Source organism: Neovison vison, chromosome 7 (genome assembly GCF_020171115.1).
Source record: "Neovison vison isolate M4711 chromosome 7, ASM_NN_V1, whole genome shotgun sequence".
NCBI classification, from domain to species: Eukaryota; Metazoa; Chordata; class Mammalia; order Carnivora; family Mustelidae; genus Neogale; species Neogale vison.
This window is the reverse complement of record NC_058097.1, coordinates 189,872,663-190,159,514: the sequence shown is the minus strand read 5'-3', so window position 1 is coordinate 190,159,514 and position 286,852 is coordinate 189,872,663. Positions and strand designations below refer to the sequence as shown.

The following is a 286,852-nucleotide window of genomic DNA, read 5'->3' as shown; positions in this document are numbered from 1 at the left end:
GGGGAGGGTGTGAGAGCAAGGAGTCAGGAGCACAGAGAATCAAAGCTGATGACTGCACCATCAGCTCCATCTTCTTCCTTTCCAAGCACAGCCCCGGTACCTCTGATCTACCACAGAAAGGACCAAGTCTGTAATTTAGGGCAACCAAAGGGGCAGCTGCCAGGATTGTTCAGCACCCAGTAACAACTTTCTTTGACCACCTCCCCTGGTAAAGCCAAGTCTCTCACCAACCGCTAGCTCGGTGTGGAAGCTGACTTTATGTACTTTTGGTCAGATGTTGACGCTGCCCTTACCTGGCTTCTGAAAAAACTCAGTCATAATTATTCCTGATGCTGGCTCTCTCCGGTCCCTGGTCTGTCCTTAATCTTTAACTGACACCACCCCGCATTTCTGGCCATATTCTCTAGGCACAAAAGTCAACCTCATATACATTCCTCATACAGATTTCCAAGTGTGTTCATGAAAAAGTCCTTCACCAGGCAAAAAAGGTATTAGATACAGAACCCAAATCCAATTTGACCATTGTATTTCCACAAAATATATGACGTTTAATACAATGACTCTCAGTTGACTGCTATCTTACCTGAGATAAGCTGAAACCTCCGGGGAGAGAGACTAATCTGTCCCTGTCCTTTACCGTCCTCCCTGGAAAATACCTTATTCACTGTCACCCGAACAAGCTGGACTGAGGCTCGATACCAACAGTTCAGCCCTACATCTGAGGTTCTAAGCAGCACACCAAACAGGACAGAGACAGGAGAGCTGAAGGCACTTACTGGCAAAAGACATGATGCCCCCGAAGCCCTCGGTGCTGTTGTTGGAGATGGTGGAGGTGGGTGAGCTTGCATGAGAGTCGGACTCTGCCTCGGAGTCGCTTGCCAGTTTCAAGCTGTTGGGCCGCAGCAGCTTTTGAGCCCTTGAATGCACAGTGGCACCTGTGAGCCCCAGGCAAGGGTACCTAGTCTTGGGAGTGTGGGCCTGGCCTGCACTGCCATCATGGCTCCCTTCCCACAACTCCTATATGCCTAGATCAAAGCACCAGCCTGGGACGGAGGGCAACCAGAGCATTTGGACTTCTCCAACTTTCTGATTAACCCTCACCCGGGGTCCACTGCAGTGCGGTCCTTCAGTCACCCATCTAGAAGGAATCCCCAGGCTCTCACCGATTGCCATTGACATGTTGGCTGAATCGGGGAGTGTAACTTTCCCCCTGCTCATCATCATCTTCCTCAGGGGGAAGGCCATACTGGGGCTCGAAGTATGGATTGTCATAGGTTCGCCGGCGCACTGACCCCTCTCCGATTTCTGTCTGGCGCCTGTCCGTGTTCGATTTGCCCATGCTGGGAGGCACGGCAGAGAGGGGCTTGGAGACGCCTACTGCTGCCTTATCGTCCACCTCCGTTGAATCGGCAGGTTCCTAAAGGGCACATTAAATAAAAACTAGTCACCTGGTGCCCAGCAATACCTTCCTGTATTCTCAGATTAGCAGGGCCAAGCCAGGCCTATCAGGTTCCCATCTCCTATCCTAAGGGAATGAGAGAGAGAAGATCTCTGTGACACCCCTGGTGTCTGTGCCCACAAACTATGCAAGGGGGGATCTTAGCTAAGTCCTGAACAAAGCCCAGTGAGCTCCTTCTGTGTCTCCTAGGCTCTACGTGAGGAGACCCATGGAGAGGAAGACAGGAAGAATGTGAAGCGGCAAATTAACAGCTTCCGCCTCGACTTTCTGACAGAAGTGCAGCCCATGTGCCCAGTAACAGCTCGCACTCATCCACCCTTCCAAGTCGCCACGCACAGCATTAGCGCCATGGATGACGGTGCTGGGGCTACTGCTGGCCGTGGTGCTGGAGCGCAGCGGCGGGTTTTCCTGAGAGTTCTCGCTGTCCGGGCCCGCTTCCTCGGATTCCTTCTGGTTCTGCAGCTCATCGATCTTCACCTCGCTGGCATCCCCCAGCGCCGCGTGCGTCAACGGATCCACATCTGCCGAAACCCAAGGGGGCAGGTACAGACCGCACGGTCCCAGAGCCCCAAACACTGCCCGGAGTGAGCCAGTGTCCCCAAGTGCACTTACTGGGAGTATCACCATTGATGTCACACTTCATCATTTCACTGACAAAGTCACCAAGGGAGGAGTAAGAAGAGCTTGAGTCATCATAATCCATACTATCACTGCCGCTGCAGAGTGAAGAGCCCAAAAATAGAAACAAAAATAAAAATACAACAGAAGGAAAGGGAAGGGAAAAAGAATCAGTGATCAGCATTAGGAAAAATAAAAAAGCAAGGACTCTCATACACACACACACACACACACACACACACACAGGAGTATTACTCTGCCATAAAAAAGAATGAAATCTTGACATCTGCAACAACATGGATGGAACCAGAGTATAATACTAAGTGAAATAAGTCAGGGAAAGAAAAATACCATATGATTTCACCCATATGCAGAATTTAAGAAACAAAACAATCAAACAAAGGAAAAAAAAAAAAAGACAAACCAAGAAAGAAATTCTTAGAATCTTTTTTTAAAGGTTTTTATTTATTTATTTGATAGATCACAAGTAGACAGAGAGGCAGGCAGAGAAAGACAGAGAGAGGAGGAAGCAGACTCCCCGCTGAGCAGGGAGTCCGATGCCCGGCTTCATCCCAGGACCCTGAGATCATGCATGACCTGAGCCAAAGGCAAAGGCTTTAACCCACTGAGCCACTCAGGCGCCCAAGAAAGAAATTCTTAATACAGAACAAGCTGATGGCTACTGGAGGGGAGGTGGGTGGGGGGTGAAACAGGTGATGAGAATTAGAGTACATTTATCACGATAAGCACTAACTAATGTGTCGAATTGCTGAATCACTGTATTGTACACCTGAAACTAATATAATGCTATATGTTAACTACAATGAAATTAAAATTTAAAACTTTTTAAAAAGGGGGGGAGGGGGTGCCTGGGTGGCTCAGTTGGTTAAGGGTCCAACTCTTGATTTCTGGCTCAGGTCATGATTTCAGGGTTGGGGATCAAGCCCCACTCTGCTAACTGCAGAGTCTGCTTCTCCTCCTCTCCCTCTGCCCCTCCATGTGCTCTTTCTCTCTCTCTCTCAAATGAATAAATGTTTAAAAAAAAAAACAACAAAAAACCTTGGGAAAAAAAAGAGGAGTGCTCTTAACTCGAGGCCAGGAAACAAGATAAAATAAGTAAGCTAACACAAAACAATGAATAAAAATATAACCACGGCTTCAAAGACCAATATCTAAGTCCTAAGAGGCTTTGCCACTGTGCTCAATAAAGGCCAGTGAGCGCCTCCTTTGTACATTAAAAATCGGTTCTGCCGCTCACCTGTCATCAGTGGGGTCAGAGTCAGAGTCGCGCTCTGGGGGCACGCTCAGTGCCTCAGCCAGCTGGGAGTTGCTATCGTAGACTCGATAATGGATGGGCTGTAGCTGATGGGCATACCACTTCGGCTTGTCACCAATCAGGGCTGGATCAAACATGTCTACCCAAAGAGAAAGAACAGAGTTAGCAACAAGGAGGAAAAAATAAAACAAGAAGAGCATAAAAGAAAGATAGGAAAAAGTCTAAAGCCAAACAGGAATGGAAGGGGCAGGTCAAAGCTGCCCCAAAGAGAAGGCAAAGGGAAGGGCCATCAGGGGACAAAGGCAGAAGGTGGGGCAGGTGCGCTCACTGTTGTGGATTCGCTGGAAGGCGTAGTTGGTGGGGTTCAGGATCCATTCCCCGAAGTACTCCACAGCCTGAGTCCTGGCCAGCTTCTCAGCAAAAGGAGTCTGCCGGGGACGTGAGGCTAGAAAGGAGCCAGCTTGAAAAGCTACCACGGGCCGAGGGAAGAGACGCAGGGTACGTGTGTGCATCTGGAAGCCCTGCAGCACGTTGGGGGAGTTGAAGAAACGGACCATGGCCACTCTGGGGAAGAAGGGGATGGTGAGATGATCCGAGTCCCGCACCCTGCACCATAAGGACGACTGCAGTCTGAGATCTCAGACCACCTCCCCAAGCCAGCACTTCACAGGCAGAAGGATCTTAAACAAGAATTGATCTCTCTGCACTCGAGGTCTAAAAGGCCTGAGAGTATGAGGAACCAGAACTTCTCTTTGCTTTCACTAAGGTGGCACATGCAGCTACTGATAGAGCAGAACCCAGCTGAAGAGCACGTGATTATCCAGTCAACTTGGTCGTACCTCGTTGCAACATCCACAGAATCCACATCATTGCCATAGATGAGTGGGTTGAATTCAGTGGAAGGTGTGGACTGCAGGTCATTAGAAGGCCTTCCCAAGAGAAGGGGGATCTCTTGGCCTTCGTGGAATTTTTCCAGATTGAGGATGGGCTGGGTGTTGAGACTCATGCTGGCAAGGGCCTGTGGAACAACAGGAAATCCCCTATGGAGTGCAGATTCCCGGGTAGCTAGGCAGTCATCTCCTAGGAAAGAGTCTTGGACATAAGAATCCAAATACTTTAACCTTCAGAAGATAATCTGAATTATACAGGCTTTCAGTTTAAGCCAACCTGGCTCAAGGCAACTTAATCAAATATGGAACCCAGGGCAATAGTTTCCAAATTTATTTTAGTCATGAAATGTTTTTCAGTCTAGACCAGCAATGCTTCTTGAATATTAACGAGCACAGGAGTCACCTGGGAATGTTGTTAAAAATGCAGATTCTGGTTCAATATATCTGGGGTGATTCCGCACTTTTAACAACCACAGGCAATGGTAATGCTCCTGGTCCGTGAATCACATTTCAAGTAGCAGGGGTAAGAATACAGGAGTAATGAGCCCAGGGATCTTAACTCCTATAAACATTTGAAGTACAATTCTACATATCAACCTCTCCATCTTATTAGCCATACTAAAGCAATCCTCAAGAACGAAAACACAGCAAAGGCAGGCAGAGAACTTTCTCAACTTGCAATCCTCACCAGTCCCGGCAGTAACAAGACACCGTATTACATCCGTGGGGATGAAGCAAGTGAGAGGGAGAGGGATGCTACAGAATGACCCATTTGAGCCCAAACAGATATCTAGAGGTACTGCTGAACAGCTAAGACAACACAGAGGTTCCTAAAGACCCTTCGAATGAGAACAAGGATTCCTATAAAGAAATATGGAGCTGTCTACTGGTGTCTACTGTCTACTGTCTACTGGTGATCCTACATAACACATACAAGAGGAAGAAGAAATGGGGCCCTGCCACATGTTACCTTCAGGTACTGTGCTCGGCATGCAGAAGAGGAAGAAAATCAATCAATGAAAAATGTATTGAAAGGATTACTCAAGAGAGGAATTTTTGAAGAAAGCATTTACGGGGACCTACGGATCAATTCAAAAGGAAAATATGAAAAGGAGTCAGATTGTCCAAATGACTAGCTCCTTCCTTACAAGACAGACAGAATGCTCTAAGGCCATAAAGAATGGCAGACATGAGGGGCGTCTGTGTGGCTCAGTGGGTTGAATGTCCAGCTCTTGGTTTCGGCTCAGGCCATGATCACAGGGTTGTGAGATCGAGTCCCACATTAGGCGCTGAAATCACTGGGGAGTCTGCTTGAGATTCTCTTCCTGTGCTCCTCCCCCTCCCCATGCACACTTTCTCTCAAAATAAATAAATCTTTAAAAAAAAAAATCTAAAAGCCCTTTTTGAGATTCATCCTGATACCCAGAAATGGGAGACACCTCTTCTTAGCTAAGAAAAATCTAATCCACTTGACGTCTGAAAGCAAAGTGGCTCTTAGCACAGCTACAGCCTCCAGGCCGCCCTAGAGTAGCCACTGCTCCCTTCCTTTTCTTCTCTCTTCACCCACCTGCTTCAGATGCTTCTTCAGCTCTAATGATTCTGGTTCTGGCAGGGTTGGGAGCACTTCTGCATTGGTGGGGGCAATCACCTGCACCAGAAAAACAAAAAAAGGCATGACCTTGGAATTCATTACTCAGGAGTTACTCTTACATAGAGGAGGTAACAAAAATAGTAAGTTGAATACACGGTATTTTCACCCATATGTGAGTATGTATATCATGTATAGACCTATATTTAAAATACACACACACGTAAATAAAAAGAAATACACCTCGGTGTTACTGGTGACTATCTCTACATGCTAGCGCTGTGGTTTTTGTTTATTTATACTTATTTGGATTTTTTAAGTTTTACAACGAACACATATAAGGGTTACTGCTGAAGTCTGAATGTACTCAAGCCACAGAATATTAATATGTATTTTAAGTCTGCAGTGAAAGACACCTTCTCACTAGAAACCATAGCCCAGGAGAACCATCAGGTGAGCTACACTGTATGTCGTGCTCCCACGACCACAACCGCCCTACTGCGCCCAGATGCAGGGCAGCACTTCACTCCGGCAAAACTAAATCTGACACTCCTTTGAGTTCTAACCAGGGCCTATTAAGCCAATAAAGCAAAAGCTAAGCATTTAAAAAAATTGTCTCAATGAGTCACACAGGAGAAATCACCTAACTGAGGACCTTCCTGGGAAGGATCTAGAAAAAGAAAACACAATCCTCTTCTAGAATCTAGAGTCCCTCGGCCAAGAACCTCACCCTATTGCTGTCCAGATCCACCAGCCATACGTCATCAGGCATTTTGAAGTCCAGCTTGTAGAGGAAGAAGCTGGCAGGGACCCCGATGATGTATGGAGTTGGAGCCAACAGCAGCTGTGGGACGAAAAAAGAGGGTAAGAAACAAAAACTAAACCTATTTCGATCACTTAAAGAATCAGAAAGAATCTTTTTAGATAAGGAAATCCAGGTCCATAATCTCTTTTCCAAAACTCTTGAGGGTAGGTGTGTTTCTGTATTCACAAGTTTTCAGATTTTAGAGAGGTAATAGTGTATATTCTGTACATTATATAACATCTACAACAGTGTAGCCAGAAACCTATAATTATTAGCATTTACTTTTAAAAAAAAATTTTCATTTATTCATGGGTGGGGGAGCTTGAGCAGGGAGGAATGGCAGGCAGAGGGAGAAGCAGGCTCCCCACTGAGCAGGGAGCCTGACATGGGGCTCGATCCCAGGACCCTGGGATCATGACCTGAGTGGAAGGCAAATGCTTAACCGACTGAGCCACCCAGGCGTCCCAACATTTACTTTGAAAGTAAAAACCAAAAATAACCAAGTTTTGACATCAAATCAGTTCAAGTTAGGTCATGGTTTACAGACATGTAAGTTATAATAAGGGAAGGAAGATGAGTACTGATTTACAGCTTCTCAGCACTGATCTCCCTCAGAGCTGGACAGAGCTGGAAAGTAGAGGTGACAAAGCCAGAAAGCACCTGCACTCACCTGTTCTGCCGATGCCATGCAGGTGGGCAGCAGTGGGATTACAGGAAACATATACTCCAGCGGGTAGATCATCGCCACAAATGCCATCACAGACATGGAGAGGGCATTGTAGTCTCGGGACTGTAGCACCACCTGCCGCAAGCCGTCCCACAAGGATCGGTCAACAGCAAGAATAACAGGGATGAGAAAACAGTTTCCAGCGCTACCATTTAATTTCCATCTCACCACGCCTAGGGCTCCACGAACACAGCTTTCACAGTGATCTCTGTCCCATGCCTTCCCTTCCTGGTTCTTGTTCCCCCCAATTCCAGAACCACTCATTGGAACAGAACTACTGATATTTCTGGAGAATTAGGTCAGTCTAGTTAAGGATAATTCAACTGAGTGGCAGACCCTCTGAATACATTCCACTGAGAGTACCTTAATCCAGCCCACACCTAGAGGGTGCCTCCTGTATACCTGGCATATGTTACCTTCTAGGGACAAAAAGATGAAAAAGATGTAGGCCCTGTCCTTAAAGGTCTAGAAAGCTAGCTCTCTCACCTTGTGCTCTAAGAGGATGCAAGTTAGCACCTGAAGACAGGCATCCACACCCAGAAGTTCCAAAGGAAGGTGCAGTGGGAAATCCACCAGGGTGAATCGAGAAGGGTCTGGAAGAGCAAAGGTCAGAGCTTGTTGGAGCTCCTGGGGTAGGACCTCAATGTCTACTCGCTTCTGCCCAGAGACGGGCACTGGGGAACGAAGCAATCGATAGATCCAGGCCTCAATCTCTCGAAGGTCATGAAGAAGGGCACTTGACTTCTCCTCCACTAGCAATGATCCAGTGAAGATGCGCCACATAGTGTCCCTGAGGAGCAGACAGCAGGAAACAGACACATAAGCACCAGGAGCTGATACCCTACTGCAACACAATACAGTAGCCACACGGTAAAAATGATATCGGAAAAGCCCGATCTTTGGGCTCAGCTAGGGCTGGAGGGTATATTCAAGAGAACAAATGTAAAAATGTATACATAGGAGGACTTATACTCCTGCCTGCATGAAACATCGAACTCCAAACATCATTATGTTAGGAAGTCTAACTCTGTAGCACTTTTTCCTTAGAAAGGACTAATTCAATATGCTTAAAGAGGTGTATGAAGGACCGCAGTCTATGTTTTTTAATGATTGACCGATTTCTTTCTTTTAACAAAAATTTATTCTTAAACGTGCAACACGGTCTAAGACAACACTTCATTCTAGCCATACGAAGGACCTCAGGCTTCAGAGGAAATTTCCTGCCCCTCACAAACCAACTCGTCTCTAACTGCTTCCCTCTCTTCTGAGTGTTAGCAGCAGACTGTACCTTTGTATGCCTCGAGGGATGCCCAGTTTCTTGCCCAGCAGCCGCTCGCTGCAGCAGTCCACAAGACGTTTGAGGGTGTACAGACATTCTCGGAAGGTGGAGAAGAAGGGATAGTGGCTGAGCACACACAGGGATGTCAGAGTACTATTGCGTGAACGGCTCCCTGCCTTGGCCCGGGGTTTGACCCGAGGAGACTGATTCGCATCGGGGGCGGGGTCAGCACTGGGGGGCTGCAAGGACAGGCCGGTCTCTGAGGTCTCAGTGCCAACCTCTTCTGATGCACAAGTGGCACGGGGTCCTTCCTTCCCACGGGACCCTGCCCCACCTTCCCCCTTTTCTTTAGGCATACGCTTCTGGAAGGAGCGGTAGAAGTTAACACAGATGCCATAACGAGTGACTCCAGTGTCCTTGTCAGTGAGGGTGAAGACGAAAGAAGTGTCATCCCGCAGACTCATGCGCCGCTGACGCACACTCAGACAGCCCTCGGGCTGGCAGAAGAACACTACATCCGGCGGCAGGGGAAACTCGGAGTGGTCCTCCAAGGGGTACCGCCGTAGTAATTCAGGAGTCTGGGCCACACTATCACTGCTCGGGTGCCTGCAGAACATAAAGACGAGTTCAGCAGCCTGAAGGGAGAGGATGCCATTTCAGATGTTCACCATGGTCCAGAAATGAAACTCAAAATACTATTTTGGATAAAGTAACCTAACTGCAGGACCTTGGAAAACATGGGTGTGGCTTGCAGCATTGAGCCGGTAGGCTAAATGAGATCTGTACTGTCATGAAGATACCGATCTTGAAATGCAAAGAAAACTGCAGCAACAGAATTATTACTAATGCCTTCAGATGATTAGCACTTTAAAAGGCGTATTAGCTAACGAACTACCAACAGAGAGTACGTAGGTAAAGAGCACAGCCTACTTTCTTTTTCACAAAATTGGGAAACTGAGGTGTACAGGGTACATTTGCCCAAGAACACAGGGATGCTAGATAAGAGCAATTTTGCTCTGTCTCTGTTCCTCTGGGTCAAAACTCTCAATCCACCTGACTGCTGTTTCCACAACTGGCGCCAGTGCACCTGTCACGGTAAAATAACAGGGGAAGAGTGAGGAATGCAAAACAATGTGGGTGTCAGGAAGGCAAGTAATTACACGTGTTGTGGTCACTGCATGGGACAAGACGAAAACCAGTCTCTTCTTAGTTACCTGGCCCCTACGATCACTAGATAGTCAAGTAACCGAGGACACAGCTTCTTCTTTTGCACCATGGTTCCAAATTCACCAGTTCATCTCAGAGAAACTTCAAGGCACCACACAAGGAGTCAATGTTCCCAGGAGGAATTCTGATGTTATCTGAAAATTCAAGTCCAATAGGAAAAAAGTACTGATAAAATCCACTGCTGTGCCCAAGACACTCATCTGCCTCAGCTTTATTCCTGCCAGGGTCAGAGGTCAGAAGGGCTTCTGTTTTAATCCTAAAGATGAGAGAACATGACACTTTTCCTAGTCCAGAGCTTGGTCAAGGCTGATGAACTCACAGAGCCAAATGTCAAGAAGTAGGATAAATAATGGCTCACCTCCCCCATCCCTACAAAGCAGCTCATTTCCAGCCTCACTCCTGATGCTCTGTTTCTGAAAAAACAGACCCCGTTAGTCTCATCTGGATTCAGTCAGTATGATAACAAAAACGAAGTCACTTTTAGGACAGCTCCAGGGTATGAGGATCCAACCAGACTCTAATCAGCACTAATCTGTACTCCTACCTCTGGATGAAAACCTAATTATTTTCTGTTCTAACATTCTGCATTCAGCTTCATGTGAAACTGCCATAAAAACCGTATACTTCATGCACTCAGACAATAACAACAGAGGGCTTCTCTACCCTGTGCACTCTCAGATGAAGAAAATCTATGTCCCAATTGCTTCCCTAAACCATTTTTTCCTTCCCTCTTCAAGCAAGAAAGGGTCCCACGGGTTACGGCTACTAGCTCTGCCCTTGGTGCTGAATCATAGTCTTTATTCTAGTCCCAGGACTGGAATCAGGGATACAATACACACAGATGAGACTTTGTCCTTGTATCTCTTACACAAATGAAGAATTAGATGCAGAAATAACAGAATTCCTGCAAGAACAGGGAGAGGTGCTCAGAGGAAATGTAAACCATAGTCCAAAAAGCGGGAAAAGCTTACATGGTCTTAATTATAATTTATGTCCTATTGGATCTCCGTACACTTCTCTAAGCAAAATGTTTCACTCCACTACAAGGCTATCTTCAGTGCATACAGGATTCTACTTCTATACTCTACACATGGTCACACTAAGACCTCCTTTGCTACACACACAGATATTCCCATTACACTACATACACACACGCAACTCCCGTGCACTCCCACACCCAGACATGAATAATCCCTGTATGCTTAAGGTTCTATTTGATTTAGATAATGAATTCTATCTTTGTCTTCCCTGCTTAATAATAAATAGACTGCTCTGCAATACTCTTGAATCCTCAAAATACTGCTCCCTCCCTTCTCTTGCTCCCAATAGAGGAGCTGCAGGTAATAGGATTCGGTATTGTCTCTATAGCGACCAGGACTATTTATAGCATAGCCACAGCCCCTCCCCTGCTCCGTGACCACAGAGTGCTAGCAGCTGCTACTCCAGAGTGGTCCAGGGCCCATAACAATTCATTCTCCTTGAATCTAAAGACACTTCTTCCACTGACAGCACCTGCTAATTATTACGTTATCATCTCCCCATCTATTTTTAGATTATACTTTGTTCTAAATTCTGGATTTTGAGAGAGATCTCTTCTTTCCATGCAACCCAACCCGAGTTTACGCATGTCATATGCCCATTTCTAGGTTATCATTACCACCCAAAAAGTCCTTTGGTTCTCTCCAGTGCCATGGAGTCGTGACCAAACTGCAGAAGGTGGGGCACTGTTATAAAGTTGATCTCTGCTCCTTGCAAGCAGAGTAAGAAAGGGAGGGGAGATAGAAAAATGAAAAGGGACATGTGTAAAAAGTGTAATTCTTTAATTATATGAAAATTGCTTAGGGCGAGAGCCAATGTATCTTAAAATAAAACAGAATTTATGGGGCCAGAGCTCAAGGCTAAGCCTTGAAATCTATGTTTACACTGAAAACCAAGGGCCCTTTCCTGCCAAAATTTCAACAATCACACCTGAAAGTGTCTTCTACTAATATATTAGGGCACCAGGCCTCTAGCTTTGGTAGGATCTTAACTCTGCCACTGAGAATCATTTGATAAACCTCAAGTCATTATCATGCTCTCCCATGTCCATCTCCCTCCGGAACTACAAGGACCCTGAGATCTTGTGACTATTCCAGCCCTAGTGATAGGATAGATTTTTAGCCACACTTCTTATCTCATCAACGGCCACTACCTCTGGTTATTCCGATTGCAAAGATAGGCTTTCCTCCACATTCTCTCCCCTTCCCATAAAGACTAACATCACCTATAACTCACATCCTGTCTTCATATCAACCAGACTCAGACTCTGCCTTTTGCCTCAACCATGTTTACTAATAGGGAGTCCCTGGTTCTCAGCTCTTATGTTCCAAAGGCATCAAACACGTACCTATCTGCTTCCCCATCCACTCCATCCAGACGCAGATTTAGAATCCACAGACGTTAAGTTCTCTATGTCTTTTCAGCCTACAAATGGCCAGGTTTAGCAACGCTTTGGATTAGTCCCTCGTTTGGGGGCAGAATGTCATAGTAAAACCACAGGAACCGGAGAGCGAGATGACATCTTTGCTGACGCGAGCACAACCGAAAGCTCTCTCCCCTCCTACCCAGGCAGTGACCTTGCAAGCGCATCAGCACAGACCGGTCAGCGTGGGGGAGAACGAGAGCAATAAGGCAGGCAATAGGCAGGGTTGGAAAAGAGGCGAGGACAGGAAGAGGAAGAATTTAAAGATGCGCGAGGATGAGGCGGGAAGCAGTTGCAGAAAAGATGAAATGATATCTCGATTCTCTAACAAGCCAGTTTTGAAACACCAAAAAAAATTTTTTTCAAAAAAACCCAAACATGATCTCCAACCCGTGATCAAATATAAGGTGCACACGGCGCGCGCGCGCCAGGTGGTTATCCCGGCTCCGTCCCCGGCAAGACAGCTCTGCCCGCCCCCTCACCTGCTGGACAGTTCTCCCCCACCCACGCTCCGACCAGCGCCACCCGCCAGCCGGACCGGAATCGAGTCCAGCCACCGCGAGCTGAGCCCAGTCCTGCAGCCCGCACCTCTTCCGCGGCTCCCAGCGTGCCCTCCCTTCTAGCCCCGCCTCCTTCCCTCAGGACCCCCCGCCGTCCCCCTCCAGACCCCACGCCCCCCATCTCCTTTAGGGCCTCTCCAAAGGTGGCTTCCCGCTAGAGACCCTGTTTCCTCTCAAAGTCCGTCTCCCCCGGGGAGCCCCGTCCCAAATACCCTCCCAGGACCCCCTGTGGCCCGGACCTTCCTACCTCCCGATCCTAGGGGAACCGGCCAGGCCCAGCCAGACGGCCCCCCGCAGCGGAGTGTCGGAAGCTCGCCGGCTCCGGCGCAGCTTCGAGCGCGCGCCAGTTCCGTGTCTGCACCGGGGGGCGCGTACCACTCGGAGCCCGTGAGGGAGGGGGAGGTTGAGGGGGCCGGGGGCTGTACCACGCAACACCGGAGGGGGGGGGACAGGGCTGCACCAAACGGAGGGCTGAAGGGTGGAGCTAACCTCGGGAGAAAGGCGGCTACGCACACACCTATCCTTGTGGGAGTGGGAGGGCGATGGGGAACGCTGGGCCAGCCCAGTGCCAAGCGCGCCACGGGGAGGACCCAAAGGAATACATTTTGTCTAGGTTGCACGAAGAGATTTTAATTTTACATGGTAATAGAGCCTATTTCGACGAGATGTGGATTAATCTGGAGGCGACTTCTCAAGATAACACTGCTCCCGACACTCTCTGAGCATCCCGCACGCCTCACCCTCCCTCCCCCCACTAGCGGTTTGGAAGTGCCCAGCAGCCAGGGCTGCAAAGCCGGCTGCCCCGGAGGTGGAGCCTACCAATTCAGGGACGGCGGGGGGGACCGATGCCGGAAGGCGCGGCCGCCGTCTCACCTACACGGGAGCGCGCCGAGCAAAGGGGGCGTGAACGGAGCCGCGGTGTCCGCTGGGAAATGGAGTCCAGCCCTTCTGACAGGCCCGAACGGCAACGGGGCAGCCTCCCCATTCCACAGAGCCTGGGGCCCTAGAGCACGGACTGTTGTGCCCTCCTTTTTTTTTTTATTTTTTATTTTTAAAATGTATTATTATTATTTTTTAAGGTACCAACGGAAAACCCGAGGCATTATGGAGGCGCGTGTGAAGACAGGTACATGGCTGGGGTGTTAGTTCTGAAAATTCACCCAAGCTCCTCCTCAGAAAGACAACCCGATCCCAGCTGGATCATTAAACGAAAAGGGCATCTAACCGTCCGCATTTCATTCACCCTCATGGGACTAGTAAGAGGAGGTCCCCTCTCACTGCCAAGGCTGTCACTTGTGACTTGTCTCCCTCTTCTGCGTCTGGAAGCAGATCTTAAACGACGGTTTCCTCCTCTGCGGCCGTGCCCCCACCCCCAACCCAGAAATGGTTTCGCTCATCCTATCTTCCTTTTCGTCTTTCTGTACAAAGAGCGCCAGGCCTATCAGTGAGGCAGGCCCGAGGCATTTATGGCCAAGCCACAGAGTGACAGCGGAGAATTTCTCTGGGGGCCCTGTGGGGAACACAGGAAGTGGTGGAGGCAGGACGGGCAGGGCCTGGGAGAACCTTGTGCAAAGTGGCCCCCAGGCCCATCCATTTGGTTGGGGCAGTACAGGCTTCAGAAGGAGCACAGTTTCAGCAGGACCCTCCACTGCCCAGCAGCCAAACTCCCAACCCTTTGACTTTCCTTTAATGTCACTCGAGGAACTCCTTTGCCCAGCTCTGAGGAATGTTTGCCCTTCTCATTCTGCTTCACCTCTAGGAAGCAGCCGGCGCATCAGCCTTCCAGCCCAGAAAACAGAAGATATGGGGGTGGGGGTGGGGGGGAAGAGCAGTCATTCGTGCACATCCCAGATCTCAGAGAGCAGCGGAGGAAGCTTTTTGTCCTGCAGGCGCAGTGCAAACACTTGCTCTGAATGGACACTGCTCAGTGTCCGGAGGCTCACCAGTTTCATTAGCATCCGTGGGAACATCAGTCGGTCCTGGGGGAAGGAGGGGACAAAGTACAGTTTCTGCCTCTCCCCAGGGAAGGGGGCAAGGGTAGGGGAATTGTGGGAGAGGCAGCAAATTGTCTGTGCAAGATGTCGTCAGGGAAGGATTCTCGAAGGGAAAGTAGGTGTGTCAGGGGACGAGCCTCTGGGGAAGAGGAGAAGAGGGGAGGGGAGACTCACATGGGGATGGTGGATGGAGACGTAGGCATGCAGGGCCTCCACATATGTGTGTTGCAGCCTCTCTACCTGGAGCTGGTCCTGCACGTTGGGCCGGTCTATAGGTCACCAACAGAGCTGAGGAGCAGGTCTGGCCAGGGTCTTAGTTCTATCCCCAAATCACAACCCCCCAAATAGGGACATACCCCACCCAGCCTCTCCCAAAGTAGCACAGTAAGGGCTTCCACTCCCACAATTCCTGCCCTATGGGGCCTGCAGCTCTTGCTCCTTTTCCCTCCTGCCCCTGCTCGCACCTGCAGAAAAGATGCTGATGGCAATGAGCAAAGCAAACTCGGCATCATTGAGTTGCAGTTCGTTCATGGCTCTGGAGAACTCGAAGATGGGGTTGATGAACTCCACCTGCAGCCCTGGGGAGGAAGAAGGGAGGCTGGGGCACGCGGCAAAGGCAGCAGGAACTTCCTTCTCTCCTCCAGCTCCTCAACTTAGGGGAACTGTTAGGAAATCACTAAGAAGTCTCCCGGGGCTCTGCTGGGTAACATTAGGCAAGCTTCTTAACTTTTCTAAGCCTCCTCTGTGACCTGGGAATCCTATCTGAACGTATAAGACTGCTGTGATGGTGAAACCATAAAGCAGGCAAAACATGTAGGGTTGTGCTTGGCACACAGGAGGTGCCGGATTCAATGATAATACTGCTGTCACTGAAATTCTCTAGAAATAGAGGCAAAGCTTCTTTCTGTTTACAAAGAAAGCTTTATCACTGGCAACTGGCCTTACTTATTTGAATACCAGAGATACATTTCATGTTTCATGTCCCAGCAGGAAGACTGCAACGTGGTCGAGGGCAGGGGCTGTGGCATCACACTGCCTGGGTCCGAGCCCCGGCTCGACCATTTATTAGGCTGTGTGACCTTGGGTAAGTTATTTAAGTTCCCTGAGCCTTGGTTTTTCCATCTGTAAAATGGGGATAATAATAGTACCTCATTGGGTCCTTAGAATGGTAACTACTATATTTGTTAAATAAATAAATGAATGAATAAACTCAAAACACAGAACCAGTCTTCTTGCTGAGGAGAGTGAAGTTCAACAAACCGTGACCTACAGACATGACACCTAAAGAACACTTCTCCCATCACTAAGTCTCCTCGCCCCACCCCACCCTGTCCCTGTCCGTCTGCTGTCTCTCAGCAGCCTTCTGCTAACTTTTCCAGGCGACGCTCCCTGATTAGTCACTTCCTGTACTTCTCCCCTGATGTTTATCAAGTGTGTGTTGAGACAGTTGAGACACTGAATGGACAAGAGCCATTTTATAAAGCCTTTCTTGGAGGGTTGTTGAGCCTCAAAATGTGCTGAACACCCCTTTGTACAGAGAGGATGAGGAGGTTCTGGAGCTGGGCCGTGTGCCCTGCCAGCTCCACTCCTGGTCACTGAGCACGGGCCTCCGCTGCTCTTGGTCTGCATCCTGAGCTGTACACCCCGTGCACACACAGCAGTGGACGCAGAGACGGATGGAGACCTGACAAAAGACAGCCCCTGCCCCTCCTCCCCAAGACCTCCTGACAGAAGGAAATGAGAGGCAAACAGGACGGCAGCAAAACTGCTCAAGTCGACATATCGATAACTAGGTGCCGATTCAGACAGCACGAGTCTGCAAGTGTTGAAGGAACGCCCAGGCAGGGGAAGAGCGAAGCGTTCAGAAAGCAGGGTGCTGGGGTACCTGGGTGGCTCAGTGAGTTAAAGCTTCTGCCTTTGGCTCAGATCATGATCTCAGAGTCCTGGGACCAAGCCCTGCATCGGGCTCTCTGCTTAGCAGGGAGACTGCTTCCACCTCTCTCTCTCTCTCTCTCTCTCTGCCTGCCTCTCTGCCTACTTGTGATCTCTGTCTGCCAAGTAAATAGATAAAATCTTAAAAAAAAAAAAAAAAGGAAGAAAGAAAAGAAAAGAGGGTTCTAGGAAGGAGGCAGTGGCCATGCTTTGGAAGGATGGGGATAATAAGCATTTGGGGACCAGGCAGATAAAGGGAGCTGGGCTTGGCTTTGAAAGCTGGAGAAAGTCATCAAATTGCCCATCAGTTGCCTACACATGCCAGCAGCACCCAGGGCAACTGATGGCCACAGAGCTAGGGTTTAAGGGAGGCCTTCCTAGAAAGCGCATGGGCGGGCCTATGCTGGAACAAAAGGCACGTGAGCTGCTCTGTCACCAGAAACCGGAGAAGACTATGAGTTCTGCCCTGGAAACCAGAACCTACCAACTCCGAGAATGAAGTCACTGCTTCAGCCCTAGTTCACAGGCCCTCGCCCTCAGGTGCTCAACTCCTCAGTCTCCTGTTAAGTCGAAGTTCTAGTCCCTCCAAAACCCTCTCAGCCTCCCAAGCTTTTCTACCCCCACTCCCGTAACACAAATGTTCCCGGCAACTGAATATGAGGAAGCCAACAGCACTTAGCCCGCAAGCAAGTAGCAACGAGCAGCAGTGTGTGTGCACTAATTCTTGGAGAAAACACTCCGGGGTACAGCATGAGGATGGGAGTGGTTACTCTTATCCTAAAACTGCCCTAAAATTGCCATGTTCCAACATGTATTTTAGCTTTTTGGAAAAAGCAGCTGAAGCAGAGTGGCGGGCGGGGGGAACAGTCCACACGATCCTTAAAGAGCACAACAAGTTCATAACTAATTACTAAAAGGCTCATTGCAGTGGTTTTCGAGCTTTTTCCCTCACTGTGATATCGTTTCTTCAAGCAAAACATTATGTCGAAGCACAGCATTAAGTGGGGTTTCTTGTTTGGCTATAGAGAGGATGAAGGACGTCTTGTACCTCTCTGTTCCTCCTCTAAGGGGACACTTCTATGGAGCCCCAACCCCCTCGGGCTCCCCGAAACACTGAAAGCCACTGGCCAAATGCAACAGAGGTCAGATGTCTCTTTGCAGCAGCTGAGAGAGGCCTATCACCACTCCAACTTTCTGTCTTGGAAAAACAAGTGGATCCTTCCGCATACAGCAACCCCAAAACCCTGGGCCTGTGTCTCTGTTATCACTATGAGCCCAGTGACAGAAAGCGTCTTTCCATCCAACGCAATCCTTTTCTGACCTCAGTTCTTACCTGCTTTGGCAAAGTCTTCCCGGTTATAACTGAAATCCTTGAGGAAGGTGATACTCTCACTCCCAGGGTTGTACCTCCGAGATGTCTCCAGAAGCATCACCTGCACGCAAGTAGCAGACCTCAAACAGGGGCTCAGAAGGCTGGTCTTGGCATGGGGCCCCTTCGCTCCCCACCTGGCTGTCTGGAAGTGTGGGAGACAGTCCCGCCCTGCTTCTCCCTTCACCCCTCGGCCTTGCCAGCCACCTCGATCGCGGAGGTCTTCAGCAGGGCAATCTGGTCCTCCCGGCTGAGCTGCAGGAAGCCAGGCAGCTGTTTGGCAAAATCAACGATCTCCTGCACAGAGACGATGGCCAGCTCGGTGAAGTGGGCAAAACGCTGCTGACGGGCCTCCCGGCTCTGGGGATCTGGTGCCATGGGCCAAGGCTACCCAGCAGGGCGAGGATGGAGAAAACGAACTACACTGAGTCAGCGATCAAGAAGCCGGTGGGTGCTCTGGGCACGGCCACCTCTCCCCGGTTCCCTCGGTTACCGTGACTCGAAGCCGGTCAGAAAAAGAGCGTCTGTTACACTGCTGCTGGGCAGCCACCAGCTTCTCAATCATGCCCCGCTGCTCGGGGCTGAGCTGGGGCAGGACTTGCGGGGGTGAGGACACCCTTGGGGGCATGGACGTGGCCTGAGCCTGCTCCTCCTCTAGCCGCTTCAGTTTCTTCAGGCGGATCTGCTCTTCTGACAAGACACCTAAGGACAGGGTTGGACATGAGGAGGGGAGAAGAGGGGGACACAAGAAGCAAGGATGGGACAGAGGGGTAGTTTGAGGCTCTAGAAAAGCAGAGAGCACTGGGTAAAGTCAAGGATGAGATATTAACTCATACTTAGGGACCACGTAGGAAGACCCTGTAGGCTCAGCTGCCTGTCTACTCTCACACCCCGGCAGCCCTTTCCCGTCATCCTCTCCCCCGACTCCTGTCCCCAGACACTCACACTCCTCCCGCATGCCAGCCTGGCGGCATTTTCGAAGACGACACTCCTGACATTTGCGACGCATGTAGGTGTCCATGGGGCAGTGGCCCCCACTGTGGCAGACATAGCGCGTCCCTTTGATGACACTGCGGCGGAAGAACCCCTTGCAGCCCTCACAGCTCAGCACGTTGTAGTGGAAACCGGACGCCTTGTCCCCACACACACTGCACAGCTCGTTGCCCAGCATTTTGGGGGCTGGCCCCTTTTTCCGCTTTTGTGGACGGAGCTCTGGAAACAGAGGAGAGACTTCATGTTCCTCTCTAAGAAGAAAACCCCTGGTGCCCAGTTGGCCGCTGTGCTGAGCACTCAGTGAACTTCATCCCCTTCAGTGTATGCTGTCTAGTCTGTTATGACAAAGAAGCTTTCATGTGCCAAGTGCTATTCTGTCCTAGGTACTGCCTGAGCCCTTTACATGCACTGATCCTCCCAAATGTAACAGATACGTACTATTATTATTTCCATCTTACAGATAAGGAAACTGAGGCTCAGGAAGGCCCAAGGCAGAGACAAAATTCACATTCAGATCATTCAGGTCTAGTAGAATCCAAAGCTTTTGGACTTAACCATGGTCTCACAAGGTAAACAGCCCTATGGTACCCCTCCCAGATCCAGGGGGCCCCTTCCTCCTCCAAATCCAACAGCTCCTCACCTGTAGACTCTGGAGGGGTATCCACCCCAGGGAGCAGGACTGCAGGCTCTGCTGCCTCCAGCCCTGCCCCCAGAGAGCCCCCACCGGACTGGGGAGTGCTGGCTTCCTCCCTGAGGATGCAGGTGTTGCCTCCCAGCGCCTGGCTGCTGGCATCTTGTGCATCTGGCTCCCACAGCTCCGCTGCAGAGTCTGAGCCCCGAAAAAGAGGCACAAGGGGGTCTCAGGTCCCTCCCATCCACCTCCTTAGTGTCCTTCTGGGAAACTGCTCATTTCTCTCTACCCCTAGAGGGCAGCAAAATGTTGGCTCAGGCTTCAGGACCCTGGGGTTTATGTGGGCTCTAGGGCTAGTCTCTTGTAATCCCCTGCACCTCAGTACCTTAGATGAGGATGTTAACCTTTGTCCCCTTGAAGGGCTGACATGCATCCACTTCAGAGGTCAGACAGAATCAAAGCCAGTGCTGGTAGGCACCAGACAAGCCAGCTCTCCCCAGCAGCAAGCCCACATTGAGAAGGACCAGCACCAGACCCAGCATAGAGGTAGTCTGGGCAGAAGGAGGCAAGCAATACGGAGAACCACTCTGGACTGCTCTCCAGGGGACAGCTGAAGGCAAGTAGTAAAGGAGGCTGATTCCCGAGGGAGGAGAGAAGCTGGGATCTGAGCTCAGAGGAGAGGGCTGGAGTGAAGACGCTTACCAGGAGAAGCATCAGACACGGGGGCCTCCAGCCACAGGGACATCTCTTCCTGGAACCCTGGACATTACCAAGGCGGCTGTCCTGCAGGAATGACCGAGGTTACCGTCTTCAGAACTGGGGCCCTCTCTGGCCTCATCAACCTTCTCCTCCTGATCCTACGAGTACTCACATACCCGCCAACACTTACTTGCTGTGTATGTATATATCGGCCTGTGCTAAAGCTTTATATGCCTTCCTCTAGATATGCCTATGATGTCATGACTATTCTTAAACCCATTTTATAGACGAGGAAACTGAGGTTCAAAGAGATTAAGTAAATTGCCTATAGCCACACAGTTAGGCAATGGTGTAGAGCCAAGATTCCAACTCTGGTCTGACTCCAAAGTCTGAGCTGTTGGCTAAGGTGCCCACCTTGCCACCTTTTCTCCCCCAGGGACCCCTCCAGGCCATCACAGAGTGTCTGTGCACATCTGCCCAGCTTCTGTCAGAGCCCCTTCCCCTTCCTCCAGCACTGAGGACAGCCAAAGTTGGCATGGGATTGAGGCTCACTCACCCAGTAAGACTCACTGCTTGTTAGATAACTTCACTGCTGTCACTTTCCAGCGTCCCAGCACAAACCTCCTACCTCCAGGAGTTGCTCCATTTCACAGCCAGGACCCCCTCCCCCAGAACCCCTCAGGAATTATTCTGGACCCAAATAGAATCCTCTTGCTTCCTGGGCTGCCATCACCATCATCATCCTTCACTTCTCCCCAGAGACCCCTAAAATCTACAGGGTACCCTGTAGACCCGTACCAGGGTACCTGCATAGACCGTACGCGCTCCCTCCAAGACTCACACAAAGAGCCCCAGGCCAGTGCTGAGGAGCAGACCCACCGAATCCCCAGGCCACCAGACTTCCCGGCTGGGGCAGTCTCTGGAGCCCCCTTGCTGGGAGGGGAGGGCGGTGCAATCTCCTGTCTGGAGACCTTGCACTGGGAGCCGGAGCTGAGCAAGTGAGGGACCGGAGGCCCGGGGAAGTAATGTGGGGAAAGGCTGAGGGGAGGGACTGCCAAGGGGTCGGGCCACTTCTCCTTCCTGCTAGGCAGACCGGAGACGACTGACTAGAGCCCTAGCTGCCATCCCCCACACCCACAGGACAGCTTCCCCACCATGTTGACTCCTCCCCAGCGCGACCGCCCGCCCCCTCAGTCCAGCCTCACCCCTGCCCCCGCTGCCCCCAACCACGACAGTCCCATTTCTCTGTAGACCCGCCCAGTTCCACATCTCTCCCCTTCCTCTCCTCACCCCAGTGGCTCTTAGCCGCTCTTACAGAAGGGCTGCCTCCCAGGCACCCCTACCCCAATCCCGGCAGCCTCCAGAGTCACCTCCTAGAGCAAAGGTCCCGGCACTGCCTGGAATTGCAACACTGAGCCTCAGCCTGCTTTCCCAGCCTCCCTCCTCCTCCCCTGCCTCTGGGAAGGGCCAAAAGCTCTCCCCACTAGCCCCCGGTCTCAGCCAAATTAGTATAATAACTCCAGGGGCGGAGAGGGTGCTCATCCTTCCAGGGAGTCTCGGAGTGGCGGTACCCTGCAGGGGGCCACCAAGATATGAAGAGGCCAGGAGAGAGAGGAGCAATGGCAGGGCTGGGATGGGGGTGGAGGCAGAGATGGCAGGTGACCCAGGTGCCAGCCCAGGATGGACCTGGGACGGTATGCAGGCTCTCACATCTGGGAATCGTTCATCTGAAGTGATGGTAGGTTCTATCCAGCATCTACTGAGACTACAGCCATAGCCATCCTGCCCTGCGGTCTGGAACGTGAGATCCATCCCTGAGATGGATGAGACATCATGTTTTATTGATTTTATCTCCCCCGTCGCCCATGGAACAGGGCCTCGCACAGAGCAGGCAACAGAACAGGAACTACGTTCCTGATTGTTAAATGAACAGGTGAACAAAAACAATAATATGATCCTCTTCTACACCCGAGCTTTCAGCACCTGAGCTCTGGGCCTGGCTTTGCCTCTGCCTCTTTCTAACTGTGATCTTAATTAAATGAGTTACATCATATCTCTGAACCTGTTTCCCTACCTTTAAAATAGGGATGGTAAGAATAATGGTGTTTGCCACATAAGGTTGTCCTGAGAAGCACACACCGTATTACACAGCTCAAGGGGTGGGACACAGTAAGTGTTCAAGAAAGAGCAGCAGCTCTCATTCCCCCTCGATCCTTTTATCTCCGGGTCTTCCCATTGCCTCGAATCTGCACCCTGTTAACCTTCCAGCGCTTGTTTCCACACACAAACCCCTCACTATCTCTTTTGGTCCTTTTTGGCTCCCAGGAAGGAGGGAGGGCAAGTAACAGGAGCACCGTTTCACAGAGAGCCCTGAGCTCACGGCAAAGCCCCTGCCAAGACCACACACAGTGACCAAGCTGGGGTCAGAATCCAGATGTCCTTGCTCTAGTCCCTGTGCTCTTCCTTTCTCCTGTGTCAGAGTCCAGGAATACTCTCGTCTGGACCCCGCGGAGTCCAGTGGCCAGTGGAGCACTGAGACGGAAGAAGCGAGGGCTGGTGGGCTGCAGCGGGAGAGACAGGGAGCCCTGGGGATGCTTCAGTCCAGATGTGGGAGGCCAGGAGCGGAGGTTACTGCTGGTTGTTCACCCGCTGCCCTGCTCCCAGTTTCCTGCTCCCGGGCTCTTCCTGTTTTGCTGTGAACTCCAGTTCCCATGGGCCCCACATTAAAGGACAGAAGGACAGAGGGCCAGGGCAGGCAGCCAGAGGGATTGAAACAGATGAACAGGGCACCAGGGAAGAGATGAAAAAGGGAAAGAGTGGACAGAGGGTGTGGAGGATCAGGACGGGAGAAGGACAGGGAAAGCAGAAACAGGGAAGGAGCATGGTGAGACCTGGGAGGAAGCACAGGGTAGGGTGGGGGAGTAGGCGGGGGTGGGAGAGCAGAGACTTGAGAAGACAGCAGGCTGCCTGGTGTTGCAAAATCTGCCCATGTATTCACTTTCACATTTCAGAAAAGCCCCTCCGACACCCCCCATCTCAAAGTTCTGCCTCCAGTTTTAGCTCTTGTTCCGTCTTTTCACAAGGTCATCCCCTCCTAAGGCCACCAGCCTTGTCTGAGCATCTCTGAGTCACGAGCACAAGGCTCTCCATTCCTCTTGCATGTGTTCCTTTCCCGATTTTCACAAGGCCCCAGCTGTCCTGGGAAAGTAGACACCAGGGACTCCAACCCCTGGGAAACTGCAACCATCCTGTCCCAGCACCCACACCATCCAACCAGTTCCCTCCTCCACCTTCCCGCACCCCCAGAAGTACAGCCAGAGATGCCACCGCAGCACCTGGTTATGAGGAATGTGGGACGGCATGTGCTCTGGGCCTTGATGATCTATCTTCTGGGGGCTGGAAAACACCTCTCGCATCCACTCCTGATCCTTAGCTCCCTCTCCTGACACCTCAGTCAGCCCAGGACCCTGTGACCACACGCGAGCCCCACCTGGAGCCCTCTTGACCCAAGTCAGCACCAGTTGCTCAACGAACAGGGCGCCATCTTCCTCCAAGGCAGGAATCAGTTCGCTTTATCTCAAGTGGAGAAGGAGGAAGCATCAGCAGCCCTTTACTGCCAGAGCCAACCCTTCAAGGTTACAGGGGTTCAGAAGCGCCGCCTCCCCATGCCCCCCACCCCACGAAACGGGAAAGGGCGAGGAAAATGGGAGACAAAACCTGCTGGGACTATCTCCACAGAGTTTCTGCAGACCAACTGCTGGGACTTCTCTCCCAAACAGAGCAAGTAGTCAGATGATCAGCAGCTGGGGTCACATGTCTCACTCTGCCAGACCCACCCCCACAGAATGGTCCCACCAGCCCACGGGTGTTAGGCACAAAGCCTCCCAGGGATATGAGGCCTTTCCTAGGTTTCTTTGGCTCCTGGGGGATCCTAGAACCTCTGGGGATCTTCCAGGTCCTATTTATGAACCCCTAGAACCTAGAACCAGAGGCTTTTCCTTGCAGCAAGGGGAACCTTGAAGGAAAAAAAGAGGAGCATTCACCAGTTCACAGTCATACATGAAACTTGAAAATTCCCCTGAAAGTACATGAATTCCCATGAGGCAGGCCACAAGGTATGGTCTGGAGGGACAGACTGGGGAAACTGGTTCTTGCTCCCTCCTTCACCATTCTGGAAAGATGCAGTGTGGGGGTCATCTTGCAGGGCACTTAAACAACCTCTGCCCAACCTCCAATCGACAGAGAAGAACCCAGGAATTTCTGCTTCTCAGGCCTACAAGTTCAGAGATGATATACCAGGTGAAAAGGAAAAAAGTAACATCTATTACTACATACGTTTATCTTTACATGTGTTATTTTATTTATCCTCATATATAACCCTAGGAGACAGTCACTAGCAAGTGGGCCAATATCAAATCTGAACACAGGTATAACAGACTCAAAGCTCAAACTCATTATCAAACAAACACAAAACACCTCACTCCATTACACAAAACTGCCTCCCCAGATGGAAAAAATGGTTAACTCACCTGGATTTAGGTTTGCTTCTGACAACACAGGGTGGAACAGTGGTTTCCAAACCTGGTCTCATTTTCAGAGATTCTAATTTATTTGGTCTGGGGTAGGCCCCTGTATCTATCTATCTATCTATCTATCTACATGCCTAGTTTTTGTATCTATAGTTAGGAACCAAGGCATGGAGACCACAGAATCATCTGGTAGAAAATATGCAGAAGTTGGGGGTCAAGAAACTAGGGCTTAGCTCTTGATTCCACCATGTACTTCACCCTTCCTGGATTTCTTTTCCCTACAGAAATGAAATATCTGCTCCATCAATCCCTCCTACATAGGATACTTGCAGGCACAAAGGATACAGACATACTTTAGCAAGTGGGAAGAAAAGCAAAAGATGAATTTGTTCTACTCGCCAAAATTTAGTGAGCCCAAGATTTACATTTTGAATTTATAAAGGTCTGGCTACATTGCAAGAACAGTAAGGGATATATTAGAAGAAACATTCAAGAATGCCCACTAATATGCAGAATTTTGCCCATTAGCTGTGCCCCCATTCAACCCCACCAATGTGAAAAGGTTTCCTTTGTCAGAAATCTCTATTGAAAGTATTTGGGGGCCACTCAGTATGGTTTAGCAATATAGTTTGAGTGGCCTGCAAGAAGGAGTCCATTTTAAAGACTAATTGGGAATCAGAAAACTTGAGTTTTAATCCGTTCTCCTAAACTCTGTGAACTTGGACAAGCTCTTCTCTCTGATTTTGTTTCCTTATCCTTTTAAGTAAGGGCAGTAGGTTAGATTAGGGATTCAGAGATGCTGACTTATGGAAACTACTGACATTTTTCATGAACCCTAGAGATTATATGCAAAATTCCATTTGTGTGTGTGGACATTTTTCCAGAAGGTGGGGTGGGGGTGGTAAATTTTCATCTGATTCAGAAAGGTCCTTGTGACTAAGTAAGATTAACAACTATTTGACTACCCATACTTCAGTTCTCAATTTCTATTCACTCCTCCATAATAACTCTGTAAGGAATACATAAGTAATTGGATCCAAAGTCCTAGTGTAAAATTATGACCCTGCTTTCTCCCATATAGTTCTTATCAGGTTTTATTTTTCCAACCATCTTTAGTCATTTTACTTCCGGGGGCAGATCTGATCAAAGCATTCCAAGGGTCTAGTGATTCTGGAGCTGTGAGTCACGCCCAGCTCAGTCACCAAGCCATGAAGCCAAACTGGCTGCACCCGGATCCTAATGGCCATGCCTGGAGGGTCCCTGATTCTGCGGAAACTCCACTTACTTCCACTTTATGTCAGGCTCCTTCCCCTTATCCCTATAATATCTACCTCCCCATTCGTCTGAAATTCCTCCCCTGTGGATTCACTGCTTTGATTTTTCCAAAGTCTGAACATACTGTGCAACCCACTCGTTTTGGAGGAAGCATGACTCCTTCCCAGGCATCCAAAACTGGGGAGTGGAAGGATGGGAGGGCAGGGAAAAAACTGTAACGGAAAGTGAGAGGTCTCCTGGAGCTTTGCTCAAAGGCACGAGCTGTAGGCTACACTGGGACCAACCTCAAGGGCATAGGGAGTCCAAAGAACTGTTGACACGCTGTGCCCTGCACCAAAGGGAGCCTCCCCGGGGCAAAGAGCCAGGGCCAAGGCTCAAATTCCACCAGAAGGTAGGGGCGTGGAGCGGGGTGCCCTGTACTTCCAACCCTTGCCTGAACTCTGCAGCGGCTCTGGCTCTAAGCTCAGGCCCAGCGGCACCCCGGCCCGAGGGGGCGCTCGCTTTCCCAGCCAATGTCCGGCCCACAGCAGGCGCCACCTTGTTATTCGGTCTCCGTGGCGGGGGCCAACCGGAGCTCGGGGTTCTTTACCAAGACGAGGTCCTCAGCATCTTCTACAGCGCGAGGTTGCACTACACTCCCACGCTCCTCCGCCGCGACCGCATCGCGGGCTTCCTACAAGCATTCCCTCCCAAATTCCTCCTTCTCCCACCATCTCTGCCCCTCCTTTAGCAAGATGGCGGCGAAGGCACTTCCGGCGTGTGTCCTGACGGGTGCGTCCGGGTGGCAGCTGGAGGTGCCACGCAGCGGGTTCCACCCTCTTTCTGCAGCATAGTCTATAACGGTGATGGCGGGCAGACAGTTTGCGTGGAGCGGGGCGGCTCTTCTCCAGCTCCTTCTTGGCGTGAATCTGATAGTGATGCCCCCCACCCAGGCCCGGAGTCTGCGCTTCGTTACCTTGGTAATGAGAGATGGAATGTCGCAAGGGCTCGCCGAGAGCTGGAAGGGCACAGGCCCGCTGTTAGAGGGAGGGGCGGGGCTTGGGCTGGTGTCGAGGGTCTCTCCAGGATCATGATCGGGTTTAGGAGGAGACCCCGGGCCTAGAGGGTAGGGGGCCCGGTTTGGAATTGAAGTGGAGCCCCAGTTATTTTCGGGGGGCAGGCAGGGTGTAAGTAGTTCTGTATCAGGGCATAGGTTGGGTGAGTCTGTCTTGGGAAAGGGATGTGATAGAACGAACGGTCAAGACACTCACCCTTAAGCCTTTGGTGATTTCCCCCCAATTTCTCCCATCACCTGCATTGCTTTCATTTATCTTTTCCTTTTTCACCTATATCTTTGGCTTTGCCTATAGTCTCCCCTGGCGTTGTGTTGGCCAAATTAGGATCTCTGGAACCTGTTCAAAGTTAGTGACTTCCGAGCTGGGGTCTTTTGCAGAGGGCAGAATTAAGGCTTCACAGAAGGAGTAGGGCTTCCCTCCCCAGCAGGGCAAAGGTGGGCCCTGTGTCCCCATCGAGGAACCTTCTGACCTGGAGGCAAACTATTTTCTTTCCTCAGCTATACCGACATGGAGACCGTTCACCAGTGAAGACATATCCCAAGGACCCCTATCAGGAAGATGAGTGGCCTCAGGGGTTTGGTCAGCTAACCAAGGTGGGTCAGAGGCCAGGGCCCCACTCTGGGTGTGCTGTAGCATGAGTGACCTCAAGAGCAGACCACAGAACTTGGGGACCCCACCAAATTGTCATTTCTCACGTGGCTGCTGACTTTGACCAGATTTCTCAACCTTACTTTTCCTCTGTGCCCAGAACAGGTGCCATACACAATGGGCCACTTAATAAATGACTTCTGTGATCAGATTGACCCACTCCTACTTCCAGCCAGGGTAGATTTGGAAAGCAACACTGCCTAAGCCCTGTTGGATGTGTGAGCTGCCCCTTCCCTGTCAACCCTTGCATTTGTCTGCAGGAAGGGATGCAACAGCACTGGGAGCTGGGCCAGGCTCTGCGGCAGCGCTACCAAGGCTTTCTCAACACCTCTTACCACCGGCAAGAGGTAAGGCTGGGAGCCCAAGGGGCAAGGGGAGGGGAACCTGCTGTTCTCACGCTCTGCCCTCAAGGAGCCTGGGCCACTCTGGCCTCCTTCTGTGCATTTTCGGTTACACCTACAGGACAAGGCATCTCAGCTGTGTAGCACAGTCCCAGAGGCCAAGTTGCCTCTCTTTGACTCGAAAAGGGCCAAAATAGATCAAGCATCCAAGCTCAGGGTTAAGGGCCTAGCAAAATCTTTTCTGATTCTGTGAAATAACCTGGATTTCCCATCCAAGATGCTTCTCGAGGACCTACTAAGGGCAGAGTGCTGTGCTAGCCCTCTGCATTAATGGTGCAGCACACAGATAGGATCTCCGTCTTCCCAGAGCTTAGACTGCAGTGAGGGTGACATGATAAACCACCCAGGGCCAAGAGATAAAGAGCAGGGATCACGTGTAAAGAAGGCGTGTCAGGGAAGACCGGCCAGTGTTCCAGCTCCTTGAGGCCCTCCACCCCAGGAAGGGGGTTGGCTGTTTCTCTGGTTACCACTGTTGGCCACGGGCATCTCGATGTTATTGTTCCCTTGAGGGGCAGCTCTGTCCTGGTCTTGCCCTGCCCCACTGAAGACCCTGCCCTACTGCATCCTACTCCCATTGCACAAGGAATTATCTCTGTTCCTTAGTTCCTCTCCCTGATCTCTAAGCCACTTCATAAAGGGGTGTATGTCTTTGGAGACAGTTTCTGCCTTTAAGGACTGTGATGTTGATAGGGAGATAGGCATCACTAGGAAACCGGACCAACAGACAGAACTGACAGCCTTAGTGACTAAGCACTTGGGACTGGGAGGGCATTTGAGCTAGAGCCATTTCCACAGGAGTTCTTCACAGACTGGGGACAGCCAGCCCCTAGCTGAGTGTTTGGACCTTTGCTGGGAAGAGGGACAAGGAAGGTCAGAGACAGCCACCATTTGCTGGGTAACCATCAAGGACAGGTTCTCCCGCCACGGCCCCTCTGAGGGGCCAAAGCTCCCACCCCACCCCCATAGGTGAGACTGGTGTTGTCATTGCAGGTTTATGTGCGAAGCACAGACTTTGACCGCACTCTCATGAGTGCCGAGGCCAACCTGGCTGGACTCTTCCCTCCCAACGGGATGCAGCGTTTCAACCCAAATATCTCTTGGCAACCTATCCCTGTCCACACTGTGCCCATCGCTGAGGATAGGGTAAGACTGGCCAGCCCTTCCCTGGAGGTGGTGAGAGGGACGACTCTGGCCGTGAGCCTGGCTGTGATCCCCAACTCCTTCTCTGCCTCTGTTCCATGCCACCCCCTTCGGTCTACAGCTGCTGAAGTTCCCGTTGGGCCCATGTCCCCGCTACGAGCAGCTGCAGAATGAGACCCGACAGACACCAGAGTATCAGAATGAGAGTATTCAGAATGCAGTGAGTGGGGCTCACGCGGAGGTCACCACACTGGCCCTTTCCCCCAGGGCGGTACTGATCCCCTTGATCCATTTTTCATAGCAATTTCTGGATATGGTGGCCAACGAGACAGGGCTTACAGACGTGACACTGGAGACCGTCTGGAATGTCTATGACACACTCTTCTGTGAGGTGAGCCCACTTAGGGTCCCGGGTATGGCCTTTCTTCCCTCAAACCTCCACAGGCCCAGGTGACCAGGACAAGTAGCATACCATGCCTGGATACCATTCCCACCGGGAAGGTCCAGGCAAGCCGCTTCTTGTGAAACCAAAGAATTTCCCTTATGGGTAAAAAAGAACCTCAGAGTGGGAAATGGTTTATTCTGTGTCAGCAGTTCTTGGCCTCTCCACCCAGAACTCTCATGGTGCCCGGCTCCATTCTGCTGAGTCACGCTTTCCGTGCCTGAGCTTCCTTTTCTGCATCTTGTCCGCCATGTGTCCTGGTTCCAGTCCCTCAGCTTCACGTCTCATCTCCTCTCCCTCCCTCACACACACACAGGCACCTTCCCGCTGGGGAGGAGAGCTGTCCCCGGAGAGGCTCTGGCCTAGGCCTGGGAAGCTAACCTGCCCGCTGCGATACACAGCAAACACACGGGCTGGTCCTGCCGCCCTGGGCCTCACCCCGAACCATGCAGCGTCTGAGCCGACTAAAGGACTTCAGCTTCCGCTTCCTCTTCGGGATCTACGAGCAGGCAGAGAAGGCCCGGCTTCAGGGGGGTGAGTGGCGGGCAGCGCGTCACTCCCCTCCTCAGGACCCTACTGCATTAAAAATCTGCTCTGGAGGCCTTCTCCCACGCTTCCTTCTCCAGCTGTAGTGCTCTCTGCTCCTTCGAAACCAGACCTCCCGTTGGCCCCCAAAGTCTCCCCAGTCCTCTGAATGCTTAGCTCCTCTGTCCCTGTAGAGGGGCCACTGTCGAGTTTGTGCGCTTCTTTTCTAGCATTCACATTCTTAAGTGTCACCCGTGTCAGAGGACCCTCTGTCCCCTCCAGAGGACCACCGGGGGCCACTTTGACGGGAAGGCTGAGAGTAGTACACATGCCAGTTTCCTGATCCGAGCCCCCAAGGGAGGGCTGGCTGTCCCACTGGCCCGAGCCTACACGTGGCCGGGCGCCCATGTGCGGCCGCCATCTTGTGCGTCCTGAAGCAAGCTTAGGTTTATATTTTCTCCAGCCGGGAGTAATTGTCCAGACGCCAGCAGGGCCTTGCAGCTCCTTTATAAATAGGCAGGTCTCTATGTCTGTGTTGAAATACGGGTATCTTGCTTTATCTTGCTTCCCTCTGTAAATGCGAAAGCTCTTAGACAACAGAGGTGCTAGAGTTTTCTGCGTGATTCCTATGCCCCTGAGTAGAGTTCCCTGTTCCGGTGATCAGACCCAGGACTAGTAGAGGGTGAAGGGCCACACATAGGTCTGGTCAGAAGACGAGGAAGCTGGTGCCACTGACACTGGGGACTCTTCTCCTTCAGGAGTCCTGCTGGCTCAGATACGGAAGAACCTGACCCTGATGGCAACCTCCTCCCAGCTCCCTAAGCTGCTGGTTTACTCCGCGGTGAGCTCCCGTAGTCCCCGGGGTGCGGTCGTCAAGCAAGGAGCTGGATTTCCTCTCTCTCCAGCACCTGGGGGTGGGGCTCGGGGGAGCAGTGCTGATGGGGAGCTCCGCTGTCTTACAGCATGATACCACCCTGGTCGCGCTGCAGATGGCACTGGACGTCTACAATGGGGAACAGGCCCCCTACGCCTCCTGCCACATATTTGAACTGTACCAGGAAGATAACGGGTGAGTGCAGCCACCAGTCTGCCCTCTGAAGGGGTACTTGTGTGGTGGCTGTGGGCGGCCCCAGGGCTCCGGTACCGGCCTGCGGAGCAGCGTCCGTCTCCTGTCAACCCTCAGGAATTTCTCAGTGGAGATGTACTTCCGGAATGAGAGTGACAAGGCTCCCTGGCCTCTGGTCCTGCCTGGCTGCCCTCACCGCTGCCCGCTGCAGGACTTCCTGCACCTCACAGAGCCGGTCGTGCCCAAGGATTGGCAGCAGGAGTGCCAGCTGGCAAGCGGGCCCGCGGACACAGGTGAGCTACTGCCTGCCTCTGTGAGGAACGTCCCAGAACAGCTTTCAGTTCCTACCCACAGGTCTCCAAAGAGCTGCTGTCCCTCCAACCCTCTGACTCTTGTCGCTAGACAGTTCACTTCCCCACCCGAGACCATTCCTCACCCTCTCCCTCCTCCTCATTCTCAGGCGATGCCCTCCCTTCTTATATCACTGAGGAAACAGGGTGTCCGGGAGAGCGTGGGCTCGTCCTCCACCAGCAGTTCTTCCAGCTTCTTTGCTGGCATAAGCCACTACCTGGGGCCGAGCTCCCACGGGTGCTCCGGGTCCATCTCTTGTCACTTCCACAGGGACTTGTGGGGCCCCAGTGTTTCCTGTTTCCTGGGTCAGTCCCATCTTGAAAGTGTAACGAAGACCGTGAGGGCCCCATCTTCCTGCAGCCGTGCTCCGTCTCTGTTCCCTGTGAAAGTGGAATCCTTTGCCTAGACTCTGGTTCCGCTTGCTCAGTGCTTGTCCTGTCAGACCGGCACTAGACAGCATGTGTCACCTTCTGCCGCAGTGAAGCCACTTTTGTAAAGGACCAATGGCCTCCTCTTATCAAAGCCTGATCAGTTCTCAGCTTCTCTCATCTCTTAGGGGCATGATATAATCGACTGTTCTTCTTTAGACACTTCCTCGGCTTCTCTGGCTCTTTTCTGACTTGTAGGTGGCTTCCTTACTGGCTTTTTCTCCCCACAGAACAAGGGATGGCCCAGGTCTCATCTTGGCCTTCCCCAATCTGTGCCCACGCCCAAGGTGATCCCATCCAACCTCCTGGCTTCACATACTACCTCCGTGCAGAGTTCCATCCTTTTATGATTCAGATTCATGACCTTTCCTCTGAGCTACAGACTCACATATCCAGCTGCTGACTTGAGGTCTCTCCAAGCTGCCGACACCAGACAAGCTGAAGACCAGTGTCTGACACCAGACTCTCATACCCCCACATGCACTCTTCCTCCAGGTTCGCCCATCTTTGCAAATGCCACATTCGTTACCTCCTTGCGTAGGGTGACCCTGTGAGTCCTCTTGAATACCAGCTTTCTCAGACGCCACATCCAGTTCACTAGCAGGATCTGCTAGATCCTATCAGCTTGACCTTTAAAATACATCCTTTTGGGGCACCTGGGTGGCTCAGTGGGTTGGGCCTCTGCCTTCGGCTCAGGTCATGGTCTCAGAGTCCTGGGATTGAGCCCCGCATCGGGCTCTCTGCTCAGTGGGGAGCCTGCTTCCTCCTCTCTCTCTGCCTGCTTCTCTGCCTACTTGTGATTTCTGTCAAACAAATAAATAAAATGTTTAAAAAAAAAAAAATCCTCTTGGGGCAACTGGGTGGCTCAGTCAGTTAAGCATCTGCCGTCAGCTCAAGTCATGATCCCATGAGCCCCACGTTGGGCTCTCTGCTCAGTGGGGAGTCTGCTTCTCCCTCTCCCTGCCTCTCTCCTCTCTTTCCCTGTCAAATAAATAATCACACACAAACAGACAGAGACACAAATATATATATATTTATATATATATATATATATATATATATATATATATATATATGAAATCTGTTCATATCACTACTCTTCTCAGAATCTTCCAGTGGATTCCTATGACATTGAGAACAAAATCCAGGTTCTTCCCCATGGCCTTCCAGGGGCTTCTGGTCTGATTCTCTGCTCTGATCTGTTTGCTCCTCACTTACTCTGCTGTAGTGATAGTTATTTCTCAGCTGATCCTAGAAGGTGCCAAATGTATTCCCACATCAGTGCCTTTTGTACTTGCTTTCTGTCTACCCACCCCTTCTGCCCTTGTCCTAAGACCCTTTCTCTCAGATGGAAGTGTCTCAGTGAGTCCAAGTCTCTGGTCAAATTGTCACTTCCTCAGCGAGCCCTTCCATGACTGACCTACTACCTTTCCATCCTTTTCTCTTTGCTTTGTTTTTCTTTATAGCACTTGTCACTAACCTGGTATGTCCCATTGTAAGAGCACCTGGTGTCTGGTAGTCAGTCCGGTTTTTGTCCGACGAACACTGATAAGCACTTTCTCTTCCCCTCCCCCGCCCAGAGGTGATCGTGGCCTTGGCTGTCTGTGGCTCCATCCTCTTCCTCCTCATCGTGCTGCTCCTCACCGTCTTGTTCCGGATACAGGCCCAGCCTCCTGGCTACCGCCACGTCGCAGATGGGGAAGATCATGCCTGACAACCACTCAGCCCCCTTCCCTCTGCCTCCTAGGGGAGGGGGGCTGGGCCCTTGCTCCTGACTGTTGCTACTCCCAGAGGAGACCCTGGGTTGGCCTCTCTCTGATGACCCCAACCTAGATGAACAAGTGGGACTCGGCTTGGCCCTTGGCACCTGTCACTCAGCATTCACGTGCCTCCCTGTTCACCAAGTACTGTGTTGGACTTTGGCTTTCTCCAGACAAGATTTGCCTCCACCATGCTTCCTAAGGACCAGAAGTGTAGACAAGTAGTCAAGCTTCACTCAGGACCCGGGATTGAAAAACTGAAGGAGTTAGTGCTTGTTCTGCCTCACGCCCCATCCCCCAAACCCAGTCTTGCTCTTTCTTCCAGCCTGGACTCTTCGGCAAATGGTTCAGAGGACACAGTCTTGCCTCTCCGTGCTTACTGTAGTGGGAAAAACTGCACAACATCGGGGGTATGGACACTGGCCACTAAGGAACCGGATCGCCCAGAGGCCAGCCAGCCAAGTTTTCCTTTGTCCCCCTGAAGCCATTATGTCTGTTACAGAGTCAGACATAATGCTTCAGGCATCTTGTCAGCCTGCAGCTGGAGCAGGGCAGGAGGGTGTTGGTGCCGGGGAGGGGGAGAGGGAGAGGGAGGGGGCATGAGTTGCAGCACAGACCTGACACTACTATCCCCCTCAGCGAGGCTGGGGTCTCCACGGACCAGAGGTCCATGCAGGTTGTGAGCTGGCCAGCTTGTGACTGTGGCCCAGAATAGGGCCAAGGTGACTTCCGGAGAATGAAAGTTCTAGACTCTTAGTGCGGTTTCTGTGCCTTTTCTTCCTTTGGGGGCCCCAGGGAGCGCTTCGGCCAGGTCAGTGCTGGAAGATCCACTCAGAAGCTCAGTTGGGTATGGTTTTATTAGCCACGCCAATCGTGAGCACAAACCGAGGACCACTACCTGATCCCTCTGTCACTGCACGTCAAAGAACAGAGAAGTCCCTTGGCCCCAGGAGAAGCTTGGCTCCAGGCTGGATATAGCAGAGACCCTTGGAGCACCTGGGGTACCAACCCCGGAGAAGTTTCTGGAGCTAAGTCCAAAGCAGTTAACATGCCAGTGTCCCAGTCCCACAGTATCCCATGCCACAGTGTCCCTGCTCCGACCCTAAGACTTGGATACCTTTGGCCCTTTAACACACAGCCGCCTCTTCACACAGGATGTGTTCTCAGGTGGCTCCAAGCTCTGGCTTGGTCCACACCTTCATTAGTGAGTCTCATGTCCGCATCCCAGCTTCCTCCTGGCTCCAAATGAGAATGTGATAACCTAGGAGGAGTGAGACCAGTCTGACTTGCACCTTCCATGATGCATCTCTGAGAACTTGGGGCTAGCTCGGGGCACCTAGGACTTGGTCGGGAAATACCAGGAAACTGGGCAACAGCCAGGCATTGTCATGACCAAGTCAAAGCATGAGGCATGGAGGGCCTAGGCCAAAGAGTCTGCTGTCTCCTGGAAGTCTTTACTGGGGTGTCTGGTTAAGCTGAGGGGGGCCTGCACTCAACTTGGGGGAACAGGGTAGGGCTTGGCCAATCTGAGATACAACCTGCTTCACTCACCCATCACAGAGGCCAACGTGTCCCCCATGGGATTGAACTCATTGAGCTGTGGAGACAAGGGCATAAGCATCAGGAGGAGGTGAGGTGTTAGGAGAAGGACACATGAGAATTAATTTCTGGTCATTTTTGTTCAGCTCAGGTAGGTTGAAGCCCTATGTCCTCCCATCAATATTTGAGGGCCCAAACCTCACCGAAATGATACCAGACGATTCTGGGTCATAGAGCTGAAACATCATCTTCCCTGAGTTTCCATCAAACACATCGATTGTCCTTAATTCATGGGGGGTACAGCTTTTGAAATTAGGATCTGGGTATCGGCCCACGACAACGAGGTTGTACCGAGGATGCCAGGTTGCCTAGGAGATGGAGAGTTGTCATGAGAGTAAATGCAGAGTATGATCAAGAGGGACATTGGAAGTATTCTTTGTCACTCTCAACTGTTAATACACTTGCCAGAAATTTAATAATGGAGATAAGACCCACACGAAACTATAAGAACAGATTTCAAGTGCATGTGCATCCACCCTCCCAAATTTTTAACTCAAACTGGCCTCTCTCTGGACCTTGGGACACCTTCAGGCCTTCTCTCTCTTTCCTGTTTCCTGAGATCATACCAACCAATAAATGTTTTAACATCAGCTTGACCCAGACGTTAACCAAAGAGGTAAGCCTCCAACCAAGCAAAAAGTGTCCGGTAACCAACACCACGTAGGACATAAGTTCTGAAGGAATCCCACCGCTGTCCCTCCTACATCAACACAAATGATGGAAGAGTTGAGCAGAAAATGGCTAGTGGCCAAGAAAGGGAAGGAAACCTATGTTCCCCAGCTGACTCTACTCAAAACAAATCCGGCAGTTAGTCGGAATGACAGAATCAGATGGGGTTTTCTTAAGAAATCACAAGGAAGGGTTGGAGGCGGAAAGCCATGGTTAGCAGGAAGGACAGAGTGGCACATGCCATGGCTTGGAAATAAGTCCCAAGTCCCACTTGGGAAGCTGGAAATTGTCCTGGCTGGATACAAAGTGGGAGGTGACGCATGGATCAGTAAGAACCAACCAGTGAAGAACCCTTGTTCTTAAGACCTTGGATTTGAGCTGAGGTATGGGGATATACTCTAATATTAAATGATCACTGCTGACGTACTTCCCAGGCACTAGACATGTGCTGTAAGCATATGGGTTCTTCCAACAACCCTGTCCATCAGATATTGATACTCACTTTTTAGAGAGGAGGAAATGGAAATCCAAAAGTCAAGCAGCTTACCCAAGGTCTCTAACCAAGGCTGCCGACCTACCTGAAGCTACCTCCGACCCCACCCCGTGCTATGTTAACAAAAGAAGTCCAGGCATGAAACCTGGAGGTCTAGAGAGGGACTGCACTGTTAGAAACAGAAACCAGGAGAGCAGAGGAACCACCGGAGTTGAAACTGCCTGGGGTGTGGGTAGGAAGAAATCTGAAGACTTAAAGACTGTCAGCCTTGGGGGCTGAGGTCAGCTTCGGGGGCCAGCAGCACACGCAGGTAACTGGAGGTGACGGCAAAAGAGCAGGGAGGTGGGCTGAGCTGAACAATCCAGGAAAAGAGTTTATGGGAGACAAAGAGAACCCAGCGCAATGGGATTGCAGCAGGGGGACAGAAGTTGCAGAGAGCACCGGGAGAGGAGGCGGCTTCGTGTGGGTGCAGTATGAGATCTGGGATTAGGGATTTTGGATCTGGCCTCTCCCTACTTGGGGCAGACCTGGTCCATCCCCGTGATCACAGCTCCCTGCCTCCATCACTTACCTTGATGGGCGTCAGGTGCTGGAAGTGGCGGTGAGGGTGTGGGATCAGGCTCGGGGGGCAGTCCCACTGGGAGGCTGAGTAAACCCGGAGCTCACTCTTCTGGTCAGTGGTCAGGAGCTGGGCTCCATCAGGACTGAAACAAGCTGGCAAGTGAAAAGCCCCGGAGATGAAGGAACCCCAGGCCCTTGTTATCCTGGCTGTTACAGACCTTCTCCTGCAGGGGTACCCTCTCTCCCACTCCACTCTAGACAGAGGTGGAGGGAAGAGGTGACTCTGGACTGTGAACAAAAACATTCTAGAAACTTGGGGCACCTGGGTGGCTCAGTGGGTTAAGCTGCCGACGCCTGGGCTCAGGTTAGTAATTTCAGAGCCCTCGCTCGGTGGGAAGTCTGCTTGTCCCTCTCCCTTTGCTCCTCCCCCTGCTTGTACTCTCTCTAAAAAATAAAAAAAATTTTTTTTTTTAATTCTAGAAACTTAGCAGCTGTTGGAGGCAGCTAGACTCAAAGTTTCCAAGACATCTACTTGGCTGATGTTCTCAGGGTAGAGGTTTAACCTAGCAGCTCCTAAGCGTCGAGGGAAAAAAAACCCCAGAAGCGGTTGGACAGGCAGAGTCTGCAGCAAGGATGAAGTCTGGTATATCACACCTGCGTTGACAGGATGGCTATGCGGCAGTGAGTGGAGGAAGCTGGATTTCCCTCTAACCTGGCGCAGGTCCCAGATTTTCACTGTTTGGTCTACGGAGGCTGTGGCCAGGAACCAATCACAGCATGGATTCAGGGCCACGTGGGTCACTTTCTTTTTGTGCATTCTCAGATTCCAAAGCTGCAGAGAAGGGCTCGGTTCAGATGGGGCGCAGGGAGGCCCAGGGATGGGGGCAGGGGGTAAGGGAGAGAACGGGAGGACCTGGGTTCCAGAGAACGCACCTCCCTGCCGTCCATGTTCAGCAGGATCACGTGCCCCACATTGTCTCCCGTGACCACCATTCGGCTTCTGGCAGACACATCCAGGCTGCAAAACCAGACGCTGGAGGGAGAAACTGTGCTATAAGATTGCTGGGGACAGAGGCAAGGTCCCTTCTGTCACTGTTGTAGCTCTGGCGTCTAATGTACCAGAGCCATCCCATCAGGATTCGCTGAAGGAATAACGGTCTCGCCACAGAGTCCAAGAGAGGAGCCTCGGACTTGTCTACCAGCCATCAGAGGGGATGGGGTGACAGGGCTCCAAAATGTGTCCAGTGACTCAGCCAGTAAGAGTCCTTGAAGCAGCCACAGCTCAGAGCCATAAGGCAAGTCCCCAGGCTAGCCTCCCCCTAGAGCCCTGGGTTCTGAGGAGGACTTGTTTATTGCTTTCTCCCTTCTCTACCCTTTGGGCCAAAGGAGATGACAAACCAAACGCACTGCCCAGCTCTCTTCCGCAGGGCTGGTGAGAAAGGAACTTCTGCCCCCTTCTGAGCACTTAGGGAAAAAAAGCACACACAACCTCGGAGCTCTGTCCTGCTCTTTCGTCTCTCTGACTACTTGAGGATGAAGGCTTTGGGTTGGGATTGCTTCAGGGATCCTAAAACCTGGCCAGGAGAGCTCAGGTTCATATTCTTTTCTCTCAAACACTCAAATCCTTGCTACAGTGCCCACAAACCTACAAATGTCTTTCAGAGGGAGGGTTTCTCGTGGAAGAATCATGTGGAGCAGAGTCTACCCGTCTCTGCCCTGACCTGTGTGGGGCCGCCCAGGAAAGTAGCCAGTGCCGTTAGACCCCCTCACACACACCCTGGACTCTTTAGAGAACAGTAAGAGTCATGTCTCTGCTAGGAATCCAAGTGACAAGCATTTTGTCATTTCTCTAGTCACTTGCTCTTGGGGCATCCCCTGGGCTCTGCGGACATGACTGTATCCCTTTCAGCTTCCCTCAAGGAACTGGTTGCATCATTACACCCCAGTGACGTGACGGGAATGAAATCTTAAATTCTTAGTTCCTGCTCCAACCTTTAAGTGGCTTCCCGGCCATTGCCATGTGAACTGGTGAGAATCAAGGTCTAGTCTAATATAGGAACACTTTACAGAAGAGCCAAAGCCCTTCCCTTGCTGGGAAGAGCGGAGGTTCTAGAACCCCTCACTGAAGCAGTAACGCACCCGGAAAGCAGGAAGAGCAACTATGGAAAGTCTCAGCGGGAAGGGTGGGATGTGGCTTCCCCCCTTCAGTTCTCCCCTGTGCCAGGCATGGGGAACACACACGAGACCTGGGTGCTATCACCAGAACTACGCCGAGAGCCCAGACGCCCTTACCCTCCTAGTGGGCTACTCACTTGCAGGTGTCTGAGCTGGCAAAAACTCGGACAGTGTTGCCTTTAAAGTCTTGCAGCCTAGTTGTTCCCTCCATTGAGGAGGTGAAAAACTGGTTGGTATCAAGAGGGTTAAACTTCAGCCCAGTGATGCTCCCTCCAGCTCCAATCTAACACAGGGAAGAGAAAAGCCAGTGAGTGACATCGGCCCAGGTGGAGGACGAGGCCTGGACGCACGGGCTCTGCAGACCAGAGAGCCAGGAGGGCAGCAGGTGCGGCCAGGCCAGCCGAAGGGTCTGGACATGGTGATGTGCTCCAAGACACTCTTTTCTTACTTAAGATTTTAGTTTTAAGTAAATTGTTAAAAAAAAAAAAAAAACTAACTAACCTACGGTACATTTGGTTGTTTTCAGAATACAATTCTATGAATTTGAACACAGAGATCTGAATAACTACCACCCAAATTGGGACACAGAACAGTTCTATCCCCTCAAAAAACTTGCTTGTGCCCTCCCGGCGTGGTCACACCCCCGCCCCACCTGTAACAGCCTGGCCACCGTGGCTCTGCTCTCCATCATTATGCTATGGCTTTGCCTTGAACAGAATGTTCTAGAAGTGACTCCCACAGTTTGCATCCTTTTGCGACTGGTTCCCTTCATCTGACTCAGCATGGCGCCCTCGAGACGCGGCCAGGTTGCTGTGTGCCCATCACTCACCCATCACATTCTCCTGCTGGCCGTTCCGAAACGTGGACGCACCACAGCTTACTTACTATTGCCCGGAGCTCTTTAGAAGAGCCCCAGCTCGGAACAGGGCCTGGATTAGGAGGGCAGGAGTCAGATCTGAGCTCCTCCCTAATTTTTCCAGACATCCCCGACATTGGTGATGAAAATGATCATGATAACATCAGCAATGTCTCCAGCTCTTATGCCGCTGCTCTCCCAGACTCACAGACTCCCCAAAGCCTCTGACCCAGCGCCCGCTTAGCTCACTCAACATGCTCACTGGCACGTTCCGTCCCTGTCCAAAGCAGTCTAACCAGTGCCTGTCGTCCGCCCAGCCCTTGCTGCTGGGATCATCTTCTGCTCCCAACAACTGAGTCCTGTGCTCACCCGGAGGTTCGTGGTGCCTGTTCTTAAACCCGTATATGCCCGTTGTACTTTTTGTTGTAATTATGTAATTTAATTAAACATGTAACTTAATTACATGTCATTTATTAACCATTTCATAAAAATGATAAACTTTAAACATTTCAATGAAACATTTAAACATGTTAAGTTAATTAAACAGAAGAACTACATGCAAAAAGGAAGAACGCTGTTATTTCTATGAGAGTCGTGTTGAATACTTTGGAAAAACCAGATGAAAAATGAGTTGTTAAAAATGATAGTTGTCAAATTAAGCATGGCTGCGATACTTATAAACACGTAGCATGGGAAATAATAAAACTTGAAGAAGAATCTACGATCAGATTGCTTCACAACTGCCTTTAAATTATGTCTTCACGGGGCCCTTGGGTGGCTCAGTCAGTTAGGCGTCTGACTCTTGATTTCGGCTCAGGTCATGATCTCATGGGTTGTGGGATTCAGCCCTGTGATGGGCTCTATGATCAGTGGGGAGTCTGCTTGGAATTCTCTCTCTCTATCCCACTCATACACTCTCTCTGTCTCTCTCAAATGAATAAATAAAATCTTAAAAGATTTTTTTTTTTTAAGTGAGGGGAGACACAGAAGGAGAGGGAGAAGCAAGACTCCCCACTGAGGAGGGAGCCTGATGCAGGGTTTGCTCCTAGGACCCGGAGATTATGACCTGAGCCAAAGGCAGATGCTTAACCATCTGAGACCCCAGGTGCCACAATAAATAAATCTTTTTTTTTTTAAAGCTTTTATTTATTTATTTGACAGAGAGAGAGAGATCACAAGTAGGCAGAGGCAGGCGGGGGGGTGGGAAGCAGGCTCCCTGCTGAGCAGAAAGCCTGATGTGGGACTTGATCCCAGGACTCTGGGATCATGACCTGAGCCGAAGGCAGAGGCTTAACCCACTGAGCCACCCAGGCACCCCCAATAAACAAATCTTAAAAAAAATAAAATTTGTCTCCACTTTTAGGGAAAGGGAAACTAGACCCTATAAAAAATACATTATGGGGGTGATTTCTGTAAAACCAGGTGAGCCCTCATCAGTAGACCATGATGCCCAGAAAAGGACTGGTCCTATGTCAGTAGTAAACACATACATAAACATTTTAAGCTAAAATACATGTGTGTTCTTTCTAGTAAGGGCTGAGTTAAGTGGTTACGACCAACTCTTTCATTGAGAAGGAAGAACAAAACCAGGGCAAAGTATGATAACCAAATATACTGGAAACTTCCAATACCAGAGATGATGGCTAGCTCATCAGCCTTCTGTTGAGAACTAGAAAAGGGAAACAAAATCAGTATCTCTGAAGAGAAGCTTTTGAAGTCAATGAGCGCTATGAAGGCATCAGGGATTTGAAGACTGACATCCTAGAGAGAGGAGGCCTGACTTTGGATGCCACCTTTCCCCTTGAAGCCTATGCAGCCCAGAAAGATGTGGTTGGGAAGCAGAGGGAGCAAACTGCAGAGAAGCTGAATGGAAAGTGGTACATGGCTCTAAGGCTGAGAGGCTGGGCTGAGGTTTTTGCCCGTCTCGCAGGGCAAGAGGAGAGGTCTGGGGAAAAAATCCAGCTTTTAATTAGGATCCCTGACATTCTAGAGATAAGAGCAAACTGGAACTAGTCTGACGCTCACAAAGACTGAAAAGTCCAGATTCAAATCACTTCTTTCTTTCTTTCTTTTTTTAAATATTTTATTCATTTATTTGTCAGAGAGAGAGACAGAGCAAGAGAGAGGGAACACAAGCAGAGGGAGAAGCAGGTTTCCCATTGAGCAGGGAACCAGATGTGGGGCTGGATCTCAGGACCCAGGATCATGACCTGAGCCGAAGACAGACACTTAACTGACTGAGCCCCCCAGGTGCCCCCAGATTCAATCTCATTGGATGAAGATGATCTGGTTCCATCATACCTGCCTGTCAGAAAGAAAAAAAAAAGTCTCTGGAGGAAAATATCACCACTCAAAACTTCAAATTATCTCTACAAGTTTTCATATGCAATATTTGGCATTGAATCTAAAATCACCCAGCATATCAGAAGATAAGGCCAAATAACCAAAAACTAAGGAAAAAACATTTGAAAGACACAGGAGATCCAGATATTAGAGTTATTAGATACAGGCTTGAAAATAATTGTGATTAATTTATTTAAAAAAATAAATAAATAGACTTGGGGTACCTGGGTGGCTCAGTTGGTTAAGTGTCTGCCTTCGGCTCAGGTCACGATCCCCGGGTCTTGAGATTGAGCCCTGCATTGGGTTCCATTGCTCATCAGGGAGTCTGTTTCTCCCTGTCTTTCTGCCCTTCCCCCACTTGTGCTCCCCACCAACCCTCTCGAAAAATGGACGAAGGATTTAAACAGACAGTTTTTTAAAGACATGCAAATGGCCAGGAGCACCTGAGCAGATGCTAAGCACCATTAGTCACCACTAGATACTATTTCACACCCCTCTGAGGGCAATGATAAAAAAGATGGACAGTGACAAGATAACCCCTGAAAGGGGAGAAAACACTTGCAAACTAGATCTAATAAGAAGTTAATATAAAAAATATATGAGGAACTCAGTAGCAACAAACAAACAAACAAAACAAACAAAAAAACCCCCAAATAACCTCATTAAAAACTCAATCAATGAGGAACTCAGTAGCAAAAAACAAACAAACAAACAAAAAAACCCCCAAATAACCTCATTAAAAACTCAATCAACATTTCTCGAAGAAGACACACAAACGGCCAACAGGTATATGAAAGGCAGTCAACATCACTAATCCTGATATCAGGGAAATGCAAATCAAAACCACAATGCTATCACTTTATGCTTGTTAGAATGGCTATTATGGAAACAACAAAAGATAAGAGGTGTTAGTGAGGTTGTGGAGAAAAAGGTACTCTTGCACTCAGTTGATGGGAATGTAAATCGGATGGCGCCCTGTGGAAAACAGTATGGAGGGTCCTCAGAAAATACACCATATGGTCCATGAGTCCCACTTGTAGGAATAGAGTCCAAGGAAACGAAACGGGCTTTTCACCGTGTTATCTTCCTTCCTGTGTTCACTATAGCTACTCACAATAGCCCAGGAAAGGAAACCACCTCAGTGTCTGCTGATAGATGAAGGGATAAAGAAAATGTGGTATGTATGTATGATGGAGTATCATGGAGCCCTCAAAGAGAAGGGAATCCTGCCATTTGTGACAACCAGGGGGAAGTTTCGCTAAGTGAAATAAATCAGACACAGACTACTACACGATCTCAATTATATGTGGGTCTACATATGTGGAATTCATAAACGCTCAGAGTAGAATGGTGGTTGCCAGGGACTTGGGGATGGAGGAGATGGGGAGACGTGGGTCAAAGGGTACAAAGTGTCAATCTTGCAGGGTGAATAAGTTCCAGAGACCTAATATACAGCGTGGTGACATAGTTAATAATACTGTGTTGTGTATGTGAAATTTACTAAGAGTTGATCTTAAGTGTTCTCAGACAGACACACAAGGTAATATGTGAAGTGATGAATGTTAACTAGCTTGACTGTGGTAATCATTTTTTTTAAGATTTTATTTATTTATGTGACAGAGAGAGATCACAAGTAGGCAGAGACGCAGGCAGAGAGAGGGGGAAGCAGGCTCCCCGCTGAGCAGAGAGCCCGATGGAGGGCTTAATCCCAGAACCCTGGGATCGTGACTTGAGCGGAAGGCAGAGGCTTAACCCACTGAGCCACGCAGGTGCCTCAACTATGGTAATCATTTGCAATGTACCCATGTTAAAATTCACCCTATATGCTTTAAATATGTGCATTTTTATTTGTCAATTGTATCTCAATAAAGCTGGAAAAGTGTTGTTTAGGATATGGAGAAGTTGGAGCCCTCCTACATTGCTGATGGGAATGTGAAATGGAGTAGTCACTGCGGAAAATGGTTTGACAGTTCCTCAAAAACTCAAAATTACTGTATGTCCCAGCAATTCCGCTCCTACACATATACCCAAGAGAAATGAATATGTATGTTCACATGAAAACTTGTATACAAATATTCCTAGAAGCATCCATAATAAAAGAAGGCTAAAAATCAATGCCTCAAAACATCCATCTCAAGAAGTTGTGAAAGTAACAGGAAAAGAAAGTAGGAGAGGGCTGCCTGCGTGGCTCAGTCAGGTAAGCATCTGACTCTAGATTTCGTCTAGGGTCATGATCTCAGGGTCATGGGATTGAGCTCCATGCCAGGCTCTGTGCTCAGCGTGGAGTCTGCTTGTCCCTCTCCCTCTGCTCCCCCTGCATGCTCTCTCTCTCTCCCTCTCCAAAATAAATAAGTAAAATCTCAAAAAAAAAAAAAAAAGGAGAAAAAAAAGAACAGAAATTAATGAAACAGAAAACAAATATACTGTGAGAGAATTAACCAACAAAAGTTGGGGGTGCCTGGCTAGCATGCAAGAGCATGCAACTCTTGATCTCAGGGCTGTGAGTTCAAGCCCCACACTGGACATGAAGCCTACTTTAAAAAGAAAAAAAAAAAAAGTCAGTTTAATGCAAGACTAATAAAATTGATAATCCCCTGTTGAGACCGATCAAACAGAAGTCACCAATAACCAATATAACAGATCAAAAAAGGGACATCAATATAAATCCTAGACATTTTAAACAATTATAAGAGGATATAACTAATCTGATGCCAATAAATATTAAAACTTGAATGAAATGGACAAATTCATTAGAAAAATGCAAACCTGCCAAACTGACAGAACATGAAAGAGAAAATCAGAATGGTCTGAGACCTATTAAAGACATTGTGGGGGGTGCCTGGGTAGCTCAGTGGGTTAAGCCTCTGCCTTCAGCTCAGGTCATGATCTCAGGGTCCTGGGATCGAGCCCTGTGTGGTGTGTGGGGGGGGTGTCTCTGCTCAGCAGGGAGCCTGCTTTCCCCCCCCACCGCCTGCCTCTCTACCTACTTATGATCTCTCTCTCTCTCTGTCAAATAAATAAATAAAATATTTTTTAAAAAAGAAGACATTGCAGTGACAACTAAAAACTTTCTTGCAAAGTAAATTCCAGACCCTGATAGCTTCATTGCTGAATGTACTAAACATTTAAGGAAGAAATAATATCAGTCCTTTTTTTTTTTTTAACTTTGTTTAAAAAACTTAGTTGAAAAGTTGCAAAAATTTGCACAAAGAAGTGCTTTTCTGGGGAAAAAAACCCTACTTTTTTGGTATCATTGAAAATAAATTGCCAACATGATGTCCCATGGTCCTCAAACACACTACTGTGTATTTCCTGTAAGAACATGCTTCTGGGTAACCGCAATAAGACCATCAAAACTTAGGGATATCCAAAGTGGTTCAGACTCATAGAAACAGAAAGTGTAATTGTGGTTGCCAAGGCCTGAGGGAAGGGGAAAATGAGGAACTTATTCAGTGGGTACAGCGTTTCAGTTTTACACAATGAAGAAGTTCTACAGTTCTGCTACACAATAACATGAATATAGTTAACACTACCATACACTTAAAAATGGTTCAATGATAAACGTTATGTGCTTTTACCACAATTTTTAAGAAGCAGTATTACCTGCTAGAGATATAATTGGAAAGGTTAAAAAAAGCGGTGGGAGAATAAAATTTAAATAAAAATTTTGAATATAAAACGAAAATAAACATAAAAAAATCACTTCGTGTAGCGGTGTGTGGGTGGTTCAGTTGGTTAAGTGTCTTTGGCTCAGATCATGATCCCAAGGTCCTGGGATGGAGCCCAGCCTAGGGCTCCCTGCTCAGCGTGGAGCTGCTTCTCCCTCTCCCTGTGCCCCTCCCCACCATTTGAGCTCTATCTCAAATAAATAAAAATTAAAAAAAAATCAGTATAACATCACATTAGCAGAATAAAGGGGGAAAATCATATGCTGATCTCAAGAGATACAAAAAAGTATTTGATGAAATTCGATTATCATTCATGCCAAGAACTTCTGGTACCTTCCTTTATTTAGAAGTAAAAGGGGGAACTTCCATAGTCTGATGGAGGATATTAAAAAACAGACAAATTTTAACACACAAACATGCTCCTCTGTGTGTACATAAGAGAAGTGAAAACAGGTGTTCAAGCAAAAACTTGTACATGAACATTCACAGCCGTTGTATTCATAAGAGCAAAAGGTGGAAACAGCCCAAACGTCCATCAGCAGATGAATGGATAAATAAAATGTGGCATATCTATATGATGGCCCATTATTCAGTTATAAAAAGGAATGAAGTGCTTATGCAAGTGGCAGCGTGGATGAAAATTGAAAACATTACACTAAAAATCAAAGAAGCCAGACCCAAAAGGGCAAATATCATGTGATTCCATTTACACGAGGTACCTAGAATAGTCGGCTTCATAGAGACAGAAGGCAGATTAGTGGATCTAGAGGAGGGTAATAGAAAGTCATTGTTTAATGGGTACAGAGTTTTATTTTGGGAGGATGAAAAAGTTTTGCAGACGCGCGTGGTGATAGTTGCACAGTGTGCTTAATTGTGCACTTAAAATGGCTAAAATGCGGGCATGCCTGGCTGGCTTAGCTGGAAGAACATGCAACTGCTGATCTCAGGGCTGTGAGTTCGAGCCCCATGTTGAGTGTAGAGATCACTAAACTACAACAAAAACCCTTAGAAATGGTTAAAATGGTAAATCGTATTTTATCACAATAATAAGAAGAAATCATACTTAATGGTCAAATAGAAAAGCCTTCTATGATCAAGAACAAGACAAGCATGTCTGCCATATTTAATACCAACAACGTGCTAGAGGTCTCGCCAATGGAATAGGGCAAAAAAGAAGTATAAGAGTAGTAAAGAGAGAAACCAAACTCTCCTTATTTGTAGAGGACAAGACTGTGTAGGAAAAAAATTTTAAATCTTCAGATAAACTGTTAAAATTGGTACGTGTGGATTTTTGCTTCCAATGATGTCCTATCCTCCTGCATTAAACCACCAAAAAAATGGACACGATACATGAACTAGGTTCTCAGACATTGGAAACAGACGGCACAAGACAGGAGGGAAAGAAGGAAGAGAGTCCTGCAACCGCCCCAGCATGACTGTTTGGAGAGCGTCTTCAGGAAGCAAGACAGGGAGGAACCACACGGCCCAGCAGTCTCACGGAGCTGAGGAGACAGAATTTTAGGAAAGCCAACAGAGCAAGAATTAGTGGGAAAAATCTGGGGAGGAGAGACACACACAGAAGGAGCATTCTGGAGAGTTTCGCAAGGGTCCCCTCAAGTCTTTGGGGGAGTATTAAATGTATCCGTGTGTCTGAGGAAACTACCCAAGTCTGGAGGAGGAGACGGAGAGAAACATCATACATCGGTAGGGGAGAAATCCTCAGAACAGTCTGTATTCTCAAGGTCAGGAAAGGGAAGACTTAATATGCAAAACATCGAGTCCTGGGGTGCCTGGGTGGCTCAGTGGGTTAAGCCTCTGCCTTCCACTCGGGTCATGATCTCAAGGTTCTGGGATCGAGCCCCGCATTGGCTCTCTGCTCAGCGGGAAGCCTGCTTCTCCCTCCCCGTCTACCTGCCTCTCTGCCTACTTGTGATCTTTCTCTCTCTCTGTCAAATAAATAAATAAAATCTTTTTTAAAAAATTGAGTCGTCAGAAGGGTACTGCCTCAGGGTGAGAACAGGTTATACCTATGGGCTGCCTTAAACCCATGCCCATTGGGGTATAACCATGCTCACTGGGGTCTCCAAGATGTCCATGTGCTAAGCCATGGACCCTGTGAACAATAAATACACTAGATGACAAAAGGGACCTTACATGTGGTTAAGGGTCTTGAGATGGGAAGTCTACCTTAGATTATTATCTGGGTAGGATAGATATAATCCAACTTAAAATGGTCTTTATAAGAGGTACCCAGGAGGAGTCAGAGGCAGAAGAGAACGTAATGGAGGACAGAAGCAAAAAAATCAGGGTGATGTACTTTGAAGACAGAAGCAGCAGCCATTGCCCAGCAATTCAGATGGTCACAAGAGGTGAAACATACAAGGAAACAGATTCTCCCCTCGGAACCTTGAGAAAGAACTAGCCCTGCCAACACCTTGACCTTAAATCCAGAAAAAAATGATTTCAGACTTCTGACCTCCAGATCTCCAGAACTGTAAGAAATAAAACTGTGTTCTTTTAAGACACCAAGCCTGTGGTAATTTGCTATAGAGGCAATAGGAAACTAATATAGTAACTGGATTAACAAAGCTTAAAAGCAAGCCTGGAAGATATCAAACTGCTTAGAAGTAACTGCATGCCAGAACAAAGCCCAACACTACTTAAAAGCATACAACACAATCCAGTATCCCACCATGTACCATTCACAATGTCTGACATCCAGTGAGAAATTACCAGGCATGCAAAGAAGCATGAAGCACCCTCAGAAGTGACACAGATGATAGAATTAGCAAAAACATTAAAACCACTATCACGAATGTTCTCTATATGGTCAAGAGAGTAGAGCAAGTAGTGAACATGAAAAAAGAAATAAAATATATTTAAGAAGGCCCAAATCAAACTTCTAGAGATGATATACAACATCTGAAAAAAATACATCTGATACAGATTAGATAATGCAGAAGATCGTGAATATGTAAGACAGCAATAGAAGCTATGCAAAATAAAATAGGGGTATTAAAAAATGAACAGTTTATCAATGACCTGTAGGACAGACAATACCTAGTAGCCCAACATATATATAACTGGAATCCCAGAAAATAAAAGGGTGGGGGGGGAGAAAAACTATTTGAATAAATGATCACCTAAAATTCTCCAAATTTTTTAAAAAGATTTTATTTAATTATTTGACACAGACAGAGAGAGACCACAAGTAGGCAGAGAGGCAGGCAGAGAGAGACAGGGAAGCAGGCTCCCCCCGAGCAGAGAGCCCTATGAGGGGCTCGATCCCAGGACCCTGAGATCACGACGACCCAAGCCAAAGGCAGAGGCTTAACCCACTGAGCCATCCAGGTGCCCCAAATTTTCCAAATTTGATGACAAACCCAGAGACCCAGAAGGTACAATGAACCCCAAAGAGGAGAAACATGTAGAGAAATACACCAGATAAATTTCAATCATTTTTAAAGCAGCCAGAAGGAAAAAAGAAAGGAAAAAAATCATGTAAAGAGGAGCATAAGAATGAGAGAAGACTTTGCATCAGAAATCATCTCCAAAGTAGCAAAAGCAAGAAAACAAAAACAAAAGCCTGTGAACCGGGGCACCTGGGTGGCTCAGTGGGTTAAAGCCTCTGCCTTCAAAATATATTATATGCTTATAAAAAAAAAAAAAAAAGCCTCTGCCTTCGTCTCAGGTCATGATCCCAGGGTCCTGGGATCGAGCCCCGAATCTGGCTCTCTGCTCAGCCTGTTTCCCCCTCTCTCTCTGCCTGCCTCTCTGCCTACTTGTGATCTCTCTGTCAAATAAGTAAATAAAATCTTAAAAAAAAAAGCCTGTGAACCTAGAATTCTATACCGGCAAACATATCTTTTCCCCTAAAAAAGACAAACAAAAGAAAAAAACGGTATCACCAACCAACCCACATTATAAGAAATGTTGAAGAAAATTCTCCAGGCAGAAGGAAAATATTACCAAAAGGAAATCTAGATCACAGAAAAGAATGAAAATCACTGGAAATGGCAAATATGTAAATATTAAAGTTTTTCTTCTCATTTAAAAAAATCCTTAAAAGATACCTACCCTACAACACAGTCATTCCACAACTAGGTACTTACTCAAGAAAAATGAAAACATATATCCATACAAAGCTTGTACATAAATGTTCATAACAGCATTATTTTTATTTGGAAAAAAATCCAAATATCCTTTTGAAGGTGAACGGATAAATTGCGGTACATTGATATAATGGAACACTACTGAGAAAGAAAAAGAAAACCCAACTGATACATGTAAAAATGTAGATGAATCTCAAACAATTATACTGAGTGAAAGCCAGGGGGAAAAAAGGGTCTATATTGTACTATGTCATTTATAGAAAAGTCTAGAAAATGCAAATTAACCAATAGGGTTAGAAAGTAGATCAACAATTTTCAAAGGTAGGGAGGGGTGGATTGCAAAGGGGTATGAGGAAACTTTGGGGCTGAAAAAAAGACACAAATAACCCATATTAAGAACGTGAGCGTAGGTATCACTAAAGATCCTGTAGACATTAACAGGATAGTAAGGAAATACCAGGAACAAATTCATGTGACTAAATTCAACAACTTAGGTAAAATGGACAAATTTCTCGAAAGACAAACTACCTAGCTCATTCACAAAAAACACAGGACCTAAAATGCTCCATAGCTATGAAAGATATTGAACACATAGTTAACTCCCCAAAAAAGAAAACTCCAGTCCTAAAAACACTACAAAAATTTTAAGGAAGAGATAGTATCAATTTACACGAAGAATTCCAGAAAATACAAGAGGTAGGAATACTCCTAACTCTGTTTATGAGGTCTGCATTAGCCTGATACCAAAGGAATTACAAAACACAAAAGGGAATTATAGGATGTTGTTAGTGGTTGTCTGGTACATGATCTTAAACTAGAATATCTGATATAATAAGTAAAATACAACAGATTCTAGGGTAGAATATTTATGCAAAAATCTAAGTAGAGATTTGGGTGTGTGTAATAGTGTATGCACACAGAGAAAGAGGTCCCAAATGGAGATTTCAAGTAACTTTTATTCTTCATGCTTTTCTCTGTATTATTTGAAATTCTGAGAAGCATCGATCATTTTACAAGAAGAATAAAACCAAGTAATCTTCATTTTGAAAATGTCACACGTGTTTCCTTGCCAAGGGCCTGAAAGATGGGAAGATCAGAGCCAAGGTCAGAGGACTAAAGAAGTAACAAAATGAGGGGCACCTGGCTGGCTCAGTTAGTGGAGCACGTGACTCTTGATTTTGGGGTCGCGAGTTCAGGCCCCACGTTGGGCACAGAGCCTACTCAAAAATTTTTTAAAAATTTAAAAATTAAAAAGAAAAAAAGAAGTAGCAAAATGCACTGCTGCTCCTTTAGTCCCTATTCTCAAATCAACTTTCTGTTAGTATCTAGGAGGAAAGACAGAGAGGTCTCCAGACTACCATATCCTTCTTCTGCTCCCATCTAGCCTCTTGCTAGTCACAAAGTTCAGATGCTCAGGCCAATCTCTGCCATGCGTGAGAAAATGTCACTTAAAGTCACATTATACTAGAGAGTAGTATAAACCCAAAGCAGCCTCAGCCTGGCACAAGTTTAAAGCAGATGTCATTCCCCTTTCGGTCAGGAGGCTTTCCTCTAGGACACCCTTAGGCTACGTCTTAAATTTGTCTATTCCCATGTCCTAGATTCCAAGGGGAAAACAAAACAAAAATCTCTTCCTGTCTGAGCTCTGGGTTTTGACTTCAACTTAAAAACTGCCCCTTCTGGTGGTCACCTGTCTCACCAGCGGGGCAGGAAGCCTAGGTCTGTTCACAGCATTCCTCTGGCTGCCTTTCTTCTGGCCTTAAGCACCTGTTTTCCTTTTCTTTTCTTTTTTTTTTTTTTTTTAAAGATTTTATCACAAGTAGGCGGAGAGGCAGGCAGAGAGAGAGGAGGAAGCAGGCTCCCTACTGAGCAGAGAGCCCGGGATGCGGGGCTTGATCCCAGGACCCTGGGACCATGACCTGAGCCGAAGGCAGAGGCTTTTAACCCACTGAGCCACCCAGGTGCCCCAAGCACCTGTTTTCTTGAACACGCATCTCATCCCAAGCCTGTCTAACCTGGCCTTTTCTGATGGGCTGCTTTGAGGAAGCACTTAAGAAAAGTCATCCTGGATTCACCCTTGGCCTCATCTATCTCTTCTTCTTCTTCTTTTTTTTTTTTTTTAAAGATTTTATTTATTTTCCAGAGATAGAGAGAGAGTACACACAAGCAGGCAGAGAGGCAGGCAGAGGCAGCGAGAGAAGCAGGCTCCCTGCCGAGCAAGGAGCCCGATGCGGGACTCGATCCCAGGATCTTGGGATCATGACCTGAGCCGAAGGCAGCGGCTTAACCAACTGAGCCACCCAGGCGTCCCTCATCTATCTCTTCTGTTCCATTTCTGGTGATATGCCCCAAAGAACTGAAAAGTGGGGACTTGAAGAGATATTTGCATACCCATGTCCATAGCAGCCTTGTTCACAAGAGCCGAAAGGTGGAAGCAACCCAAGTGTCCATCAGCAGGTGAATGAGGAAGCAAGATGGATGGATCAAGTGGGGAATTATTCAGTCTAAAAGAGGAAATTCTGACACCTGCTACAACACAGATGAAGCTAGGGGACATTATGCAAAGTGGAATAAGCCAAAGGATAAAAATTGTGTGATTCCACTTATGCAAGATACTCGTGAGCGTGTCAAACCTTCAAGACAGAAAGTACAATGGTGGTTGCCAAGGACGGGGAGACGGAAGAACGGGGAGTTAAGTGTTTAGTGGGTACAGAGTTTCACTTTTGCAAGATGGGCTTCTGGAGACCAGCTACACAAGAACTCCAATGTGCATAAGGCCGATGAACTGCACACTTAAAAATGGGTAAGGGTACATTTTTGGTGTATTTCATCACCATCTTTAAAAATCAGAACATTTCATGTAAAACAAAATTAGGACTTCAGGCTTCATTTGAATAAATCAGATCTGATACCATCATTGGACTTAGATTCTTTTTCTTTTTTTAAGATTTTATTTATTCATTTGACAGAGATCACAAGTAGGCAGAGAGGCAGGCAGAGAGAGAAGAGGAAGCAAGCTCCCTGCTGAGCAGGGAGCAGGATGTGGGGCTCCATCCCAGGAGCCTGGGATCATGACCTGAGCGGAAGGCAGAGGTTTTAACCCACTGAGCCACCCCGGCGCCCCACGGGACCTAGATTCTTACACGTTAGTCGTCTCCAGTGTACCTCTGACCCCACCCCTATCATTCTTTTTCCTGTTTGGCTTCTTTAAGCATGGAGTTTGTGGCTTCTGCTCTAAACACAGAAAGCCACTTTTGACGGTACAGCCCTCCACTGTTAGCCCCCTGCTGGGCAAACTAAGGTCTTCTCTTTGGTGGCCGGGCGGCACCATCCTGCCTCAGCAACTCATGATAAATACTAACCATGCCTAGAAAATGTTATGCCAAACTGTCCCGAACACACTCTGCCTTTCCTTTTTCTCTCCATTTACCTAATTATTGTTCTACCCCACTCCCACTCACCCATGAGCCTTCTCTCTAACTCAAAAGGGGTTCTTCCTTCTCTCACGTTCTGCAGCATTTAGCAGCGGTAGTGTCAATTACCTTGTATGCATATCCCATCTTCCCAGTTACATTTCAAGGCCCTCATTCGTTCAACAAACATAAAGCAGCGGTGCCTGGGTGGCTCAGTGGGTTAAACCTCTGCCTTCGGCTCAGGTCATGATCTCAGGGTCTGGGATGGAGCCCCGGATCGGGTTCTCTGCTCAGCAGGGAGCCTGCTTCCTCCTCTCTCTCTCTCTCTGCCTGTCTCTCTGCCTGCTTGTGATCTCTCTCTCTGTGTCAAATAAATAAATAAAATCTCAAAAACAAAACAAAAAACAAATATAAAGCAGCGACTCGAGACCAAACCTTGTTCTAGGCACTAGGCATATGGTGGTGAACCAGAAAGGCAAGGTCCCTCTTAATGTGGAACTTACTTTCCTAAGACATTTGTATGGGCAGAGACATACAAATAAGTAAAACATTTCGGATACTGATAAACATTGTTCAGGGGGTGGGGAGAGTGAGGCAGGGAAAGTAGAGAGGGAGTGAATGAGTGAAGCAGAGGCTCCTTTAGACAGAGTGGTCACTGACAGCTGTTTGAAGAAGTACATGAAGCCAAGACCTGAGTGGTAAGTGGGAGCCAGCCATGAGAAAAGCATGGGAAAGAGCACCCCCTGTCAAAGAGACAGCAAGTGCAAAGACCCCATTTTAGGAATAGAAATAGCTAGTGTGGCTCAAAGTCTAGGAAGTGGGGAAAGACAGTAGTAGGAGACGAGGCCAAGAGTTAAGAAGGGGCTCAGATTCTGTTCTCTGTGATAACTTACAAGAGGGTGATCAATATTTTATACCTTCTAATGTTTTAAGGGCTGGCCCTCAAGGCAGATCTGAATAGCATTACCATTTACTCGTTTGAAAATACCCAGTTCCTTCTGATCCCAATCATCTCCTCATTCCCCGATAACTTTTCATTCCTTCCACAAACACTTCTTCAGCACTACTGACTGGTACAGGGAACTGCTCACCCCTTTAATGAAGGTAGGTTTGTCCTTTATGCCAAAGTTCCAGAGCATGATATCTCCCCCTTTGGAACCCACAGCCAGGGTGCTGGGGTGAGTTGGGTGCCATGTCAAGGATGTGGCCCTCCTGTCAAAGGGGGCAGCCTTTTGGAATATCCGGTAAGAAGCCAGAGAGTGCAGAAAGGCCTGCTGGAGACCCTGACACAGAGGAAGAAAAAAAAAAAGAATTAAGTTGAATTAAAACCCAAGTCCTGGGTAAATTGCCAATCTCTGCCTCCTCTATAGATGAGCTCTAGGGTCAAGTCCTGCCAGCAAAGGAAAACTAACCGCCTGGCTCTGTGCAGGCAACATGCATGAACTCATCTTGGAAAGCAAGGGGGCAGAGTGCATTCCAGATGAGACCTTTACGGCATAAGACTTCTACCTGGCTGAATGCCCAGTAGGTCAGTCCCCAAGACAGAGGTGATCTGACCAATCTGACAACCTGCTGAACCAACCCAGCATCTAACCTGAGAACATCCCCATAATGAAAAGGTACCAGGCAACCCCTGGAGCACTTCAGCCAGGAAACACCTCACCTGCTGCAGTGATGGCCAGACGGCGTTGCCTAGCTTATGGTGGTGGAGGGCCCTGACGATGCTGCTTGGTGGCGGGACCTGCAGGCTAGCCAACCCCGCCCAAAGGCAGCCTGAGTCAAATCTTCTGCTAGAACCTGCCAAGCAGAACAGACACATATTTTCCTCTCTCTTCTCACGCACGCAAGAGTTTCCTGCTGAAATCTCAGAAAGCAAGCCTTGTTTTTTCATGCCGCATAGCCAGGCTCTCCCATCACCTCCTGAGATCTTTCCAGGGTCTGCTCACTCTCACTCAGCACAAGAAATAAAGTAAGGATCCAGCCCCTTGCCCCAAACACTCTCCGGAATAGTAATTTTGAAGTGAAACGAAATATGAAATCATAGGAAACCAGACCCTTGGCAGGGTTTCTGAGCGGGGAGCCGAAAAGACACACAGGAATAAAGTTTATGCAGAACTCTTCCCAGTGGGCTGGGAAACTCATGCTAGGGTTGGGTGACAATTTTAAAATCACATATGATGCAAAATAAAAGGGTTTTAGGAGAGCATAGTAGAAGTGACTGAGGAAAGAAGTATCTTTAAATCCTGCATTAAAATAACGTAGAGGTGACAAGTTGTTGGCCCCAAGTCCAATCTGCTCTTTTGGAAACCAGCGGATCTAGAGGGTCTGGTGGCTGGAAATTAACTAAGCTGCTTTTGAAGAGGTAGATCCACTCAGAAAAGGGATAAAGATGTACTTGAGGACCTGGTCTCTATGAATCTGGTCTCTTGACAACCCATTCCTTCTTTTTATGGACAAAAAGCACTTCAGCAGCAACCCCCTGCACCAGTCTTTTGTGTTCCCCCACACTCCTTATCGCCCCAGGTTCAAGCCCCAATAAACCTCAGAGACTGAGTTTTCTAAGGAAGGAAATTGAGGGTTCTTACAGAGGAAACCAAGGGCACACAGCTAGCAACCATGACTATAGAAATTCAGCACACACACCACCAGGCAAGGTAGGGTTATTTTAAGCAGTCCTCGTGTGTAAAAATCCTGGGACAAACAAGGAATTGGAAGGTCCGTTGTGTCTTATGTAATGGAGCTCATCTGCCTCTTCCCGTCACCTGAGGGGGGTTAAGCCCAAGCTCTATGATGTCAAAGGACCTGCAGAAAAATGCACAGCCCGAGGCATCCAAAACTTGGGACAGCCTGGAGAAACCAGTAGCACCCATCCCCCACTCCAGCCTCCTGCGTGAGAACCCCAAAAGGCGGAATTATTAAAGCAGCAGGCGCAGGCAGTACCAGGGCCCTTCACACAGAGCTTCTTGGCCTCGGGCTCCAGCTCCCGGGGGCTTCTGCTCCTCTTGCTCTTGGGGCGCACAGCCACCTCGGGGGTCTTCTGGGTTTCTGGGCGTTTCCTAGGAGCCATCGCGTCCTCCGTGCGAAAGGGTACTGTGCCCTATGCCGAGATCGTGGAAGGAAGACTGTGAAGCCCCTGGGGAGAAACAGGCGGGGACCAGGGAAATAAGCCAACTTCCCGCCAAACAGCCTCACCGCTTTCAATCTGGCTTCTAGCTCCGGCCCCGCCCCTCTCGGAGACGCCCCGCCCCTCCCGCGAACAGTGGGGCACGAGAGGGGAGGAGCTCGGGGGCTCCCTAGGGAAACGGGATGGAGCCTACGTGCTGGGCCAAATTGTGCCCGTCAGCTGATCTGCCAGAAATAAAGATGGCCGCCACCGCGAGGCCACCCAACTTGAAGCCTCTTCAGAATCCGCGCTGCCCGGCCTCCGCCGGTTCCCCAGGAGACCAGGTACCAATCAAGGCTTCGGCTCCGCCTCCTCTGACTTTTAATTGGTGTTCAGGCCCTCTCGGGCTTTAGGATTGGCTGTTTCTGGCGATAGAAAGTTTTGTAGAAAGCTACCCGCCCCCCCACCGCGATGGAAATCAAACCTTTTCCCGCCAGCCGGCTTCGCCGTGGGGATCGACTCCTTCTGTTTCCTCAGCTGCCCCGAATCTCAGCTTCTCTGTGCAGAGTGGTTGAAACTTGCAGCTCCTAACTACGGTTTCCCCAAAGCTGCGGAGTGTCGGCGTAGGGAGTAATGAGCGGGAGGACGTGCAGGCTAACCGGGGTTAGAGGTCTTGTGTCCTGATTTAAGCCAGAGGCCAAGGCATTGACTCTCCGCCCGGCCCCGGAGGAGACAGTTCGGACGTATCTGACTTTCTGCGACGAGCCACACAGGAGCTGCGGTTAGTGGAGGACCGCGGGGCCTTTCCTTCTTGCTAAACTCCGTCCGGGCGCTATGGAAGGGCTATGGAAGGGCGAGAGGAGACAGCAATGCATTAACGGAAGGTCCTGCACTCACGGACAGGTAGGGACAGAGGACATTTCCAAAAACAACCCTTGGAAAGAAATGAATGCTCCGAAAGAAAAATCTGAACATGGTTTCCTGATAGGAAGATGGAAAGATAAGGTCAGAGTGTTAGAAAGGGGAAAGGCAAGCTGGTGGCTTCTCCCCCTGGCTCTTAGCTGTTTTCAGAGCTGTGTCCCAGAAGCAGACTCACCCCCTTTACTCAGATCAGCCATTTGTTCCACCTCAGCAAGTTTCTCAGTTGGAGGGGGGTATGCCAAAATGTAAGAAATGACCCTGCCCCTCACTGAGCAGAGAAGAACAATACATGGGAAACAAGGAAAACCATTCCAGAGAGAAGGTGGTTGTATCCTAAATCGTGGCATGCCGGGCCAAGACTTCTGGAGGCATTCAGAAACGATTACCTAATGGAGAAAGAAGTATTTCGGGAAACCTCACAGGGAAGGTGGGATTTTGTGGAGTTCAATGTGAATGTAAGTAGGGTTTGGCCAGAGTAGGGAGAAGAGCATTCTACGTAGGGGTACAGCTTGGTAAGGTTAGGAATGGGTGTAAGTTATGAGAAAGAGAGAAGCAGCCCCTGGCACCTGGGATCTGGCCTGATAGATCAGCTAGACCTTGGTGTTCTGTCGAAATAAACAGTTGCACAAAACAACACCAGACAAGGCCACTCTGTGACCATGATCGATCAAGACAAAAACATGATCACTCATGTCTGAACACAGGCAGAAGTAAGAATATTGTCCAAACCACAAAAATAACCAGACTTTGCCCTATTAGTTTGGCTAATATGGAAGCAGCTTCTTTGCCAATCACAGCTCTAGCTTTCCTTTTGCTTCATAGATTTATTTATACCCTTCATAGAATCACCCCCATTTTCTGACAACCTCCAATCCAGAGCAATGCCCCCACTTCCCTTATCCAAATCATCCAACACAAGCCAAATCTACAAGTCCCTCCCAAGACCTAACAGAGATGTTCCACTATATGCATTCTCTGTTGCATTGAGCAATACACCCCAAGTTCAACTACAGAGGTGTTCTTAATGGTGTTTGAATTGGAGGCATTGACGTTTATGAGTAGGGTAGGAGGCAGCTTGAAGAGGAGAAGTTGGTCATATTGAGGATCTGTTCCCAGAGGCCAGATGGAGGAGGAGGTTGAAAGGCAGGCAGAATTCAGATTTCATTAATTCTACTGACATTTATCAAAACCTACTCTGTCCCTGGCAACTATTCCAGTGAAAGAGAATGCTGAAATGAAAAATGCTCTTTGCCCCTATGGAGTGTGCTTTTTATGGTGGGATAGACAGGTAGGTAACCCTGCAGCTACAGCTGGGTGTGATGAGCTTGGTGAGAGAGGAAGCTTTGGGTTTAGGCGGGGCTGGGGGTTGGTACAGAAAGAGGACACTAAGTCAGCATGGAGTAGTGGTAAAAAGGAACAGTGTCAAAAAAGTTTTCCCAGGGGCGTCTGGGTGGCACAGTGGGTTAGGCCTCTGCCTTTGGCTCAGGTCATGGTCTCAGGTCCTGGGATCGAGCCCGGCATCAGGCTCTCTGCTCAATGGGGAGCCTGCTGTCTTCTCTCTCTCTCTCTGCCTGTCTCTCTGCCTACTTTTGATTTTTGTCTGTCAAATAAATAAATAAATAAAATCTTTAAAATAAATAAAATAAAATTGTTTTTTAAAAAAAGTTTTCCCAGAGAAGGGGCCCACTTAAGCTGAATCTTGAGAGATGGGAGGGGTGGGGGAAGATATTCCAGACAGAGGGTAGGAAGTGGGAAGGCAAGGAAGCAATAATTAGCCGTGATGGATTCATGAGCAGAGGAAATGTTCTGCTTAATGCCAGGATTTCCCAGAGTCTGTTTTTAGGATAGGGGAGGTTTTCCATGGTGAATTAAAAAAAACAAAAAAACAAAAAACAAACCACAAAAACAATCGTGCGTGAGTAGTAGAAACCCACCTTGAACATGCCAGGAAAGCGTTTTTGTTTCAAGTTCTGCTTTGGGGCATTCCTACCCTAGGTTTTGCCGTGTTTCACCAAGAAAACAACTGTCTAGGCACTTAATGTCCTCCATGTCCATCTGATGAACCATTGGGCAGATGGACAAAAGTATTTAATACGGATTTTTTTGATGCTGCCCATCTGATACGGAGGTGAATGGTGTAGCATGACTTTGGTTTCCTGCCACAGAGAGGCTGTGCTATGAAGCCCTGTTTATAGATGTTTTGGTCTCATCTGTGACACTACCTTTGACATAAGGCATCACAAGGCAATTCATTCAAAAGCTGCTGGTGATAGCAAAGGAAGGTCTCGTGTTCACACTGGAAGCTGGGCAGACCACGAGCATGACCCCAAGTTATGGCATTTTCTTTGATCTGCAAAATGACACGGGGCTTATGTGTTTTCTGGAACAAGGAGTATGGCACAGAGGGAAGAGCACTGTTCTTAGATGATGTCTCTTGGGTTCCTCCTTTCACTTCTCTCTAAGTTTCATCATCCCGAAGTCAAGAAGAGGTACTCAGTGGCCTTTCAGATCCCTTCCAGTTTTAAAACCTGGGATCCTGTGAGCTGCTGTTAAAGCAACAGGAACCAGTGAGGGCTTTTCCACTCTGGCCTCCCTGTGGGAAATTTCCATCCAGTAGGAATCATCTGTCTGGTGCAGGCCGGTACATGACTGATTCTGATCAAGCCGTCTATGGATCCAAACATTCTGCTGAGTCTGCGAAACCATCCATAATCCACGAGGATGGTGTGTGCGGGCTTCCCACACACAGTTCCTGCATTCAGTGGTTTGCAAATGACAGCCTGAAACATTCCGCCGAGCTCGCAGGGAACTGAAGTTTAAATTCCTCCTCAAGGCTCGGAAGCCGACAGAATACGACCTCTCGGAGTTCTTGTTCCTTGGCATCTCTGATACATAGTTCAGTGCCCAAATAGGAATTAATTCTGGAATAGTGCTAAGTGAGAAAACTGGCTCCCACCCCCTAGGGAATAGCTTCCATTTTAAAAAATACAACTGGGTCTGGCTTTGGAAGTGTCAGACAGCTGTGTAAATACAAAAAAAAAAAAAAACCAAAACAAAACAAAAAAAAACAAAAAAAAAAACCCTCCCCACCTTCTGTCTTCGCTGTGGGGCATGAGACACCATCCACACTCTAAATCAATATCCTGTCGTGCAAAACCAGAGGTGTGGGATGCCAGGAAACTTCCCTAGGCAGCCAGCTTTGCAGGGCGCCTGCCAGAGGGTTGAGAGTCTGCGTGGAAGTGTTGCACGGACTGTAAAGTGCTCTAGAAATAGAAGCTGCTGTAAAATCTCCTGGCCATATGTTATTGAACGATAAGATCTAAACGAGGTGGTGAAGAAGCTCTTTGCCGTCCTCAAGAGCCCGCACCAGGCAGGTGGCCATCGTGGGAAGAGCAGGGAGCAGAGAATTGGAAAGCAGGGGTTTGAATTCTGGCAGTGAATTCTCACTGTCTTCCAAAGACTCCCCAAAACTCCCCAGTGGCGGAAATATAAATGCTTCTGTCTGTGGCAGAGCCAAGCCAGTTGCCTATGGCTGGATGAATCCCATGCTCGTGGGACTGGGGCGGCTGCATTTACATTCCCCTTACATTCCCATCCTCCCACTCCAGCCTCCACTGCCCCGCCTTGGCTCCTGTCCCTACAGGGACATCAGTGTCCCTGACATTATCACTCCCTCCCAGAGCATGGGACAAAATGGCCCAAGGAACTGCCGCTAAGTTTCTTTTCTTTCTTATTTTATTTTATTTGTTTGTCAGTGAGAGTCAGAGAACACAAGCACAGGGAAAGGCAAGCAGAGGGGGAAGCAGGCTCCCTGCTGAGCAAGGAGCCCAATGCAGGACTCAATCCCAGGAGGCTGGGATCATGACCTGAGCTGAAGGCAGATGCTTACCCACTGAGCCACCCAGGTGCCCCTAAGTTTCTGTCTGTAGAGGAAGGTGGTGGACTGCTTGGGTAGCTGTGGTTCTTTGCGGTGAAGCCGATGGCTGGCAGGAGGTTCTCTTGTGACGAATCCACTCACACCCTCCTCAGAGCTTCAGACGTTCAGCGAACATCCCCGCAGACACATGGCACGTTCCCCGCTGTGCTTGGCTTTCCCTGTGTCATAAAGCCCCGGAGTCTGAGAGTTTTGTCCCAATTCGAGGCTGCCTGCCAAGCCACATTCATGTGGGTGGCATGGAAGCTGCTGGGCTATTCTCTGAAGAGGCATGTTAGCGAAACTGGGGGACGACGTCTCTGAAAGGCAGCCTACTTTTTTTTTTTTAAGTTCAGGCTCTATTTTACTAGATTTCCCAGGCTAACAGCTGTGGCCTCCTCCAGGCTGGTGAGCTGGGTTGAGTTGTGGTCCCTGAAAAGAAAAACCCGTATCCAAATTCCCAGAACCTGGGAATGTTATCTAGAAAAAAAAAGAATCTTTGTAGACGTAGTCAAGGGTCTTCAGATGAGGAGAGCCTCCTGGATGATCTGAGTAGGTCTTAAACCCAGTAGTAAGCATCTTTGTACGAGCAAGGCCGACATCATAGAACCTTGTGTGTCAACCATGCTTCAATTATAGACAACAATCACCACCACAAACCAGAGCACAAGGTGTTGAGTTGTGGAATCGCTGTTGTACACCTGAAACTAATGTGTGTCAACTAGACTTCCAAAAAAATAAATGAAAAGAGTAAAAAAATAAAAGAAAATAAAAACAGTGAGGCAGAGGGCGACTGAGACACAGACAAACAGAGATGACAATGTGAAGACAGAGGCAGAGATGGGAGTGACACAGCTATGCGCCCAGATTGCCAGACTTCCAGATTGCTGGCAGCTTCCAGAAGCTAGGAGAAGGGTGAGGACTGATAACCCCCCAGAGCCGGGGGAGGGACAGCACGGCCCTGCCGATACCTTGATTTCTGGCCTCCAGAACTCTAAGAGGAGATATTTCTGTTGTTCTGAGACCCCTAGTCTGGGGGTACTTTGTAGCCCACGGAAACTAATACAGCCCCGATCTCTGCGGGGGATGTTCAGCATCACCAAGGAGAGAATGGCTCCCTGAGGCCGGGCTCAGGCAGCTCTCCCATTCCTACCTCCTTGCTGTGTCTTTGAGCGAATCTTAACACCTCTCTGAGCCGGTTCCCTCCTTTGGAAATGGGGAAGAAGGAGGCCGACTGGATAAGGTTGTCGCAGGGTGGGTGCCGGAGGGCCAGACACAATGCCGGCTGTGCCACAGACACTCCATGCATGTGCGCCCCCATGGCCCCCCTGGGGGGACCGCCTTGGCTGGCCACACCTCAGGCCAAGTGCCCCAGTCCTGTCCTTCTCTGGTCTGGAACTCAATCCAAGATCACAGGCTGGGATTCATTTTGATATGTATCTCTCCCTCACCATCCACACTTAACCCATCAGCAAGTTCGACTCCCCATCGATTCCTCCCCCTAGATAATTCTTCAGTTCCTATATTGAGCAGCTGCAGACCACTGTCCTAGAATAAACCCTGTCCCTGGTACTTGGATGACCGAAGTGGCTCCCTAAATGGTCTCCCTCTGTTTGTCTCCCTCTAATACACTGGCCACATGGTTTATGTGTAAAGGGGTTGACAGCAAACATTTTAGGCTTTTCTGCCCCTGTGATCCCCATTGCAATGACTCCACTCTGCCACTGCAGTGCAGAAGCAGTCATAGACTATATGTGAACGAGGGTGTGTGACTCTGTCCCAGTAAAATTTTATGGACACTGAAATTTGTCCTTAAAATCTTCACATATCACCAAAGCTTTTTCTTTTGATTTTTTTAAAAGATTTTCCTTATTTATTGGACAGACAGAGATCACAAGTAGGCAAAGAGGTAGGCAGAGAGAGGAGGAAGCAGGCTCCCCGCTGACCAGAGAGCCTGATGCGGGACTCGATCCCAGGACCCTGGGATCATGACCTGAGCTGAAGGCAGAGGCTTTAACCCACTGAGCCACCCAGGCGCCCCTTTCTTTTGATTCTTTTCAACCTTTTAAAAATGTGAAAACCGGGGTGCCTGGGTGGCTCAGTGGGTTAAGCCTCTGCCTTCAGCTCAGGTCATGATCTCGGGGTCCTGGGATCGAGCCCCGCATCAGGCTCTCTGTTTGGCAGGGAGCCTGCTTCCTCCTCTCTCTCTGCCTGCCTCTCTGCCTACTTGTGATCTGTCTCTGCCAAAGAAATAAATAAAATCTTAAAAAAAATTGTTTAAAAATGTGAAAACTGGGACACCTGGGTGGCTCAGTCGGTTAAGCATCTGCCTTCGGCTCAGGTCATGATCCTGGGGTCCTGGAATCGAGTCCTGCATCTAGCTCTCTGCTCGGTGGGGAGTCAGCTTGCCCTCTCCCTCTCCCTCTGTGATCTCTCTCGACTTCACTCTCTATCAAATAAAAAAAATTAAAAAAATAAATAAGTAAAATATGAAAACCATTCTTTGCTCCTGGGCCATCCATCCTGTTTTTTTGGTGCCCTGTTCTCCAGAAAGACACCCCGTCACTCCTCTGCTTAAATTCTGCACTCAGAATAGAACAAAGCCTGCAGTGTTCAGGTGCCGTCCTCCTCTCTTACCTTACCCTCGACCTCTTACCACACCCCACTCACTCTGCCTTCTTTCCCAGGAGGTCAAGTTCCCATTTCTGGGCCTTTGTACACGTTAGTCCTGTCATGTAGCATGCTCTCTCCCAGGTTCCCTCTTTACCCAGCTAACTTCCATTTGTCTTTTGGGGTCTGTTGGGCTGTTTTGGGGTGGAGAAGCTGAGACTTCCTGGAAGAGTTCTTCTCTGACCCTCCCGTCATTGAAATTATGCTTCTCCTGTTCTCTCAGAGCCCTGTATCTTAAAAGCTTTTTGCCTTTAGAAACTTAATCACGATTTGTAAATACCTATTCAGGCCTTTATTTGGTTTTAGTGGAAAACCCCACAAAGCCAAGGAGCATGTCTGCTTTGTTTACATTGTGGACAAAGCACCCAGGCTAGTGTCTGGCATCGTGGATATTCCTTGAAAGTCAGCTAAATAAACGGACCATCCACAAGAATTCCTCTCTGGCCAATCAGGAGGCCCCCAGGGGACTTCAGAGGAGGGACCAAACCAACCCGCAGGCTTCCTGGGCAGAACCCTCAGCTCACTGAGCTGACACCTGGGCTGGGCCTTGGCAACTCGGGGCACCTTCCAAAGAATCTGCCCCGGGCAAATTCCTGACCCGGAGAAGGTTTCTCCATGGGCCCCAGAAGCCTGCTATGCATTTTTACTCTAATGCCTTCCGTCTGCTGTTCTTCCTGCCCAGAACATTTTCCCCCACTGAAGTTGCCTCCCTTAGATAACTCTGACCAGTTTTTTCTACCTGGGGTTGCCTGAGATCTTAAGAACATAGCTGTTGGGGGCGCCTGGGTGCTTCAGTGGGTTAAAGCCTCTGCCTTCAGCTCAGGTCATGATCTCAGGGTCCTGGGATGGAGGCTCTCTGGGATCTCAGGCTCTCTGCTCGGTGGGGAGCCTTCTTCCTCCTCTCTCTCTGCCTGCTTCTCTGCCTGCTTGTGATCTCCGTCGGTCAAATAAATAAATGAAATCTTAAAAAAAAAAAAAAAAAAGAACATAGCTGTTGAACCAGAATCTTTTACTCAGCTGCCCATCAGGAATGCTGGGGCAAGGTCCAGAGGCCACAAAGAGTAACACAGCTGCCTTCCAGAAAGATAAACCTGCCTGTAGCCTTCTGCCTGCTCTCCTCTGCCCTTCTGGGGGCTGCCTGCCAGACCTCTTCAGATAAATCTCCTCTAGCCCCTCCCATGCACACTTCCCACCGCCTCTAGGATAAAGTCCGAGCTCCCCAGCCCAGCTTGCAAGTCACTGTTCAGTCTCTACTCATTCTCCAGCTTCATCTTCCATCTGCCTCCACCCCGTCTTGAACTCAATGCTCTAGATATTCTAGATGGGAACTGCCCAATACAGTTGCCACTAGCCACGTGTGGCTGTTACATTTTAACTAACTAAAATTATATGAACTTAAAAATCCATTTCCTAACTACAAGTGGCTAGTGGTTGCTGTACGGGGCTGTGCAGCTATACAACATCGTCCTTGCGGAAAATTCCATTTGGACAGCCCTGTGTTAGACAATAATTTCCCCCAAACTCTTCATTATATAATTTACATATAAGTACATGCTCACTGCTCATTTCCTAATGCTCCAAAAATATCTTTTACCAATTCTAGCCCTCTCCCTAGTGATAGCCACCAAAATCAATTTGGTATATATTCTCCAAATATTTTTTGGTGTGTTCTGCGTTTTGTTCTTTTTGTTCTACAGGGTCTTGGAGCTCTTCATATAAGAACACATCTCGGGACATCTGGGTGGCTCAGGTGGTTAAGTATCCTATTCTTGTTTTGGCTCGGGTTATGATCTCAGGGTCATGAGATCGAGCCCTGAGTTAGGCTCTGTGCTCAGCCTCTGCCCCTCCCCCTCCTCTCTCAAATAAATCTTAAAAACAAACAAACAAACAAACAAACAAAAACCGAACACATCTCCATCTACCTGAGCTTCAGGTGCTGCAGAGTTTCGCCATCTCATGAATGAACTCTAGGTTATTCAACTATTCTCCCCCCCTCCTGCACTTTGGTGTTTATCCTTATTTCCAAATCTCTGGTGTATATACAGGATTTTTTTTAAGCGGCTGAGGTGGCTGATGGGCCACTCTGAGAGTCAAGGCTTGGGTCCCACCACCGTGTCCCTGGAGGGAGTCCCTGGGCCAGGGCCTCTCTGCACTGTCTGACCTGTGCACCCCGGTGACCTGCCAGCCAGCAGTCTCTCGATGGAAATTTGCTTCCAGTTTTCCCTTACTGCAAACAACACTACATGCAAACATCCTTGTACCTTTTTCGGCACTTCTACTCATGTTTGTCTAGGGTAGATTCCAAAAAGCGAAATTGCTGGATCACCAAGTCATATGCTAGCACCTCTGGGGCTTGGCACATCCTGTGATCCCGTCTACAATGCCTCCTCGCATGACTAATTCCTGCTCCTCAAGCCCCATCAAGTGTCATCACCTGGTGAAAAGTGGTCTCTTCTGGCTCTATTTTCCCAAAGTACTTCCTACCCACACTGTATCATTAGCTTACATTTAAGACTGTGCCTTATTTATCTTGTATTCTCCATACCTAGTAGAGGGCTCAGCATAGAACAAAAATTCAAATGATTTCTCGACTGGATGACTGAATGAATAAATAAACAAATAAAGGTGCAGTGGTTAGGACATTCCAGAAACTCAAGGTGAGCGAGTGTGTGAGTGTTGCGAACTTAGGCTTCAGACCCATCTGCCACCTGGCGCCCTGAGCCAGGCTGCCTCCCACGGTTTCTGTCTATCCAGCCTCTGACCTTGGGCATCTCATCTTGAACTCTGTTTAGTGTAGTATTGCTGGGATAGAGCCGTATGAGTATGCAGGGGCTCTCTGGCCGCAGAGCATAGAAATCTGAGCCCCGGGGATAGCCTAGAAGGGGGCTGGTTTTCCAAAGGCAGCTCTGTCTACTTTCACCTTTAAAGCAGCTCTGTATGCTCTGGGCTTTAGTTTATTTTTTCTCCCTACGTTACCTTAGGGGCAATTAAAATCAGCTGCAATATTTCTGCTTTCTGCCTCCAGATTGGAATCTAAGAGAAGCCAGATGCTTTCCACTCCATATCCCCTTCTCCTTGTGATCTGAGGAACAGCCCTGTTTTCTGAACCTCTCTCTGGCCCGGCTTTCCCAGATACCATTCTGGCTTGCGGCCTTTACTTTTAATGGGGTTTTAATAGGCGGTTCCTGCAATTAATTTCATTCTTGTGTTTTCACACTTTCTGTCTAGGTGCCTACAGGCCCCCAGGCACTAGGTGGGATGTTAACTGATTTAAAATAATACAGAACAGTAGGGCTGTCATTATAGATTAGCCCGGCTCCTCTCACTTACAGCTTTTACAATCAGTAATTAGCTGGGGGTACATGGTCCATTTGGGAGGTCAGCTGGGTCACCCGTCATGTTTCATAGAGGTAGAAACAGAAATATGGAAAAAAGTGACTTTTTCATGCCCCAACAGAGACTGGGTGTTGCAGCTGGTTTCAGAAGCCACATCCTGCTGGGTACACACCCCGTGAGCGCCAAGGCCAGGATCCACTCCTCAGGTAGAATTTGCCAAATGCGCTGCGCCCTGGCTGCCCAGAGTCTGACCCTCCCACCAGGACCGGGGTGGGGGGCAGCTCAGTCAGCAGCTAATACCACCATCTGAAATTACCCTCATTCATTCTCTCAAGGGCCCTTTTCCATTTTGTGAGCGGATTTAGCTGCATAAAGAACGCATCAGCGGTTCCAGTCGGATTCAGGAACATAGTTTTTCTATTTTTAAAGCTGCGATTTAAAAATCCGCGCACATGCACTCACACTCCTCAGGGAGTGGTAATGGGGCGGGGAGTGGGGACGAAGAGTACGTGCTGGAGAGAGAACCGCTTGGCCTTTGGCTTCCCAGAGCGCCACGCCGTCCCCCTGAGGGCTCACTCCTCGGAGGGGTCGCTGGGGCTCGCTCGGGCTTTCCCATCCACAGCGACTTTGCGCCACCAGGACTCTCTGAGCACCCGGGACGTTAGACCCTGCTAACCCGCGGCCGCTCTCTCCTGCCAGGCGGAGGGCTCGGTCGGTGGCTCTCCCGGCCCAGGAGGGATCGGGAGGGACGGAGAGGCCAAGCAGGTGGCGATTAGGTCAGCATCGGAACATTCTTGGACCGCTCCAGTGGATATAAATAACAGACAGGCAGGCTGCGAAAAATCCCAGGGTGGGGGCAAAGACGGTGAGAGAGAAGGGACTTATTAAGGGAGGGGTGGCAGCGTGGCGATCTGGAAAAATCTACCAAAGCTGGTGACTGACAAAAGGGGGGAGTGGAGGGCCGAAGGGATTTAAGAATAAATCGTGGTACAAAATCTGGGACTAAGAACACAGAGGGGGAGGAGCTCGTGCCTTTTTGCCCCACCTCCACCGTGTGTCAGACGCAGTCCTCAAATTGGCAGGCGGGGCTGTGCAGGGAAAGGGCACGGTTCTGGAATCCAGGTCTTGCCCGACTATAGATCTTTTGCAAGCTGCTGAAGGTCTGTGGGCCTCAGTTTCCGCACCCGTACAACGGGAACCCTCATGCTTAAAAGGTGGTGACTGTGAGCCTCGACAGAACTAGCGTGTAAGAAAGATGTGGCCAGCAAAGAAATACTAAGGCAGTGTAGCCCCCAGTCATCCCTCCAAGGGGTACCCGGGCAGGCCCGATCCCTTCCCGCTTCCACGGGTCTGTCTCCCAGGCTCTGCAAAGGCCGGGAGGGGCAAAGCCGAAATCCGACTCGCTTTGCCCGCGCGGTGCCACCCTGGGAAGCGAGGCCTGGCGCTTCTCTCGTGGGAGCCGATACCCAGCTGCCCGTGCTCCGGGAGCCGCCGGTCGCCGCGATGCCTGCAGCCCCCGCGCCCCAGCCTCTGGCGGGTAGGGTTGGGGCCGCAGCGGCGAGGAGAGGGCGGGGCCGGGGGCCGGGCTTCCCGGGGGAGGGCCGGGCGCGCTCCGGGAGGCGGTGGCCCCGGCCCGGGAGCGGCAGGACTCCGGCCGGAGCGTGGCCGGACCCCCACCCGCCGAGACGCCCAGGAAGGACGCGGTGAGTGCTGCCCGGGCGGGAACCGCGGGGAGGCGGCGGCGGGAGCTGCGAGTCGATCCCGCCCTCTTCTTCGGCTCCTGAAGTTTGTAGTGGGACCGACTCCCGTCCTGGGAGCTCCCGGCTACCCTACTCCGCGCGAGGACGGGAAGAGCTGCCCCCGAGCCGAGGGGGTGTCTCATCTGCGGCGCCGCGCCCCCCCGCGATTTCCCAGGCCGGTGGAGGAGAGGGAGGCGTCGGGGCTGGAGGGCCACACCATCTCCGAGGGCTCCTCAAAGGCCCCCAAACGCCCCGGGGACCCCTCGCTCTTTGCAAAAAGCCCTAATTCCTGGGCCGCTGCCCCGGGTCACCTTCTGGAGTCCACGGCCGGGCTGGCCCGGGCAGGGTGCGCCCCCTCCCCTCAGTGGTGACCGGCCGGCCCCACCCCCGCCGAGACCAAGTTCAACAAGTTTGGCCAAGAAGTCCTAGAGCCTCCATGGCTAGGCCTGGCCCGGTCGCTCCGCGTGGGCTCCACCGGCTCCGAGTTGTGCAGCTCCGGGCCGGCAGGAGGGCTGGTCGAAGGGCGCCGTCCATAAGGGTTGAGGCCAGAGACGGGCCGCCACTGGGCTCCGAAGTTTGGTGTGGAGGCTCCGGGTTTGGAGTGCGTCATCAGGGAGCAGGCACCTCAGGTGGCAGGTCGGGTTTCCAAAAGTGCCCCTTTGTTATGCCCCTCCCTGGCCCTGCCTCCTCCCCTTTCCCTGCGCCACCCCTTCCCCCACCCTCTGGGGCGGCTCTGGCTGCTGCTTCCAGCCACTCTAGCCTAGGCACCCCTCTCTGAACCAATGGGCCGCCCCCAGCTGCGCCTCCGCATCCTCGGGCTACCGGACAGAGGGGAGGGGCTGCTGGCAGGAGCCCTTGGGCACAGCCTGTGACTCAGGAGGACGGGCTGGGCAGGATGGCCGTGCTCCCTCCCAGGGCATGCCCCCAGCTTCTGGAAGGTTGGGGGTGGGTACCTACCTGCCTTAGATAGGGAGTGTGGGGTCTTCCCTGAGTTTCAGGACTTCTACCTTGGCCCACGCAACTCTGAGGAGACCCTGCCAAGCACCCTGCAGACTTCTGCAGATCCTCTAGGTCCTGGCTACCTGGGCTGGGAAGCATTCATTCTCTGCCTTCCGAGCTCTTGCCTGTGGCAGGATGCATTCTGGAGACCAGACTGGGTCTCTGCTGAAGTCAGGAGGCACAGGGTGCCCCCTCATGGCACACAGGGCCCACCCCCATACTAGATCCCGCCAGGGCTGTGGGGCCTGGCTGTGCCTGGGACTCCGGCTTGTGTTTGCTCTGGGAGGCCGGAGGGAGCAGTGCCAGCCCTGCATACACAGCTTGCTCTGTTCTGGGGCCAGAGAGAGGGAACGGGTGGGGGTCAGCTCTCCCGGGAGCCCGAGCCTGGAGGCTGGAGCAGGCAGGGGGCCCAGGCCCCTGGATGCCTGACTGGGACAGCTCCGAAGGCCCTGTGATTTATAGCTGTGGCTCTGTTTCCCTCCATCTGGTTGGCAAGTTCTTTCTGGGTGAATGGGGCAGACATGAGAGGAAGCAAGGGGGGAGTGCTGAGGACCCTGGTGGTCCAGCCCCTCTGTCCCTCTCCTGCTCTGTCCCCAGGCCCCTCCAAGGCAGGCCTGAGCTCTGTCTCCTATTAGCTTAGGGCCGGATCCCACCCAGGCCAAGCTTTCTCACTGTTGCTATAGCCAGCAGGTCTCCTGGTCCTTAGGGGGATGTCATGTTTCTTCCTTCAGCCACCAGCTCCAGGGTCTGAAGAAACGCAGATGGGACGCCCTCTGTCAGTGGCTGGGGACAGATCCTCTCCCGTCAGTGACGATCCAATTTAATACACAATATCTAGCCTGACGTAGGGCTCACAAGGGGCTGTGTGAATGGCGGTGGAGGAATGGGGTCTGAGACACTCTGGAGAAGATGCTTCAGTTTGAGTTTGGAAGGGTGGATAGTGGCTTGTCAGCTTGTCAGGAGGGGAGGAGTGTGACAGAGCCCTGCTTTGGGGCAGCGGGCACACACTCTGCCCTCCTGGGTCCGGCAGTGTCCCTTGGGCTTGCTCAGAGGAGGAAGCGGTTTCCTTCTAGGGTCTTGAGTCAGTGCTAGGGTAGGGACAGCTGAGCCACTGCCAAGAGGCAGGAGGGGAGTGGCCGCGTGCCACAGTGTTCTCTGGCCTCTGGGGTGGCGGCTCTGGGGTTGGAATCCGCCTTGCCCTCCTCTATGGTTCTGGAGAACACTCTTAAAATTGGCTGGTGGCCCGTCGGAATCCCCCATGCTGCCCCAGATTCTGGGCTTTTTGAGGGCGGGGCTGAGCTACTCATTCCCCAGGGAGGTTTGTGGGACCTCAGTGGATGCTGTGGAACAGGATGAATGTCCTTTGTGACTGTCAGGACCCTCACATTTGTTGCTTATTACGTGGTTTGAGTCTGAGACCAGCCCGGGCACAGAAGACCAGGAGGCAGAATTTCCACCTCACCCGGGAGCCGAGGCTTCCTTAGGAGATGACAGTAAAAGCACTTGTTCAAGCTTCTTGGCCAAGATCGGACTCAGGCCTCCTGGCTCCCGGTCTGCTTTTGTGGGCAAAGGGAGTCACTGGAGTGTGGCCCGGCACCCTCTGATTTGGCCTGGTCTGGTAAAGGGTCGTCTTGTTGTCCGGGGAAAGGCAGAGGGGCCCAGCATGGGCAGGTATGCTCCCCTGTCATCTGCAGCAGGGAAGGGGGGGCCGTGGGGCCCTCTGCCCACCATCCACCCCCACCTGCCGCCTGAGCCTGATCCCCAGCTGGATCGTGTGACCCGCCTGGCATTCTCCTGGCTGGAGTCTGGCGTTTCTGACAGCAGTTGCTATATTGGGGGAGCTGGGCACCGCCCTGGACGCTCCAAGTCCCTGCCCTCACCCCTTGGCTTGCTTTCGTCAGCTTCAAGGCAGAATCACAGTGGCAGCTTTGAGAGTTGGACATCTGGGCCCCCGAAAGTGATCTCTAGGCCCCAGGTAGGTGGAAAGAGGCTGGGTGGGGGAGGGGGTGGGCAGACTTGAGGCCCAAGGAAGAGCTTTGAAGGGGCCACCCTTTCCCCTATCCCAGCCCCTCCCGGGACCTTCCAGATCCCCCACCTGTGAAGTCCTAGCTCTGACAGTTCCCTGGGTGGTGGGGATAGCCGTGAGGCGTTAAGTCCAGGGATAGGAAAGGATCTTTTCCTCTCCCCAAAAGTGTACATCTGGCTTCCCTGCTTACCCCTCTGCCCTCCACAGCACCCATCCGCCACCATTCCGTGCTGCAGGGACGCCATGGCTCCAGAGGAAGACGCTGGAGGGGAGGCCCTGGAGGGCAGTTTCTGGGAGGTGAGCAGCTGGGTCCTAGGATTGGAGGTGGCACTGAAATGCCCACCCCCTCTGCCAGCCTGGGCTCAGCCACCTGTCCAGGGGAGGAGCCCAGCTGTCGCCCCAGCCCTGGAGGGGGGTTCTCCCCAGCGACACTGCCTTTCTCCTGTCCGCCCCAGGCTGGCAACTATAGGCGGACCGTGCAGCGGGTGGAGGACGGGCATCGGCTGTGCGGGGACTTGGTCAGCTGCTTCCAGGAGCGTGCCCGCATCGAGAAGGTCTATGCCCAGCAGCTGGCTGATTGGGCCCGCAAGTGGAGGAGCACTGTGGAAAAGGGTGAGCCGGCACTTGGGCCTCCCCAGGAGCAGAGGGCCGCTGAGGGTATGGGAGACAAGGCGAGGGAGCTTCTTTTTTGCACCTTTTACGGAAAATTTGAGGATTTCATGTATGCCTTTCCGCTGAGGAGGGAAGAGCTTCCTGATTATTCTTGCAGTTGTTAAGAATAACCTAGCTGTTAAGAGTTTGCAAAATATGGTCGTGAGTTATTTTGATACTTCTAACAGCCCGGTGGTGGAGATGATCTTGTACTACCCATTTTCTAGAGGGGAATCCAGAAGTTCAGAGAGGTTAAGTGACTTGCCTGAGGTCACACAGCTAGAAAGTGCTGAAACTTGAACCTAGGCCTTCCACTCGGGAGCTGGGGATTTTTCCATCCTAACCAAGCTCGTTCTTCCCTCTGAGGCAATAGAGTGGTTCATGCCACAGAGTTGGGTTTGCATCTCAGCTGTAATGTTTTGGGCCGTTAACTTGTAGCTGTAATGCTTTGGGTATAAGCTTCACTTTTCTGGGCTGCTTTTTGCCTATTAAATGTTGACTGTAACAGTTTCCATGGTGGTGGATAAGGATTCCACGAAATGTCCTGTATCCACAAGTAGCCGCTGACCTCTTCCTTGTTCCTCTTCACACCCCGCCCACTGGGCCTGGCCCCCACGGCAGCACCCTGGGGTGTGGAGGGCTGGAGGGGAGGCTTGTTTCTGGCTGTGTCCCTGGCCCGGTCCCAGCCCCTCCCTCCCTCCCTGCAGGCCCCCAGTACGGCACGCTGGAGAAGGCCTGGCATGCCTTCTTCACCGCGGCAGAGAGGCTGAGCGCGCTGCACCTGGAGGTACGGGAGAAGCTGCAGGGCCAGGACAGTGAGCGGGTGCGTGCCTGGCAGCGGGGGGCCTTCCACCGGCCTGTGCTGGGGGGCTTCCGCGAGAGCCGGGCTGCCGAGGACGGCTTCCGCAAGGCCCAGAAGCCCTGGCTCAAGAGGCTGAAGGAGGTGAGCCGGGGAGGGATCGGTCCCTTCCTGAATCCCACCTGGGCTGGGGGGGCCGGGGCTCGGCGTCGCAGGGTCCACATTTGTCGCCGTGCGTGCCAGGTTGAGGCTTCCAAGAAGAGCTACCATGCTGCACGGAAGGAGGAGAAGACGGCGCAGACTCGGGAGAGCCACGCGAAGGCCGACAGCGCCGTGTCGCAGGAGCAGCTGCGCAAACTGCAGGAGCGGGTTGAACGCTGCGCCAGGGAGGCCGAGAAGGTAGCGGGAGACCTCTCTCTCCCTGGCCCCACACTCTGCCGCCCTCATCGTCATGGGCCACCTGCTCTCCAGACCCTTGTTTAAAAGAGGAGCCAGAGAAACCTGATGCTTTCCCTGGGAAAGAAGTGGTTCCGTTTCAGGCGTTGGGAGGGTCTCAGGGTTGAGGAGACCTTCCAGCTCCGTTCCTTCTGCTGTGCCCGCCCCCAACCACAAGCTCTCACATTGTCTGCCCTGCTAGAGGGCTCTGTCCTCCCGCTCTGCCTGTCCTCTGCTCAGGTTCCACCTCCTCCATGAAGCCTGTTCTGATTTCTCCCCGTTCCTCGCTCCTCGAGGTGGACCTCATCTCACCCTCCATCCTCACTCCCCAGACCCTTAAAGTGGCTGTGCCCAGGTATCCCCTGGCCTGTTCGGCTGCTGGGGTCTTGGAGGGCCGGAGCTGGATCTGCGGCCTAATGGCTGCTGGTGCCCAGCCCGGGGTCTCGCTCCCGGCGGCGCTCCGTAAATGTGAGTGGTGTCCCGAGTGGAAGCAGGTCTGGTCCTCACCAGGCCCCTCCTGCCCCACGCAGATGAAAAGCCACTACGAGCAGACACTGGCGGAGCTGCATCGCTACACCCCGCGCTACATGGAGGACATGGAGCAGGCCTTTGAGAGCTGCCAGGCGGCCGAGCGCCAGCGGCTTCTCTTCTTCAAGGATATGCTGCTCACCTTGCACCAGCACCTCGACCTCTCCAGCAGTGAGAGGTGTGGCCTGCGAGGGGAGCCTGGAGGTCTGGGGGTACAGCTGGGTCTGCTCTGTCTCCCCCAGGCTCTGGTCAGGTGGGATGAGTTTCAGGGGGGTACTGGGGCCCCAGGCTCCTCAGGTTAAGGTGGTGCCTTGGGCCTCAGGTTCCATGAACTCCACCGAGACCTGCATCAGGGCATCGAGGCAGTCAGCGATGAGGAGGATTTGCACTGGTGGCGCAGCACCCACGGGCCAGGCATGGCCATGAACTGGCCGCAGTTCGAGGTCAGCGTTCCGGGCTGCCCGAGGCTGGGAGGGGCAGTGGGCTCAGCCTGGACCTCAGGAGGGAGGCTGGGGCTCGGGAGGAGGTAGGTGAAGGTCTGAATGGCTCTGGCTACCACCACAGCCTGCAGCCCAGCCTGACCCTCAGCACTGTCCCCACAGGAGTGGTCCTTGGATACACAGAGGACAATTAGCAGGAAGGAGAAGGGTGGACGGAGCCCTGATGAGGTTACTCTGACCAGCATCGTGCCCACAAGAGATGGCGCTGCACCCCCACCCCAGTCCCCGGGGTCCCCAGGGTGAGAGCCAGGAACCTGGCTGTGGGGAGGAAAGAGTTGGGCCCCTGTCCTGCCCTCTTGCCCTCTGTCTCCTTCCCTTCATTCCCCTTACACCTGAACTGGGTTGCAAATTGGTGCCAGGAACCTCAGGCCCTGCTTAGTAGTTGTCGTGATGCCAGTGTTCATGGTGGCTTAGCCTTACCCGCCGGTGCCTGCCTTCATGCTCATCTAGTGCTCATGTCAGTCCTGGGTGGCGGGAAGCGTGCCAGGCTCACGGGCACAAGTGGCAGAGGTCAGACCAGGATCTTTAAGTTCTTTTCCACCTGCCTTTCCCAGGGTTCTTCCAGAGGGGGACCCTTTGCCCTGGGTCGTAGACTCTCTGACTAATGGTGGTCCTTGTGCCCTGAACCTGCCACTGTCTGTCTCCCCTCTGTAGTGGTGGGCAGGATGAGGAGTGGTCGGACGAGGAGAACACCCGGAAGGCTGCCACCGGGGTGCGGGTGCGGGCACTCTATGACTACGCTGGCCAGGAAGCTGATGAGCTGAGCTTCCGAGCAGGTACGCAGAGACCCCTTTCCTCTTCCTTTCCAGGCTTCAGCCACCCTCCCCACTCCTTTAAAACCTGAGCAGGGGTGTGGAAAAGGGAAGCCTGATGCCTGCTTCCCAAGTCCAGTTGTCTGATTCTGCAAGGCTGCTCTGGGTCCAGACTCCAGGCGTCAGAGTGTCTGCTCTGAGCCCTCACTGGTCTCGCAAAGTCCCTGGCTGGGGAAGTCACCGGCTGGGGCCTGCTTGATGCATTCAGGGTCTGGGGTGGGGTGCTTGCTGACTTTGACCTTTCTTTGCCTCAGGCATGTCTCTTCTCCTAGTTGCGTTCTCCTACTACCTCCTCCCCCTCCTCAGTCCTTGACCCAGTTGCAGGATCGGGGCTGGGCCAGGGCAATGGACAATGACGAAACCCCTTTCCCCAGGGGAGGAGCTGCTGAAGATGAGCGAGGAGGATGAGCAGGGCTGGTGCCAGGGCCAGCTGCAGAGTGGTCGCATTGGTCTGTACCCGGCCAATTATGTGGAGTGTGTGGGGGCCTGACCTCCCGTGACAGCCCTTCTGCAGCATTTCTCCACCCTGCATCAGGGCCCTGCTTCTCTTGGACAGCTGGACCTGAAGGCCCTGGACCATGGTGCCCCTTGCTGCCCTTCTGTCCATTGAGGAGGGAGGAAGTCCTGGGGCCCAGGGTGGGGAGTGGCCTGCATCTAGAAAGGGACTGGTAGGGAAAGGCCGTGTCTAGGCTGAGGGGAAGATGGGGGAGGTCAGGAGGTCACAGAAGGGCTCAGGAGTGCCCGGGCCTCTCCAGGAATGGGTGGGTCTCCCCAGGAGCTGTGGACCCAGTTCCTGGTCTCAGTGTTTTGGGGTTCCTGGGGTGGTCTTGGGGTGAGTGTAGTTCTGGGCTAGCGGCACTCTTTTGTGGTTTGTTCTAGTGTGTATTAAACTTGGAGAAAAAACCCAACACCGTCAGGCTTGTGTGCATCTTTTCTGATAGTCCACCTTTGTCAGGCTGCAGAGAGCATCTGGAGAGAGGCACCCCAGAGCAGGGAGGTCTGTGGGCCTAGGGTGTGTCATGGGCAAAGGTTTGCCAGCTTGGTATCTGCTCTGGCTGGTATCTGCTCTGGGGACCTTAATCTGGGGTGGGAGGTACTCAAGGTTGGGCCTGGAGCGAGCCCGCCAAGGTTGGAGGCTGGGTACTGAGTTCTGGGCCGGACAGGAGCCCGGCCCGTTTGTCTTCCCGTTCTGGCCGGTGAGATCCCGAGTGCAGGGTAGTACTGTTAATCATTACTCATGCATCGGGAACTGGCCCCAGCCGTGGCCCCTGGCCACCTGCCCCCAGCCTCGCAGCCTTCGCCTTCTGGGAGGTTGCGCCACCTGCCGGGGGTGGCAGGGCGTCCGGTGGCGGTCGCGCGAGGTTTGGGTCCGCCGACGAGCCGTCGCTCCGCCCTGGTTGCGGATTGGCCCCGGCGTGGCGCGGCGTGGGTCCCGCGACCATCGTAGAGTCGGCGGCGGCCGCCGGCTCCGCTCCGGTTCCGCCGCTGCTCATTGGTCCAGATCTTGGACAGATCGCCCCACCCCCGGCTGGCGAGGGCGCTGTGTGCTCCCCGTCGGTGCCCCGCCTTCCCCGCTGCGGATTGGCCCGGGACAGGACCCGTCGGTCGCGCTGGTGTCTGGGAAGGAGAGAAAATGGCGGCGGAACCGAGCAAGACAGAAATCCAGACTCTTTTCAAGCGGCTTCGCGGAATTCCGACCAACAAGGTGCGCGAGCGGGAGGCGCGTGGGGTCAGGCGCTAGCGGAGAGGGATTCTCCTGTCTCCCCTGGGGCGTGAGGGAGGGAGAGGGGCGGACGTGGGCTGTTTACCTGGCGTGTCTGCGTCCGGCCTCCACTCGGGGCCCTTAACCATTGGCTCATCGCCTCCTCCACCCAGGCCTGCTTCGACTGTGGCGCCAAGAATCCGAGTTGGGCCAGCATCACGTATGGTGTTTTCTTGTGCATTGACTGTTCCGGGGTGCACCGCTCCCTGGGCGTCCATCTCAGCTTCATCAGGTGGGGTCTTCTTGCGGCTACTGTGCTTACCTGGCCGGCCAGGGCTGTGGGCTTAGTAAGGGAGAGTCGCTGCCTCGATTGGACCGCTTGGCCAGGGAGGGGTCCAGTGGCTGCCCACGGGAGGGAGCCGCCTGGGTGGGCCCCTTGCCACATAGGCGGCTTGTGTCCGCGTATAGGTTAAAATTTTCTTCTTTCCTGTTTGTTAAACTTGACACTCCGAGTATTAGTTTCAGGGAAAAGTTAGCTGCATTGATCTTGTTGCTGATCAGTTTGGTCGAGTATGTCTGGAGCAAGACCATGAACTATGAATGTCCTTAAGGGGAAAGCCAAATCCAAGCTTGAGCGCTTGAGAATTCGATCACCTTTCGGATCTAGACAATAATTACTACTCTTTTGACTAGATAATTGAAGAGCAAACCTTTCATGGACCAGGTAAAGTGGAGGAAATAGGGTGGTGGCTGATTAATGTTTCCTGGGCGCCTACTGCAGCCCGAGGCCAGATGATAGGTATGTGTCTGCCAGGAAGCGTCTCCTGGTATCTCCTGGTGGGTGACATGCAGCCCTTGCACACAGGTCCACAGAGTTGGATTCCAACTGGAACTGGTTCCAGCTGAGGTGTATGCAGGTCGGCGGAAATGCCAATGCGGTAAAGCTTCTTACCATTCTTCCCACCCCCATTCTTCTGCTTGGGTTCTAACTTTACAGTGTCTTCCTAGGAGGCCCTGTCATTATCTCTTTTCAGAGGATTTTCTGGTCTGTAACAACACTGTACACTATTCTCTAAACCTGGAAATTGGTTTTTCTCAACTGGGCTTCGGATTCAAACTAAACTGGACAGATGTTCTTGGGGAGAGGCTAAATGAGTAGTTGGGGCCTCCACAGTCATCCAGATCTCGTGAGCCTGGATGAAGGATGGGCACAGGGGGGATGGCATGCTGTCTGCAGGCAGGGCCGAGTGAGGGCTGAGGTGCAGTCCGCTCTCAGAGAATGGGAGGCTGTTTTATCACAGGCATTGCTGGGGATCTTTGCCTCTGTGAAGAACTGCTGGTGTCAGTAGGGTGTATTTTATCATATGTAAATATTAACCCTCTATTACAAGGGGGGCCTCTTTTGCTCTGGGGAATCACCTGTAGCATGCTCTCCTCTCTTCCCTGCTCTCCAGACAGCTTTCTTCCGCCAACATGGATGTACAGCCAGTGATGCCAACACGAAATACAATAGCCGAGCTGCCCAGATGTACCGGGAAAAGATCCGGCAGCTGGGGAGTGCAGCCCTGGCGAGGCATGGCACTGATGTAAGTGCCTGTTCCTCAGGGCGAGGGTAGTGGGGTGAGTGGGAATATTCAGGGCCCTGTGTTTCAAGGCTGTCCTCTTCCTTCTAGCTTTGGATAGACAATATGAGTAGTGCTGCCAGTCACTCCCCGGAGAAGAAGGACTCTGATTTCTTCACGGAACACTCTCAAGTGAGTGCCCACAAGGAATATTTCACATGGTTGTTGCTGGCAGGTGGCTTACTTACCAGGCCAAGGCCTTCTGTGATCATGTGGCATGGAGTCCATTCACTTGGTATGAGACCTCAGGAGGGAGTGTCTGCAGCCCACTGCTGGGTAGACCCAGACATTTCCTGCTCCTATAAGTAGGTGTGCACTGTGCCCATCCTTAGGAATGGACCCCTATAAACTGGGATAGGGAGGAAAACAAGCTTTTGGAAAGCTCAGGAGGTGTCGGGAGCTCCAGACAACTTTTCCTGGGTTCTTCCTCCATAAGGAAGGTACTGTGGTTGGGGACAATGAAAGGATTCCCTCCCAGCAGCCCACCTGTGGCAGGAGGTTTCCTGTCTACTGGCATTGGGTGCTGAATTCAGATTCTTAGTTTGATTTCCTGCTCCTTTCCTTAGCATTTCTAGGATGGTGGCTAAGTCATTTAATCCGTCAAAACCTGCGACTCTAAAAGAGCTCTATCTGCTGCATAGGGTTTGTCCTTATTAAGTGTATTTATATGTGAAAGGCCTTTAGACTTGTGCTTGGCAGGTGGTAAGTGCCCAATAGTTGTTAGTTGTTGTGAAATTAGGGCAATGAACTCTGGCTCTAAGTGAGTCCTGGAGGCTGGAGGTAGCTGTGAATTTCTGCCATTGGCAATAGCAGCAGTTTTTACTCACTGGCCTCTAGTCTTCTTTCCATATGGGCTTGAGGAGCGCCTCATCCCCACAAGGTACCTATGGGTTCTTGGCACTCCTTGTCAGGAGGAGTGGCTCATTCAAGCTTCTGTGATCTGGCTTGTTTTTCAGCCCCCTGCCTGGAAAGTACCAGCCCCAGACCCAGCAGAGACGCAGCAGCTAGCCCCATCTGCAGAGATCAGTAGCCTGGCACGTGAGTTCAGTCCAGATTTCAACCAGGTGCCCTGGCGTTGGCAGAGAACTTGGGCCTAGGAAGGGGACATCAGACCAAGAGGATTGGAATGTGTGTCGGGGGGTGTTCCTTTGTTTCTCGGTGGGTTAAGATTCTTCTCAGGCTCTTGGAGGACGTAGTAGGCGTTCCCTACTCATCCCTGTCACCTCCTGTAAGGGGAAGTCACCGCAAGCTTTGTGCCTTACACCTGACTCCCACCATTGCATCCACAGAGCCGGAACAGGGCCCCAATATGGACCTGCTTGGCACCTCACCCAAAGCCTCTCTGGGTCAGTATGCCGCCTGGCAGGTGCGGGGTGACTGGGAGAGGGAGGGCCTCCAGGACTCTTCTCAGGTTTGTTCTTGCCTGGTCGTGTGGACTGAGGTCATGAGATTGAGCATCTGACCTCTCGGGAGTGGGGACTGGGACTGGGTTTGTGGCTGCGGCATTAGGTGCAAGGACTTTGAATTGATAAAGCGGGTAGCTGGTGGCCAAGGCCTGGGGTCTGCCTCCGAATGTGGAGCTGGGTCTAGCCAAAGTGTGGGGAGGCCAGTATGAGACTGGACACCTAACCCTGGAGTCTGAGGGCAGGTTGGCCTGTCTGGTCCGTTTCATGGGATGGGCATGCAGCTCTCACATCTGGAGGCAACTCTGGCCTTTCGGTTCTTTTTTTACTTTCCTTAGTGTTCTTTAGTTTTGGCTCAGCATTAGAACAGTGTTTGCTGACCTTGGTGGTTCTGTTGATCGTTGGGGGTTGGGGCAGGAACCTGGCAAATGACTAAAACTGAGCCCATGTGAAGGCTGGCATGGTTTGGTCTGAAGTGAGGCTCTTAAGAGGCCTCTGTGGAGAACTTTGGCCTCTGGGCTCAGGAGCTGTATTGAGGCTCTGGGGTGGACCCCTTGTTAGTCATAAGTCTTTCTCTCTAGAGTCCATGTGTCTGTCACCTAAAGGGGCCCTTCCTGCCAGAGGTAACCAACAGCTGCTTGGAGAGCCCAGCCCCTTGCATGTCAGCTCCCTGCTGTAGGAGCTGAGGCTGGTATTTAACCAGCCTGCCTAACCCTGCCTAGTAGCCCTCATGTTGGTCCAGGGACTGTGACAGTCTCTGGTGCTTTGGGTTTAGGTTCTTATCTCAGTCTGCTGGGAGTTGGGAGCCTCGCCTAACTTTGTCTATCTGTCCTTGGCTTGGACTCTGCTAGCGCCATTGGTTGGGGCTGGTGGGTGGCAAGCAGCCTTGCCTTCCTCTGCCTGAAGCAGTTCTTTGTAGAAGCTCTTGCCCAGAAGCTGCACAGTATGGACAGAGCCGCCGCCTCTGACCTCCCTTTGTCTTCACTCATGCCCCATCTTCTTTCTTACACAGAACCGAGAACCTCCCTCATTGGCAAGAAGAAGCCAGCTGGAGCTAAGAAAGGGGTAGGTGGAGAGAGGCTGTGTGGTGGTGGTTAGGAGCTAGTGCTAGACAGCCTGGGTGCACCCCTGACCCTGCCGCTTATTGGCTCTGTGACTTTGGCAGACGTACTTTTCTGAGCCCTATGAAAGGGCTGTCCAGATGCTTCTCTTTAAGGGGGCCCAGGGAAGAGTCAGTGTGATTGTGTGCATCAGGGGCCTGGCACAGACCGGTCCTGGTCAGCATTACCTGCTGTTCGCAGGCCCTGAGGCCTCTGCAGTGCACAGGGAGAGCCACCTTGTGCCCAGCTCGAGCAGAGCCACTGTTCTCCTTCTTGAACATGCTGGCTGGGCTCCCTGTTTTTTCACCCTAATTGTTAAGAAGGAATGCTTCCTTTGGTGGTATGGCTAGAGGACCCATGCTTGGGAGGGAGCAGAAGAGTTGTGGTTGTTGGCAAGGCCTCCTTCCTATCATTGTCCTCCCAGCTGGGTGCCAAGAAAGGCCTGGGGGCCCAGAAGGTGAGCAGCCAGAGCTTCAGTGAGATCGAGCGGCAGGCCCAGGTGGCGGAGAAGCTCCGTGAGCAGCAGGCAGCTGATGCCAAGAAGCAGGCCGAGGAGTCCATGTGAGCGTTCCCCGAGCGGCCCCAGCTCACGGGGATTGGGTGGGGGGTGGGACGGTCAGGACGTGAGCTGGCCTCTGACACGTTTATTCCTCCCAAGGGTTGCCTCTATGCGCCTGGCCTACCAGGAGCTCCAAATTGACCGTAAGAAGGAGGAGAAGAAGCTACAGAATCTGGAAGGGAAGAAGCGAGAACAGGCAGAGAGGTTGGGCATGGGCTTGGTGTCCCGCAGGTGAGGCTTAGCTCTGGGGTGTGGCAGAGAAATGTCACCGTTCTCCTGGGAGCCACTGCGAATTCTTCCCAGCAGTTTGGGTTTTGAGGCTCAGTCTTCCCCGAGGCTAAACAGATAGATGGCTTTGCTAATTGTCTGAAAGTGCCTAGTATAGTGCTTGTCACAGAGTAGGTCTATGCTCATTGTGTTTGTCAAATGAAAGAAATAGGATTGGGTGCTTTTTCGATACTCCCAAGAGGGTAGGGTGATGATGCTTAATGGGGTACTGACAGCACTTTGGTGGGATGTTTCCTTATTTTTTAAGAGTTTTTAAGACTTTATTTTTAAAGACTTCCCTGAGAATTGCAAGGCTCTTAGCATCCCTAATCCTTGTCCACTAAACACCATTGCTGCCAGGCGCGATAACACCGAGAAATGCCCCTAGACAAATGCTCTTTGCGTCAACGATATTCTTCCTGTTTCAGGACCACTGGGCTTATGTTGCTGTGGTTTTCTTAAAAACAAAACAAGGACTGCAAACCAGTTCTCTTACCCATTTTGTTTGCTCTGCACTAAGAGCTTGCATCTAGAGATTTCAGGGGCACTAGACTTTTGATCTCTCTTAAAAGCCAGAATGTGGGACAGCACCGGGCCCTGGGGCTGCTGTCCGGTCTCCCGGGGAAGAGGCAGCATTGGGCGAGTGGTGCTAATTCTTGGTGCCTCGCTCTCCTCCTGTGTCTTCCTCTACAGAGGCATCTTAAGGATTAATTTCACTTAAACTCATTACAAAATATCTACAGCTTTCAGCTGGCAGAACCCTGAAGATGAATGTTGTACAGTAGGGTTTTAAGTAGGGTAGTCTGGATTTAAGTTAAAGATTCTATTGCATTGCAAAAAAAAGAGAACTAAAGTCCTTTCTGGGCTTAAAATGTGATGTTTCCCTGATTAGCTGTGTGTTATACAAGCAGCACATGGAAGGAAATGGAGTTACTTAAATCCAGCTGGCACGTGCTCTGAAAAGATTAAGCAGAAATAGCCAGCCTTATCATCTTTCAGAGAAGAAGAGGATAAAGGCACAAAATACTGAATCTGGAATCAGTAGTTCTGTGTTCAGCATCTAGTTGTGCCAGTTATGAGATGTGTGGGCTTTAGGCAAGTTGCTGAGCCGCTCGGAGTCCATTTTCTCACCTGTAGAAAGACATAGTAATATTCTGCACGGCGGTGCTGCACTTCAGTAAATCAGACCACTGGCGGAGCTCACAAGCCCACTATCGCCAGGATTGCTGTCCAGTATTCTGTTTTTAAGGGAGATCGAAAGTCTAGAATTCGCCTTTGATTCCATTAGACTCTGTTTCCTGGTTCTGGGGCATTTGTGCATCTTTTCCGTGTGGACATGTCAATCTTGGCAAACGATGTGGCCCACGGTGCAGCAAGCCTTTCGAGTTGTTTTTAAGGACTGAGAGCACTACTGTTTGATGCACGTCATTAAAGTAAGAGGCGGACGAACAGTCCTTTGCCAGGGAAGGCCTGCTTTGAGAGAAGAGCTGACTTGCGGACAGTCAAGGGTGTCCTCTGGCTGCGCGCGGCCCCGAGCGCTCCCTGCGGGGTCTGGCCCAGCCTGGGGCGCAGGCCCGGGGAGAGGACTCTCCGGTGGTGCACCGCTGCTCACAGCTGCTCTTGGGCGGCTCTGCTTGTCCCCACAGCTCCGTCTCTCACTCGGTGCTGTCTGAGATGCAGGTGATCGAACAGGAAACGCCCGTGAGTGCAAAATCCTCCCGCTCGCAGCTCGACTTGTTTGATGATGTTGGTACTTTCGCCTCTGGACCCCCGAAGTAAGGCTGTTGTTGGGGTGCAGACTTGGCCACCATGTTCCTCATCAAACTTTTCTAAGCCACTCTTCTGACTCACCAGGTACAAGGACAACCCCTTCTCCTTGGGGGAAAGTTTCAGTTCCCGGTGGGATACAGATGCTGCCTGGGGTATGGACCGGATGGAGGAGAAGGAGCCAGAAGTGACCATCTCAAGCATCCGGCCTATTTCAGAAAGGTGGAGTGGACTAGGGCAGCACTGTCCAGCAGGATTTTCCTGGGGCGGGAATGTTCTGTGTACCTGCTCTCTGCCAGGTGGCGGGGTGGGGGAGGTTCCTGAGCTCTTCACCCGCGGCTGGTGCGGCTGAGGAGCTGGGTTTTTAATTTAATATTAGTAAGTTTAGCCACTTGTGGCTGGGGCTGTCAGGTGGTGCGGGAATCAGGCTTTGGTTTGAGCTGTGCTTTGTCATCACAGAAGGCTTAGCAGCTTCTTTAGTTCAGGGTCTGTTTCTCTGGTGTGAGGGTCCTGATTTTATGCTTTAATCCTGACCACCCGGATTTATGGGTCTCTGGTCACCATGTTACTTTCTTTTTTCTTTTTTCTTTTTAAGCTTATTATAATCTGGGCAAGATTTAACTGATGAATGGCCTGCAAATCATTTGTAAAATAGGGACATAAGTAGTGACTTCACAGGGTCCCTGGAAGAATTAAATGTAACGAAACTTACAAAGCACCTAGGCCAGGGTCTGTGCATGTTGGCGGGAGATGGGAGTGACCAGACACTTATGTCCACACTGGGAGGCTTTTGAGGGTGAAAATGCCAGAAGAGTAGGTATAAACTCAGGCGGACAGGGTCATATGGTCACCGTAGTGTTAGGCCAGTCGTCATTTGGAGGAGACTGGCAGTAGTGATGTATTGATGTCCTAGACTTTGATGACGCTCTAGAAGTTTGGGGCAGAAGACTAGTTCCCTCTAAACTGCATGTCCGTGCGGCCTGGCAGAGGCATCATAAGCTCTCTTGTGCCCTGGCTTCGGTGTGGGGAAGAGAGGGATCTCGTCTAGGAGAGAGGGTCCACGAGTCCCAGGGCCACAGCCAGGCGGGGCCACAGTGAGCAGCGCGGGAGGCCGCCGGCACTGTTTGCGGTCTCTGTTAGTAATGGCATTAGTACGACTGGGCTCCGATGGTGCTGGGAAGGATCAGAGGTACCCCACACCCACCCCACAGGGTCACAAACAGAAGGGAGGTGGAAAGCCGGAGTTCAGGCCTCGAGTCCAGCGAAGCGCGCCAGAAATTTGCAGGAGCCAAAGCCATCTCATCGGACATGTTCTTCGGGAGGGAGGTGGATGCTGAGGTAAGTGGAGTTGTCGGTTCTGCGCCTGGAGGCAGCAGGTGGGGTGGGAGCTTCCTCCTTGCGGTTGCTTTGGGCTGCAGCACTGAGCGGTCTCCGCGGCGGATAAGAGGTTTTTGAGTCTTTGGCCAAAACATTCCCTAGGCCTTCCTCTTTCCTCACCACAGCACGAAGCCCGGTCTCGACTCCAGCAGCTCTCAGGAAGCAGTGCCATCAGCTCTTCTGACCTCTTCGGGGACGTGGATGGGACTCATGGAGCAGGTAGGGCTGCACGGGTAAGGTGCACACTGGGCCTGGCCCGTGAGCAGGACTGGAAGGGCCTGTGGGCTGGGAAGTGCTGCCCACAGGGCTCTAAGCCCTTCTTTCCCTTGCCTTTACAGGTAGCGTATCTTTGGGCAACGTGCTCCCCACGGCGGACATTGCCCAGTTTAAGCAGGGTGTCAAGTCTGTGGCCGGGAAGATGGCCGTGCTGGCCAACGGTGTGATGAACTCTTTGCAGGTGAGGCTGGGGCTCTTTGGCCTGCGGCAGGAGGGTAAAGCCGCAGAGAGTCGTCCTGGGAGGTTGGCCTTTACCACTTTCAGACACTGCTGCTGGCCAGCTCCTGAGCCCGAAAAAGTTTTTTCTTTTCCTGGAGGGGCAGCTTCTCTCCTTTGAGCTGGGTACCGGGCCTGGGCCGCTCCCTGAGAGGATGCTGTGCCTGCACTGATTTCTCCGGCCTTGTCACCTTCCCCTTCTTTCTCCTTCCTCCCCAGCTTCAAGATCAGGCAGGGCTTCCCCCTTGGGATCTGGCCACAGCCCCTTTCCTGAGTCACAGTAAAATATAAAACTCTCTCTGCCGTAGTGAGATTGGAGCCCGATTCCCCGGGTACCCCAGTCCTGCCAGAGTGGTGGGGGTGCTGCGGCCAGTGAGGGGCTTGGACTTTGTTTTCTTCTTCCCCCATGTCCAGGATCGCTATGGTTCCTACTGATCCAGGCGCCACGGCTCAAGCATCTGGTGGCAATAGCTGCAAAACCCCCATGATTCCAAGACCAGGGGTGCTTGCCTTGTGGAAGCTGGGGAGGAATTGTTACTTTATGTGTTGTGTGTGAGTTGGGTGGCTTTTGAGTATCTCGGGTGAGGGGGGGATGGGCAGTTCCAGCCTTGACCTCTGCCTGTAGACTGAGCCCTGTAATTCTCCTCCCCTCACACCCCTGGCCCATGTGCTAGACACTGTCCTTTGATCCTGCCCCCCCCACCCCCCAACCAAGCTGCTGCTCCCTTGTCTGGCCACACTGGGAGCGAGGGGAGGAGTTCCCTCAGGCGAGCTTCTGCTGGGTCCATCCCTTCCCCAAGTAGGGAAAGTGAGACGTATAAGGCTTTTTTGCCAGCTCTAGGATCCTTCCAGGTTGTCCGGCGTTTGGCCCTCCTCCTCTGGAACCCGTGGGCAGGTCTAGAAAGAGTTCTGCTGTGGACCAGCCCCCAGGGGAGGGAGGCTCTGGACTTGCTGCTCTTGCTGCTCCAGTGGCCTCTTCTGCTGCCAGGAGATGGCAGGGGAGGGGAAGGACCTTCGTCCGGGCTTTATTAAGGGCTAGAAACTTGACCCAGTACCTAAAGGTTTTACTTGGGGTCAGACTGGAGGCCCGAGTGGTCGTGTCCTGTCTCACCACCCCTTTTTACAGTGATCACTTGAGGGATTCTTCTCCTGAGTGTCTCGGAGTCCTTCCATCCCACCCGGTGTGGAGCACAGGCCCTTCTGTCCCTTCTTCCCCTGCTTGGTGGCCATGCTGGGTCTCATCTGCCCTGTGCCCTGCTCCGGGTGCTGTGAGCGTAATGCTGGCCAAGGAAGCAGAGGGCATGAGGGACAGAAACAGGCTTTGGGGGCTCAGCTTTCTTCTGTATCATCCTGGTCTTAAGGGGGGCCTGGGCAGCACCCCCCCAGTGAGAGCATGAGGCACCGAAGAATTGCAGGCCTTGTCCCCTGGCCATGCACTCTGTCATCCCCGGTGCCCTCTCCCCCTGCTGTGCTGCGTGTTTGGGCCCACCCTGCCCGCTGGGGGACGGGGGATGGGCTCCTAAGCCACACAGACCATTCTTCCCTTGCCCCCTCCCCCAAAGGGACTTGATTTTCTTTCTGGACTGTTTGTATTGAAACAGAGTGGTGTCAAATAAATCCTTGGCAGGGCCCTGGGCCGCTCTTGGTCTGAGTGAAGTCGTGTCCTTTCTGGATCCCGTCTCCCTGCCCAGTGCAGGCCCCTGGCTCACTCTCTGGGCTCCCACCGACATGGGTAGGGCGATGGTGCCGAAGCGGAGGGCATGCTCTCCGGGGCCTCCAGCTTGTCTCTTCTCTGAAAACCAAAGGCCCCTGGCTTCTCGGCCCTGTGCTGCCGCGAGGTCCAGTGCAGCCTCGACCTCACCACCCTGTTGCACGCGGAGGAAAGAGCTGGTATTAGTTGGCCCTTTGACTCCTCCAGTGAGCCGTACTGCTGTGGGCAGCCGAGCAGCCGAGCAGCCCCGCACCACACCCCAACAGCAGGCTTGACTGGGGTGTGTTTCTCAGGGGAGTTTAAAGACGAATGAAATCTCCAGCCTTAATGGGAACCCTTTTAAATCTAGGAAGAAAAGAATGTATGTGTGTGTAGAACTCCCAATCTTGGTAATCTGTTCCCCCAGTAGAGTTCCCTGGAGTATATCTGCTACCTTAGGGGTCCTCAGGGTACAGGGGTAAACCATTGATCTGGGAGACAGGATTAGAAAAGAGGGGCCATGCGCTTTAAGCCCTCTATTTCCAAAGTACGGGTCTGGGCCTTCCAGCTCTGCAATCACCTGGAGTGTTGATAATCCAGATTTCTGTGCCTGCCCCCGCCACCCCAAGCCAGAACTTGGTCACTTGTATCATAAACCAGCTCCCCCAGGTGATTCTGATGCCCACCAGGATCTCCATACCGCTGTCAGTCAGCCGGCAGCTGGAGTTGATGGTGGGCCTGGGGAGTTCCCAGTCCCGGCCTGGCTCTGCAGGCCTTGGGGAGCCAGTTCCTGAAACTGTCTTGGGGGGGGGGGCTGGTCTGGGCAGAGAGGAGACCAGGAGAATGTGTGTGCCCAGTGTGGTGACCCCCATCCTAGGAGGCAGCCTGTTCTCCTTGGGTCTCTGGGTGGCTTTTACTTTCTGGACGATCCCTGGCCCATTCAAGGAAGTTGAAGACCACCTGTCTTTACCTTCCTCCAGTCTTGGCTGGAAGCTTCTCTTCCTCAGGCCTGTCATTCACAGCCGCATCCCCAACCCTGAGCAGGGGCTTAGCAAACATTTTAAGGAAACTCTGGCTAGAAGACTCTGCAGTGCTAACTGCAGAGGCCAGGGTCTTCAGAGTTACGGGAACCTGGCCTTGAACCCCCTGAACTTGTTTTCTGAAGGCCCATTCCAGCTGGGAGCACCTTTGAAAGGTTGCTGGCCTGTGCAGGAGGGGAGTCCCTCTTGGCTCGTTATCTGATGCTGGTGTCCAGGCTTGAGTGGCCCTCCGGCCCCCACCTCCCAGTCCTGCCAGAAGAGCCGGGACTCGGCACCAAAAGTGCAAACTCGCGCCTTCCCTTCACCCCCTCCCCAGTCTAGTGGCTTTAGATTCACCACTTACCAGATACAAGGGACTTTATTCATTTACCATGTTGAACTGTTAGACACAGAGGGGGCTCGGAGCAGTTTTTGGAAGTGGACTTGTCTTCTTGCAGCCCTTCATCCTATCGTGCCAGTGGCTCTTCCTCCAGCAGAAGGCCACCATGTGTATGTCCACCCTACACGTGCACCACAGGTGTCGCCCTTGGCCATACGAGGCCCTGCACGGTTATTCATGGTCTCCCCTGCCTCAGGTTGCTATGAGAAGAGCACCCTTACGTGGTGGGGACTGTCAGCAAAAGTCACCTTCCTGATGGCCTCCGCTCAGTCTGCTGTCAGCCTGGGTCGTGACTAAAGTGCAGAGGCTGACAGGGCCAAGGAGAGTAGACTGTTACTTTTCAGGGTCACTGCTTGACTTGGCAGATGATACCGGAACCCCTCTGGCTGGTCTTTGGGCTTGGGCTGTTATTCAGGCTTTTCGCCAGCAGAGGGCAGCGTGGCATGGGGGTGGGGGAGGAGGTTGGGTGGGAGTCCCAAGGGCTGGGTGGGAGCTGGAAAGGGGTGCTGTGGATAGGACCCTTCAGACGCCTCAAGTCTCAGACTCGTCCGTCTCTTCAGTGGAGCCATCGCTCTCTGCTTCCACCTTGCGGGCGTGATGGAGGGGTCTCCAGGGAGAGCCAACCCGGGGAGGGGTCCGGGAAGGCAGGCAGCCGGCCTCTGGGTTGGCAGTGGCCGAGTTGACCAGGCCTGGGATCTGGGCCAGCCTGAAGGAGGGAAGAAGCCCAGAGGGCAGCTGGGGGCCTCCTGTGTAAAGACCTAGACTTCCACGTTCGCTCTTGCATTTGGATGAAACCATGGGCTCTATTCCCAAAGGACTCAGAGAGGCCACCTCAGGCCTCTGCTGGAGCCCAGACCCCTGACTGACGGGCGTGTTGCACACATTTCGCTGTGTGACCCAGAACAAGGCATGGCCATGTCCAAGGGACAGATGGCCTCCCCCACAAGGGGGCAGCACTTCCCCACTTGACACTTACAGCCGTTCCAGCTCCTCATCCATGGCTGGGTCGTGCATCAGGTCCCCTTTGTCAGGCAAAGCTCCTGCGAAATAATTGGGGGCCACAGAAGTAATCTGAGTGTCTTTCAGGCAGGCTGAGGTCAGACAGTTCCCAGCAGAGGCCCTCACCTTCAGCTCTACCTGCCTTGCTGACCCTGGGAGGGCTCATCTAAAAGATCTGAGAAGTGCTCTTTCTAAAATTTTTTTTTAAATTTGAGCACAGTGGACATGGAATGTCTATTAGTTTCTGGGGTTCACCATCTCCGTTTCTTATGCTGAGCTCACCACGAGGGCAGCTACCATCTGTCACCACACAACGTTATTACAGTGTCATTGACGATAATCTCTGTGCTGTGCCTTTTATTCCCATGACTTGTTCAAGGGAAAGAGCTCTTAAGAGAAGTTTTAAGAGAACTGTTCTGGGGGCAGGAAGTTGTGGCTACTGCTAGATAAATTTAGTGAGCCCACGCCTACCCTCTTCAGGTTGGGGCAGGAACCACAGCTATGAGACGTCCCCACACTTCAAGGTCCCTGTACACACGGGGCTGTCCCCTTCCAGGGCTGGGTGGTGGGTTGTAGGCTCGTGCGGGTGGCTCAGTTCCTTCCTTGAGGCCCCGGGTACTGGGGGCCAGAGACACAGAGTATGTCCAGCTAATCCCCCACATCAGAAATTAGCCAGCTTTGTGTCCCCCCAGATCAGAGGGAGCCCACTTCAGAGACCGTACAGTCAAAAATGCTGCCTCAGCTCCTCAGAGGCTCTGAGCGGCGAGAACAGCAGGCTGCGTCAGAACCGGACCGGACTCTTCTGTGTGGCCAGGAGCCGCCAGGCCAGGAGCAGCCCCTGTCTGCCCGGCCGCGACTCTCTCTGGGCTGGTTTTCTCAGCTACAGACTGAAGGGAAAAGGCAAGAGGGGGCAGTCTGGATTCTCACTGGAGCCGTTAGCGGTGGAGGGCAGGTGGAGCTGAGGTCTGCAGGTTGTTGAGGGAGAAGCTTGCTGGTGGTCAGAATGGCGCTCTGGCAGCTAGCAGTGCTGTCTGTAGAAAGCCTCAATCTTAAACTTACCCATGTGGCTTTAGTTCAAGTCCCTGCTTTTCCAAAGCTTTTTCAGATGATGCCTCCTGGCCGGCTTTTGCTGTTAGTGGTTTTCAAACTATGTTCCCCGAGCCGCCTCATTTTGTGTGCGTGTGTGCGTGCGTGTGTGTGTGTGCCTTGAGGACTAAAGGAACAGGGCAACCCCTCTCCACAGCTGGCTGCGCCCCGAGTATCTCCAGACGGCTTTCCTCACACTGGAGATGCGGGGGAGGGCAGATGCCCCATCTCCCACGCGACCCAGCAGCAGGAAAAGTGGTTGACGGAGTGATCACCCTTTTTAAAACCCTAGAAAAAGTGAGGGCACGAGGTTGTCCAGGCTTGATCCTGTACTAGTTGCTTTTCCTTTTCCTTCCTGTGTGCTAACTGGTGGAAGGGGAGGGAGGGGGCTGAGTTACCCCGGTGTGAAAGGAAACGTAAGCAAGTCCCACCCGTTGCCCTCTCACTCCTGACTTCTCACTCCTGTTGGCCTTTCTACTCCGGTCCAGTCAGCGCCCTGGGCCACCAGCATCACTTAGTTGAGGGGTCCCTAGAACTGTGCACACCCAGAGCATCAATTCAGCAAAAGGACGCTGCTAGGCAGCCTGGTGCCTCAGTGGGCCTCGGTCAGTCCTGCTGGGGCTTGCACCCCTGCGTGCATCCCCAGCAGGCTTTGTATCAGGAAAGACCTAAAGCAACTTGGCCTACTGCGGTTAGCATTTAAAAATGTTCAGTTTCCTTCCCTTGACCCCCTTCTCTATGTGTTCCTTCGGCTATGTGTTCTTTCGGACTCCGGAAACGGGCCTCAGGCACACCTGGATACCTCTGGAAGAGGAAGACAAATAACCCTTCCAGCTCTGCAGGGGGCTCTTCCCATGGGGCAGCAGCAGGTGTGAGAGGGAGAAGAGCAGTGCGGGAGGAGAAGGCCGACCAGTAGGAAGAAACGACAGACAGGAAAAACTGGGCCAGCGCAGGCCTCTCCCCCTCTTTTTTGCTCCTTTTCAGATTAATCATTTTTTTCCCCAGCTGGGAAAAAAGGCCGCCTCAGACACACCTTTGCCCTGCTTACAAATGGGATTCAGGTTTCTTTGATATATAATCTCCAAAGCCACTGAGTAAATAGCCCTGTGTCTGCCCAACCTGCAGGCCACTCCCCAGAGCAGAGCCGGGGATTCTATGGGGAGGGGCTGGGCACACCCCTGCCACCGAGAGGCTGCTTCATGTTGGGGCAGGGACTTGGGTGGGGAAGGCTGTCCCTTCCCACCGGAGTGTGAGAGGCCCAAGAGGGCACGTTCTGGCTCCCCAGGCCTCCGAGGCTGACCTGAGAAGTCAGGGCGGAGATGGTGATGCCCCCTCTGCACGGACCATGTCTGCCAATAGCCCCCAGCTCCTACGTGGCTTAGGAGGAGGAGAGGGGAGGAGAGGGGAGGCTAGCCGTGGCTGGCTCTGGCTTACCTAGGGCTTGATTGATTCCATGATGCTTTGAAAGAGCCACAAGGAATCCGTAGAAGGTCAGTCTCTGAACGTTGCTTAGTACCTCTTTGACAAGTGCTGGGGGTGGACAGCTGGAAAGGAGAATGCAGAGGCTAGCTTCAAAGACCGGCAAGTCCGACTGCCACCTTTTTATCAGGACTGAGGGACCCGGTCTGTTCCGGGGGCCCTAAACCCCTGGGGGAGCATGGCAGATGTCCAGAAGCAAGAGCTTGACTGGCAAGAGAAAGAGCTGGTGTGCTCCCGAGCTGGTGCTTTCCGTCGGGGTGTGGGAGGAAGGGAATGGCGAAAAGGCAATGAGAGGCAGCCTCTTCTTGGAGGAGGCCCAAATTTGCTCCGTCTCTAAGGAGACCTTGTGCCGCAGAGAGCAGTGTCACCCTCCCTTTCTGCCGAGGGAAGTCTTTGTACAGTGAATGTTTTCCCTTTCTCTCTAAAAAGTCAGGGCCAGTGTCTCTCCTGGCAAGGAGAAGGGGGCCAGGCTGGTCATCTACAGCTCGTCCCACCACGTGGAAGGACCCTCCCCGAGGGAGCCCCCCGGGAAGCCGTTCGCCCAGTCACAGCCTGGTCTGGGGCAGATGGCACTGTGTCACCCTCCAGGGCCCCGGCAGCCACGGGCCAGTCGGAACATCTGTTCCAGAGCCCGCAGCCCAGTCCCTGGGGCTGTGGTGGGGCCCCCATGCCCCCCTCTCACCTGTACTTGTGCCGGTCGCACAAGTTCTCCAGGCACTGGGAGAACAGCGAGGCCTCCACTCCTTCCAGCAGGCTCGCCTCACCCAGAGGGGGCCGCTGACGGTGCTGCCCGCTGGATGACGTCGGCACAATCACCGTATTGGGGTTCTTGCCCGCCAGCAGGTCCTGATAGATGGCGGCCACGCTCTCCAGGAATTCTGCATACCGCGATGGGGGAGGGGCACAGGTCAGGCAAGGATGACCCACGGGATCCCTTCGCTGCGTCCTCCTGTCCTCCTCTCCCTCAGTGCGCCACCAGCCTCAGCACTTCGCGCATGGTGGCGTGGGAGCAAGAGTCCTCCACCTCCTGGGACCAGCGCCCTTAGGAGCGGTGACACTGCTGTGTGTTTCTGGCCCAGCGTCCCCTCCTTGGGGCAGCTGCTCCTAGACCAGGCAGATGCCCTCTTCCCTACCTTCCAAGCACCCGGTACTCCTTTGTTTTTTGGGTATTTGCTCTGCCTTGCTGGAGTGGAAGATCCTTGAACAAAGGCAGGGGTTGTGCTTTGTCCCTTTTTTGCCCCAGTATCTAGCACGGTGCTGGGCACACGTGAAGTGCTGGAGATATCTTTTAGAGAGTGGACCTGTGCACACTCGCTCCATCTGGCTGTGAGGCCACCTGCCTCTCTGCCCCAAGAAGGTGTGGGGGAAGGCCAGCGTGGAAGAGAAAGCCTCAAGTTGCTAACTTATTAAGCATTTGAAAGGCAGGTGGGGAAGATTCTCCCAGCTCTTCTCCAGGGTCCAGGAGCTCCTGAGCACTGGGAAATCCGTGCTGCAGCTGCTAAGAGCAGGTGGCAAGACCCCAGGCTCCAGCCCCTGCTGGACCAGGCCCTTGGGCCGCCATCAAGAAAACAGAATGTGGCGCCTGAGCGAGGCCAAGGCTGGCTGGGGCCACCAGCTGGCAGGGAGTCCAGGCTCCAAGGACAGCCTTCTGTTTACTGAAGAGCCCATTTTAAGCAAGTCTGTTGACGGACACAGGCAGCAACCTCTGAACCCAGCATCACATGTGATGTCGCCGTGGGCGCCGTGGGAGCTGATGTGCATTTGTATTTATTCCTCTGTTTCTGTGATACCTGATTCGAGAAGGGGTGTGAGGACACAGCCGCTGTGTATGGGGAGCAGCACGGGCGGGGGAGACAGGGCTGGTGTCTGCTTATGAAAAGCTGTGCGGGTGGGGAAATGTGTGCTCGCACGCACAAGCCAGGGCCGAGGGAGAGCCCTTTACCGGCAGTACCGGTGCCGAGCGGCCCGGAGCCCTGGTTTTGGAGGGAGCCCTTTCAGGTCCGGGCTCCCCCACTTACCAGCTCTGCGACTTCGGCTCCTCACCCCGAAGCGGGTCTCTGAGAGGCCCTATCTGCTAGGGCTGTCCTAGGCACTAAAGTCAGGGCTATGCCGGGCACACAGGGAATGTCTGACACACCGTGGACGTGGCGTGGACGTCAGCGCAGCGTGCACGGTTCCAGTTACTGTCATTGTCACTTAGGCCGCTTTGCCACTGCCGGCTGGAAGCGCCGTGCCTTTCCATGTCTCGAGAGGGCAGAGGGAGGTGGCTGTGCAGACCGAATCTTGTGACCACCAGTGGGGACGAGACATCCTGTCCATGACCCACGGTGAATCACGCCACCGGAGGCAGTGGGGGGGGGATCAATGGGTGCGCCAGGCAGCAGATGGAAAGGACACCAGGGTAGGACAGGCAGACAGGGCCCTGACAGGAGCCCACATGGGGCCCTGGAAGGCTCTCACCTGAGTAGTAAAACTGGATCTGGAAGGCAAAAAGGAAATCTGAAAAAGACATCAGGCAGTCCATGGCGTCATCCATGAGCACGATCCTGAGGGGGAAAGAGGGAGAAAATGTGAGAGAATGTGTGTGGGGGGTGGGGGATGGGGAGCAAGTGAGTGAGCTGCTATCTGGGACTCCTGTCTTTTGGGGACAGCAAGACATTCGGAGAGGGGTCCCAAAGGCCAGCTCCTCCCCATCACCTCACTTGTCCATCAGCGGGGCTCTGCCACCAGACTGCACCGACCACACGGCCCAGGGCAGGCTCCCAGTTCCATCTCTGTGGCACCAGCTAGTGGCTGGAGCACGAGGAGGGAGGAGGGGGGCAGCAAAGAGAGGGTGCAGCTGCCATGCAGCCAAGATTTCTTTTCATATACTTAAGCAGTAAATCCTTTCATCCTGCAGCGAGGACCATTTAGTTCAGAATAAATACAGCTGAGCAGAAAGGCAAAAAGAACAGCCAGGAAGCTTAAAGAGGTCTTGGCAAGTGGCACCGAGATTTAAAAAGCTACCAAGGGCCCAAACAACTTCAGGCACCTCTGTCCTGGGACAGGGATGGCAGACAAGGGAAGAGGGGACAGAGCTACTGGGCACTCTGCACTTGAGAGGGTCAGAGACACACCCTGTCTTGTGACACCGTGGCAGCCGTGCAGCTCCTTGCTGTCTGTTCCCCCAAGGGGACCACCCTCTGGGTGTTCCTGTCCAGGCCCTCCCACCCCCTAGGAAGAAAACCATCCGATGACTAAATGATCAGACCAAGGCCATGTTCATACCCTGCTCTGGGCCGCATGCAAGAGGGCATAGGAAGGGAAGGAAATTAGCACACGCTGGGCTCTATCCAGGTGCCAGGCAGGGCGCCAAACTTATCTCCTGAAGGGGAGCGGGGCCCCCGATCTGTTTCTGACTGGCCCTCCTGGCTTCATCTCCCCTGTTTTGCAAAGTTGTTTTATTTTGCTGTCTTTGTGTATTTTTTGAAATCTCCCTTCATTGCCTTGTGTCAGAGGATCCCCAAACTGGCACCTGGATTGGCTTCAGAGAGAGTCGGCCCTGCACACCTCTGGGGGTTGGGGTGGTGGTAGAGAGGGGAGAACATCAGGGGCCCCTGCAGCTGTGCGAGGCGGCTGGCCCTGCTTCCGGGGATCCCTGAAGAGAGAAAGCGTTCCTCCATCTAGTCTTTAGTCATAGTAAAGACAACCATAGGAATAGGGGACCCGTACTGAGTACCTACTTCATGGCAGGCCTTGTGCGAGGTATTTAACTATATTAATTTTTATTCCACAACATTCCTATGAGGTAGGTCTTGTAATTACGTACATTTCACATGTGAAGGGACTAAGTCTCAGAGAAGTCAGCTTGGCGAGACCACATAGCTGGGGAGTTTGCTCTACTCCACAGGCCATGGTACTTTCCATTAGGTCACACTGCTTCTTTTATTTATTTATTATTTTTTAAAGAAGATTTTTATTTATTTGAGAGAGAGCAAGTGCATGCCTACAAGAGCGGGGAGGGGCAGAGGCAGAGGGAGAAGCAGACTCCCCAGTGAGCCGGGAGCTGTACTGGACACGGGGCTCCATCCCAGGACGCTGGGATCATGACTTGAGCCAAAGGCAGACGCTTAACGACTGAGCCACCCAGGCGCCCCTCACACTGCCTCCTTTAAAATAAAGATACAGAATAGAAACACTAACATTTTATTTCTTAATCTATGTGGCTAACTTATTTTCTTTCTTTCCACCTATATTTTAAGGCCTTAATATTTCTCATGTATCTCTTGGGGAAGAAAAAAATCTGCCCAACTAGGAGAGTTGAATATTAAAATTCCAGCTGGAAAAAAATTCAAGGACGGAGGGCGGACAGGAGCAATGCTGCTGGTAGCCACCGGGGGGCGCCCTGGTCCCTCCATCAGTGGCTCCTGGAACCAAGTGCTGAGCCACATAGCTCAGGTAGTTGCCCCCATTTCTCCTAACCTAGGAGAACCCAGGCAGGCAGAAAGGAAAAGACAGAGAGAGAGAGAGAGGGCACAAAGCCCAGATTCTGATATCTGGATGGGGAGGGAGAGGCGACAGAGGGCAGAGATAAGGCAGGTAGGGCAGGCTGCGGTTACAAAGACATCCAAACTACAGAGGAGGAGCGAGCTCTCCCGGAGCGCACGGGGTGGGGGTGGGGTAGAGCCGCGGCAAAGCTTTTCCAACCCAGGCACAATCGGAGAAGAAAAAGGTCCCTGCGGAGGGAAGCCAGTGACCTTTCCTTCCTGCCCTACCCCCAGGACAGCTAAGAACCCGAATGGCCTGAAGTTAATTACTAGGGAAGAGCACTGGGCTGAGAACGTCCCCAAGCAGGAAACCGCGAAGGGGAGCCAAAGCCTTTGAAGATGTTACTTGGCTGCTCTTCTTTCTCATCAACCTGGACCCAGTGCTCCTGTTTATAGCAACGTATTCCTTCTTTCTTTATTTCTTCATTTATATTGTGATACAATTCAAATACCATAAAATTCCCCCTTAAAAACGCACCGTGTTTTTCAGCATGTTCACGAAGTTGTGCAACCGTCACCACTGTCTAATTCCAGAAGTTGTAATTCTTGCTAATCAGCATGCTCCCGAGACAGGCCCTGCCACACCAGGGCTTTGAAGCAATTGCCATACGCATCTTCCTCTCTCAGCCGCAGAGAGCACTAGAAGCTGCAAACAGGGCCCACCCTTCCAGCTTCGGAACGGCCTGCAGCCTTCTGCCGGGGCCATTCTTAACTGGAAACATTAGCAGTCTCTTTTCAGTTGGGCAGCTGGGGAAGGGGGTAGCGGTCAGAGGACAGGAGACCCACCATGGGAGTGTGGCAGGCTCCGTGGCAGCAGGGCGGTGCTTTGGTGGACACTGGTCAGGAGGGATCGGCGGGCTGGTTGGGGGAAGCAGGCCATGGCGGGGCTCTCTGTCTCCTTCTGAGGGACACGTGGCTGGGTCCCAGCAGCGCTCGTGCAGGGGACGGAGGGGTTTCCTCAACTGCGGGCTATGCGACTGGCTGCCCAAACAGCCCCCTGGGTCTCAGCTCTCGGGGACAGCAACACCGCTCCCTCTTCCGCTCAGCCTGAGACCTTAAGTCCTGAGGGCTTCCTGGAAGCGGCCTCCCTTGCTTGCCCCACAGCAGTCAGTCACCAGGTCCACAGCCCCCTCCGAAGCCCACCTCCACGTCTTTCTTGTGCGCCACTGGATGATCTCCTGCCCGGCTTCCTGCCGCGACTCTTGCCTCCTTGTAGTTGACTAGCCACACTGTGGTCACAAAAACTTTTTCTTTAAATGCGGTTTTGAGGGGTGCCTGGGTGGCTCAGTGGGTTAAGCCTCTGCCTTCGGCTCGGGTCATAATCTCAGGGTCCTGGGATGGAGCCCCGCATCGGGCTCTCTGCTCAGCAGGGAGCCTGCTTCCCCTTCTCTCTCTGCCCGCCTCTCTGCCTACTTGTGATCTCTCTCTGTGTCAAATAAATAAATAAAATCTTTTTAAAAAGTGCGATTTTGACCACTTCACAACTCTGTTTAAAGCCCTTCATGGGCTTCCCATTGACCTGGAACAGGATCTGGCATTCTTAATCTGGCTTATGAGCCCACAAGATCCACTCCCTGCCTCCCCTCATCCTTCTAGGTGTCCCGGAGGCCACAGGCAGCCTCTCCCACTGGATTCTGGTCATACTGACCTGTAACAGCCTTCCCAGCGCGCCTTCCTTCCTCATACCTTCCGAGCAGCCAGGGCCCCTGCCCTGCACGCCACCCTCCTCACCTACCTGAAGCCCACTCCTTCTTGGCATCGGAGCCTGCAGGCTTCCCCACTCCACACGCAGAGGTAGGCCCCCCTGCTACCAGCTTCCGCAGTTCCCCGGGACCTCCTCGTCCTGTTCATGTCTCTCATCGCCCCAGGACTCTGAGTTCCACCTGCTCACACCTGTGTCCCTCAGGCGTGGCTTGACTGCAGGGTCTGGCATGTGCAGGGCCCATAGTAGGCGCTTGGCAAATATTTGTCGAATGAAGGAAAACATGAATACATGAGTGGGGAGGGCCACGGTTCTCTTTTCCTTTCCCCTGGCCAGCTGACATCTGGATTCGCCATTCAGTCTGAAGAGTCCACTGAAGAGGAACAAGCTAGGGTCATGGGACAGGGGCGGAGAGTCCCAAACCACCGCGTCAGACAGATGACTGCACGTAGATCCTTCAGCTTAAGAGCAAAGACTCAGGAAGAAGTGTGGGTTGAGACCCGACTCTTCTTTTTTTATGGGGAGGGGTGGGCAGAAGGAGAGGGACATAGAGAATCCCAAGCAGGCCTCCATGACCCTGAGATCGTGCCCTGAGCCGAAGCCAAGAGTCAGATGCCCAGGCGACCTGAGACCTGACTCTTGAGGACCGGCCTCTGAGGAAGATGTGACAGGGACCTGAAGCCCGGCCCTAGACGACCTTCCAGCTGCTCAGCTCTGTGATTACAGCTGCTCTGTGAAGGAGTGAGCGGCCTGTGGCAGTGGCTCCTACTTCCCCAAAGCACGAAGGAGCTTCTTCCAGCTCGGACAGAGTGTGTGGTCCCAAGGGTGGGACAGAACGAGCAGCTTTTCTGTCAGTGCTGGTTCCGTAATTTGCTGTTTGGAGGGCCTGTGGCTGCAGAAACGCCTCAGAGACTTACACAAAGAAGCTTTTAGAAACATTACATGTTGCACTATCTCCAAACGAATGCTCGGACCCATGAACACTTCTGGGTCTCTGGCAGCGGAATCTTGGCAAAACTGTGGGAAAAAGCAGGCAGGAGGTGACAGGCCTGTCTTTGTCTTTGGTGACAGGGACCGCCCCAGGTTGTAGGCCTTGCTTCCCACAGGCAGCTTCTTCGGCCCGGGCTCACACTTGTCACTGCTGCCAGAGGGCTCATGAAGGAATCGCCTGGAAACCAGGTCATCCCCATGTGCTGTTTTCCAGTTGATGGCAGTTGGCTCCGCACCCCTCACCGCCAGAGGCCTCCTGCTAACGTGCCAGCTGCTCTGACACCTGGAGGAGCCTGGCGGCCACTGCTTTGAGGTGGGAGCCAACAGGGAACCGTTGCCAACAAGAGTGTACGCGGCTATTGGACTGTGGAAGGTTCCTTGCAGGCCGTGCTGCAAGTCTGGAGAGGGGGCTGTGGGAGAGATGTCAAGGCAGTGCCGTTCAGGTGCGCTCTGAGTGGAACCATGTGGAGGGTGGAGTCTGGGGCAGGCAACCTTCTGGAATGAAGAAGGGACACTTGGCAGGGTCAGGGCTAACCCCGAGAGGGCCGGCCCTTCTCTCCCTCCCTTGCCTGCTTCCAACAGCTGGGACGGGCTGGCTGCCCCGGGGTTAAGTGGGCGCCGAGGAAGCGACAGCTTTCAGTCCGAACCTACTGACTTGCCAACTTTCTGTTCACCCCACGGGTCAGTGTCCCCGGACTCATGGTGTGAGCTGCCCCGGCCTGCCTGGAGCTCTGCGTTGCCAGCAGCCGGGGGAAGGGAGGCCAGCTCCACCGCTCCTGGCCCCATGATCGTGTTTTTCTGAGCATCTGTGTCCTTGTCTGAAGAGAGGAGCTGATCACAGCTCCCATTTCATAGGGTTCTGGTGAAAAGTCCATATGAGGCTGCACTGTGTTTTGTGTGTAATGAACACTCAAAATAAGCGTGAGCTGCTATCAGTAAGTGTATTCCAGTTGGCTGAAGGTGCTGGAAGAGCTCAAAATAGCAAATACAAATAGAGCTTGGAGGAAGCGAGTGCTACCAGGGCCCAGCCACACGGAGGCTCTCGGGCGGAAGCCAGCAATCTAGTTTCGAGCCCACTTTGGGGGGAAGCCGGTCCTCAGCCAGAAAGAAGAGCCACCATCCATGACGGCATCTCTTTTGGAGGTCAGACGCCCGGGGTCTGTCACGGGTGAAGCGGGTCCCCCAGCGTGCTGGGACTCACGGTGCATCGGCGGGCTGTGCCTTCAGATCCCTGAGTGTGGATGAAACCACGAGCGGGCCACCTCCTGCGGCTGGGGGGAAGAAGCTGCTGCTGAGGCTTCCAGGGACATTTCCTTTGGGTCATCTCTCTTCTGGACTGTGAGGGGTGCACCCTCATACTGCATGAGTTGCCAGGGTTGTCTGGGTCACCGCTTTTCCCTGGCTCTAGCCTGCACCTCTAGGGTATCCCGAACCCCACCTGCCCGGCAGTGCCTAAGCAGCTTGACCCAGAGAGCGCAGAAAATTGAACAACAATGGTTAATATTCATTAGGGCCTTACTGTGTCCGTTAACAGTAAGGAACATACACCCATCATTTCTTCTCATATTAATCCTAGGAGGTGAGCTCAAGGAGTATCCTCACTGAGAACACACAGGTTCAGAAAGATTCAGAAACTTGGCCAAGGTCACAGGTCAAAATGCAAGAGCTGAAATTCCAACACAGGTCTCTGACCCTAATCGCAGCTGCACCCGGAAAGAACACGGAGGCTCTGTGCTCTCTAGTGGCAGTGTCACCTTCCTGGGGGCGCTGTCCCTTCTGCCACTCCCGGAGGAGTTTGTTTGCAGTGTAGAGCAATTGCCTGGTGTTGGGTGGGGAAACTGAGGCCCCGTGCTGTTTCTCCCTGGCAGAGCTTGAAGGCCCAGGCTCGGCCATTTCAACCCCATTATCCTCGCCCCTCCCAAGGAGCCCGGCCACTGGGGGCCAACTGTTTCACGCTCTTAGGATGAATACCAAATCCAATGCATGGCCTCGTAGGACCCTCATTTCCTCTTCTGGTCCCCAAACTCCTCAAACTCCAGAACCACTGGCTTCTCGAAGCTCCTCTAGGTCATCACTGGTGATAGCCTGGCGTCTCCTCCAGGCTGCTTATTTCCCTCCCACTGCTCTTCCTGCCCCCATCACTCCCGGCCTCATCCTACCCATCCCTTTTGTTTTACTTTATTTATTTTAAGATTTAATTTATTTATTTGACAGAGAGAGAGAGCACAAGCAGGGGGAGTGGGAGAAGGAGAAGCAGACTTTCCGCTGAGCGGGCAGCCTGATGTCAGGCTCCATCCCAGGACCCTGGGATCGTGACCTGAGCCAATGGCAGATGCTAAACCAACTGAGCCACCCAGGCACCCACCACAAAAAAAAAAAAAGTTGTGAACTTTTTTAGATTTGCTTAAGTTGCCTCAACGTGATGGGACCAATTTGTACCCCACCAGCACTTTCTGAGAGTTCGCCATCCTCCCCAGTGCCTGTGCTACCAGACTTTGGAATTTAAAACTTTGGTCATTTGATGTGAGGTGGCATCTTGGTTAGTTGGCATTTCCCTGATTCCTAGCGAGTTTGGGCATGAAAATGTGTGCATATGCTTAGGAGCTGTTAGGGTTTTCTGCGTCTACTCAGATAGGCCTTGGATAATTTTTCAACTTCTTTGTCTTTTCCTTATTGATTTTTAGGAGTTCTTCATAAAAACTTTTTTAGACTAACAATTCTGCATACCAGTCTATTGTTAATTATACACCAAAATATCCTTTTTTAGTCTCTGGCTTATCTTTCAACTTTGTTTATGCTATCTTTCGTTGAGCAGAAAATTTTAAATCTTTTTTTTTTAAAGATTCATTTACTTATTTCAGAGAGAGAGAGGGAAGGGGGGAGGACAGAGGGAGAGAAAATCCAAGCAGACTCCCCACTGAGCACAGATTCCCACGTGGGCAGTCTCAAGAGCCATGAGACCACGATCTGAGCCCAAACCAAGAGTCGGCTGCTTAACTGACTGAGCTACCCAGGTGCACCTTGACTTTCTGGATCTTAAGAATTCTTTTACCTGCTAGCCATACATATATTTTCCTCTCTTTTGTAAGTTTTGTAAGTATATTTCTGCCCTCCACACATAGGTCTGTCATTTATGTGAAAGTGGCTTCTGAATATGATATGAAATATGAAGCTAACTTTATTTTTTTCTATATGAGTAACCAATTGCCCCATCAATGCTTATTGAATTATCTTTTCCCCTACTCCTCTGCAATAATACCTTTTTATATATCAAGTTTTTATAAATGTGTGGGTTTGCTCTGGTCTGCTATGATGCCTTTGTCTGTCCTTACTCTAGGACCATACTATCTTAGCAATGATAGCCTCAAAACTAAGTCTTGATAGCTGTTAGGGTGTGTTTGTCTCTTACTAATCCATTAGGCCACAAATTCAACATTTCTTCCTCCCGGAAAAGCCTTTCATGATTCCCCAGGTTAGGTCTTGTCTCCTCTGTGTATGTTCCTACAGCACTTGGCACTTCATTTACGTAACGTCTGTGGCTCTGTCAGCTTGTAAGATCTTTGAGGCGTAGAATGACATCTAATTTGCCTGCCGTTAGCCTCTCCACAAGCATAATGGCCAGCACATAAGAGGCACTTGGTAAATATTTGGTGAATGAAAGAATGGAGACGGAAAAGATGGCCTGTTTTGGCAAAAGACCTTTTGGTGGCAAGCTGGGGAAGACATCTAGGCAGAAAGATATCGCCAGGCAGAGGCATAAAGAAAGACACCAAGAAAGCATAAAGCGATCTCTTCCAAGCATAGCGTTAAGTCTGGAAGGTAGCAGATGCTCAGGAAACATTTGAACAATGAATTTCGCTACCACTCCCTATTCATTCATTATAATTTTAAAAAATAGGTGATATTTTTTGACAGCCGTGTGACAGGCATTTTACATGCATTATTTCATTAAGTCCTAAAAACTATTTTATGGGGCAGGTGTTATCATTGTTTCCATTTTACAGATGAAGAAACTGAGGCTTAGAGAAATTGCTCTGTGTCATAGGCCAGGAAGTGAAGGAACTGGGATTTGGGTTCAGAGCTGTCTGGCTCCAGCACCCAAGTCCCTCACCGTTAGGTATCCAGCTTCTGTGACACAGCGGTCAGCTGGAAATGACCCTCTTAAATGGGGGTGAGTTGCTATGTCTAGAACCAGATTCTTTAGGAGCTTGTGTGTTTTCGGGTCACTGTGTGTATTTAGCACATAACCATGATAAAAGAGGTTCCCGGTTAAACATGTATTACTCACCAGGGAGTCTGGCCTTCAGTAAGAAGTGAGTTAAATCGTGTTTTATTTATTTTTTATTTTTTAATTTTTTTAAAACACCTACTTTTTAAAAAAATATATTTTTATTTATTCATTTGACAGACAGAGAGCACAAGTAGGCAGAGAGGCAGGCAGAGAGAGAGAAGGAAGCAGGGTCCCCACTGAGCAGAGAGCCCGATGCGGGGCTCGATCCCAGGACCCTGGGATCATGACCTGAGCAGAAGGCAGAGGCTTTAACCCACTGAGCCACTCAGGAGCCCCTAAATCGTGTTCTAGATGACAAGAGAGAGAAGGAACTGTAATTCCTTTGGGTGCAATCAATTCTAAAATGCCAGGATGAGGGGCACCTGGGTAGCTCTGTCGGTTAAGCGGCTGCCTCCAGTTCAGATCATGATCCCAGGGTCCTGGGATCGAGTCCCGCTTCGGGCTCCTTGCTCAGTGAAGAGCCTGCTTCTCCCTCTCCCTCTGCCTGCTGCTTCCCCTCTCTTAATCTGTCAAATAAATAAATAAAATCTTTAAAAAAAAATAAAATGCCAGGATGAGACTGGCCCGTGATGCCCTGGTCAGTACTCTTCCCAGTGTCGTCCCAGACGGTCGGCATCATCTGGGAAACTTCTGGATTATGAATTTTAGAGCCCCACCTCAGATCCGCCAAACTCCGGGGATGGAGTGCGCCATCTGGGGTTTCATAAGCCCTGCAGGGGACCCCGTGTCACTTGCACCTTGAATGGGCTCCAGGGGTGATGGTCCCCTTGGCACAGGAGGGAGGAGGCTAGAGTCTGCACGCTAATCACCGGCAGTTCTCTCTTTACAGACTTTCTGTCATATGCATATTATTTTCTGACTGTTCTGAAATGAAAAAAGGCCAGAAAAATTGCCTTAGGGAGCTGAGGAAATTCTCGTTTATTTTATAAAAATCCGGTAATAATAATGCCAACATTATTTTAACAGCAAGAAACTATTATATATTGAGTGTCTATAATGTGCTAAGCAATATATATGAAACAAAATTCTATGTATGTGTATATATATACATATATATGATCTTATATAACTATATATAATATAAACACATACATACAATTTTGTTGTTGTTAAAACTTACACCACCCTATGAGTTAGTTACTATTATTCCCCATTTTACAGATATGGAAACAAGGCTTAGAGAAGTTATGAGAAATCCTCAAGCTCATCCAGTTAAAAGTGCTCCGGTGGCATGGACCCCCCAGGTCTTTCGAAGGCCATGATGCCTGTGCTCTTACAGGTCAGGGTTAGTACTACTACCTCCAACACTGAAAGTTTACTCTGTGCCAGGCATTCCTTTAAGCACATGACATACTTCTTCAATTATTACAACTATTATTATTTCCATTTGACAAATGAGGAGACAGAGGCTCAAAAAAATTAAATAACTTTCCCAAGGGCACAAGCTGGTAAACTGTGAAACCAGGATTTGAACTCAAGAAGTCTGGCTCCAACTGCATGCTCCTTGCCTTGGGGAAAGCCTCCCAGCGCATGGAGGATGGAGACAGAGGTTAATGCCGCCGCCGCTGCAGGAATGCATGAGGCGGAGGGCATCTGTGGCTAGGCCCGTCCTGCATCCCATTTGCTGTCTTTCCTTTCCTGTGCTTCCTGCTCGCACCTGCTGCCCTCCCCCACCCCCGGCCCCAGTGCTTGTGGCCTATAAGTTAGGCACATGTGGAGACACCGTGCCCCCGAACAGGCTCTGGTGCCCAGCTGCTGTGGATGACATTCTCCTCCGCATGCATCATCACAGACTGGAGCCTCCTTCTGTGGCCTGTCCCCAGACCTCAGGGCTCCAAATTAAGGGAGCCCAGCCATGAGACGGGAGAGTGCAAGGCCTCTTCTAGCAATAGGAATTGCCTTGGAGGCCCAACCACCCCCCACTGTGATTTTGATCAGAATCCTGGCCTTGTATGTGAGGAAGTTGGGATCATGACCTTCAGGACAAAATAAGAATAGCTTAAACAATTAGAGAACACTTTCTGGGATACATACAACTTTTTCTATACACACACCAGCTGGAGTGGAGTGGGTAAAAATGGCATTGGGGAGGCGGGGTTGACACAGAAGCCTGAGATACAGGGAGCCAACAAACTTCCCCCAGGTCTGAATTCACCTCTAATTTCATAGCCAGGATCCTGAAGATGGTCCTAGGCCCTTCTGTTGTTTAACTTTGCATCCCCAGAATCCCCTCGCACTGCTACTGACAAGGACTGGCTATAGTGCTTCCTCCTCAGATGGAAAGTCGGAATTTCCTATCTTACATCAGGTGTCTTGGTGAGGAGGGGATGAGCTTTACTTCTGGCCACAGCCAGGGCAACACTACTCCAGAGGCTGGTTAGTATGAGTAATTGTAAGAATCTGCGAATTGGAGATGGCTGTGTTACTTCTACTGTAAACTCGAGGGCTTACATGTATCAAATTGTTGGGAAGGGAATGGGAGTGGGCCGGGCAAGTGCAATGCTATGGCGACTGGGGGATGAAAATCGTTCAGAAGGTCACCCTCATTAACTTGCCACCCATCTTTCAGAAAAGGAAGACAGAAGCCAAGGGGAGATGTCACAGAGTGGTGGCAGGCAGTGATGGAGCCCAAGTGGTCTTCTTCTAAGCCCAATGCTAAGCTCCTTGAGGAACAGGAACTATATCTGCCCGTCACTGTACCCCCAGTGTGCGTGAGAGCTCCTAGCATGAAATCGGCCCTTAAGAAACATTGGACGTTCAAAACCACAATGAGATACCACCTCACACCAATCAGAATGGCTAAAATTAACAAGTCAGGAAATGACAGATGCTGGCGAGGATGCGGAGAAAGGGGAACCCTCCTACACTGTTGGTGGGAATGCAAGCTGGTGCAACCACTCTGGAAAACAACATGGAGGTTCCTCAAAATGTTGAAAATAGAACTGCCCTATGACCCAGCAATTGCACTACTGGGTATTTACCCTAAAGATACAAACGTAGTGATCCGAAGGGGCACGTGCACCCGAATGTTTATAGCAGCAATGTCTACAATAGCCAAACTATGGAAAGAACCTAGATGTCCATCAACAGATGAATGGATAAAGAAGATGTGGTATATATACACAATGGAATACTATGCAGCCATCAAAAGAAATGAAATCTTGCTATTTGCGATGACGTGGCTGGAACTAGAGGGTATCATGCTTAGAGAAATAAGTCAATCGGAGAAAGACAACTATCATATGATTTCCCTGATATGAGGAAGTGGAGATGCAACATGAGGGGTTAAGGGGGGTAGGAGAAGAATAAATGAAACAAGATGGGATTGGGAGGGAGACAAACCATAAGTGACTCTTAATCTCACAAAACAAACTGAGGGTTGCTCGGGGGAGGGGGGTTGGGAGAAGGAGGGTTGGGTTGTGGACATTGGGGAGGGTATGTGCTATGGTGAGTGCTGTGAAGTGTGTAAACCTGGCGATTCAGAGACTTGTACCCCTGGGGATAAAAATATATTATATGTTTATTAAAAAAAACTAAGGAAATCTGGTGGGAAAAAAAAAGAAACATTGGATGAAATGAACTACTGGCTCCTGTTACACAGGGATGAACCCCGAAAACATGATGCCTACTGAAAGAAACTAGATGCAAAGGACCGCATATTGGATGAATTTATTTTAAAGATCTAGAACAGGCACATTTATAGAGACAGGAAGCAGATTAGTGGTTGCCCAGGGCTAGGGACGAGGGAGGGACTGAGGAGTGATGGCTAAGGGGTGCAGGATCTCTTCTGGGGATGATTAAAATGTTCTAAAATGGACTGTGGTGATGAATCCAAATATCCTCTGTGAAATACTAAGAGCCATAGAATTTTGTACGCTAAGTGTGTGAATGACATGGTATGTGAATTGTATCCCCAGAAGCTGTGAAAAAGTTGTGATGAATTGGGCGCCTGGGTGGCTCAGTGGGTTAAGGCTCTGCCTTCATCTCAGGTCATGATCTCAGGTCCTGGGATTGAGCTCTGCGTCGGGCTCTCTGCTCAGCGGGGAGCCTGCTTCCTCCTCTCTCTCTGCCTGTCTCTCTGCCTACTTGTGATCTCTATCTGTCAAATAAATAAATACAATCTTTAAAAAAATTGCGATAACTATATAAATGAACGGACAAATGAATATAGGATACAGTTGCTGACTTTTGTTCTTAGAGTTACTTAGAACCACAGACTATTTGAACCATGTAAAATTCCTGATAAGGGAGATCGCTCCTATGTGCATTCAGTCGGGAGACATGTATGGAATGTGTAGCGTGTATCTGGGCACTAGGTGCTCTACTGAGCGACAGGGGTCCCGCAGCAGCCAAGACTGGCAGAGACCCCGCCTGCCCCCATGGAGTGCACACTAATGTACTCTTCCTTTTCTCCTTTTCTCTAGGAATTTTTTAGTTAGAGATCATGATTGATTTTTATCATTCAGTGATGTGGAAATCATAGTACAATCTTTAAGAGTACTGAGCTCCCCCCCCCAAAATTTGAGGCTGAATCTTCCTTAAAATGATCTGACCCCCAAGGGGAGCTATCATTGGAAATCTGAAGGTAACTCTACTTGGCTGTTTTTACTTATTTATTTATTTTTAAAAGACTTTATTTATTTATTTGACAGAGAGAGAGAGAGATCACAAGCACATAAGCTGGGGGAGGAGCAAGGAAGGGGAGACTCCCCGCTGAGCAAGGAGCCTGATGTGGGACTCCATCCCAGGACCCTGGGATCATGACCTGGCCGCCTTTAAATTGCAAAAGATAATCTCCCACATTTTATTTTCAACTAATCTAAATCTCCTTTGGTTGGCAGGCAAGTTAAAATGATAAAAGCTGAACTGCAGACTCGGCCAGTGGCCGACAGGCCCCGGAAGAATAAGTATCCACGGAACAATGAGGAGAAGATTTGGGGGCGCATGATCACAAAACATGTTTTGCACGTGACCAGCAAAATCAGCCCATGAGCTGTGAACTGCAAAACAGCCTGTCCCAGTGTAAGGCTGGGGCCCGATGCTGGTGGCAGAGGACTAGCTGGTGGAGGAGCTGGTTGGCTCATTTTAGAAGGACTAGGATGGTTCTTGGGGTAGTGCAGCCAATGCAGTTGTGGTTTCGCTGGGTTGAACCACCACACAGAAATGATTTCACCATATGAGCAAGTAAGAGCATGAGGTTAAGAGCAAAATCTCTGGATGCAGGCAGCCTTGGGTTCAAGTCATGCCTCTGCTACTTCCAAGCTTTCAGTAAATTCAGGCCACCTCTTTAAGCCTCTGTTTCCTATTTTTTTTTTAATCGAGTTACATCAGTTTCCTCTTCAATATAAAAGGAAGGTAACAGTTCTTGTAAGGATCGAGTGAGATAACTAAAATGAATGAATTTAAATGAGACAATGAAGGTAAATGCATATATTATGATTTAGGTAAGATGGGCATTTCAGAAACTGTTATTAAGGCTTTACTTTTTTAGAGCAGTTTTCGGTTCATGGCAACGTGGAGGGGAAGGTGCAGAGATTTCCCGTAGGCTCCCCGCTCCCACCACGCACAGCCTCCTCCGCTCAATATCCCGCACTGCGCGCAAGTGCGACGTTGCACAACTCACGAGGCTATACAGACACGTTGTTATCACCCAAGTCTGTACTTCACGTTACCCTTCGCTCCTGCTGTTGTATGTTCTATAGCTTTGGACAAATGTATAATAAGGACGGTATCCATCACATATAGTACAACATCGAGTGTTTTCCTAAACGTCCTCTTTTCTGTCAATTTTAGACAACACAATTTTTGAAATCCTTCCATTTGTCACCTTAGCTCAAATTCCATGTTAAGGAAAAGTTAACGACGGCATAGTCCAAAGACTTCACTTGGTTAAAAAAAAAATCAATGACTGTGAAGCCAAACGCAGAAATTAGGGGTTCTAAACTATTTCTGTCAAGTCTTCCTGGTTCTGGACAAATCTTAAAAATCTTTTAGCAGAAATAATACAATTCACCTTTCCCTCACATGGGCTTTACCACCTTCGTGCCTTTCCAGTCTCCAACCTCAATCCTCTCCACTGGTCGCTGCCAACTCTTGCCCCTTCTCTTCTCAGAATATCCTCTAGAGGTTTCTCATTCTCTCTCTCTCTCTCTCTCTCTCTCTCTCTGTGTGTGTGTGTGTGTGTGTGTGTGTGTGTGTGTTTGCCTCTTCATCTCGCCACCCCTCAACTATATCTGCAGACCCAAAGTCTCCCCACAGAAACCACAAAGGATCATTTGGTTTCCCTTTGGCAACGGCAGAAAGGGAATATTACATTTTGGGGCAAATCCCAAATAGACCCCCGACAAATGCTAGTTTCTCCCTAATGGTTTTTTAGTCTACCTAATGGTTTGTTTGTTTGTTTGTATACATTTCAGGTTTCTCTACGAAGCCCTGGCGCACAGAGGGCTGAGCTGGCTTCTAGAGCCCAGGGACGTACCTGGCCGCTTTCTGAGTGAGCTCCAGTGGGAAATCCGGGCACAGCAGTTGCAGCAAACAGTGATACTCTCTCATGGTCAGCAAATCTGAAGTTGAAATGGAGAGGAACACGTTAGGCGTCTGTGTGGGAAGGCATTGGTCTCTGTTTGGCCCATTCCTGGTTTCAGACCTCGTTGCGATAGAGCTCCTCTTACAAAGGTGGGTCAATGTTAGGCGTGCACTAGCCACCAACCTCCAGCGGTGAGATTTTTAAGTTCACTGTTTCTACGAAGGTCTTCCTGGGTGGAAAGTACCCAGCTACAACACTTTGGCTAAAGGAGCTTCACTGGTTTGAAAAATGGTTGGGCGAGAAGGGAACAAGAGGAGTACCTTGATCAGCCTTCTTAGTTTGGTTTTCCTTGTGTATGAAAACCCACAAGAATGAGCCGTTTCAAAGCTGGTTAAATCTGCTGAAAGAATCTGGCATGGTAACGTCCACCACAACATGCCCAAAGACCATCCACAGAATATCTGGAAGCACTAGTAAGGCAAACTCAGTCTTGGAATATATGGAGAAGAATACATCATAGCAACCCACAGGCCTTATTACTCTGTCATCCAGGATTGCACACAATCTGGTCATCCTGTTATAAGAAGCCAAGACAAATGCTCAAGATACACGATCAAGGCAACCAAACGGTTCCTGATAATACAGAAGCAGTGCTCTGGGGGAGATGAGCCAGGATGAGGCTCTGTTAGCCCATCAGAAAACCCAGAGAGGTAAATCTCGGGATCCCAAGAGAGAGGACATACACCGATGTGTAAAGATTGTTTTGCTACTGCATGGATCAAAGCCAAAGATTTTAGATCAGTCAGGCAGCGGCAATCCACAAGTACTCTGTACACCAAAGCATTTCACATACAGGAGGACAAGCTAATGGTAAAGCAGGAGCAAGCAACCTGGAAGCCATCCTAACTGGGAGAATGAGTGAGAAAAGGGAATCCAGAGGCCATGGCCACATTTAGGGAATGAAGATGATGATCATAGGCACTTGGTTTCTTTGGACCTAAGTTAGCCCAAGCCACAGGAATCCAGATCTCCTGCCCTGCTAGTTTGGTTGATGCTTTTCCAAGATAAAAACCCCAAGTCTCCAGGGAGAGGCCTGGGCTCCTACTACTTTTTCATCAAAGCTCAATTCAAGGTGGGGGCAGAGAGTTAGACTAACCACACTGCCAGAGTCAGGGACACCAAAGCAACAGACTCAGCGTCAGTGTAGGTCAAAGGATCAAGATGGCTTTTGTGGCCTTCGTCTTGGCCACAATGGGGTGTGCACTTTCCTCTCCTAACTCATCTGACCTCGGGCACAGCCTGGTTGGAGGTTTTATTCTCCAAGGGATGGAGGAAGAGCCCCTCATGGTCTTAGAGATTTGAGGTAAGGGGCAGGAAAGGTGAAGGCCGGGGAGAAAAGCTATTGAGTCTAATGGGTTCCCACATTATTCTCACTCCAGAACTACCCATATAAAGAGGAGGGATTTCTGGCAGGAAGTAAATCCAGGAATACCTTGGAGACACTGTGGGTTTGGTTCAGATCCCCTCAATAAAACAAATATCTCAATAAAGCGAATCAAATGAATTTTTAGTTTTCCAGTGCATGTAAAAGTTACGGTTACACTAAACTGTAATCTATTGAGTGTGCAATAGCATTATGTATAAAAATAGTACATACCTTAACTTAGGAATATTTTATTGCTAAAAAATGCTAATCATCGGGGCGCCTGGGTGGCTCAGTGGGTTAAAGCCTCTGCCTTCAGCTCAGGTCACGATCCCAGGATCCTGAGATCGAGCCCCACATCGAGGGCTCTTTGCTCTGCTGGGAGCCTGCTTCCTCCTCTTTCTCTGCCTGCCTCTCTGCTTACTTGTGATCTCTCTCTCTCTGTCAAATAAATAAATAAAATCTTTTAAAAAATGCTAATCATCATCTGAGCTTTCAGCAAGTTGTAATCACTGATCACAGATCAGCATAATGTTAATGAAAAGGTTTGAAATATTTTGAAAAATTACCAAAAATAATTTGAAAAATTACCAAAACATGGCCCAGAGATGCGAAGGGGGCAAAAGGTGTTGGAAAAATGGTGCCGATCAACTTGCTCAATGCAGGGTTGCCATCAACCTTCAATGTGTAAAAAATGTAATGTCGGCAAAGCACAAAGCTGCCTGCAAAGGAAGGTTCTATCTTTGAATCATCATTGCTTTCCTAGGCTAAGCTTTGGTGGACATATCTAATATCATTTTTGGGGGTCCAAGTGTTTCACAGAAATCCACATTTGTCCCCCCCAAATTACCTACAAGATATCCTTGGGAAGATAAACCAGGTAAAGGAAAATGAGAAGTCCACAGAACTGTGGAACTCTCATATTAGTCAAGAAAATACAAGGCTGGTTATCAGTTTCACAGTTTCAGTCTCCTGGTTTCCAGACCCTCAGCTTTCTTTAGGATTTTTTTTTTAAGTTTTTTAATTTATATGACAGACAGAGATCACAAGCAGGCAGAGAGGCAGGCAGAGAGAGGAGGAAGCAGGCTCCCCACTGAGCAGAGAGCCCCATGCAGGGCTCGATCCCAGCATCCTGGGATCATGACCTGAGTTGAAGGCAGAGGCTTTAACCCACTGAGCCACCAAGGCGCCCCAAGGATCTTGATGATATAACTCATGTAGTTCAAATGCTTGCTTCCAAAGACAGAAGAAAAACACAAAAATCATTCTGTATTTCTCTAAGGCAACAACACATCTTAGAAATACTAAATACATCAGAATAACAGAACACACCACGTTCACCACTTCTAGAACTTGACTTTCCTAAATGTAAAATGAAGAAGACAGTCAGATAAAGAGATGAATGAAAGTCCAGGCAAGTGGAGAACTTCTGTCACCTTGATTGTGAAAAACAGTTGTTTTTTTTTTTTAAGATTTTATTTATTCATTTGACAGATAGAGATCACAAGTAGGCAGAGAGACAGGAGGAAGCAGGCTCCCTGCTGAGCAGAGAGCCCAGCATGGGGCTCGATCCCAGGACCCTGAGATCATGACCTGAGCCAAAGGCAGACACTTAACTGACTGAACCACCCAGGTGTCCCAAAGACAGCAGTTCTACTTCTATTAATGTAATGGCTGGATAATATCAAGGCCACGTGATTTTGAGGGAGAGACATCTGCTACTTGGAGACACTCCTTAGTTGTGTAGTGGGTAATGGGGGGCATGGTGAGTGGTAAGTCTTGTTCTAAAATCAGAACATTGATGAGCAAATAGAAGTTGTCCCCATCTTGTCCTGCAGGCTAGGGTTCAAATCTCAGCTCTGCAATTTACTGGTTATGCAACCTTGGGCAAATTGCTCAATCTCTCTAAATCTCAGTTTCTCATCTGTAAAATGGGAATGATGATGCTTACCTTTCAGGTTTGAAATCAAGATTAAAAGAGATGATGTCTATAAAGTAGTCAGCAGATTGTCTAGACCATAGTAGCATGAAACAATGGGGGATATTTTAGTTTTGTTTTTAAATCCCGGGGGCAAAGATAGGAGAAAAGAAGAGGAAGGTTCTCCTTTCTGAGTTTAAATGCTTAAACACCCAGGAGTGGTTTGCCTTGAGAATTCTGTTAGGTTGCTTCAGCCGAATCTGTTTTTATCTATTTTTTTTTTTTAAGATTTTTTAACTTATTCATTTGAGAGAGAGAGCGCACGCACCAGAGGGGAAGAGTCAGAGGGAGAGGGCAGACTCTCCACCGAGCAGGGAGCCGGGTGCAGGGCTCCGTTCCAGGATCCCAGGACCATGACCCAAGCCAAAGGAAGATGCCCAACAGAATGAGCCACCCAGGCGCCCCTGAACCAAATCTGTTTTTAAATACTCTTTTGCAGTAGTCATTTGTTTACTATCACCATGGGCCTCCTCCGGTCCTGCCTCTGTGTCATAGCAATGAACAAGCCAGCCGTCTCCCACCTCCCGAGCTTCCACTCAGGCCCTAGTTAACCCTAAATGCTCACTTTGGGCCCTCTAAGGGCTCTTCAAGATCTCAAAGCCCTTTTCAGGCAAGGCTTTGTGCCTCAGGAAAAACGGTAATGAAACTGAATAGTCACTGAATTAGCTCACTTAACCTTCACAACAACCTTAGGAAGGAGACTCCATTATTCCCAGTCCCACTTCACAGATAAGGACATGGAGGCTTAGAGCTATGAAATTGCAGTGGCCCTTCAACAATGGGCCAATGAACAATGAGCACTGCTCCTAACAATGAGTTACGGGCACCAAACCCCTGTGCAGTCAAAAATCCCTGGATAACTTTTGACTCCCCACAAAACTTAACTACTCATAGCCTGCTGTTGATGAGAAGCCTTACTGATAACATAGTCAATTAACTTATACTTTGTATGTGTATTTTCCTATACTGTATTCTTACAATAAAGTGAGCTAGAGAAAAGAAAATATTTAGAAAATCATAAGGGGAGGGTTGCAGGGGGAAGGAGGGTAGGGAGAGGGTGGTGGGGTTATGGACATTGGGGAGGGAATGTGCTATGGTGAGTGTAAACCTGGCGATTCACAGAACTGTACCCCTGGGGCTAATAATACATTATATGTTTATTAAAAATTTTAAAAATTATATACAAAAAAGAAAATCATAAGGGGAAAACACATTTACAGTACTGTACTAAAAAAAAAAAATCCATGTACAAAGGGACCTGTGCAGTTCAAATTCGTGTTGTTCAAGGGTCAGTTGTCTTCTATCTGGTGAGTGAGAAAAGAAGGGTCCAGAGCCTGGGGGACAGGAAGGGAACATGGCTTCTCAGAGTGAAATCCTAGGCTGGGAGGGAAAGATGGGGGCGTGAGGGCTGGGGGGCCTTAATACCGAAGGCCAGCATTTTCTGAGCACTTACCATGGGCAGACACTGTTCTTGCAAGGGTTTTCCTGTGTCGTCTCATTTAATCTTCACTATGGTTATCTCCATTTCACGGACACAAAAACCTCAGGTCATGGATGCTTACGAGGCAGAAGTGGAATTCAAACTCGGGCAATTGGGCTCCAACGTTTACCCAACCAACATTTTCAGCACCTTGATCTTATCAACCTTAATGTGGGAAGGCTTAAGAGCTTGTTTTTCCCTCCAAACAAACAGCAGGAACTAAATAGCTCCAGGTGAACTGGATCAAGGAGACAATTCAAGTGAATTGGGATTTTTTTTCATGTAAGAAGTTTAGTCTGAAAGGTTCTAATTACTGTCAACAGGAAAGACTGTAGCCCCAGCCGCAGAGCCAGTGCTGGGCCGGAGGCCACGGGAGGGTGGGGAATGATTACACCTGCGCTCCGGGCCACGCCCGCCATTTCCCGGCCCCGCCCACCTGCCAGCGGCTCCTCCTCCTGGCAGGTGCAGGAAAGCTAAGCAGTTTGTACCAAGTGGTATGTAGGGACAGATGCCTTCTCCAAAGGAACCCTACATCCCCAACCTGGAAAGCTTCAACCAGCAGGTCCTGAAAGCTCAAAGGCAAAGGCATAAGAAGGCTTTGGTATAAGATAAAAATTAGAACACTCTCCACAAACTGGTGCGTTTCTTTCTGTGGGTGGTCAGCGCTGTTAAACATTCTTATTCTCCATCTTGTAATCGTCCCAGTGACTGACTCTGGAGCAGAGGTTTCTATGTCCTTGATCCTGTCCTTTCCAGAGACAGTATGGTGTTGCACTGTGGCTCGTAGCATGGACTTCAGATTTATCCCGTGGGTCCAAATCCCACCTTTGCCACTAACTTCAAATTACTTGACCTGTAAGCTCTCTGTGCCTCAGTTTCCCCACCTATCAAATGAGGATAATGATGCACGACCATCATACAGGTTTTTTTTTTTTTTTAAATAAAGGTCTTATTTTTCAGAGAGAGAGGGAGAGAGAGCACGGGGGCACAAGCAGGGGGAGCAGCAGGCAGAAGGACAAGAAGACTCCCCGCTAAGCAAGGAGCCTGATGCAAGGCTCCATCCCAGGACCCTGATCCTGACCTAAGCCAAAGGCAGATGCTTATCAACTGATCCACCCAGGCGTCCCCATTATACACTTGTTGTGAGTTAATTTAAAGTACTTAGAACACTGTCTGGTCCATCAAAAGTGCTGCGAGTATTTGCTAATATTATTTTAGAAATAAAGAAACTAGGGTTTCTTTAACTAAGGTTAATTGCCTCTCAAGTAAACAGAGCGAGTCGGAGGAGGCTGAATGGTGATTCAGACCAAAGCTTGTGTAGCGCCAAAGGTCCTAATAGCTCTACTCCTGCAGGTGGGAGCCAGCTGGTTTGCGGAGAACTCGACTTCTGATGGTAGGACCGTTCATGCCAGGTGACTGACAGACTTCCTGTGGAAGTTAAATATACAGATACCCTCCTGTCGGGCCACATATAATTGCACAGGGCAACTGTATTAGTACAGCGCCCGGACTTTGTAATCAGACGACCTGGCTTCAAAGCCCGACTTCACTACTTAGCCGCCGGTGTGATTTGGACAAGTTACACAACTTCTTGAACTTTGGTGTCCTCTTCTTCGAAATGTGAAAAAGCACAGTACCTACCTAATGCGATTGTTGTAAAAAAATCGAATAAGGCAATTTATTATTTTTAAACATTTTTTTAAAGTAACCTTTACCCCCAATGTGAGGCTCGAATGCACAATCCCAAGTTCAAGAGTCACATGTGCTTCCGGCTGAGCCAGCCGGGCGCCCTGAGGCAATTTAAATATAAGGCACCTTTCTGAAAAAATTACTGAAGTGCTCAATAAATGGTAGGATTATTTTATAATTATTAACTGATGAAAACGTGGAGTCCTGAATTTAAGGAATCTTTAGACTTAATTTAAAGCCCTTAGCACAAGGCCTGGCACATAGTAGTAAATATTCGTTGGAGGAACGAATGAGTAAAAACAGGCATGATATAGTGACCCAGAGGAAAATTCAGAGGGACCAATTTCTGGTTACCATGTGAACACAGAGTTGGGGACTCTCTACGCACAGGAAACACGTCTACAAATTTAGGGGGACATGAGGAGATGCTAGGAGCTCTAAATGCTGAAAGTGGGGAATGTCTTGTTGGGTTGATACCACAGCTCTCGGCGAACACACCACATCCTGGCAGGCGGACGACATTCCACGTGCTTGCTGACCCCAAACACCTTCTTACCAAGTGCTCCATCCAGTCAGCCCCCATATTTGATTTCATAGGAATATATCACCAACTGTATCATGAAAATCAGAGGAAGCCTAGGGTTTACTTCCCATTAATTCACTTTACCACTGTTACAACTCTAGTTTTTCAGGATAACCAGGTCTGACGCAGAATATTATTTTGCTGGTTACCTCCACTGTAATCATAGAGGGTGGTAGGTGAGGTTGTTTTGGCAAAGAAAAGGAGTCTAATCAGAAATGAACTGGTGCCCAAGAAACAGGGCTAACTTGTTCGTACCTCCTCCTTTCTTGGAAAAGAAGAATGAAGATCTTCTCTTGTCTTTTCTACATCTGGTCTGCCTTCTTGCTGTGGAAATTCCTGTCTCTGAAGCTCTGTGGGGGCAGCTTAGTCATCCCTACATCCTCCTGGAAGACCACCATGTGTGCCCACACATTTGCTCAGAAGAACTGCGGTCGGAGACTCAGACGCCTCTGCCCTTCCTGGGAAATGGTGCCTTTTCCAGGGTCAGAGTGGTGTCATTAAAGGAGACCAGTGGAGGAGTGCCCGCCAGAAGGAACTGGGGCCATATCTTTGTCCCTTACTCAGAGAAAGCCTTTCCCAAAGCTGAATCAAGTGGGGTCCAAGGGATGGGGGATGAGGTGGGGTTTGGTCTGAATTGATTTGTGTGGGTGCCTACATGTTGACGGTGGTGAGCTTGGGCCAGGACAAGAGCTTGAGATAATGAAATGCTACCAAGCCGTGGGGAATCCCAGTGGACTGAACAACCCCTAGTTCGTTGGCTGGCTAATCTCGGTGGGAGGCCACAGAGGCCAGAGAACACCACAGCCCAGAGCGGACTCTCCAATTTTCAGATGCAATTGTTTTTATGTTCTTTTCTGCCGGGCTTATGCTCATTCTAAATGGCACTCACCCTCGGCCAGTCTGCTCTGCCAAGAGATGCTCGGAAGGACATGGGTAGTTAGGGGCATGACCACACCGCCCCTTCCTACCCCCAGGGCCCTGAGGCTTTGGTACCAGTTCGCAGCTGAGTAAATACTTCTCAGTGTTACTCGGCCAGGCGGGGGAAGGGAGTGAGGGAGAGTGGGGAGGAGAGGAGAGGAAGGAGGCAAGACTGTCTGACAGCTTCACTCTCCATGTAGCGTGTGGCCCCACCAGTCACAGGAAGATTGCTAACAGCCTAGAGCCATGTTCCTGTCAAGCAAAGCCCCAGAAGAAGAGCAGGCCGTGCTCTCTAAATTTTGTCTCTTTTGACAGCACTGTTGTTTTATGTTATAAATGGAGGGCAGTGATCATTAGTTCATTGAAAGGGAAACGATTTTATGAAAGGAATGAGAAGCCCTGGCTTCCATCGACACCTGTGGAGTAGAGGAGTTGGGCCATTCTGAACACTCTCCTTTGCCAACCCATTACTCTCCAGAGCATGTTTAATGCATTTAATCAGGGGCAGAGAGCCAGATTCTTTCTTTCTTTATTATGACTAAGCCCAACATCAAGGGACTCTCTGTTTGACCAGAATGTGCATTCTAGGCAAAGTATTAAATCAAACATAGTAACAATTACATGGCAATTTTTAGAAAGAACAAAACAGACTCCCCAGGAATTGTTTATATTATCAAAGATTTAAAGAAATGTGAGCATTTCTAGTCAGGGTCTGAAAATTCTTCCACGGGGACTATGTATGGCACAGCCTGGCCATCTGCTCCGGTTGTGAGGCTAAACAAGGGCCGTCCCTAGCTCCCACTGTGGAACTGAACCACAGGTCTGATCTGATCTGATAAGGATCCCCCATACCACGTTAGACCCTCTCTTCTGCTCATCGTGGTGGAGCTGTTAGGAGTTTGAGGACCAAGGCAAGGCTTGGCTCTGGGGAGGACGCCGTCTTGGGCAGCTTTGATGACATGAACCACAGCAGACCACGCATGGCCGGGGTGGGCAGCCATATGGCATTGTGGAAGGAGGCATCAGTGCCAGGAGAAATGAAAGCGCCTCTCCAGTAGCAACAGGGCTGGCCACTCTGGCACGAGCACAGTCTCCTGACAATTTATTGAGGAAATGGGAGGCAGCTTTGGACACCAAAATGCACAGCCGGATCTTGGCACCGTATGCTGTCGGAGGGCCCAGCAGCTCAAGCCTCGTATCTGCACCCATTCACATCTTGGTTAGAGACCAGCAAGCCCAGCTCTGCCAGGTGTTCCTACTTGACATTTTTGTTGGAAATAGGAAGACAGGAAGTGCCCCATGCCTCAGAGACTTCAGAACGAAGCTTGAATTCTTATCCGGGGAGAAGCGAGCACTGTCTCGAAGTCCTGTGACCCAAACCTGTTCTGAACCGAACAGAAATGGTCCAAGAGACACAAGAGGTGGGGCGGAGACGGAACTTCAGTCCTCCTCCTGGTAACTGGGGGTGAGAGGAAACGTCCTGCCCTCTCAATGGTGGTGTGTCTGGAAAACCTCACTCAACCTCTGAGAAAGAGGCAGTATTTTAAATTTCCTTACATGAGTTTTTATGACCAGAATGAGGGTTTTCATGTTGTTTTGAAGGGGGGAAAGGTCTGTTCTCCCACAGACACATGCTATGACATAGAAGAACTCAGCCTGAGCTCTGCAAAGAACTAACCACATTATTCTGGGTACAACTCTTCTGGGCCTCTGTTTTCTCACTTTTAAATAAGAAAGATGTGCTATGTGAGGGTTGAAAAATTTTTTTTAAACAGATCAACGTTTTCCCAATGGAAATCTTGTCATGGAATTCAATGTATAATGCAGGTAGAAACAAAACCTTTATTTAAAAAAGGATTTTATTTATTTGAGAGAGAGAGAACATGAGTAGGATGGGGTGGGAGGCAGAGGGAGAGGGAGAAACAGACTTCCCACTGAGTGGATAGCCCAGTTTGGGGCTCAATCCCACAACCCCGGGATCATGACCTGAGCCAAAGGCAGACGCTTAACCCACTAAATCACCCAGGCACCCCAAACAAAGCCTTTCTCACCCAACCCTCGCCTCACCTAGCCTAGAGGTGCAAGGGATAAAGTGGCTGGGAGAGAAGGCCTGGGACACTGCTTTAAAAATCCAGGGCTAGGGACGCCTGGGTGGCTCAGTTGGTTAAGCAGCTGCCTTCGGCTCAGGTCATGATCCCAGCGTCCTGGGATCGAGTCCCTCTGCCTCCGCCTGCCATTCTGTCTGCCTGTGCTCACTCTCTCTCCCTCTCTCTCTGATAAATAAATAAAATCTTAAAAAAAAAAAAATCCAGGGCTGTCTGGAGGATGGTTAAAAAAGCTGTGACTCTGACTCTGAAGTGGGACTTACCCACTGACCGCTAAGTGCCTGCGCCAGCCGGGATCCAAATCCTGGCTCTTTGGCTAACCAGCCATGTGACACTGAGCAAGCCACTTAGAAATAGGAGTGAATGTTAATACTAACACCAGTGATAACAGTCTGCACAATACTGATACGAATCGTAAGGAGTTTTTGAGAAGATTAAAATAGATGATTTTAAAAAAGAGACCCTGGGGCACCTGGGTGGCTCAGTCCGTTAAGTGGCTGCCTTTGGCTCAGGTCATGATCCGGGGTCCTGGGATCGAGTCCTGCATCGGGCTCTCTCTGCTCAGAGGGGAGCCTGCTTCTCCCTCCTACTTTTGCTCACTCTCTCTCCGGCAAATAAATAAATAAAATCTTAAAAATCTTAAAAAGAGAGAGAGTGAGCCTGGGGAAGCCTGGGTGGCTCAGTCGGTTAAGCGGCTGCCTTTGGCTCAGGTCATGATCTCGCAGTCCTGGGATTGAGTCCCACATCACGCTCCTTGCTCTTAAAAAAAGAGAGAGAGAGAGAGAGAGAGCCTGGCAGCTATGCTGGTGGTAAGCATAACATAATATACAGAAATGTCAAATCACTACATTGTACACCTGCAACCAATGTCACATTATGTGTCAACTACATGCAAATAAAAAAAAATTAAAAAGAGAGATAGTACATTTAAAGCGCTAGTATATGGCCCAGGGTAAGTATTCAATAAACAGTGCCTGCTCCTGTTATCACTCTCCTGCTTTTGCACACAGGTGGGATGGCACCTGCGTCACAAAAGGCACAATTCATCCAAGTCCTCCAGCTCCAGCCAGTGGGTGGCGAAAACAATCTTATTCCTTATCTCATGTTTATTTTATCTTGCCTTTGTTCTTACTGATGAGAGAATAACAGACTTCCTGCCTGAAGGCAGGTGCACACCACTTTCCTGGAGAGTCGATGCACTGCCAACCCTCTATCATCTCAGACTGAAAAGTACTGATGAGTCACATTTATAGAGAGACTGGATAATCATGAAAACCATTTTCATACATATTATCACTTTTGATCCCGCTACGAACCTTGAGAGGCGGGGGAGGGAAATAGTATCGTTCCCATTTTTATAAACAAGGGAAATGAGCCTCAGTAAGGGACAAAATTACCAAGTAAATGGCAGAGCCAGGATCTAAGCAAGGCTTCTCTTTCTGGGTCAAGGCCTCTTTCCACTACCTGGGCTGGTTCCCTATGATACCCTTTCCTTCTTGCTATATGGACCTCAGCCTGCTTTTACGTCTTCTATGGGTGAAAACAGCCGGCATAGTGAACTCCATAACGAGAATGCAGTGAACGGTAGCCGCTACTGCTGTTACTGTTAGTATTACCGTCGATTTTTAAATCTGCTCCTAGCTAGTTCATCTTTTTCTCTCATCCTTCTCCTACGCTGGCTCCTAGGGTCAGATGTGGTCTCCCTGGCTCCCAGCTTCCTTGCTGCCCCCAAAACAAAAGGACAGACCCTTTCTAATTTAGGTGACTTGCTGCTAATCTCTATAAAAAAATAGAGAAGGGAACAACAAAATTAATACACATTTGAAGCCATTATAGGCCTGTGTCTGCAACTTTAACAGGACTGAACACAAATTAGCAAGAGAAAAGCATACTTCATGTACACATGAAAATGCTTCCAACTACCTTTCTACTTTCCAATTTAAACAGGTTGATGGGATGCTTGGGTGGCTCAGTTGGTTAAGATCTGCTTTCGGCTCGGGTCTTGATCCCAGGGTCTTGGGGTCTGACTCCTTGCTTGGCGGAGAGTCTGCGTCTCCCTCTCCCTCTTGCCCCTCCCCCCCAGCTCATGCTCTCTCCCTCTCTCTCTCCTATAAATAAATAAATGGATGAATGAATAAATAAATAAATAAAATCTTTTAAAAAATCAGGCCGACGGTTTGCATGGAATTTTATTACTATTAATTAACATTATTTATTAATTAATTTATTTATTTAGATAATCTCTATGCCCAAGGTGGATCCTGAACTCATGACCCTGAGATCAGGAGTCACATGCTCTAATGGCTGAGCCAGCCACGTGCCCCTGAGATGGAATTTTAAAAAGCTATCAGTGGGCGCCTGGGTGACTCAGTGGGTTAAGCTGCTGCCTTCAGCTCAGGTCGTGATCTCAGGGTCCTGGGATCGAGTCTCGCATTGGGCTCTCTGCTCAGCAGGGAGCCTGCTTCCCTCTCTCTCTCTCTGCCTGCCTCTCTGTCTACTTCTGATCTCTGTCTGTCAAATAAACAAATAAAATCTTTAAAAAAAAATAAAAAGCTATCAGCAACACTGATGACTTGTCTGAGAAAGCAAGCCACAGAAAACAAAACACCAACCAAAGTACTTCTCTGGGCTTTCCACTGTCCAAAGTAGCCATAGAATAAATAGGAAGTGGAAGAGATTATGCATTTGATTTGCTTAAAACACATTTTCCTTCTCTTCTAAATAAATATGAAAAGAAGCAGTGGCTAACAGTTACTCAGTAAGAGAGAGTTGAACCAAGACACACTAAAAATAAAAAATAAAAAAATCTAAGTCCATGGTTCTTGATGATTGTGTGAGTAGAGGAAGGCTGTAGCCAGCATGTAGGCGTATTTATAAAGACCACAGCCTGTTCTCTCGTCAGAATCCACTAACTTCCACCAATGATGACGGATTTATGGCTACCCATCAACTAAAAAAATAGACTTAAGAAACAAAAACAGAAGGAACCAGAAAGAGGGTTGGATATAGATAAACACATACATCTCTTCAGATGAATCCACCTTTGTCTTTCCTGCTGTTTTCTGTCTTTTGTGGGCACATATAATGTACCCTATCTATAATTATATGTATATGTGTGGCTAAGCGAAAGAGGCAGCTAGAGACAGAAGAGGCCCGACTTTTTTTGGGACTGGAAATGGCACTGGGATGGGAAAGGAAATTGACGTTAGCAGTTACTATTCCTTAAAGCCATGGGTTTGTTTTTCAAAGTATGGCTTTCCTGGTAAAAGATTCTTTGCCTGTAATGTGAGTGAATCACTCATCTTATTTTAATAAAAATGTGAACCAAATGATAGCGGCTCTGCATCCTGGGAAAGGACACAATGGTTAGGCTTTCTGAACCCTGATCCTTATCTTTCAGTGGGACTGGCAGGCATACAAAAAGAAAGGAAAAAGTTCAAAAATATTCCGGTGGCATCAAAGGATGGACCCACCCAATTTCTTTCATGCACGAGTATTCTAAAAGGCAAAGTCTGGTCTTATGCACTGGGATCTGGACAAGGTGCCTGGTTTCCTCATGGATGGGTGGCCTCTAACTGGCCACCAGCTCCTTAAGTTTCAGTTCCCTCTTCTGCCTCACATGTAAATGATCAGGGTCGATTGGACTAAGTTAAATAGACCTTAAAGTATTTAAGGTTATATGTCCTTTTGACCTTTTAAATTTTGTCACCTTCACAGCACCTGGGTGGCTCAGTCGTTAAGTGGCCGGCTCTTGATTTTGGCTCAGGTCATAATCTCCAGGTCCTGGGATGGAGCCCCTTGGTGGGCTCTGTGGTTAGCCAGGGAGCCCGCTTGTGGATTCTCTCTCTCTCTCCCCCTCTCCCTACTTGGCTCACGCATGTGCATGCACACACACACACACACACACACACACACACACACACTATCTCTCTCTCTCTCTCTTAAATAAATAAATAAATAGGGGAGCCTGGGTGGCTCTGATGGTTAAGAGTCTACCGTCAGCTCAGGTTATGATCGCCAGGTCCTGGGATCAGGCCCCACATGAGGCTTCTGACTCAGCAGGCTGTCTTTTCTCTCTCCTTCTGCCTCTCCCCCTCCCTGTAATCCCCCCAATGCTCTAACTCAAATGAATAAATAAAATCGTAAAAATAAATAAATCTTTGAATTTTGTCACCTTCATGTATAACCCACTTGAAAAATGAAGAGAACAAACGTATCAACACTAGGATGACATCAAAGAGTCTTAAAAAAAAAAAGCATAACCATTCAGAGTTATTTTTTAAAAAGTACAAACTTTTTATCTCAATAATCCTCAAACTTTTTGTCTCAATAATCCTTTTTGTCTCTATTTGAATCCAAGATTCTAGGATTCTTTCACTGTAATTCTCTGTGGTTGAGGCAGGAGCACAAAGAACAGGTAGGGAATGATGTGATTACAGGTAGCATGGAATTTGCTAGAAGAGTGGGAATGCTATGAATCCGTGTTATTGCATTCTGGTGTAGCACGTGAGATTGGGAATTAAGACGGACTGGGTTCAAAACGCCTCTGTTACTTACTTCCTAGCTGTGTGGCATGGGGAAAATTCTCTGAGCTCCAGTGTTCTCATCTATAAAATCGGATAATGCTTCTTGTTTCTCAGGCTCTATAAAACAGGGACACCTGCTATTGTCCTAACTGCATCTCCTTCGACTCATTTGTTGCTCAGGCTGTTCCAGTCACACTGGCTTCGTATTCCTTGACTATGTCAAGCATGCCCTTGTCTTAGGTTTTTGTATCTGCTCTCTCTTCTGCTGCAAATCCCTGCATGGCTCTCCCCTCCTTCAGGTCTCTGCTCCAATGCCATTACACAGCAAGGCCACCTCTGGCCACAGTATTTAAAACGGCGGAGCTCCCCCTATTCCCTGCCTCATATTCCTGCTTGACTTTTCTCCCTAGTACTTACTGCTGTATGAGCTACTGAACATTTTTTTTTTAAAGATTTTATTTATTCATTTGACAGAGAGAGATCACAAGTAAGCAGAGAGGCAGGCAGAGAGAGAGGAAGGGAAGCAGGCTCCCTGCTGAGCAGAGAGCCCGATGCGGGACTTGATCGCAGGACCCTGAGATCATGACCTGAGCCGAAGGCAGCGGCTTAACCCACTGAGCCACCCAGGCGCCCCGCTACTGAACATTTTTTTTTATTAAAGATTTTATTTGTCAGAGAGAGGAAGAGAGAGCGAGCACAGGCAGACAGAGAGGCAGGCAGAGGCAGAGGGAGAAGCAGGCTCCCTGACGAGCAAGGAGCCCGATGTGGGACTCGATCCCAGGACCCTGGGATCATGACCTGAGCCGAAGGCAGCTGCTTAACCAACTGAGCCACCAGGCATCCCGCTACTGAACATTTTTAAACAAGATTACCTATCTCCCTGCTAGAATGCAAGCTGCCAGTGGGAAAAGAATTTGCCTCCTTTATTCACTGTTGGTTCTCAATATATAACTGTTGGAGGAGCGAGACTGCTCTGATAGTTAAGGGAATTACTGCTTAGGAAATTTTTCACACTCACTGGCTGAGACAGAAATTGGCTGGCAGAGTTTTGTTTGGCTCGAACTGTATTTTTTTATTTTTTATTATTTTTTTTAATTTGTTTTTGGTTCTATTATTTATTTATTTATTTATTTATTTTAGAGACACGGAGAGAGTGGTGGGGGTGGGAGAGGAGGAACAGAAGGAAAGGAGGGAGAGGGAGAAGCAGACTCTGTGCTGAGCATGTAGCCCGACCTGGGGCTGGAACCCACGACCCTGAGATCAGGACCTGAGCTGAAATCCAGGCGTGACCTGAGCCATCCAGGCACCCCTCCACTCTATTTTTTTTAATTTGGAGCTAAAGCATTAGAAAACTCAAGACATTTCCTACAATACAATCTAGATTCCAGAGCTCTCTTTTCTAAAATATCAGCGGACCTGCAATAGCAGACCAGCATTCCGGCACGGCCACAAAGGGCTAGGGCTGAGGCAGAGGCTAGCTGTCCTTGTAAGCCTGCCACAGACCCCCTGCAGTGCTTCTTCCGATACCTGTCTGGTTATTGCCCGCACCTGACTTTTCAATCCCAGATGTAGAATTTCTCCGGAGAAGCATTTACAATAAAGATTTAACTCATGTGACTAAATGAGTTTAAAATGAAAATACATAAACTTAGATGACCTCATAACATTAAGGGGAAAGAGTGAAATAAAAATTGTTGCATACAGTCTGATCACATTTTTGCTTTAAAAGAAAACAAAAGGAAATAAATTTGCATAGGAAAAAGAATGGAATATACCAAAGTATTAATAATGGTGGTCGACCCTGTACTTGGGGATTACGGGTGCTTTGTGTTTACTTACAATTGGAAGACTAAACAAATAGTCCCCGAGATTTAGGGTATGAAAATTATATCTCAATAAGGTGGCAGAAGGAAAGAAGGAAGGATGGAAGGAAGGAAAGAAGGAAGGAGGGAGGGAGGGAGCGTAGAAGAGAGGAAGGAAAGGAGTCACCTAAAGAAATTGGTACCTTCCTTCAGAAATTGATTTCCATGTTCCCATTCTCAGTGGTTCTGTGTTCCCCCCTCTAAATCACCTTATTTTGTCTGCAATGAAAAGGAGGGTACAAAGCTGATCATCACATTTTATAATCCTTTATATGCGTCTGGATCTTATTATACTGCCTTTGGTCCTTCCTTATATATGCTCACGGTTCAGGCTCACTGGGGCACAGTAAAGTTATACATCCCTTCAAATGAGAAAAGAAAAGCACTTATCAAAGTCAAGGCTAAAACTGATTAGTTACAATACTAATGATATCTTGTTTTTCTAATTTCTAGTGATCTTGATCGATGTTTTTCCTTTCTTTCCACAGTCCAAGACGATTCTGTTTCTTTCTGGGAACAGTGTGGCCGAGCAGAAGGGAAGGCTCGGGAGACTTGGAACACTGTGCTGACTCTGCCGGACTGCCTCATAGGAGAAAACTACCTACTCTTTAGGCCTTAGTTTCTTCATCTGTAGATTGGAGATAACTATCAATTGTCTACTTGAGAGCAAAAAGGCCAGATGTAGGCTCCTATGCTTTTCCCAAGGCTCTTTTAAGTTGTGGAGCCACAGAAAGGACGAACTTCCAGTGCTAAGAAAAACAAAGACGGTTTCTCCAGGTGTCTGTAGCCTGCAGAATAATATCTAATGTATCTAAAACTTAATGGGAGATCTCAAATATCTAAATGCCAGTAAGTCTCTAAGTATGCAAAAACAGATGTCACAAAGTTCACACATATAGAGCTCATGCGGTTAACCTACCGGCTTCCGAGGTAAGCTCTGATTAGACTCAGAGTTTTAATACACTTGGCCATTTATTTTCTTTCTAAAAGATTTTATTTATTTATTTATTTATTTGAGAGAGAGAGAGATAATGAGAGAGAATGAGCCTGAGAGAGGGAAGGTCAGAGGGAGAAGCAGACCCCCTGCTGAGCAGGGATTCCCAAGATCGGACTCAATCCCAGGACTCCAGGGTCATGACCTGAGCTGACGGCAGTGGTTCAACCAACTGAGCCACCCAGGAGCCCCGCCATCTATTTTCTAAGCTCAACACGGACCAGACACAGTCAACTGGGGGAAGAAAAGGAACTACATATAATAGGCAGGTGCCAGGACCGCAGTGAGTAAGCAGGGCTCAACAGCATGATCTGAACACAGAAGTAGGAAAAAAAATATATTTTAAATGCAGTCTGGATACATTTAGAATACACTTCAACAAACTGGAAAGGCAATGGTGTTTCCCAGCATAATACATTACTTTATGTTTGTTAGGATGATACTTAGATGCCAAGATAAATTACATTTAAGAATGCAGGGAAGGGTGTTATATACATATTTAAATATATTTTGAAAAGATTTCAATGTAATTTTTACTCAAAACAAAAAGTTGGTACCCAAACTTTAATTATGAAACAGTAGGTTGTAAAACTGTAAAACTCTTCTAAGATTTTTTATACTTACTGTCTCTAAGCCATTTATTTATCATTTCTTATACACTGTGCCCTGCCTCCGGGTGTTGGTTATGCGTTTTTAAGTTACCTTCCTGAGTGCTGTATACTCTTCATCTCATCTAAGTCCTCATTACAGTCCTATTGGATAAATATTGTTGTTCTCTTTTTACTTGCAGACCACAGGGAGATTAAGTCACTTTCCCAGTTACATAACTAGTGGGAGCATGTTCAGGCTTTGAACCACGGGTATGACTGAAACCAAAGCATGTGATGTTAAGCATCTCACAATTTATCAATGGTCTGATTATGATTTATATGTCTGCTTGTCCCATCGCCACCAGCATACCGAGTCTTGAGAGTAAGGACTTGGGACGCCTGGGTGGCTCAGTCGGTTAAGTGTCAGTCTTCAGCTCAGGTCATGGTCCCAGAGTCCTAGGACTGAGCCCAACATCGGGCTCCCTGCTCAGTGGGAAGTCTGCTTCTCCCTCTCCCTCTGACTGTCGCTCCCCGTGCTTGTGACTTCTCTCTCTGTCAAATGGATAAATGAAATCTTTTTTTTTTTTTAAAGATTTTATTTATTTATTTGTCAGAGACAGAGAGAGAGAGAGAGTGCACAGGCAGACAGAGTGGAAGAGGGAGAAGCAGGCTCCCTGCGGAGCAAGGAGCCCGATGTGGGACTCGATCCCAGGACGCTGGGATCATGACCTGAGCTGAAGGCAGCTGCTCAACCAACTGAGCCACCCAGGCTAAATGAAATCTTGAAAAAAAAAAAAAAAAAAAAAAAGAGCGAGTAATGACTTGATTTTATTTGCTTTTCTATGCAAATAGAAAGAGAGAGACTGCTACATAGTGGCACTCCAAAAATGTCCAATGGATTCTATCTGTAGGTCTTCCTATGTAGATTCCAAACCTTAAAGGCAATGTAGTATATCCCAGTGTTTCTCCAAGTATGAGCCGTGGATCATCTGTTCCCAGGTCTACAGAATCAGAATCAGAATCCTCAGGATCAGGGTATGTGAACCTACCTTTAAACAAACAGCTCGGGTGACTCTTCAAGTTTGAGAACCATTGACCCAGTGGTTGAAAATACATTCTTTGGAGTTAGTCACTCCCAACTCCACTACTTCCTAGCTGAATGATCTGGGGCAAGTTAGTTTTTTCAATGCTTTGAGCTTCAATTCCATCATCTTTAAAATGGGGCTAACATAGACAATTATCATGTGGTTTCACTCATATGTGGAATATAAGGAATAGTGCGGAGGACCACAGGGGAAGGGAGGGAAAACTGAAGGGAAGAAATCAGAGAGGGAGACAAACCATGAGAGACTCTGGATTCCAGGAAACAAACTGAGGGCTACAGAGGGTAGGGGGGTGAGAGGTGGTATAACCCCTGGGGTGATGGGTATTAAGGAGGGCATGTGTGATAAGCATCGGCTGTTTTATGCAACTAATGCATCATTGAACACCACATCAAAAACTAATGATGTATTATAGGCTGGCTAACTGGACATCAAAAAAATAAATAAAATGGGGGTAACATAAACACCTACCTCACAGGGTTTTTGAAGGAATAAAGTTCATTCATTCTCCAGGAATTATGGAGCATCTACTAGGTCCCAGAGATTATTTTTTAGGTGCTTATGATACATAGGGAACAAAGAGACAAGCTCCTTGCCCTCATGAAGCCTACCTCATATTGGAGAAGACAGATAATAAATGATAAACACAAACAAATATACTCTATATTAAGTTAGTGATACCTATAATGGAAAAAAGTAGAGTAGAGCAGATCAAATAGGGAGTGTGAGGTGGCAGTGGTGGGACAATTTTATCCAAGTTTGTTTTTTAAAATAATCTCTATGTCCAACGTAGGGATTGAACTCACAACTTCAAGATCAAGAGTCACATGCTCTATTGACTGAGCCAGCCAGGCGTCCCTTCTATTTTACAGAGAGTAATCTCAGTAGGTTTCATGGAGAAGGTAAGACCTAAACAGATTTGAAGGAGGGTTTTTTTTTTGTTTGTTAGTTTTAAAGATTTTATTTATTTATTTGACAGAGAGAGAGAGAGCAAGAGTGAGCACAAGCAGGGGGAGTGGATGGCAAAGGAAGAAACATGTTCCCCACAGAGCAGAGAGCCCGATGTGGGACTTGATCTTAGGACCCCAGGATCATGACCTGAGCCAAAGGCAGTCACTTAACAAACTGAACCACCCAGGTGCCCCTTGAAGGGGTTAAGAAGTAGTCTAGGCAGACATCTAAGGGAAGAAGGGAAGAACATTCTGAGCAGAGGAAACAGCCACTCCAGAGGCCTCTTAAGGAGGGTGCATGTCTACTGCGGAAGGGGAACAGCAAAGAAGCCAGTGTAGCTTCAGCCAAGAGAAGGAGGGAAAGAAGAATAAAGAGATGAGGTTAGGCAAATATCTGGGCCAGTGCACGTATTGGCCTTTGAGGCTACAAGTAAGGATTAAAAAAGACTGTCATGTTCAACATTTAGAACAATATATAGCACATAATAAACATTTATTTTTTTAAAGATTTATTTATTTTAGAGAGAAAGAGCACACACACACACACAGAGACATAGATGCATGGGTGGGGGGAGGGACAGAGGGAGAGAATTTCTAAGCAGACTCCCTGCTGAGCAGGCAGACCAACCCAGGACTCGATCTCATGACCCAGGAGGCGAAACAAAGAGCTTAACCAACTGACCCACCCAGGCGCCCCTACCACATAGTAAACATTTAACGGATGGCATCCACATCTGTATTTACATCGGCATCGTCTGGTCCCTAAGCAGAGCTAGTCTGGAAGGTCGGGCTACAGAAACTATAGCACTTTTTATGTACTTTGGTGGGGTTATAGGGTACTTCCCCATTCTCCAAAGCACAGAAATCAACTAGATCAAAGGTGATCCCCAGCAGCAAGAAGAGGTGGTTAATTCTCTGCAGGTGCGCAGAAAACTGAACTAACAGAGACATGCAAAGTCAACACAGCATCAATAAAAGATGGAAAGAGCGGGGTGTGGATGGGGTGGACTTGGCTAAAGTCTGAAACCAACAGAAGAGTCATTAGCAACGTAAGAGAAAAAGTAGTGGAGCGTGGAAGCGTCCCCTACAGCGGTTGAAACACAGGCTCCTATCAATGAGACCACAAAGTCAGGAGAATAATGACTACAAACTGTCGGGGAGTAAGCCAGCGAGCCCAGCAACATGAATGCACTTGTGTGGGGGGAGAAGACAAACGAAGAGATTCAGGCAGAACTATCCCCTTTCCTGGTGGAGGTTCTTTAATCTTTAATCTCCCTCTCTTGACACGAGGCACTGATCTTGCCCCAACAAGACAAAGGATAACTTCTAAGGAGCTAATGCTTCTTGTTCGGGCGAAGGACCTCTGAGGAGATGAGCGCCACGTGTCTGTCAGGCTAAAAGGACCAGTTCTCTCAGTCATCTTGTCTCGTAACCGGGCAGGTCAGAGCTAAGACATGCCTGCCCACCCTCTCTGGCTCTCCTAACAAAAAGAGCTAAGGGCTCCGGAGCCATGCAGAGGAGTGTGGTCTCTAAGGGACCTGGAGGCCGGCAAGAATGTTAGGAAGGCTGGTTGGGGATACCCAGATGGGGCTTTAAATTACTTTAAATTGTTGTGCCAGGGACACCTGGGTGGCTCCGTCGCTTGAGCATCTGCCTCCAGCTCGGGTCGTGGTTCCAGAGTCCTGGGATGGAGCCCCTCATCGGGCTCCCTGCTCGGTAGGGGTCCCTCTGCCTCTTACTGCTCCTCCAGATTGTGCGTGCACTCTCTCTATGACAAATAAATTAATAAAATCTTTAAAATAAATAAATAAATTCTTGTGCCAGTTTCTTCGACACCTTCCCTACGGAAAGCAACACCAGGCATCGTCCAGTGGAAATCTGGAAGTGGGCACACTTTGTGGCCTCCATTATGCCAGCCTGGCAAGGAAGGGTGTAGTACTTGGTCTCTGTGACTCTGATTTAACTGACTCAATAGGGAACAGTTTTCTCTGAGTCAGAAGAAATGAAGAGCAGCTCAATTTATGTGATCTTAGACTCCATACATTCAATTTATAATTAAAAACATTATCAAAATCAGTATGAGAAACCTTGTATTTTTATTCCATTCTTCAAACCTTTTGTCTGTCTGCCTCTACCATCTCCTGAGAGCAACCACATATTTGGGGAGTTGGGGAGTTCTTTTTTTTTTTTAAGATTTTATTTAAAAAATAAATCTACTTGTGACAGAGAGATCACAAGTAGGCAGAGAGGCAGGAGAGAGAGAGAGAGAGAAGCAGACTCCCTGTGGAGCAGAGAGCCCGATGTGGGGCTCTATCCCAGGAACCTGGGATCATGACCTGAGCAGAAGGCAGAGGCTTTAACCCACTGAGCCACTCAGGTGCCTCCCTCCTTTTTTTGGTAAAGATTTTATTTATTCATTAAACTGAGAGCACGCAAGCAAGGGCAATGGTAGGCAGAGGGAGAGGGAGAAGCAGGCTCCTCGCTGAGCAGAGAGCCCGATGAAGGGCTCCATCCCAGGACCCTGGGATCATGACCTGAGCTGAAGGCAGATGCTTAACTGACTGAGCCACCCAGGGGCCCAAGTTGGGGAGTTCTTAATGGCTCCATTCTTATCTGTTTATTCAGTTAATAAATGTTAACTGCTGTATTCCAAGGGCTATGCTAGGTTCTGTGGGAAGAGCAACGGGTGAGACAGACAAAAATCCCTATTTTCAAGAAACATATTCTAGTACGTGTGTGTGGGTGGAGAGGAAGACAGTGAACGGGGGATGAATAAAACACTTGCAGAAAGTGATCAGGACAATGACGTGCGCAACACAGGTGGTGTGACACGGAGTGACTGAGGGTGGGACGTAGATGGGGAGGTCGAGGATAAGCTCTTTCAGAAGCTGCCAGTTGAGCTGAGAGCTCACCGGAGGCGAGGGGGTCAGGCATGCGTGCAATCCAGCAAATGTGGACCAGGAGGAGGGACCCAGCAGCAAGAGCGTTTTGCTTGCCACTTGCCTATTCTGCACACAAATGCTGTTTCTCGGTCACCGGCATGTTACGATCTGCTAAAGAAATTGTTCTCTGAGGTCGGGGAAAGGAATAATAAATATCGAATGAAATGGAATTTCAAGGCGCACCGATGACTGGACCCACATCCTGGCATGGGGGGAGGAGGGAGCAGATGCAGGGACACTGATCCCGGAGTCAAGATAAGGCAGGGGCTGCAGAAACTGCTTGCCCCCCTGTCCCCTCCGCCCCCTCCCCCTTGTCGCTGAGTCCCCCTACTACCATTAATCGGCAGAGCGGTCTGTGTGAATGAGCGCGGGATGTCCAAATCGCAGGGCTGTTCCACACAACAGCATTTTAAGTCACCAACTGACAGGATTTAGCACTCTGTGTCTGGCAGCAACCAGCAGTGAAGCAGACAGAATTCCACTGGATTATCCAAAGCATCTGACCCGCAAATGAGGAGTGAGGAGAACATTTTTTAAAAACAACTCCTGAATGGTGCAGGGAGCCAGTTCGACATTGAACAGACACACACACATATCCAGCCGCCTCTGAGGCAAAAGGTCAATTTCTTGAACTTGTCCCTGTTCTTCAGAATCCAAGTTCTTGATCTATGCTCAGTTCCTCATTTTCCTAGCCAAGGGGGTAGATAGATGGGAAGTAGGGATGGGCTGCTCTACGTTCAGTGCCTGACTCCGTAGCTGGAGTGGGGGACAGAAGGGTTGGAATGGGGAGGAAGGGCATGCCGTCAGAAAAGCCGGCCACATCTTCTATAGATAAAGTTCTGATGGGCTGGTTTTCAGCTGAAGAAGCGAATACTTGGAGCCACAGCGACAAAGCCCACCCCAGACCCCAGGTTTGCCACGAGGGGGCAGAATGTGGGAAAGAAGCGTATTTCCACGGAACAAGGAGTGCACATGACTCAACTGCCCCCGCCATGTGGATTTCCGATCTTCCTAATTCTCCTGCCCGAGTCCTGAGACCCCCCACGCCTCATCCTTCTCTCTTCCAAGCCCTTCTCACACAGATGTTAGGTAAGATTTACTAGATGGAATGTGTTTGCAAAATCTGTTTTGTTCATTGGAACATGTTTATCTAGAAAGAAAGAAAAAAAAAACCTGTCCCTTCCCACTATTTACTTTTTGGTGACTGCCTTCTGGGATTTGGAACTGGATAAACAGATGGACTTCGTGGACGGATGCAGGCGGAACGCCAGGGGGTGTGCATAGATCTTGGTCTCAGTGTATATATGGCCAACAGGCCTCACCACACAGCTGCGCTGGTTGTGGAGGGAAGTAAGGGGACAGTATTTTCTGGATGAGAGGACTCCCCTTGCTCCAAGGTGTACCTCCTTGGGGAAACTTTGGGCTGAGGAATGCCAGATGGTTTCTAGAGTTCTAACCCCAGATATATGACCCCAATTTCATTTTCTGGCCTCTGGCTGTGGTAATTAAGAGGTTTGCCAGATTCAAAGCTATTGCTTATGACGTGGACTGGATTTGTATGACACATACATATGGGTGCCTATAACGTGCGGGGTGTCGCACTGTCTACAGTGATTGTTGAGTTTCAAGCACTTGGCAATATGCTGGCTGCCTCTGTGTTAAAGACATGCCCACAAGGGGTGTGGTTCCGTTGTGTGTTCTGTGTTGTACGTGTGTCTATCTGCCCACAGAAGTTGTGGAAGGCCTGAAGTACAATATTTTCCAGGCCACAGGAACAGTATAACTGCCAGAGGGAACAGGGGACAGAGATCACTCACGTGACAGCGTGCTGCTGCTGAAGGGGGTCGGGAGGGGTGGTAGAGAAGCAGTTTCCCTTCCTAATTTTTTGACCTACTCCAATATAAATCTCTACTGCAGGGAGTAATAGTGGAGGAAGTCTGCTTTTCATAACTCAATAAATTTCAATTCCAAGGTTTGAGGAGACTTCATTATATTTCAGAGGAATCTTCTGGAAGGGCCAAAAAACCCTTCCTTTGCATCACAGAATAGTGTTCAGGTGGATGTTTTCTTCCTTCCTGGCAAAATTCCTTTAAACAGCCATGGGGAAAAAAAAAAAAAGATGACAGTGCTGCCCAAACAGAGAATGGGTGCCAAACAAAGCCAATGAAAACAAAAACAACCCCCCCCCAAATCCTCCAAACAAAAACCACCCTGGGACACAGTGGCCTGTGTTCATTAGGTTCAGGGAACTCAAAGACGAGAACATTCAATAATTCGACTCCACCAGACCAAGGTGCTGTAGGTAACGGGACCTCAAAAAGACAGAACAAAAGATCCTGTTTCTAACAAACAAAGGTTCTGTGGACCTTTATACCACAGTGAGCAGCGAGCGTGAGGGATGCTGCCCAGGAAATGAAAGGACTCAATCGTTCCTCTTCAGTGAGCAGAGCCCAGAAGGAGAGTTCCAGGGCGCTCTCACAAACACTCTTTAATAATACCATCCAGAGCCTTTGATTCAAGGAACACGCTGAAGAATAAACAGCCTATTAATCTGAGTTTTCTGGTGTGCCTGGGTATACAAAGCAGCAATGAACTAGCCCCTTGGCGCTCGCAAACACCCCACTGCACGCCATCCACTGTTCCGCCACACAGCTCGGCTCCTCCTCCCCACCGCCGCATGCAATCTGTCCCTGCAAAAGCTTTGGGGTCTGGGGGCCCTGACGGTCCCAACGAAGGGTGCCCAGGCCAAACCCAGGGTGCAAGGAACTGGAAACAGCGCATCCTTGTTTGGCCGCAGGAGCCCCCCCCCCCCCATGTGACTTCAGGCTCAAACGAGAACTGTGTGGTGATGTGACTGGGTGAGGAGGCAAAGTCATCAGTCTGCCTCTTTCTGAGCCAAGTTGACAGCCACAGCCTGGGAAAGGAAGGCCCAGTTTCAATTGCTTCCCAGTCTTGGTTACCTTGGTGGCAGGAAGGGCTCCTGCATGGGTGGGCTTTGGGTGCCGTTCTGTGGAAACATTCCTGGGCGTTTTGCCTAAGTAAAAATTACCAAGTAAGGTCCCTGAGTTTTCAAGGAGGAAAGGAGAAGAAAGATAGTGGCTGTTTCACGCTCAGATCCTTTCGCTATGCGTTGTTCTTTAAGTAAACACTCAAGTGTAACTGGTGTGTTGACAACAATTTGGTGAGGCATCAGGTTCTCCTTCCACCCCCAGTGAAATCATAGATCAAGAAGTGAATAGTATGAACCCTAAGTAGGAAGCCAGAGTTCAGTGGCTGCAACTGTGTGATGGAGGCTAGGGTCGCAGGCTCAGATCAGCCACGAGAGCCAAGCAGCTTCCTGCGCCGCAGTCACTGACCTCAAGCAAGGTGTGAGGAACGGGCCTGACGAGGTGGATAATTGGTATCACTGCTACCCAACACACACTCTAACACACACACACACAACCTCAAAGCACACATTCCACTGACCCCAAATTTATATACAAAGGAACGTATCTAGCAAAAGTTTCTTTTCGAAAAATAATTTCAAAGAGGTCCTCTGGTTTTTGAACAATTAATTCTAACATCTTCTGATTCTACTTTCAGAGAACGACTTTGTGTTCAGTCTCTTGAACTGGAGAAGAAAGGGCAAGCACCTTACAAAAGAGGAGGAATAGCACAAAAGCTCACATACTTTGCGGGAGTGAGTCGGAGACGGCCAGGGCGCAGTGGCTAAGAGCGTGGGCCCTGCACTCAGACGGATCGAGGCCTGTCACTTGCTACCTGTGACATCTTAGGGTACAGAAAATCAAGGAGCTTCAGCTTCCTCCCCGATGAAATGGATTCACCCTCACAGGATTAGAGTGAGGATTATGTAATGGGTCACAAATGTTTAGTGCAGCCTGGGACACAGGGAGTGCTCAGTGGATGACAGCCGCACTTACTACTCTTTGAATCTTCTGAATATAGCACCGGAATCAAACATGGCTCTGTGGAGGGACCTGATGGGCAGCTGGCACGTGAGCTACACAAAACAGGCATTTTTCATCTCCTTATGAGGCTGGGCTTAGAAGGTCTCTGGATCTTTGCTCAGTGCCCTGGCAACAAGAGTTTGAGTTTCATGGGGATACTGATGAAAGGGTGAGGAGAGATGGAATCTTAGAACTCTGGGGACCTTAGTTTTGATTTGGGAGCTGCAGATTGACCTGGAGGTTTCCCACTAGGGCCTGGCTTTGCAGATCCAGCCTCCTTCCTCTAGGCTTCCACCTGTTGAGACAAACAGATGCAATCTGAACACAAGAGGGGCCTTGCAAGCCCAGATCTGGTATCAGACAGCCTTTCTCTGCGGCATTCCTGGGGTTATAAAATGACAAACATTCCATCAGGCTGAATCTAACCCTTCTTGCCCTGCAACTGGGGGCCTTAGGAAACCCCTTCCTGTGATTAGAGCCATCAGTAGCTCCCTCCAAGGCTGTGAGGTGGACTTCATTAATATTGATGAGCTGCAGCTCGTTAACCTCATTTGATGTTTATTTACAACCATTCTTCTCATATGCTAATGAGTGACACTGGGCTCTTCAGACAGAAAGGAGAGAACGGGGACCCTCTCTGCCAGCATCTCCTTGGCAAACTCCTGTCCCTTGAAGCAGAAGTTTGCACAGAGGGAATGATGCCAAATGGAGGGAATGCAGCAGAGAGGACAAAATGATGTGAAAAGAATGTCTGCAATGCGATGGGGGAGAGGGGAGCCCAGCTGCTGGGGCCACGGTGTGACTGAGGTTTGGTTACACCCACCCAGGGGGTAACAAAGAGAAGTTGAAGGGCAGGGATCGGAGGAACTATGAAAGGAGCAATATGTTAGATTTTGGAATTGGGGTCATGGTGGGGGTGGAGGGCTTGAAGGTCCCTCTCTAACTCATTTGATTTTCTTCCATGATCTTAAGAAATCAATAAACAGGGGGCTGGGGTAGATTTCTGTAAGGCAGTTAAATGCCACAGCAACTAATGCTTAGCAATGCTTGGCTTGGACAAAGAGTACTTGCTCACTGTCCACAGCATCACTGGGAAATGGGTAAGTAGGGAAGGATAATCACTATTTCTTTTCCCCATAAGTCATGGTTGTGTCTCTTAAAGAATAGGATGACTAAGCAAAGAAGAGTCAGAGGCTGGGGGAAGACATGTATTTTTTAAAATATGGCCATTCTATTGGTTCAGGCTGCTGAGCCTGATGGGATGCAGGACCTCTTCCAAAACTCACAGTATATAGCAAGTCAATTTTGGGTTGTCCCAGCCATTCAAAAGGTATGAAAGGACTATATGACATACAAGGGGATGGAGGGAAAAATATTTCAGATATATAAATGCTTATTAATATCAGCAACAACATCAAACTTAAAATTTGTATATACTGAAATGCCAATTCCCATTGTATTGTTTATCTTCCTGGCTTTGCACTTTACATTAGTGTTTAGACAATTATTTCCTTCCTGCCTGTGGGGTCCACACCCTCTCCTTTCTCCCGATCTGGTTCTTTCACTGAAATACTTTGAAGATCATCCCTACCCTTGATGTGCCTTTCTGGAAGGCTAAAGAAGCAGGAGAAAAAAGGAATCTCTTACTCTAAAGATTTAACCACATTTATTTAAGTACAAAGTATTGGTTCTAACAGGTAGATTTTATGTTTGAGTTGTTTGTCTGAGATCATTATCCCTTAGGGTATAAGTTTCATCTCTTTCAAGTTTTGTATGAACTTAGTTGCTGTGGGACTGAAGGAATCAGTAGCAATCTGCAGCTCACCTATGTTTAGGGACAAACACGTCTTGATGAGTAACTGACTACAGCAGTGTTTCTCAACCCTCTTTTACTCCATTTTGCACCCCTCCCCGACCTTCACAGATATTTTTTCCAACTGTCCACCCCTCATGAAATTTCCTCTCAAAGAACAAATATTTGCCACCTTGGGGCAATACTGCTACCCTCGAGAATGCATGTTCTAGAGACTTTTTAAAAGTGTATCATCTGACTTCATGTCTGGCTTTGAACCCGACTTTCTCCCAAAGTGAACCTTCAAACACAATTACACCTCTGTTCTGATTTTGAAAAAAAGAAGAGAAAGAGAAAAGGACATTTTTGTGCCTATCTGGTGATAATTCTTTCAAAAAAGAGATCAAAATCCTTTTTTATTTTTTTTTCCACACCGGACCTGATCTATCCACAGAATAAATGACTTACTTTTTGGCAGCAGATTAGCTTTTTACAATAGTTCTATTGGAGTGCTGGAAGAGGTAATAGATTGTCAGGTCCCCTAGGGACCCCCAAATAGTTCACTCTCCTAAAAGTCAACAATATATTCCCTTGTAAGAGTAGACTTAAGTTCATTATCTCATTAAATGTCTCCCAAACTCCAGAGGAAGATAGTGACTGGCATCACTATTCCCCTTTTACAAGCAGAGAAATGATGACATGAGCAATTAAGTAGTTCAATTTAGGTCACAGGGACTGAAGTTTCTTCATATAAATATCTTAGTTGTCATGCAAGGTCACTCTGAGTATTTCTAGACCCTATGTCTTCTGGTTTCTACTTCCTAAGATCATGGCGCTCTGCTAAAGAAATTATTATTAAGGTGGTTTCGCCTCTACCGGCCACTTTTCTCCATCTGACAGCAGAAAAGCAAAAGAAGGTGCAAACAGATAAGAACTGGGAGAAATGAAGTGACCTCCGTCTATTGTCTTAAATAGATTTTAAGACAATAGCCTATTGTCTTAAAAAGATTACTGTTTCACAAGTAAATGGATTATACAGCATAGAACACTGCATGGGGAGGTACACAAGGTTTTTCTTTTCTTTCTTTTTTTTTTTTTAAATATTTTATTTATTTATTTGACAGAGAGAGATCACAAGCAGGCAGAGAGGCAGGTAGGGGGAGAGAAGGAAGCAGGCTCCCCGCTGAGCAGAGAGCCCGATGCAGGACTCGATCCCAGGACTCTGAGATCATGACCTGAGCCGAAGGCAGCGGCTTAACCCACTGAGCCACCCAGGTGCCCCAAGGTTTTTCATTTCTAAGATGAATACGACCATCTTTGCAGGGTTCAAATGAGGGGTATTAGACCATGATGCACTCTTCAGAAGATGCAAAGATCCAAATCAAGACCTCCCATAAGCAGTCTTCAAGTAACATGAGAAATTCACATTTTATTTAGCAGTCATGGAAACTGACCACACCTTAGAACTATCTATACTTAAAACGCACCGTGAGTGGGAATTAGTAGCTGGCAAACGAGATAAAAATACTATCTACAGAGCTTTCCTCTGTAAACTGGCTTCAGGATCATTTAATTCTCTCAGTTAAGTCAGTGTTAAAATTCCCTCAGAACAAAGTAAACTTATTTTCTAAAGAGTAAGAGAATTCAAGAGATGACTTGTTTATCTCATGCCTTCAAGTACATCTGTACATAATCCATTCCGCATAAACAAAGTCTATTCTACTAAAAACGAAACAAAGAACTTCCGAGAACGGTATTCTGCAATAGTGTTTAGGAACCCTGTGTGACATTAAATAAGATCATCTCTAATAAATTTACCCCTATGTGTGACCTCAGTCCTTCACACTGCGATAGAATTTAGTTTCTTTTTTGTTTGAAGAGATAGAGATGAGCTAATTAAGGGTTAAAGTCTTTAAACTTTAATTCAGAATGCTCAGAGCCAAAAGATACACCCTAGATCAACACAAACACATTAAGGCAAAGATCAAAGTATACGCATTTAGCTCAACTAGCTTCTGATACAGAAATGTTATCCTAGTGCTTCTGCTGCTATAAACTAGAACAAATTTACCTGAGAAAGGGCAAAAACAAACAAACAAACAAACACTTCACAGTTTGTCTCAAAGAAAATGAAGCTTGGACTAAAATAGAAACCAGAAGATACAAGGTATGAAATCAAAAGATTGACTCTTGTGTTACAGAAGAGGCATTTAAGTGAAAAGTCATTTCCTACTGGATGCCATAAATCAGGAACAAAGGGGGTGGTGGGGCAAGTCTTTTAGAGTCTTGGACATCACAGCAAGGAAACTAAACTGAGAATCCTCCAGCCCGGACTAGGTGAGCAGAGAAAGAGAGCCCCACCCAAGCCACCGTTCACATTGGTTGCAGCAGCTGTCAATGAACTGGAAAGGACAGTGAGCAGAAATGAACAAGACCATGCTCTAATCTTGATTTGTTAATGTCAGCAGCATTTGTCTATCTTGTTCTACCAACATAACTAGTTAAAGAAACAATCCTAGATTCAGGAAAAGCCTAATCTTTTTCACTGGCAGGTGACCAAAGAAAACACATTCTCCAAGAGCAGCATAAAGCAATAAAAACAAGACTGTACTTATCAAAATTTTTATCTGAAGTGCTCAAAACATGTGCCAATATTATACCCAGTTCCCACTTCCCCTTCACCGCTTTCCCCTCAGCTGTGGGAGGAAAAACAAGCTTTTTGTAGGAAGGATGCCTCCTCTGCACATTGATGTAAGTCTGAATACAACTCTAGGAAAAGAGCCTCCCAAAGAGGGTGTGGGTGGGGATTCTCCAGGGATCCAGATCCTCCAAGCACCCAGGGAAAAGCTTTGCTTCACCACTTCAAAGGCATTGCGGTAAAGGTCTTGTTGGCAGCTATAGATGCTGCCAGGGAGAGCAATTCTTCCTTTGGGCCAGGGTCCAAAAGGGAGAATTCAGAATGAAGAGTAAGAAGGCATTTTCCCATCCAGACAGAAGTAAGGAAACAGAACAGACCCACTGACTCAATAATCCTTTTTTCTAGAGGTGGTATTATTATGCTGGTTTTATGCTTAATGAACAGTAGTGTGGAAAGTTGCTCAGGATAATTTGCTCAAAGTTACCAAGTAGGTCTGTGACAAAGAGCAGCATAGATTCCAGGGGTCAGCTTTAAATGGTGATAGATGTAGGTTATCAGAAGAGCCCTTAGAGGTTTGAAAATTAGAAGGGAGAATAATTTTTTCTTTTACTGGAGAACAGGAATGGGTAGGAAGATCTATTAGACCAATCCACCCAGTACAGTAGTCCAACCTCAGGGGAATGGATAGAAAAAGCAATATTAAATGCAATGTGTAAGTAAGTAACAGGTAGTACTATTTGTTCCGTAGTTTTGCACAAAACATATATTTTGCTGGTGCCAGACTCTATTACTGATGGGTCAAACATACTGTTAGTAAGTGAAAGTGGTCAGTATGTTACAGATAGTTGGCTTTCAAAGTTTGAGAAATATGGTTAAAATAAACAAAACAATCATTTCCTTTGCTCCATATTCCAAGTGGTGGGTCTTTCCTGGACACAGATATCTGAAGTCCTACTCTAGAAAAGATGCAGAGACATTTTCCCCAGAGTAATATGCTGGGCACTGAAGAAGTTCCTTGCTTCACTGGGAACTCTAGAAGAAGCCAAAAAGGGCCTCATTCAACTATTAAATCTTGTGGATAAGATGATTTGAAGTGTCAAATTTGTAAAGGTTGGAAGTAGATGCCATTACAGTAGATGCCATTTCTAGTGAATAAAAATTCACTAGAAAGTCCTAATTCCTCTTTAACTTTGGAATCATTTTAATAGTAATCTTATTTTTTTTTTTTTGCTGGGTCTTGATATTGCAGAAAAAGCTTAGAACGATATGACTGAGAAGGGATTTTCAAAAAGATGCTTATTAATTTTTATGAGAAAATCAGATTGAATATCAACTAATCAGTGACCATTTTGAATGAATAGACCTTGTAATGAACACATAGGTCATGATAAAAATAATTAGGATAAAAGGAAGCTCTGATTCCATGAAACCAGTTTATAAATTGCTTGAGATAAATCTAGTAACTCTGAATGTGACCTTGTCTTGTCATAGCAAAGCACCCAATTAACGTTTTCTTCCCTTCACCCAGATTCATGCCTCCAGGAATGAAAGCAATGAAACTTTTGTTAAAAATCCATTATCTGTCCAATTTTATGAGGCACCTAGAATAGGCAAATTCATAGAAACAGAGAGTAGAATATAAACTTACCAGGGCCTAGGGGTGGGGTAGGGAGAAAAGAGGAGTTACTATTTAATAGGTACGGAGTTTCAGTTTAGGATGATGAAGACCTTCTAGAAATGGAGAGTGGTGATGGTTGCACAATATTATGAATGCATTTAATGCCACTGAATTGTACATTTATCAGTGATTAAAATGGCAAATTTATTTTGCATATTTTACCGCAATTTAAAAAAAGATCTGTCCTGTTTTAAAAAATATCCAAATAGGGGCGCCTGGGTGGCTCAGCGGGTTAAAGCCTCTGCCTTCGGCTCAGGTCATGATCTCAGGGTCCTGGAATCAAGCCCTGCATCAGGCTCTCTGCTGGGCGGGGAGCCTGCCTCCCCCTCTCTCTGCCAGCCTCTCTGCCTACTTGTGATCTCTGTCTGTCAAATAAATAAATAAAATCTTTAAAAAATATATCCAAATAAAGGGCCCTCTAATCATTCCTTTATAATAATGTGATCTAGAAAGTTCCTCAAATTTATCTGTTCATCAGAATCACTTGAGGTGCTTCTTAAAGTTACAGATTCTCTGCCCATACCCCAGACTGGTTATTTGGGAACTAGTGGGTCCTAAGTTAGGCTCATGAAGACATGGTTGGATGTTGTCTATACTGGGATACAGTGTTGTCAATTCAAGAAGCTTACTAACGCTTAGACTTCGTTCCTTGTCTGTGTTTTCTTTTGTTCTTTCTCAAATTTTTTATTGTGGTAAATATATAAAACAAAAAATTTACCATCTTAACCATTTTAAAAATTATTTTTAAAGTATTTTATTTATTTATTTGACGGAAAGACAGGGAGAGAGAGAACACAAGCAGGGTGAGTGGGAGAGGGAGAAGCAGGCTTCCAGCTGAGCAGGGAGACCAATGGGGTCCAATCCCAAAGCCAGTTGCTTAATGACTGAGCCGCCCAGGGGCCCCAACCATTTTTTTTTAAAGATTTTATTTATTTATTTGAGAGAGAGAGAGAGAGAGAAGAGCATGTGCAGAGGGAGGAGCAGAGGGAGAGGGACAAGCAGACTCCCCACTGAACAGGAATCCTGATGTAGGACTCAATAGCAGGACCTGGAGATCACGACCTGAGCCAAAGGCAGATGCTTAACCCACTGAGCCACCCCGGTGTCACCATCTTAACTATTTTAAAGTACACAGTTCAGTGGTATTAAGTACATTCACATTATATTGCAAACTTTACCACCATCCCTCTCCAGATCTCTTTTCATCTTGCCAAACTGAAACTCTATACCCGTTAAACAATAACGTCCCATTCCCAAGTTGGCCCTGGCAACCACCATTCTACTTTCTGTCTTTATGATTACGACTACTTCAAGTCCTCGTGTAAGTGGAATTATATAGTATTTGTCTTTCTGCAACTGGCTTATTTCACTCAGCATGATGTCCTCAGGGTTCATCCCTGCTGTAGCATATGTCAGAATTTCCTTTGTTTTTAAGGCTGAATAAAATCCCATTGTATGTATATACCACAGTTTGCTTATTCACTGATCTGCTGATAGACACTTGGGTTGCTTCCACGTTTTAGTTCCTGTGAATAATGTTGCTATGAACAGGGGTGTGCAGATATCTCTTTGAGACCCTACTCTCAGTTCTTTTCTCTATATACCCAGAGGTGGAACTGCTGGTTTATTACTTGCTAATTCTAATTCTAATCTTCTTAGGAACCACCATACTCTTTCCCATAGTATCTGTAGGATTTTACAATCCCATCAACAGTGCCCAGGGTTCCAGTTTATCCACATCCTTGTCGACACTTGTTTTCTGTTGTTGTCGTTAATAGTAGCCATCCTAATGGGCTTGCGGTGGTATCTCATTATAGTCTGGGTTTGCATTTGCCTAATGATTAGTGACGGTGAGCATCTCTTCATTGCATCCTTTCATTCCATTCATGGCTGACTGGTGATTTGCAGATCTTCTTAGGAGAAATGTCTGTTTTTGAGAAAAGTCCTTTGCCCATTTTTTTTAACTGGGTTGTTTGTTTTTTGTGTGTGTGCGGTTGAGGTCCTTCCGTTTTAGTAATTGTCAGATTTAATTTGCCTAGAAAAGGGTCTGGTTTGAACCTCCAATACAGAAGTCATTTTTGAGAGAGTGAGCATGTTACTGTTCAATTATAGTTCAACAATTATTAAGAGTCTTTTCTGTATCAGACACTGGGCTAGACATTCGGATTACAGAATTCAGTAAGGCATGGTATCTGTGCCCAAAGAACTTAAAGTCTAATGGAGAAGACAAACAACTGATTTCTAAATGTGTTGATAATGTAATGACAGGGAGCTTAGAACATACAGGACAAGGGTTAGTCTACTTGGTAGGCTGAAGTAGAGGGATGCCGAGGGAAGGGGTTCTGGAGAAGGTCCTACCTTCAATGAGCACTGGAGTAGGGGTTTATCCAGGTGAAAGGTCGGGGTGGTCGTGCTAGAGACAAAGCCTACACAAAGGCATCCTGATGGGAAACAACACGTGAGATGAGGGAACTACCAGTACTTGAGTTCAGTAAAACTAAAGAGTAGGTTCCAAGGCAAGGAGATGCTGGAAATGAGGTTGAAGAAGGAGGCAGGGATCAGGTCACAGAAAGCCTTATGTGCTTCCTCCTATAGATGGTTTTGAGTAAAAGGAGAATAGGAGCACAGTTAGATTTTCTTCGTATATAGATCACTTGGCTCCAAAAGGAGCAAAACTGATGGGAGAAGCTGGAAAGATTGAAGTGAGACCTGGGGTAATGACAATGGGAATCAAAGGGAAAGATCAGGGATCCAAGAACTGTTGTAAAGTAGGATCAGTGGGACTTTTTAGCTGACTACGTGTGAAGTGGGAGAGGAAAGGAGTCTAGAAGGATAAGAGTATAACTCTGGGAACTGACACGGGGAACCCAAGAGAAGAGGCAGATCCAAGGGTGACAGTGAGGAGTTCTGTTTCTGACGTGTTGAAACGAGGTAACTGTCAGACAGACAAATAGAGATGTATGAGACTGACAGGACCCTGGATGTGCGGGACTGGTGCTCACGAGGCATTTAGGGCTAGAAATATAGACTTTGGAGTCATTTGCCTACGGTAGTGGGAAAAGCCAAAAGAGACAATACCGCCCAATAACTGTGTCATGAGAAAAGCAAGGAACCAAGTATGGAACCTTGGAAATTCCAACATTTAAGCTGAGGAACAAGGGACAATGGGAAGGACAATGGGAAGAGGTAGTGGCAAGGGTGCAACTTTGAGGCCAAACACAATCAGTTTTAGAATTTCTTCACCATGAGCTGAAAACAAGCCATTTTTAAGTCAATCACTACAATTTCTTGTATGTCCTTGAACAAATTAGTTGTGAGCCTCAGGTTTCCTCTCTATTATGTAGGGATAATACAGTAATCCCCCCCTTTCTTTTAATTTTTCTTTAATCCCCCCCTTATCATGGGATATATTCCAGGATTCTCAGTGGATGCCTGAAATGAGAGATACTACTGAACTCTATATGTGGTTTTTCCTATACATACACATCGGTGGTATAAAGTTTCATTTATCAATTAGGACAGTAAGAGATCAAAAATAATTAATAATAAAATGGAACAATTATGACAATAAACTGTAACAGTTTGTGAAAAGTTACGTGACTGTGGTTTTTCTCTTTCTCTCAAAATATCTTATTGTACTGTGTTCACCCTTCTTTTTGTCACGATGTGAGATGAGAAAATGCCTGCGTGGTAAGACAATACAGTGATACAGTGTCAGGCTACCACTGCCCTTCTGACTACCTGTAGAAGGAGCCTCTGTTTCCGGATCCCTGTTGATCCTGGTAACGAAACTGCAGAAAGCAAAACCACACCTAAGGGGGCACCACTGTCGCACCTCGCGAGGTGAGGATGGTGAGGATTAAGGGTGTTACTGTATGAACCATAACTTAATTATTAAGACTTTGCCTTTTACAATGACTACCTCACTGTAGGCACGCAACAGATGTTATTTCCTTTTTTTGTTAGTCTGGCCCTTTCATGTTTCTTTCCCTGTAAGTAACAGGAAGTGGGGTATCCTTAGTTGTTATGTAGTTTTTAGCCGAACCAGGGGTCAAATTGGAGACAGCCTCATCTCTGCCAAACTACAGTTTCTCTAAACTGACGCCACGAAGATGCGAAAAATTCAGGTTTGCGATAGTCCTCTCGATGTCCTCATTACTACCACTCTTCCTCTATGTTGTTTCTGTTTTTCCAGGACACTAGTCCTTGGGAGCTGCTCTGCAATGAAAAAAGTGAGCAAATAATAACATATTTGAAATGAGCCAGAAGAAATTCATAGTTGTGAGAGGTGACACCAGGTTCACGTCTGGCTCAAGGAAGATATGGGAGTTTTATAAATGGTAGGTGGTAAAAAGGTGCTGACATGTCCCCGAATACTAAAATTAGAAAAGAAAAAATTCTTCTTGACTCAAAGATTAGTTTAGTAGAGGTTTTTTTTTTTTTGGAAGCTGAAACTTGTATTACATCACCCTGGCAGGCCTGTTTTTAATGATCTGTAAGCTTCAATGAAGCAAGTATCATTTAAGGCTTTGAAGGCAGAGAAAAAAGGGTGTTTCAAGTCCCTCAAACAATTTACTGCTCCAGTATTTCTAATAATCATGTGAGTATTTTTCCTTTTGACTGGAGAGCAAAGGAAAACAGAAACCTGTGGAAACTGGAGTTGGACAAGAGAACAAAGTTCATAGATGAAATCCTAAGACTGGCAGCTGAAACAAGACTCACCCCTTACGGCCTTTAAAAACCTGATCCAGCACAGTTCTTTCTGGTCCCCTTACTGGTTTTTAAGTGTCATAAAAGGCTCTTCAGGCTGATCTAAACCATCAGGGGAAGGTTCTTTTGGGAAGAAGGTGCAATGATTGCTGCATTTGGTCATGGTCATGCCGTTGGTAGGCCATTTCCCCTCAGAGATGTGTTTCTCTAATTAGAGTGATGAGCTGAAAACAAGCCATTTTTAAGTTAATCACTACAATTAAAATATCTCCAAATAACATGACAGTTTTAGTCCTGTGATGATTACCTTCTTCATTCCAAAATGAATCCTTCTACTATTAGTGTATGGTTAAAAAAAAGGTGACCCAGGGCGTCTGGGTGGCTCAGTGGTTTAAGCCTCTGCCTTCAGTTCAGGTCCTAATCTCAGAGTCCCTAGATCGAGCCCCACATTGAGCTCTCTGCCCAGCAAAAAGCCTGCTTTCCCCCCCTCTCTCTGCCTGCCTTTCTGCCTACTTGTGATCTCTCTCTCTCTGTGTCAAATAAATAAATAAAATCTTTTAAAAAAAAGAAAAAAAAAGGTGACCCCCAGGAACCTATGATACAGTGCCTGATATACAGCAGGCATTCAATGAATACTTGCTGAATGAAAGAATGGATACATAGAGCAAAACAAACATCTTCTCTTTATGGCCTCTGTTCTTTTTGTATTAACCTGAGGCTAATTTAGCTTCTTGAGAAACACATCTTCTTTTTGCTCAAGATTCAATGCAAGTCTCTCATAGCTTCATTGTTAAGGTGCATGTTATCATGCCTCTTTTTCTTGACCAATTTTTGGGGTGCTTTAATTTTTTTTTAGTATTTATTATTTTATATTTTCCCATTTTGGTTGTAAAATGAGTCTGTTTCCCCAGCCTGGAACCCTTCTACCTGGAACACAGAGGTAAGAGTTATATACAAACAATAGATTAGCTTCTCAGTCCCCTTGGCATCCTCTAAATCACCTTTCATGACACTCTTTCTACTCATGGTACTTATTCATTCACTCATTTATTTATTCGACAAATATTTACTAAGTCTTAATGTGTGCCAGGCACCGCTGTCAATGCAGAGGATAGAGTAATGAACAAAAGGGGCAGAAATCCCTGTCTCTGTGGTGTTTACATGTGGGTGCAGGGAAGGTCAGGCAAAACAAGGAAAACATGTCATGAAAAACAAAACAGTAGAGGATTTATTGCAGATTATAAGGAACTAAAGAGATGTTACCAAGTACAATGTGTAAACCTTGATTCTATCCTGGGTCAGAAAACAAACAGCTAAATATATTTGAGAACAATTGGGGGAGATTATAATTTGCACTGGATGTTAGATGATGTTATGGAATTGTTGTTTTTGGGGTTTTTTTAGAGGTGGGGAGGGGCAGAGGGAGAGGGAGAATCTTAAGCAGGCTCCAGGTTGATCTCGTGACCCTGAGATCATGACCTGAACCAAAATCATGAGTCAGATGCTTAACTGAGTCACCCAGGCACCCCTGGTGTTCATTTCCTAAACGTGATAATAACATCAGTGTTATGTAGGATAATAGGAGAATGCCCTTAACTCCTAGAACGATGTCAGGGTAAGGTATCAGGATTCCTCTTAGTTTCAAATGATCGATCAATCTGTCTATCAACCATTTATCGTGCACAAACATAAAAAAATGTTAGCGTTTGGTGAATCCAAGTAGAGGGCAAACAGAAGCCTTTATAATACTCTCATAACTTTCTTGCAGGTTTGAAAATTTTTATAATAAAGAGCGGTAGAAGTGGGAGAAACCGATTGCATTTCTAGTCAGAGATGTGGGTCATGATTAATTAGTTTGATTCTTGTTCTTTAACATTTCTCTCTAAATGTGTTGATCCCTCATCTGGAAAGATCCCTTTCATTATATACCTAGCAACATTTACCTTTTTCCACTGCAGCCATAGGAAAGGCTGGGATATGGGATAGCCTCGGGATATTCTCTCAAAATATCTCTTTGCTATGACTTTGTTAAATTAACATTTAACAGGAGGAGCACAAGGTGCTAGATGGTGAGTCTTGGTTCAACAGCAGACCACAAGAAAAACTGAAAACTGATATGTTTATTTCCAGCAGGTCCTGGAGGAAGGAAAAAGTGCACCTTGAGGGGCCACACAGGGAGGTCAAGGTGGGGTGCAGAGAGAGAGAGTGACAACATGCCTGGGACCTGGGACAACATGCCTTTATTAGAGTCTGCGAGTGGAGAGCTTTGGGGTTTCCAGGCTAAAGCTGGATTGGTCCATTCAAACCAAAAGAGTGCAGCTTTAGTGAGCTCCATGGGGGTCTTTTTAAGGGGTGCGCAAGGGGAAGGCCCTGGGAACCAGGGCAGACTATTGGTCACAAGGTTGTTAGGGAAGTCATATCAGGAACTCAACTGCTTGTGACTCTGCCAGCTGCTATGTAGAGCATTTGCTGGCATGAGGGGACTAGTGTCAGTTTAAGGTCCCTGCAGGCCGAACAAAATGGAGGCTGAGGCACCAATAGCCTATAGTAGCTTAGCTCAATTCCCTATACTCGTCCTTCAACTTGATCTGAAATAGTGCTTTTACATGTATGTTATTCACACCCTTTACAGCTGCATTCAGGAAAGTAATAAAATAATTATGAAGCACAGGAAAAACACGAGGACAGAGTATGAAGCAAATTAGCCATGAAGCCAGTAATACGGGGTGTATATTAGACTCCTCTGGCTGCTGTAACAAATTACCACAAACTGAGTGGCTTGAAACAACTTAAATTTATTTTCTTAACAGTTCTAGAGGCCATAAATTCAACACATGTCTTATAGGGCTAACCAAGGTGCCAGCAGGGCTGGTTCTTCCTGGAGGTTCTAGGGGAGATTATTTCCTTGGCTCTTATACATGTTTTTTTTTTAATTTTATTTATTTATTTGATAGACAGAGATTATAAGTAGGCAGAGAGGCAGTCAGAGAGAGAGAAGAGGAGGAAGCAGGCTCCCCGCTGAGCAGAGAGCCCAATGCGGGGCTCGATCCCAGGACCCTGGGACTCTGACCTGAGCCGAAGGCAGAGGCTTTAACCCACTGAGCCACCCAGGTGCCCCAGATCTTATACCTTCTAGGGACTGTCCTCATTCCTTGGCTTGTGGCCCTTTCCTCTCCCTGCGTTTGGCTTTCCCACTGCTTTTTTCCTCTTCTATTAATCAAACCTTGTCTGCTTCTTACAAGGACTCTTGTGATTATATTATCCAGGATAATCTTCCCCATCTCAAGATCCTTAATTTAATCCTATCTGCAAAGTTCTTCTCACCATATAAAATGGCATCCACAGGTTCTAGGGCTTAGGAACTGGATATCTCTGGGAGCCCTGCCATTATTCAGTTTACCACAGGGTGAGAGAAAAACAAAGGGTCAAATAAATAAGAAATAAAGGAGAGGATCCTCACTTATTCTTTGAACATAAACTGGAAGTTACAATACCATTCCTCCTTAGAAAGGGTATTCCTTGTCACCATAAACACTTAGACTAAGAAGTAAACCTGGATGGAGGCTCTCACATCTCACTTTCCTTGTGGCTCTACCACTTACTATTTAAACAATGTCGGACAATTTATCTGCTATGCTTCAATTTCCTTGTTTTTAACCAGAGATGATAATTTTTACTCAAATGGTGATTGAGAAGATTCAATTCTATAATGCGTGAAAATATTTAACACAGTTCCTGACCCATTTAAATGATGGTCATTATTATAATTATTTTATTATTCACAGAATAGGATGCACAACATTCATGACGCTAAATCAGTACGCAGTATTTCTAGAGGCCTCTAGTGACCCCTTCTATATGCATTCTGTTTAATAAGTAAAGCTTACTCAAATGTCAAAAATTTTTTTCCCAACTTTAAGCATATTTGACAGAAGTATCTCTAAACTATATCACAAACTTCCTTGTCTTACCAAAAAGGTAATAGTGAACATGGTTACCTATTGCTTAATCATCCTGGCTTAACATTATGAATATGGCTTATTATCCTGGAGCATAACAGAAAGATATCCTCAAAGAGCAAAAAGATGAATAAAATCATTTATTTGTCTCCTACATGGTGAATGACCTTAAAACACTGCTTTTAATATGGATTTTTCTCTTCACTGTTTGGATCCCTAGCGACTCCCTTTCTGATAACATTTATCATGATTGTTGGTGTGAGGCTGTGACATATGATTTATTAAAAATATATTTTGGTCACTGGGATGGCCAAAAATATATTTCTCATATATATTTGGTCTTAGGGCACAATTCCTGTCTCACAGCTCCCAAAACCCTTGGGATTTCCTGAATCCCATGAGAGGGATAAACATGTTTTTCGTTTATGAGTGAGATGACTTTCTTTCTTTCTTTTTTTTTTTTTTAAAGAATATTCATTTCTTTTTAATTATTGTTCAGAGGTGACTTTTGAAAGCACATAAGGATGTGATTGCCAGAACCAACCTTGTGACTAGAGGGTTGGAACTTTCAGTCCCATCCCCTTACTGCTGGGGAGGGGAGAGGGCCTGGAGGTTGAGTTCAATTGCCAAAAGCCAATGATTTAATCAACCATGCCTATGTAATGAAGCCATCATAGAAATCCAAAAGGATGGGGTTCTGGGAGTTTCTGGGTTGGCAAACGTGGAGATTTGGGGAGAGTGGTGCAGGGGGAGAGAGCATGGAAGCCCCATGCCCTTTCCCCAAAGCTTATCTTATGTTTCTCTTCTATCGGGCTGTACTGGAGTGATATCCTTCTATAATAAACTGGTAGTCTATTAAGTAAAAACCTTCTCTGAGTTCCGTGAGCTGCCCTAGCAAATCACTCAGACCTGAGGAGGAAGTCCTGGGAACCTCGGATTTAGAGTTAATCGGTCAGAAGTACAGATAACAACTGAAGTAAGGCAGTGGCAGGCAGGCTTGTAGGCCGGAACACTTATCCTCTGGAATCGGATGCTATCTCCAGGTTGATGGTATCGGAATTGAGGTGAATTCAGTTGAATTCTTGTACACCCTGCTGGTGTCTACGAATTCCTTGGTATTGTGTGGGAAGTCACTGCACTATGTTGCAACTGGGTCCAGTAACCTAGTTTAGTGGTTAGGCTAGCAATACTTTGGACCCCTCTCACTACTTTTTTGTTTTTTTAAGACTTTATTTATTATTTATTTGACAGAGATCACAAGTAGGCAGAGAGGCAAGCAGAGAGAGAGGAAGGGAAGCAGGCTCCCTGCTGAGCAGCGAGCCCGACTCGGGGCTGGATCCCAGGACCCTGGGATCATGACCAGAGCCGAAGGCAGAGGCTTTAAACCACTGAGCCACCCAGGCGCCCCCTCACTACTTTTTTTAAATCTGCAGTTGATGACCTGATCAGTATTTGAAGATTATGCATTTACAAGACGCTCCCTGTGAAACTCTTAGGAGACTTCCTGACTCGTCTAGGAAGACACATATAAACTCTGTAAACACTGGCTCTTCAGGGACCATTTTTACGCACTTTTAAATTAGTGACTATGTTTTGAACACCCTAGAAGTTAGACTGCTATGTTGGTAAGATATTAAAGAGAGTTCAACCATGTCAGACATTAGCCTGAGGATCTAATGTTTAATGCAAATCAAAACACTAGAAAAAAAAAAAACCTCTAGAAAATTAATCAGTTTAAGATGTGATGATATCTTCTATTTAATGATCTTATCTTCTCAAAGTGACATTAAATTACTCTGTCCACCTGGAGTGGAAGAGTTCTTATGTTTTTGTTTACGATGAACATCAGACAACCCTTGAGGCTAATGATGGCTATTCTATACCCATATGTATACAAATGTATACATAAACAGAGGAAATCTAGATTACCCAGTGATTTAGCCATATTAATTCTTGCTTTAACATTTTTACTCTCAACATTAATTCTCCTGCTTAATTGAGCCCTTTGTTGATAAAATACTTTTTTGTTTGTTGGTTTATTCTTCTCCCAAATCATTCCTTGCCCTCAGGGAAGGCATGTGAACAGCAAGTCTTATCTTGCTGTAGACTGGGCCCTCTCTGTCAGTTTTAGCTGTTGCCCATTCTTAAATGGAAAGGAGAGCAGGACACGCAAAAAGACAAGCTGGTACATGGCACAATTAAAATTCGATGAATACTCAGATGAGCCATACCTACATTTAAGTATAAAACCAAACAAAATCAATTTTTGGATTAACTGTCATTCAGATTATCCATGTCACTGGTACTATGCGTTTTAGGTACACCCATTAAGTATCACTAAACTGTATTTTTATTAGTACTTTTCTTTTTTTTAAAAGATTTTATTTATTTATTTATTCAACACAGAGAGAGATCACGCGTAGGCAGAGAGGCAGGCAGAGAGAGGGGTAAGAAGTCTCCCCGCTGAGCAGAGAGCCCAATGTGGTGCTCGATCCCTGGACCCTGAGATCATGACCTGAGCCGAAGGCAGAGGCTTAACCCACTGAGCCACCCAGGTGCCCCTATTAGTACTATTCTTAATGCAATATAGCCCATTCATTTTAATTTACAAAACAGATGTAATGAATTATAGTGATATATGATGCTTCTTTCTCTATATTTTCCAGGAATCTGAAGAATCATGAGATTTTTTTTTTGTCCTGCCCACAATGGCTTTATAGTAAAGAGCACAGGTATTAGGTATATATTAATTACAGTATAATAATAAGTGCCATTTACAGGGTATCTACTAAGTATTAAACACTGTATGGATACTTTTTATATTGTGGTGGTTTTAAGATATGTCCACAAAATCTCCTGATTCTCTTCAAAAGGCAGTTCCTAATTCTCTTCCCTTCGGTATGGGCTAAACCTAGGGACTCACTTCTAAGGAACAGAATGAAAGAAAAGTGACAGTATGTGACTTCATAGACTAGGTCATAAAAGGCACTGTGGCTTCCGGCTTGCTCTCTCTTCCTCTGAGATCACTTTTTTGGGGGAAAGCCACTGCCATAATCATGAGGAACGTGTGAAGTACCAAGGCCTCCTGCTGACAGCGATACAAGTGAGTTTAGAAACCCTATTCAAGCAAGCCTTCAGATGACTGCAGCCCCAACCTAAGCCTTGACTTCAAGCTTTTGAGGGACGTTGAGCCAGGACCATCCAAGCAAATTGCTCCCGCATTCCTGATGCTTAGAAATTGTGTGAAATAATGTTTACTGTGTTAAGTCTCTAAGGTTTACGGTAATTTATTGCAAAGCAATAGATAACTAGGACACACACACACGCACACACGCATACATTTTTGTTCTCACAACCATCATGGGATAAGTGGTATTCTGAGGAAACAAAGGCTTAGGTGGTTACTTAACTTACTCAAGGCCACACAGCTATTGGTTGCAGATGCATGATACCACGCCCATTTACTCCACTATATTATACTATCTCTTTTCAAATCTTGTTTCTTTCAGGCATCTTTTTAGCTATCTCTCCCAACTTGATTAGCTTGCCATCAATGCCCTCATTCAAACAATGGATTGGGGGTAAAAAAAAAGAATGGCTAAGGACGTAATCCAGAATTACACTTCTGGAGATGTCCCTTTAGGATCATATGAACCTATCTGGTATGATCGTTCAACCAATTATTTATCATCCATGCTATATTCCTTCTGCTTATTCACAAGGATATTGTGGAGATGTTGTCAATGTCCTGCTGAAATTCAAATAAACTAAACAAATATAATGAATATAGCCATCCTAAGTACAGCTTTCTCCTAATTTACCAATCTAGTTATCCTTTCAAAAAGGGAATATATTTTCATTGACTGTTTCATTTCTTCCTCCTTCAGTATTACGGCCATTACCATCATGCATTACCAATCCCATCACTGCACAGTTATCGCTGGTTTGATAAATAAATAAGTAACCATTTTTAAAAATTTTTAATTTTTTAAAAGATTTTATTTATTTACTTGACAGAGAGACAGATCACAAGTAGGTAGAGAGGCAGGCAGAGAGAGAAGGGGAAGTAGGTTCCTCGCTATGCAGAGAGCCCAAGGCAGGGCCCGATCCCAGGACCCTGAGATCATGACCTGGGCCGAAGGCAGAGGCTTAACCCACTGAGCCACCCAGGCACCCCAATAAATAACCATTTAGACACATTATTTGTTTTAAAACCTCAGGACTACCCTAGGAAGTAGGTTGTTCTCTTAGTATTTCTACTTTACCAATAGGAGAATTTGGATTATAGAAGTTAAATAATTTGCCTAATGTCATTTTATTAAGAGGTGAAAGAGCTGGGATTGAAAGCAAGCCTTCCTTACTCTACAAGTGTGGGATCCTTTCTTTCTCTTTCCCCTTTTCTTCCATCTCCTCCCCTAGTCCTCCCCTTCCCCTCTTCTTCAATAAACTCTGATAGGTTTACCATTACCACAGGTTCCTTTCCTGAATATCTACAGGTATTTATTCATTTTAATAGTTGAAGAATATCACCCAAGATATATACCAAGGTCACCAACCTTAGGTCTGCTGAAATGACCTTCTGAATATGGGTTCCCTGACTTCAATCTTTGGAGCTTCTCTCCCCCCTGCCAACCCCTCCCCATAATGGGCACAACTTCCATTTTCTAAAGATTGCCAGCAGTGGTTCAGCCAGCTTATCTACTAGGTCTTTGTACCCTGGAATGTACATTAGATCCAGGAACTTGAATTCGTTTAAAGCAGTTAGGTGATCTCTTACAATACCAGTCATGTTTGATTTCATTCCCTGGAACTACCATTCATTTTATCTCTTCCAGTCCAAACAGCATCCTCTTTAACTGAGAAGACTAAATCAAAATAGGAGGTGAATGCTGGTATTTTTTCTTTCATTCATTGATAGTATACCATCCACCTAAGCCTCATTGTTCTTTTTGCCACAATGTGGTTTTTTAAAGCTTTATTTATTTAAGTAATCTCTACATCCATTGTGGGGCTCAAGCTCAAGACCCCAAGATCAAAAGTCACATGCTCCTCCAACTAAGCCAGCCTAGCACCCTGCTGCAATGTAATTTTTTAATAAGGAAGACTTTTATATATGCATTCCTATGTTTATTGCAACATTATTTTTTATTTAAATTCAATTAATTAACATATAATGGATTATTGGTTTCAGAGGTAGAGGTCAGTGATTCATGTATAATCTTATATAATACCCAGGGCTCCTTACATCACATGCCTTCATTAATGTCCATTACCCAGCTGCTCCATCCCCCCCAGCCACCCTCCCCTATTGCAACATTATTTACAATAGCCAAGATGTAGAAGCAACTTAAGTGTCTATTGATAAATGTATGGATAAAGAAGATGTGGTATATGTGTGTATGTATATATGTATCTTCTATGTACATAATGGAATATTACACAGCCATAAAAAGGATGGCCGCTTGCCATTTGCAACAAGATGGAAGGACCTGGATAGTATTATGTTAAGTAAAATAAGTCAGACTGAGAAAGACAAAAGTCATATAATTTTGCTTATATGTGGAATTTAAAAAACAAAACAAATTAATAAACACACAAAAGACAGAATCAGATTTATAAATACAGAGAACAACTGATGGCTGCCAGAGGAGAGGGAGGTAGGGAGATGGGAAAAATGGGTGAAGGGAAGTGGGAGATAAAGGCCTCCAGCTGAGGAATGAATAAGTCATGGGGATAAAAGGTATATCCTAGAATATAGTCAATTATATTATAATAGTTGTATGGTGACTACACTTGTGGTGAGCCTAGCAAAATATACAGAGATACTGAATCACTCTGTACCTGAAACTAATGTAACATGTAGGTCTACTATACTCAAATAAAAAGCAAACTAAAAAAAATTAAAAGGGTATTTTAAATTTTTATTTCTTTTTAAAAAGGATTTTATTTATTTATTTATATGAGAGAGAACACAAGTACTCAGGGCTTGATCCCAGGACCCTGAGATCATGACCTGAGCCAAAGTCAGATGTTTAACTCACTGAATCACCCAGGCGCCCCAAAGGAAGACTTCTTACATTGTCTTCAGTATTTTGCCACAAGTCTCAGTTTTCCTTGTCTCTTATTTTCCCTTTAATTTAATACAATTCAGTAAATATTCATTTATATGTGCCTTGATTCAGGCACTTGGCCAAATGTTAGGAACATGGGAACAGGTATATGCTGTCATGGAGATTATAGCCCAATAAGAAAGGCACAATTTAAGCTAACAATTGTATGTATGAGAAGTGTTAGGAAAAGAGTATATAAGCATATTAAACCTAATTTAAAGGTTCAAGTCTTCTTAGAAAAAGAGGCACTTAAAAAAAATATTGCCAATCATATATAAACTCTTTCAGAAAAGACAAGAAAAAGTACTTCCAAACTCATCTTATGAGGTCAGAATAATCCTGACTCCTAATACCCTAAAATACCTCATGCAGATAGACACAAAAATCACTAACAAAATGTTAGTTAAAGGAATCCAATGACATATGAAATGGTAATAAATCATGACTAAGGTGGATTTATCCACGTGAACAGCACAAAAGAGAAAAATCATATGTCACTCAATAGACTCAGAAAAATAATATAAAAATGAATATTAATTCATAATAAAAATTCTCACCAACTAAGAATAAAAGTAAACTTCCTCAACCTAATAAAGTGCATCCATGAAAAACCTCCTATTTAATTCTAAAGACTAAAAATTTTCCAGCCAAAGCAAGATAATCTGCTCTTACCAAATTTATTTAATATTGTAATGAGGTCTTACTCTGTGCAATAAATAAAGAAAAAAGACCCCACAGAGATTGGAAAGGAAGAAGTAAAACTGCCTCTATTTGCGTATGACACGATTTTGCATGTAGAAAATTCAAAGGTATCTACAGTGAAACTATGTGAACTAATAAGTGAATTTAACAAAGTCACACGATACAAGAGGAATATACAAAAGGCAATTATATTTCTATAATCTTGCAATGAAAAATTGGTAAAGAAAATAGTTTTAACAATAATACTGTTTATAATATTAGCATAAAACATGAAATATTTAGGGATAACTTCAATAAAATGTGTAAGATCTACATATTAAATACTATAATACATTGCTGAGAGAAATATCAGATGACCCAAGGAAAAATGTACTATGTCCATGGGTTAGGAGTTTCAATATTATGAAGTTAACAATTCTCCCCAGATTGGTCTACAGAGTCTTAAAATCTCAATCAAATTATTCTCAGGATTGCTTTGCTTTGCTTTCTTTTCTTTCTTTCTTTTTTTCTTTCTGTCTGTCTGTCTTTCTTGTTGTAGAAATTGACAAGTTTATTCTCAAAGTTATATGGAAATGCAAGAGACCTCTAATGACCTAAACAACTGGAAAAGTAAAAGCTGAAGTGCATAGACTACCTTACTATAAAGTTAAAGTAATCAAGACTAAAGTTTTACAAATAGATCAGTAGAACAGAACAGAAAATCCAGAAATGCACCCACACATATAAAGTCAATTGACTTTTTTTTTTTTAAACAAAGGAACAAAAACAAGTAAGTGGGAAAAGTAAAGCCTTTTCAACAAATAGTGCTGGAACAAACAACTGGCTATCCAGATGGTACAAAAAGAACCTTGACCTCAACTTCAAGCCACCCACAAAAATTGATTCAAGATGGATTATAGACCTAAACATAAAAGCTAGATTTCTAATCCTTTCAGAAGAAAATGTAGGGTAATACTGTCACAAACTCAGGGTAGGCAAATATTTTTAAAAACTGGACCCAGAAGGCATTAACCATAAAAGAAAAAATTGATCAAATGGACTTCAAAAACTTCTGCTCAGTGAAAGACACCATTAAGGGGAAAAAAAAATAACCCAAAGAATGGTAGAAATATTTGCAATATGCATATCTGACTTGCAACCAGAATACATAAAGAACTCCTACCGCTCAATAATTAAAACAACCCACCCAAAACTGAGCAGAAGATTTCAAAAGGAACTTCACAAAGAAAATGGCCAGTAAACAATTAAAAACTGTTCAGCATCATTAATCATCAGGGAAATGCAAATTAAAACCATAACGAGATAGCACTCAATACTCACAAGAAAAGCTAAAATTAAAAAGTCTGGGCTCACTTCAGCAACACATATATTAAAATTGTTACGATAGAGATTAGCATGGCCCCTGTGCAAGGATGATAGGCAAGTTTGTGAAGTGCTCCATATTTTCTAAAATAACCTTATAGTGATAATCACTTCACAATACATACATATATCAAATCATCACATTGTATATCTTAAATTTAAACAATGTTATTTGTCAATTATATCTCAATAAAGCTAAGGGGGAAAAGAAGACTGAAAACACCAAATGTTACCAAGGATGTGTTAACAATAGGGATTTTTCAGACATTGTTGGTGGGCATGTAAAACAGTACAACCACTCCGGAAAAAGTCTGCCAGCAATTCCACCCTTAGATATTTACCCAAGAGAAATAAAAAACATATGTCCATGAAGTTCAGCATCCTTTCATGAAAAAACTCAGAACAAATTGGGTATAGAAGGGAATGTACTTCAACAAAATAAAGGCCATTTATGGCCCACAACTAACATACTCAATGGTGAAAGACTGAAGCCTCTCCCTCTAAGATCAGGAACGAGACCATGCCTTTTCGACATAGTACTGGAAGTCCTTGCCAGAGAAATTAGGCAAGAAAAAGAAATGGAAGCCATCCAAATTGGAAAGGAAGAAATAAAACTCTTTAGAGAATATCACCATATATAGAAGGAATTTTTTTTTAAATCCATCAAGGGGCACTGGATGGCTCAGTCGGTTAAGTGTCTCTGCTTTTGGCTCAGCTCATGATCTCAGGGTCCTGGGATCAAGCCCATGTCAGGCTCCCTGCTCAGCAGGGAGTCTGCTTCTCCTTCTCCCTTGCCCCTGCTCATGTGCTCTCTCTCTCTCTTGCTCACTCTTCCTCTCAAATAAATAAAATCTTAAAAAATTAAAAATTAAAACAAAACTCCAGCAAAAACCTCTTAGAACTAATAAATGAATTCAGTTAAGTTACAGGACACAAAATCAATGTACAAAAACCAGTTGCATTTTTATAAACTAACAGCAAACTAAATGAAAAGGAAATAAATCAATGTCATTTACAATAGTATCAAACACTACAAAATACTTAGGAATAATTTTATTGAAAGAGGTGAAAAATCTGTACACTGAAAATTGTGAGACAGAAGACCGAAACAAATAGAAAGATATCTGTGTTCATGAATTGGGGGAATTAATATTGTTAAAATGTTCCTATTCCTCAAAGCTATCTACAGATTCAATGTAATCCCTAGCAACACTCCAATGGAATTTTTCACAGCAGTTAAAAAAAAATCCTAAAATTCATATGAAACCACAAAAGACCCTGAATGGTTAAATCAATCCTAAGAAAGAACAGAGCAGGAGATACCACACTTCCTGATTTCAAACTATATTACAAAGCTATAACATAATCAAAACAGTATGGTACTGGCATAAAAACATTTGCACAGACCAATGCAACAGAATCAAGAGCCTAGAAATAAACCTATGCATATACAGTGAACGAATATTTGGCAAGAGAGCCAAAAATACTCAATGGAGAAAGGTTAGTCTCTCCAACAAATGGTGCTGCGAAAACAGATATTCAGGCAAAATAATGAAATTGGATCCCTATCTTACACCACTTACAAAAGTTAACTTGAAAAGGATTAAGGACTTAAATGTAAGATCTAAAACTGTTAAACTCCTACAAGAAAACAGGGGAAAATCTTCTTGACTTTGGTCTTTGCAATGATTTTTTTGTATGTGATACCAAAAACACAAACAACAAAAGCAAAAATAAATAAGTGAGACTACATCAAACTCAAAAGCTTCTGCACAGCAAAAGAAACAGTCAACAAAATGAAAAGGTTACCTACAGAATGAGAGAAAATATTTGCAAACCATATATCTGATAAGTCATCAATATCCAAAATATATAAGGAACTCACACAACTCAATAGCAAAAAACCCCAAATAATCCAATTTAAAAATGGGCAGAGGACCTGAATAGATACTTTCCAAAGAAGAGAAATTATTGGCCAACAGATACATGAAAAGATAGTCAACATCACTAATTATCAGGGAAATGCAAATCAAAACCACAATGAGATATCACCTCACATCTATAAAAATTATTATTAAAAAAGAGGTAACACGTGTCAGCAGAATGTAGAGCAAAGGAAACCCTTGTGTTGGGGAGAATGTAAATTGGTACAGTCATTCTGGAAAATAGTACGAAGTTCTTCAAAAGATAAAAATAGAACTACCATACAATCCAGCAATCCCATATTTGGGCTTATATCCATAGGAAGTGAAATTCCTATTTCAAAGACGTATCTCCGGGACGCCTGGGTGGCTCAGTTGGTTAAGCAGCTGCCTTCAGCTCAGGTCATGATCCCAGCATCCTGGGATCGAGTCCCACATCGGGCTCCTTGCTCTGCAGGGAGCCTGCTTCTCCCTCTGACTCTGCGTGCCTCTCTGTCTGCCTGTGCTCGCTCTCTCTCCCTCTCTCTCTGACAAATAAATAAATAAAATCTTAAAAAAAAAAAAAAAAGACGTATCTCCACTCCCATGTTCATTACAGCATTATTCACAATAGTCAAGCCAGGAACAATATAAATGCTGGTGTATGAATGGATAAAGAAAATACAGTATATGTGTACAGTGGAATATAATTCAGCTATAAAAGAGAAGGACATCTTGCCTTCTACAACAATATAGATGGAACTTGAAGGCATTACACTAAGTGAAAGAAGTCCGACAGAGAAAGACAAATGCTATATGGAAAGACAAATATATATGGAATCTAAAAAAGCCAAACTCATTGAAATTGAGAGTAGAATGGTAGTTACCAAGAACGGGGGTGGTAGAAATGGGAAGACGTTGGTCAGAGGGTATAAACTTCTAGTTATTAAGATGAATAATTTCTGAGGATATAATGTACAGCATGGTGACTATACTTAGCAATGTTGTATTATATACTTGAGAGTTGCTAAGGGGGTAAATCTTAAGTGTTTTCACCACCACCACCATCACCATCACCAACAACAAATCCCCCCCCCAAAAAAACAGGTAATTATGTGAGGTAATAGAGGTGTTAACCTTATTGCGGTAATCATTTTACAATATACATATATATCAGATCATCACATTATACACCATAAATTTATATAATGTTACATGTCAATTACATCACAATAAAGCTGGGAAAAAATGTGTGCACAAAAAGACTTATAGACAAATGTTCTCAGAAACTTTTTTCATAGTAGCCAAACCCCACATAATTCACATGGTGGTTAACAGGTGAACAAAAAACAAATTGTGTTATACTCATATAGTGGAATACTACTCAGCAATTAAAAGGAACAAGCGGGCTGGTACATACCACGATGCAGATGAACATTTCTCCAAAGGAGATAAACAAATGACCAATATGCAAATGAAAAGATACCTGACATCATTAGTCTTCAGATAAATATAAATCAAAAACATGAGATACTACTTCATACTCACTAGGATGCCTCTAATAAAAAGGACAGATGATATCAAGTGTTGGTAAGAATGTGGAGAAGCCATAACCCATGCATTGCTGGTGGGAATGTAAAATGATGCAGCTACTTTGGAAAACAGGCAGTTCCTCACAAAGTCACACACAGAATTACCATATGACCCAGCATCCATTCCTAAGTATACGCCGAAGAGAAATGAAAACTATGATCACACAAACACTTGAATGCAGATGTTCATTGTAGCACTATTCATAATAGCCAAAACGAAGAAACGACCCAGATGTCTGTCTACAGCAGAGTGGATAAACAGACGTGGTATGCCTGCATGATGGAATATTACTTGGCCATAGAAAAGGAAAGAGATATGCATCTGAAACACACTATGCATGGATGAACCTTGAAATTATTATTTAAAGTGGAGGAAACCAGACACAGAAGCCCACATATTGTAGGATTCATCTATATGAAATGTCCAGAATAGGCAAATCCAAAGAGACAGAAAGTAAATTAGGGGCTACGAGTGGGTGGGTGGGGAAAAAGTAGTAGGTAATTAGTAATTAGAGTTACTGCTAATAAGTATGGGGTATTTTGGAGGGCAGGGGGAGCTGGTGATGAAAATGTTCTAAAATTGATTGTGGTGATGGTTGCACAACTGTGTATGAATACACTAAAAACCACCGAATTGTACATTTCAAATAGGTGAATTTTGGGGCATCTGGCTGGCTCAGTCCATAGAGCATGCAACTCTCAGTCACAAGGTTGTGAGTTCAAACCCATGTTGGGTATGGAGCCTACTTTAAAATAATTTAAAGGTAGGGGTGCCTGGGTTGCTTAAGTTGGTTAAGTGTCTGACTCTTGGTTTTGGCTCATGTTGTAATCTCAGGGTAATGAGCCCGGCATTAGGCTCCGCACTCAGCATGAAGTTTGCTTCAGATTCTCTCCCCCTCTGCCCCTCCCACTTGTGCTCTCTTGCCCTCTCAAAAATAAAGTTTTAAAAAACAGGTGAATTTTATGGGATTCAATTTTATCTCAAGCTGTTATTTAAAAATTTTTTTTAAAGATTTTATTCTTATTTATTTGACACAGAGAGGGAGAGAGAGAGAGAGAGAGAGCACACATGGGCAATTACAAGGAGGAGGAGAAAACAGAGGGAAAGGGAGAGGCAGGCTCCCTGTTAAGCAGGGAGCCCAAAGTGGGACTGGATCCCAGGATCCTGGGATCATGACCTGAGCCAAAGGCAGACGCTTAACTGACTGAGCCACCCAGGTGCTCCTAAAAATTTTTTTTTTAAAGAACCATGTATACAATCCTTTTCTGTGAGTTTTCTGTTCATTTCCTTCATTAAATTTTCTAAAGAATTTTTAGTATTTTTCTTTCATTCATTTATTTGAAAGAGAAAGCAAGAGAAAGAGAAAGAGAGAGAGAAAGCATGAGCATGGAAGAGGGGCAGAGGAAGAGGGAGAAGCAGACTCCAAACTGAGCAGGGAGCCAGACTCAGGACTCAATCCCACATGTCCTGAGTGGAAAGCATTTGCTTAACCAACTGAGCCAAATGGGCACCTGAAGTTTTAGTATTTCTATAACTGATTTTTAGGAACTCTGTATGTAAGGAAATTAGTCTTTCATCTGTAATATAAGCTGCAAATACCTCTCCCTGTTTGTTGTTAACCTTTGGTTCTTACATAGAGGGTTTGTTGTTGTTGTTGTTTTTTGTCATACAGATTTTTCATCCTTTTTTATCTAATGAAATACATCAATAGTTTCTTTTATGACTTCCAGGTTTTTTGTCATTCATATTTAGAAAGGCTTTTCTCTCTGTGAGATTATAAAAACATTTTCCTGTGGTTTCTTTGAGTGTATTTATGGTTTCAATTTTTACATTGAATTTTTTGATCCATCTGGAATTTATTTTCATATAAGGTGTGAGGAAGGAATCCAACTTTTCAAAAGATGGCTACTACTTGTGCTCATTGATTTAAAACACCCTCCCTTCTCCAACATAAGTTAGTACCATTTCACATTTGGGTCAATTTGGGGGCTTCTCCATTCTGGTCCATTGATCTTTACTTAGCTCTTCATGTGCCAGTAATGAATGTTTGTACAGAAGAGTGATGAAGAACATGTATATTGGAGCCAGCTTTCTGAGTTTAAATTCAACCTCTGAGACTTGCTGGCTCTGTGAGTTTGAGCAAGGTCATCCTAATGGGCTGTTGTGAGGATTAAATGAATTATTTTATCTAAAGAGCTTAGAACAGTACTTGGGACACAGTGTTTTGTGTTAGCTATTTTATTAATAAAATTTTATGGCCTTATAATAGATTCTAAATCTGGCATAGCTAGTGCTCCATTATTTCTTTTTTTTCTCAGGATATTCCTGGTTATTCTAGTCTACTTGGTTTTTCTGTATAATCTTTACAATCAGCTTGTCTTAACAAAATAAGCAAACAAGCAAAATAAAATCCTGTTTTTACTGAGATCATGCTAATTATAGATTAAATTAGGAGCACTGACAGCTTTATGATTTTCAAGTCTTCCTTTCCAAGAACACAGTATGCCTTTCCATATGCCCAAGTCTTCTTTCAGGTTTTACGGTACTGTTTTAAAGCCTTCATATAGTTCTGGATATTCTTGTTGGGTTTATTGCTAGGTATTTTATCTTCTCTTGCTATTATAAAAAGGGAATTTTCTTCTTATCTGAATATATACAGACTATTTTTATTTTTTATAAGGATTTTCATTTATTTATTTGTCAGAGAGAGAGAGAAAATGAGCATACAAGCAGGGGGAGAGGCAGGCAGATGGAGAAGCAGGCTCCCTGCTGAGCAAGGAGTCCATCTTGGGACTCAATCCCAAGGCCCTGGGATCATGACCCAAGTGGAAGGCAGATGCTTAGCCAATTGAGCCTCCCAGGGGCGGTCCCAAGGCTATTATTTATTTTTTTAAAAGATTTTATTTGTTTATTTGTTAGAGAGAGAGAGAGCTCGAGCACAGGCAGACAGAGTGGCAGGCAGAGACAGAGGGAGAAGCAGGCTCCTTGCTCGGCAAGGACATCCCAGGACATTGGGATCATGACCTGAGCCAAAGGCAGCTGCTTAACCCACTGAGCCACCCAGGCGTCCTGTAAGGCTATTATTTTTAAATAAATCACTGGGGGCACCTGGGTGGCTCAGATGGTTGTCTGCCCTCGGCTCAGGTCTTGATCTCAGGGTCCTGGGATAGAGTCCCCATCGGTTCCCCTGCTCAGTGGGGAGCCTGCTTCTCCCTCTCCCTCTGCTGCTCCCCCTGCTTATACTCTCTCACTCTGTCAAATAAATAAATAAAATCTTTAAAAATACATACATACATAAATAAATAAATGGTGTTAGTATATTCTGTCTAATTGCCTTGCTGAAGTTTCATACTCTTTATAATAGATTCAACTTACCTGGGGCTTTTCAGGTTAAGTACTCATGTCACCTGCAAATGATGTAATTTTCCTTTTCCTTTTAAATTTTTATTTCTCTTATGTCTTTTTCCTGCCTAATAGTATTGACTGAAATCTACAGAAAAATGTAAATAACAGTAGGAAACAGTAAAGAGTAAAACTATTTTTATAATTATATCTAGAACTCATAGCTCATATTTCCTCCTTCTGAAATGAAGATAACATGAAGGTAAATAAAAGATTTAAAATTTTAAGGAAGAAAAAAAGAAAATGAGATTTAAAATGAATTTTAAGTGTAAGAATTTTAGAAAAAGCTCCTTTTTAAAAAAAAAGAGTTATACAAATATAATTCAGCATAATCTATATTGTGTAAAAACACCTATGAATTAAAAAAAAAATTAGACCAAGGAGAGAGAGGCCCCAGGAGAAACCAAACTTGCTGACACCTTGAGTTAGACTGCTAGCCTGGAGACTGTGAGAAAATAAATTTCTGTTGTTTAAGCTAAAAAACCCCACCAAAAACAAAAACCAAAACCCCAAAACAAACAAACAAAAAACCCACTAGGAATAACAGCAAGTATATAAATGGTGAGTGTTGTCGGTAGTGGGTTTGGAGGTGATTATTTTTCTGCTTCATTACACCTTTCCATACTACTAAATTTCTACAATAAGCAAATATTTCTTTAATGATCAGAAAAACATAAACAGGGGGCGCCTGGGTGGCTCAGTGGGTTGGGCCGCTGCCTTCGGCTCAGGTCATGATCTCAGGGTCCAGGGATCGAGTCCCGCATCGGGCTCTCTGCTCAGCAGGGAGCCTGCTTCCCTCTCTCTCTCTCTGCCTGCCTCTCAGTCTACTTGTGATTTCTCTCTGTCAAATAAATAAATAAATAATCTTTAAAAAAAAAAAAAGAAAGAAAAACATAAACAGAAAAAAAAGAATTAATCATGTGTGCTGCTTTTTGGCTGAATGTGACTTTGAGCTTACATCTTGACATTTGAAATCCCTATCACCATGTTCTCCTAACTCAGTTCAGTTTTGTGATCTACATCAAAAATACTTTATCTGTATCTTCCATCTGGCTAAGGTAGTCTGTGGTCTAATCCTATGATGATGTCACTTCTCTTCTCCTCTTCTTTTATCTGAATCCAGATGTCCTCCAACATGCTCCCACCCTCAGATTTGTGACTAGATATACATGCAGCTATAGATCTTTTTGATACCAAACTGCTTTGCTTCTCAAGCCTCTTAAATATATTTCTTTTTCTTTGCCCATGATTCTTCCCTCAAGACCTCTGAATGACCCACAGTTGGAAGTATCCCACAGGCAAATCTGCTCTTTGGTACTCCTGAGCATTAACTCTCCTTGAGCAAGCCTTGTTCTCAAGTTTTTGAACCCTGGGATGTCTCCTAAGACACTCCAAGGAACCCTTCTCCAGCCAAGATGATGACTAACACAACTTTTGGAGATACAGAATTCTTGGAGGATGTCCAGGGACCATCTTGATTGGCTTTATTACAAATCCATACTATCTAACCTCAACTGGACGCTCATGGCTACTGGGTAATCCTTTTAGTCATCTCCTTCTGACTTTGTATTGCATTCCTTACAACAGCTGCCCCAGACATTTTCCATTCTCACATTTCCAAACTAACCCTTAGCCCCAACTCCCAACTCTAAGTTGATAAATGATTTTACTGAGAAGATCAGAGTCATCTGGTTTTTTTAGTGCTTCAATTTCCTTCCCCTATGCCTTAATATTTCTTTTTGTCTTCAGTTAATCCTCACCTCCTTCTTTCCTCTCTGAGAGAAAGAATCTTTCCTATTTCTTACTAAGATTAATCTCTCCACCTGCGCTCCTGAATCCTTGTTCTTTCAATTTCTCTGCGACCTTGCTCTATCAATTATCCCCTTACATTTGCATCTTTAATCTTGCCTTTTCCATTAACTCCTTGCTATCTACCTGCACATGTTTAAGTGATCCCTTAATCTAAAAAATCTTTCAGAGACTACTCACTACAGCTCTCTTCTCCTTCCATTTTTCAAAGCCACATTTCTCAGAAGGGTGTGCTATAGTCAGTATCCCCCTCTTTCTCATCACACCTATCCATTCACTCAATAATCCTTTCAGTGTCGCTTCCACCATTCAACTGAACTATTCTCTTGGAATTTAGAATGATCACTCAATAACCGTAGTAGATTCGAAGGATCTTTTCTTCGTTCTCCACCTGTGACAACTGATACTATTGCCCATCTTTTCCTCGGAACTCTCCTCCTTGGTTTCTGTAAGGTCATACTTTCCCATTTCTTTTCATACATTCTGATGTTTCTTCCCTGATTCTTCTTCCTTCACCTTTTTTTTTTTTTAAGATTTCATCTATTTATTTGACAGAGAGAGAGAGAGAACACAAACAGGGGGAGGAGCAGGCAGAGGGAGAGGGACAGAAGCAGGCTCTCCGCTGAGCAGACAGCCTGATGAGGGGATTGATCCCAGGACCTTGGGATCATGACCTGAGCCAAAGGCAGACACTTAGCCAACTGAACCACTCAGGCGCCCCAAAATAAATTCTGGAGGTCACTTTAGATAGCTTTTCAATTTATTGAGCAATGCCAATTTAGTTAGAAATTAATTCTCAGCATTTCATGTTGCTTCTTTTTTTTTTTAAGATTTTAAAAATTTCTTTATTTGAGAGAGAGAGAAAGCAAGCATATGAGTGGGGGGTGGAATGGGTGGTGGGGAATGGCAGAAGCAGGCTCCCCACTGAATAGGGAGCCTGATGCAGGGCTCAATCCAGGAACCCAGAGATCACGGCCTGAACCAAAGGCAGATGCTTAACTAACTAAGCCACCCACGTGCCCCTCTCAACCTTTAAATAAAAGGATCTCCCAAAGTTTTACCCTTATCCCCCTTTCTCACTACACATTCATTCCTCAGTGATCCCATACATTCACATGATTTAACTATGGACCATATTTCCTCTTCCAGTCTCTGTATCTTGAATCCCTGCTGACAAAATCATTTGAAAGGTGTGTTGTCTTTGCAAACTCCAAAGTTGACTCTAAATCAAACTACAGCAATAACACTTTTAACTAACTCCACTTAAAAAATTCAGCTAGTCTTCTGTTTCTCACTTTTCCTTTTTAAATAACATGTTTATACTGCTCATTTTTGATTTTTAAGTTTTAGACATTATTTTCGGATGCTTAATTGAAGATGACAAATTACCTTTTTTACCACCTACACATACTTCCCATCTTCCAATCTCTCTACTATATAGAACCAACTTTAGCTTAAAATATTCAGTACTTCTATTTTTATGCTCTATAAATATTATTCATAACCAAGCTGCAAGGTATATTATTAGTACAATTACCCCTTCTTAACTTTTCATTTTTCTTGGAATAATTGCCACTTTCTTGGCTTGGTTTGCTTAGAGTTTCTAAGTATTAAACATGATTTCTTTTTTTAATTAAAGATTTTATTTTTCAAGTAATCTCTACACCCAACGCAGAACTCACATTCATAACCTTGAGATCAAGAGTTGCACGCTCCACTGACTGAGCCAGCAGGCACCCCTAATCATTATTTCTTTAACTGAAGCATTCACATCTAACTCTCCAACTGAATGTAATCTAACACAACTGGTTTTTTTTTAATTATTTTTAAAAATTTTCATAAACATATAATAAATTTTTATCCCCAGGGGTACAGGTCTGTGAATCGCCAGGTTTACACACTTCATAGCACTCACCATAGCACATACCCTCCCCAGTGTCCATAAACCAACCCCCCCTCCCCCATCAACCCTCATAAGAGTCACTTGTGGTTTGTCTCCCTGCCAATCCCATCTTGTTTCATTGATTCTTCTCCTACCCACTTAAGCCCCCATGTTGCATCACCTCTTCCTCATATCAGGGAGATCATATGATAGTTGTCTTTCTCCACTTGACTTATTTCGCTAAGCATGATACGCTCTAGTTCCATCCATGTTGTCGCAAATGGCAAGATTTCATTTCTTTTGATGGCTGCATAGTATTCCATTGTGTATATATACCACATCTTCTTGATCCATTCATCTGTTGATGGACATCTAGGTTCTTTCCATAGTTTGGCTATTGTGGACATTGCTGCTATAAACATTCGGGTGCACGGGTGCTCTTAGACTATCTCCTGTGTTGTTGGATCCCTTGTTTCTAGATCCCATAATTTACCACCTTTTTAGGTTTATTCCCATTTTTTGAGAAAACACAACCTCTAGGAGTTTCATGAGAAAAGCTGTATGGGAGTTAATATTTATAAGCTCTTGCCTATCTAAAAATCTACATTCTGTCTTATAGTTGATTTATAATTTGGCTTGGCACAGAATTTGAGGTCAGAAATAATCTTCCCCTAGAATTCTGAAAGTGTTTTTCTATTGTTTTTTTAGCTTCCAGAATTGCTGTTGGGAAGCCTGATGGCATTTTAATTCTTCTGTTTTCTTTCTTCAATGTTATACTTCAGGACTGGGCCTCTACATTTTTTGCATGATTTCTCTGACTTTCCAGTTTTTGGCCTATTTGGGGCAATATCATCAACTTAACTTTTCAGCCCTTCTATTGGATTTTTTTCTTTTTCTTTTCTTTTTAGAGGTGGGGAGGGGCAGAATCCCAAGGGAGATTCTCCCAAGGGAGAGAGAGAATCCCAAGCAAGCTCCACACCCAGCACAGAACCCCACACGAGGCTCCATCTCACAACCCCCAGATCATGACCTGAGCCAAAGGCAAGAGTCAGACGTTTAACTGACTGAGCCACCCAGGTGCTCCTGAATTTTTATTTCTGGTATTATAATTTCTAAGAACCCTTTCTTGTTCTTTTTTTTTAATAGCAGGGTAATCTTTTTTTTTCTTTTTTAAAAAATTAACATATAATGTATTATTTGTTTCGGGGTACAGGTCTGTGATTCATCAGTCTTACACAATTCAAAGCACTCACCATAGCACATACCCTGCCCAGCGTCCATCATGAATCACCCCATCCTTCCCACCCACTTCCACTCCAGCAATCCTCAGTTTCTTTACTGAGTTTAAGAGTCTCTTATGGTTTGTCTCCCTCCCTGGTTTTGTACCATTTCACTTTTTCCTCTCTTTCACCATGAAACTCTGCCTTGTTTCTCAAATTCCACATATCAGTGAGATCATACGATAATTGTCTTTCTCGAATTGACTTATTTAACTTAGCATAATACCCTCTAGTTCCATCCACGTCATTGCAAGTAGCAAGATTTCATTTTTTGAAGGCTGCATAATATTCCTGTGTGTGTGTGTGTGTGTGTGTGTTCACACACCACATCTTCTTATCCATTCATCTGCCGATGGACATCTAGGCTCTTTCCCCAGTTTGGCTATTGCAGACATTGCTTACAGCAGGCTGGTCTATTTAACAGGTCCAGTATCTTCTCTTTTTAACTCCTGAGATTATTAATAACAGCTTTCTTGAAGTTTTCTTTTCCTTGTATTGTCACTACGTCTGAGTTTCCTCCTCCTCTGCCCTGTCAGTTTTGTTTTGGCTTCTATCATGTTTGAGACTTCCTCCACATGACTGGCGATCTTTGCGTATGTTCATCCATATTTAGAGTGAGATATTAAAAAGCTCATTAACTGAATGGATGGAGCTTATTAACATTGATCTTTGTACAGTGAATATGAGATCTGGTCATTTCACAGTGGAACTTCTAAACATCATATTCGTAGGGGTTACTTTAGTTTCTCCAGAAAATATTCCAGACTTATGTCTGGAGGGGATCCACTTGGCAGCCAGCATTCTGAGAGCTAAGCAAAGGAAGGGAACAGGATATCAATATTTGGCGTACAGACACTGTCTTAATCTTCTTGTTTTCATTAGACCTCCTCACCTCTGCTCTGAGTATCTCATTCCTGAGTTAAGAGTTCCTCCAGTTTAGTTTCTCCAAACTTCTACTGGATTCAGAAGGGCACTGACCCTGATGCTTGATGAAAGGGAGAGGATCTAGGGATCTAACTGCTTCTTATAAAGACTTTCAACAGATCTTCCTGTTTTCAGCTTTCCTCACACCCCTAATTTCAGAGTAACCGTCGTTTCCAGTTCCTGACCCCTGGACCTCTGTGACACAAACAGACATCTTTCCCATTGCTTCTTGGCCTTTTGGCTAAGATCAAGTGCAGACACCTTTCCTTTTTGTAGGTAGTCATCAGCTTTCTCTGCTAAATCTGTTCCTACTTAACCATCTGCTGTTCAGCTTCTAAAATTTAGTTGACACCTCTCTGTTAATGTAATCTCTTCTCTTGTTCTGTTTTTCCTTTTGGCTTTCTATCCTTTCCCCCCTATATTATAATTTTAGTGTGTTGTACAAAGAGAGCAAATAAACATGCGTACTTGCCCTGGCACTTTCTACTAGTGATCTGTAACTATTTCCTTACATGTCCGTTTTCTCTCCAATTAGACTATGAACTCCCTAATAAGAGAACTATATCCTCCTTATCCTTTTAGTTCCAGCACCTAGAGTAATAATCTAGCACAGAGAGCACATTCAACAAATACTGCTGAGTGAATGAAAAAATGAATGAATGAGTTCTCTGCATACCTTTCATTACCTAGCACGGTGCTTTGTACACTAAAAACATTTAATCAAAACATGAATTCAGAAAGGAAAGCCTCATGATTAACATTTTGTTTTTAGAATTTCAAATATATGGTTCTCAGAAAAACTTGTTTGCATGATAAATACAGTTTACATAGCTACAGTATTTAGGGTGTATACTACAAATTCAATGTAATCATGCTAACCAAGTAACTGCTGAAGTGAAACCTAACTTCATGGTTTGGAAGTCTCAATTTTAATGTACTTTTCAAAAATAAACTTTTGGTTTTGCTTAGGCCCCACCCTTCATGTCCTACTTTTTAATTTTTTTTAATAGAAGAAGAAAGGGATAGGAATATATTAATCACAAATTAAAAGACCATACAAAAGCCACTGGCTGAATTGAGAACAAGCTTCTGGACAGAGATGAGAGAATTACAGAGCACTCGTACTGAAGTCTTCCATCTTCAATACACTAACATAATGAAATGCAGCCATATTTTTATGTCACGTTAGGTCAATATTCAGAATAATTATATTTACTTTACTAGGATCTGCTTCTTAAAATGCTCAAGTATAGGGCACCTGGGTGGCTCAGTCCGTTGGGCATCTGACTTTGATTTCGGCTCAGATCATGGTCTCAAGTTCATAAGATGGAGTCCTGTGTTCTGAGCTTAGTGGGGCGTCTGCTGGGGATTCTCCCTCTCCTTTAGTCCTTTCCTCTGTTTGTGTATGTGCTCTCTCTCTCAAATAAATACATAAATCTTTAAAAATAAACTAAAATACTCAAGTATACTAAAGTATAGTTTGCATTAGATCCCCTAAGACAGCTTAGGGAATGAGATTGGTAAGAGAGCACATTTCTCTACCACAAGTCCTATTTGCTTATTACTCTAGATAAGCCGGTTTCCTCACTGTCCTTTCAAATTATCATCATCGCTTCAGTGCTCATGCTGCTTAAAACGCCCTCTTCCCTCCTCCTAGTCAAATCCGGCCGTCTTTCAAGGTCCAACCTGAGCCTCTTCTTTTCAATAAAAGCTTCCATGTGACATCCTCTTCCTGGTGACCTGTGGCACTTCCTTAAACCACATGTCCTGACACCTGGTTACACTCTATACTGCTCTTGAGTTATCTTCCCAATTAGATTGTATGCATCTTGACAGCAAGGCCACAGCCTTCTTTTCTAGATAACTCCTAATACTACTTTGGACACACAGCAGATACTCAAACAAAATTTCTTTTCTTTTTTTTTTTTAAGATTTTATTTTTTTATTTGAGAGAGAGAGAGCATGAGTGAGTAAGAGAGCATGAGCAGGAGGAGGGGCAGAGAGAGAGGGCGAAGCAGGGAGCCTGGCATGGGGCTGGATCCCAGGACCCTCAGATCATGACCTGAGATGAAGTGAGATGCTTAACCCACTGAGCTACCCAGGTAGCTCCAAATTTTCTTTTTTTCCAAAATAAAAATAGCTTCATTTTTATTGTGATTGTGAAAGGCTGCATGATCACTATAAAAAAAAAAAAACAACAACCTTGAACAATAGAGAAAAGTGTGAAGAAAAAAGTAACCATGCCAGTACTGACAGAAAACCACTAATAACATCTTGGTAAACCTCTTTACAAACATTTTGGTATGCATATAAACATGCACAGACATAAGATATATATAATCATATATAAATGGTCCTTACACCATTCTGCTGTTCTGCAATTTAAGACAATAAATGTCAATTTTTCAGTGTTACTTCCTTGTCCATCATTGCCTCCTGAATTTAATTTCATTTTAAAAGTAGGAATGTGGGGGTGCCTGGGTGGCTCAGTCGGTTGAGCATCTGCCTTTGACCCAGGTCATGATCCTAGGTCCTGGGATGGAGTCCCACATTAGGCTTTCTGCTCAGCAGGGATCCTGCTTCTCCCTCTCCCTCTGCCTGCTGCTCTGCCTGCCTGTGCTCTCTCTGTCAAAGTAAATAAAATCTTAAAAAAAATAAGCCACATATGCACACACATATACACATACTTTAAAAAATAAATTTAAAGAAGGTAGAAATGTGTTTCTAAGGAATTATCAGCCAATTAGCATGACAAATAAGGTTGTGAACACCAGAACTCTATCTTTTTCAGGCTCCTAATTCTTTTGTCATCAGATCCACTGTGATCATAATGTGACTAAATGCATCTGTTTGTTCCTATTTGAAGATCTCGGTCACCTGGTAAATGTCTTCAGGGACTACCCATTCATCTTTGTATGTTTTGTTACACATCTTTCCTGAGGTCTCCGTTGGCTTGGACATTCTTCCATTCCTCCCGCAAGCGATGGCGGTCGTGATAAATACTTTCCGGTATCAGTTTCGTCCCACTTGCCTGGCCTCTTAGCACTGAAAGACTTTTAAATGCCAGTGGTGATGGCAGAAGTTACTTTATAATTTGTTCATGTAAAATCCATTAATACTGGGTTTTTGAGAGAGAATAACTTAAAACTCTGAAGGTCCTAAATGGTTCCTGTGTATCTAGAAAAACAGCGCGCAACCCATGAAGTTCCTTCTCATCCGTGCCAGATGAGAATTTCCAGAACTGTTTTTTTTAAATCAGGGCAAGGAGAAAAGAACAGGGCAGGGAATCCTTGGCTGCAAGAGCTGGCTTCAAAGAATTCAGCGCGCAACGAGCAGCGGCCAAGTGGGCGCGACTAACTGCACCCTTGCACCAAAGCCAGAGAACAGAGATGAAGGGTGAGGAAATGAAGGAGATTTCTTGAAGTGACTTCCCAGGAGGCATCTCCGAGTGGCCACACCCAGGCCCTTCATCTCGGTAAATAAGTCAGCAAAACTGCACATGGGCTGAGCGGCGCCCCTGCAGGAACCTCTCCCACAGAGTGGGGATTTCTTCCTCACTGCTGCGACTTGCGACTTCCCAGCCCCACGCTTGCCTGCAGGGGAAGTGTGTGCTCTCCCCAAGTCGTGGCGTGTTTATCAGATGAACAAACAAACAGCAAATAGCTTTTGGAGGGTTTTCCCTGTTTCCTGGCAGCTGAAGGACGGCAGCTGTCGTACGGTTAAACTGGGGATTTGGCCTTTTTAATATAGTTTTAAGAAGTTTGTAGTAGAAACCTCCTTTCTGTCCCTATCTGATGGTTAAATTGGAATTTGAACTGTTCCTTCCAAGACACACAGATCTTATTGGAAATGGGCTGTAAATAAGCATGGCCCATGCAATCACCCGGGAGGCATTCACGAATTTTTCACCCAGCATTTAGAACACCAAAGCAAGCTAAGGCACTGAATGAGGATTCAGAGATAAAATGTGCTGTCTCTGCCATCAAGGGAGTTAACGATGATACTTATCACAATGACACAAGCAGCTGGCATCGATGGAGTGGTTACTATGTGCCAAGATTACTAACTGCTTTCATCTGTTATCTCACTGTGTTTTCACAACTTTGAAGTCATATACTCCCCATTTTACAGATGAGAAGACTGAGGCCTGGAAAATCTAATTTTATTAGATACAACACAGCTCTATCTAATAAAAAGTCCACCTGAACCTAGGGCCCCTTAAGTCTTAAAAATCCTTTCTCTTCACTGCTTCACATGAAGCTTGAAACTCTAATTTATAACCTACATAGGGATGTAAGAAAGAAAAAGCCCCTTTTTCTTAACTCCACATGACATCTTAGGAGAGTCTACATTCGCCAATAGCCACATGTGAGATACGATAGAATAAGTGCCATAAGAGTGGATAGAGTAAGTGCCACTTTTGAGTGGAGGTAGGGGAGGGCAAGGAGGAGAGAATGTGATAATTACAAGGACTTTTAGACGTTACTTGAGCCAGGTCTACCTGAGAACGGGCAGACGTGCAAGAAAGTTCTACACAGAAAAGCAAAACAAAGGTGTGCAAGGGGAAAAGCATAGGAGCATTTGGGGGAATGGAGTGTCTTTGTGTGGTCAGGCTACGAGTAGGAGAGTAGCGGTTGGAAAGGCCAAGGTTAGATCATGAGCGGCCTACAATAAGGTAATGGAGTTCCTATTTCCTTAGTAGGCAATACAGAGCCATAGACGTTCTAAGCGGGGGTGGACAAGCCCAGAGCTGTGCTTTAGAGAATTACATTTATAAAAGATTTTGCAGGAAGTAGTTCTCAGGCTTCAGTGGTTATCAGGATCAACTGCAGAGCTTTTAAAATACGTGTGCCCCACAAAAAGTTCCAGAACCACAAGAATGCTCATAAACTGCACTTAAATGTGGAGAATGATACAATCACTTTGGGAACCTGGGAAGGAACATTTGCTAATGCTGAAAACACACATTCCCAGCAATTTCACTCCTAAGTACACACCTAACAGAAATCTATGCACCAAGAAACAAAGAAAAGTATGCTTATAGCAACATTGTTTGTACCAGCCCCAAATTGAAAACAATCCAAATGCCACCCACTGTAGGGTGGATACACTGTGGTTTATATATAAAATGGAATTCTGTATAACAACAGAAAGGAACTGTAGCTAAGCCCAACAACAAATGAGAACTATAACACTGAGCAGAAGAAGCCAGACACAGAAGAGTACACATGCTCTATGATTCTAGCAATGGAAAGTTCAAAATCAGGCACATAAAGGTTATGGTGATAGAAGTGAGACTAATGATACCCTCGAGGGGATTAATGACTAGAAGGAGGCCTGGGAGAGGCGTCTGCCATGCTGGAGATATTCTCTATCTTTATCTGGATGAATATTATAGGAGTATGTTTATTTTGTAGAAATCCATTGTACTGTATGTTTATTGCCTTGCACGTTTCTCTACATATGTTATACTGCAAAACATTTTTTTTTAAACTTTTCAAAAAAAAAAAATAGCATAGGCCCCAACCCAAAAGATTCTGATTAAATCAGTCTGGGACGGAACCTCGGCATCACTGTATTTTTTTTTAACTTCCCTAAGTGAACTTGATATGCAACTAGGGTTGAAAACCACTGATGTAGAGCAAGGACTGGAGCAAAGAAAAAAAAAGTTCAAAAGTTATTCAATGTTTCCCACACTTGAGAGATAATAAGAATCACCTGAAATGCTTGCAAAAAAGAAAAGAAAAGAAAAGAAAATCCCAAGCCCCTCCCCTGTTGACTGATTTAGTAAATTGGGAGATGGACTCAAGGAATCTGTCTTTTTGACAATCTCTCGGGTGCTGGGTTTATTAGGACAACCTCTCCGATTAACCAGCGTTTGAAATTAGGGTCAGGTGGTGGCAGTGGGAATGAAGAGCAGGTTATGCCAAGCAACATAAAACTGGAAAAGATTAAATTTTCAACACTACTTAGACTTTCTTTTATATATTGCCAGCTTAAAATCTACCAAAACAACCAAATTTGAGTACGGTTTATTATACTGACATCTTTAACCTAAGGTCGTATTATTTTGATTCATACTGTGTAAGTTTAAATTAGTCATTTACTTTTGTTTCTAACAGAACCACGAAATCAGGAGATCTCAGAAGCCTAAGGCATAGCATTCTGTTTTCTGGTACATCTACTTTAGAGAATGGGTTTAAAAACATCTCATACTGAGGATCTCCCTTCAGCCTAACGTTTAAAGAAATCCTTGGTTATATTTTCAAAGAACTTCCAAATTCTCTTTATTATGCCCTTCAAAGCATGAACTATGATGTAGTAAAACAAGTACTATACTTCCCCCAATAATAAGAATCATGATTTTTAAATTTTAAATAAAAGATGGAATAACTATGCATTTTTTTTCTCTTAAAGACAGGTAAATGGAACTTAAAATTAAAAAATTTGTCACTACCTTTCCTCATCTAGAAAGCAATGAAAGAAGATCACAGACAAACGCGATATATTCTTATGCCTTAACTCCTCTGATCACCTTTTAAGCTTTCAGGAAATCACTCACTATCATATTTATGTTCATTTAGCATCAGAGCAGGAGCACTTGATCCTAATGCCAACGGCACTTGACTGAGAGAATGCCTTAATTTATCAACTGGCTGGGAGATATTGGGCCCCAATTTTTTGGTGGGGGGGGCCCTGATTTTTTATCAGTATGATGGGGGAAGGTTTGACGTACATCAATAGTTTTCAAACCAGAAGGCTAGAATTCTTCAGAGGCATTTATAAGCTTCTACAAATGTTTAATTTTAATATTTTTCTTATTAAAAACATACCTTTATTTAAAATCTATGAGAAAAATAAAATGTACACTAACTCTTTCCCACAGGGAATTTTATTACACAGACACAACTGACCTGTGCTTTCACATTAACTCACTGTGGAGCTTCTCTGGCTCCACAAATGTATATATGTAAATGTGCTACTGATTAGAAAGGTTTTTATCTGCCCTGCTCATTTTCTCTTCTTTTTAATCCAGGACTATTAACATAAAGACTGATATTATATAAAATCTTTACATTCTACTGGGTGAGAGTACAGATGTTAACAAGCCCTCCTCCTCTTACTTGCCTCTATATGATGTGGTCATGGAACCAAACAAAGTAGGTTTTCTACTTTATAAAATGTTTGATAGTTATAATATAGAAGTCTTCAAGTGTTAAGATACTAAAGTGGTAAAAAAAAAAATGTAGGCATGTTTGAACTGGGACTGAAAAAGCAATGGCAGAAAAAATTTATGGAGTAGAGGACCATATAAAGGCCAGGCACAAAAATGTCCTCAGATGGGGATGCCTGGGTGGCTCAGTTGGTTAAGCAGCTGCCTTCGGCTCAGGTCATGATCTCAGTGTCCTGGGATCGAGTCCCACGTCGGGCTCCTTGCTCGGCGGGGAGCCTGCTTCTCCCTCTGCCTCTGCCTCTGCCTGCCACTCTGTCTGCCTGTGCTCGCTCTCTCCCTCTCCCTCTCTGATAAATAAATAAAATCTTAAAAAAAAAATGTCCTCAGATGTTGTGTAGATAAGCACTAGCAGTTAAAATTAGGGAAGCCTTATTTCAAAACACCATAGGTTAAGTGTTATACACATTGATATGGACTGTCAATCTTATTAGGATAAGACTGTCAGAACAACAGTCAGTGAAATCAATTGTTATTATTTCTACCTTAAATAAATTCATTAAACACAGGAAATCTTGGAAATCTTGCTTGGAAACTTGGAAATCTTGCTGATATTTTAGATAAATCAAATAGCTCAATTAAGGCTTATAACACTGCCATACTTATAGCCTCCAATAAAATGTTAGTGTTGAATCAAAACAGGATTTGGACTCAGCATGCAAAACAGAATTTTTCTGTACTGAACCAGTGAGTAAAAAGATGGTCTTGGTATTAGTCTGCTTGAACTGCCATAACAATACCATAGACTGAGTTGCTTAAACAACAGAAATTTATTTTCTTCCAGTTCTGGAGACTGGAAGTCCAAGATCAAGGAGCTAGCAAGGTCGGTGTCTGGGAGTATCTCTGGCTGCAGAAGGCCATCTTCTCACTGTGCCCCCACATGGCAAAGAGAGCGCATAGGCTCTCTGGTATCTCTTCTTGTAAGGACACTAATCCTTTTGGATCAGGACCCTATCCTTATGACTTCATATCACCTAATTTACATTTTTATAGACCCTACTTCCAAATACAGTCACCTTGGGGTTAGGGCTCCAAAATATGAGTTTTGGGGCACACAACTCAATCAATAGAAGCCTCTGAGGTATCTGATTTTCTTAAGAAATAACACCATTAATCAACTCATATATAATGTTATAAGACACATTTATTTTTCTCCAAACAATAAAGTTTTCAAACTAGCTGAGAAAATTAATTGGTTTCTCCAAAGTGATTATTCATCAATTAGGAATGTGGCCAATTGTTAGGTACATTAGTTACTCACCTTTGACACAACAATTTACTATCACAGCATTTTGAATATTTAGACATATAACTAAACTAATTCAGTTTTTTAAAAAGATTTTATTTATTTGTTTGACAGACAGAGATTACAAGTAGGCAGAGAGAGAGAGGAGGAAGCAGGCTCTCTGCTGAGCAGAGAGACCAATGCGCAGCTTGATCCCAGACCCCTGGGATCATGACCTGAGCCGAAAGCAGAGGCTTTAACCCACTGAGCCACCCAGGCGCCCCTAAACTAATTCAGTTTAACAAAAAAAAAATTTTGACTGGATGTCAAGATGTGAAAAACAAAGCTCTAAGTATCTGAAGCGAATTATCTGTGTGAATCACAATTTTCTTGACAAGCTTTTATCTCAAAACCAAATACTGGAAAGTTTTCCCCCAACATCAGGAACAAGACAAGGATGCCTGCTTTTGCCACTTCCACTCAACACAGTACAGGAAGTTCTAACCAGAGAAATTAGGTAAGAAAAAGAAATAAAAGGCATCCAAGTTGGAAAGGAAATGGTAAAACTATCTCTGTATGAAGATGACATCATCTTCTGTGTAGAAAACCTTAAAAATCTCTCTCTCTCCTTCTCTCATACACACATACACATTTTTTACAACTAATAAATGAATTCTGCAAAGATGGAGGATACACAATCAACACACAAAAACCAACTACAGTTCCATAATGTAGCAGTGAAAAATGTGAAAAGGAAACTAAGAAAAATAGTTCCATTTACAATTGTATGAAAAGACTAAAATACTTAGGAATAAATCTTACCAGGGAGGTGAAAGACTTGCACATTGAAAACTATAAAACACCGCTGAATGAAATTAAAAAAGACTTAAAAAAGAAAATCATAGGCCTAAAATGGTATCACTTAGATTAAGGTCCTGTGTCAGTAAACCAAGATTCAACTCCCCAGGAAGGTAACTTTTAACCAGTCAATATGGGAGTCACCTGACAAGGAGGAGGAAATTTACTGATATATCTCTTCCAATCCCCTTAGGAGGGTGACCTTTGCTTTAAACAGTGCATTCTTCAATAATAATTTCCTTCTTTCTGCTCCCTGTTTATCTTTAAAAGCCTTTCTTTTTCAGCAGCTCAGTGAAACTCCCCTCTACATGCTAGATGGGATGCTGCCTGATTCATAGATCTATTATTTTTTTTAAAGATTTTATTTATTTATTTATTCATTTTAGAGAGAGAAAGTACACAAGAATGAGGGGAGAGAGGCAGATGGGAAGGGCCAAAGGGGGAGAGACAGGGGCAAGCAGACTCCCGCACTGAGCGCATAGCCAGACTCGAGGCTCAATCCTAAGATTATGACCTGAGCCAAAACCAAGAGTAGGAAGCTCAACCAACTGAGCCACCCAGGTGCCCCTATGAATCTGTTAATAAAGTCAGTTAGTTCTTTACAATTTACTTGGTTGAGTTTTTATTATTTAACAGAAGAATTAACATTGTTAAGATGTCAATACTATCCAAAGAAATCTACAGATTCAACACAATCCTTATCAAAATCCCAACAAACTTTTTCACAGAAATGGTATAGCTGATCCTTGAGTTTATATGGAATTGCAAGGGGCCCTGAATAGCCGGGACAACCTGGCTAAGGAGAAAAAGAAGAATGAAGTTGGAGGACTCAAACTACCTAACTTTGAAACTTCATACAAAGCTACAGAACTTAAAACAGTATGATACTGCCATAAAGACAGATATATAGACCACTCGAATAGAATATAGAGCCCAGAAACATATCTTCAAAGATATGGTCAATTGATTTTCAATAGTAATAATAATAATAATAATTGATTTTCATTCACTGGGGAAAGGACTATTCAATAAGTCTTTCCAGCAAGTGGTGCTGGGGAAAACAGATACCTGCATGTAAAAGAAGGAAGCTGATCCACACCTTATACCTTATACAAAAATTAACTCAAAATGGATCAAAGACCTTAACTTTAGAGCTAAAAAATAAAACTCTTAGAAGGAAACAACCCAATGTCTTCATGACACTGAATTTGACAATGATTTCACAGATAGAACACCAAAAGCATGGGGAACAAAAGAAAAAATAGATAAACCGGGCTTCATCAAAATTAAGACCTTCTGTGCACCAAAAGATACCATCAAGAGGGCAAAAAGATGGGGGTACCTTGGTGGCTCAGTCATTAAGTATCTGCCTTCAGCTCCAGTCATGATCCCAGGGTTCTGGGATCGAATCTGATTATCAGGCTCCCTGCTCAGGAACCCTTGTGCACTGTTGGTAGGAATGCAAACTGGTGTAGACACCACCAGTTTGGAAGTTCCTCAAAAAATTAAACAGTAATTTTATGACAGTATGGCTGTTCCTCAAGAAAATTAAAAATAGAACTGCCCTATGATCCAGTAATCACACTACTGGGTACAAAAACACTAATTCCAAGGGATATATAAGCTCCGAAATTTACTGCAACATTATTTACAATAGTCAAACTATGGAAGCAATTCAAGTGTCCATCCATAGATGAATGGATAAAAAAGATGTGGCATATATCTACACATACACAGGAATATTATTCAGCTATAAAAAAGAATGAAATTTTGCCATTTTCAATGGCATGGATGGAGCTAGAAAGTATTATGCTAAAGAAAATAAGTCAGTCAGAGAAAGACAAATACCGTATGATTTCACTTATATGTAGAATTTAAGAAACAAAACAAATGAGCAAAGAGGGGAAAAAAGAGAGACAAACCCGGACACAGACTCTTAACTATAGAGAACAAAAGATGGAAATGGTTGGAAGGATGGGGGAAATAGGTGAAGCTGATTAAGAATACACTTATCTTAATGAGCACTAAGTAATATATAGAACTGTTGAATCACCATATTGTACACCTGAAACTAAAATAACACTGTATATTAACTACACTGGAATTAAATTTTTTAAAATGCAAATGGTAAAAAAAATAAAATAAAAATCCAATAGCCAATAAGTACATGAAAAGATGTTCAACATCATTACTCATTGGGGACATGCAAATCAAAACATGGAAAATCAAGTCAAAACATGAGATATGATTTCATACCCATCAAAACAACAGGAAATAGCAAGTGTTGTTGAAGATCTGGAAGATCTGGAAAAACTGGAATCCTTGTGAATTTCTTGTAAGCATGTAAAATGGTGAAGCTACTATGGAAAAGAATATGGCAATTCCTTAAAAAGTTAAACACAGAATTGTCATATGACCTAGCAATTCTACTCCTAAGAATATGGTCATGAATCAAAGACAGGAACTAACACATATACTTGCACACCTATGTTTAAAGCTGTGTTATTCACAATAGCCAAAAGGTAGAAGCATCCCAAGTGTGTGTCGACAGATGAACTGACAAACAAAATATGATATATATATACACAATGGATAGAAAGGAATGAAATTCTGACACATACTACAACATGGATGAACTGTGAGAACATCATGCTTTGTGAAATAAGCCAGATACAATGGGAAAAATATCATGTAATTCCATCTATATGAGATACCTAGAATAGTCAAAGACAGAGACAGAAAATAAAATACTGGTTATTCGGGGCTAGAGGATAGGGAGATGGGGAGTAACTTTTTAATGGGTAAATGTTTCAGTTTGGGAAGGTGAAAAAATTAGGGACATGAATGGTGGTGATGGTTACACAACAATATGAATGTAGTTAATACCACTGAACTGTAAGTACATTCAAAAGTGGTTCAAATGACAAACCATAAGTGACTCTTAATCTCACGAAACAAACTGTGGGTTGCTGGGGGGAGGGGGGTTGGGAGAAGGGGGGTAGGGTTATGGACATTGGGGAGGGTATGTGCTTTTGGGTAAATTGGAAGGGGAGGTGAACCATGAGAGACTATGGACTCTGAAAAACAATCTGAGGGGTTTGAAGTGGCGGGGGGGTGGGAGGTTGAGGTACCAGGTGGTGGGTATTATAGAGGGCACGGCTTGCATGGAGCACTGGGTGTGGTGAAAAAATAATGAATACTGTTTTTCTGAAAATAAATAAATTGGAGAAAAAAAAAGTGGTTCAAATGGATGCTGAGTCGGTTAAGCATCTGACTTCAGCTCAGGTCATGATCTCAGCATCCTGGGATTGAGTCCCACATTGGGCTTCACACTCAGCAGGGAACCTGCTTCTCCTTCTCCACCTGCCCCCTGATCCCCAGCTCATGCTCTCCCTCTCTCTCAAATAAATAAATCAAGTCTTTTAAAAAATGGCTAAAATGTTAAATTTTATGTTATTTATATTTTATCACCAAGAAAGATTTCTCTATTTTTTTTAAATTTTTAAAAAAGATTTTATTTATTTCTTGGACAGAGAGAGACACCGTGAGAGAAGGAACACAAGTAGGAGGAGTGGGGCAGGGAGAAGCAAGCTCCCTGATGAGGGGAGCCCAAGGCAGGGCCTGATCCCAGGACCCTGAGATCATGACCTGAACCGAAGGCAGACGCTGAACGACTGAGCCAGCCAGGTGCCCCAACATTTCTCTATTTAAAAAGTGTCTAGAATGTAAATTTCATGTTATGTATATTTTACCACAATCAAGGGATAAATATATTTTAAAACCCTTATTCCTAATTTCAACACAAGATGACTTCTAAGGTCCCTTTAAATTCTAAAATTTTTGAGATTTCAAGATAACAAGGAGAAAAGAGAAAGAGAATCTAGTCAAGGAATAAGTTCCTGACTCCTCATTCAGAATTAAGAGTGTAACTCTACCTTTCAAGTGATTATAAATGGACCAAGAAGTCCTAGCAATGGTAGCAAACTCGAATGCCTACAGAGGCCAGGCAGGAAACATAAGCAGATGAAGCAAGGCAGCTGGGGACGGTGGCAAATCTGAGGCCACCATACACCCTGTCTAAAGGGAGCAGCTGTAGCTCTCCCCTGGCAAACTGCCTCTCTGTTGGAATGTGGGCATGGTATTGGGATGATTTTCCATTCTTCAAGTGAAATTGAATGGAGATTTTTACATTAAATGTTGGCATCTCATTTTAAAAAATTATTTTTAAAAATTTTTTATTACTTTTTTAAGGTAGGCTCCACACCTAGTGCAGAGCCCAGCGCAGGGCTTGAACTCACCACCATGAGATCAAGACCTGAACGGAAATCAAGAGTCAGAGGGTTAACCGACTGAGCCACCTACACGCCTCCTAAAAAAATTATTTTTAATACTGCTAGCCAAAGAAGACATAACTTCAGGCCAAGGCACGTGTTGTCAGCTGACCACTACCAGTTTGTGATTTCTTTCAGAGCATAAAGGCACGACCCAGAATACAAAAGAACAGGAGGCAGTACTAGTTACATCCTTGTCAATGTTTGAAACTTGCAAACAGATCATGGGGCACACAGGTGGTTCAGTTGGTTAAGTGTCCAACTCTTGATTTCAGCTCAGGCCATGATCTCAGGTCGTGAGACTGGTCTCAGCGCTGGGGATGGAGCTTGCTTGAGCTTCTCTCTCTCCCTCTCCCTCATCCCCTCCCTTCAATGCTCTCTTTCTCTCTCTCTCAGAATAAATAAATAAAAATAAATAAAGTTTGCATACAGACCATGATCTAAATCTTTTAAATCCTTGTTTGGAAGCACCAGAGGGTACTAAACATTATTTTACTTAGATGTTGACTGATACTGTATAGCTTTGAATGGGCCATTTTTCAGTGGGGCATTTTGAATGTGAGGTTTATGCCTTACCTACAGTAGGTGATCAATAAGGAGTAGCTATTATCATTTTAAATCAAAGCCCCAAAACAAAATTGAAGAGTATAAAGCTCTTCTGAAACAACCCTACCCTCCAATATAAGAGATAATAATTTAATCTGTTCAATAATCACAGATTATTGAATAGTGATTGGGAAGTGGTGAACCTTCATATTAAATAACAAAAAAAGAAATAACTTACATGTGTTAGGAGCTAGGAATGTAGTTATTGGCAGAACAAACAAGGTTCTTGCCCTCAACAAGCTTACAGTTTAATAAGGGAGGCGGACATTAAGTAGAGTCATCCAAAAAACACTTAGCCAGAAACTGTAATAAGCAGTCCGATTAAAATGATGGATGATTTGCAGAAGAATAATGAAGGGATCTAATTCAGATGAGGAAGGGCGGGGCAAAGAAGGTCTTTTAAGGAGCTGACCTTTAAACTAAGACTGAAAAGGATAAGGAGAGGTTAGCAACCTAAGGGTATTATGCCTGGAGGGCGAGGAGAGTTGGGTGGGAAAGGAGGTGGTGACAAAAGCATTCCAGGAATGCTTGTGTGACATGTGTGATAGCCCCAAATAACCAAAATAGGAACAAACAAACAAAAAAGGAACATTAAATAGAGGGAAAGATTAAAGTTACTGGAGGTAGCGAGGTAAAAGATTTGAGGGGACATCACGAGTCAATGTTCTCCGTGGACAAAAGGTTTTGAAGAAGGAAGTAAAGATGGAAAAATAAAAGAAAATTAGAATTGCGAAGAAATACGTAGAACGGAAGACAGGAACCAGGAACGGAAGGTTGAAGAAGTTGTTTACTGGCCACATCAGGTTTCTGGGACAAATGGGGAGCCGTGGAGCTCTGGTGGTAGCTGGCACAGAGGACTGGCTGGAGGAAGCCACAGGACTGAAGAGATTACGTGGAAAGATTTTTGTTGGTTTTAAAAGTGACAAAAGTAACAAATGTTCTTTAATATTTCAAACAAGACAGCCACCCATTCCTGCAGCGAGCACTGTTAATCCTCACAGAATGGTTTTTAGTGGTGAGGATGAGGATTCGTGACAAGCAAAATCAGGTGGAAGTCTGAGACAGTTACACAGAGAAGCCAGACCAAAACCTTTATTTCAATCTAAACTGTCTGCATTTTCCTTTGAGATCACTTTAACCACCATAACTTCAGCTATTTTAGGAAAAGCAGTTTTTATCAGATGGTTATATAGACCGATTATAAGTCTCTGATTCGTAGACTGTGATCTTTCATAAATAAGGGATTTCCCCCGCCAAATCTCTAATTATCAGACAACAAACCCCACGAGAGCAAGAATTTCTGCTTTCACTCACTGCTTTATCACTAGCAACAAATGCATAAGTGTTTGTTGAATGAATGAGTATACCTAGACTTTGAAGACAAATCACAGTGAATTCAGAGTAAAACATAAAAAATGAAAAAACTGAAAAAAAAAAAAAGGAAAGAGAAAAAGAAGAGATGGATGAAACGGGCAATACTTTAGATTCTGGCATTCCTTCTTGACCCTTCTCTCCTACACTTGCACCCAGTCAATCAGCAAGTCCTGTCAAACCAACCTTAAAGAGTTATTCATCTCCCTGCCACTTCCTGTGCTTTTCTACTGGTTCCGAACTGGTCCTAATACCTGTCTTCCCTCCCATTTTCCGTATTTTTGCCAGTCTCCTATATGAAAATACCAACAAATTGGTAAGGTTCAACTGAGTGGGATGATGTTTCCTTCTTAGGTACTAAGCACCAGCCACAATGAACTTCTTATAGTTTCCCACTAGGAACCATAGTGTTTCATGTCATCATACTTTCAAAAATCTTGTTTCTCTTGTTAGAATGTACTCCTTATTTGCTTAATAGCTTTCCACTACTCCAAGATCCCTCCCAACTGCCTATTCCTTTATAGCCTTTCCCAGCTTCTGCTGAAGAACTATTTCCTCCCTTGTACTATCATTGAATCTTATATATGGCTTTAATGATCACTTACACTTCAGGGAAACTATTCGAGACTACTCTACTGAAATGTGAGCTCCTTGAGGGCTAGTATTGTCATTTATTCAGTTGTATTTCAAGCACCTTGCACACTATCTGATGGAAAACACATTAAAAAATAATACTCCCTCTTGTCAACTTTCTGGCTTCTTCAGCATTGGTGTTTTCACTTACTAGGTCTGTGATCTAGAACAAGTTCTTTAACTTTCTGAATCTAAGTTTCATTTTCTGTGAAAAAGTGATAAGAATAGTATCTACCTAACACACAGGATTGTTGTAAAGAAAAATTAGAAGTTCTACATATGAAGCAACTTCATAACTGTTAATTACTATCATCATTATTTTTATTTTTATATTTTTAATCTAGAAATTTCTTTTGCATCTTTTAATAACTTCCATTTATCTCCTAATCATAGTCATGTTTCCCTTTACATACTTGAGCATATTTATATGATCAAAAATAATTGTGTGAAGGTCCTTGTTAGCTAATTCTATTATCTCTGTCTTTTTTGGGTCTGTGTTTCTACTGACGAATTTTTCTCCTGGTTCTGGGTCATAAGTTCTTGCTTCTTCTAATGTCTGAAAATTTTTAACTGGATGCCAGACATTGTTGATTTTATGTTATTGAATGCTAGATTTTACTGAGTTCTTTTAAAGAGTACTGAATTTTGTTTTGGTATACAGTTAAATTACTTGCAGATAGACCCATCCAATCCTTTTTGTTTTTAAGCTGCTGAGGGCCCTATCCCGTGTCCATGCCCAATGTACTTTGAGGTTTCTCCACTTTGGCTGGTAGCAGCGTGAACTATTCCTGGCCCTGAGTATACTCCAGGAATTATTGGGCCTACTGTTTTCTGGTGGTTCTTTTTCCAACCCACACATGTGCAGAGTTTGTAGCCAGAGACTCAAATACCCGCTCGCAGCTCTCTGGAGCTTACCAAGCAACTCCCTCCTCTTTGGTACTCTGCCCTGCAAATTCTGGCCACTGTGGCCTCTCCAAACCCCAATCTCTGCCTCCTCAACCAAGTAAGACTGCTGTGCTCTTTGGATCTCCTCTCCGGTACTGTTGCTAGGCAACTGCCCCTCAGAGACCACAGCCCCAGATTAACTGTTGTTCAATGTCTGAAAGAATTGTTTCAGATACATTGTCTGATTTTCTAGTTGTTTATGGCAGGAGGACAATTCCCTAAGTAAGTACTTCTTCATGGGCAGAAGAGGAAGTAGCTCTCGTTCTTTTATTAAATGAAATACACAAACCTATGTGTGCATGTGTTTGTTCATTTGTAAAAGCATAAAGCTCAAAATTAAATTCTAACAAACTGTAAAAATAAACTGTGGACAATAGCTCTTTTGAGCCAATATTCCTAAACAGAAGTGAAGATTTACTTCAGGGAATTTTAATCTTTGCCAGACTTGGAAAATTCAGATTAATCTTTCACACTGAAAGAAATACCAAAGTGAGAAGTTGAATTTTAAAGGCTTATTATATATGAATAGATCTTTTTGCTTCCAAGACTCTAAAGTTGCCTAGATAGCAAGACATTCACTATAATCTTCATGAGGTTATTTGAATTTCAGACATGGGAAAATTAGCATCATTCAGTACTCAGTCGTGCAGAAATGACACTGCATCCCTATACGTGCTAAAAACTAGGATAAACGGTTTCTTGCCAGAAAGCGTCAGGTCCTTAGTTTTCAACAGGTGGCTTCGTTTTTAGATATGTTATGCTGGAACTCTGCTCTTCTTGTGCTGTTTCCCAGAAGACTTACTTTCTTCCTGATAATGCTAAAATATGTACAAGATGTTCTAAGGAAGTCATCTGCGGAAGAACAATATAGTATCAGCTCCTCTGAGTAGGAGTCAGGTACGTGGCATTCAGTTGAAAAAATGGGGCTTAATAAGTACTTTATTTTGGAACTTTGCCTCTGAGTGTTTTTGCTCGTTCTGGATTAAAATTGGGAACACTCTGGGACTGAAAGATGTTCTAAAGTTTCCTGGAAGAAGCTGAGAATATATTAAAATGACTTAACCAAAGATTTTAGGATCACCTAGCTGCAAATGTTGCATTTGGTCTTTAAGAAATCAGAGGCTGTCTGATTAAGAAGCCTAACAATAAATACCCAGCATAAAATCCAGGTCTTGTTTAAGGCACAGGAAAAACAAGGAGAACTTGGAGCAGCTTCCTCTTAGCAGCTGGCTGAATCACTGGCAGCTGCTGTAAAAAAGGTAAAGAAACCTACATCTGCTCAGAGTCCAAATGCTATATGGATCCCTTGTGATAGTAAATAAATTCTGGAAGAGGCCCCACTTCTAAATCAGGAAAAGAATTAAGGAGATCTAAAAACTGCTTTTCCATAGTTATCTCCATGTGCCTATTCCACAAAAACCAGCTCTCGCTGCATGCACCATTCTTCAAAATAGTGAGTATTCAATCAAATATTTACGGACTGACTAAGGGACTGGGAAAGGTTTGGGAAAAACAGGTTCAGATGCAATACTACAAACTTTACCTGTACACTCACGGCTCCCAGTTTTTTGTATGTAGAGGCTGATGGGTTTGTTTCTCTGAGGTAGTTCACTTAAAATTGAGTCCACTTTGATTTTTGTCCACTAGTGCATATAGTCTATAGAGGAGATGATGTGATTCTCAGTACACTGGATATTTCTGCTCAATAGTGTAATTGAGATGGAAATCTCTTGAGTTACATGTCATAGAAGCTGTGATTAGAGTAATAAAAAGAATTGGGGCACCTGGGTGGCTCAGTGGGTTAAAGCCTCTGCCTTCGGCTCAGCTCATGATCTCAGGGTCCTGGGACTGAGTCCCGCATTGGGCTCTCTGCTCAGCGGGGAGCCTGCTTCCTCTTCTCTCTCTCTGCCTGCCTCTCTGCCTGCTTGTGATCTCTGTCTGTCAAATAAATAAATAAATCTTAAAAAAAAAAAAAAAAAGAACAGAAACAGCATATTAGTGAATCTGGGTTTGGCTCTCATTATCTCTCACCACTGCAAGTCTCCTAACTATACTCTCTGCCTCCAGACTCACCCTCTAAGTCATTTCTTTTCTTTTTTTCTTTCGAATATTTTATTTATTAAAAATAAATAAATATTTTTATTTATTTATTGTGGAGGAGCCACAAAGGGAGAGGGAGAAGCAGGCTCCCCGCTGAGCAGGGAGCCCAACACACAGGGCTCAATCCCAAGACTCTGAGATCATGAACTGGCAGACACTTAACCAACTGAGCCACCCAGGTGTCCCACCTGCTAAAGCCATTTCTATACTGTCTTCCAAATCATCTTTCTAGAACTCAGATATCATCACATTGTACTTCTGAATAAATTCCTTTAACCTACAGAATAAAATCCAACTTCTTTTTTTATGGCAAAAATGGTCTTTCAGGACCTAACTCTTCTATTCCTTCACAGGTTCATCTCCCCTGACCCCCTTCACAAATTCTAGCCATTTTGATCTTCTCAATGTCTTAAGTATTCCAGGTTCTTTTATACTTCTACACCCCAGCACACACTCTACCTAGAATGTCCTTCTTTTCTTTATCCATGTAGATAACTCCTACTCTTCCTTCCCAAATTAGACCAAACAACCAGTTCTCAGGAGAACATTCTCTAATCTGCTTAGTCCCCTTTCTCTAACAACAGTGTCCCCAACCTACCCCCACCCTCCACTCTGGAGTTTCCTTCTTTGTATTCACATCATTTCTTCAGTTTGCTGCATGCATTTCAATATTTGCCAAGAGCAAAAGCTCTGGAGTCAGATTGCCTGGGTATGAATTCCACCCCAGCAATTGTTGTATAACCTTGTCAAGTTATTTAATCCCTCTGATCCCCAGTTTCATTAGTTATAGGATGGGGATGATAGTATCTACCACAGAGAGCTGTTATGAAGAGTAAATGAGTCATGACACATAAAGTGCTTAGAACTGCATTTGGCTCCTAATAGATATCATTAGTGACGGTGTTGGAACCAGTAATGGTGGTAGTATCTGTGACACAAGATGATAGTTCCTCAAAAGTAAGGTGTTCAGAGAGTCTCCTATAGCATGTGCTCAACAGTATTTATAGGAACAAAACAAAGGCAGAACTTTGGAAAGAGGAAAGGAAGGCAAGAAAAGGATTTGGAAACACTTACCGCCATTTTTGCCCACAGTTCGGAAGCATTTCCAGAAGGCCCGTAAGAATGATGCCCTATTGTGAGGGGTGGCCTGGATGAAGCTGAATTCCCGAAAGAGAATGTGAGTTCCCTGACATACACTGTTAAAACTGCAAAGAGAAAAATCAAGGAATCATCATTAGAGAAAGAGATATGGAAGGCTGGAATCAGAATAAAAAATCAAGACCACATAGAACCATTGCCAAAAAGGAAGAAAATCCTTCTTCTCCAATAAAACTCTGAACTGTAGATTAGACCAAGTCTTTCAGTGAAGAAATCCCTTCATATAACCATATATTTCTGAAAACTCTTGGAGGCCACTTCCTCTGAGTGTTTCCTACCTCCTACATATATGCACTGAGAGAATTTTAATCAGCCACGGGAGCATCTCAGATAGAGTCTTTAACTGGATGTCATTGGCACTTGTATCTTTTTGGAGAATACTTCTTCTACCACATTTGGAATTATGTTTCCTTAAAGATATGATTTCTGTATTCTCTTTGATCTATATCAGCTCCCATAAGAACACAGCTCATGGGGACAGAACTGGATTGTCTGTTCAAGACAATCTGGGGGGTGATGGATACCTTTTTGACAATAACCTCAGAGGCAAAGCCATGTGCCAAAGGATATGAAAGATTTCAAATAGAACATTAAGACAAATAAGAGGAACAAGGGTAAAAAGTGGCCTCTGAGTGAGAGTATGAAGCAAAGCCCCAGAGCCCAAGTGAGTCATTGTTTAAGCTGGGCCGGAGAAGGGGAAAAAATATACTCCATCGCCTTTGGGTTCTTCTGCCAAAGAAATAAAGGCTGTAGAGCCTGGCGTAATCTAAAAATGGAAATTCCACCAAAGAATAGGCAATTATCCAGTAATCATCACAACTAAAGGCAGATTTCAGGTTCCAGAAAACTCCTAAATTCTCTGACAAGTAAATCATGAGTGGAAAATATGTTAATCTTTGTAGAGAAGCAGTCATTAAACTGAAGATGGCAAAACAAGAGAGACAGTGGAAATTCCAAATGCCACTTTTCATTTGCTGACAATTTAAAGTGGGGACAAAACTGAATCTCTGAACGGAACAGGAAAAAAATTTAAGGAGTCATCTGTTCCATTTTCCTTTTCCCTGACCAAGTTCTGAGGGAAACATCTAACCTGTCTTTAACATAGAGTATGTTATCACTTAAGATAAAATTAGCCTCTTCCTGTTAATATTAACAACTGTATGAAAAGGCAAATTACATGCTCCTCTCCCTGTGGAAAACTAGTGTAGAAATCTATTTCTAAGACACTATGAGGAAGCATGAGGAAAACATCTGGTAAAGAATTAGGTTAGAAGAGAAATTTTTTAAAAAGTAATTAAAGTGTTAACTATGCAGTTTGCAGTGTTGTCTTGAGCAAAGGAAAATGAAAAAGAAAGCAAATGAGCTGTTACAGGTAAATGGAGTAGGTCACATTTCTAGCAAATGAAGTCTAAAATGATAACAATCTAGTTTAAATTTATGAAGCTATCTAGCAAAGAATTAGTCCCAAAGTATGCTTCATACCTCCCATGGGAAAAAAGCCGGTGTCTAGGTCATAATCTGGGCTGTAGAGAAACTAATACTAGTGAAATTATATCCTTAGTGTAGCTTTTAAAAAATATATTTTTTAGGGGCACCTGGGTGGTTCAGTGGGTTGAGCGTCTGATTCTTGGTTTCAGCTCAGGTCATGATCTCAGGGTTGTGAAATGGAGTCTAGCGCTGGGCTCCACACTCAGCGGGGAGTCTGCTTGAGATGTTCTCTCTCCCTCTCCTGCCCCACCCCCTCAACTGCTCCCTCAAGTGCTTTCTCTCTCTCCCTCTGCCTAAAAATAAACCTTTAAGATAGATAGGTAGATATGTATATCTTTTTTAAAAAGAGGGAATAATTTATGCACGGAAAAATCTGGCTGAGACTCATTGTATGGATAAGAATTTACAGGGGCACCTGGGTGGTCCAGTGGGTTAAAGCCTCTGCCTTCAGCTCAGGTCATGATCCCAGGGTCCTGGGATCAAGCCCTGCATCTGGCTCTCTGCTCTGCAAGGAGCCTGCTTCCTACTCTCTCTGTCTGCTTACCTGCGATCTCTCTCTCTCAAATAAATAAATAAAATCTTTAAAAAAAAAGAATTTACATAAGAAGTTATAAAATAAGAATTTTAAAATACACACTGATAGGCCAAGGACATATAATATTGACTACAAAAAGATTTATATTTCCAATACTGTCTTTTTTTTAAGATTTTACTAATTTGACAGAGACACAATGAGAGAGGGATCACAAGCAGGGGGAGTCAGAGAGGGAAAAGCAGGCTTCCCACCAAGCAGGGAGCCCAATGTGGGGCACAAACCCAGGACTCTGGAATCACAATCTGAGCCAAAGGTAGACACTTAACGATTGAGCCATCCAGGCACCCCTCCACTACTGTCTTAAGATCATCCCTACCAATGAAATTTAACTGGTCAGTATAGAGATTATTATCACTTTACTTAAAGAGTTAATAGGCGATATAATCAGGAAAAATTCTTTTAGATAAGATTGCTCAAGGGCGCCTGGGTGGCTCAGTGGGTTAAGCCGCTGCCTTCGGCTCAGGTCATGATCTCAGGGTCCTGGGATCGAGTCCCACATCGGGCTCTCTGCTCAGCAGGGAGCCTGCTTCCCTCTCTCTCTCTCTCTCTCTGCCTGCCTCTCTGTCTACTTGTGATCTTTCTCTGTCAAATAAATAAATAAAACCTTTAAAAAAAAAAAAGATTGCTCAAACAAAAAAGCAAAAAATACAATATATTGCTCCAAGCTTTACTGTTTCTCCTTAACCTGAAATAACTATTCCCTACCTTCATCCGTTAAAACTCTATCCAGTTTTTCAGGACCACTTCAAATGCCACATTTTGCATGAAGTTTTTTCTTACTCATGCCCAATTCCCATGATGCCTCACTTATAACTCTCTACTGGCACTTAGAATCTGCTGCCTTTGAAAAAACTTACTGGACTTATATTCCCTACAAGACTGTAAGATCTATGATTTAGTAATTAGGTTGTATTCATCTTGGTCTCCATCACATTATCTAATACTTAGTACATACTACTCCATAAATGCTTTTGGTAGCTGATTTAGAAAGCTTAGAAAGAATAGATAAGTAACACCAGGTTGAAAGTATCAGATTTATATTTGTAATCAGCCACACTGGAAATATTGGAGTCAGTGTTTTTAAACTTTTTAAAAGTCTGAGCTTTGTCCTGATATTATCATTGTAATATTGCAATACCAACTTTGTTTTGGTTAGTATTAGCCTGGCATATCTTTTCCTATGTTTTTAATTTTAATCCTTCTTGGTCATTTTGTTTTAGATATTTCTCTTGTGAATAGTATATAGTTGGATTTTGCTTTTTACCCAGACTTATAGCCTCTGTATTTTAATAAGTGAGTTTTAAGAAAATATATATCTGATTAATTTTTGCCATCTTATTATGTCTTTTCCATGAATTATTTTTCTTTGGATTGTTTTTCTTTTCCTGCTTTCTATTGTGTTAGGGAAGTTTTTTCTTTTCTTTGTTTCTTTCTTTTTTTTAAGATTTTATTTATTTTGAAAGAGAGAGAGAGAGAGCAGGGGGAAGAACAGTGGCAGGGGAGAGAATCTCAAGCAGACTTCACAAAGAGAGCAGAGACCGAGGCGGGGCTTGAACTCAAGACCCTGAGATCATGACCTGAGCTGAAATCAAGAGTCAGACGTCAACTGACTGAGCTACCCAGGTGCCCCAGTTACTTTCCTTTTTAATTATCCCCCCAACCGTTAGATTGGAAGCTATGACAGAATCTATAACTTCTTAGAATTCCTCTTACAATTTCAACATACATATTTAGCTACACAGTTTTCCTTTTTAAATTGTAGTTGACATACAACGTTATATTAGTTTCAGATGAACAGCACAGTGATTTCAACAATTCTCTACTTAACGCATTGCTCGTCACGGTAAGTGTAGTACTACCCTGTCACCATACAGAGTTATTACAGTATTATTGACCATATTCCTTACAGGGTACTTTTCATCCCTGTGACTTACTTTATAACTGGAAGATAGCACCTCTTAATCCCCTTCACCTATTTTGCCCATCCCCATGCCCTCCTCTCTGGCAACCATCAGTTTGTTCTCTGTATTTATGAGTCTGTTTCTGGTCTGTGTATGTCACAAGCACACTATGAAGATGCACACATGAGTTATGTCTTTCCACACTGCCAGCTTTATTCAGTCATTAAAGCAAGGCTAGCATAATTATAAAGCAGGTTCAGGATTCCAAACTCAATGACATTTTACCACATGATTAACTTGGCTTCGTATATGGCACCCAGAGCAAAACACAAGACCTAAGTCACACAAAGAACAAGATAACATGGCGGATAGGAAGAGAACGAAGTCAGTCTGTGGGTGTGCAGTTGAGAAAAGGCCTCAGTCCAGCTGCGGTCAGCTCTTGGAACTTACTGCTTATTCTGTTCAAACAATGGAGGATCTCAGTTCTGTTCAGAGATCAATCAGGTAGAGCCTTCAGCAGTGGCTGCCTTTTTGAAGTGCTCGGACATTGAGGGGCCAGTGTCTGGAGAGTCTACAGTTTGCTGCAAATTCCCTTTTTAAAGGAATTTAATCAGTCTTGAGACCCTTCAGACCTCCTGTGCTTCTCCTAGTTACCAGCTCTGGGGTGTTGTCAGCTGGGCTGGTCTCAGTGATATCTGATAGCTTCAGAACCCTTAAATGCTTGCATCATTGCTTGACATGAGTGACTCCATCTTACTCTCAACAGTGCATATGTGTTTGTTCATTTGTTTTATTTTTTAGATTCCACATTTAATTGAAACCATATGGTATTTGTTTTTCTCTGAGTTACTTCACTTAGCATAGTACCCTATAGGTTCATCCTTGTTGTCAGAAATTTCTGACAAGATTTCCTTCTTTTTTATGGCTGAGTAATATTCCATTGTATACATATACCATACCTTCTTTACCCATTCATCTATTGTTGGACACTTAGGTTGCTTCCATATCTTGGTTACTGTAAATAATGCTACAATAAACATGGATGCATACATTCTTTCAAACTAGTAGCTACACATTTTTTAGAATGTCAAGTCATTTGCTATTTTTATTACTGTCCAAAGCAAGACAAGAACCAAGCACACTTTAAATAATCTATGAGCACTTTTCTCTTCTGATATTATTTTCTAGATTTTGACTTCTATCTTTTAAATTAAGAACTTTTAAAAATATGGTAAAATGCTTATAATACTATTTTAGCCATCATATTTATCCTTTTAAGTACTGGCAGTATGCAATTCAGTGGCTTAAATACATTCACAAAACAGTTAACCATTACTATTATCTATTCACAGAACTTTATCATTAACCCCAACAAAAACCACGTGTATATTAAAAAGTAATGTCCTCTTCCACCTTCCTCCCAGACTTCGGTAACTTCTATTCTACCCTCTGTTTCTATGCATTTGTCTATTCTAGGTACCTCTTATAAGTGGAGCTGTACAAAATTTGCCCTTGTGTGTCTGGCTTCTTTCTTTTTTTTTTATGATCTTATTTATTTATTTGAGAGAGAGAGAGAAAGCACAAGTTGGGGGGAGAAACAGAGGCAGAGAAAGAAGCAGGCTCCCTGCTGAGCAGGGAGCCTGATGTGGGGCTCAATCCCAGGACCCTGAGATCATGACCTGAGCAGAAGGCAGATGTTTAAACAACTGAGCCATCCAGGTGCACCTTTTTCCTACTTTTTTTTTAAAGATTTTATTCATTTATTGGACACAGAGAGAGAGATCACAAGTAGGCAGAGAGGAAGGCAGAGGGGGAGGGGGAAGCAGGATCCCTGCTGGGCACAGAGCCCGATGTGGGCCTCGATCCCAGGACCCTGAGATCATGACCTGAGCCGAAGGCAGAGGCTTTAACCCACTGAGCCACCCAGGCGCCCCACCTTTTTTCTTTTTTAAAAAAGATTTCACTTATTTATTTTAGGGAGAAAGAGAGAGAGAGCAAGCACCCACAAGCAGAGGAAGGGTCAGGGAGGGAGGAAGAGGGAGAAAATCTCAAGCAAACTCCACACTGAGTACAGAGCCCCACATGGAGCTTGATCCTACAACCCTGAGACCATGAACTGAGCTGAAACTAAGAGTGGAAACCCAACCACCTGAGCCATCCAGGCGTCCCTGGCTTATTTCACTAAGTTTTTTGTTGGGCTTATATCAAATTTCATTCCTTTTTAAGGATGAATAATATGTCATTGTACGTATATGCCACATTTGTTTATTCATTCATCTGCTGATGAACACATGGGTTGTTTCTACCTTTTGGCTATTATGACTAATGCTTCTATGGCCATTGGTGCACAAATTTCTCTTCTTCGAACATCCTGCTTTCAATTCTTCTGGGTATATACCCAAAAGTGGAACTGCTGTGTCATATAGTAATTGTATATTTAAACTTTTGAGAAAACACCAAACTATTCCCCAGTGGCTGCCTATTTTATCTTCTCGTAGCAGTGCACAAGAGATCTAATCCTCACCAGTGTTTTTTCTATTTTCTTATTTTTTTTAAATAGCCATGCTAGTAGGTGTGAAGTGGTATCTCATTGTGGTTTTGATTTATATGTACCCAATGAGTAATGATGTGCTGATCATATTTTCATGTACTTATTGGACATGTGTATATTTTCTTGGAGAAAATGTCTATTTAAGGCTCTCACCCATTTACTAATAACTTTTTTGTTGTTGAGTTGTAGCAGTTCATTATATATTCCAGCTGTGAATCCCTTATCAGATATATAATTTGAAAATATCTTCTCTCATTCTGCAGGTTGTCTTCTTGCCTTGATAGTACAGTCTGATGCACAAAAAGTTCTTAATTTTGATGAAGTCCATTTTATCGATTTTTTTCTTTTGTCTCTGTACTTGTGCTTTGATAACCATAAAATCACTGTCAATTATAATGCTATAAAGACATTTGGTTTGTTTCTTCTCAGAGTTTTATACTTTTGGCTCTTAAATGTAGATCTTTGATCCATTTTGAGTTAATTTTAATTTTTAATTTTTTAAGATTTATTTATTTATTTTAGAGCAAGTGAACAGGGTAAGGAGCAGAGAGAGGGGGAGAGAAAAAAATTCCTCAAGCATACTCCTTGCTGAGTGTGGAGCTTGACACAGGGCTTGATCCCAGGACCCTGAGATCCTGACCTGAGCCCAAATCAAGAGCTGACCGCTTAACCAACTGAGTCACCCAGGCGCTCTGAGGTAACTTTTATATAAGGTATAAGATATGGGTTAACTCCCTTCTTCTGCATGTGAATAGCTAGTTTCCCCAGCAACACTTGCTGGAAAGACTTGTTGAATAGTAGTCCTTTCCCCAGTGAACAGCACCCGTGTTGAAAATCAATTGACTATATATACAAGGGTTTGTTTCTGGGTTCTCTAATCTATTCCAATAGTCTATATGTCTTTATGCCAATATATACTGTTTTCAGTATCGTAGTTTCATATTAAGTTTCAAAGTTAGGAAGTTCGAGGGACGCCTGGGTGGCTCCGTCGATTAAACATCTGTCTTGGGCTCAGGTTATGATCCCAGGTCCTGGATCGAGTCCTGCATCTGGCTCCTTGTTCAGAGGGGAGCCTGCTTCTCCCTCAGCCTGCTGCTCTCCCTGCTCACTCTCTGACAAATAAATAAATAAAATCTTAAAACAAAACAAACCCAAAAGTAAAGCATCGTAAAATTTCCACAGTGAAACATATATTTACATTAAGAAGATTAAAAAAAAAAAAAGATTAAATAAAGACCAAATACAGCCTCACAAATTAGTCCAGGTCAAGTTTGCTCCCAAACGAGTTTTCAGAAAGCTCAGCAAAAACAACTTCAGGTTTTCTATGCTTTTTGTGATTTCAAATTGTGAATTTCTGAATATTCACAGACCTGCTGTTTTCACAAAAGCCTGTGGGTGGTAAATGCTCTCAGTTTTCATTTTCTTGAAAATATCTTTATTTACCCTCTGGAGTAATGGTTTAACCAGGTGGGGAAATCTGGGTTGTCATTTATCTTCTCTCAGCACTTCAAAGATACTATTCCATTGTCATCTGGCATCTATCACTGCTGTCGAGAGGCCATCAGTCAAACTCCTGCCATTCCTCATGGAGTTAATCATTCTTACCATTCATATAAGCTATTTTCTTTATCATTAATGTTCTGTGGATTTTACAATGTGTCTATCATGTAGGTATATTTTTATTTAGCTTGCTCAACACTTTAATCTGACTTACGCCTTTTGTCTCAGAGAGTATCTTTTAAAATATTCCTTCACTGCCTCCTCTGTATCCTTTTCTTCTCCATTAGATGTACATTGTAGCCTCTCAGTGTCTTTTCTGGGTCCTTTCATAATTTTCATCTTTTATCTTTGTGTTGTACTTAGTACTATCTTCCAAATTATGAATTCTTTATTCTTTTATGTCTGGTCTAAAGTTTATTCTGTCGAATTTTTTTTTTTAATTTTGTTTATTTATTTGACAAAGAGAGAGAGCACAAGTAGGGGAAGCAACAGGCAGAGGCAGAGGGAGAAGCAGGCTCCCTGCTGAGCCTGGGAGTCTGATGCAGGGCTCAATCCCAGGGCCCTCAGCACTATCCCATTCTCAGCACTATTATTTAACACAGTAATGGAGAACACATAGTAATAGAGAATCAGAGAACACATCGAAATAAAAGGCATCTAAATTGGCAAAGAAGTCAAACTTCCACTATTTGCTGATGACATGATACTCTATATGGAAAATCCAAAAGACCCCACCAAAAAATTGCTGGAATTGATACGTGAATTTGCTGAAGTGGCAGGATACAAAATCAACATACAGAAATCTGTTGCATTTCTACATACAAGTAATAAAGCAGCAGAAAGAGAAATCAAGGAATCAATCCTATTTACAACTGCACCAAAACCCATAAGATACTTGGGAAAAACCTAACCGAAGAAGTAAAAGATCTGTACTCTGAAAAGTATAAAGCATGGATGAAAGAAATTGAAGAGGACATAAAGAAGTGGAAAAACATTCTATGCTCATGGAGTAGAAGAATAAATACTGGGTTCATAAAAAGATTTTATCTATTTATTAGAGAAAGAGGAGGGGAAGGAGCAGATGGGGAAGGAGAAAGAAGGGGAAAGAATTGCAAGCAGATCTTTGCTGAGTGTGGAGCCCAGTGTAGGAGCAGAACCCACCACCCTGAGATCATGACCTGAGTCCAAACCAAGAGTCAGACTCTTAACTGACTGAGCCACCCAGGCGCCCCTGGAAGAACAAATATAAGCAATCTATACATTTAATGTAATCCCTATCAAAATACCAATAGCATTTTTCACAGAGCTAAAACAAACAAATCCTAAAATTTGTATGGAACCACAAAAGATCCTGTATAGCTAAAGCAATCTTGAAAAAGAAAAGCAGGGGTGCCTGGGGTGCTCAGTGGTTAAGCATCTGCCTTTGGCTCAGGTCATAATCCTGGCTTTCTGGGATGGAGCCCCATGTCTGGGTCCCTGCACAGTGGGGAACCTGCTTATCCCTCTCCATCTCCCCCTGCTTGAGTTCCCTTTCTTGCTCCCACTCTCTGTCAAATAAACAAATAAATAAAATCTGTAAGAAAAAAAGAAAAGAAAAGAATAAAGAAAGCAAAGCTGGAGGCATTACAATTCTGGACTTCAAGTTATATGACAAAGCTATAGTGATCAATTCAGTATGGTACTGGCACAAAAATAGATAGCTCAGTGGAGCAGAACAGAAAACCCAGAAATGAACCCACAACTCTCGTCAATTAATCTTTGGCAAAGCAGGGAAGATTAACCAATGGAAAAAGGCAGCCTCTTCAACAAATTGTGTTGGGAAACTGGACAGCAACATGCAGAAGAATGAAATCGGACCACTTTCTTACACCACACACATAAATAAATTCAAAGTGGATTAAAGACCTAAATGTGAGACAGGAAACATTAAAATCCTAGAGGAGAGCACAGGTAGCAACCTCTGACGTCAGCCGTAACAATTTCTTACTAGATATGGTACTTGAGGCAAGGGAAACAAATGCAAAAATAAACAACTGGGACTTCATCAAAATAAAAGGCTTCTGCACAGCAAGGGAAACAATCAACCAAACTAAAGACAACCTACAGAATGGGAGGAGATATTTGCAACTGATATATCTGATAAAGGATTAGTGTCCAAAATATATAAAGAACTTACACAGCTCAACACCCAAAACACAAATAATTCAGTTGTTCTCTTTTTTTAATGATGACCATTCCTTTTATTATGTCCCTGAGGATCTTAAACTTTATTTCAAATTCAACTAAAATAATTAGTCATATTTTCTCTGGAGAAAATTTCTATTTCAATTGTTGGCTCTTTCTTAGCATTACTTGTTCTCACATATTTTGGAATTTCAGCGTGTCGACTCCCCTTAAGTGGGAGGTTATCACTGTCTCCAGTTATTCAATCCCTTACTCTCTACTGGGACAGATCCTAGTCTAGGACCAGATCGGATATTGGGTGAGTTAATGCTCCATTCCTAATGATATTGGGGATATCCCAGAGACTGTCACTGAACCTTGAGTAGCTCAGACTACTCATCCTGGGTTGTAGGGTTGCTTCTTTTCAGAGACCCATGTTTTATATAAGCCATTTTCCAGGTAGCAGTCATAATTAAAAAAAAAAAAAATCTCCTGCCTTTTACTATTCCATAAGAAATGAACTCTCAGTTTCCTGTGCTTGCTTCTGAACCCAGAACACAAGAGGCCTGTGGTTTTAGCCCCATTAGCATTGTGGTTTGTTTGGTTTCTCGCCCATGGATGAATTTACACTGATTTTATAAAATGGCTATGTCCTTTATATTTTCTCTTCAGAAAATTTTATGTATTACCATGTGTCTGTAATGGATAAGAAAGTCAAATCATAAACACTGCTAGCCATTATGACCAGAAATCCAAAACAAATTTTCTACCTGCATAAAAATGCATGTTCTTGCTTTTTCATTGTACTTAACTGAACTAAAAAGTTTTTTAATAGGTATCAATCTTACCTCTAAAATCAAACAAAAATGTTCCTAAAACATTTTAAAGGTCAAACAGATGTATACTATAATGTTTACCCCAAACAGATTTCTCCAAGACCAGTATTCAAATTTCATTGAGTAAGTTCTTCCATTCTTTAAGTTGTTTGGTTTTTACCTCTTGAGATTTCAGTTGTTTTGTATTTCTACATTATTTCAAATTTACAGAAAACTTCAAGAATAGCACAAAGGATTCCTGAATACCCTTCACCTAGATTATTTAAATGCGAGTATTTTGTTACATTTGATCTCACTCAAACTTCTCTAATCTCTCTCTCACACACACATATATATTTACTATTTTTCAGAACTGCTAAAAGAGTAAGTTGTAGACATGATACTCCTTTACCCCTAAATACAGCATATATTTACTAAAAAAATAAGGAATTCTCTTATACGACCAAGGCATAATGATCAAAATCAGAAAATTAAAATTGATACAATATTGTTATCTAATTTACAGGTCTTTTTTTTATTTTTTATTTTTTTGAGAGAGAGAGAGAGAGCACATGCAGATGGGGGAGGGGTGGGGGGGCAGTGCACGCAGCCAATCCTAGGACACTGAGATCATAAGATCATAACTTGAACCAAAACAAGAGTCTGTTACTTAACTGAATGAGCCACATAAGCATCCCTAATCTTTAGGCCTTATGAAGAGTATTTCTAACCCTGTTAAAGTATTTATTTAAAACTGAGAAAAACTGGCCTGATTTTTCTTGAAAAACAAGAATAAAAAGATGACTCCTAGAACCACTGTTATTTATTTGCTTAGTAGGTAAGTATATAGGCTCTATGCCCAATGTGAAGCTTGAGCTCATAGCCCTGAAATCCAGAGTCCCAGGCTCTACCAACTGAGCCAGCCAGGTGCCCCAAACTGACTTCTATGTCGTTTTGACATGTCCACACAATTCTTTGATCACTTCCTTACTTTTTATTTTTTTATTATTTTTATTTTTATTTTATTATTATTTTTTATAAACAGATATTTTTATCCTCAGGGGTACAGGTCTGTGAATCGCCAGGTTTACACACTTCACAGCACTCACCAAAGCACATACCCTCCCCAATGTCCATAACCCCACCCCCCTTCTCCCAAACCCCCTCCCCCCAGCAACCCTCAGTTTGTTTTGTGAGATTAAGAGTCACTTATGGTTTGTCTCCCTCCCAATCCCATCTTGTTTCATTTATTTCCTTACTTTTTGATTGAAAAATATGTTCCAGGCTCATCTTGTTCTTTCCCTACCCAATCCTACAGCCAGCCATTTCTCCAAGAAGACCAAGTTGCTTTTATTAGAGGACTGTTTTTGTTTTTTTTTTAAGATTTTATTTATTTATTTGACAGAGAGAGAGAGACAGCAAGAGCAGGAACACAAGCAGTGGTAGTGGGAGAAGGGAAAGCAGACTTCCTGCCGAGCAGGGAGCCCAATGCAGGGCTTGATCCAATGACTCGGGGATCAGGACCCAAGCTGAAGGCAGATGCCTAATGACTGAGTCACCCAGGCACCCCAGTTAGAGGACTGTTTAAAAACCTAGGTGAGGGGCGCCTGGGTGGCTCAGTGGTTTAAGCCTCTGCCTTCTGCTCAGGTCATGATCTCAGGGTCCTGGGATCGAGCCCCACATCGGGCTCTCTGCTCGGCGGGGAGCCTGCTTCCCCCTCTCTCTCTGCCTGCCTCTCTGCCTACTTGTGATCTCTCTGTCTATCAAATAAATAAATAAAAATCTTTAAAAAAAAAAAACAAAAAAACCTAGGTGAATGCTAGATGTGCTCCAAATGTGTCATTGCTTCTAGGCTCTCTCAGAGTCAGGGTAAAGACAAAGGAAGATTTATGTATACACACTCTGCATGTGTGCATACACACACATACACACACCTAGATTCATTTCTATACATCTAGATATCTACATATATTAAAATCCATGAGAACATTGGTTCAATTCCAGTGTTACACAGGGTACATTCTAGTCTTTCCCCTTTTTACATCTGAAACTTCCTAATTCTCTAGCTGGTGCGATTGGGGAGTCAGTGTTTAACAAGTACAATTTCAGTTTGAGAAGATGAAGAAGTTCTGGACAGATGATGGTGATAGATGCAGAAAAGTGTTAGCGTACTTGATGCCACAGAACTGTACGCTTAAAAATAATTGAAATGGTTATTTTGTTATGTATATTTTGTTGTGTATATTTTATCATAATAAATTTACCAGAAATAAATGAAGATATTGGTGTCAAACACTTCGTATGTATATTTATAGGATTGTCTGAAGAATGAGTGGTTGGAAAGTATAACTAAAATATTTTTTTAGAATGATTCTGAAGTAAGAATGACTATGGCTTTGCTACTGGAAGAATGGACCAAAGACAGCAGCAGTGGCATCACTTAGAAGCCTGTTAGAAACCAGAATCTCAGCCCCATCTCAGACCTACTGAATCTGATTCGGCATTTTAACAAGACTCCGGGTGGTTCACACGCACCTTGAAGTTCAAGCAGCACTCCTCTGGGACAGATTCTGCCACTTCCTACTTTTGTGACTTTGGGCCAGGTTCTTAACCATTATGTGCCTCAGTTATTTTATCTACAAGATTGTGATAACAGGAATGAAAGTTGCCAAAGATGATTAAAATGTGATGATAATGCATGTTGTATAATGCCTGGCACATTCAAGGACTATCAGCTATTATTATTTCTTTGCCCAGTAGAAATCTGTGATGGTTGGTTTCAGGGGCTTTTCTAAGAATAGGAGACATAGGAAGTCGGTATTTTCCAGAGATGGTGCTTGGCTTTAGGAGATTACGGGGAAAAGGATACATGGGAGATAATACTTTGGGCCAAGTATGAAGAAGACCCAATAGCGTAGAGTGAAGGTGTCACATTCAGTCACAACGGGGTAATGTTCTTCTTGTTAAGGTATGGTAGGACCAGACAAAGGTTATTTACAAAATATAAATGGAATGGAAGCAGCTTTTGATGAGACAATGCCCTATTTTTAAGATATTTTGAAACCCAAGTGGTCTGTTTTTCACATGTCTGAAATCCTGCGTGAGACAGAACCTTTCAGCTGAAAGAGCACTTACATTTGACTTACACGGTCAAGGACCAGACAGGCTGGGGGAGGGAGGTGGCCAAGTGTGAAGCACCGACTAGGTGGGGAGATGAAAGGACGGCTACACGGGCCCCGAGAATTGCTAGCACTTGGGCCACGGCTCTCTGAAGATGCTGCTGAGTTCCTAACCTAATTTCTCTGGCAGGAGATCTTTCCTTGTCCCGGAAAAGACTTTTGGAGACAGAGAGGATTAAAAAAAATAATATTGTTAAGAAGTGAGGTTGCTGGGCTTGCACTTTACTAGCCGGAATCCCTTTATCTTTCTTGAGAGCCCCCCAGATCTCTTTTATTCTAGGTCAGTAATTTAACACTCTCAACTCTCAATTCAAAGCCTGTAATGACCTTGCTGTGCTGAATTATTAGCCCAGGATATAGAAAGAGAGAGAGAGAGGGAGGGAAAAAAAAAAAAAAAAAAACCTAAAAACAACAGAGGCCTTTTGATCAGAGCACCAAACTGCAGTTCGCTGTAACTCAAGCTGCCCATTCTTATATGGCAAGAATTAAGGACTCCCCCTGCCAGGCAGGACCCTATTAAAAGACAATAGCTGTTTGAAAAGGGTAAGCAAGTTGATATGGATATAATAGGCCACATATGGGGGCCCCTTTCTACTCTGAAATAAAGCTCCTTCTTAAGAGTTGTGAGCTGGGAAATCCAGCATTCAGTAAGGCAGGAGGAGGAGGTACAATAGAAGAGCGTGAGTGGGTAGCCATGCAGAAATGCTTGAAGGTGCTTCGGGGAAAAGGGAGGAGGGCTTTGGGGAGCCCGCAGAGATGAGCATCGATCACTGAGGAGAGAGGCTTTCAGAAAGGCCAGGTGCTCTTTGGTCCCCAAGAGGTTTTTAGGCCAGTGATGACAAAGATTTGGCTGGAACCAAAATAGTGGTTAGTTTCTCTAATGGGTTAACAACAATGACAGCAAAACAAGCAGGAACATAGTAAGCTCTTGCCAGAAATGATGCAGCTGGCAAAAAGTAATCCTTTCTGCCTTGTTTTATACAATCTAACATGTCAACATCCTAAACTGATGAATACCATCTAGTGCCACTACATGTTCTTATTACCTTTAGGATGGGATTAAAAAAAAAAAAAAGGCTCTGTAGAACAGAGACAGTGGACCCCAAAGAAACTGCCTCTTGCCTACAAATGATACCCCTTCTCAGATACAGAGAGGTAACCACAGGACACAGGACTTCTTACTCTATTAGCTAATCTATGTTTGCTTATCTATCACCTAAACAATCTGCTCACTAGCAGATGATGCTTTTGGAGGATCCTAATCCACAAAAGAATTTCCCAAACACTGTTTTAACCACTTCTAAGATCTTGTTAGTATGTTACAAAACAAGGAATGATTTAAAGTCACTCGAAGTATTTAAACACATTAATCTAGTTATCTCTAACTGAATTCTGAATTCCCAAATCCCTAAGCAAAAATATCAGAGATATTTTTCTTTCCTCTACCACCCTTTGCTAACTGCCAAATGAACAGCTCTCCAGTTCCCATCCACTGCAATTAATGGGCTAGCTTGATGGAATTTACAACTAAAGAAAAAACACAAGGGATCTCTCTCTAACACTCTTGTTCCACTGAATGGTCAACAGAGCACTAAACTGATCTTTAGCAAATTAAAGGGGTTTGCTGATTAAAGAGAAGGTCTGGATTCCTAGGAAAAGAAATCTTGCATCACCACTCAGCTTCAGACCCCAAAAGAAACATATTATTTTTACAAAAGTCATTAGAGATAATTGTTTCCATAAAATATTGCAATTTTAAATGACTGTCCAGAATGTAGATTCCGTCATTTAAGAAGGAGTCATCATATAGGAAAGGAAGGATGAATAGTGGAGAGCACCAAACACTAAGCTGATTCCCCAACTCATGTCTTAGCATATGGTAACCATATTTTCGGAAGTCCACACTGGGACACACAGTCTAAAAAGTTTTTATCTGATGTGTGGGCCACTTACAGGTGTAAGAAAGAGCTTAAAGATTCTCTATATATCAGTGTAATGACTGGGTAGGTATGTTTAGATGCCACATCGATTGATAAATATTAAATGTCAATTATGTTATAGATCTCAAAGGATATACAGCCGATGTAATCTGAAAAATAAAAATTATGCAGAACAGCATGTGTGGTATGATACAATTTATACAAAACTATGTATCTATGGGTATATATGTAAGTAGACAAGAGGTTTGAACAGAGAAAATGGAGGGGAAAATATTGGAGAAAATTTCTCGGAATGGAAAGGCATGAGTCCTCAGATTAAAAGTCTAGCACAATGAATGAATATATGTGCACACCAAGGCACACACCATGGGGGCATGGCAAGGTCATTTTGTAGAAGATCATGTAGGATAGGAGATATTGGTACAGCTATCTTTGGGAAATAGAATCACCCACAGTTGCCCTCCGGCCACAACAATTTATATTCTTTACAAATGCAAAATACACTCCCCACCGAAACCCCCAAAGTCTAATTCCATTTTAGCATCAACATAAACTCTAAATCTTGACATAAATCAATTCCAGGTAGAGATGAAGTGCCTCCAGTGCAATTTTTTGGGTACAGCTCCGTATAATTCCTCATTCTAAACGCCTGTAAACTAAAGAGACAAGTTATATGCTCCCACACACCCAGTATGTACAAGGGTAATACAGTGATAGGATAACCACAATAAACTTCCAACCAAAAAGAGGGAGAATGAGAGGCAATATAGCAACTGTTGGTCCGTTGCAATTCTGAAATCCACCCACCTACATGTCTCATTTTCATGATTTGAGCCTAGTACCTCTCCCTGATAATGACTTCCCATGACTTCTGACTCTGTACTCTGGGCTTTCGGTTTCATTCTTCTGAATCATACTTATATTTCCATAAATCATAGTCTCAGTTTGCAGCTGAATAGCTTTCTCAGCTTGCTTCCTGCCCATAGAAGTCTAGGGGCCACTTTTAATTTTACATTATTTATGTCTTCTTTAGCCCAAGTTAGTGGGGCTTCCACAAATATAATTCTCTTAAAAATGATGTTGAGGGAGAGGGTGGTTGGGTTATGGACACTGGGAGGGTATGTGCTACGGTGAGTGCTGTGAAGTATGTAAGCCTGACGATTCACAGACCTGTACCCCTGGAGCTAATAATACATTATATGTTTACCAAAAAACCCACCAAAAACCAAAACAAAAAACTGGGGGGAAGGGATGCTGAGGTTTTTCTATTAACTTTATTGGGGTTTACTCCATTGGACAAAAGCTTTACCCACAAACCTCTTTGAGACTGGCGCTTCCCTATCTGGGTTCCCTATGCGCCTGCTGCTCTTAGATCCTTAGGTCTCTAGTACATCTGAAAGAATGTATGAGGGGGGAAAGAAAAGAAGAAGAAGAAGAAGGTGAAGTCCATAAGGCTCCACCCAGAAATCTTGCTGAGATTTTTAACAAAGGGTTCATCTTTACCCTTGGACCACATTTCTTTGCCAGCACTCTAGATTTGATCTTTATCCTGAAGCACTTCCTTACTTTGAATACTTTCTGCTGGTTGGAAAGACTGTCCTGAGCTCTCTGTATTACCTCTAAATTCCACCTGAAAACAAAATAGTTCATTCTTTAGTTCATCTCTCTCACATTTTACTGTAGGTAATTAGAAAAAGATAACCAGCCCAGAAATCTCCACAGGTAGGATCTTCATACTCACTATGTAGATTTCCTATTTTTCACATTACCATAAATGATAGTATTGCCAAACTTTCTGTCATTACATAATAAGGGTCCTCTTACCTCCAACTAACATTTTCCTCACTCTCTTTTAAGCCTTCACTGATCTCCCTGAAGCCCATCAGACTTCCACTGTCAGGCTTTTCAAAGTCCTTCTGGTTTCCACCTGTTGACTGGTCTTAAAGCTAATGACATGTTTTAGGTTTTTTGTTACTGCACCCCTTCACTCCCAGTAACAAATTTTGTTCCAATCATCTGTTGCTGCATAACAAATCATACTAAACTTAATGGCATAAAAAATAACAATTTGATTATGCTCAAGGATTGAGTATATCGGGAGTTATACAGAGCACAATACAGATGGCTTGTTTCTAATCCATGATGTCTGGACCTGAATTGAGAAGACTTGACTGGTGGGGGCTGACTCAAATAGTTGGGGACAGAATTATCTGGAATCTTCTTCCCTCACATGTTGGACACTTAGGTTTGAAAACCAAATTTGTGGTTGGGCTTCTTGGCAACTGGTTAGTAAAAAAGAGTCTCCTGAGAGGCAATGTCTGAAAAGTAAGTTCCCAGAGACCAAGACACAGTGTTGGGAACTGTAGGTGGCTCAGTTGGCTAAGCATCCAACTCTTGATTTTGGCTCAGGTCATGATCTCAGGGTTGTGAAATTCAGCCCACATCGGGCTCTGTGCTGGGTGTGGAGCCTGCTTGAGATTCTCTCTCTCTCCTTTTGCCCCTCCCCCTCCTTACATTTCTCCCACCCCCTCTCACTCTCCCTTTTTGGAAAAAGAAAGAAAGGAAGGAAGGAAGAAAGAAAGAAAAAAGTTCACATAGTATTACTTCTATTAAATTCATATTCAAGGGGAAAGGACATAGACTTTACTTCTCAAAGGAAAGAGTGTCAAAGAGTATGAGGTCTTGTTTTTAAATGAGTACATCAAAAACAAGGATGAGAGAAAGTCCAGAATGCTACTATAAAGCAGGCATAGGGATAAAATAATACAGATAAAGCAGGTCAGAAAATTCTAGGAGGGACTTCTTTAAGAAGATAAAACTGAGAGAATTAATCTGTACAAAAAAATATCATTGTACTTGCTTCAGAGTCCTGGCAGTTAACTGATAATATATTTAAGAAGGGTAGCTGAGGAAAACTGTAAAAAGAGAATATTTACAAAGATCTGGAAAAGGTTAAGAGAAAGTGGGTTACCCAGAAACTAACAACAGTTAAGATCTGGTGTGATCCCAGGCCTTAAGACACAAGTGGAGGGAGTGGCTTCTTGAATATAGGAAGAGTAGAGACCATCTAACCTAAGCTGTCAACTTCAGTAGAGGAACAGAGACAACTTCAACCCAACTGATAGGGAGAGACTAAATACCCCCAAGCTCACCCGGTCTCCTCCTGCCCTTCAGTCTCCCACTTTAACCCAATTGGGAAGCCACAGGGCAAGAGAATCTATGGATTAAAGTCTGTACAGATCAGCCCTCCAGTATAATGTGGAGAGTGGATGTGCAGGGGCAAATGGAAAATAAATAGCAAGTACCAGAAAGGCAATTTATTCAGTTGGGTAGAGTTTGGAGATAAATTAGTGATAAGTTTATAAAAATTAACCAAACAAGAAGAAAAGAGGTAGTCTCAGGGGTGAGAAGATTGTGCAACTTTGTTCAAGTGTCAATAGTGTTTATATAGTTATAAATAGTAAATATTGATATAACCAAATAGAATATTGATATAACCAAAATATTTATATATAATATTAAGAATGTATATATATAATTATATTACATATATATAATTAAGATTTTATATATATGTATATATATTTATCATGAGGTTGGAGAGTAAATAGAATTACATATGCATGATAATTGTGTTAAAGAGAAATAGATTCACACTTCACACAGTGGGAAGTCAAGAGATAATGCCTGATTTTGAAAAAAAATGAAGTAGCAATGTAAGTAATTTAGAGATACAGAAATAAATGTCAAACAAGTTACTCAAGTTGAAAGTGGTTACCTCTAAGGAATGGGAAACTAAATTAGGAGTAGGGGTAATGCCTTTTTCTTTCTTTCTTTTTTTTTTTTTTTAAAGATTTTATTTATTTATTTGACAGAGAGAAATCACAAGTAGACGGAGAGGCAGGCAGAGAGAGAGAGAGGGAAGCAGGCTCCCTGCTGAGCAGAGAGCCCAATGCGGGACTCGATCCCAGGACCCTGAGATCATGACCTGAGCCGAAGGCAGTGGCTTAACCCACTGAGCCACTCAGGCGCCCCTCTTTCTTTCTTTTTTTTTAACAATATTACAGAACTATTTTATTCTTTACACTGTAAGCACATATAACCTTAATTTAAATAAATAAATAAATTAGATAAAGACTATCCAGCTTAGAGGGCCATCTGTTCTGTGACACCCTTCCTCATCCCTCAAGCTTAATTAAGATATTCTTCCTCCCGACATTCTTAACACCTTGAGCCTCTAGTTAGCTCGTATCACAAGTTGTTTAATTATTGACTTACTTGACTGCGAGTACACTCAAGGTAGAGACCATGCTTTCTTAATCACTGTTTCTCCAGCAGCTGTCATAAACCCTGGCATAGATGGCTATGTAAGAAGTATTTCCTTAATTAAATAATCTTAGTCGATGGCACCAATACCATACCAGGTGTATAGAGTAGAAAACTTCCATGACCAAACTCTCCTTGTAACCCCTCACTTACATATTGCCCTGAGCTCTATTACCTCATGCTACAGACTGAATGGTTGTGTCTCGAAATTTCAAGTCCCATACTGAAACCTAATCCTCAATGGGATGGTATTTGGGGTGGGGCCTCTGGGAGGTGATTAAGTCATAGATCGGAGCCCTCATGAATGGGATTCTTGCCATTATGAAAGAGGCCCAGGAAAGGTCTCTTGGCCCTTCTGCTGTGTGAGTATACAGAGAAAGGAAGGCCATCTATGAACCAGAAAGTGGGCTCTTCACAGACAAGGAGTCTGCCAAAGCCTTGATCTTGGACTCCCAGCCTCCAGAACTGTGAGAAATAAATTTCTGTTATTTATAAGTCACTTAGTCCATGACAGGTTGTTACAGGAGGTCGAATGGACTAAAGCATGGACCATAGACCTTTTGTCATTCGTTGAAGACACAAAACCTCTGTGCCCTCGCTCATGCTGTTCCCTTGGCTAAAAATGTCCTACTTGTTCAGTTCCCATTCTATACTATTCATCTAAGGACCACTTGAAATACTATTTCTTTCATGAAGTTTTACTTAAAATTCATAGAGTAAATCCCTCCTTTCGCTTATCCTAAAACATGTTGCCTGAAATTCTACTTGGCATGTATTTAGTAGAATCCTAATAGTTATGCTTATGTCTGATTTTCCCCTTGAGTTCATAAGTTCCTTGAGTTCAACTGGTTTACTCATCTTGCACCCGTCACTAGCATGGTATCCAACATATAGTAGGTCTACACTAAAGAACAACAGTGTTTTTCTGGTATGAAACTGCCATTATTTTTCCTCCCATAAGAATGATAGTGAATTCCTCGAGGATCATATCTGGCACACAGATTGGCACATAGTAGGTACTTAATAAGCAATTAACAAATTTTAAAAATTAAAAGAAGACCAGGCATTTCTTAGCGTTTACAAGGTGCTGTCTTTCATTTTTTTGTCTTTCTTCTTATTTCAACATAAATGAGCCTTCCACAAACTGGCCCTATCTTAATTATACATTTATAAATTATACATTTCTTGTTTGTTGCCTTTCAACATGTACTAGTCCTCCACAAGTCAAGTTAGACCCTTTCGTGACCTCTTCCTGTGTATGATATTTTCTACTCATGCTAATACAATTACATTCCTCCAAAACAAAAGTTCCAAAATAACTTCCTCTTTCAATAAAGATAGAGTAGGTAATTTAGACTAAACTTTCTGGCTTGAGAAAAAGTAGATGAATTATTAAAAGCATCTGTTTGAAGTATCAGAGAGCCACTGAGGCAAATGAAGAATGACAAGGGCAAGTTTTGAAAGGAGAATAAAACCCAAAGAGGTCAGCCTAGCATTTGGTGCCACTTTTCCCCATAAAAAGGAATTCTAAATGGAAGAGTCCATGGATTGAATTCAAAGGATCCACAAATTTGTATAGGGAAAAAATTTACATCTTTAGCTTTACAAACCATTAACTGGAATTTATCATTTCCTTCAGTTATGAATATAAACATAGTAGAATTAGCAGTACATGTGATTTTTGTTGGTAACAGAAACATCAGATATTTTCATATAACCCTAAAGTTGTCCCAAATATCTCACAGTATCGTTTGTACTCATCACCATTTCAAAAATAAGATATTATTACACTCACTAGTCGTTTCAGGGGCTTCTGCCAGTCCTGAAAGAGACAGTTGATAGACTGAACAGGTAATAGTTTTGAATTAATGTTAAGTTCCTGAATTTTCAAATGACTCTTGATGCTTGGTGGTCAAAAAACTGGAGCTCAGGACCCACCCAAGCTGGATAAAGGGACTGTGGTGTATCCTTAAGGCTCTGCTTGGCACCCTAAAAGACATACCTAGAAACAGATCAGCCCTCCCTGATACTTACACCTAGCTTCAAATTATTTCAAGCTCTAATTGAATTGAGGTAATCCGGGATTGCTCGTGCTCAGGCCATCTGCCAGAAGCAAATGTAAATCCTCTCTGAAGAAAAATAATAGCATTCTAGGCTTTATACTATCTCTATAGTTTTTCATATACAATGTACAACACTCAGAGCTAAGGAGAAAAAAGCATACTATAATTTAAGACAATGGAATAAAGAGCCAAGAGACAGAATAGAAAATAGACAGATACAGACACATACCCATAAGGAATCCAGATTTTGAATTATGGACTTTTAAATAATCTTGTTTTACTATGTTCAAGAAAACGAAGAATGAGAATTAGTAAAGAATCATTAAAAAAAACCCTGAATGGTAATTCTTGAACTAAAAAATGCAATAATTGTGGGACACCTGGTTAGCCAGTCAGTATAACATGTAACTCTTGATCTCAGGGTTGTGAGTTTGAGCCCCACATTGGGTGCAAAGATTACTTAAAAATAAAATCTTTTAATTAAAAAAATACAATATGTGAATGGGATGCCTGGGTGGCACAGATGGTTAAGTGTCCGATTCTTGGTTTTAGCTCAGGTTGTGATGTCAGCGTCATGAGATCAAGCCCTATGTTAGGTTCCATGCTCATTGTGGAGTCTACTTGAGGCTCTCTCTCTCTCTCCCTCTCCTGCTTCTGCTTTCTCTCTCTCTCTCAAATAAATAAGTAAATCCTTTAAAAAAAGTAAAATAATTAGAAAAGCTATATATGATTCCAACTATATAAAAGCTATGTATGATTCCAACTATATAACATCTAGAAAAGGCAAAACTATGAAGACAGTAAAAAGAACAGTGGTTGCTAGGAATTGGTTGGGAAGAAGGGGTAAACAGTAAGAACACAGATAATTTTTAGAGCAATGAAAATACTCCATATGATAGCACAATGATGGTTATATCATTAGATATCTATCTAAACCCATAGAATATAAAATACCAAGTGAATACTAAGGTAAACTATGAACTTTGGGTGATGATGATATGTCAACGTAGGTTCATCAGTTGTAACCAAATATACCAAATATAGGGAATGCTGGTAATGATAATAAAAATAACTGTTGCCTTTGAATTCTGGCAGCATGAGATACATAGGAAATCTCTACCTTCTTAATTTTGCTCTCAACCTAAACCTACTCTTAAAACAAAAGTCTTTATAAAACAAAACAAAAGGCATATTTAAGCTATATAAAAATTTCATAATAAACTATAGAAGAAAGCAAAGTTAATTAAAATCTTCTTTGCTCCTGGAAATAAAAAAGAAAAATAAAGGTACACTATGGGAGGCAAGACTAAGAGAAACATGAGACACACTAGTAAACAAATCTTAAGGTTTTTCGAACTCACTTTCAACATTCATGGTTTCCCTAGCTTGCAACTTCTTTTTTTTTTTCTCCTTTATATTTAAAACAGACAGACTGGGGTGACTGGGTGGCTCAGTTGTTAAGTGTCTCCCTTCGGCTCAGGTTATGATCCCAGGGACATGGGATCAAGCCCTGCATTGGGCCACCTGCTCAGTGGGAAGCCTGTTTCTCTCTCTCCTACTCTCCCTGCTTGTGTTCCCTCTCTTTTCTGTCCTTCTCTCTGTAAAATAAATAAAATCTTTTAAAAATAAAATAAAATAAAAAATAAAACAGATTAAAAGTGTCATGGTAAGATAAAAAAAACACAAAAACAAAAATAAGACAATAATTGGAATTAAGAACTCAGTACATGGGTTTAACAGCAAATTACACAAAATGAAAGAGAATTAATGCACTGCAAATAGGTCAGAAAAAATATCTAGAAGAAAGCACATAAGATAAAAATGATGAAGAATGCAGAAAAGTACATAAGAGAGGATACCATGAAAAAGTCTAAAGTTTGTGTAACTGGAATCCCAGGAGTAAAGACAGTGAAACAGAAGCAAGTCTGAAAAGCTAAAGATTAAGAACTTTCAAAACTGATAAAAGACATCAAGTTACAGGTTCAAGAAGTACCAAGAACATGAAGGAGTTTAAATATAAAGAAAAACAAACCTAGATACATTATAGTAAAACTACCAAAAACCAAAGACCAATGAAAAATATCCAAAAAGTAGCCAGAGACAAGAACAGATTATTTTTCGAAGGTGTAAGAATGACAGATAGCTGACTTCTCAACAGAAACTGTGGAAACCAGAAGAAAATGGAACAGTGTTTTCAAAGCACTAAAAGACAGTAGCTGCCAACCTAGAACTTATACCAGAAAAACCTACCCTTCAAAAATGCAGGTGAAATTCCGATAATGTCTCTAGGTAGATAATAGTTTTCAATTAGCTGATTTTCATAATTATACTATGGTTTTAGGAGATGCTAGCATTAGTAGAAGTTGGGTGAAAGACAAATGGAGACTATGTGGTTTTGTTGTTCTTGTTCTTGTTCTTGTTCTTGTTTTTTTTTTTTTTAAAGTAGGCTCCACACCCAGCATTGGGCTCCAACTCACAACCCTGATATCAAGATGAGAGCTGAGATCAAGAGTGAGACACTTAACTGACTGAGCCACGCAGGCACCCCTATGCTATTTTTACCACCTTTTTTGTAAGTCTAAAATTATTACAAGAGGGGAAAAAAGGTAAAATACTGTTTCAGAATGAAAGCTAATGTCAGAATGGAAACTCCACAAAAGTTGGGATTTCTTGTCTGTTTTGTCATTGCTGTATACCCCCTAGTGTCTAGAACACTAACACAAAGACATTCGGTAAATATTTTTTCGAATGTACCAACAACAGTCATAGTAGCTATCACTTATTCAACACTTAGTATATCTCAGGTAGAGTATCAAGCACTTTACATTCACTATCCTTCCAACAATCATGGCACATGGAATTTTACATTTTATATGTGAGTCTCCCTATTTTTATAGATGAGGCTAAGTAACCTGCTTAATTAAGATCACATATAGTAAGTGGCAGCCTTCAAACATAGATTTGACTTCAGAGTCTGTGTCGTTAACCACTGTGCTATAATACTTTTGTGTCACATAAAAAGATTTTTTCTCATTCACTTATTCAAATTCTCTTCATCTTTCCAGGTTGTATTAGTCCATGTTCTCCAGAAAAACAGAAGCAGTAGTATATGCGCACATACAGTTGACCCTTGAACAACAGAGGTATGAACTGCTCAAGTCGACTTATATACAGATTTTTTACAGTATAGTCCTATAAAAGTACGTACTCTTCCTTATGCTTTTCTTGAAACATTTTCGTTTCTTGGGCTTACTTTACTATAAGAACATAGTAGATATAACATACAAAATACATGTTAATTAACCAACTGTTTATGTTATCAACTAAGCTTCCGGTCAACAGTAGGCTATCAGCCATTAAGTAGTTGGAGGAGTCAAGAGCTATACATAGATTTTTGACTGTGCTGGGGATCAATGTCCCTAACCACTTGTTGTTCAGGAGTAAACTGTATATACAAGAGGAGATTTAGGGGCACCTGGGTGGCTCAGCGGGTTAAAGCCTCTGCCTTTGGCCTGGGTCATGATCCCAGGGTCCTGGGATTGAGCCCCGCATCGGGCTCTCTGCTCAGTGCAGAGCCTGCTTCTCTCTCTCTCTCTCTGCCTGCCTCTCTGCCTACTTGTGTTCTCTGTCAAATAAATAAATATATAAAATCTTTAAAAAAAAAAAAAAAAAAACAAGAGGAGATTTAGCTTATGTGATTATGGAGTTGGCTCATGTGATTATGGAGGCCAAGAAATCCAATGATCTTCCATTTGCAATCTGAAGAACTAGGAGAGTTGGTAGTGCAATTCAGTTCAGGTCTGTAAGCTCAAGACCCAGGTCAGTCAGCGGTGTAAGTCCCAGTCTGAGATCAAAGGCCCAAAACAAACACCCCCCCCCAAAAAAAAACCACCCCAATTCACTCTTCTTCCACCTTTTTGTTTTAGTCAGGTCCTCAAGGAATTCGATAAGACCCACCCAGATTAGTGAGGGTGGATCTTCTTCTTCTCCTTTTTTTTTTTTTAAAGATTTTATTTATTTATTGGACAGAGAGAGAGAGAAAGAAAGAGAGGGAACACAAGAAGAGGGAGTCGAAGAGGGAGAAGCAGGCTTCCCTCTGAGCAGGGTTCCCAATGCAGGGCTCGATCCCAGGACCCTGGGATCATGACTTGAGCCAATGGCAGACACCCAATGCCCCAGGATAGATCTTCTTTAAAGTCTACCAATTCAAATGCTAATCTCTTCTGAAAACACCCTCACGGATGTACTCAGAAATAATGTTTTACAAGCCATCTCGGCATACTCTTATCTGGTCAAGATTACACATAAAACTAACCATCACATAAGTCAAGACACACTCCTCTATGATGCCTTATTTAACTTCTCTAGTACCCATGATTTCTCCTTATTCTCAGATCTCTGAGAACGACTTAATGCCATTATATAAGGTCCTGAATTATTAACAAAAATTTAACAATATTCTGTCTGTTAATCAGTAAACATTATCTCCTCAACCAAATTATATCCCCTCATAGGCAAGTAACCATATCTGCCAGCCGCATTTGAAACTCTGTAAGGATACTTGATATTTTGGTAAAGAGTTAAGAAAAATATGTAGTTGGAAAAACCATGCAAAGAACAATACTTTGGGATGGTTTAGAGAGCAGGCTGTATGGCTTAAGATTCTAAACATCAAATTCTAAACATCTAAACATTGGCTCAGAAAAAAAGCTACCTTATAAAGGTAGGTTTGGGGGCACTTAGGTGGCTTAGTTGTTAAGCATCTGCCTTCGGCTGGGGTCACAGTCCCAGGATCCTGGGAGCAAGCCCTGTGCTGGGCTGCCTGCTCAGTGGGAAGCCTTCTTCTCCCTCTCCCACTGCCCCTGTTTGTGCTCCCTCTCTCACTGTGTGTCTCTCTGCGTCAAATAAAATCTTAAAAAAAAAAAAAGTAGATTTTTTTTTTAAAGAATTTTACTTATTTATTTATTTGAGAGAAGAGGAGAGAGGGAGAGAGAAAGAGAAAGGAGTGGGGAGAGGGGGAGAGAATGAATCCCAAGCAGACACCACACTGACCATGGAGTCCGATGTGGGGGTTGACCCAAGGACCCTGAGATCATGACCTGAGCCCAAATCAGGAGTCTGATGCTTAAGTGACTGAGCCACCCAGGCTCCCCAAAATGTGGTTTTTACATCAAATTTTCTATAATACCTCTTTTTCCTTATGTCAGGTTAGTTAAGTGTTCAGGGCATGTTTGACATAGCAGTACCATTCTCTCGGGTAAGCCCCCTTGAGAGGGCATATATATTGCATAGAAGGTGAAGTTTGAGAGTGTGCAGATGAGCAGTTACCCCTCACACACGTAAACTGCAGCTTGTGTGGTGTAAATATACTGTCCCTGCCTGGAACTGCCTGTGGAACATGGTCTCTTCGGGCCCTGTGGTTTCTCAGTACATTCCAACTGCTGGGAGGCTGAAGCTTGGCTCAGCAAAGAGCAGATAAACAGCTTCCTGTAGCAGGCTGCCCGTGTGAGGAGCAATGACCTCAGCAGAGAGCGTCTGCTTTTCATTACCCTGAGCACATCGCTGCACTGCTAGAGCTCAGAGTAGGAACAATACAAGTTGGATAGGTTTGGCTAGCTCAGGTCTCCCATTACACCTTGAATTTTTTAATCTTGGCTGCCAGAGAAAAGAGGGTATAGCCAGGAAGTGAGGAAATGGCTCATGGGTGAGAAAGGAAAGACAAAAACATTTTCTGAGGCTGTTCTCTGAACAAACGAGATGGGGAGTTGAGTGGCTAACGCTAAGTCACTGACAGTCTGGCAGGAAGTCCCCCGATGTCTTTCATCTCCAAAAAGGTACATAAACTGCAGGGTAAGCAAAAAGTGTGACAGAAAACAAGAGAGACTAAAAGGTCCTCAAACTCTTCAACTCTAATACCATTTAAAGAGAAAGAAGAACAAAACTATCCCTTTCCAGGAGATCCACAAAGTAGGAGAGAAGCGAAAAACCCAGACACCAGGAGCTAACAGGGAATGGGAACGAATTCCACAAAGCCAGCCATTTTACTCATATCATTTTACCTCATGTGTCCAACAACACCTGTGAGATAGGTATTAGCATCCCTAGCAATGATCTTGACCTGGAAAATATAATACAAGGTCATTAACAAAGACATTTTTTGTTGATGTTATTTAATGACAAAGGGATGAATTCAAGGCTGCTTCTACGGCCACCCCAGAAACAGCACTGCTGACTGTTGCAGCTCCAGAACTCAGCAACCCTAGGCCAATGTGTCCTAAAATAAATTTACATGCTCATGACATTTTCTAGTAAGATAGTTTCCACTGTGCTGGACAGAATTGCATCTGATAGTTGAAGAAAGGAATCACAGTTATGGCCTCAGACAGGAAATTGGTTGGACATGACCCCTCTTGAGGGATCCTGAGAAACAATTTGTTTTGTGGGGAAGTCATTGACTGGAAAGATGCACCTGCCATGGGGCTGGAAGCTAAGAGACAGACAAACATCTTAGCAAATCATAATAACAGAGAGAAGCTTCATTTGACTTTCATTTCACTTTTCTCAGGGAAGAAGAATCTTTGTGTGGCTGCCAAAACCCTAACTGTCCCTCCTCCTTCCCCTCTCTCCCTTCCACCCCCATCCCAGTTCATTAAAGACCTTCTGGTTAAAGGTGCCAGAATGTGTCATTCTTTCCTGCTCTTGTGCCAGGCCTATGCTGCCAGCCACAGATCTTCTAGAGTACTGAGCAAATTATCGAAGAAATTAAAGACACTGATGAATTTATACTGTTCTGTTGTTGATGAAACGAAGTTTTTTAACTTCTGATGAGCTATTTCATATTACTAATAGCACTACTGATCGGTTCATTCGGATTTGTGTGCGTCTACCTGATTGCGGGAGGGGTACTCAGAGAATTATCAGAGCAGGAGAATGAGAAGAAATATTAGTGCTTGGATGGGGCCAAATAAAGATTCTTTATATTATTTATCAGTTAAAATAAATTAAGTAATATCTCTAAGGGGAAATATTTTCGTGTAGAAAATTATACCTAAATTTTTTACTAGCTAACTATAAAAGTTGCTCCCAGGAAAAAGGAAATAGTATCACTGGCTCTTGAGAATGCTTCCACCACGGATGGAGTTCCTTCATTTCCTCTTATCCAATGGTTTCACAACAGCTAAGTTTGTCTTAACGGGTAAAAGGGGGGTGGGGCGGGGGGAGTGAGGACTCTCCTGACAGGGAGAATCTGGGCCCAATTATTTCCACAACCTTTGACTCTGACTTCTAAATGAGTCAGGAGACCAGTGGGCTGTGAAATGGCTTCCTCAGTTACCAGGTCAAGTGCTGCTGGATGGTTTCCTGTAATCAAAACATGAAGGGACTGAAGAAGAGGGATGAATTCTAAGCAAGGAAGCAGCCTCTTCTATCCTTGATGAAACTGGATTTTTAAGTTTCAAAATAGATTGTGGTGACTCTCAACTCACCACTATGTCTCCCTGTAGTGCTTTTGCTTTGGATACCCCTAGTGACATAGAAAAGGACCAGAATCCTCTACAGATTTTTACAGATGACAGTAAAGTGCTGGGCCAATAACAGTTAAGGACAGGATTGCTCTAGCTGAAGACAAAATCTATTCCTGGCAATTATCTGAGTCTGTGAGAATCCAGATGCTGACAATGAGAAATGGGTAATTTTTTGTTACAATGTGTCAACTCCAGCTAAGAACTGAACTATGGAAAAAAGATGGGGGGCGGGGCAGGGAGAAGCATTACCCTTTTGAAGAAGTCTATAATAGGATTAGTCACCATTACTTCACCAGAGCACATTTTGGCTCAATTTAACAACAATAAGTAGGGAAAACACGGAGCAGAAATGGCCCAGAGAAGTCTCAAGTCCATCCCTCATTTGAAGCTGTGAGCCTGGAAATAGTGAAGTCCTGGTTTGTTCTGATGTTTCTTGTTGCTCCAAAACTGCTCCTCTGTTGCCATGGGCACGAGAAGGACCCAAAACAACATTACTTAAATGCTGGATGATAGATAATCCTAAAAAAATCTGCCCACTTTAGAACTGAAAGTTTACACCCTGAATGTTCTAGATTACTCAGGAGAGAAGTGGGTCATCTTTCATAGGGCTTAGAGCACCTGTTTAAAAAAAGAAGAAATAATACATATTTTATAATGATGGTTTGTTTTCTTTCAAGTTACATTTTAAGTGCTTTAGGAATATGCACCATGGAAACTTCCTTTTCATCTCCAGCAATGAATTAATGAAGGTCACGTTTTATGGATGTATTCTAAGCAAAACAATAAAAAAAAAATAGGGATTTGATGCTGTATCTTTTACTACAAGAGTATATTTAAAAAGGCATGCAAATTCCCAATTGAATTCTGATGATTAATATATATCAAGATATAATAATTAATGTTCTTTTTCTGAAAACTAAGATTTCAATCTTCAAATTTATATTATACATAACACAAGTAATCTTTAGGTCTAATTATTTTATTACTTTCACTTATTATATATGAGCAATGCATAGGGAAACCAAATAATTGGTTTCCAATTATTTGGTTTCCCTATTGGTGGCTTTCCCTGATCACTGACCATTAAGGTTATTCCATTCTGGGTAGCAGCAAATAAAATCAATCTTATTATCTTTTTTGGACACAGAAAACTTAGGTAACAAAGGTGGACAAAAAGGTGAGTCACCTGAACAGAGATAACTTATCGGCTCTTTGATGGGATGAGTCAATTGTCCCATGGGATAAGCCCTCAAATGCCATCTCCAAGAGGCCTTCCTGACTATCCTGTATATCATGTTACCCTAGTTATTTCCTTGTTATTTATCTTGTTTATGGTCATCAGCTGTGTAACCTTGGTAGTATTACTTTTGTGGGCCTGAATAAAATGAAGAGGATATTAAAACCCCACCTCATGGTATTGTGAGAATTAAAGATTTTTATTTATTTACTTAATTTGTCTTTTTTAGAGAGAAAGAGAAAAAGAAAGAACATGTGCACATAAGTGGGGCGGTGGCAGAGGGAGAGAAAGAATCGCAAGAAGGCTCCATGTCCAGTGCAGAGCTCGACATGGGACTTGATCTCACAACCCTGAGATCAGGACCTGAGCCAAAATCAAGAGTCAGACACTTAACCGACTACGCCACCCATTTGCCCCAGTATTATGAGAATTAAATGAGAGAATGTATGTTATATGCTTAGAACAGTGCTTAGCACACAGCAAGTATTTATTAACTATTAGCTATTGTCTTCATCATCAGTGTACTTGTTTATTGAATATCTCCCTCACTAAACCCTTACATCCATGAGAATAATTACTTTGTCTTGTTAACTACTCTGTCTCCACTTCCTATTACACATAGGCACATACATAGTAAGTGCTCAAAAATAATTGCTGAATGAATTCATGAGTGAATGCTGTCTTATATTCTCACATATCCTTAAAATAAACCTCTATTGGAGCACCTGGGTGGCTCAGATGGTTGGCCATCTGCCTTCAGCTCAGGTCATGATCTCCAGATCCTGGAATCCAGCCCCGTGTCGGGCACCTGGCTAGGCAGGGAGTCTGCTTCTCCCTCTCCCTCTGCCTCTCCTCCTGCTCAAGCTCTTTCCCTGTATCTCTCTGTATCAAATGAATAAATCTTAAAAAAAAATAGAAAATAAAATAAAATAAAATAAACCTCTACCAATGAAGGTATCTGTGTACTTGCAACCAAAACAGACATCACGTAAGTATCCCCAAGAAGCTAAAACCATCATTGAAAAAAAAACAAAAACAAGACACTTGATCATAAGAAAGAGCCCTCCTGGGCCCACCAGCCAAGACCACAGAGTATCATTCATTTCTATATTAGTATGTGGAGGTCAAGCTCCCTGATGCCACAGTGTTGTAACTATCAATTTAGCCTGTGAAGAATGGTTCCCAATCCTGATAGGAATTCTCAGATTTCAGCCTGTTTTTCTCTCATCATTATTTTCCAATGTCTTAAAAAAACCACATTTCTCATTTTATCTTTACCACAAGAACCTGGTCACTCTCTGCTGTGGTTTCTAAGCTATAGCTACTCTAGCCTCATTTTCTTAGATGTACTTCTTCAGAGGTCCTAACCCCATTCTGACACTTGGTCTATTCTTAGAGTGGCACCTCTAAATATTACTTCCTTTTACCTTCCTCCGGTTGAAAGACAACATTCAGAGGTAGAGGTTGCATACAACATAAAAGAAAATCCTCTGGGATTTGGTATCCTTCTTTCAAGAGTGTCCAGCGGAACATGATCTAAAGAGCTCACAGTCTTGCAGACATACACACACAGTACAGCTTAGCTACTCATGTTTTACAGCTTACCCAGATTTACTGGAACAATCAAGGATTTGTTGGAAAACACCAACAACCATGGAGTGACAGCACAGGTGAGGGGACAAGCAGACCCAGAGAAGAAAATCATCAGGAAAACCTTCCTTCCCAAAGCAAGATTATAGAATGAGGACTTTTTCTTAAAAGGAACTTATAAGGAACTCTTCTTCCTAGGGCAGTGTCGTTATGCTTCTATGAATTAACACAAAACTGAAGGCTGATAAGGAAGGATTTTCACTAGATAAATAAAATTGATAATCAAAGAAAATCAGGAGCTTCTACCACTCAGGTCTCTACCAAATACCAGTTTTAATTTCATCAAATGTCCATTCTATTCAAGTCTTTTTTGCTTGTTTGTTTGTTTTAAGATTTGCAACTTTGATGCTAGTTCATTTCTCAAAATAACTTGCCTTGGGCCAATAGGGTTTCCGAAAACTGTCAGGTATGTGCCACTCACATACATTATGTAATTTTTAGTTTCCTGAGGACAAGAAACAGGTCACTTGGCAACTAGATTTCTATCAGCACTATGGAAAATCTTACGACTTTTCAATAGTGTATTGGTGAATAAAAGCTATCGTTGATAGCATTCAATAGCATTTGAAATTGTCATAAGGTTTACTATTGGCTCTATAGAGTTCAGGATCAGTTATTAGACTAGTTGGGTTCACTTCTGGAGTACTACCTACATGGCATACAGCTGCTTATATGGCAGAACACAGAGCTTAATCAAAAAAAAAAAAAATCAATAGGGGCGCCTGGGTGGCTCAGAAGGTTAAGCCTCTGCCTTCAGCTCAGGTCACGATCTCAGGGTCCTGGGATGGAGCCCCGCATCGGGCTCTCTGTTCAGCAGGGAGCCTGCTTCTCCCTCTCTCTGCCTGCCTCTCTGCCTACTTGTGATCTCTGTCAAATAAATAAATAAAATCTTTAAAAAAAAAAAAGAATCAATAATAATGAGAGAAAAATCAAGAGAAAGTCCTTATTACTAACAAGAACAAGAGCAAATAGTGTGTAGTAGCTTAAAATATAGATACAGCTGTATATTCAACAGTCACCTAATATCTTTTATGTGCTAAACATTGTGCCAGCCACTAGGAACACAAAGATGGAGAGACAATGATGTCTGTCCTCAAGGAACCAGTGTGATAGGAAAGACTTATAAAGGATTTGGAGGGTGGGGGAGGTAGAGTAAAATGAAAAAAACCAGGAAGAAGCATTGCCCCCAGAAGAATCATATTTCACTTGGCAAGGAGTCTCAAGAGTGCTGGTACAGATTAAATGGCCTAGAAACTTGACCCCCAGTCTTGTCAGTTCTTTAAGAGCAAGTGAGGCTATTCATTCTCAGTCTTTATTCCCTGCCCACCTCATTTGCTTCAGCCTACACCATGAGAACATGATTCCTTCCCTGATCCTCCTTTAGAGAACTGGGAAAACGGACAGGCTCTGCTCTTGGAGAGCCTGTTTTTCCCAGGGTCTTGAAATTCCAATCCATAAGAAATCTAGACTTTATTTGTATATATTGCCATATGTATATACATTGCCATGTATATATTATTGCCATAGCTTGGCAAAAAAGCTAGGGAGAGTCAAGAATCCCCCAACAGCAACCCAAGTTTAGGCCATTAGAACAACTGTCTGGGGACGCCTGGGTGGCGCAGTTGGTTGGACGACTGCCTTCGGCTCAGGGCGTGATCCTGGAGTCCCGGGATCGAGTCCCACATCGGGCTCCCAGCTCCATGGGGAGTCTGCTTCGCTCTCTGACCTTCTCCTCGCTCATTCTCTCTCTCACTGTCTCTCTCTCTCAAATAAATAAATAAAATCTTTAAAAAAAAAAAAAAAAAAAAAAAACAACTGTCTGATCTTTAAGGAAGCTGTAGAGATTAGAAAGGAAAAAATACATTTTCAAGGAGGATAGACTTGGATTCATGATTTGCCTTAAATACAAGCCTGTCTCAGTTGGTTAAGCTTCTGCCTTCAGGGCTCATTGCTCAGGCGGAAGCCTGTTGCTTCCTCCCAACCTCACTCGTGCTCACTCTCTGTCTCACTCTCTGTTTCTTTCTCTCAAATAAATAAATAAAACCTCAAAAAAAAAAAAAGCCTGTTAAAGGCTATTCTTTCTTAGAATGTTCCCAATAAACCATAAAAATATGGAAGGAGAATCCAAATGATTATACAAATATGTGACGGTATTTTGGAAATAAAAATAACACTGCGTATTTCTCTAGCACACCCTTTCATGAAGACCAAGGAGTTCAAAACAGATTCTCTTTCAGCCTAAGAACAGTTCTGTGACATTAAAAAGTAGTAATCACTTTGATTTTTACACACTCCAAGCATGCTTTACAAAGAAGCACAATATGAAAGTTATTCTGCCCCTATGAATACTCTAAAATCATTAGCTGATTGACACAGCGTCCTGTAGATGTAGAAAGAAAACTGCAAAGCAAATCATCCTAAGCACTTCCATGAGAAAAACCAGCTATGAAAAACACAGACTAAGGGAACCCTGATGAAAGGCAATCACAGTAAGCATTCTGAATAATGGAGAAAGTTAAAAATTATAGGAGGGACCTAAAGAAACAGAGCTAACAGATCAGACAATTAGTTCTTGGGCTACTCTCACCATAACCACTCAGGAAACCTATCACTGGACAAAACTAACTGCACCAAAGGTATGTTCCAAAACATACCTGGGCAGCCCTCACCAACCTACCAAAACGAATCATTCACTGCCACTCCATCAGCAGCTATAATCTGCTCTATTCTTCATGCACCTTGCCTGCTTCCTAGTGCCTCTTCTGGACTCACCCGACTGGCAAAACAGGTACTTACTATTCAGTGAAGAACCTGGCAACGCCATACTGGCTAATATCTTCCTTATTCTCTAACAGCTGGCACACTGCATCTTCCATATATGTGAGGACATGTCGCTGGGCTAAAAAAAAAAAAAAAAAATCAAGACAGAAAGAGAAGGTGAGAGACAAAGTAAGTCTTCCCAGTCCCAGTAGTAAGCCATGAAAGTCAATCAAGATGTTGGTTCTGCCCTAAGGAGTGGACTGGAATAGGCAAAGCAAACTTGCTGGTCCCAACTGAGCTCTGGTCTCAAAGGGTAGAATGGGAGACAATGTAGAACATGACCCATTGCCATCGGATTGGCTATTATTATTAATATTAACTCTTCACTCCTCATTTCAGTGGAGGGTGATGTTAATGAGGGTGAGGAGCTTTAGCACCATTTAGCTACACCTGGGAATTCTTTTCTTTCTATCTCCTTCCACTCTCTTCCACTTCTGCATGTCTCAGGAGCTTAACACAGGAGTAGTGATGCCATGCCTGAAGTATGGATGATCTGCTGGCCAAGAAGACGCAATTCCTTAACAACCAAAAAAGTCATGGAAAAGTTTAAGGAAATTTAATGAAAATGTCAGTAATGATGCTATAAGTTATTAGCCTTAGGACTGTGAAATCTGTATGGCTCAATTTACCAGAAATCACATTTTCTGCATTTGTTGTAACAGGAAAATGTGTGAATTAATCATGGGCTTGTATTAAAGTATGTATTAGAATTAGAAAGACCTTGGTTTGAATCATGGCTCTGTCTTTGGTAGCTTTATCTTAGATAGTTATTTAATCTACACCTGTTTTCTGCTTTATTAGATGTGGAAAGAAACATAATTTAGCTCTTTCTCAAAATATGGTTAATGAACTTCTTGATCTGAAACACCCAAGATACCTTATTAAAATACAGATATGTAATCTGACACCATCCCAGACTCAGTGACCTTAAATTTCTACCTGGAGCCCAATAATTCTAAAACAAACAAACACAAACAAACAAACAATTGTGTTTTTTTAAAAAGATTTCATTTATTTGCCAGACAGAGATCACAAGCAGGCAGAGAGGCAGGCAGAGAAAGAGAGAAGTTTGGGAAGCAGGCTCCCTGCTGAGCAGAGAGCTGGATGTGGGGCTTGATCCTAGGACCCTGAGATCATGACCTGAGCCGAAGGCAGAGGCTTACCCCACTGAGCCACCCAGGTACCCCAAAAATAGTTGTTGTTGTTGTTGTTTTTTAGAAACTTTTAAATATAACATTGTATGCCATGTTTCAAATGTACAACACAGTGCTTTGACAATTCTACTTATTACTCAACGTTCACCACACTAAGTGTAGTCACCATTTGTCACCATACAATGTTATTGCAATATTATTGACTATATTTCCCATGCTGTACTTTTCATGGAGCCCAGTAATTTTTAACAAGTACCATTCATGTTTCTTATGTACCTGGAAGTTTAAGAATCACTGATTTAGACCTTGAGCTTTGGAGTTCAGAGACAACCATAGTTCCACTGTCAGCCCTACCAATTCCTAGCTGCGTGACTTTGAACAAATGACTCTCCATGTCTATTTCCTCATTGTGAAATGTGGATAATAATACTATTACTATTCGGGGCACCTGGGTGGCTCAGTGGGTTAAAGCCTCTGCCTTCAGCTTAGGTCATGATCCCAGGGTCCCGGAATCGAGCCCCACATCGGGCTCTCTGCTCAGCAGGGAGCCTCCTTTCCTTCCTCTCTCTCTGCCTGCCTCTCTGCCTACTTGTGATCTCTGTTTGTCAAATAAATAAATAAAAATCTTTTAAAAAATAATACTATTACTATTTATAATAATAGTATTAGTAGTTCCTACATCATAGGGTTATGCGAGTTGAATAAGATAATGCATGTAAAATACTATAGTCCCTTGTAAAAGTCTATCTCAAAGGTGTATTGGGGGTTTAGTTCAGTAAACAACATAGGCTAGCGCTTCCATTACAACATGTGTTCAACAAATGTTGTTCCTTTCTCTGAATTTTATCTTGAGGAACAACAATGATAACTTGGCACACTTCACATTTCCAATTCAGTATTTCCATCTTCCATCCAAAAATTTAAAAACAAACAAAACAAACAAACAAACAAAGAAAACCTTTCTTCCAGAGCAGCAAGACCCAAAAAACCCTCATAAGTAATGAACATCTTGTCAAAAACCAATTCCACAAAGTTGTTACCAAGATGGACTCTGGCTCTTTCATAGTTTCATCCCTTAGGAAAATATGGGGGAATTACCTAAAATTTATTAAAAAAAAAAAAAAAAAAACAGGTACTACAAGGGGCACCCAGGTGGCTCAGTCGGTTAAGTGTCCAACACTTGATTTTGGCTCAGGTCATGATCTTAGGGTTGTGAGATCAAGCCCTTGTGTTGGGCTCTGCACTGAGCATGAAGCCTGCTTGGGATTCTCTCTCCCTCTCCCTCTGCCCCTCCACCACCCCTAAAAAAAAATATGTACTTCAAAAAACCATTCCTGAAGTCCTGGTAGTCTAGTGAAACTTAAAAAGCAAGTAAGTTTATCTAAACGAGCTGTACTCAGGAGAGTCTTCTTTGACAATGGTGACATAAGGTTTCACCACGTTTGCATGGGCCTAAAGTACAGATGAATGACAGGTTTACATTCTGTGATTTATTCTGATTTATTCCAATACAAGTGCTTCCCAAAGCTAACAAGTATCAATACACTGCAAACATTCTCTAGCCCCTCACCCCCCAAAAAGAGGTGAAAATAAAATCAATGCTTCAGAAACAGGTTATCCAACTGGAAAACTCTCTCCAAGAAATGGCCAAAACTGCGAGTGAAGAGATAACACATGCCAATTTCTGGCATTCATTATTTAATACTTTAATATATACTAAATTGTAAGAAAATGGTCAAAGTCACATTAAAATCAGCAACACTGTCACCTCTGTATTCTCCTTTCCTTTTTCCACCCACTTATCCTGGTCTTTTAAAAGATTCATTCCAGGGCACCGGGGTGGCTCAGTGGGTTAAGTGTTAGCCTTTTGCTCAGGTCATGATCCTGGGGTCCTGGAATAAAGCCTTGTATTGGACTCCCCGCTCAGCAGAAAGTCTACTTCTCCCTCTCCCTATACTCTGTAACCCCACTCATGAGCTCTTGCTCTCTCTCAAATAAATAAAAATCTTTAAAAAAAAGGTTTCCTTCCTTGCACTAGATGGGCTTTCTTTGACTTAGATCTAACTAAAGCTAATACAGGATTAGAGTGTTTTGGATTTTGTTTTTGATTTGATGGTAGAAATGAAAAGAGCTCTACTTAGTTGCAAATCCTGCTGCTTCTCCTCCCTGACTTCGGGGACTAAATGTCAGTGTGAAGGCCCTTTAAGGGAGAAATATTTTCAGAGCAATTAGAATCAAAGTACTTTTGTCCTCCTGGGGGTGGGAAAGAGGAGAAATTTTCTGGAAAACGACTTTGCACTTAAAAAAAGGTCGGGGCATAGGGAAAGAAGGGAAGGAAGGAAGAAAGAAAAATGACTATGTCTGTTTAACATTCATCTACCGATCTGATGTTTATGGAATTTAATAATATTACACATAATAATGATAACAGTAATGATACCGACTTGGAGCACCTATGCAACTTAGTGAACAGGATGCAAGATATTGTGCTCATTATCTTAACATGAATCATAGTATTTAGTCTTTGCCACAATCCTATGATACATATGTATTTTGCATACCTCCATTTTACAAATGGGAGAACGAGATTTATAGAAGTAGCTTGCTCAAGATCACACAGCCAAGCTAGTGAGAAAAGCCAAGACTCAAACCAAGAACCCATGCTCCAAACACTATAGCATATTGCCTCATCATTAACACTTCGTGTAATCAGTTTTCCAGTAAATATGATCTTTACTTCGCATAAAGCACAGGGCAGGGGCATATGATGATAGTAAAATCATCTGAGAAATATGGTCCATTTGTGTCTGTGTGAATGTGTGTGTGTGTGCAGGCCTGTCTTGTCCCTGTCTGCATAGGTGTGCATGCCAATCAGCATTTTGTGTGAAGTTAGAATTTGTCATTTAATTTCAAAGTTTCTTATAAAGAACCACTCCACCATGAAGCAGTCACCCTCCCATTCCTTGTTCACAATGTGGAAACAGAAAGCCCTAGTGCCCTTTTTATTTGTGGGTGAAGGGAAGCCGCTAAGAAGAGCCAGAAAAAGCAGGGAAAAGTTCTCCCTGCAGAGAATTTCCCACAAGCCAAGTACGAGGAGCTCTGTCTAACCGATACTCTCTGGTGCTTTCCTTCACCTGCAGCTCTTATCAGTCCAATGTTCCCTCTGTGGGCACCACCCAACCCTGGAAAATCCTTGCAGTTTATCAAACTTCAATGAGACAGAAGTTCAAAGCTCTTGCCTGGCAATAAAACACGGAGAGTGTCGTTTTATATTATTTTTTAAATGCAAAGGAATAGGCTTTAATTTATGTGAATGATTAAAGAATAAAAACAGCACACCTGCACCCCTGAGGGCAAAGATATCTGGGCACCTTAGTTGCCCTCTTTGGAAAAGAAAAAATGTTTCAGATTGATTTTTCTTCTACTGCTTTGCCATGATTCCTACAACAAACCCAGGATTAACTTTTCTAACATGTACCAATAAGGCTCTATTGTTCTGAAATCCACATGAAGCCCCAAGGTCCCTGTCTTGCTCAGATAGCATCGCTCTCTGAGATAAGCACTTATAACTTCAACATGCTGCACTGAAAGATTTAAATGAAATATAAGTAACTCTGTATGACTGATCATTATATAAACCTCTCAAGTAAAGGCCATGTGGATCAGAAACTTCTTGGTTCTGTGTAATGGCCTCCTGCTGATCATTTAATTTCTTTATACCACAGTCACTCCTGCTATAAAATGGGTATGATACCAGGAAAGATATGACTAATAATAAACTATTTCTTTGGAAAATATTTGGTATATACAAAAAGTAACACATTAGTGATTATATTATTACAGCTACATACTGATTCTACAGTAAAGACACAGCAATTTTTTGCAACGGTTAAGAACATGGGCTCTGGGACGCCTGGGTGGCTGAGTCATTAAGCGTCTGCCTTCAGCTCAGGTCATGATCCCAGGGTCCTGGGATCAAGCCCCGCATTGGGCTCCCTGCTTGGCAGGAAGTCGGCTTCTCCTTTCTCCCACACCTCCTCCTAGTGTTCCTACTCTCCTTGCTGTCTCTCTCTCTGTCAAATAAATAAATGAAATCTTAAAAACAAAACAAACAAACAAACAAACAAAAATGGAACATGGGCTCCAAAATCAGGTTGATCTGGACTTGATTTCTAGCTCTGGCGCTAACGGTGTGACTTTAAGGAAGCTACCTAATCTCTCTGCCCTTTTCTATAAAATTGGGGGATAGTACCTACCACCTAAGTTTGTAGTGAGAATTAAAGAAAATAATGTATGTAATAATCCTGGCATAGGGCTTGGCACATAGTTAAGTATGCACTAAATATTAGCGATTATTTTTATTGTTGTTATTACTACAGTTGTTACTATGTACCACTCCCAGACATCACAAAACTCAGAAGACAGTAGATTTTCTTTCTTTCTTTCTTTTTTTTTTTTAAACAAGCTTTAGTTCACTTTATTTTTCTTGTATAAAACTATGTGGTAGCCACAGCTGGAGCCTGGGTCCTCTGCACAGAGACTCTGGTGTGGGTCTTCACAACATGGTCCGTGAACTTTCAACGCTAATAATACCACCAAGCAACCAATTTCCTATAGCCCCCCACTCACTTATTTAAAGTTCTGCTCATGCAACCAAGGATGTTTACAAATTATCTTCAGGGATTCCTAGGCTATATAAAATTTATACGTACAGTAATATACCTAAGCATATGCCCATTTTGGTTATACCCTTTAAACTTGTAGGAAGCGTTCACTTATTAACTGCTAATTACTCAGGAGGCTCTAATTTACATGGGGAAAGTCCAGAACTATTTCTTTTTAACTCTCTTCCCAAGCATAAATACCATCAAAGTATTAGCTTGTTTGTTTTGCAATCAAATAAAGGGTCCCATTTGGAAATTATTGCTTAAGGGGCCTAGAATTTCCACCTACATTAATTAGACCACTCATTTTGTTATTTTTATTTAATACAGAGTCCCTATACTAGAATAAACAAGTCTCACCAGAAAAATATTCATATGAATTACTATGCGTGATATTAATAGACACATACAAGAGCATAGCAGTGTAAGCGAAAAGCATAGCATATACATATATTCAACTTTAAATCTGGCTTTTTCCTCCCTTGCCAGAGTCTTTCTGAGACACATTTTAGTCTTTGAAGCCTCTTGAAATTCATATGCTGGCTGGCACAAATGTTGAATTAAGTTAAGACTGTTCTCTGAGATAAGAAAAGTAACCCTGTTCACCAAACAACTTGTCATATAAAAACTGTTTAGAAGCTTCAAGATCATTTATAAGTCACTACCATGAATTGATTCGATTTGATCTTGTGAAGTACAAATAGATAGCTTACTGGTTTAAAAAGTTAATGCATCTCCTCCATCTTTACACATATGTCCTGATCCAGGGATATAGCATGTTCTGGTGAAATACTTTATTACCCACAGAAGACCATCTTTGATCTTAGACCACACTAGACCAATTTCCTCTGACCAAAGGAGATGGGAAATGAGGAAAACCAGCACATGTAATCCTTACACAACTCAATGAGGTAAGTAATAGACTTTCTTGAAGCTCAGAGAGGTTAAGGAACCTGCTAAAATCTTAATAGATGGCTGATCCAGGATTTAAACTTAGATTTTACTCCAAAGCCTATGTCCTTCCACTATAACACACAACCTCTCAAAAACAAAAACAAAAGCAAAACATAATAAGAAAAACCCAAAACCTTATAATGTGTCCCATTTTGTACTGTATTATCTGGAAATTGCTGGCTATCCATGTAAATACTAGAAAAGAAGCTTAAATTGGTAAACCAGATGGTTAAAAGTACTTAAATGATCTTTAAATTATAAAAAAAAGTTTACTTCTAATTACTTATGTAATTATTTTTTTTACACATGTAATTATTTTTAAAGATTCAAACAGTACAGAAAAAGTTAAAAACCAACCCCAGTTCCCATTGGTAACAGTTGTCAGTTTGGTAGGAATACTTTAAAAAATATAGAAATACATAATTTGTGAGCTGCATTTAGTTTTGTTTTAAAATAAATGACATATACTTTTTTCTGAACCTTGCTTTTTTCGCTCAACCGTGCCTGGAAATCTTTTCTAAAATATGAAAACAAATTACCCTTGCAGTATTTCTCAATGGCAAATATTTCTCTACTGATAAATATTTAGGCTGTTTCCTTATTTTCATTATAGTAAACCTTGTTGTGTTGAATATTCTTATACCTTTCCTGTGCACATGTGAGTTTTGCTATGGAATTGGCATGCCACAGGATGCACATTATCTTTGTGGACTTTTTTCCAGTTTTATTAAGAAATAATTGACAGGGCGCCTGCGTGGCTTAGTGGGTTAGGCCCTGCCTTCGGCTTGGGTCATGGTCTCGGGGTCCTGCGATCGAGTCCCGAGTCAGGCTCTCTGCTCAGTGGGGAGCCTGCTTCCCTTTCTCTCTCTCTGCCTGCCTCTCTGTCTACTTGTGATCTCTCTCTGCCAAATAAATAAAATCTTTAGAAAAAAAAAATTGACAAACATCATCATATAAGCTTAAGGCATATAGCGTGATGGTTTGATTTACATATATTGTGAAATGATCGTCATAATCGGTTCTGCTAACATTCACCATACATATAAAGTAAAGAAAAAAAAGGAAGAAGAAAAAACATTTTTCTCCTTATGATGAGAACTCTTAGGATTTACTCTCTTAACCACTTTCCCATGTACCATACAGCAGTGGTAACTACAGTCCTTATGCTATAGGTTACCTCCCCAGTACTCATTTATCTTGTAACTGGAAATCCGCACCCTGCCTCCCTACCACCTTCCTCTAATTCCCTCTCCTCCTCTGCCTCTGACAATCACGTGTCTAATTTCTTCTTCAATGAGTTTGGGTTTTTGTTTGTTTGTTGTTTGTTTTTAGATTCCATAAGTGAAATCATGCAGTATGTGTCTTTCTCTGACTTACTTCACTTAGCATAATGCCTTCAAGAGCCATTCAGGTAGGATTTCCTCATTTTTTTGTGGCTGGATAATATTCCATTATATATACACACCACAACTTCTTTTTTTTTTTAAATTAACGTATAATGTATTATTTGCCCTAGGGGTACAGGTCTGTGAATCATCAGGCTTACACATTTCACAGCACTCACCATAGCACATACCCTCTCCAAAGTCCATAATCTAGCCACACTATCCCAACCCCCACACCCCCCAGCAACCCTCAGTTTGTTTCATGGGATTGAGAGTCTTTTATGGTTTGTCTCCCTCTGTATCCCATCTTGTTTCATTTTTTCCTTCCCTACCCCCTATGACCCGCCCCATGCCGCCCTGCCTCTCAAATTCCTCATATCAGAGAGATCATATGATAATTGTCTTTCTCTGATTGATTTATTTCGCTCAGCATAATACCCTTTAGTTCCAGCCACATTGTCACAAATAACAAGATTTTGTTTCTTTTGATGGCTGCATAGTATTCCACTGCATATATATATATATATATATATATATATATATATATATATATCCCCCACATCCTCTTTATCCATTCATCTGTTGATGGACATCTAGGTGCTTTCCATAGTTTGGATATTGTGGACATTGCTGCTAAACATTTGGGTGCACGTACCCCTTCAGATCACTACATTTGTATCTTTAGGGTAAATACCCAGTAGTGTGATTGCTGGGTAATCACACTACTGGGTATTAGTACCCAGTAGCTCTATTTTCAACGTTTTAAGGAATCTCCACACTGTTTTCCAGAATGGCTGCACCAGCTTGCATTCCCACCAACAGTGTAGGAGGGTTCCCCTTTCTCCACATCCTCACCAACACCTATTGTTTCCTGATTTGTTAATTTTAGCCATTCTGACTGGTGTGAGCTGGTATCTCGTTAGGGTTTTGATCTGCATTTCCCTGATGCCCAGTGATGTTAACACATCCATTAATCCATCGATGGACACTTAGGTTGTTTCCATGTCTTGACTATTGTAAATGATGCTGCACTGAACATTGAGGTGCAGATAGCTTTTCAATTTAGTGTTTTCATTTCCTTTGGATATATTCCCATAACTGGAATTGCTGGATCATATAGTTTTTCTATTTTTAATTTTTTTAATATCCTCCATACTGTTTTCCATAGTGGCTATACCAGTTCATAATCCCACCAGCAGTGCCCAAGGGTTCCCTTTTCTCCACATCTCCATGTTTACTTAGATACACACAATTGCTTTACAAAGGGTTATTTCAATTTACATTCTTCCCAGCCGTAAGAATATCTGTTTTCACTCTCCTTGGTCTAAAACTTTGTAATTTTGCCAATTTAACAGCTATAAAACAGCTTTTCACTGTTGTTTTAATTTTAGTCTTCTTAAGTAGAAATAAAGTTAGGCATATTTTCATGTTTATTTGTATCTATTCTGTGAATAATCTGCTAGTATCTTTTGCCCATTTTTCTCTCTGGTTGTTTTTTCTTCACTGATTTGTAGGGCTTTATTCCTAATTTTATATATTTTGCAAATATATACAACTACCTTATGGCTTTTCTTCTAATTTGTTTGTGGCATTTTCATTGTATAGACATTTTAACTATTGATACAGCTAGAAGTATTTTATTGTGACTTTTATACTTTATGTATTGTTCAGACAGGCCTTCTCTACTCCAAGTGTATAAACCAACTATCTTATATTTTCTTCTAATATGATCTTTAAGTAATTGTGTCTCTTACCAAATCACAAATTCACAGTTAACATAGAGAGCATAATATTAAAAAAATTTTTTTTAACTTAGAGTAGAGAAAAATAAAGTGTTAACCCCAAATCAGGCCCCTTCAAACATTAACTAGCTCCAAATATGAAACAGCTGTATGTCAAGTTTAACTTTGGGCACTCAGAAAAAATTTTAAGTGAATCACACATTGCATATGAATATCCTGATAAATATCCTTGATATAAATGCAGAAGGCTTCCCTCCTTTAATAGCTCTTGATCATTATGGGATCTGCTTAATGGTAGTTAGACTTATAAGTGTAATAATAACAACAGCTAACATTTATTAAGCTTTCTGTGCAAGGCAGTCTTCTAAGCATTTTATGGGCATTAATTCATTTAATTCTCACAACAGACTTATAAGATGGGTACTTTTATCTTCATTTTATAGATGAAAAAAGGAAGACTCGGATATGTAATTTACCTAATTAAATGTTAATGGTCTGGTGAGTAGCAGAGACAGGATTTGAATCCAGGTCTATGGACAGGACTGCACTCTACTGCAGCCCTTAAAGAGCTATGCCATAGGGCACCTGGGTGGCTCAGTCAGTTAAACATCTGCCTTCAGCTCAGGTCATGATCCCGGAATCTTGAGATCGAGCCTAGCATCAGGTTCCCTGCTCAGTGGGGAGTCTCCCTCTCCCTCTGCTCCTTCCCCTGCTTGGGCACTGTCTCTCTCAAATAAATAAATTATATATATAATTTATTATTTATATATATTAATATATAATAATATATAATATATAATATATATTAATATATATTATTTATTATTTTCTAAGGACAGAGTTAAAAATTAAAGAAAGATCATTTACATTAATAGTTAATTATAAAACACACAAAACTAATACAATGCATTTGGGCATCCAAACCACCACATTTCTGCTATACAGCTACTCAAACTTGAATGCTAAAAGACACACTGAGGGCAAACAAAGCATTACACATGTTAACATCACCTGTGACAACCAGAAAACAAGAGGTCACTAAAGATCTTTATGTAAAGTGGAGGACGAAAAACTGAAGTCCACTTCCCTCAACCAACAGAGGTTTTACACAAGTTAACAGCTGTGCAGAGCTGGGTGCTTTGACATTCGAACAGTCTCCAGTCAGCCATTAATTCTTCCTTCTTCCTTTCTTCCTAAAACTGGTGATTTTTTATATTTTGGGGATGTCAATTAAAGCTCATTATTTAAATCCTATTTCTTCAGTATTTCTAGTCTAAGTCTCATAATATAGAATTAGTAGGTTCGAGTCTTGTAATTACAAGTGCCAGAAGCTACAGAAAAAAAAAAATTTTTTTTTAAGGAGGATTTACAGAGATCCAAACTCAAAGCACTCAGCTAGCTGACCATAACAAAATGTACTCCCTGAATGTCAGAGAAATCCCAAGTGGCACTGAAGTGTCCCATAGCTACAATCTAGGGACACATGAAGACCCCAAGTAATAACCATCATGATAATTGCCTTGCAAAAATAGTTATTCATAGAACAGCATTGCGATCAAATCAACTCCATAAACAGTCATAAAACTATTTTCCAGAAGGCACCCCAGATTAAATAAAACCCTATAAACTGACAAACATGGAGTAAATCAAGTGCCACTCCTAATGTCATATCAGGTAGGGAAGTACTAATGTTATAAGGCAAAGGGCTCCTATGAGGCACAGTCAGTTAAGTGTCTGACTCTTGATTTCACCTCAGGTTGTGATCTCAGGGTTGAGAGATCAAGCCCCACATCAGGCTGCGAGCTCAGCGTGATGCCTCCTTGAGGTTCCCTCTCCTTCTCCCTCTGCCCCTCCTGCTTGTGCTCTCTCTCTAAAATAAATATATAAATCTTTAAAAAAATTTTTTTGTCTGCAAGGCGAAAATTAATTGTGCTATGTGGACAACAAAAGTTGTAGCCTTTGGGGAAAACCATGCCTTTACAAATTATTAACAATTATATTTGGTAATATACAATTAACCATGAATATAAAGATTAGCGGTATTAATGCAACAAGGTACTAATGCAGTACCTTATCAATTACTTGTCATTTTATATTCAAACCATCTCACAAAAATTAGTAACTCTTATAACACTAACAGGATCTCATTTAGTCTAATGGTAGAAAGATACAGAAATGAGTTCTAATTTAAGGTAGGTGAAAACTCAAGGGCTTAGAATTCCTGATCTCTCCTTTCTGTTTGATACTGCCTCTGTACGAAGGTGGGGATTCTCTTTCAACCATGAGTCTCACGTGTCAAATCCCCACTCAGAACTATGTCTGCACCCTGCTTATGGGATATGGCTGTAATAATGCCCAATAATCCCTTTGAGTTTCTATTTTTGTTATGAAAGTAAAGATGCTATTGTAGATATTTATAGAAGCTCCAGAGGGCTAGGCCAAAGTGCAAAAAAATCATGGGGTGAGTGATTGGAACAGCATAGCCTGGTCCAGCCCTAATTTAGTTCACATAGAAAACACATGCCAACACTCACCATAGCATCTAAATCACTAGTGTCAAACACCAAAATACCCTATAAAAATATACTCTGGGATCTATTTTACCAGACCAACATAATTTTTGACTCCTCATTCACAGCTACGTTGCAATGTCCAAGCCTACTTTTCCCGCCCGGCTCAAGTCAAAAGCCACCTTCTCCGTGAAGCTTTCCCTGATTCTCTCTGACCCAGAAGCAATCTTCCTTTTCCTGAATTCCCTAACACCTATTTTAAATATCTCCAATGGCACTCTCTACCTTGATACAGAGTTATTTCTGTTATACATGGGTTATCTTCCTTGTTAGACTTCCGACTCCTCACAGACTGAGAGTTGCCGTGACTCATTTATCTTTTATCCCCTTTAACACTCAGGACCATTCAGTGTCTTCACATACCAGTCATTCAAATATTTACTGGATGAATACGTAAACCGTATCACTATTTATACACTGTGGTCCTATTCTTTATTCAACTCAACCACTTCAGGACTGCGCCTCCCAGGTGGGAAACACTAAGTACCAAAACACATTCTGCTACAATATTAGGGTTCTGACAGGAAGCCACTTTTGTCCTGTTCTCAACCCCTCTTTCTGTTGCCTTTTTACTGTTCCTTCCCTCTATTCCAATGAGAAAGCACTTGCTCTGTCCATTGTTACTAAGGGCCTCATTATGTTCAAGGTAAAGTGAAAAAATGCATTCGGTGCAATTACCAGTTCCTCACAAATTTGGGGCTACTTGTCATTTCAACATCCAAGACTTGAATAAAAGAAAGTCCAAATTCTTTTCACTCCTAAGAACTATTTTCTTTTTTTCTTTTGAGACAAAATGGAAGCACACAGCACAGGAAGCAGTCCTCAGTAAGCCACCGTTCATAAACAGCTTTGCTGAAAGCGTAACAAAGGTTCTGTTGTGCTCTCGCATGGCAGGGCCAGTAAGCAGCAGGGGCAGATGAACTCTCTACGAAACAAAGGTTCTGTCTTCATGCAAATGTTTGCATTAATAAAAAATGAAGAAAAAGATATAGAAAATGCAGGCTAGCTGGACATAATAGGTCTCTAAACGGGAGGTTTTTCACATTTTTCAGGCGGAGTCAGCAGGTCTTTTAAAAACTTTGTCATTCTGAACATTTCACAGACATCACAAGAAAGACATGCAAATAACAGAAGCAAATCAAAGGACATCCCGCTGCTCTGCTGGCGCCTCCCTCATCCATGCCTGGTTTGTCATTTTCTGTTAACCCTAGTGCGGGCTGCTGTTTTGTTGGGGACGGAGTTCCTAGCCCGTGCGGCAAGACACGCTCAGCCAGCTGGCCCTGCACTGATGACATTACAATGCAAGCCATGTACCGCCACTCAGGGCCACGTGCTGCCAGGCAACACGTCCAATGTGGGTTTTTTACACACCCGGCTGGCAAGTCTGCATGGGAAAGAACCTCTACACTGACCACTTAATAAGACAGGATATTCTTGAGTGTGACCATCACCGAGCCGTTCTCTGAAGATGGACTGAGGACCAGATACACAAAACCAAAACCCTGTGAGGGGAGAGGTTTACCAAATACCTACGAAGGGCCAAGCTCTGTCTTATGTGCTCAACCTGTGTTGTCTCGTTTTGCGTTCATAACCACCATTTAAGGTAGATACTTACTAGCCCCATTTTACACATGAGGAAACTGAGCCTTACAGGGGTTATAAAATTGCCCACGGTCACACATCTAATAATGGCCAGCCAAGACTCAAAACTGCCTTATGGCAAATTCTGGTTCTTTCTACACATTTTCTCACCCTTCACTTCTAGGTCTCATGACTGAAATCTAGCCGACGCTGAAAATATCATAATGACCATATTCACCCACTGCAAGGCCACTGAGGTGTCCCTCTTTCTCCATTTTCATCATGAAGAGTCTTTACCATTCATTTTTAAGAGTGAATGGTTTTTGTTTTCCTCAGGTTATGATAAGAATCTACATGAAGCTGAAAATACTTTCTCACAGAAAAATGGATATAATTTAATATGTTGTGCATAATTTAGAGGATTTGAGAACCTCCTACGGTTCATCTATAGCTCCCTGAAGAGTTTATGACCTACATGTCAAAAAAATAAAACAAAACCCAGAACCCACATCTTTCTTCCCAGGAGCACATGGTGGGCTTTCTTTCACGACGGCCCATCAAATCCCCTGACCCGAAAATTCCATTTCCTCCTTCATTTCCATTGAACACACTGTTCCTCTTCAACAGGACTTGAAATCGTTTAGGTCCTCCCACAGATTGTTCCATGGGCCTCTCTTGGTTGTACTAAACTTGGAACCAGGAGCCAATCATTTCATTACTATTCTCACCACTGCTCCTGAATTGCACAAGCTTAAGGAGTGGAAGGATTTTAAGATCATATCGTTTAACTACCATCACTTTATAGATAAAGAAATTGAAGGGGCGCCTTGCTGTCTCACTGGGGCGTCTGGCTGGCTCAGTTGGAAAAGCATGTGACTGGATTTTGGGGTTGTGAGTTTGAGCCCCACATGGGGTTGTAGAGATTATGTAAATAAACAAAACTTAAAAAAAAAAAAGAAAACAAAATTGAAGTCTTTCCTCATTCTTTTCATTCTTGATTCAATGACGGAAAGTACCTGGGCTTGCTCAAACGCAGTTCCGAAGTTCTCTCCATATTTCCATCTATAACCATGTTGCCAAAGTTTTTCTTTGTACAAAGCAAGCAAAATAAGTCATGGCAAAACCAAATTATTCTCAAATACATTTTCATATTCCCTAAATGGACCTAACCTTCTAAATGGAATAGTCAAATTACATCATTCAGGCTTCTTTTATTCTACTGATAATCTATTCAAATCTCTGGTGCCAATCATAATCCAGGAAAAATTATAAATAATTTTTTTCTTGAGCTATGATAAGTGATAATAGGTATTACAAAGAAAGCGTTACCCTTATTTATTATAATGGTTGGCTAGAAAATAATCTAAGTACTGAAAATCAGACTAGTGAATTATGCTAAAACCTTAATTTGGAGACAACCAAATGAGGCAATTACATGCCTTTATGATAAAGGCAGAAAAAGAATTTATTTTAGAAAAAGTAAAGAAAAAGGTCATTTCAGGAAAAAAAATGGCAAGCTTCAGCAGTACTGGAAACTTGGGAGAACCAAAACATAATCCTATCCTACAGATTTAAAAGAGCTGGTGGAGGGACACCTGGCTGGCTCAGTCAGAAGCGTGTGTGACTCTTGAGCTCAGGGTTGTGAGTTCAAGCCCTACATTGGGTGTACAGATTACTTAAAAATAAAATCTTAAAAAAAAAGAAAAAAAAAAGAGCTGGTGGAATAAAAGCCGTTGTCTGTAGAACACAGGAGAGGAAGAAAGGGGTAAATTGGAACAGCGTGGAAACAATTCCTCTCAACGTATGCCTTGTTATATATTTTTTGAACTAGTCAACACATATGCAATATGTACATGATGTATATTGCATATCAAGTATGTATATATAAGCATATATTAATACTGTGTATGTGCACAGTTAAAAAGATTGCAGGTTGAGAAAATGTGGATCCTTTTCATTTTTTCTTTCTTTCATTTTTTTCTTTTTAAATAAACTCTATCCCCAACGTGGGACTCGAACTCATGACCCTGAGATCAAGAGTTGCATGCATCACTGACTGAGCCAGTCAGGTATCCCAGAAAATTCTTTTCTTTTAGTAGTAGTTTTATTGAGATATAATTCACTTACAGCAAAATTTTTAACATATACAATTCAACAGTTTTTAGTATACTCAGAGAGTTGTGCGGGACACCTGGGTGGCTCAGGTGGTGAAGTGTCGGCCTTCAGCTCAGGTCAAGATACCAGGGTCCTGGGATCAAGCCCCATGTTGGGCTCCCTGCTCAGCGGGGAGTCTGCTTCTCCCTCTCCCTCTGCCTCTTGCCCAACTTGTACTCTTGCTCTCTCTCAAATAAATATATATATTTTTTAAGTATCATGCAACCACCCCCACTACCTATTTCTTCATTTCTTCAACCCTTCAAAACAAGTACCCATTTGCAGTCAGTTCCTATTCCCTTTTCTCCCAGCCCCTGGAAACTACTCACCTTTTGTCTCTACTCATCTGTCTAGTCCGAACATTTTCTATAAATGAAATCACGAAATATGGCCTTTTGTAACTGGCTTCTTTCACTTAGCATTATGTTTTTGAGGTTCATTTCTATTGTGGTTTGGGTCAATACTTCATTCTTCTTCTCACTGAATACATTGCATTCTATGAGTTTACTAACTTTTGATTATCCATCCACCAGTTATATTCACCGTTTGGCTACTATGAACAATGTCACTATGAATATTTATGTATAGATTCTTGTGTGGATGTTTTTCATTCTCATGGGCATATATTTAAGAGTGGAAGTGCTGATCATATGGTAACTGTATGTTTTATTGCCAAACTCTTTTTTAAAAGTGGCTGCGTTATTCTATAATCCTACCAGACACGTATGAGGGTGTAATTTCTCCACATCCTTGCCAATACTTGTTATCGCTCATCTTTTTTATTTTAGCCATCTTAGTGAGTTTGAATTAGTATCTCATGACTTCAAAGCATTTCTTTGATGATTAATAATACTGAGCACTTTTTCATGTATTAGCCACGTGTATGTCTTCTACTGAGAAAGGCCTATTCAAATTCTTTGCCTACTGTTTCCTTTCTTTTTAAGTAATTTTTAGAAATAACTTCAGTATAGTAAACATACAGTGTTACATTAGTTTCATGTGTACAATATGGTGATTCAACACTTCCATATATCATCCTGTGCCCGTTCAAAGTGCCCTCCTTAATTCCATCACCTATTTAATCCATTCTTGCAGGCCCCCCTCCCCTCTGCTAACCATTGGTTTGTTCTCTATAGTTAAGAGTCTGTTTCTTGATTTGTCTCTCTTTTTTCCCCTTTGTTTTGTTTCTTAAATTCCACATATGAGTCAAACCATATGGTATTTGCCTTTCTCTGACGGACTTATTTTGGTTAGCATTATACTCTCTAGCTCTACCCATGCTGTTGCAAATGGCAAAATTTTATTCCCCTTCATGGCTGAATAATATTTCAGGGACAATGCAGATTGTTATAAGTGATACATAGTATTAATAAAGCATTTATACAATGGGGCTTTGATTTCCTCAGAAATGAAAAAAACTAAAGTAAAAGGAACTAAAGACATTGATAGATAAGAGACTTCCAAATGAAACCAGTATATCCCTTGTATTTTTGAGAGCTTTGTCTTTCCTCATTTTTCTTCTCTTTTTGGTTTACCCACTATTATTATTTTTTCAAAATTTAATGTAGTACTTTGTTTCGACATTAAAAGTTTATGTATGTATGTATGTATTTACTAAAGTAGCCTCCACACCCAACGTGGGCCCTGAACTCACAATCCTGAGAGTCTCATGCTCTATCAACTGAGCCAGCCAGGCACCCCTATAAATATTTCTTCATACAAACACTGCTGAACATAAAAATATGTCCCTAGAATCTTTCGTTTTCCTGGTCCAAATTACTGTGCTATCTCCTTACTAAAGATATATTCTCTTTGATTCCTTCCCTAATTCTCCCAATCTCCAGTGATCTCCTCTTTTTCCTGAACTCCTAATACTTATCATGTAGCACTTGACTGCACACTGACTCAGTGTGTCACACTTACTCATCTGTTATTGTTCTCAACTGCATTACAATACAATTGAGGATATTCCTTTATTTTTTTAATAATTATTTAGTACCCAAGCATGGTCTTTGTCCTTGAGGAGCTTACCATCTATTTGGAGAAGGAGACATACAAATTTACAATTACAATACAGTATAATAATTGTTATGAAGGAGCTATGTAAAAAGTATAAAGAGTAAGAGTGGCTTTGTTAAAAAAAAAAAAGAGTGGCTTTGTTGCTTTGGAGAAAGAGTTTAAAAGAAGGAGGAACACTGAAGCTGAGAAAGGATGCGGAAGAATTTACCATATGAACAAGCTGAGGGAGGATATTCAGTAGAGACATAGCAGCACAGGCAGAAGGGTGAAGATATTTTTCATATTTGCACGCTAGATCTGAAAAGCTAAAAATAGTTCAGTTTTGCTAAAAGATAAGTCTAGACAGCATCGTCATTATAAAGGGTCTTCTAAGAAGCACAGATTTGGGGGCGCCTGGGTGGCTCAGTGGGTTAAGCCTCTGCCCTTTAGCTCAGGTCATGATCTCAAGGTTCTGGGATCGAGCCCTGTATTGGGCTCTCTACTCAGCAGGGAGCCTGCTTCCCCCACCTCTCTCTCTCTCTCTGCCTGCCTCTCTGCCTCCTTGTGATCTCTCTCTATCTGTGTCCAAAAAAAAAAAAAGCACAGATTTGGGGAAACCACTGAAGGATTTTGAGCAAGAAAGTAACTACTACTTCTGAAAGATTACTGTGGCAGTACTGTAGAACTGGAGGGAGAAATGCACAGATACAAGTACAGAGGTATAGATACAAGACAAGCCACTGTTGGAAAAGTCCAGGCCAGAAATAACAAAGACCTGAATTAGGGAAGTAACAATGAAAATGACAGATCAAAACAAAAGAGGGATAGAATTTGGTCATTGATTGGGTATGAGAAAAGATGAGAGGGAGTTTAGGATAGTTTCTGGGTTCCTTTCTTGGGCATTTGGGAATACGATGACCCTATTTATTAAGATCAGATATAGGAGGAAGCCTCTGTCTTCTATCCCTATGGGTCTTTTGCAGTATCAACCATAGTCGTGAGCACACAGAGTCAATTTATTCTGTTGACTAACTGGCTGTATTGAAAAAAGACCACAGAGCCTTCTGCTTAATGATCTCAGTTGGTCACTCTTCTAAAGTTGGTATTGATCACCATGCATTGGCACCAGAAAAGAAACTCTGGGCACAGGATCACTGGGGTAGGCTAATTTATCCAGAAAATAAAATTAAATAGGCAGTGCCTATATGAATGTAAAGGGTGTATATGTGTGCATGCATGTGTTGGGGAGGAAAGGGGAGGGCAATTCATAATAGAAGACATCCGTATATTTATATAATGCTGTGACAAAGACTGCTAGCTGTTAACCCCAGCAACCTCTCACAAGAAGTGAACTGACCTCAGAAACATACTCCAGTTTTTACCTGGCCTCATGACCACTGGCATAAAGATCATATTTTCTCATTTTCTTATGTAATAGTCATGTGACTAAGCTATAAAATATAAGCACAGTATTGTGTGGGTCTTCTGGAAAGGTTTTTTTTTTTTTTTTAAAGATATTATTTATTTATTTGACAGAGAGATCACAAGTAGTCAGAGAGGCAGGCAGAGAGAGAGGGGGAAGCAGGCTCCCCGCCAAGCAGAGAGCCCAATGCGGGGCTCAATCCCAGGGCCCTGAGATCATGACCTGAGCCAAAGACAGAGGCTTAACCCACTGAGCCACCCAGGCGCCCATTCTAGAAAGTTTTTAAATGGAACTGATTCAGCTGAAAGACGTCCTTCATTTACCCCAGAGGACAAGAGAGCTCCTTTAGTTCCCATGAATCATGAGGTAAAAGATGGAAACTCTGGATAAGATGTTGGAACAAAAAGATGGAAGCCTGAATTGCTGATTATACTTTGGAGCATACCATACCAACTATGGACTGCCTATCTTCAGACTTCTTTTCCATAAAAAGAGAAATAATCTTCCAACTTGTTCAAACCATGTTATTTTAGGTTTTATCTATTGTATCCAGACAAACCTACTGTTAACATAAAACATCCATATATTTTCCCAAAAGTATAAATGAAGAGCTCAAACTAACATACCAATCAGAATGCTCATTGGCCTATCTGTGGATCTAGGTTAGTGCAAGCTAAAATGGCACAGAGTGTTTCAGAACTAGCCTAGCATTTGAAGAGACGTAACCCTGTATCAATGCTTATTATCATTGTTGTGAACAGGGAAGGTCTTAATGACTTTCAAAACTTGAACAGTAACATTTGTAACACCCCTGAATGTTTACTAAATATTTTTGCACATTATCTCACTGAACCTTCCAACCAGCCTAGGAGTCAGATAACGCTGGGATTATTATCACCACTTTACAAATGAGGAAATTGCCCAAGGTCACAGAGCCTGTAAGTGGTAGGGCAAAAATTTGAACTTTAATCTCATGAGTGTAAATATTTTCCACTTAATCAGAGAATTAGGATAATTCTTAGAGAAATTTAGAAAGCTTAAAATGACAATAATTATCTCAAAAATAACTAATATAAACATGATTGCAAATTGGCCACAAATCAATGTCTTGGTATTTCACAGAATTACATAAAAACTTTTTAAAATTAATTTTTCCACTTATTAACTGAGGAAACATTCTGTTCAATTTTAGAACTGATGACAGCATCATTTCCTTCTGAGATCCTAAATTTTACACTCAAGAGAAGAGTGAACAATGAGAGGCAGTGCATGAAATAAGTGCTTCCCAGCAAGGAGGAAGCAGTAATGACCACTTCTCTTTGAACAATGTAAGTCAGATCCTATCCACTTCCACCTGGTGGAGGTATAAGATGCTTCTACCATTGCTTCCAGAAATCTCTCTTCAGAAAATTTATACAGTGCAAATAATCAGACTCATGAACAAGAAGGGAATTGACCTTCAGTCCAGCTCTTAAACAATGAATTGATCCCAGCCCTGCATTGCCATGCTACAGAAAGGCATCCAGGATCAAAAGACTAAGTAAGTCGGTCTTAATATATAAGACCTAGTTTCTTTCTTTCTTTTTTTTTTTAAGATTTATTTATTTGTTTATTTATTTGAGAGAGAGAGAGAGAGAGAGTGTGTGCACATGAGCCAGGGGAGAGGCAGAGGGAGAGAATATTCAAGCAGACTCCCAGCTGAGTGCAGGGCATGATGCAACCTTGATCTTAACTACCCATGAGATCATGACCTGAGCCAAAACCAAGAGTTGGAAGCTTAACCAACTGAGGCACCCAGGTGCCCCAAGACCTAGTTTCTTTTTTTTTTTTTTTTAAGATTTTTTTTTTTAAGATTTTATTTATTTATTTGACAGACAGAGATCACAAGTAGGCAGAGAGGCAGGCAGAGAGAGAGAGAGAGAGAGAGAGAGAGGAAAGCAGGCTCTCCGCTCAGCAGAGAGCCCGATGCGGGACTCCATCCCAGGACCCTGGGATCGTGACTGAGCCAAAGGCAGCGGCTTAACCCACTGAGCCACCCAGGCGCCCCTTTTTTTTAAGATTTTTATTTATTTATTCGAGAGACAGAGATCACAAGCAGGCAGAGAGGTAGGCAGAAGGGGCGGGGGGAAGCGGGCTCCCTGCCAAGCAGAGAGCCCGATGTGGGGCTCCATCCCAGGACCCTGGGATCATGACCTGAGCAAAAGGCAGAGGCTTTAACCCACTGAGACACCCAGGTGCTCCCCCACCCCGACCTAGTTTCTAATTCTTGTCCTACAGATGACTCCTTGGGGCATTATGCAAGGTATTTAACCCTTCAATTTCATGTATTCATTAGACTATGGGGAAGAAGGATCCTTTACTCCCCAGAACTACCTAGAAGCCTGATTAAGCATAAAGACTCTTTATATAATGTTTAAATAAATGGATTTGGAGAATGAAATTACTGCTTTCTCTTCTACTATTCTAAATTCTTACTCTGTCTTTCCAAAACAAAATGACCTCACTAATGGATCTAGTTTAAGAAAATGTTCAGCTGAGGAGAAGAATCTAAATGATATTAGAGGGAGAAGGAAAGAAATAAAAGAAACTTTACTTTCAATTTCATTTTCTTGAAATTATAAAAGCATGGAGATGATAGCAATCTTTTTAGGTCATCTAGCTTAATCTTTTTCTAAATTAGAAGATCAATATGTTATTGAATTTTAAAACAGCACTTGAATACAGAATTCCTTTATCTTAAAATAGCAAGGATTTACATATCTCTGTGGCTCCTTCTTATCAGTGGATACACAGGTTTGTACTGGGGTTCCACTTTACCAAAATATTTCATTTCATATGTTTTTTCACATATATATAAAGTCTTCTTGGGAATTATTTAGTAATATAATAGTCTATTCATCTACTTCAATTTGCTTCTGGATTATTGCCAGTTTTTTTCTTAAAGATAATGTGGCTATAAACATTTTTATACAAACAATTTCTTTTCTTTTTGAGTTACTTCCTTAGGATATATTCCCAGAAGTAAGGCTTTAGGATCAAAAGATATTCTCAGTTTTATAACTCTTGTTATTCATTGCCAAATTGCTCTCCAGAAAGATGGTACCACCTTCAAAAATAAAGACCAATTCCTTCACTGACATCTCAATATAACACTTTAATTTTAAACTAACTCAAAAGGGTCTTAATTTGCAAAGCTTAAATTATTGGTGAACCTGAATATTTAGTTATCTTTCCTCTTATACAACTTTTTAAAATTTAATTGTAAAAGCAACACATGAATGTAATAGAATACAGAAGGGTATGAACCTCACAAACTTAATATCAAATGGAAGAAGCCAGGCACGAAAGACTGCATACTGTATGACTTATATACATCTCAAAAATAGATGCCAAAATGTATATCCATGTAATTGTTACAAACTATGTAGCTAACAATGTGAAAAGTTTATTAATTGATAATTGGGAGGACTGTGGAAGGAATAAATTTAGAGTCACACCTCCTACCTACGGGTACAATGAATTCTAGTTGAATTAAGATGTTAAAATACTTTTATATCCAGGAGAAAATCAAGTGTACTTGTCCCTGAGATAATTTAGGACATAAACCAATAGCAGTACTTGAGAGCAGATGGATGTGTAGATAGAAGTTGTTTTTTAAGTTTTCATAAGATAAATAGCAAAGATAAAAGAGGAGTGACAAGATAGAGAAAAATCATGATGAATATAACTAAAAGTTAATATATGACATGTAAAGGAAATAAATGGTACAAATTTGTGTCACAGTAACTAAGTCCCTTCAGGATAAGTGACTAAAGGAAATTATTTAAGAGCTTCTTTATGTGCACTATTCTTTTTAAAATTGAAAAAGTAGAGAAAATCTGCATGCCTATCAATAAGGCAATGGTTAATGAATTAATAGATAAAATAAATATTCTATAACAGACATTAAAAATGAGTTACATTCATTAACAGGAAAAGATGTACATAGTTTTAAAAGTGAAAAAACAAGTTAGAATACAGTGTGATTACATTTCTGTAATGTGTTATGAACATTTGCGGGTATACATATGATCACACACAGAAAAAGTTCTGGAAAGATGTATAACAATCTGTTAACAGTGAATTCTCTGGGAAATTGAATTAAGAGAGTGCTTACAAGTAAGGAAGCCTTACCGTTTCCTTCATACACTTCCGTATCCTATTACATGCATGTGTTGCTTTTACAATAGAGCTGTGAGTAGTTGTTCATTAATTCTCATTTGTAGCATAATAGCCCACTGTTGCATATATCATGACTTACTTATCAATTTTCTTATTGACTGCATTTTTAAGTTTCCAATTTGGGCCTAATATGAATGGTGTCACTCTGAGTGTTCTGGTATGAGTATTTAGTAAACATATGTCTGCATTCAGTTGGTTCTGTGCCTGGGAGTAAATGACTGAGTCATAGGATATGAATATGTTCAGTTTTAGTATAGACTGCCAAACAGTTTTCCAAAATATACCCATTTACACTCCCACAAGCATAAGCAAAAACTTTAACCATTTAATTTGCTGTCCTATAGTCATCTTAAAAAAATATGTTTAGGTCTTAATATCCAATGCTATAAAAAGTAATAGTGGTTTGGTGTGCCTGGCTGGCTCAGTCAGGACAGCTTGCATTCTTGATCTTGAGGTTGTAAGCTCAAGCCTCACATTAGGCAGAGAGCTAAAAATTTAAATAAAAAATAAATAACAGTGGTCCTAGGAGGCATCTTTGTTTTGTTCTTGTTTTCAAGAAACATAAACCTAATTTTTCTCATAGTTTTAAATAAATACTTTAACAGAGGTTAGTAATACTCTATTTTTAGTTGTTTGGGAGTTTATCAAGGTTAGAAACTTCAAAAAAATCACATAATTAATTTTGAGTCTTAATATCTATTAATATGCTCTTAAGGATCATATACAGTAATTATATTTAATAAATATTTTAGAAATTAAACAAGTATTGCATTTCTAGGTTAGTTATATGTCACTATTTGTTAGAAATTTACAGATCATTCACACTTTTGTTCATATCTTAAAATAGTTTACAGTTTCCTCTTTGAGGATTATTTTTGCTGAGTTTGAGGATCAACCAACACACTATTGTCCCTTTAACTGAACCAAAAAAAAATAATGTTAGCTAATATTTATGGAGCTCTTTCTATGTGCCAGGAACGTTTCTATGAGTTTTATTTATTTAATATTCATAACAGTCTTGGGGCACCTGGGTGGCTCAGGTGCTTAAGCATCCAACTCTAGATTTTGGCTCAGGTGATGATCTCAGGGTCATGAGATTGAGCCCCGAGTTGGCTCTGCACTGGGCGTGGAGCCTGTTTAAGATACTCTCTCTCTCTCTCTCCCTCTATCCCTCCACTGCCTTTCTCTCGCTCCCTCTTTAAAAAACAAAACAAAACCAAAAAACCTTTAGAAGTCTAACTACTAGTCAATTTGCAAACTGGGCAACTGATAAAAAATAAAAATAAAACAAAACAATAACAAATTAGGAAACTGAGCCTAGAGAGGACAAATAATTTGCCCAAGTTGACAAAACTATTAAGAAATATCCAAATCATTAAAACAATTTTGAACAAGAACAACAAAGTTGGAGGACTTCTTCTACCTGATTTCCCAAGACTTGTGATAAAGACAGTAATTAAGACTGTGGTATTAGCATAAAGATAAGTATATATACTGAAGAAATAGAGAAGAAAATCTAGAAATATGTACACACAAATATGGCCAATTCAGTTTCAACAAAGAAGACAAGGTAATTCAATAGAAAAAAAGATAAATAATCTTTTAAATAAATAGTACTGGAACAACTGGATATTTATAGGCAAAAACAAATAAAAAAATAAATAAGAAGGGGGAAAAAAAGAACCTTAACCCGTATCTCATATCATTAAAAAAAAAAATCAACTCAAGGGCCATAGACCTAAATGTAAGAATTAGAACTAACTTGTAAGAGACAACACAGGAGATAATCTTTAATCTTAGTGATAATGGGTTAGGCAAAAAAATGCCCTAAATAAGGCATAAAATGTATAAACTTATTAAAGAAAAAAATTATAAATTTGACTTTATCAAAATTTAAAATGTGTCCTTTCAAAAGACACAAATGCGAGGTACAGCCTGGGAGAAAATAACTGGAAATCATATATATAATAAAAAAACTTATCCAGGGGCACCTGGGTGGCTCAGTGGGTTAAGCTTCTGCATTTGGCTCAGGTTATGGTACCAGGGTCCTGGGATGGAGCCCCGAATTGGGCTCTCTGCTCAGCAGGGAGCCTGCTTCCGCCTTTCTCTCTCTGCCTGCCTCTCTGCCTACTTGTGATCTCTCTCCCTGTCAAATAAATAAATAAAATCTTTAAAAATATATATATCCACGGGACGCCTGGGTGGCTCAGTTGGTTGGACGACTGCCTTCGGCTCAGGGCGTGATCCTGGAGTCCCGGGATCGAGTCCCACATCGGGCTCCCAGCTCCATGGGGAGTCTGCTTCGCTCTCTGACCTTCTCCTCGCTCATGCTCTCTCTCACTGTCTCTCTCTCTCAAATAAATAAATAAAATCTTTAAAAAAAAAAAATAAAATAAAATAAATAAAAATATATATATCCAGAATATATAATGAAATCTTACATTTCAATATCAATAAGAAAACTACTAATAAATAAATGGGGTGGGCCAACGCCTAAGTGGCTGAGTTGGTTAAGTGGCTGCCTTCAGCTCAGGTCATGATCCCAGGGTCCTGGGATCAAGCCCCACATCAGGCTCCCTGCTCAAAAGGGAGATTGCTTCTCCCTCTCCTGTTCCCCCTGCTCATGCTCTCTCTCTCTCTGTCAAATAGATTTTAAAAATCTTTTTAAAAAAATGAGTAAAAGATTTGAACATATACATCATCATACACACAACAAAAAAATACATGAAAAGACACTCAACATCATTAATCATTAGGGAAATTCTTTTTTTTTTTTAATTTTTATTTTTACTTGAAGGGCATTTTTATTTTAATTGCACATGGTTAAGTACAGTGTTCTTTTAGTTTCAGGTGTACAATATAGTAATTCAATACTCCCATATATCACCCTGTGCTCATTACAAGTGAAACCCTTAATCCCATCATCTGTTTAACTCAACTGCCTATCCATCTCTTCTCAGGTTAACAGTTTGTTCTCTATGTTAAGAGTCTGTTTCTTAATTTGTTTCTCTCTCTCTGTTATTTTTTCCTTCTGTTGTTTGTTTTGATTTTTGAATTCCCCATAGGAGTGAAATCTTACGGTATTTTTCTTTCTCTGACTGACTTGTTTTGGTTAATGTTATACTCTCTAGCCCTATCCATGCCATCAAAAATGTCAAGATTTCATTCCTTTTTATGGCTGAATAATATTCTGTGTGTGTGTGTATACATACCACATCTTTTTTTTTTTTTTTATGTAGACTTCACATACAGCATGGGGCTTGAACACATGACCCTGAGATCTAGAGTCACATGCTCTACTGACTAAGCCAACCAGGTGTCCCAATAACATGTCTTTTTTATTCATTCATCAATCAATGGACAGTTGGGCTGCTTCCATATCTTGGCTATTGTAAATAATGCTGCTATAAATGTGGCAGAGGGTGTGGAATTCTATTTTTAAAAGTGGGGTATCCACTATATACCAACTAGAATGGTTAACATATAGAGCAACTATAATTCTCACCATTGATGGGACATAAAAGTGGTTCAGTTACTATGAAAAACATTTTGGCCGTTTCTTATAAATTTAAGGATACATTTACTACACAACCCAGTCATTCTACTCCTCTGTTATTTATCCAAGAAAATTGAAAACTTAAGTCCATACAAAGATTTGTACACAAATGTTTATAACAGATTTATTCATAATAGCCAAAAACTGGAAACAATCCAAATGTCTCTCAACTGGTAAATGAATAAATAAATTGTGGAACATTCATATAATATAATAATATCCAATAATAGAAACAAATTATTCCAGAAACATGCATATGCAACAATATGGATAAATCTTGAAAGTATTATGATAAGTGAAAGAAGCTAAACAATAAAGACTTCATAAAGTATGATTTCATTTAGCACATCAGTAGCTGCCAGGGAGTTAGGGGACAGGTTTGGCTGCATAGGAATATATATTAGTCAGAGTTCACCAGAGAAACAGAACAAATAAGGTGTGTGTGTGTGTGTGTGTGTGTGTGTGTGTGTGTGTAGGTGGGGAGGGGAAGAGATTTTGAGAGGAAGAGATATCGAAGGACAGAGATTTATTATGAGAAGATCCAGGAAAGCCAGTGGTATGGTTTCAGTCCAAGCCTGAAAGGCTGAGAACCAGGAGCACTGATGGTGCTAGTCCAAGGGCAGCAGAAGACTGACTTACTAGCTTATCAGTCAGGCTGAAAAGTTTCCAGATTTTAAGTTCTGCTTCTGTTTTCTTAACAATTCTGTCTTCAATCCATTTCTCTCCTCTCCCATTTTAAGCATTCAGGAAGAATCAGGCCACTCCTTCAACACTTTGCTTAGAACTCTCTTCAGCCAAATAGCCAATCATCACTCACAAGTTCTACCTTCTACAAAACACTAGAACATGAAAACACAATTCGGCTAAAGTCTTGGCCATTTTTCTTTTTAAAGTAGATTCCACACCCAGTGTGGAGCCCAATGTAGGGCTTGAACTCACAACCCTGAGATCAAGACCTGAGCTGAGATCAAGAGCCAGACATTGGGAAGCCTGGGTGGCTCGGTCAGTTAAGTGTCTGCCTTCAGCTCAGGTCATGATCCCAGAATCCTGGAATGGAACCCCGCATTGGGCTCCCTGCTCAGTGGGGAGTGGGGAGTCTGCTACTCTCTCTCCCCTACCCCCCTGCATGTGCATGCAAGCTTGCACTCTCTCTCTCTCTCAAAAACAAAAAAAATAAAAACTTAAAAAAAAAAAAAGCCAGATATGGGGCGCCTGGGTGGCTCAGTGGGTTAAAGCCTCTGCCTTCGGCTCAGGTCATGGTCCCAGGGTCCAGGGATTGAGCCCCACATCGGGCTCTCTGCTCAGCAGGGAGCCTGCTTCCTCCTCTCTCTGCCTATCTCCTCTGCCTACTTGTAATCTCTGTCTGTCAAATAAATAAAAATCTATTAAAAAAAAAAAAAGCCAGATACTTAACCAACTGAGCCACTCAGGCACCCCAATTCACTTTTAACATGGATCACCTTGCCTCCAGCTTCCAATACTATATTTCTCATTTTCATCTGAGACTTTATCAGAATTGCCTTTTACCACTCATATTTCTGTCTATATTTCCTATTTACTATCCAACATTCTCCACATGACCATGCATTCTCTAAGAAGATGGAGGCTTTCTCTCTATGTCTCTTTTCTTTCTGGATCCTCACCACAACTGCCTTTACCAGTTCCTTCACAGCGTTACTGGCTTTCCCTAGCACATATCTCAAAACTCTTCCAGTCTATACCCACTACCCAGTTGCAAAGTTGCTTCCACATCATTAGGTGTTTGTTATAGCAGCACCTGACTCCTTGCTACCAATTCTGTCTTAATCAGCTTGAGTTACTTTAAAAAACATCATAGAGGGAAGCCTGGGTGGCTCAGCTGGTTAAGCATCTGCATTCAGCTCTATTCATGATCCCAGGGTCCTGGGATCAAGTCCTGCATTGAGCTCCTTGCTCAGTGGGGAGTCTGTGTCTCCCTTTGTCTGCTGCTCTCATTTTATTGCATAATATAGTAACATAGTTTCTTCCTTTTATTTACCAAAAACTTCTTTGTATCTTGCCTATGATAAATATTTGCAAACTATATTTTTAATTCCCAAATGTTCCCATTTAGTCCTTTTCCTAAACATTACTCCTAAACATTTATCAAAAAGAGATACTAATCATTCTTTCTTCATAGGTTAATTTAGTTAAGACAAATAAGATAATATATATGAATGTACTTTACAAACAATAAAGTACTACACAAGTATCAGCTGTTTATGTTTTGGTGATAGTCTGATCCATTTTCTTAGAAGATTTCTTTATTTATTTGAGGGAGAGAGACAGTCTACGCAAGTAGGGGGTGGGGCAGAGCAAGAGAATCACAAGCAGACTCCCTCCCAAGCATGGAGCAGTACATAGGGCTTGACCTCATGACCCATGAGATCATAACCTGAGCAGAAACTAAGAGACAGACACTTAACCAACTGAGACCAAGGTGTCCCTAATCAAATCCATTTAAATGTAACATAAGATCTCTTTAGTGTAGGCCCATGCTTCATTTACTTATTCACTCATTCAAACTTTTTTTTTTTTAGATTTTATTTATTTATTTTTCAGAAAGAGCGAGAGAGTGCACAAGCAGGGGGAGCAGCAGGCAGAGGGAGAAGCAGGCTCCTCGCTGAGCAAGCAGGCTGATGTGGGGCTCAATCCCAGGACCCTGGGATTATGACCTGAGCTGAAGGCAGACCCTTAATCAGCTGAGCCTCCCAAGCGCCCCTACTACAAAGTTACAGCAATCAAAACTGTGTTGTACTGGCACAGAGACAGAGGGGGGGAAAAAGACCAATGGAATAGAATACAGAGCCAGAAATAAGCCACCAAACATATGGTCAAATGACCATACAAGGTTGCCAACACTAAGACTAGGAAAAAGGACAGTCTCTTCAACAAATGGTGCTAGGAAAACTGGAAATCCACATGTAAAAGAATGAATCTGGACCTTTGCTTCAAACCATATATAAAAATTTTAACTCAAAATGGATCAAAGACCTAAATATAAAAGCTAAAACTATAAAATTCTTAGGATTAATTTTAAAAAAGGTATAAATCTTTGTAGCCTTGGTTTAGGTAACAATTTCATGTAACACCTAAAGCATAAGCAAAGAAAGGGAAAAAATAGATAAACTAGACTTTATAAAAATTTTAAATTTGTGTGTTCCAAAAGACACTATCACGAAAGTGAAAAGACAACCCACAAAATGGGAGAAAATATTTGTAAATCATATATATGATAAGAGCCTAGTACCCAGAATATATAAAGAACTGTTACAGTTCACCAGTAAAATGACAACCCAATTAAAAATAGGCAATTCAGGGGCACCTGGGTGGCTTAGTCAGGTAAGCTTCTTCCTTTCCCTCAGGTCATGATCCTGGGGTCTTAGAATCAAGCCCCATATCAGACTCCCTGCTCAACGGGGAGTCTGTTTCTCCCTCTCCCTCCCCCTGCTCATTGTCTGTCTCTTTCTCTGTCCCTCTCTCAAATAAATAAACAAAATTTTTTAAAAGGCAATTCATACAGACATTTCCCTAAAGAAGGTAAAGCAATGGCCAACAAACACATGAACAGATGTTAAATGTTGTTAGTAATCAGAGAAATCCAAACCAAAACCTCAGTGAAATTCTACTTCACAGGGGTGCCCGTGTGGCTCAGTCAGTTGAGCATCCAACTCTTGGTTTTGGCTCAGGTCACACTCTTGGAGTCACAGGATCAAGCCCCGTGTAGGGCTCTGCACTCAGCTCGAAGTCCCCTTGAGATTCTTTCCCTCTTCTTCTGCCCCTTCCCCTGCTCACATGTGTGCACACACTCTCTCTCTCAAATAAATAAATAAAATCTAAAAAAAAAAAAAAAAGAAGAAAGAAAGAAATACCACTCCAATATGGTAGGATGACGAATATCAAAAAAGATAAATAATAACAAGTGTCAGAAATGATACAGAGAAAATGGAATCTTCATACGTTATTGGTGGGTAAAATGGAGCAGAAGCTTTGGAAAACAGTTTGGCAGTTCTTCAAAAAGTTAAACACAAAGATCCAGCAATTTACTCCTATTATTCACCTTATAAAAAGGTGTTCATATAAATACTTCTACACAGCTGTTCATAGTGGTATCAGTCCCAATAGCCAAAAAGTAGAAATAATCCAAATGTCCATTAACTGATGAATGAATAAACAAAATGGGATTTCTACTTACAATCAAATATTATTCAGCCATGAAAAGGAATCAAGTACTGATACATATGACAGCATGGACGAACCACGAAAACATGCAAAGTGAAAGAAGCCAGACAGGAAAGTCTACCTACTGTATAATTCTCTTTATATGAAGTGTTCAGAATAGACAAATCAATAGACATAGACAGTAGATCAGGGCTTATCAGAGGATGGGGGAAATGGGGAAACGGGGAAATAAAGAGTGACTGCTAATTGGTATGGGGTTTCTTTTTTGAGATAATGAAAATGTTCTGCAATTAGACTGTGGTGGTGGTTGCACAATCTTGTGAACAGACTGAAAAACAATAAATCTGTATACTTTAAAAGTGTGAATTTTATGGTATGGCAATTATGTCTCAATAAAAGAAGACATGGCTTCGTAAAAATGAGTTGAAGACAAGAGCAGATAAGAAATGTTAAGAAAACTTTAGAAGAGGGGCACCTGGGTGGCTCAGTGGGTTAAGCCTCTGCCATCAGCTCAGGTCATGACCCTGAGATCAAGCTCCTGCATCAGGCTCTCTGCTCCATGGGGAGCCTGCTTCCTCCTCTCTCTCTCTCTGCCTGCCTCTCTGCCTACTTGTGATCTCTCTGTCAAATAAATAAATTAAATCTTTTTTTTTAAATTCTAAGGAAAAATTATCTCCAACATAGAATTTTATACACACAGAAACTATCCATCAAATATAAGGGTAGTATAAAAACAGTTTCAGATCCCTCAAATGTTAATTTGCTTGTACTTTTCTCAGAAAACTACTGGAGGATGCCACCTAACAAAATGAAGGAGCATTTAAGGAAAATGAAAACAAAGGCTTCAGGAAATATGGAACATAACTTGAGAGGGACAAATAATATATATAATATGGATAATAAGGATTTAGAGAGCAACCAGGCCAGATTGGAGTAGGAGGATTCCTACTTAGGTGAAGGAGTGCTCCAGGAGAGTTCTCTTGAAGAAAATAAACTGAAACTTAGAAAATACCTGATGTGTCTGCATAAACTGAGAGAAGACTGACATTTTGGTTGGACTTTAGGGATAAATTAAAGACAAATTTATAGAAAACCAACCAAATAAGAAACAAGGCAATTATTAACTCCAGGAAAAGGGGAAAAAAATATGTAAAAAGGGGAAATGTAATCATAGTATACACTACATGACCAATATATATATGTATATATTGCTATATATACATATATATATGCCATTTCCATAGTCATAATAAGTGCTGAATATTGACCAAAAATTATAATTTTATTAGAAGGCTAGGAGAGAGGGGATTTTTAGGGGATATAAAAGCACTGAACCCATCACAGGAAGTTATTACATCATATCTAAAACTGAAAAATCAAAAAGAGGAGCTTAAGCATGCTATTTAAAAATATACAGGAGGGGCACCTGGGTGACTCAGTGAGTTAAAGCCTCTGCCTTCGGCTCAGGTCATGATCCCAGGGTCCTGGGATCGAGCCCCACATCAGGCTCTCCGCTCAGCCGGGAGCCTGCTTCTCCTCCTCCCTCTGCCTGCCTCTCTGCCTACTTGTGATCCCTGTCTGTCAAATAAGTAAATAAAATCTTAAAAAAAAAATACACACACACACACACACACACACACACAAGGGAAAAAAGCAAAGAAACGGTGAAAAAAACTAAAAGTATTCTCTTCTGAGGAATGGGGCTCAGAGATGAGAAGTTTGTGAGGTATGGTACTGCTGTGTTTTGTTAAAACTCTTTAGATCTAGGGCATCTGGGTGGCTCAGTGGGTTAAAGCCTCTGCCTTCAGCTCAGGTCATGATCCCAGGGCCCTGGGATCGAGTCCCACATCGGGCTCTCTGCTCAGCAGGGAGCCTGTTTCCTCGTCTCTCTCTGCCTGCCTCTCTGCCTACTTGTGATCTCTGTCTGTCAAATAAATAAATAAAATCTTTAAAAAAAAAAAAAACTCTTTAGATCTATTTACCAATAAAATTTTGTAGCTAATTTAAAAAAAAAAACCATTAAGTTAAAAAAAAAAATGTGCTCCTTAGATCTGCCCTCTCCTTGCCCATTATTTGTAACATACTGTTTTCCTAACATTTTTATCCTAGTTTTTTTCATTTGTTTCATCTAGTTATTACTTTCCAATGCATTTTTATTTTTTCTTTCACCAATTTACATAGCCAATTTTTTTCCTGTTAATGTTTTTTGTTGCTTCTTTTTTTCTCCAATAGATTATGTGCCCTTAATTCAAATGTCTTAATGCTGCCAGATTTCTTGTATTTGTACCTTCCTTCTTTCCCACTGCAACAAATACAAACTTTCTTTGCTCTCTGAAGTCTTTTACTTCTGTTTCTCTAACTCTAAGGACAAAACGCTGAAAACCTGACTTCAAAGACAAAGAAGAGGTGGTCAGGTAAAGAATATCAACTTTCAACTCTATTTCTAAGCTTAATTCTTCACCTTCCTTACTTTCCAAATCTGTTGGTTAAATACATTTATTCATTGTGGAGTCAGGTTTTTATTTCCTTTTTCCTTTTATTGAGATATAAGTGACGTGTAACATAATAGTTTTAGGTATACAGCATAATGATTTGGTGTTTGTATACATTACGAAATGATCACTATAATAATTCTAGTTAACATACATCACCACACATAATTACAAATTTTTTTTCTTGTGATGACAACCTTTAAGCTCTTTCAGCAACTTTTAAATATACAATACAGTATTATTAACTACAGTCACCATGTTGTACATTACATTCCCAGGACTTACTTATTGTGTAACTGGAAGCATTTACCTTTTTCCCACCCTCACCATTTCATTCACCTTCTTCCCCCTCAGTTAAAAATAAGCTGAACCCAGTTTATTTTTAGATTCCACATATCAGGGGCGCCTAGGTGGCTCAGTTGTTAAGTGTCTGCCTTCGGTCTAGGTATAATCCCAGGGTCCTGGGATTGAGCCCTGCATTGGCCTCCCTGCTCGGCAGGAAGCCTGCTTCTCCCTCTCCCACTCCCCCCTAGTGGTATCTCTCTCTGTTAAAAAAAAAAAAAAAAATCTTTAAAAAAAAGAGATTCCATATATTAGTAAGTTCATATGGTATTTGTCTTTCTCTGCCTTATTTTAGCATAATGTCCTCAAGGTCCATCCATGCTGTTGCAAATGACAGAATTTCCTTCCTTTTTATCACTGAATAATCCTTGGAGAGTCCTTTTAAGACCATCTTAATGATCTCAAGACCACTCCCACCCTGACTGGGAATTTCTGTAATTGTGAAAAATGTTACCTATAAATTGCCTTCAAATACACTAAAATGTTTGCCTATACTAATTAAAATAATGAGATTTTATTATATTTTATAAATATATAATTAAATATTTATCCATAGTTGAAGATCAATACATTTTTTTTACGATTCAAGTATTTTCAAATATCTCAGAACAGTTTATTGATTAGGTATAATACCAATAATGCCTGATGGATAAATGTGGTTCGGTTTCCCACCTCCAAAATAACCTTGCATCTCTGCCCTTGATCCCCGCTTCTGAAAACAGGTGCAGTAAATCATCCTTTCCTTCTCCTGGATCTTCCTCTCTCCTTCTTTAATGGCTCCCTTTCCTTCAACCTATCCACATATTCAAGTCTCTCCATCTAAAAAAATTTAAAACAACAAACTACTCTTGCTATCACCCCCTCTCCTTTCCCTTTCCCAGTAACCAGACTTCTGGGGGTGGGGATGGTGAGGTTACCCATTGTCTCAACTCCTTCATCCTTCCCATTTAGTCCACCATCTAGGAAAATCTGGCATCCTGCCACACTACTCCAGTGAAACTTCTCACCTAATGCCACTAACAACCTCCTTTGCTGCTCTTATCTTGTTTGACCTCTCTGAGGCAACTGATACCACTGAACACTCCCTCCATATTGAAACTCTCTCCACCCCCAGTTTCTGCAGCACCACCTTTTCCTTGTTCTCCCAAATCTTTTACCAATCACTCCCAGTCTCAGAAGATCAGTATCTTTATTTATTGTAAAACTAGCTCTCTGGAGACAAGATTCAGGTTCCTACAATGGGTCTCTAAGTCCCAATCCAAAAAAAAAAAAAATTGGCAGCAAAGTTACCACCAACACCCAGCAACCAACACAATTATAAAGAACTAAAACCCTATCGTTATATGAGTTCACTAAAGTGTAGAAATGGACTATCATGATTAGTGGAAATGTTTACAAAGAGAGAGGTTATACAAGATAAATGACAAGAGACATGGAGCTAAGAGGAAAAAAAAAAAAAGAATGAGTAGAGAACAGGGATGGGAATGAATGAAATACCTCTGCACTCTAATTTGGAAAGGTAGAGATAGGGGAGAAAAAGTTAAAACTTTTTCTCCAAGACATCCATGATTCACCTATGGATAAGGATAATTAGCTACCAAAAATACACCTCACACTCAGTGGGAGAGACTTCTCCACTGTAAATACTAAGTATGCCAGATTATTGTTTGCATCCCCCAAAATCTGTACTCCTATTCCTCTTGCACATGATTGTCTGGCTGAACTTTAATTCCTAGGCTCCTTTGCAATTAGCAGGGGCCTTATATTAATTTCTCATCTAGGAAATGTGAGCACAAGGTGTGTTTCTAACTTCTGCCTTACTTGCTTAAGAGGCGTTTATCCTGGAGCCCCTCCTCCCCTTAGCCTTTTTCTGTTGGCTGGAAATGGCTATAACTAAGGCATCCTAGGAAATCTTGTGTCTCCAATCTTATGAAAACACCAACAACAGAAGAAGAGATGTCAGTGATAACTTTGTTGTTAAAAAGTATAAATTCTTGGGGTGCCTAGGTGGCTCAGTGGTTGAGTGACTGCCTTCAGCTCAGGTCATGATCCTGGAGTCCCAGGATCAAGTCCCACATCTGGCTCCCTGCTCAACAGGGAGTCTGCTTCTCCCTCTGACCCCCACACCCTCCTCATGCTCTCTCTCTGTCTCTCTCTCACAAATAAATAAAATCTTAAATATATATGTGTGTGTGTGTTTGTGTATATATATACACATATATTTACATATATATAAAAATTCCTGGGATGCCTGGGTAGCATAGTTGCTTAAGTACCTGACTCTTGGTTTTGGCTCAGGTCTGATCTCAGAGATCATGGGATCAAACCCCACTCAGGATCCACTTTCAGCACAGAGTCTGCTTTCTCTCTCCCTCTCCCTCTGCCCTTCCCCTCCACCTCCACTTTCCCTCTGCTTCTCTCTCTCAAATAAGTAAATAAATAAATATTTTAAAAAGATATAAATTCCTTTTTGGCGTCCCTTTTCTAAACATAACAATCAAAGCTGTTTTTATTACTCAGCTGAGTTTAAGAACTTTCCACTTGGAGAACCTGATGTCAGGTCCTTCAACAATAATTATTTTCTCTTAATTACTAGGAAATGTGATAAGAAAAAGTTCACAAGGTGAGAAAAATCAACCACTTCTTTTCCTTGTAAGTGTATGTCTCCTTTAGAAATATGAAATCACAAGCAAATATTTGCTGGAAAGGCAAAGGTCAAAACAGTCCGTATGTCCAGACACGGCAACAAAGATTAGCAAGACTCCATAGGCTGTTCATAGACATAACCTTGATGAGAAAAAAGGCAGGACCATTGTCCCTGAAGACCTAACCTATTTTCTTCTACTTATAGATTGACAATGCTGTACCAAGCCAACCTTTGAAGACAAGGCAGAAGACCAACTATACTTGTAGGACTTTGTAAGTCAATCATGCATCTAAATATCAGCTTTGGTGGCCTATAGACTATCAAAAAAAGACCACTTTAGATCTCATTAAATATTTTAGGATACTTGATATATATTAATTAATTCATCCTCTCAGCCCCCTGTGAGGTAGGTTTTATCAACTCCATTTGTTGAGGAAATTTGATCAAGGAGAATAATAATAGCATTTTCTATTTACAAAATACCTTCCTTATAAAGAGCTCCACATGTTTATCTTCTCAATCTTCTAACATTCCTGTGAGGTAGGTGGTAATATTACCTTTTCCTTTCTCATATGGAAAATGCTATGGCCCAAGGAGCTTGATGACTTACTCACGTAGTAGCCTGTATTTTATCCACTAACTAGAACATACTGCTTGGGATTGACACTAGACCATGGATTCAAGTTTGAACTGCACATAATTCAAAAGTGTCAAGCTTCTAGTTTTCTCTATAGCCATCTTTCAACACATCACATTCCAAAAAGGATTCGGGTCATGCTTGTTATTTAAGCTCATGTGTGCGCTGTTTATAAAGCTTATTATCATTTCTCTAAATTGAATTATTTAAGGTTTGTCTAAATGCCCGAAAGCTAAATTATTTTTTGTTTACTGTCTGTGCACTAGCATTGTAAATGATGTCATCAGGAATGTACAAAACTCAGACAAAGCTGCAGGGCCAATAAAAGCAACCTACTTTGGGAAAAGTGCATTTCTCCTTCTTCCTTTTTTTTTTTTTTTTTTGAAGTAGGCATCACACAAAAAAAAGATGACTCATTAAGCCCAAAAGAGTTGACTCCACCATGTGAGGGCTTCTTATGCAGCCCTCTACAAAGAGACCTGAGTGGCAGCATGAGGCCTCCTCTTCTGTGCATTTTCCTCCAGGCAGAATGTGCATTTGTGTGGCTACATACACAATTATAATCTCCCCTGAAAGGCAATTCCTTCCATATGACAGGCTGAACAGTGGCCTGAGTGCTAGCCTCATGTTGCCTGTGCAGTTAACATGCTGAAATTCCAGACACATTTAATCTCTCCTTTCTGAGAAACTAAGATGGGACAGAAGAAGGGAAGCTGGAAAAAAACTCCACACAGAGAGAAAGGAGGCCAGCCCAAGCGCCCAAACTCACTTTCTCATGGGCTGAGCTTCTTTGTGTGTTGTCTACTTACGTGTCAATTTGCAGGACTTTGGGGCATGAGAACCATGGAGCCGACTGGTTCTGGCAGCCTCTCCATTTGACAAGCAAAGCCAAAGACATGTGGCCTTTGGTACATTTCACATTCAAAAGTGTTATTGTTTCAAAAATGCCTATTTTAAAATACGTAATTTTCCCATTTAGCACGCGTTGTGTGTAAGTTGGTCACAGGAGGAGTTCTGCCACCCGATTAAAAAAAAAAGGCAATAGCCTCAAGGCAGCCCTGTCCCTGCCAGATACCTCTGTTTACTGGGGGCCAGTGGGGCTATCCCAGGTGAGAGAAGTCTGAATTTAACGAACACCTGATATGAAGACCTGGGCACAAACAGATTTCTGTCTGAGATTACAGAAACTGAAGCTTGTGTTTTATCACAATTACCTGTAATCTCAGGGCCAGATAATAGTATTAACAAGACCTTGAGCTACACAATAGGACAGCTGGAAAAAGGCTCTCACTCTCCAAAGAATAGTGCTTTTAAAAAGCTAATTCAATGAAGAAAAAGAAAGGGCTCTGAAAGTGCCTTCTCAAACAATATTTACTTTTACTGGGTTCCTGCTAATCAAACAAAACTTAGTCAAAAGCTTTTATGAAAAATACATTTGATGATTTCAGCAGTAATTGCTTTGTTCAAAGAAAGGTGCTTAAGAGAAAACATAGCTAATGGGATCAGTAATTTGGTAAGTTCAGATGTGTTTGGGAAAATCCCTCCTCTCTTTGATAAATCATTAAAATTCTGCTCAGATAAATGTGTTTTGACTTGAAATTCCAATCATAGAATGAGCTATTTCCTAAGGCCCCTGGGGAAGTGGTGCAAGGGCAATCCCAACTCCGAGAACCCAGAGATTAGTTTGCAAGGGTAATTCCAGTCTTAATCAAAGCATATTACCCTGCCCAACTATAGGTCGGGATCTCCTGGAGATGCTCCAAAAGTGTACAAAATGTCCTTCCTTCTGAAAATACCACTTTTTCAAAATGGGTTAAATCTTACTGTTACATAACCAAAAAAGCTGAAACTATGGCATCAAGCAGGAAACTATCCTTAAGTATAATTAGAGTTTAAAACCAGAAGAATCCAGGGCAGATCTTAATCAGTGTTCCTCTTTTTTTTTCCCCATCCATGGAAGGACGGGAAAAAAAAAGTCTATCGTCTCTCCATAGCAGGAATTCAGTAATTATTTGTTGAACTGGATTTTTCTCTCCCTTTCTAAGAAAAAAAAATATTCTGCTACTTAAAGCAGACCATTCATTTAACAACTGAGCACTTAATTTGAGCCAAGCAGTGTGCTGGATTTTGGAAATACTGAGAATAGACCTGCTTTCGTGGCTTACTTTTTAGTAAGAAACAAACAATAACGAAGGATACGGATAGATAAACAAGATAACTGTGATAAATATTAAATACTAAGAAGGATATGAACAGGAAGACGACTAGAGATAAGCTAATGGATCATTAGTCTCTTCTGATCTACTATTATTATTTTTTAAACTTTACCGACTCAGCCTCCTAACATTACTCACTTAGCAAACATGGTATTTGAGTGGATAAAAGTGAAATCCAACTTTTGGACAGCAGTTGGAGGAAAGATTCTAATATTACTTAAATACATAAAGGATGAGGTCAAAAATTTACAGAACCATTTTAAAACTCTAGAATAATACAGAAATCACCTATAACTTAGTTACCTTGAAGAAATGGGAGTGGGTGAGAGTCCAGAACAACATGCCGTAGAATTCACTTGCCTCTTTTTTCCCCAGTGAAAATATCACTTGCTCTTTTTTTCCCCCAGTGAAAGTATATTTTTACATCTATTAAGTAGCTTACAGTGTCCTTGGAAAGGTAGAAGAAACAGAGCCTAGGCTGAACTTCGGGAACAACGCCCAAAGGCACATCCCAGAACTGGGCCGCCTAGGGAACTGCTGCCCTGCCATGCTGAGAAGCTGCCAGCCAAGCAGGGAAAGCACCAAGACTGCGGCACGCATCCGGTTCACCTGCTCTATAATGACACTGCCTACATGGTCACTTTGTGTTACTGTCATTTGTGAATATATACCATCTCCTCTGGGTGGCTTTAAGTTTCCAAGGGGGGACACTTTGTATTCATGTCTTGCTATATAGAGGGTATTTAGGAAAGAAAGAACAATTCAGAAGAAAGGAAAAGAACAAGAAGTGGTGGAAGAAGAAATGATCTCGTAAATATGCTCATTACTATTTTAAAGTGACCAGTTTTATATATTATAAACCTAGTTTCCAAAGATTCAGTAAGTTAGTGTAACATCTATAATGTTTTATGTCATTTCTTTTCTGCAACAAACCAAGCACTTTAAAGTCCTAAGAGTATTTCTACTAATTTATGGTAAATAGCAACGTTTCCTAGCTTATGGTTGGGTTTGGAAGTGTCACTAATTATATTCAAACAAAAATAAGTTTTCTCATCAAGATTCATCCAAAAAGAAATAAATAAATAGATAAATGATTTTAAAAGTGTCTGGCAGTAAGACAAGTAAATATCATGTGCTTTGATATCAGCAAATACAAAAAATAAGATTAGTAACACTTAAGAGTCGTCTTCATAGAAAAAGTCCTATGTCAGAAGCTCTGCCAAGGTTGAAGAAATGATATTAACCTCAAGGCTGGAAGGGACTTTATCAGTGATTGTTGGATGTTGTTTTAGTCCAGTGACTCTGAGAAGCAGACACCAAGACAGGATCAGACATGCAAGAGATATATTTGGGGGGAAATCCCACAGGGCAACGGTTGGGGTTGGGGGAGCCGCAGGAGGCTGATTGCTGATAGACCACAATTCAGGGTTGACCCTTTAGAGAGAGAGAGAGAGAGAATTTAGACAACAATGCAATGGGAGTCCTCAAGCCAAAATCACCATCACAGGAATCAGTCATGTATCTTATAGAAGGGGGTCTGTCCTACCCAGCCATTGGCTGGAAGCAGGCTGTGGGAAGTGTGACCTCCATGTGAACAAGGTGTTAGATTCAGAGCTGGAGTTGAACGTTAATTACCCACCCCTCCCATCCCCACAGCAGGACATCTGAGGGACACATTTTGATGGCTGCCACAGATGCATTATATACTTTTTTAAAAAGTTCTCCCTCTCCTTCTGTGCTCTCTCTCAAATAAATAAATATCTTTAAGAAATGGGGAGGGGAAGGGAGCCTGGAGGGCTCAGTCATTAAGCTTTTTTTCGGCTCAGGTCATGATCTGTCCAGGGTCCAGGGATCCATCGGCCCTGGCATCAGGCTCTCTGCTCAACAGGAGTCTGCTTCTCCCTCTCACTCTTCCTCTGTGTTCTCTCTCTCTTTCTCAAATAAACAAACAAAATCTTTTTAAAAATTAAAAAGTATAGTTATAAAATTAATATTCATTAAGCACCTACCCCAGGTGCTCTAAAAGATACCTAACTCATCTTTGTACTCTCCTTTCACAATGTAGACACAATGCAGCCGTCAAGCATTGCTCTAAAAGTTTACATGTAGAATAAGTATTATTATTATCCACATTTTGCCCATTAGGAAACTAAAGCACAGAGAGGTTAAGTTACTTCTTCAAAATCACACAGCTACCCAAACAACAGGGAGTACTGTCAATAAAACTCTCCCAAATGGTTTATTTTTGTAAGTTATGTTCCTCATTGCCTGCCACTGCGAGAGGAGTCCGGTGGCAAGAGGGGAATGCAATTTTACTATTCCCTGATCCATCCATCTTAGGATGCCCCCTCCTGGCAGAAATGTTAAATTAAGCCCTTGGACTCGAACTTTCTCCTGGATCTATGCATAAGTCTATGCGATAGGGAGCCTCAATTTTGGAGTTGCTCAAGGTATTGACAGCATGGAGTTTTACAGTATGGACTCTGTGGCATTAGACTGCTGCATTAGAATTCTGCCTTCCTGATTACTAACTACTTTTTAAATATCTTTATGCTGCAGTTTCCTCATCTGTCAAATGGAGGTAACAGTTAAAATGGTTGGGGCGTCTTGGTGGCTCAGAAGGTTTAGCGTCTAACTCTTGGTTTTGGCTCTAGTCATGATCTTGGGGTCATGGGATTGAGCCCCGGCATCAGGCTTCCTGCTCAGCAGGAAGCCTGCTTCTCCCTCTCTCACTCCCCCTTCTTGTGTTCCCTCTCTTGCTGTCTCTCTCTGTCAAATAAATAAATAAAAATTTAAAAAAAAAATGTTACCGTCATGTGCATTAATATATATAAAGCATTTAAAATGTTACCTGGTACATAGTAAGAGCTTAATTCTTTTTTTTTTTTTAGTTCCTAAATAAGCCTTAATTGTTACTGTTAGCTGCTCACATTTGGGGTACCTGTACCCTAAAATTAGATTATTCACATTTGATTTAACATATCTTTCTGTATTAAGTGTGTCATTGTAAAAGGGAAGTATACAATGATAAGTAAAATACAATTCCTGTTCTCAGGAAAATTACTTGCAACTAATGAACTGTGTAAGAGCTCCATTTCTAACACGGAAGCAAGGATCACTGCCCTTTGTGGGCAAATAAGCATCCCGGTTTGTCTATTTGTATCTTCTTGGTAGAGAGGGCAAACAGGCTATGGTTTTGAATCCTGGCGTTGCTACACATCATCACCTATGTGACTTCGTACAAATTAATTAGCCTTTCTAAGCTTGATTTCCTTATTTGTAAAATGAGATGATATTAATAACTACCAAATGAGACTAACGATACCTACTTTGTATAGCGGTTGTGAAGAACAAATCAGATAAGGCACAGCGCTAAGCATATATAAAATGCTTTAAAAATTACAGCTTAAAAAAACTATCCAGGGCGCCTGGGTGGCTCAGTGGGTTAAGCCGCTGCCTTCGGCTCAGGTCATGATCTCAGGGTCCTGGGATCGAGTCCCGCATCGGGCTCTCTGCTCAGCAGGGAGCCTGCTTCCTCCTCTCTCTCTCTGCCTGCCTCTCTGCCTACTTGTGATCTCTCTCTGTCAAATAAATAAATAAAATCTTTTAAAAAAAAAAATATCCAATTTACTGTAATTCCTCAAAGAGTATAGCCTCCAAAGGAGAAAGACCATCTCTGATTTCCTAAAGTTACCTATTATGTCAACCTAATTACCAAACTTAGTGAGAATAAGCAGTTTCCATGGAAACAGAAGAGGTAACTTGGAGCCTGAGTGAAAGCATGCACCTCACCAAATTAGGTGGAGTCAAAAATAAACCTCACACCCTCGTGCTTATACTCAGGTCAGCACGTAGGTGGTGTGTTTTGCAAACTGGGGACCAGAACAGGCTGCCCTTCGGCTCTAGAGAGCGTTCCACACCCAACCAGATACACAAACACACCTCAGCCTCTGGCAGAAGCTTCCAATAAGTAGATTTCATAAGGCTGGAAATCTTTCAAGGGTTCAATACTTATTTCATCTCCTTACCAGACTCTCCTCTCCCTATTCAGCCCTCGGCATTGACACAATTTCTATCATTACATTCTGATGTCTGCAGGCATGAACATCACTGAGCTGACTCTGTAATGATGATCTGAAGATCCTAAGCCATTTCAGAGTATGATTACAGGTTCCCAATCCACAAAGTCGGGGGGTGGGGTGATCCGTTTACCCAACTGCCAAAAGATTGTTTTCTTTACTAATAGTCAAAAAGTCAAATATAAGGCCTGGCTAGCAGGCAGAAAGGGAAATCTATAGATATTCATCAAATAGATATTCCCATAATTTCTACCATAATACTAAAAAGAGGTCTTCTGACACACATACAAAGGGGGTACTTAGCTTTGGCTTTTCTGTTTCTGTTCCTGCAATTTTCTTTCCTCTATGTGTATTTTCTTCTCTAGGCCTATACATGCAAGTGACTTTGTAATTTATAAAAGAAAAAAAAATAAAAGATGAGATAAATCCTCTGAGGTGTTTAAATTTTGAAAACCAGGAAATATTTTCTTAAATTAATCTATAAAGAGTGGTTTTCTTTTTTTTTTTTTTAAGATTTTATTTTATTCATTTGACACAGAGAGATCACAAGTAGGCAGAGAGGCAGGCAGAGAGGGGGAAGCAGCCTCCTGGCTGAGCAGAGAGCCCGATGCGGGGCTTGATCCCAGGACCCTGGGATCATGACCTGAGCCGAAGACAGAGGCTTAACCCACTGAGCCACCCAGGCGCCCCTAAAGAGTGGTTTTCAATGGTCCTTAGATTGAGGGTGAATACTTCAAAACAGCATCCCCGTAAAAGCAACCAAACTGTAATGGATAGGGGTTGTTCTCAGCTAAAGACAAATGCATTTCAGCAGAGTTGTATGAGTTGATGAACCATAAGGAAACCAGTGAGTAGTATGACCCTGTTTAGGGCAGCATGACTGTCCAGATGCTGAATGGGACAAGGGGTTAAGAGACTTAAATGTGCAACAGAGCCTGAAGAAGCACTTGCCCAGGGCTCAGATATTAGGTGGATAGGTGGACATTGAAGCTTTTTGAATCAACTTGAGACTCCGATTTTCTTTGTAGATTCATTATCAGCATTGCCACTGAATTAGTCTTCCTTAAAAAGCCACTACGGAGGGACCACCAACTTCTATTTACCAAAGCAGTAGTGTATTAAACATGCCAAGATTCTGAGGTACATTACTTAAACAAAAAACACCCAAGAGACTGAACAATGGACTATAATTTTCAAATATTTTATAGATTCACTGAGTAATGGAGTAAATAAAATCTTTTGCAAAGGTTGTTTGCTAAACATTGCTATTATTCATCTAATATGAAGTTATCTGTGATATAACTATGCCCTTTTGACTAATTAATGAATGTAGTCAATTAATCTCTCTCTACATATACATATAAGCACACATATATACCCACATACATGTATATGCATATATGTGTGTATATATATATACACATATAGATCTCCACATATGTGCATGTGTGTGTATATATATGTGCATGTATATATCTCTTACCACATATATAGCTTTATTACCACATATATATATCTCTTTCCATATATATAGATTTAGAAAACCAAACAGCCCTTAAACTTGGTAAAAAGATGCTCAGTTGCATAAAAGAAATGTACTTTAAATCTAGCATGGGACTAATTGCCACTTAATAGGTTGAAATCACTCAAAAATTTGATGTATTTTGTTGAAAAGACTATGGGGAGACAGACATTCTTACATTGCTAGTGGCAATGTAAAATGTACAACCTCTATGGAGGGCAATTTGGTAATATCCAACAATATTTTAAAATGCATATTCCCCTGACCTACCAATACTACTTTCTCAAATTTGTCTCTACAGATATACTAGTAAAGGAACAAAATTGCTCGTTATTCAGTGGGGTATTTTTAGTGATAGCAAAAGGCTAAAAATAACCTGTCTACCAATAGAGAATTGGTTAAATTATTTAAATACTATGTAGCTAAAATAATTTTTTTTAAAGAAGGAAGCTTTCTAAGACTGACATCTCACTAAGATCTATTAAATGAGAAAAGTGTGCACTATACTCTCCCTTATGTACATAATAAACGAATCTGGAAGGATACACAGGAAACCAGTAATAATGGTTACTGTTGTAGTGCTAAGGGTGGAGAAAAACTGGCAGATGAGGGAAGGGCGGGGGAGGAGACTTCACCATAAACTTCTTCATATTTTTAATCCAATTTCCATAGTACCAATTAAAAAATTTAAATTAGAACTGTTTATCATTTTTTAAAAATGTTATAGTACATCCAAACTATTAAATGTTATTCAGTGATAAAAAGAAATGGGCTATCAAGTCAGGAAAAGACATGGAGGGCCTGAAATGCATACTGCTAAGTAAACAAGCCAGTCTGAAAAGGTTACATCCTGTATGATTCCAACTGTATGACATTCTGGAAAAGTAAAACTTCACAGACAGTCAAAAGGATCAGTGGATGCCAAGGGTTAGGGGGCAGGAGGAAGGATGAATGGGTAGAGCACAGAGGATTTTTAGGGCAGTAAAGCTACTCTACATGATACTATAATGGCAGGTACATGACATGGAGAATTCAAAACCCGTAGAATTGTACAACACAAAGAGTGATCCCTAATGTAAAACATGGACTTTGTTAATAACAATATATTAATATTGATTCATCAGTTGTAAGAAATGTACTACCTTAATGGCAGGTGTTAATCATAGGGGAAACTGAGTGAGCAACAGACAATAGATGGGAACAGCTCTATGATAGCTGCTCAATTTTATGTAAACTTAAAATTCCTCTAAAAAAAATAAAGTCTGTGATTGTTTTTAAATGTATGTGCATAGTTGTATGTATACACACACACACACACATATACTTCCTCTTTTCACCCAGCAAAGGCCTTACACATCGAAGGTGCTCAATAAAGTACTACAGCTACTGCCTCAGTGGTCAAGAGGTCAAGCTCTGGAATGAGCAGATTAGCTCCTGATTCCAGCTCTACCATTTTTTAGCTGTGTGGCCTTATTTACCCAAGTCACCTCTTTAGCCTCGGTTTCTCCATCTGCAAAATGGACGAAAAACACAGTATTTCCTCCTGGGGCTGTTGTGACGATCAATTTTAAAAGTGCACATAAAATGCTTGGCATTGTGCCTAATGTAAAAGAAATGCTCAAACATGTTAGTGGCCGCTGTAAGGGGAAAATGATGGTTCACAGAATGACTGAGTTGGCACTTCGGGTTCCAAGGTTACTCCACCACCAGCATGATCTATAATATTCCAAAAGGGCCCCCAAACTCTCAGCTCCAACCTATCCCACTTCGAACACAATCCACATTGCCTGAGCCCGTACACCTCACACGCCCTTTGACCCCCAACGCCGTTTTCCCCCTGGCTCGGCCTTGCACTTCCAGGCCCCCCGGAATGCCCGCCTCCCCCCTACCCCGCCCTTCCCGGCCCCTCCCTATTCCACCCCGACCCCTCTTCCCACTCAGCCCCCTCCCCTTCTCCTCCCCAGACCCGGGCCTAATCGTCGGCACTTCTTTCCTTCTGCGAAGCTGAAGGAACTCCTACCCAGATACTCGTAGTCCGGGAGGGCTAGGCGCTCGGGACTCAGCATCCTTGGACCAGGGTAGCTTCCAAGCTCCAGCACTCCGGCTTCCGGAACCCAGGTCGCCGGCTCTCTTCCGTTGCCACGGCAACCACGCGGCGGGAGGAGGCGGGAGGTGGAGGGGGGTGTCACGCAAACAGTCTCCGTATCGCAACCCCAAGCTGGCCACACCGGTTCCGGCAGCCGTCGCTTCGCGGCGGTGGAGGTTTCTGAGGACTGCCATTCTTGAGGAGTTGGTTTTAGAGGAATTTGAGGTGGAGCATTCTTTGGAATCTCTCACATTTCTCGGTGTCGAAAAATGACTGCGAGCCCTCCGCGGGCGCAATTTCTGAATTTCATAACTACGATTCCTACATTTGTACAGCTGTTCCCCTAACTCACAATAATAGCTCCCACCCCTAAATTCCCATAAACACTTAATGTCCCATGACCTATTTTTATCTCTTTATTATTTACAGTCCGAAATTGCTACCAAGGGCTTTTGGCACACACAGGCGTGTGTTTTGGTTGCTCTGTGAGGTCAGGGATGTGTCCTTTCTGCCCATGTCCAGGCTGGACACGCAGAAGGTGGTTATTAAATCCTCTACGAGTTCACTGACATTTCCTCTCAAATTCCTCTTTATCTTTAGTTCCTCCTTCTACCGCTATCCCTTACTATTTGATACCCTTCCCAAGTGTCTTTCTTTTTTTCCCAACAAGACACTTCACTTCTTGAAGGGATGGGGAACACAAGCGAGGGCACATTGGATTTTTTTTTTTTTTCTTCATATGCCTCATTGCTCACTTCTCTTTTAAGAAGGCAGGGTATTAATTGGTTTTTAACTTCCCAGATCTCCAGATTATTCTTTTTGTTTCTCCTCACTCCCCACAACAGGTTAGGTCCTGTTACAGTTGAAACCTACTGGAAAAGGCCAATCTATCCTTGCTTGTTAAGTTAGTTCCCACAAAGTGAGATTTTTGTGAAAAGAACAAGAAAGAAGGAGGAAAAACAGGAAGGAAAAAAAGAAAGAAATGAAGGAAAGAAGAAAAGGAAAATCATGCTATCAGAGGAATGACTGTGAAACCAGTGGACCACCTACACTGGGAAGAAAGGGAAAGAGGAGCTTCTTTGCTTTGTGTCCATGGTCTATTCTTAGTCTTCTCCGGCAGGAGCTTCAAACCTCCTAATTCTCCCTTTGCCTTAAAATTGTATATGTCTTATTTCTAGGCTCCCATGAGTCACTCTGAGTTTGGATGTGGTAAGGATAAAGGGACAGAGCCAAACTAGAAGCAGCATTTATCTCGAGGTAATGAATTTACTAATTTGGTATTTAATGTCAAGTCCTGCAAATTTGATAAAAATATTCGCTTTCTCCCCCCCTTTTCTTCCTCCACTCTTGCCTCCTGCGCCGTCCCATTGCTGGCTTTACCCCCGCCCCAGTGCCGCTTGAGGGTGTGGAAGTTTCATAACTTTCACACCCGTGGCTTATTACTATATTATTAATAAAATAATGGGATAGTAATTATTAAGGACTACAATTTCATTTTATTTCCAAGCAACCTGAAGCTATTTGCAGATCATTTTATTTGTCTTCATAAAAACTTTCTAAGGCACTTCCTTTTTTTAAGCAGGGAAACTGAGGAACAGGTCAGGAAAATGACTTGTCTAGCATCATCCAGCCAATTGGTGGGAGAGCTAGAACTGGATCTCAACTATCCCAGCCTCCAGGCTAGTGGTCTAACCACTAAACCACACAGCCTCTTTTTTTAGGGTTTGTTGGCTTGGTTTTTATTTATTTATTTTTACTTTTGCTCTGCCCTGACAGTAACTAGAAGCTCCCAGATAAAAGAAGAGAATTTCAAGTCCAGGCTGAACATTTGACATCCTCTTATTTGTGGGGCATTATCCTGGGACTTGGAGGGTGCTGCTGCTGGGATCTGTGTGGTGGAGCTGGGAACCAGCCCCAAGAATATAGCTTTGTTTGGGCATTAACCCATTTGCGGTTATAATAATGATAAGTTTCAGCACCAGTGGCGCCCGACTGTTAATGACTCAAAGAAAGCTAAATAAGAACAAGATGTCATCTCTGGAGCAATTTGTAGCTTTTTCCTACAGCTCCATCCCTTCCATAAAAATCCTAAGGACCCATATATTTAAAGTCAGTCTTCCACTCTTAATGTCTTCAACAGTCTATTGAGGAAGAAAAGGGTAGGAGGTTGCTAGACTAAGGCTTCAAGAAAATTTGAGGTTGCACAGAAATAACAGGTAGCCTTACTGGGGTTAGAATTACAGACTGCTTGCATTTTTCTTCTTTATACTTTTACATATTCTCAAAATTTTCTATAATAAGCACGTATTAAAACTTGAAAACAAACAATAAATGACATGAAAGTCTTTATTTTTTTAAGATTTTTTTTGTTTGTTTATTCATTTGAGAGAGATACAGAGACAGAGAGAGCACAAGTAGTGGGAGAGGCAGAGGGAGAGGGAAAAACAGACTCTCCGCTGAGCTGGGAGCCCGACGTGGGGCTCAATCCCAGGACCTGGAGATCGTGACCCGAGCCAAAGGCAGATGCTCAACCGCCTGAACCACCCAGGCGCCCCTTGAGAGTCTTTTAAAAATACGTATTTTTAAGTAGGCTCCATGGGCCCAGCCAGTATAGATCCCAACACAGGGTTTAAACTTACAATCCTGTGCTCAAGACCTGAGCTGAGATCAAGAGTTGGATGCTGTGGTGCCCGGGTGGCTCAGTTGGCTAAGCAGCTTCCGGCAGCTCAGGTCATGGCCCCAGGGTCGTGGGATAGAGTCCCATGTCTGGCTCGCTGCTCAGCGGGGAACCTGCTTCTCCTTCTCCCCTCCTTGTGCACTTGCGCTCTCTCTCTCTCTCTCTCTGGCAAATGAAGAAGTAAAATCTTAAAAAAAAAAAAAAGAGAGAGAGAGAGAGTTGGATGCTTAACTGACAGAGCCACCCAGGGACCCCCCTTTAAAATATTTTTAAAGCAGAAGTGATGACCTTCCAAATAGTATTTGTTTTTCCCAAGAAGGAACAGCTACTTTTAGATTTCTCTTCTGCCACACGTATCAGAATACATGATAACAGATTTTCGCCACACCTCAGTGGTAGAGGAAACTTCTTTAGTGAAACACACAACATGGGTCTTAAGAAGAGTGGAAACAGGGGCGCCTAGGTGGCTCAATGGGTTAAAGCCTCTGCCTTCGGCTCAGGTCATGATCCTAGGGTCCTGGGATCAAGCCCCGCATATGGGAAGTGTCAGCTTTCAATTTAGATAGGTTTTCAGATTCTCAAATTACTATAACATATTTCTGAAAATGTTATCTAAACAAATAATCATCCAGGTAAACAACTAAGTCAGAAGATAACGCCACAATCCTGAATATAAACAAGTGATATAAAATTGGTCAAAGCATAGTGAAGGCGTGACATGTGAAAGTCATTACTACAACACAAGGAACAGAAACATCAAGCTCAAAGCAATCAGAAAAACACCCACAAGAGAGGATATGTGCAGACAGCAGTTTATCAGAGTATAATTCCTAATTATAAGGAGAAAGTTAATAGACATTTCTAGCTTTGGAGAGGACCTATGAAGAGATTGCTAGGGAAGAAATTTCTCCCTGGAATTGAAAACTCCAGAAAAGCAAACATAAAGATACTAAATAGTTTTAAACTTCAAGGAAACAATGAGGAAAGAAAAAAAATGCAGGCTGAATTATTGCTACAAAATAGGTTCAAGAAACTAGGACAAGCTTTTATCGACTCATCAAGCAGAAAAGATGCTAAGGGCAAAGTAGCTACTAAGAAATGCAGGTCATGAAATTCATGCTGAGTTCCTGGGCTCTTTATAAAAGACTTATCTTCCATGAAAGCAAAGTAGAAACTAAGTGTGATGCCAGTGTATGGGATTAACATGTTTAAAGTAAAAAATGCTATTTACAGACAAGTCATTTTGAACTGCTACAAGCCAACAATCCAGAGATCTGGGAGAATTTGCAAAGAAAAAAGAAAATGTTCACAAACTCTTAGACAGTTAAAAATAACTAAAGCATTACAAGAAAGTGGTTAGGAGGACATGGCTTAAATTGAACCAGAGCTCAAAGGTGATTATAGACTTGTACCTTCTTGTTATACTATATTTTCCAATGCTGTAGAAATAGTTGGGAATTATACTTTCATATAGTTTGAAAGGGAAAAAGATTTTCTGATTCTTCTTGGTAGCCCACAAAAATTAGCTCTGCATTCCTCAGTCCTCAAGTATGCACCTTGATAAACATTTATGTCATTAAAAAAAATTCTTTGAACTCTCCAACCAGCTTGTGAGTTCCTTGAAGGCAGAGACAGTGTTCATTCATCTTTAAATTTCTAGTATCTAATAGAATAAAGGCCTGTGAAATAGAATTTTTTCCCCTCTAGATTAAAAGCCTAGAAAATGACGGCCATCCAATCCCTGGGATTTATGGTTGCCTCATAGGAACCAATTCATGAAATAAATTCATTAAACAAAAAGGCCAGCAAAATGCAAAACTTCATTGAGAAGAGCATTAAAAATCAAATAGAGGGGTGCCTGTTTGGCTCAGTTGAAAGAACATGCGACTCTTGATCTTGGGGTCATGAGTTTGAGCCCCATGTTGGGTGGAGATTACTTAAATGAATAAACTTAAAAAAAAAAAAAACCCACAAACAGAAAGCATTGGCATATCCTTCCTAGATCTAAATACTGTGTGTGAGAGATCACCATATTTTAAGAAACGCCCAGGGAAAAAAAACAACTAGCTCAAGAAAAGGCATACATATTATACTGCAACAGATTAGTTCAGGAGGATGAGAGGAAATATACTAGGAATCATTAAATAAACTTGGGATATGATTTGGAACTTCCCAAACTTTAGAATCTTAGGACTAAAAGCTTCAGTCTCTATGTCTATTCTTTTCCTTCAAGCCATGCCTAGATTGTTACAAGAGTGTATTGTCCTAAAACTCAAATCTGACTCATTACTACCTTACTTTAAAAGCATTGCTGACTCACCATTACTAGGATGAAGCAAAATTCCTAAACATGCAGACAATGTACATCCTTTCACAATCTGATCCCAACCTACCTTTCCAGCCACCTTGCCATTCACTCTTCTCTACGTACTTAATACTCCAGCCATACTTTCCTACTCATTATTCCCAAACACACTGAACTCTTTCCCACCACCTTGCTTTGGTATAACTTCTTTCTGCCTAGAATGTACCTCTCCCACATTTTCTGCCTAGTAAACTCTTACACATCCAATAAGACCTAAGCTAAATGCCCTGACCCTGGGAAATCTTATCTAACTTCCTAAATAAAATAGGATAAAGGCCGTGAGGGAGAACAGGCAACTTTACGATGATAAGATGACGTTTTGCTGAGGCTGGGATGCTGAGCTGAAACTAGCCTTGGAAGGGTCTGGGGAAACAGTATTTTAAGTTAAAAAAAGACAGCTCATGCAAAAATTGGAAGAAATGCTAGCATGTTGCAGAGCTGAAAGAAAGCCAGTGTGGGGATGCCTGGGTAGCTCAGTTGGTTGAGCAGCTGCCTTCGGCTCAGGTCATGATCCCAGCGTCCTGGGATCGAGTCCCACATCCGGCTCCTTGCTCGGCAGGGAGCCTGCTTCTCCCTCTGCCTCTGCCTGCCATTCTGTCTGCTTGTGCTCTGTCTCTCTCCCTCTCTCTGACAAATAAATAAAAAATCTTAAAAAAAAGCCAGTATGGCCAGAGCAGAATGAATAAGGGGAGAAGTAGTCAAAGTAGCAGGCAGATTCCAGGTCACGAAGGACCTTGAAGTCCACATGAGAAGCGTGGATATTATTCCAAGTGCAATAGGAAACCAACAGAAGGTTTTAAGCCCAATAAAGACACGACCCGATTTATGTTTCTTAACAAGTCACTCTGGTTGCTGTACATGTAGAGAATGAATAACAAAAGGGCAAGTGTGAAAACAAAGAGACCACTTGCAGGCTCCTGGGTGGCTCAGTTGGTTAAGCGACTGCCTTTGGCTCAGGTCATGATCCTGGAGTCCTGGGATTGAGTCCCGCATCAAGCTCCCAGCTCCATGGGGAGTCCGCTTCTCCCTCTGACCTTCTCCTCGCTCATGCTCTCTCTCACTCTTTCTCTCTCTCTCAAATAAATAAATAAAATCTTTAAAAAAAAAAAAAAGAGAGGGAGAGAGAGACAAAGAGAGACCACTTGCATAGTTGCTTGAGTCATGTTTGTTATTAAATGTGTTTATTCATTGCTCCATTTGTGTATCCACCATTCTAAATTTATCTTTGCTGCTGAAATAAACAAGATATATTGAGATATTTGCTGCAAAGACTCTACTTATATATGCCAGATGTGTGACTATCAAGCTTTCAGGAGATAGAAATATGTGTAGAAAATCTTGCTTTCCAGGGTGTGCCCCAAGTTAGGCCAGAGAACTGAATCAGCCATTGTACCCCAGCCCCTGAAGTGAGAACCACTGCTGTACTGGAACATGAAAAGCATTGGCACTGGAAATGGTGGTGTGAAGCGTTTGTGATTAAAGAAAATGCCAATCAGACTCTTTCCTTATACTTGCATTTTTCCCCCCACTCCCCAGTAGTAGCCCCCTGGACTTAGATAACAGCATCCACTGCTAAAAGTTAATGATACTTTCCCATAAGTCCTCTGGACTCTTTCCTGGATCAGGGCCTTTGCAAATACTGTTCCTTCTGCCTTCTGCCCCCACTCCCAGCCTGTGACTCTTGCTCGGCTTAGGTGTCAGTGCCTCAGACGGGCCTGCCTTGAGTCCCCAAATCTAAATCAAGTTTCTCCTTTCATAGATCTCAGTAATTTTCCTTGAATGTCCCTATCATTTATCACTTTAAATTCATTTGTGGGATCATTCTTTCAATGTCTCTGCATACCTGTGTCTCCTTCCAACCCCAACCGTCAGACTGTAAGTTCCAAGAACCCAATATATCTGTTTACAACTGCCTCTACCTTGCCTGGAACATAATATGCCCTTGATAAATACTTCCCAAGTGAACAAATACTGGAAATAGGCCTCCCTACGTAGAAGTGGCAGGTGTAGGACTTCTTTAGCTCCTTTAGCTGTGCTTTTTCTTGTTTTTCCTTCTACAGCTTTAAGAACTCTTTCCCTCCACTCATGCTGTGTTAACAAGAAGGTGAGTCGATGCAGCAATTCTTTGCAGACTCACATTAACCTTTTTTTTTTTTTTAAAGATTTATTGATTTAGGTGAGACTGAGAGAGCACAAGTGGGAAGGGCAGTGGAAGAGGAAGAGGAAATCTCAAGCAGACTTTGTGCTGAGCTTGGAGCCTGACATGGGGCTCCATCTCACAACTCTGAGGTCACGACCTGAACCAAAATCGAGAGTCAGACACTCAACTGTCTGAGCCACCCAGGCTCCCCTCATGTTCTTAATCTTTTAAAGCAGGGTCTCCCAAACTCAGCACTATTAAAATGTGGGGATGGATAATTCTTGGTTATATCATTCTTTGTGGGGAGGATGTCCTGCTCATGGGAGGTTGTTTCCCAGCATCCCTGGAGTCTACCCGTTCATTGCCAATAGCACCCACTCCCAAAACTGTCTCCTGGGATTGCCCCATGTCTGCGAAATCACTCCTGACTGAGAACCACTGTTTTAAAGTGTAAAACTTCAGGCCTTTTACTCTTTCAGATGAATTATATCTAGAAATTCAGATTGCTGAATGATGCCTAGGTTATAAGAGAATTATTCCAATCCAGCTGGATCAAAATAGTGCCCATTTCTATCTGGTTTCTGTAGCACTCCCTGTGTTTCCTTTGAAAAGGCCATTAGTGATGGTCTAATTCAGGGCAATATTCTGATCTTGGAAACTCAGTTCCCTGGTCTGTCCTAGAAGGATGAAGGAAGGGGTGTTGTTTCTGAGGAAACTAATGCCTCTGGGACCCCTTTGGAACTGGCAAATTTTCTAGGGGCATGTCCCAAAGGACAATAAAAGGGAGACAAACAGCCCATTCTGGCATGCTTTTCAGGATCTCTCACTCCAAACAAGAAAGTCTGAGAGGCCTGGTAAAAATAAATATGGCTTAGCACTCCTGGCATAAGAGCAGTTTCTGACAGCCAAGACTTAACTCACCCTAGGGGGTGACCCAGGCAGGGACTATGCATGAAGTTCGTTTCTACCCATTGATATTCTCAATGACTCACAGCAGCCAGGGATGGCTCTGTGCACCAGAACCGCACTGAACCACGGAGGAGGAGGCCTTGGGATGCACACACAAAATGCAGTCTCTTGAGCCTGAGTCAGACAGGGACAGCCAGCTTCCCCCTTCCTCCTCAATCCCAGAAAAACAACATAAATCATGCCTTCTGGAAGGAAACCTATCCTTCGCATACAGATGTTTATAAATTCTTAATCCCCTGACATTGAAAGTATGGTGACTGCCTGTCCTGGATTTTTTGGGACAAATGTATTCATTATACCACATGTCCTTAGTTTTCGTGTGGAAAAAAATGTGGTCTCCAGAATTGTAAGATCTTTCTCAACAGGTCAAAAAGCATACACAGCATATATTGAAACCCTGAGACCAGCCAAGGCCACATCACAAACATTGTGGGGGGTGAGGGAAGTGGGTGTTAGAATCAGCTTCTACTCTTCACTTCTTTCTCCCTGGATTTTAGGCTAATGTGACCTAGGTCATCAAGGTCGACTGTCTTTCCTAGCAGTGGGATCCCATAAAACTGACCTGACTCGACTGCCGCCTTCAGTCAG

General features: G+C 44.2%; 7 protein-coding genes and 1 non-coding gene across 64 annotated transcripts in view; 4 read left to right on the top strand and 4 right to left on the bottom strand.

The window, feature by feature from the left end:
• MADD (MAP kinase activating death domain) overlaps positions 1-13,418 on the bottom strand; it is a 39,965-nt gene extending 26,547 nt beyond the window's left edge. For 8 of the 50 annotated variants that reach the window (XM_044259240.1, XM_044259251.1, XM_044259245.1 and 5 more), the window contains exons 1-14: positions 13,138-13,416; positions 9,857-10,003; positions 8,652-9,248; positions 7,850-8,153; positions 7,307-7,438; positions 6,562-6,675; positions 5,811-5,891; positions 4,193-4,371; positions 3,682-3,917; positions 3,336-3,492; positions 2,072-2,175; positions 1,796-1,980; positions 1,293-1,417; positions 777-916 (exon numbers count right to left, since the gene is read on the bottom strand). In XM_044259240.1, coding sequence (XP_044115175.1) covers positions 777-916; positions 1,293-1,417; positions 1,796-1,980; positions 2,072-2,175; positions 3,336-3,492; positions 3,682-3,917; positions 4,193-4,371; positions 5,811-5,891; positions 6,562-6,675; positions 7,307-7,438; positions 7,850-8,153; positions 8,652-9,248; positions 9,857-9,918 — 2,416 coding nt within the window. In that variant the 5' untranslated portion in view covers positions 9,919-10,003; positions 13,138-13,416. Of the gene's footprint in view, positions 1-776; positions 917-1,163; positions 1,418-1,795; positions 1,981-2,071; positions 2,176-3,335; positions 3,493-3,681; positions 3,918-4,192; positions 4,372-5,810; positions 5,892-6,561; positions 6,676-7,306; positions 7,439-7,849; positions 8,154-8,651; positions 9,249-9,856; positions 10,004-12,255; positions 12,327-13,137 lie in introns of those variants that run through there. The other 42 variants (XM_044259234.1, XM_044259241.1, XM_044259242.1 and 39 more) reach the window with 11 other exon arrangements.
• Positions 13,419-14,560: 1,142 nt separating this feature from the next.
• NR1H3 (nuclear receptor subfamily 1 group H member 3) lies at positions 14,561-27,069 on the bottom strand. Of its 5 annotated transcripts, none has more exons than XM_044259214.1 (10): positions 26,850-27,054; positions 20,512-20,592; positions 19,819-20,007; positions 19,131-19,397; positions 18,679-18,887; positions 18,393-18,572; positions 18,150-18,249; positions 15,349-15,462; positions 15,059-15,153; positions 14,561-14,869 (listed from the first exon to the last, which is right to left on the bottom strand). In XM_044259214.1, exons 2-10 carry the CDS (start codon positions 20,552-20,554, stop codon positions 14,723-14,725), a joined length of 1,344 nt encoding a protein of 447 aa, XP_044115149.1. In that variant the 5' UTR covers positions 20,555-20,592; positions 26,850-27,054; the 3' UTR covers positions 14,561-14,722. The 5 variants fall into 5 exon arrangements, with proteins under 5 accessions (XP_044115149.1, XP_044115150.1, XP_044115151.1 ...); XM_044259215.1 differs by lacking the exon at positions 26,850-27,054 and adding an exon at positions 25,038-26,834; XM_044259216.1 differs by lacking the exon at positions 26,850-27,054 and adding an exon at positions 23,999-24,133.
• Positions 27,070-27,120: 51 nt separating this feature from the next.
• On the top strand, positions 27,121-34,884 carry ACP2 (acid phosphatase 2, lysosomal). Of its 2 annotated transcripts, none has more exons than XM_044259219.1 (11): positions 27,121-27,271; positions 27,865-27,960; positions 28,276-28,362; positions 29,407-29,559; positions 29,678-29,776; positions 29,858-29,947; positions 30,400-30,532; positions 31,282-31,364; positions 31,486-31,592; positions 31,707-31,882; positions 32,599-33,018. In XM_044259219.1, the coding sequence occupies exons 1-11, from the start codon at positions 27,158-27,160 to the stop codon at positions 32,769-32,771; spliced, it is 1,311 nt and encodes a 436-aa protein (XP_044115154.1). In that variant the 5' UTR covers positions 27,121-27,157; the 3' UTR covers positions 32,772-33,018. The 2 variants fall into 2 exon arrangements, with proteins under 2 accessions (XP_044115154.1, XP_044115155.1); XM_044259220.1 differs by lacking the exon at positions 32,599-33,018 and adding an exon at positions 33,949-34,884 and having other exon boundaries at positions 27,123-27,271.
• Positions 34,885-34,967: 83 nt separating this feature from the next.
• On the bottom strand, positions 34,968-57,619 carry DDB2 (damage specific DNA binding protein 2). Of its 3 annotated transcripts, none has more exons than XM_044259223.1 (11): positions 57,605-57,619; positions 56,958-57,150; positions 55,681-55,814; positions 55,109-55,300; positions 39,763-39,908; positions 38,384-38,483; positions 38,105-38,282; positions 37,461-37,603; positions 35,871-36,035; positions 35,680-35,725; positions 34,968-35,389 (listed from the first exon to the last, which is right to left on the bottom strand). In XM_044259223.1, exons 2-11 carry the CDS (start codon positions 57,082-57,084, stop codon positions 35,340-35,342), a joined length of 1,281 nt encoding a protein of 426 aa, XP_044115158.1. In that variant the 5' UTR covers positions 57,085-57,150; positions 57,605-57,619; the 3' UTR covers positions 34,968-35,339. The 3 variants fall into 3 exon arrangements, with proteins under 3 accessions (XP_044115158.1, XP_044115159.1, XP_044115156.1); XM_044259224.1 differs by lacking the exon at positions 57,605-57,619 and adding an exon at positions 57,335-57,358; XM_044259221.1 differs by lacking the exon at positions 57,605-57,619 and having other exon boundaries at positions 56,958-57,228.
• Positions 57,620-69,585: 11,966 nt separating this feature from the next.
• Positions 69,586-77,357, top strand: PACSIN3 (protein kinase C and casein kinase substrate in neurons 3). The gene is made up of 11 exons (XM_044259212.1): positions 69,586-69,663; positions 72,600-72,673; positions 72,932-73,021; positions 73,180-73,336; positions 74,083-74,318; positions 74,418-74,573; positions 75,140-75,315; positions 75,460-75,580; positions 75,740-75,876; positions 76,292-76,413; positions 76,824-77,357. The coding sequence occupies exons 3-11, from the start codon at positions 72,968-72,970 to the stop codon at positions 76,937-76,939; spliced, it is 1,275 nt and encodes a 424-aa protein (XP_044115147.1). The 5' UTR covers positions 69,586-69,663; positions 72,600-72,673; positions 72,932-72,967; the 3' UTR covers positions 76,940-77,357.
• Positions 77,358-78,011: 654 nt separating this feature from the next.
• ARFGAP2 (ADP ribosylation factor GTPase activating protein 2) lies at positions 78,012-88,389 on the top strand. The gene is made up of 16 exons (XM_044259210.1): positions 78,012-78,154; positions 78,325-78,443; positions 79,017-79,089; positions 79,606-79,737; positions 79,825-79,905; positions 80,730-80,811; positions 81,063-81,119; positions 82,189-82,241; positions 82,701-82,837; positions 82,935-83,066; positions 84,749-84,877; positions 84,957-85,091; positions 86,081-86,207; positions 86,372-86,465; positions 86,585-86,703; positions 87,153-88,389. The coding sequence occupies exons 1-16, from the start codon at positions 78,083-78,085 to the stop codon at positions 87,171-87,173; spliced, it is 1,563 nt and encodes a 520-aa protein (XP_044115145.1). The 5' UTR covers positions 78,012-78,082; the 3' UTR covers positions 87,174-88,389.
• A 1,418-nt stretch (positions 88,390-89,807) lies between these two features.
• On the bottom strand, positions 89,808-278,301 carry C7H11orf49 (chromosome 7 C11orf49 homolog). The gene is made up of 9 exons (XM_044259211.1): positions 278,048-278,301; positions 230,467-230,569; positions 194,656-194,786; positions 111,399-111,483; positions 95,872-95,957; positions 94,094-94,289; positions 93,367-93,476; positions 90,824-90,887; positions 89,808-90,553 (listed from the first exon to the last, which is right to left on the bottom strand). Exons 1-9 carry the CDS (start codon positions 278,091-278,093, stop codon positions 90,379-90,381), a joined length of 996 nt encoding a protein of 331 aa, XP_044115146.1. The 5' UTR covers positions 278,094-278,301; the 3' UTR covers positions 89,808-90,378.
• Positions 161,474-161,575, top strand: LOC122914813. The gene has a single exon (XR_006385886.1). It is a non-coding gene; the product is annotated as a U6 spliceosomal RNA (small nuclear RNA).
• Positions 278,302-286,852: the final 8,551 nt, after the last annotated feature.

Bases quoted from the DNA above. Each gene is read 5' to 3' on its own strand.
- NR1H3 (XM_044259214.1), bottom strand. From the start codon at position 20,554: ATGTCCCTGTGGCTGGAGGCCCCCGTGTCTGATGCTTCTCCTG. The intron at 20,008-20,511 runs GTAAGCGTCTTC...TTCGGGGCTCAG, and splicing joins CGTGTCTGATGCTTCTCCTG to ACTCTGCAGCGGAGCTGTGG. The intron at 18,250-18,392 runs GTGGCTGGCAAG...ACTTGCGTGCAG, and splicing joins TGAAGACCTCCGCGATCGAG to GTGATGCTTCTGGAGACATC.
- ACP2 (XM_044259219.1), top strand. From the start codon at position 27,158: ATGGCGGGCAGACAGTTTGCGTGGAGCGGGGCGGCTCTTCTCCAGCTC. The intron at 31,365-31,485 runs GTGAGCTCCCGT...GCTGTCTTACAG, and splicing joins AGCTGCTGGTTTACTCCGCG to CATGATACCACCCTGGTCGC. The intron at 31,593-31,706 runs GTGAGTGCAGCC...GTCAACCCTCAG, and splicing joins CTGTACCAGGAAGATAACGG to GAATTTCTCAGTGGAGATGT.
- DDB2 (XM_044259223.1), bottom strand. From the start codon at position 57,084: ATGGCTCCTAGGAAACGCCCAGAAACCCAGAAGACCCCCGAGGTGGCT. The intron at 55,301-55,680 runs GTGAGGTGTTTC...CCTCTGTGTCAG, and splicing joins TCTGGCCATCACTGCAGCAG to GGTCTCCAGCAGGCCTTTCT. The intron at 38,484-39,762 runs GTGAGTAGCCCA...TTCTCCCTCCAG, and splicing joins GCCAGCTCAGACACCTGCAA to CGTCTGGTTTTGCAGCCTGG.
- PACSIN3 (XM_044259212.1), top strand. From the start codon at position 72,968: ATGGCTCCAGAGGAAGACGCTGGAGGGGAGGCCCTGGAGGGCAGTTTC. The intron at 75,316-75,459 runs GTGTGGCCTGCG...CTTGGGCCTCAG, and splicing joins GACCTCTCCAGCAGTGAGAG to GTTCCATGAACTCCACCGAG. The intron at 76,414-76,823 runs GTACGCAGAGAC...CCCTTTCCCCAG, and splicing joins TGAGCTGAGCTTCCGAGCAG to GGGAGGAGCTGCTGAAGATG.
- ARFGAP2 (XM_044259210.1), top strand. From the start codon at position 78,083: ATGGCGGCGGAACCGAGCAAGACAGAAATCCAGACTCTTTTCAAGCGG. The intron at 79,090-79,605 runs GTAAAGCTTCTT...CCTGCTCTCCAG, and splicing joins TCGGCGGAAATGCCAATGCG to ACAGCTTTCTTCCGCCAACA. The intron at 82,838-82,934 runs GTGAGCGTTCCC...ATTCCTCCCAAG, and splicing joins AAGCAGGCCGAGGAGTCCAT to GGTTGCCTCTATGCGCCTGG.
- C7H11orf49 (XM_044259211.1), bottom strand. From the start codon at position 278,093: ATGCTGAGTCCCGAGCGCCTAGCCCTCCCGGACTACGAGTATCTGG. The intron at 95,958-111,398 runs GTACGTCCCTGG...TTTCCCCCTCAG, and splicing joins CTCACTCAGAAAGCGGCCAG to GATCGTGCTCATGGATGACG. The intron at 90,554-90,823 runs GTAAGTGTCAAG...TCCCTCCTTCAG, and splicing joins GATGAGGAGCTGGAACGGCT to GCTGGCCCAGATCCCAGGCC.